The sequence below is a fragment of the Pristiophorus japonicus genome, chromosome 6 (assembly GCF_044704955.1).
Source record: "Pristiophorus japonicus isolate sPriJap1 chromosome 6, sPriJap1.hap1, whole genome shotgun sequence".
Classification (NCBI taxonomy): Eukaryota; Metazoa; Chordata; class Chondrichthyes; family Pristiophoridae; genus Pristiophorus; species Pristiophorus japonicus.
This window is the reverse complement of record NC_091982.1, coordinates 5,028,177-5,316,534: the sequence shown is the minus strand read 5'-3', so window position 1 is coordinate 5,316,534 and position 288,358 is coordinate 5,028,177. Positions and strand designations below refer to the sequence as shown.

The 288,358-nt window shown below is 46.0% G+C and overlaps 1 protein-coding gene and 1 pseudogene across 1 annotated transcript; both read left to right on the top strand.

Moving 5' to 3' along the window:
* The first annotated feature begins 70,550 nt into the window (after positions 1–70,550).
* On the top strand, positions 70,551–273,076 carry LOC139265084 (rho GTPase-activating protein 6-like). Its single transcript, XM_070881975.1, has 12 exons — positions 70,551–70,629; positions 133,340–133,496; positions 169,672–169,740; positions 181,087–181,343; positions 186,574–186,769; positions 199,665–199,720; positions 225,883–226,033; positions 230,675–230,823; positions 235,165–235,341; positions 245,441–245,538; positions 249,902–250,158; positions 272,259–273,076. Exons 1-12 carry the CDS (start codon positions 70,609–70,611, stop codon positions 272,903–272,905), a joined length of 2,235 nt encoding a protein of 744 aa, XP_070738076.1. The 5' UTR covers positions 70,551–70,608; the 3' UTR covers positions 272,906–273,076.
* LOC139266512 (U2 spliceosomal RNA) lies at positions 264,589–264,768 on the top strand (annotated as a pseudogene).
* Positions 273,077–288,358: the final 15,282 nt, after the last annotated feature.

Here is a 288,358-nt window from a genome sequence, read left to right as displayed (position 1 = left end):
GAGGTCTTGGTAAAAGGTAACTGGTCACAGAGTGACCTTCTCTCAAGTATGGGCGTCGTGTGCATTTATACTGTAAAGTAATAACATATTACCAACCTTTCAACACCTGGCCTCCTCCAATCCCCGGTCTACTTGCCTCCCCCTGGGATCTCCGGCCCCCTCTGATCCCCGGCCTTCCTACCTAACTCCCCCACCGATCTCTGATCCCTCTTTTCCCCATTTCTGCTTCCTGCTTGACAGAAAGCCACCCTCTCAATGCACCTGGCTCTGGGCAGGAAACAGAGAAACAAAATGTTAATCAGGCCGTGCCATTACATTCGGGAGGGCCTGACTGCATTTCACGCCCCCGCTACCTGCCCGTCTCCATGTTAAAAACTGCCCATAGTCTTCCAAACTATTCTTCCTCCCCTGTATCATAACAGTGTTTAAATCAAAATTCGTCACACAATCTTTGACTCAAATATGTTCTTTTCTGTGACCTCAAAAACTTTGGAGTGTTTTAATTCCCTTGGTCTTCCCTTTCTTCTTCACTCAGTATGCTTTTAAACTCCAAGTTTAACATCCATAAGTTACTTCATCTTATTCCCATCTTTTTCACGCTGATGGTGTCCTGCACAATGGCTATTGTCTCCTCACCTTGCTGTTTCAGTAAGGAAACAGGGAGGAAAATCACAGGATGATTTGATATAGTTTGTAAATATACTGTCAAGGGAGGTGCACAGTATTTGTGAACTGTAAATGTTTTGTTTGACAACCATTTGTTATCAGGTGTTCAGGAAAATAGGGAAGGAAAGAGAGGAGGTGGATTGGCAGTATTGGTTAAGGAGAGCCAGCACGGATTTGATCAAGGCAAATCGTGTTTAACCAACTTGATCGAGTTTTTTGATGCAGTAACAGAGAGGGTTGATAAGGGTAATGCGGTTGGATTTCCAAAAGGCGCTCGACAAAGTGCCACATAATATGCTTGCCAGCAAAATTGAAGCTCATGCAATAAAAGGGACAGTGGCAGCCTGGATACAAAATGGACTAAGTGTCAGGAGACAGAGAGTAGTGGTGAACAGTTGTTTTTCAGACTGGAGGAAGGTGTACAGTGGTATATCCCAGGGGTTGGTTCTAAGACCTCTGCTTATCTTAATATATATTGATGACTTGGACATAGATGTACAGGGCACAATTTCAAAATTTGCAGATAACACAAAACTTGGAAGTATAGTGAACCATGAGAAGGAGAGGGATAGACTTCAGGATAACATTGACAGGCTGGTGAAACATAGAAACATAGAAAAGGTGCAGGAGTAGGCCATTCGGCCCTTCGAGCCGGCACCACCATTCAATATGATCATGGCTGATCATTTTTGCAACTTTAGTACCCCATTCCTGCTTTCTCTCCATACCCCTTGATCCCTTTAGCCGTAAAGGCCACATCTAACTCCCTTTTGAATATATCTAATGAACTGGCCTCAACAACTTTCTGTTCCACAGGTTCACCACTCTCTGAGTGAAGAAGTTTCTCCTCATCTTGGTCCTAAATGGCTTACTCCTTACCCTTAGACTGTGAGCCCTGGTTCTGGACTTCCCCAACATCAGGAACATTCTTCCTGCATCTAATCTGTCCAATCCCGTCAGAATTTTATAGGTTTCTATGAGATCCCTCTCATTCTTCTAAATTCCAGTGAATATAAACCTAGTCGATCCAGTCTTTCTTCATATATCAGACCTGTCATCCCGGGAATCAGTCTGGTGAACCTTTGCTGCACTCCCTCAATAGCAAGAATGTCCTTCCTCAGATTAGGAGACCAAAACTGCACACAATATTCAAGCTGTGGCCTCACCAAGGTCCTGTACAACTGCAGTAAGACCTCTCTACTCCTATACTCAAATCCTCTTGCTATGAAGGCCAACATGCCATTTGCCTTCTTCACTGCCTGCTATACCTGCATGCCAACTTTCAATGACTGATGTACCATGACACCCAGGTTTCATTGCACCGCCCATTTTCCTAATCTGTCACCATTCAGATAATAGTCTGCCTTCCTGTTTTTGCCACCAAAGCGGATAACCTCACATTTATCTACATTAAACTGCATCTACCATACATTTGCCCGTTCACCTAACCTGTCCAAGCCAGTCTCTTAGCATCCTCTTCACAGCTCACACTGCCACCCAGCTTAATGTCATCTGCAAACTTGGAGATATTACGTTCAATTCCTTCGTCTAATTCATTAATGTATATTGTAAATAGCTGGGGTCCCAGCACTGAACCTTGCGGTACTCCACTAGTCACTGCCTGCCATTCTGAAAAGGACTCGTTTATTCCTGCTCTTTGCTTCCTGTCTGCCAACCAGTTCTCTATCTATGTCAATACATTACCCGCAATACCATGTGCTTTAATTTTGCACACTATTCTCTTGTGTGGGACCTTGTCAAAAGCCTTTTGAAAGTCCAAATACACCACATCCACTGGTTCTCCCTTGTCCACTCTACTAGTTACATCCTCAAAAAATTCTGGAAGATTTGTCAGGCATGATTTCCCTTTCATAAATCCATGCTGACTTGGACCGATCCTGTCACTGCTTTCCAAATACGATGCTATTACATCTTTAATAATTGATTCCAACATTTTCCCCACTACCAATGTCTGGCTAACCGGTCTATAATTCCCTGTTTTCTCTCTTTCCTTTTTTAAAAAGTGGGGTTACATTAGCCACCCTCCAATCCAGAGGAACTGATCCAGAGTCTATAGAATGTTGGAAAATGACCACCAATGCATCCATTATTTCTAGGGCCACTTCCTTAAGTACTCTGGGATGCAGACTATCAGGCCGTGGGGATTTATCGGCCTTCAGTCCCATCAATTTCCCTGGTGAAATGGGTGGCAGATGAAATTTAACACAGAAAAATGTAAAGTGATGCATTTTGGTGGAAAGAATGAGGAGAGGACATATAAACTAAATGGTGCAATCCTAAAGCGGGTGCACGAACAGAGCGACCTGGGGGAATGTGTGAATAAATCGTTGAAGGTGGCAGGGTCGGTTGAGAAAGCAGTTAAAAAGGCTTACGGGATCCTGGGTTTCAAAATTAGAGGTATAGAGTACAAAAGTGTGGATATTATGATGAACTTGTATAAAACACTGGTTCGGCCCCAACTGGAGTATTGTGTCCAATTCTGGGCACCGCACTTTAGGAAGGATGTGAAGTTTTTGGAGAGGGTGCAGAAAAGACTTACAAGAATTATTTCAGGAATGAGGGACTTCAGTTACATTGCTAGACTGGAGAAGCTGGGGTTGTTCTCCTTGGAGGAGAGAAGGTTGAGAAGAGATTTGATCGAGGTGTTCAAAATCATGAGGTGTCGGGACAGAGTAGAGAGAGAGTAACTATTCCCATTGGTGGAAGGGTCGAGAACCAGAGGACACAGATTTAAGGTGATTGGCTAAAGAACCCAAGGCGATGTAAGAAAAAGCTTTTTTACACACGGAGTGGTTAAGGTCTGGAATGCGCTGCTGGAAAGGGTGGTGGAGGCAGAATCAATTTTATCTTCCAAAAGGGAGTTGGAAAAATATTTGAAGGAAAAAAAATGCAGGGCTACGGGAAAAGGGAAGGGCAGTGGGACTAGCTGAGCTCGATGGGCCGAATAGTCTTCTTCTGTGATGTAACCATTCTATGATTCTATGATTCTAAGAGCAGTGTTGGCCAACAGAGGTCACTGACTAGCCACAGATGTGACTTCGGTGACACCGTTTTGGCTACATGCAAACTCTTTAAGACACTCAAACGATACAGGTAAATGTACTTCACATGTGTATATTCACTCAACAAACATATACCACCATTCAGCAACCAATAATGCCCTTAATAACCAAAAACACACACACTGCTTTATATGTTACCAGTTTACCAACAAACACGCAAAAAGATTAAAGTACACATGCATATGCCATGCAAATCTGAGTATTGAGATTACATGCCCAATGACAGTGTCAATTGCTCAATTTTATTTACTAATCAGAAATGCAATTAGCCACATCTGGATTCTCAATGAGCCACATATGGCTAGTGGCTAATGTATTGGGCTACACTATTACAAAGCATCGACAAAAGCATGGGTTACACAGAGGGAAACAGAGGGCTGGTATGAATGACACAGTCGATAATAGAGTGCTTGGACACGGAGTACTTTAAAGTCTTGTTTACAAATATCAGCAGAACTTTATGCAAAAATACTCAGTACTGGAGATTTGCTTTTATAATCTTTTACTATGTTTTGGATTGGGTAACCATACAAAATTCCTCGTTTTGTCAAGTAAAGGTTTGTCATTGTGCAATCACATCGAGTTCCTTTGTATTTAGCAAGGTAAAGATTGCTGATTGTGTAACTACAGAGTACTGTTTATTCTGCAGAATGAAGATTACTCAGAGTGTCAGTTTAGTCTGCTTAAGAATTCCACCACTGCTGGTGTGTCAAGCTGCCAATGTAATATTAAACAGAGTTTGATAAATAGCTAGTTTAGTGGATAAGTTGAATAATTTATTGAAAAATTGCAACATATTATGAATTCTGTGACATGACAAGTTTCCAGTAAATGTTAATGAGTAATATTTATTCGATAAGAATCATTGCTTTGTTGAATTCTCGAGAATTAAGTAAACCTGTTATTTCAGGTTTATCCACCTTCAGTCAATTTTGGAAATCTCAAAGTTTTTATTGAAATATATGTCAACATATTAAAGATACGGCAACTTTATTAAAGATACGGCAACGCCCTCCTGTATGAATCAGAGGCATGGACGATGTACAGAAGACACCTCAAGTCGCTGGAGATATATCACCAACGATGTCACTGCAAGATCCTGCAAATCCCCTGGGAGGACAGGCGCACAGTGTCCTCGCCCAGGCTAACATCTCCAGCATTGAAGCACTGACCACACTCGATCAGCTTCGCTGGGCAGGCCACATAGTTCGCATGCCAGATACGAGGCTCCCTAAGCAATTGCTCTATGTGGAGTCCCTTCACTGCAAACGAGCCAAAGGTGGGCAGCGGAAATGTTACAAGGACACCCTCAAAGCCTCCCTGGTAAAGAGCGACATCACCACTGACACCTGGGAGTCCCTGGCCGAAGACTGCCCGAGGTGGAGAAAGTGCATCCAGGAGGGCGTTGAGCTCTTCGAATCTCAACGGCGCGAGCGAGAACAGGTCAGGCGCAGGCAGTGGAAGGAGCGTGCGGCAAGTCAGTCCCACCGCGCTCCCCCTCCCCTCCCTGCCGCCCTTTCCCCCGTTGAATGTCTGTCCCACCTGTGACAGGATCTGTGGCTCTCATATTCGACTGTTCAGCCACCAAAGGACTTACTTTAGGAATGGAAGCAAGTCTTCCTCAATTCTAAGGGACTGCCTATGATGATGATGACGGCAACTTTATTTTTCAGGGGTGGGGGCGGTGTAATTGGTTCTGCTAATAAGAGCATTAACCTTTTTGGTTCACTTTTATTTCTTCCAACTATAATCTTCATAATTTAGGCAAAGAAACTTCCACTAATGCTCCATTATATTCTACAAATATGTCCAACACCAACTTTTATTCCTGTAGGTACCTCCAATCTTTCCCCCTAACTTCTAGAACAATGATTGTATACCTTCTATTATGCTCAAGCTGTGTCCCTTGCGGTCCCAGTACCCCTTTCCTTTTCTGTCCCAAAGAAAGGTGATCCCACTTACTCTTGCAGTTAACTTTCTTTGCCCTTCTCTGCTTACTTTCTAAGCTGCGAGTAACCTGTAAAGTCTTGGTCAACATCAAGGATTGTGACCAAATCCACGATCACCATGTATGAACTTTAGCATGCCTGTCCACCAATAATCTTCTTGCATATCTTCCAAACATCAGCAGAATTTTATGCAAAAATACTCAGTGCTGGAGATTTGCTTTTATAATCTTTTACTATGTTTTGGATTGGGTAACCGTACAAAATTCCTCTTTTTGTCAAGTAAAGCTTTTTCATTGTGCAATCACATCGAGTTCCTTTGTATTCAGCAAGGTAAAGATTGCTGATTGTGTAACTACAGAGTACTGTTTATTCTGCAGGATGAAGATTACTCAGTTTAGTCTGCTTAAGAATTCCACCACTGCTGGTGTGCCAAGCTGCCAATGCAACGTTGTTCTTGAACAATTTGGTAATTCATTTGCCTTGCCTTGGATGTCTTCAAAACTGTTGGCGAGGTCTAGCCCCAACACTTCTGAACAAACTACTATTAAATGGCCTCCCACATAACTACCTTGGAGGGTAAGACATGGTAGCCATTACTGAGACATGACTGCAAGATGGTCAGGACTGGGAAGTAAATATACCAGGTTATAAAGTCTACAAGAAAGATAGGGAAAACGGTAGAGGGGGAAGAGTAGCCTTAGTGATTAAGATCACTTCAATGATAAGGGAGGATAAAATGAGAGGTAAGCAGGCAGTGGAGACTATGGGTAGAATTAAGAAATAGGAAAGGTTTTAAGACTAGTGAAAGTTGCGTATAGGCCCCCTGGTAGCAGCTGTGAAGGGCTAGATTGTATAAATGCAGAGATTAGACAAGCGTGTAGTAAAGGCAGAGTGGTTTTAATGGAGGATTTTAACTTTCATGTAGATTGGGATAAGCAGACTATTGGCAGAAAAAACTAAAAAGCAAATTATTATTTAGATGGAGAAAAATTACAAAATGCTGCGGTACAGAGGGATCTGGGGGTCCTTATACATGAAACACAAAAGATTAGTATGCAAATACAGCAAGTAATCAGGAAGGCAAATGGAATGTTGGCCTTTATTGCAAAGGGGATGGAATATAAAAACAGAGAAGTCCTGCTGCAAATTGGGTATTGGTGAGGCCAAACCTAGAGTACTACGTACAGTTTTGATCTCCTTACTTCAGGAGAGATATACTTGCATTGGAGACAGTTCAGAGAAGGTTCACTTGGTTGATTCCTGAGATAAAGCTACTGACATGAAGAAAGGTTGAGCAGGATGGGCCTGTACTCATTGGCATTCAGAAGAATGAGAGGTGATCTTATTGAGACATATAAGATAATGAGGGGGCTCGACAAGGTAGATGCAGAGAGGATGTTTCCACTCATGGGAGAACCTAGAATTAGGGGGCATAGTTTTAGAATCAGTGGCCTCCCATTTAAACTGAGATGAGGAGGAATTTCTTCTCTCAGAGGGTCATAAATCTGTGGAATTTTCTGCGCCAGTGAGCTGTGGAGGCTGGGTCATTGAATATATTTAAGGCGGCGATAGACAGATTTTTGAGCGATAAGTGAGTAAAGGGTTATGGGGAGCGGGCGGAGAAGTGGAGCTGAGCACATGATCAGATCAGCCATCATCATCATCATCATCATCATAGGCAGTCCCTCGAAATCGAGGAAGACTTCCTTCAACTCTAAAAGTGAGTTCTCATGTGACTATACAGTCCAATATGGGAATTATATTCTCTGTCACAGGTGGAACAGACAGTCGTTGAAGGAAAGGGTGAGTGGAGAGTTTGGTTTGCCTTAAGCTTCTTCCGCTGTCTGCTCTTGGTTTTTGCATGCTCTTCCTCCACTTTGGGCGGTTTTGGGCCAGGGATTCCCAGGTGCTGGTGGGGATGATGCACTTTATCAAGAAAGCTTTTAGGATGTCCTTGAAACGTTTCCTCTGCCCATCCGGGGCTCGCTTGCCGAGTCGGAGTTCCGAGCTTGATTTGGAAGTCTCGTGTCAGGCCACAATGTGACCTGCCCAAAGGAGCTGGTCGAGTGTGGTCAGTGCTTTGATGCTGAGGATGTTGGCTTGAGCGAGACACTGACAATGGTGCGTCTATCCTCCCAGTGGATTTTCAGGATCTTGCGGAGGCAGCACTGGTGGTACTTCTCCAGCGCTTTGAGGTGTCTACTGTACATGGTCCACGTCTCTGAACCATATATGAGGGCAGGTATCACTTCTGCCCTGTAGACCATAAGCTTGGTGCCAGATTTGAGATCCTGGTCTTCAAACACTCTCTTCCTCAGGCGACCAAAGGCTGCACTGGCACACTGGAGGCAGAGTTGGACCTTATCATCGATGTCTGCCCTTGCTGTTAGTAGGCTCCCGAGGTATGGAAAATGGTCTAAAACCACGCTGTAGATTTTGATGACCGGGGGCGGGGTCAGGTTGGTGGAGGACCTTTGTCTTACGGATGTTTAGTGTAAGGCCCATGCTTTCGTATGCATCGATGAAGATGTTGACGATGGCTTGGAGTTTGGCCTCTGAATGCGCACAGATGCTAGCGTCACCCGGGTACTGTAGTTCGATGACAGAGGACGGGACGACCTTGGATCTAGCCTGGAGAACGACCCCGGTCCGGATGTGGATTGGGTCTGTGCTGGATCCGTTGGCCAGGATCACGGCTTGCGGAGGATGGTGACCAGCCATGATCTTATTGAATGGTGGAGCAGGCTCGAGGGGCCAAATGGTCTATTCCTACTCCTGTTTCTGATGTTCTTAGGTTCTTATCAGCACCTGTCAGAAAGGTAGTTAATTTCTTGAGAATTTCTGGGATAATTTTCGACAACAATATGTCCTCGGAGGGGAAAGCCATATTGGATTTAGTAATGAGTAGTGAGCCAGATTTAGTTAAGAGCCTAACGATGCCTGAACATTTATATAATAACAATCATAACATGACCGAGTTCAACATAATGTTTGAAAGGGAGAAACGCGAAACAGCTACTAAGATTCTAGATTTAGTTAAGGCCGAGAAGATCAGTGGGAGGTTTTCAAAAATAATTTAACGTGATATGAAACCAGTTTATACCCGTGAATGACAAAGAACATAAGAACATAAGAAATAGGAGCAGGAGTAGACCATGTGGCCCCTCGAGCCTGCTCCGGCATTCAATAAGACCATGGCTGATCTGATCATGGACTCAGCTCCACTTCCCTGCCCGCTCCCCATAACCCTTAACTCCCTTATCGCTCAAAAATCTGTCTATCTCTGCCTTAAATATATTCAATGACCTAGCCTCCACAGCTCTCTGGGGCAGAGAATTCCACAGATTTACAACCCTCTGAGAGAAGAAATTTCTCCTCATCTTAGTTTTAAATGGAAGGCCCCTTATTCTCAGACTATGTCCCCTAGTTTTAGTTTCCCCTATGAGTGGAAATATCCTCTCTGCATCCACCTTGTCGAGCCCCCTCATTATCTTATAAGTTTTAATAAGATCACCTCTCATTCTTCTGAACTCCAATGTGTATAGGCCCAACCTACTCAATCTTTCCTCATAAGTCAATCCCCTCATCTCCGGACTCAACCTAGTGAACCTTCTCTGAACAGCCTCTAATGTAAGTATAACCTTCCTTAAATAGAGAGACAAAAAAACTGTACGCAGTACTCCAAGTATGGCCTTACCAATACACTGTACAGTTGTAGCAGGACTTCTCTTCTTTTATACTCCATCCCCCTTGCAATAAAGGCCAACATTCCATTTGCCTTCATGATTACTTGCTGTACCTGCATACTAACTTTTTCTGTTTCATGCACAAGGATCCCCAGGTCTCGCTGTACTGCAGCACTTTGCAATTTTTCTCCATTTAAATTATAATTTGCTTTTCTATTATTTTTGCCAAAGTGGATAACCTCACATTTTCTCACATTATACTCCATCTGCCAATTTTTTTTCCACTCACTTAGCCTGATTTTTTGTAGATTTTGCAGATTTTTTGTGTCCTCCTCACAATTTGCTTTCCCACCCATCTTTGTATCACCAGCAAACTTGGCTACATTAAACTCGGTCCCCTCATCCAAATCATTATTATAGATTGTAAATAGTTGAGGACCCAGCACTGATCCCTGTAGCACCCCACCAGTCACTGTTTGCCAACCGGAAAATGATCTATTTATCCCTCGATCCATGTTAATATATTACTCCAACCCGGTGAGTGGAAGACACAAAAACCAAGCCAAAAATTGCTGGTCACAGGAATGTGGGAAGGGAGGACCTTGAGACAATCACTATCACTAGGGAGGTAGTGCTGGACTGGCTAATGGGACTCAAGGTAGACAAGTCCCCTGGTCCTGATGAAATGCATCCCAGGGTATTAAAAGAGATGGCGGAAGTTAGAGCAGATGCATTCGTTATAATCTACCAAAATTCTCTGGACTCTGGGGAGGTACCAGCGGATTGGAAAGCAGCGAATGTAATGCCTCAGTTTAAAAAAGGGGGCAGTCAAAAGGCAGGTAACTATAGGCCGGTTAGTTTAACATCTGTAGTGGGGAAAATGCTTGAAACTATCATTAAGGAAGAAATAGCGGGACATCTAGATAGGAATAGTGCAATCAAGCAGACGCAGCATGGATTCATGAAGGAGAAATCATGTTTAACTCATTTACTGGAATTCTTTGAGGATACAACGAGCATGGTGGATTGAGGTGTACCGATGGATGTGGTGCATTTAGATTTCCAAAAGGCATTCGATAAGGTGCCACACAAAAGGTTACTGCAGAAGATAAAGGTACGCGGAGTCAGAGGAAATGTATTAGCATGGATAGAGAATTGACTGGCTAATAGAAAGCAGAGAGTCGGGATAAATGGGTCCTTTTCAGGTTGGAAATCGGTGGTTAGTGGTGTGCCACAGGGATTGGTGCTGGGACCACAACTGTTTACAATATACATAGATGAACTGGAAGAGGGGACAGAGTGCAGTGCAACAAAATTTGCAGATGACACTAAGATTAGTGGGAAAGCGGGTTGTGTAGAGGACACAGAGAGGCTGCAAAGAGATTTAGATAGGTTAAGCGAATGGGCTAAGGTTTGGCAGATGGAATACAATGTCGGAAAGTGTGAGGTCATCCACCTTGGGGAAAAAAACAGTAAAAGGGAATATTATTTGAATGGGGAGAAATTACAATATGCTGAGGTGCAGAGGGACCTGGGGGTCCTTGTGCATGAATCCCAAAAAGTTAGTTTGCAGGTGCAGCAGGTAATCAGGAAGGCGAATGGAATGTTGGCCTTCATTGCGAGAGGGATGGAGTACAAAAGCAGGGAGGTCCTGCTGCAACTGTATAGGGTATTGGTGAGGCCGCACCTGGAGTACTGCATGCAGTTTTGGTTACCTTACTTAAGGAAGGATATACTGGCTTTGGAGGGGATACAGAGACGATTCACGAGGCTGATCCGGAGATGAGGGGTTACCTTATGATGATAGATTGAGTAGACTGGGTCTTTACTCGTTGGAGTTCAGAAGGATGAGGGGTGATCTTATAGAAACATTTAAAATAATGAAAGGGATCGACAAGATAGAGGCAGAGAGGCTGTTTCCACTGGTAGGGGAGACTAGAACTAGGGGGCACAGCCTCAAAATACGGGGGAGCCAATTTAAAACCGTGTTGAGAAGGAATTTCTTCTCCCAGAGGGTTGTGAATCTGTGGAATTCTCTGCCCAAGGAAGCAGTTGAGGCTAGCTCATTGAATGTATTCAAGTCACAGATAGATAGATTTTTAACCAATAAGGGAATTAAGGGTTACGGGGAGTGGGCGGGTAAGTGGAGCTGAGTCCACGGCCAGATCAGCCATGATCTTGTTGAATGGCGGAGCAGGCTTGAGGGGCTAGTTGGCCTACTCCTGTTCCTAATTTTTATGTTCTTATGTGAGCTTTTATCTTGTGCAGTAACCTCTTATGTGGCACATTATCAAATGCCTTCTGGAAATCCAAATACACCACATCCACTGGTTCCCCCTTATCCACCCTGCTCATTACATCCTCAAAGAACTCCAGCAAATTTGTCAAACATGATTTTCCTTTCATAAAACTATGCTGAATCTGCTTGATTGAATCATGCTTTTCCAAATGTTCTGCTACTGCTTCCTTAATAATTGACTCCAGCAAGAGCTCTATTTGCCTTTGTTATCTCTCGACTTGACTATTCCAACACACTCCTGGCTGGCCTCCCACATTCTACCCTACGTAAACTTGAAATGATCCAAAACTTGGCTGCCCGTGTCCTAACTTGCACCAAATCCCGCTCATCCATCATACATTTGCTCTCAGTTAAGCAACACCTCGATTTCAAAATTCCCATCCTTGTTTTCGGACCCCTTCATTGCCTCACCCTTCCCTATCTCTGTAATCTCCTTCAGCCCAATTTTTGGCTGCGCCTGTTTCCGCTTTCAATGTGGGGTCCTTGCCGTGATTGTTCAGCCCAGGCTGTTGGCACGTCACCCCGCCCCCCGGTGCACCCCGCTCCCAATGCATCCGCACCCCGGCAACCCAGAAAGGAAGTGGAGCGCATTATTTTGCGTTCCATTTTCTTTCAGGGGCGGCGATCCCAATTTCTCATGAGAGGCAAGACTTCTGAGCCTGGCACAAATGGGGTGCAGGAGAAATTTTTCCCCCCACAGATCCAAATTTGCCGATGACATAAAGATAGGCGGCATCGTAGGCAGTGTAGATGGAAGTATAAAATTACAAAGGGATATTGACAGATTAAGTGAATGGGCAAGAACAGAGGCAAATGGATTTCAATGGCGGAAAATGTGAGGTCATCCACTGTGGACCTAAATCGGATAGAACAGGGTACTTTCTAAATGGTGAAAAGCTAAAAACAGTGGATGTGCAAAGAGACTTGGAGGTCCAGGTACATAGATCATTAAAGTGTTGTGAACAGGTACAGAAAATAATCATAAAGGCTAATGGGATGCTGGCCTTTATATCTGGAGGACTAGAATACAAGGGGGCAGAAGTTAGACCAGACCTGGAGTACTGTGTGCAGTTCTGAACACCACACCTTAGGGAGGATATATTGACCTTGGAGGGAGTGCAGCGTAGGTTGACCAGAATGATACCCATACTCCAAGGGTTAAATCGAGGAGAGATTACACAAATTACATAGAAACATAGAAAATAGGTGCAGGAGTAGGCCATTCGGCCCTTCTAGCCTGCACCGCCATTCAATGAGTTCATGGCTGAACATTCAACTTCAGTACCCCATTCCTGCTTTCTCACCATACCCCTTGATTCCCCTAGTAGTAAGGACTTCATCTAACTCCTTTTTGAATATATTTAGTGAATTGGCCTCAACAACTTTCTGTGGTAGAGAATTCCACAGGTTCACCACTCTCTGGGTGAAGAAATTCCTCCTCATCTCGGTCCTAAATGGCTTCCCCCTTATCCTTAGACTGTGTCCCCTGGTTCTGGACTTCCCCAACATTGGGAACATTCTTCCTGCATCTAACCTGTCTAACCCCGTCAGAATTTTAAACGTTTCTTCTGAACTCCAGTGAATTAGCGTTGTATTCCCTAGAATTCCCTAGAATTTAGAAGATTAAGTGTCATTTGATCAAAGTTTTCACGATATTAAGGGGAACAGACAGGGTTGATAGAGAGAAACTAGTTCTGCTGGTTGGGGAGTCTAGGACTGGGAGCATAGTCTAAAAATTAGAGCCAGTCCTTTCAGGAGTGGAATTAGGAATCACCTCTACATACAAAGGGGCCGAAATTGGTGAAGGCTAAGTCCCGCCCAAGTGCCACACAAAGGACCGCCGATGGCCGCCGAGAGACCGAGCGGCACTTTGTCTGGAAGATTCCTCTAAAAGAGGTGGCAGTACCACCCGACAGCCAAACAACGGCTTACGCTGTCAATCTGGGCGGAAGTGGGCGGGAGCTCTCAATCTCGGCGGCAAAGTCTCTTGCCGCCCAAGTGCTGCCGAGGATGGATTCGGGTCCAGGGAGGGTGGAAGACCTGGAAATAAAAATCTTAGGAAACAAAAAAAAAAACACCAGAACACCTTCAGGGGACCCCATCCAGGTAAGTTGCTGTCAAAACATTTGAAAAAATATTTTCACTAACTTTTTTTTCCCTTGTTCGCATCTACCGTCGGGGTTAGACCTGCCTCCACGCCGAGGTCCTTCCCCCAGCTGCCGCTGACTCCCGCCCACACCAATCTGGCAGCTGAGCGGGCGGGAGGCCACACGCGCTACTTGGCCGTCAGAGGGTGTCAGCGGGCTGTTCCCAGCAGTACTCCCCTCGCGCCCGCTCCAGCCCAAGTGAAAAATGGCGAGGAGTGGAAAACTCGGCGGCAAAACTCGCCGGCAGCAGGTGCCAGTGGGCGGTAAGGCCACCAATATGGGGCCAAAGGGTGGTAGAAGTTTGGAACTCTCTTCCACAAACAGCAATTGATGCTACTACATTTATTAATTTAAAACCAGAGATTGATAGATTTTTGTTAACCAAAGATATTACGGGATATGGGCCAAAGCCGGATATATGGAGTTAGGTCGCAGATCAGCCATGATCGCATTGAAAGGCTGAACAGGCTCAAGGAGCTGAATAGCCTACTCTTGTTCCTATGTTCCTATCCAGTTTCTTTTCACGTTGCTCTATTTGTGGCACAGCTGATGGTTCTATTTCCATCAGCACTTGGGTTCACCAAGGCTTCTTTGTATTACTGGCCTCTTCCACTTGTTACCTTGTAAGAGCTTGGCTTAGTTGATAGCACTCTGACCTCTGACTCAGAGGTGGAATTTTAACTTCTCCCGCCTGGTGAAAATCGGACAGGAAAAAGGAGCAGGAAATTTACCTGCTGGTCTCCCGCCCCGAACCAGCCGACTACAATTTTAACTTGCAGGTGCCAAGGATACCTGCTCAAAGCCGATGGAGTCCTTCTTTCAACATGCAGATCGGGCTCAAAATATAATCATCGGGGGGCCTGACTGCAATCTTAACCCCAGAACTCTGCTGGGAAGCTCTAGTGACCTCCCCGCCAGACCGTACCTGTTGGGAAATGGATCCATGGCCAGAAAATGCCCAGGAAGAGCAATTAATTAAACATTTTTTCTAGTATCTTGGTTCGGCTCCTCCAGACCCCACAAGATAATCTTGGGCCTCCAATGCTTTTATCACATTCCCCTCATGAACCTTCCCCTGACCACTTACCTTAGTGCCTTGGACCGTTTCTTCTGGTCCCCAGCAGTCTTCTCCAGTCGTCTGATTTTAATGGCCGGGCAGTCATTTGATGGCTGTTTTAGTCCGAAATTCGGTATGTTAATGAGAACAAAAGCAAAAAACTGCGGATGCTGGAAATGTGAAATAGAAGCATTAAATGCTGGCAGTTCTGATGAAAGGTCATCAACCTGTAATAGTAACTTAGTGTGTCTCTCCGCAGGTGCTGCCTGACCTGCTGAGTATTTCCAGCATTTTCTGTTTTAATTACATATTAATGAGGAACAACCGCTAAAAGGGCTGGGCCTCCCCGCTGCTGCTTTCGGACAAACCTGCCCATCGTGAGGCTGAACTCCAGCCCGGGAGTTAGAATCAATGGGCACACACTCTGCAAAAGGGCTTGAATACATAGTCCAGGATGACATTCTGTGCAGTCCAGAGAGCATGCTGCATTGTCAGAGGTTCTATCCTTCAAAGAAGTCATTAAGCTGAGTTCTCACCTGTCTGTTCAGGTGGACGTTAGAGGTGACAATGCAGAACAAGGTCAGCAGCTGTCCTGGTCAATATTCCTCCCTGAGCAGTAGCACAAAAGGCAGATTAACTGGTCAGCCATCTCGTTGTCTTTTTGACTTCTCTGGTGTAGACGAGATAATGGGCCTGAAATTCCGGCCTCACCGGATCCGTACGGAGTGTGTACGGACCCGATGAGGCCCCGTACATGCGCCGAAAATCAGCTTTTCCAATCTGTCAAGTTCTGGCTTGCCAGATCCAACGCGTTTCGGAAGCAAGGACATTCACATGGACAAGATTGCGGTATTTGCCCATCTCATGCCCAGCGAATAGCCTACTTTTACTAGCATAAGAGTTTTAAAACATATAAAAAACATGTAAAAATAAAATTAAAAACCACATTTTTCTGTTAAAAACCCTGCCCACTAAGTCAGGTTTATTTTAAACGCTAATTACAAAACTTTTTTAAAAATCCAAAAAATATTTTTTTTCGAACACATTTATTAACTTTAAGTTAAATTACTGTTAAATATGTGATGATTTTTTTCTAATTTTTATTTGTGTTTTGGTGTTGCGGGGGTGGGTGGGGGGGGGGTTCTCATTCATAATAATGAGAGCTCCTCGGGCCCGAATTTGATGCCCACTGCCGCCGACATTCCTCTTCGGGTTCCGCCCAGTGCCACTTTCCATTTGGTCTGGAGCGGGCGTGAGGGGAGAGGCGCCGGGAACGCCTGCTGGTGTCACCGGACGGCTGAGTGGCGTAAGTGGATTCCCGCCCGCCGAGACGCCGTATTCATACAGGCGGGAGTCGGCGGCAGAACGGGGCTGGATCGCTGCGCGGAGGCTGGTCTGCCCCCCGAGCGGTAGGCATGAAGATCCTGAAAAAAAGGTTAGTAAACTTTAAAAAAAAATTAAACTTTTCACAGCGACTTACCTCAATGGTATCCCCTCAAGGTCTTCCGATGGATTTTTTTTTTTACTGACGATTTTAATTTTCAGCTCTTCAAGCCCTCCCTGGGCCCCGACTCCATCCTCGGCGGCACTTGGGTGACAGGTGTCTCTGCCGCCGAGAATGAGAGCTCCCGCCGGCTGCCGCCCAGATTGGCGACGTATGCCGCAGGTTTGCCGCCCACCGACCTGCGAGGGACCTGGGTGATGAAAACCCCACCCAAAGAATCGTCAGTGGACCTCGACGGCCATCAGGCGGTCCTCTGGGCCGCACTTGGGTAGGGCTGCTGTGACGTCAACAGGCTGTCTGAGCAGACAATCCAAAGGCAGATGTCTCACAAACTGCGAACAAGGAAATGCGTAAGCTTTAAAATTCTAACTTTTTAAAGGAAGTTAGAGACAGCAAAAACAAAGATTGGGGCTCCCACATTGGGAACAGGCAAACCTGAGATAAAGATGGATAAACTTAAAAAAAAAATTTAAAAAAAAAAAGTTTCTTAAAAATTGTAATTTTTATCAAAATGGACAAATTTCATACTGCACAGAATTTAAATTAGTTTTTCAGGCCCTGAAAATTTGTTAAGCAGTAATAATGCTGTCAAAACCCCAGTTACACCTAATCCCTTTGGGTTTAACTTTTAGTGGGGAATTTGGCAGCCGAATTACTGCAGACGAACCAAATGGGCCGAAATGCCCTGATTGGGGGCGGTAAACCTCCGGGCCAGGACTTTTATTGCCCGGCCCAGAAGTCCCGCCCCGACGCAGAAGTGAGCACAAGTGCCCCTCCCAGAAGGGATATACTTGCATTGGAGGCAGTTCAGGGAAGGTTCACTAGGTTGATTTCTGACATGAAGGGTTTGACTTATGAAGAGGTTGAGTAGATCAGGACTATACACATTGGAGTTTAGAAAAATGAGGGGTGATCTTATTAAAACATATACGACAATGAGGGGGTTCGACAGGGTAGATGCAGAGGGGATGTTTCCACTCATGGGAGAATCTAGAACTAGGGTGCATAGTTTCAGAATAAGCGGTCGCCCATTGAGAACTGAGATGAGGAGGGATTTCTTCTCTCAGAGGGTTGTAAATCTGTGGAATTCTCTGCCCCAGAGAGTTGTGGAGGCTGGGTCATTGAAGGTAGTTAAGGCGGAGATAGACAGATTTTTGAGCACTAAGGGAATAAGGGATCACCAGGACAGCAATTGACCAGGCCAGCAGCTCGGCACCGATAACGGAGTGTCGGGTTGCATGATGGCGGCTTGGTCGATGCGAGGGTCGCCACTGTTGGGCCGACGGAAGTGTCGGCCGACAAAAAAACATGGCGGCTCGCGGTGCAAAAGGCCCCCCCCCCCCTTTGAGGGGTGCCCTGCTGGCATCAGCCTCTCGACTCACGGGGCAATTTCTCCCGCGGGGCACAATGGGGCCGGCATGGGGTGGGGGGGGGGGGGTGGGGTAAGGGGTGTGCGCTGGCCCAGGGTGCAAATCGTGGGGTGTGGTGTTACTGGCACATCGCCCCTCAAACCTCGGGGGCAATGTCCTGGGAGGCGCAATCACCCCCTCACCCAGGTGAAAACTTGATTGCTCTCCGGAGGTGCTAATGGGGCTATAAAAAGGGGCAATTTCAGCCCCAAAGTTTTTGTCAGTTTCCTCGATTTGGCTGATTTCACTGATTGCCGGCTCTGTAGATGGGGGCAGGGGACAGTGGGGAAGGTACAGCACAGACTATGGAGGAGCAGTAAATGACAGACCACAACCTCACGTGCTAAATCAGGAAGTTGCGATCAGTTTCAAAGGTGGAATAATGGTAAATGCGGCGTCATCCTGAGTGCAAATCCCGGGCCACAGGCTTTATCCCAGTGGGGGTGACCTGAGTGCATAGACCAGAGGACTGTTCTGATGCAAGGTCATCAACCTGAAACGTCAACTCTGTTTCTCTCTCCACAGATGCTGCCTGACCTGCTGAGTATTTCCAACCTTTTTCTGTTTTTGTTCAAGATTAATATTTTGTCAATAATAAATGAAGTGAATTACCAACATAATACTGACTCTAGTTGTATGAATCTATTTAAAGGTTCAGGATGGAATTATCCAACAGAAAAGTGATCTTGTAATATTATATAAGATAGCTAAGGGAATCCAAAATATTACTTAAATAATTAAATTGTAAGAGTAGGACAAGGTGACAGAGGTTCAAACAAGTAAAAGGTATGTTTAAGACTGATGTCAGGAAATTCTTTCTTCCACAAAAGCAAAGATTCTTTTAAGAAATAATTGGATGCTGAAATATGGTAATGTTAGGATCTTTCTGCATGGACGAATTAAGATGGGCCTAATAGGCTTACTCATCCACAATTATCTTGTTATCTCATGAAGAACTTTTAAACCTTTTGAAATGATCACACTTTATTAATGCAAGTATTATTTTCGGAGTAACTATTTGTACTTTCCCCTTCTGCGCATGCGTCTTCCTGACTCCGCCTCCCCCCCACCCGAGCAAAATTTGTACTGATTATTTTCTGCGCATGCGTCGTCCTGATGCCTGAAACCAGAACCGGAACCAGATGTGGGGCACCGGACATGTTCTTTCCCAAGTTGCCGAGCCCTGAGCCACCCGCAGCGCCACAAGCCGCTGGGCCCCTGACCGGGTCCTGACAGGGGGGAGAGCGGTGGCAGCGGCTGTGGTGGGGGAGAGAGGGGGGGATGGAGAGAGAGTGAGAGAGCTTTGGGTGGGGGTGTAGACAGAGAGAAAGAGAGAGAGAGAGAGCTTTGGGTGGGGGTGTAGACAGAGAGAGAGAGAGCCTTGGGTGGGGGTGTAGACAGAGAGAGAGAGAGAGAGAGAGCCTTGGGTGGAGGTGTAGACAGAGAGAGAGAGAGCCTTGGGTGGGGGTGTAGACAGAGAGAGAGAGAGAGAGAGAGAGAGCCTTGGGTGGAGGTGTAGACAGAGAGAGAGAGAGCCTTGGGTGGGGGTGTAGACAGAGAGAGAGAGAGAGAGAGAGCCTTGGGTGGAGGTGTAGACAGAGAGAGAGAGAGCCTTGGGTGGGGGTGTAGACAGAGAGAGAGAGAGAGAGAGAGAGAGCCTTGGGTGGAGGTGTAGACAGAGAGAGAGAGAGCCTTGGGTGGGGGTGTAGACAGAGAGAGAGAGAGAGAGAGCTTTGGGTGGGGGTGTAGACAGAGAGAGAGAGAGAGAGAGAGAGAGCCTTGGGTGGGGGTGTAGACAGAGAGAGAGCCTTGGGTGGGGGTGTAGACAGAGAGAGAGAGAGAGAGAGCTTTGGGTGGGGGTGTAGACAGAGAGAGAGAGAGAGAGAGAGAGAGCCTTGGGTGGGGGTGTAGACAGAGAGAGAGCCTTGGGTGGGGGTGCAGACAGAGAGAGAGAGAGAGAGAGCCTTGGGTGGGGGCGTAGACAAAGAGAGAGAGAGAGTGAGAGAGCCTTGGGTGGGGGTGTAGACAGAGAGAGAGTGAGAGAGCTTTGGGTGGGGGTGTAGACAGAGAGAGAGAGAGAGAGAGCCTTGGGTGGGGGTGTAGACAGAGAGAGAGAGAGAGAGAGAGAGAGCCTTGGGTGGGGGTGTAGACAGAGAGAGAGAGAGAGAGAGAGAGAGCCTTGGGTGGGGGTGTAGACAGAGAGAGAGCCTTGGGTGGGGGTGCAGACAGAGAGAGAGAGAGAGAGAGAGCCTTGGGTGGGGGCGTAGACAAAGAGAGAGAGAGAGTGAGAGAGCCTTGGGTGGGGGTGTAGACAGAGAGAGAGTGAGAGAGCTTTGGGTGGGGGTGTAGACAGAGAGAGAGAGAGAGAGAGAGCCTTGGGTGGGGGTGTAGACAGAGAGCGAGAGAGTGGGAGAGAGAGCCTTGGGTGGGGGTGTAGACAGAGAGAGAGAGAGAGAGAGAGCCTTGGGTGGGGGCGTAGACAAAGAGAGAGAGAGAGTGAGAGAGCCTTGGGTGGGGGTGTAGACAGAGAGCGAGAGAGTGGGAGAGAGAGCCTTGGGTGGGGGTGTAGACAGAGAGCGAGAGAGAGCCTTGGGTGGGGGTGTAGACAGAGAGCGAGAGAGTGAGAGAGAGAGCCTTGGGTGGGGGTGTAGACAGAGAGAGAGAGAGAGAGAGAGAGCCTTGGGTGGGGGTGTAGACAGAGAGCGAGAGAGAGAGAGAGAGCCTTGGGTGGGGGTGTAGACAGAGAGCGAGAGAGTGAGAGAGAGAGTGAGAGAGAGAGCCTTGGATCCAGGAAAACCGCTGATTGCAGAAGTCGTCCCATAGTGCACTGTGGCGAAGTACCACTGCATTATGGAGTGACTTTTGGAAATTGCAGTGAAGAAACTAGTTGGAGCTTCCACCTGTTGAGAGATTAACACTGAGTCTAGTAAATGGCTTTTCTGTTGAATAAAGCCCAATTGTCTGTTTCCCTGTCATGAAGAACAGAAACATCTCAGGAAAGGTACATTTGGAAATCTGTCTCAAGGTTTAGCTCGCAGAGTCACAACAATACGATAATGAAGTGATGCATTTCAATTATTCTGCACCAGTGCATCCGCTCATGCTCTGAAAACCCATAATATTAGCAGCATATTGGGACTCGAATGAACAATTTAAGCCAGGGAAGTTTCAGTTTCTGGAACACGTTGCCCATTATTTCCTTAACAACAACAATAATAATGACTATTGGGGAGGGTGCAGAAGAGATTTACCAGGATGATACCAGAGATAAGGGACTTCAGTTACACGGAGAGACTGGAGAAACTGGGATTGTTCTCCTCAGAGCAGAGAAGGTAAAAGGGAGAGTAAATAGAGCTGTTCAAAATTATGAGGGGGTTTGATATGGAAAGGGACTGTTTCCACTGGCAGGAGGGTCGGTATTGAGATGACACAGGTTTAAGATAATAAGTTAAAAAATCCAGGCGTAAATGAGGAAACAATGTTTACGATCGGGAATGCACAACCTGATGGGATGTGGAAGCATCAGTAGTAAATTTCAAAAGGGAATTGGATATATATTTGAAATGGAAACATTTGCAGGTCTATGGGAAAAGAACAGGGGAATGGGACCAATTGGATAGCACTTTCAAAGAGCCGGCGCAGACATGATGGGCCAAATTGTATCCTTCCGTGCTGTATAATGTTATGATTCTGTGAATAGCAGCAGCTTATATTTATATCAAAAGCGCTTCACAGAGATATAATCAGAAAAAAAAAAGATGCCTCGCCCAAGAAGGAGATGAGGAAAGGTGACCAGAAGCTTGGTCAAACAGGTGAGTTTGAGAAAAGGGAGTGTGGTTTAGAGAGGGAATTCCAGCGTATGGGGCCTGGGTGGCAGATATCATGATTGCCAATGATGGGACGAAGGTAGGGAGGGACGCATAAGAGACCAGAATTGGAAGAACTTTCTGGGGGAGAGTTGCAGGGCTGGAGGAGTTACAGAGGTAGGAAGGCACAAAAAGTAAATGCTTGGGCTACGATTTGATATGTAAGAGTGGAATCAAACAAGGGTAATCCTCAGAGTTGGAAAACAGAGGGAGGGAGATGGTGTGGCGTCCAAGGTTGGGAGAGAGCAAAGGGTGTTTGCACCTCCCGTTAGCATCCCGGGGGGTGATAACAAGGCGCGAAGACTTTCCACCCAGATGCGGTGCCGCTACCGATTCCCGCGGGAGTTTAGTGGCACAGTGGCCGGTAGTGCCCCGCTCCTGCCGGTAGCGCCTGGCTCCGCTGAATCCCACCGCATAGTGCTGCGCCCTTTGCCCCACTCCCGCCCCACTCCTGCCTCACTTTGTGCTCCACTTGCTCTCAGAGGCGGTAACCCAAAATATAGGTCGCGCGGAGGGACTTCCGTGCCTGACGCAGGAACTACCACCTCACGGCTGTTAACTCTCCCAAACGGGGTGGTACGCAATTTCAGGGCCTTACTCTTTTACTGGGACAAAGGCATCAAAGGTGCAGGTGTGGGATTGGTTGAGGAGATTGACAGCAGCAGAAGTATCATGGCAAGTGGAAGGCCAAAGGCTAGGCAATTGGAAGTTTGAAAGTGTCGTTATAAGTGACCTGAGGGAAAGTTTTTAACTTAAAACAATTTTGGTAAGTCAAGTGTTATTGAAAATAAGAAAAATATGTAGAATATATCTTCATTATTAATATATATTGACAAAAATTCTAACAATTTATGTGTATTAACCGGCTAAAAGTACAACTTGATTGTTTTGTTGTTTCATCAGAAGTTGTGGTATTATTATTTTTACTGTACCAGCTCCATCCAGTGGAAATCAAACAAACATGTTCTGAATGTACATATTTCTGAATCCATTTCTCGGCATTTATACAAACTGAGGCCTCTCTAGGATGCTCCAGTAGATTGCGCATTAATAGCAGCACTGCTTAGATTGATAAGACTCTACTTCTAGTTGAGTACATGATACTCAAAGCAGACTATTAATTAGAAATACAGTATCGCTTTGCATTTACCATTTTAGTTGCTCTAACTGAGATATTTAAATGTGTCACTGACTGTAAGTCAGTTTATACCAGATATGGGAACCAGAAGTCAGTGATTCAATGCAATTAGTTCTAGTTCTGAACATTTACATCCAACTTAAACATCTGTTAGACAGTCATTTTATTTCTTATCACAAAGGAGTTATTTTGGCAAATGCTCGCCACCTGTACTCACTACTGAAACCTGAAACACAGCTCTTACAGAAATAGCTAATACTAAGATTAAAAGACACGGTGTCACAATATGTTGGTAGAAACACAGACTACTGTGCAGCAGTACGATGTGGACTTATTACGGGAAAGTTTCTAAGCACTTGGAAGATCATCAAAGATAAAATACAAGGGGGAGAAAATTGGGTGCATTTGCCCCTCCCGTTAGCGGATCACTGAGTTTGCGACCGGGCGCGGTGCTGCTAATGACTTCTGCTAAATTGGATGGGAGTTTAGCGGCGACACTATGGTGTTGCGCCCCGATCTCCTGGAGCAGGGGGTGATGTGAGCAACTGCTTCAGGGGATGTGTACTGGGTGGCCGGCCACTACTGGGGTGGAAATTAAAGGGGAGGTGGCCGGCTGCTGAGAACAAAAATCTGCCTTTTTTGTTGCCTCTCCAGTTGCGGTTTGTTCATGGGGTCGGTGCCATGATCACTCAGTCCAGCACTCTGCTTGAATGCTGGGCTGATCACGTGGCACTCCTGCTCCCTGGTGGTACAGGTAGGTGGCTTCTTCTTTGGAAGAGTATGCAGCTTGGGCCCTTCCCTTTAATTGAGGGAAGAGCCCTTCGGACGTGGTAGCGCTATGCGACCCAGTGTGTAGCGCTGCTGAGACGTGCACCCCATTACTGCCCCAGGAAGTGGCGCGCTCCGCTCAGGGTCGGTAACCCGAATTTATCGCGAGGGGTGAGACTGTGTGTGTGGGATTGGCTGGTACATGGACTGACTGCAGTGTGTGAGGATTGGCTGGTACATGGACTGATTGCAGTGTGTGAGGATTGGCTGGTACATGGACTGACTGCAGTGTGTGAGGATTGGCTGGTACATGGACTGACTGCAGTGTGTGAGGATTGGCTGGTACATGGACTGACTGCAGTGTGTGGGGATTGACTGGTACATGGACTGATTGCAGTGTGTGAGGATTGGCTGGTACATGGACTGACTGCAGTGTGTGAGGATTGGCTGGTACATGGACTGATTGCAGTGTGTGAGGATTGGCTGGTACATGGACTGACTGCAGTGTGTGAGGATTGGCTGGTACATGGACTGATTGCAGTGTGTGAGGATTGGCTGGTACATGGACTGACTGCAGTGTGTGAGGATTGGCTGGTACATGGACTGATTGCAGTGTGTGAGGATTGGCTGGTACATGGACTGATTGCAGTGTGTGGGGATTGACTGGTACATGGACTGACTGCAGTGTGTGGGGATTGGCTGGTACAGGGACTGATTGCAGTGTGTGAGGATTGGCTGGTGCATGGACTGACTGCAGTGTGTGGGGATTGGCTGGTGCATGGACTGACTGCAGTGTGTGGGGATTGGCTGGTACATGGACTGATTGCAGTGTGTGGGGATTGGCTGGTGCATGGACTGACTGCAGTGTGTGGGGATTGGCTGGTGCATGGACTGACTGCAGTGTGTGAGGATTGGCTGGTGCATGGACTGATTGCAGTGTGTGGGGATTGGCTGGTGCATGGACTGACTGCAGTGTGTGAGGATTGGCTGGTGCATGGACTGATTGCAGTGTGTGGGGATTGGCTGGTGCATGGACTGACTGCAGTGTGTGAGGATTGGCTGGTGCATGGACTGATTGCAGTGTGTGGGGATTGGCTGGTACATGGACTGATTGCAGTGTGTGAGGATTGGCTGGTACATGGACTGACTGCAGTGTGTGAGGATTGGCTGGTACATGGACTGACTGCAGTGTGTGAGGATTGGCTGGTACATGGACTGACTGCAGTGTGTGGGGATTGACTGGTACATGGACTGATTGCAGTGTGTGAGGATTGGCTGGTACATGGACTGACTGCAGTGTGTGAGGATTGGCTGGTACATGGACTGATTGGAGTGTGTGATGATTGGCTGGTACATGGACTGACTGCAGTGTGTGAGGATTGGCTGGTACATGGACTGATTGCAGTGTGTGAGGATTGGCTGGTACATGGACTGATTGCAGTGTGTGAGGATTGGCTGGTACATGGACTGACTGCAGTGTGTGAGGATTGGCTGGTACATGGACTGACTGCAGTGTGTGGGGATTGACTGGTACATGGACTGATTGCAGTGTGTGAGGATTGGCTGGTACATGGACTGACTGCAGTGTGTGAGGATTGGCTGGTACATGGACTGATTGCAGTGTGTGAGGATTGGCTGGTACATGGACTGACTGCAGTGTGTGAGGATTGGCTGGTACATGGACTGATTGCAGTGTGTGAGGATTGGCTGGTACATGGACTGACTGCAGTGTGTGAGGATTGGCTGGTACATGGACTGATTGCAGTGTGTGAGGATTGGCTGGTACATGGACTGATTGCAGTGTGTGGGGATTGACTGGTACATGGACTGACTGCAGTGTGTGGGGATTGGCTGGTACAGGGACTGATTGCAGTGTGTGAGGATTGGCTGGTGCATGGACTGACTGCAGTGTGTGGGGATTGGCTGGTGCATGGACTGACTGCAGTGTGTGGGGATTGGCTGGTACATGGACTGATTGCAGTGTGTGGGGATTGGCTGGTGCATGGACTGACTGCAGTGTGTGGGGATTGGCTGGTGCATGGACTGACTGCAGTGTGTGAGGATTGGCTGGTGCATGGACTGATTGCAGTGTGTGGGGATTGGCTGGTGCATGGACTGACTGCAGTGTGTGAGGATTGGCTGGTGCATGGACTGATTGCAGTGTGTGGGGATTGGCTGGTGCATGGACTGACTTCAGTGCGTGAGGATTGGCTGGTGCATGGACTGATTGCAGTGTGTGGGGATTGGCTGGTACATGGACTGACTGCAGTGTGTGGGGATTGGCTGGTGCATGGACTGACTGCAGTGTGTGGGGATTGGCTGGTACATGGACTGACTGCAGTGTGTGAGGATTGGCTGGTGCATGGACTGATTGCAGTGTGTGAGGATTGGCTGGTACATGGACTGATTGCAGTGTGTGGGGATTGGCTGGTACATGGACTGACTGCAGTGTGTGAGGATTGGCTGGTACATGGACTGATTGCAGTGTGTGAGGTTTGGCTGGTACATGGACTGATTGCAGTGTGTGGGGATTGGCTGGTACATGGACTGATTGCAGTGTGTGGGGATTGACTGGTGCATGGACTGACTGCAGTGTGTGGGGATTGGCTGGTACATGGACTGACTGCAGTGTGTGAGGATTGGCTGGTACATGGACTGATTGCAGTGTGTGGGGATTGGCTGGTGCATGGACTGATTGCAGTGTGTGGGGATTGGCTGGTACATGGACTGACTGCAGTGTGTGGGGATTGGCTGGTACATGGACTGACTGCAGTGTGTGGGATTGGCTGGTGCATGGACTGACTGCAGTGTGTGGGGATTGGCTGGTACATGGACTGACTGCAGTGTGTGAGGATTGGCTGGTACATGGACTGATTGCAGTGTGTGGGGATTGGCTGGTGCATGGACTGATTGCAGTGTGTGGGGATTGGCTGGTACATGGACTGACTGCAGTGTGTGGGGATTGGCTGGTGCATGGACTGACTGCAGTGTAAGGGCAGTAGCCTGGTACATTGACAGATTGCGGTGTGCAATCATGTTAAGTCTTTGTGAAATAAACTTTTAAGCTGACGGATTGGTACAACTTGGATAAAAGTAGTTTTGCTTTCTGTTTTGAAAGGTTGGCTGCTTTAAATGGTGTAATGTTAAGAATATCCAGCAGCTTCAAATCACAATTTGAATTGAAGGAAGAAGATTTCCATTTGGCATTTGAGCAGGAAACAAAGGTCAAACAGAACATAAATGTTTAATTCTGCTCTGTTATGTACAGCAGCAAATTTCAGAATAGATTGCCTCTGATCTATTACTGGAAAGTACGGAGCAATGACTTCAGGGCAGAATATCAAAGTAAATCTCAGCTACTCCAAGAGCAGTCAGCAAACTGGCAACTAGAAAATAAGAGCACAGGGGCAATTTTCCCACATACTTTAGGGCTACAGAGCCAGTGAGGTGGCCAAGATCGGGTCTTAAGCTGCAACTCCGATTTAGCCTGCGATTAGGGCGAGACGCCATGTTGGTAAAGGAGTTAAATGTAGGCTAGGGATGGCCGCCTGGAGGATCATTAAGGGTCTGATTGACAATTAAATTGCCTGCTAGTGTTCATTAAAGAGGCTGCATGGCATTTTGGTGGCTAGTGCTTCCAATAACATCCTCTCCTAACAGTGACCAGCTGAACATGAGTAAAATAAATCGTTGCTCACGATTTCGAGCGCTACTTAAAGGATCAGCTTTCATTGTTCACTTGATACTGGAGGTTTGAGGAGGACTTTTGAAACACATTGAGAGATTTTCTGGGAAAGTTTCTCAAGACTTCACCAACACTATCAACATTTATTCCGGAAATTCTCTTGAGAACTTCACCTCAAGAAAATGAGTGTTGTGCTCGGACAAACCAAGAGAAAGGGAGTGCTTGGTCACGGGCATCTTACTAGGGGTCTGGAAGAGGAATGGGAGGAGGACACGAGGCTGGGAAGAGCGGCACCAGCTACTGCAGGAGGGATAGAAAGGCGAGCTGCACTCCTTGCCCTTGTGCGTACAGGACATACTTCTTCCTGTGGACCTCCTCCACCAAGAACTCCAAGACCCTGTGCCAACCTGAAACATCCCACTATGTGTTAGCCGGCACACTCCACACCTTCAGTGGAAGTGGGTGCGTGGAGGCTACATACACCATTCCACGAAAATTGCTTCTAATCAGTGCTTGAGTGCTAAACCTGCAGGTGTCTGTTTTAACGGTCTCCAGGCAAGTTCAAATTATGGAAATCAGCAATTAGCTCCGAGATTACATGCTAAAACCAGACTTTCAAACAGGTGTGCCTTATTCGCACAACACCCACTAAGTGCCTGTTGTCATCCTTTCATCAAAATAAACCTCCGAGACTCTAAACAACAGCAACAAATAGCCAACATTACCATATGTAGCAATATAGTCTTAGATTTGCATTTTTGTATAATTATTTATGTTTGTAATTAATTTAATAACACAAGGTCATATAAACTAGGTACAGATGAGGTCGGCCATTGTCTCTATACTCGTTTACCATGGGCCCTGCACTGTCAACCGCGAGGGTCAATGGAGCGCCCTCCTCCATTTCGGCTGCCCCCAAAAGTTTGTCACCATCCTCCGCCTGCTTCACGACGACATGCAGGCCGTGATCCTTACCAACGGATCCATCACAGACCCAATCCACGTCTGGACCGGGGTCAAAGAGGGCTGCGTCATAGCCCCACCCTCTTCTCAATCTTTCTCACTGCCATGCTCCACCTCACAGTCAACAAGCTCCCCACTGGAGTGGAACTAAACTACAGAACTAGTGGGAACCTGTTCAATCTTCGCCATCTCCAGGCCAGGTCCAAGATCATCCCAACCTCTGTTGTTGAGCTACAGTACGCGGACGACAGCTGCGTCGGTGCACATACAGAGGCTGAACTCCAGGACATAGTTGACATATTCACTGAAGCATACGAAAGCATAGATCTTACACTAAACATCCATAAGGCAAAGGTCCTCCACCGGCCTGTCCTCGCCGCACAGCACTACCTCCCAGTCATCAAGATCCACGGCGGCCCTGGACAACGTGGACCACTTCCCTTATCTCAGGAGCCTCCTATCAACAAGAGCAGGCATTAATGACGAGATTCAACACCGCCTCCAGTGCGCCAGTGCAGCCTTTGGCCGCCTGAGGAAAAGAGTGTTTGCAGACCAGGCCCTCAAAACTGCCACCAAGCTCATGGTCTATAGGGCTGTAGTAATAGCCGCCCTCCTGTATGACTCAGAGACATGGACCATGTACAGTAGACACCTCAAGTCGCTGGAGAAATACCACCAACGATGTCTCCACAAGATCCTATAAATCCCCTGGGAGGACAGACGCACCAACATTAGCGTCTTCGACCAGGCCAACATCCCCAGCATTGAAGCACTGACCACACTTGATCAGCTCCGCTGGGCAGGCCACATAGTTGGCATGCCGGACACGAGACTCCCAAAGCAAGCGCTCTACTCGGAACTCCTTCACGGCATACGAGCCAAAGGTGGGCAGCGGAAACGTTACAAGGACACCCTCAAAGCCTCCCTGATAAAGTGCAACATCCCCACTGACACCTGGAAGTCCCTGGCCAAAGACCTCCTTAAGTGGAGGAAGTGCATCCGGGAGAGCGCTGAGCACCTCGAGTCTCATTGCCGAAAGCATGCAGAAATTAAGCGCAGGTAGTGGAAAGAGCATGCAGCAAGCCAGTCCCACCCACCCTTCCCTCAACGTCTATCTGTCCCACCTGTGACAGCGACTGTGGTTCTTGTATTGGACTGTTCAGCCACCTAAGAACTTATTTTAAGAGTGGAAGCAAGTCTTCCTTGATTCCGAGGGACTGCCTACGATGATGATGACCATGGGAGCAACAAAGCTGTTTACGTTAGAGGAAGGAGATTATGGGTGATTTTGCAGAGGTGTTTAAAATAATGAAGGAAAGGGACATATTAAATTATCACTTCGCATATTAAATAGAAACAAATTGACTCCAGCGATTGACAGGTCTAGGAGGGGCCATAGATACAAGACTAAAGAGACTGATGACAGTGCAGGAGAAACTGTTTTACGTAGGGGGTTGTTAAATGCAATACCTGAGATTGTGATTAGACAGACACCACAGCAGCATGAAAGAATAGGTTTGATAGGTGGTTGATGTAAAGGAGAATAAACGGATGTGATCAAATAGGATGAGGACTGTAGTATATGTAAGCACCTTTAGTAATGACTCCACGAGGCAGGGTATGATACTTAAACTGTGCAGATCTGTAGTCCTTTATTTGCAGCTCCTGAGTGCAGACAACAAGCTGTGAGTTCCTTTTTATACTGGGTTACCTGCCGTGTGGTACAGGCAAGGTGTGTACAGTGTAAGGGTACATTCAGTGTTGCATAGCAGTGTTACAGGCATCACACAGTAAACAGGCATGCATACACAACAAGGATTATTGTTTATTTGGAGTATTTTCTGCATTGTCATTTCTATGTAATCGCCAAGTCTGATTGACAGACATGTTTAGTTCTGCTCTGCTGCCCGCATACAACATATTTACATACCCTTTGAAAATAAATGTTTCTCTTAATTTCATGTGTAATTCTAGCTCGCGCTTTCTTTCTCTCTCTTGCTCTCTCTGTTTCTGTCTGTTTCGCTATCTCTCTTTTGACATTTATCCAGTTCCTTTTCTATGAATTAATTAACATAGCATTTGCTGGGGTCTCTCTATGGCGGAAAAATTATTCTAATTTCCAGCCTTGGTCAAAGCTGGTGCATTTTGGACTTGTGTTCCCCAGTATTGCACTCATGGTCCAAGTTCAATATCCTACTTCCATTTTATATTTACATCTGCAATATCCACCTTATTCAGCATTTTGTAGATCCAAAAATCTTTTGAGTCATGGGAAATTTGCTGTTGAGTTTTCTTTTTGAAACCACCTGTTGATGAGTTAAAAGGTGCAAGTCAGAAACGATAATCATTTACTCTTTGTCCATCGAGGTTGGAGCAATTTATCAGCTGATTCTGAAAGTTGATTGTTGAATTAACCATTCCAATCTGCTGCCAGAAGATTACTGGTCACCCTGTGTGCCATCATCAAAGCATGGAATATGGTCACTGAGTTAATCAGCTGCAGCAGATCTTATATGTCAGTTTTCTGCCTTTATGTACACAGCAAATGTTCATCAACAAACAGTTGCATGTAAACTTGTGAGAATAACATTGATCCTGTCTTGTTGATTTAGATTCAGATAATTGACCAAGGGCCAGAACTTGGTCAAGGTTCCGGCCAAAGTCGCCGAGATTCCGCTAGAAATAGTTTTTTGGGGGCGATTCCTCCGGTCTCGCCCAGGTGCCGCCCGCCGGGAGATTCCTCGTGGCGGCTTCTCCAGCGCTACTTGCTGCCGCGCGCCCATGCCGGAGGCTGGAAATCCGGGATTTTCCTCAGGCACCATCGACTAAGATCGCCCTGCCGCCCGCCAGGAGGACCGCTGGCAAAAAGCTGGTCTGAGCTGGCTGTGAGTCGGGCTGTGAGAATGGCTCAGAGTGCTCCAGCGCCGCACATCCTGCAACATTATCAGTGGTACAGAAATAGTAATGTGATGGACCTTAACCCACACAGAAAGAGTTGTGATATGTAATTCCAGATTAGACCATTGAAGGGAAGGTGTGGCAGAGGAAGCAGCAATGAGTGTTGAAAGAAGGTAAAGCCTCAATGGCGATGCCCAACAAGAGTCTTGAAACTATTTCAGGTGGAAGATTTTTAGTGACAGATTATGACTGCGCAGATGGTATGATCTTATGTCAGAGTAAATAGGCGAAAGTTAGAAGATGTAAAGTTCTGGCAGGTTTCAGCATGTGATAGTGAGAACAGCATGACATGAGGTCTGGAAGACGGAAAAATACGTATAATGCACTGCAATGTCACTGATGCACATGTTATCTCAGGGGTCCCACGACACGATGCTTGGCATCAGAAAAAGTGGGGTGACCTGCAAGCCTTAATGTGTGCCCTGCAAGTAGTTCAATGACTCTCATTGAGTGGAAGCTTTCCTGCATTGGTGACCCTTACATGTCGTGGCAAGATGGCCTGATGGCAGGACCTATTATACAGTAGAATCATAGGTGGAGGGCCAGATATCCCTCATGCAGCGGAACACCAGAGAGAGAGATGTGTTTCTCTCAGAAAGCACCACTCAGAATGTAAAAATGAGACACTGAAAAAGAGTGGGTGAACAATGTGAATTTATTGAAAAGTACAGCATTCCAAAAGTGACAAAACATAATAACGATATATACACCACCAACACCAGAACCAGGGGTCACAGTCTAAGGGGTTAGACAGGTTAGATGCAGGAAGAATGTTCCCAATGTTGGGGAAGTTCAGAACCAGGGATCACAGTCTAAGGATAAGGGGTAAGCCATTTAGGACCGAGATGCGGAGGAACTTCTTCACCCAGAGAGTGGTGAACCTGTGGAATTCTCTACCACAGAAAGTTGTTGAGGCCAATTCACTAAATATATTCAAAAAGGAGTTAGATGAGGTCCTTACTACTCGGGGGATCAAGGGGTATGGCGAGAAAGCAGGAATGGGGTACTGAAGTCGAATGTTCAGCCATGAACTCATTGAATGGCGGTGCAGGCTAGAAGGGCCGAATGGCCTACTCCTGCACCTATTTTCTATGTTTCTATGTTTCTATGAAAGCAGGAATGAGGTACTGAAGTTGCATGTTCAGCCATGAACTCATTGAATGGCGGTGCAGGCTCGAAGGGCTGAATGGCCTACTCCTGCACCTATTTTCTATGTTTCTATGTTTAACACCCACCCCTCTACTGGCCACCGCCACCTCTCTTCCCCACCTCGATGTGAGGCCCATTGTCCTTTTCTTTGCTTTGCCTTCAACATGACGCGCTGCACCACTGCCCCTCATCGCCTCTGCTTGATCAGGTTGTTGCAGGAGGGCAGCCAGATCTCGGCAGGATCTGTCAGGAGGCTGGTGTCTTCCTCTTGCAGCTCCTCCAGCTCAATTGGTTCTACCACAGGCCCTTCTCCCTCCTCTCCCTCCTGGTCTTCCTGACTCTGGGTGGCAGAGGTGGGTGCAGTGGGATGGGTGATTCTGGGGGGTGGGGGGGGCGGTTGGATGAATGAGCTGCTGTCTTGGGCTGGTGACAATGTAGGGGATGGAGAACTTTGGATAACACCTTTCCTTTGTGTGCCAGAGGTGGATGGTGTGCATAGCTCGTTGCTGTCCGACTCACCATCTGCAAGTAGAGGACAGCATTTCATTCTAAAGCTGGGGGTGGGGTTGGTCAGGATGACTCGTGAGCCATGCCATCTCACATTGTGCCACCAAGGAGTTCCATCGCTAAATTGGTACACCAATAATGGCCGACAAAGTGTGCGTGAAAACGTTTTTGACTTAAGATTGCGTGACCTTTCATGACATGAGCGTCACGCACACTGGTGATAGAAACATAGAAACATAGAAAATAGGTGCAGAAGTAGGCCATTCGGCCCTTCTAGCCTGCACCACCATTCAATGAGTTCATGGCTGAACATGCAACTTCAGTACCCCATTCCTGCTTTCTCACCATACCCCTTGATCCCCCTAGTAGTAAGGACTCCATCTAACTCCTTTTTGAATATATTTAGTGAATTGGCCTCAACAACTTTCTGTGGAAGAGAATTCCACAGGTTCACCATTCTCTGGGTGAAGAAATTCCTCCTCATCTCGGTCCCAAATGGCTTACCCCTTATCCTTAGACTGTATCCCCTGGTTCTGGACTTCCCCAACATTGGGAACATTCTTCCTGCATCTAACCTGTCTAACCCCGTCAGAATTTTAAACGTTTCTATGAGGTCCCCTCTCATTCTTCTGAACTCCAGTGAATACAAGCCCAGTTGATCCAGTCTTTCTTGATAGGTCAGTCCCACCATCCCGGGAATCAGTCTGGTGAACCTTCGCTGCACTCCCTCAATAGCAAGAATGTCCTTCCTCAGGTTAGGAGACCTGACCATCACCCTTTGTGGTGGCATGGCATTGCTCACCCACCATTGCCAAGGCATGCTCCTCCAGGCTGCTCAACTCTATGAGCTCTGCTGGGCCCCCTCCCGTGGCTCTCAGGCTTGCTGTCTTGGATGTCTTTTTCTTCTGCGGAAAGAAACATTGCAGCCTTGACCCCTTTTGTTCATGCCCCACGCACACACACTCACACACACACTCACACACACACACACACTCACACACACACTCACACACACAAACACATCTGGCACAGAACCTTTTGGGGTTGTACGGAGGGCTCCAATAAAAGGTTACTCACTCTTGCTGACACCAACACATGGTTCCAACATTTCCTAGACGGGTCTCCATCCCACGCAACGTTGCCCATTGAGGACATGGCCCTCATCAATCTCACTCCAAATGCTTCTGTATTGGGTGGTGGAGGCTTGCCACGGCCATCCAGGGTGAGGTCATTATACCTGCGTTCCACGTCTGATTCAAGCTCTTCCAGTTGTTCTTCATCATTAAACCAGGGAGCTCTGGGCTTGGTTTTAACAGTATTCCTTGAAGCTTTTTGTCCACTCATTTTAATTCCCTTGGTGGATGGCTGCTCAATACTTTGTAGCTCTCTATTTCCAACACTCTCCCCTCTCCAACTGGCAGGTGCAAGGGAGTGATCAGCATTTAAGCGCATGCGCAGATGTCCCATCAGCCCAATTCATCTCAACACTGATTTCAGCTGACAAATAAAAGAAAAACAAGTCTTTGGGTAATCGCATCGCCCGACTAGTCATGAGCTCATATGGAGTTAATCCTCTTGTCCGGTTAGGGGTTGCTCTTTGTCTCATCAGGATAGCAGGCAGCAACTCAGCCCAAGCCTGTCCAGTTTCTTGGATGGCTTTTGACAGGGCTGTCTTTATCGTCCGATTCAACCGTTCTACCATCCCCGAACTCTGCGGGTGGTAAGGGATGTGAAATTTTTGTTTCATGCCCAGTGTGGTGCATAGTAATTGTACTACCTGCCCTGTGAAGTGGGTTCCCTGATCTGAATCTACTTTAGTGGGAATGCCCCAGCAGGGAATCACCTCCTTGGCTAAGATACGAGCTACTATGGTTACGCTGCAGTTCCGGATAGCAAGAGCTTCCACCTACCATGTAAACAAATCAATCATTACTAGACAGTATTTCTTTCCTCTAGAGCTTGGCAGTGGTCCCGTGAAATCAATTTGTATATTCTCCCATGGCCCTCGCGCCCATGATTGATGGGCCATTCTAATTTTGCTGGCCTTTCCCAGATTATGATGGGCACATATAATGCATTGCTGGCAAAATTTAGCGATGACTTGTCCCATGCCTGGTCACCACCAATCTCTGGAGACACTACTGATCATGGCATTTGGCCCGGCATGGTTGATGCTGTGGTGCAGTTCCATGAGCATCTTTCTTATACAAGTGGGGTCTGCCACCTTCCCGTCCTTTCTCCACACGGAGTCTGGATCTGGTGCCCCTCCCTGTCTTTTCCATTCTGTCTTCTCTTCATCAGTTACATCTGCATGTAATTTTACAATGTCAATAGCTCCTTTATTTAATCATACTACTTACTGATTCCTCCCTCACTTTGGACGAGGCTGCTGCTTCCTGTGCCCACCGCCCACCCCCCTGTATATGGGGTCCCTTGGATATATTTGCGCGACCTGTCCACATAAAGGGTTGCATCGAGGTCCTCGAGTGGGATCTCCCTTATATTACCGGGTGAGTCTTCCCACTCTCGGGCGTGGCACTCATGGGGTTCACCCATGACCAGGAGGCCCTTTGCAAGGTTTTCCCCCATGTCCCATACTATTTTCACGGACTCATCATGGGGGAGTACAACTGCCTCCCAGTTAGCCCTGAGTACATTGGACGCGGATTTTAGTTTCCCGGTGTTGAGCATTTCTACCAGAGTGTGTTTAGTGTGCAGTACAATCTCCCCGATCATCACTACCGGTTCACTGACTTTCACTGCCCACGTTGCACAGTCCAGAACCGCCACACACCGGGAGAGACCAGCTGCCACGGGTGACTGTTGGGTTGAGTAATAGGCTACAGGACGCATCCTGTCCTCATGCAACTGAGTGACCACTGTCCCATAGAATCCTTCCTCATTTTCGCAGTAAATGTGGAAAGGTATGTCCACATTCGGGTGCAGACATTAAGGCTTCCTTCAGATTATCATATACTGCTTCCTGCTCCGGACCCCATTCTACACTCACTAGGGAGGGTTTCCTCCCTTTCACCAATTTCTGTATTGGTTCTGCTATGGCTGCAAAGTTTCTGCAGTAATTAAAGAGTCTCAGTACTTCCCGTACCCCTCGGACTGTCTTTGGGCGGGGCGTGATTCTGATAGTTTCTTTCCTATCTTGAGACATTGTTCTGGTCCCTTGTGATGTCTCACATCCCAACTATTGCACCACTGTCTGTCCGATCTGGGCTTTCTTGGGATTGGCTTTAAATCCCACCCTTTGTAGGATCTCTAAGATTTCTATGAGAGCGCCAGTGTGTCCCCATTCATCCTCCGAGGCGATCAGCGGATCATCCACATACTGGAGGACTGTGTTTCTGTAAGGGGTTAGGTCCACTTTTTCGAGGGCTCGACTCATAGTCCGGTGAAATATTGCCGGGTTATTGTGGGATCCCTGTGGCACCTATGTCCAGGTATACTGGCAGTCCCCTTCAGTCCTGTGATTCCCGAGCCATAGGTACGGACCAAAATCCGTTGGCTATGTCAAGCACTGTGAATATCCTATGTTGGGGTTTCAGTCCGTTAAAGATTGTGGCTGGGCTGGATACAATGGGGTGCTGACGAAGTGTCACTTTATTCAGAGCCGTGTAATCTATAGTCGGCCGGTATGAACCATCCGGCTTCTTTACTGATCACATGGGTGAATTAGTGGTGCTCTCAGCTTCCCGGAATATGCCACTGTCCAGCAGATCTTATACAATTTGTTTGACTGCCTCCCTGGCTTCAGGTTTGATTGGATATCCGGGACAATGATTGGGTCGGTTTCTACCAGCCCGTAACAGAGCCATACCCTTTTAATGTCTCCCAAGCCCTGGTGAGGAGTTGTACGCTCCCCACCTTTGCATGGTTGTCCAATTTATTTTGTTCCCCGAAGGTAGTAGTTTTGCACCCATTTGGACTTCTCCAAACTATTTTCTTCTCCTGGGGATCAATCAACACTCCTAATTGCTTTAGGAAGTCGATTCCTAATATTGTGCCCTCATTATTGGGCCAAACATAAAATTGTGCGGCGATTAGAATCCCTGCCACGTCCAATAATATTACTTGGCTTAGGTGTGCCCTTGTGGCAGATGCTCCAAACCCTGTGATTAAAACTGTCCGTTTGGTTGTGGGTCGGGGGATATCTGTCATTGAGACAGAGGCGCCTGTATCCACCAACATGTCGCGCTGCCGGCCCCTAACAATGCTGTTATGTGGATTCGAGGGTCGCCTTCGCTCTGAGCGGGGGCCGCTGGCTTTCAGTCCCTTGCCAGGTCCTTGAGGGCCTGGAGGAGCTGATCCTTGGTCATGTTCTGGGATTTGGGTGGGCCACCCTGCGATGTGGGTCTTTTCCTGCCCCCGCCTGGTGCCCAACACTGGTTTTTGTTGTGCCGCATTTTCTAACAGTTGTTGGCACTTGGGACATGGCCTCTGACAGTCCTTGGACACGTGTCCGGGTTTGCCACAATTGTACCAAACTCCACTGGGTCTGTTGCTAGATGTCGCTCCTATTTCCACTTTGATCGGCTTCTGGTGTTGGCTGGCTTCATTATCCACTTGGCATGCCCAGCTCACCAGTCCATCATAGGTATCTGTGCCGACTACCACATTTTAAGTATTTTCTGATGGTCCGTTGACAGGCCGTCTTTAACCATCTTTAAAAATGCCTGATCTGCCTTGTGTGGGGCTGCCTGACCCGAGTATTCTTGATACGCGGTCCACATTCTATGACAATACTCACTGCTGCTTTCATTTTTCTTCTGGCGGACTAACAGAATTAGTCCCCAGTTGGGAGCGGGAGTTCCCAAGGCAGTTTGGATCGCCCGGGTGAAATCATCGTATGCTGTCTGTCGGACTGCCTGAGTGGCATTGTTAAAGGAGTCCATTCACCATTTCTATAATCCTGTCTTAATGCCTCCCATTTAGGCCATGGGCATTTAGCCCTCACTATCTGATGTAAATCCCTCTCATGCATCTCATGGATGTCATACATTTTCCTTAACAATCTCCAAAATTCAGAATTGCCGTGTTTTTCCTTCAAAGGAGATCCTTGAGGTTCCTGTGTTTCTCCAAAGGGGTAAACGGTATGTATTTCACCGTTACTTTACGGTCAGCTCCCTGTCCCGTGCCCAGTGGGGCTGCAGGGAGTTTAGTATCATCCTCGAGGTCACACTCGGGTGCCGTAGTTCCCGCTTTTTCATAAGAAGGGGGTGCCTCCAGCTCCCCGCCTTCGTCCCTGTCGCAGTCTCCGGGTCTCCCAAAAAGCCCAGACACACAATGGGTTTCATTAGCTTCTCTTAGTTTCTTTACTTCTTCCCTTATTTGCCTTAATTCCTCAATTTTGGATTTCATCTTGTCACTAAATTGTAAAAACTGTCGCACTATAATTATACCGGCTTTCTTGGCTCTCTTAGTTTTCTCTTTTTCCCACCAAGCCTTTTGCTCGGCTGGTTCTTGCGACTGGTCCCACCCGTCTTTTAACATTTTGTCGATTAACCCCTTCCAGTCATCCGCGTAGAACTTAGTAAGGGAGTTCTCCAACCCCCAGTCTAATCCTTTGCCCGATGCCATTATACGGTCCGACGATCTACGTCACCTGTCCGATGACTTCACATCTCTCCAATCGGTAGTTTAATCCAACCTCTATGTTAAATCTTAGCCTTATTTCACTGGTATACTTTCTGCACAACACAGTTCTTGTCAATGACTTTAAACTAAATCAATGACTTTGAACTAACTTATCAAGGTTTGTTCTTCAGCAGACTTTTACAGTTCGGAATCCCCGGTTGACTTGACAGTCTTATCACAGGATTCATAGACATAGACATAGAAAATAGGTGCAGGAGTAGGCCATTCGGCCCTTCGAGCCTGCACCGCCATTCAATGAGTTCATGGCTGAACATGCAACTTCAGTACCCCATTCCTGCTTTCTCGCCTTACCCCTTGATCCCCCTAGTAGTAAGGACTACATCTAACTCCTTTTTGAATATATTTAGTGAATTGGCCTCAACAACTTTCTGTGGTAGAGAATTCCACAGGTTCACCACTCTCTGGGTGAAGAAGTTTCTCCTCATCTCGGTCCTAAATTCATCTAATTTTGGAATGGTACTTTAAACTAACTCACTCTGAGATGCTTCTATCGACATTGATCTGTCCATCTCCCGGCGGATCCCATCCTCATCGCCAATTTGATGTGGAACCAAAATAAAGGCTCAACACAAGTCTGTTAAAGAATCAAAATATGTTTATTTGAGAATACCTTGGCCAAGGGGAGAACAGCAGTTTTGGATAGAAGCCTAAACTCCGTCTCTCCGCTGGGTTGTCAGCTTACAGTATTTAAAGCCAAAAACTTCAATCCGTTATGCGTCATCAGTTCCAAGAACTGACCCCAGTCTCTCCGTGAGATTTCAAAAGAGCATTTGACTTAACCGCAAGAAGTGAATATAAGCTTATGACATTTGAGCATGTTTTTTGACACCTCCAAATTGCGCCTACCTAGCGGGCTAGAAGTCGTATTTGCTCCGTGGTCTGTATTTCTTGACCAAGGTAGACACTCTTATCTATAAAGATGTATGTTCATCTTGACCTGTGGTTGCCATTACTGTCTGTTAGTCTAAGAATACTCAGGTAGCCTATTTTGTGGATTCTAGTAGCTAGGCTACATCCTGTAATTGTTTGGCTCAGCCCGTGTGCAATGCTTTCTATAATTTGACATTCTAAAATATGTCTGTATTTAATAGTAGGCCCAATTCCAATTTTCCTAAACAATTTTCCCAGGCTGCAACACTATATCACTAAAGTGGGTCTCTAAAATCCCACTTCAATGGGCATTATACGTCATTTCAGCGGTAAAATGGGTGTTAAGTGGGCGTTAAGCATGCAAAAAAAGTGGAGGTTCTAGCCCATGGTGTTGGGGGTAATATACTAGCATGGATGGAGAATTGGCTAGCTAACAGAAAACAAAGAGTCAGGATAAATATGTCATTTTCAGGTTGGCAAACTGTAACAAGTGGGGCACCACAGAGATCAATGCTGCACCTCAACTATTTACAATTTATATTAATGACTTGGATGAAGGGACCAAGTGTATTATAGCTAGATTTGCTGACGATAGAAAGATAGAACATAAGAACATAAGAAATAGGAACAGGAGAAGGCCATACGGCTCCTCGAGCCTGCTCCGCCATTCAATAAGATCATGGCTGATCTGATTATGGACCTAGCTCCACTTTCCTGCCCGCTCCCCATAACCCCTTATCATTTAAGAAACTGTCTATTTCTGTCTTAAATTTATTCAATATCCCAGCTTCCACAGCTCTCTGAGGCAGCGAATTTCACAGATTTACAACCCTCTGGGAGAAGAGATTTCTGCTCATGTCTGTTTTAAATGGGCGGCCCCTTATTATAAGATCATGCCCTCTAGTTCTAGTCTCCCCCATCAGTGGAAACATCCTCTCTGCATCCACCTTGTCAAGCCCCCTCATAATCTTATACATTTCAATAAGATCACCCCTCATTCTTCTGAATTCCAATGAGTAGAGGCCCAACCTCCTCAACCTTTCCTCATAAGTCAACCCCCTCATCCCCGGAATCAACCTAGTGAACCTTCTCTGAACTGCCTCCAAAGCAAGTATATCCTTTCGTAAATATGGAAACCAAAACTGCACGCAGTATTCCAGGTGTAAGCTCACCAATACCTTATATAGCTGTAACAAGACTTCCCTGCTTTTATACCCCATCCCTTTTGCAATAAAGGCCAAGATACCATTGGCCTTTCTGATCACTTGTTGTACCTGCATACTATACCTGCATATCGGTGGGAAAGCAAGTTGTGAGGAGGGCACAATGAGTCTGCAAAGGGCTAGAGATAGGCTAAGTGAGTGGGCAAAAATTTGACAGATGGAGTATAATGTGGGAAAATGTGAGGTTATCTATTTTGGCAGGAAGAATAGAAAAGCAAAGTATTATTTAAATGGAGAGAGACTACAGAATGCTGCGGCACAGTGTGTCCTCATACATGAAACACAAAAAGTTAGCATGCAGTTGTTGCAAGTAATTAGGAAGGCAAATGGATTGTTGGCCTTTATTGCAAGGGGAGTCACATATAGGCCAGATTGGGTAAGATGTAAAGGAGCTAAGGTAGTGGTCTCTGGATTGGAAAAGCAGGATAACTTTTTTTATTGATTGACTGGTGACATGAGATAAAAGAAAACACGACCCAGAGATTCTTTTAGGACATTCTTCATGCAGTAAATGGGCAGAGGGAACGATCCCTTTGGAGAAGATGGAGGCCGGAGGATCACCCCTACCCCAGGGTCTTAATGGAGGGCCACTGCCGGCGAGAAAGATGACTCAAAATTGCATTCTTTTGTCAGGCAAGCTGCCTGTGGAGTCATAACAGGCACCAGCAGCTCGCCTTGAATATTTAGATGATGATACCTATGTTTAGCCTTGATTCTATTTGGGATGTTGCAGCACTTGTAACTCTATTCTTTCTTGTTGAGTTTGAGTAGCTGAAATATATCCTCAGATACATGTGCAGTCAATTTGACAGAAAACAAAAAAAAGCCAATAGTACTTGCAGAAATGTAATGTGAGCTCGGTGCAGCTGCGGGGGCGAATGAAACCATTGCACCCCTATTAAGGAAAGCATCAAAATCAACCGAATGTTCCACCTCCTCAAAAACATTAGTCATTCTCCTTCCAGAGAAGTAATTTTAAGCAATTTTGGCAAAAGCCCATTCAAATGGAACTTTAAAGGAATACACCCTGCAGGCACTGCATTGCAATCATTTCCCCTTTTCAGTAGACTTCATGTAGCATAGAAACATAGAAGCATAGAAACATAGAAAATAGGTGCAGGAGCAGGCCATTCAGCCCTTCTAGCCTGCACCGCCATTCAATGAGTTCATGGCTGAACATGAAACTTCAGTACCCCCTTCCTGCTTTCTCGCCATACCCCTTGATCCCCCTAGTAGTAAGGACTACATCTAACTCCTTTTTGAATATATTTAGTGAATTGGCCTCAACAACTTTCTGTGGTAGAGAATTCCACAGGTTCACCACTCTCTGGGTGAAGAAGCTTCTCCTCATCTCGGTCCTAAATGGCTTACCCCTTATCCTTAGACTGTGACCCCTGGTTCTGGACTTCCCCAACATTGGGAACATTCTTCCTGCATCTAACCTGTCTAAACCCGTCAGAATTTTAAACGTTTCTATGAGGTCCCCTCTCATTCTTCTGAACTCCAGTGAATACAAGCCCAGTTGATCCAGTCTTTCTTGATAGGTCAGTCCCGCCATCCCGGGAATCAGTCTGGTGAACCTTCGCTGCACTCCCTCAATAGCAAGAATGTCCTTCCTCAAGTTAGGAGACCAAAACTGTACACAATACTCCAGGTGTGGCCTCACCAAGGCCCTGTACAACTGTAGCAACACCTCCCTGCCCCTGTATTCAAATCCCCTCGCTATGAAGGCCAACAGCCATTTGCTTTCTTAACCGCCTGCTGTACCTGCATGCTAACCTTCAATGCTGATGTACCATGACACCCAGGTCTCGTTGCACCTTCCCTTTTCCTAATCTGTCACCATTCAGATAATAGTCTGTCTCTCTGTTTTTACCACCAAAGTGGATAACCTCACATTTATCCACATTATACTTCATCTGCCATGCATTTGCCCACTCACCTAACCTATCCAAGTCACTCTGCAGCCTAATAGCATCCTCCTCGCAGCTCACACTGCCACCCAACTTAGTGTCATCCGCAAATTTGGAGATACTGCATTTAATCCCCTCGTCTAAATCATTAATGTACAATGTAAACAGCTGGGGCCCCAGCACCGAACCTTGCGGCACCCCACTAGTCACTGCCTGCCATTCTGAAAAGTACCCGTTTACTCCTACTCTTTGCTTCCTGTCTGACAACCAGTTCTCAATCCACGTCAGCACACTACCCCCAATCCCATGTGCTTTAACTTTGCACATTAATCTCTTGTGTGGGACCTTGTCGAAAGCCTTCTGAAAGTCCAAATATACCACATCAACTGGTTCTCCTTTGTCCACTTTACTGGAAACATCCTCAAAAAATTCCAGAAGATTTGTCAAGCATGATTTCCCTTTCACAAATCCATGCTGAATTGGACCTATCTTGTCACCATTTTCCAGATGCACTGCTATGACATCCTTAATAATTGATTCCATCATTTTACCCACTACTGAGGTCAGACTGACCGGTCTATAATTCCCTGTTTTCTCTCTCCCTCCTTTTTTAAAAAGTGGGGTTACATTGGCTACCCTCCACTCCATAGTAACTGATCCAGAGTCAATGGAATGTTGGAAAATGACTGTCAATGCATCCGCTATTTCCAAGGCCACCTCCTTAAGTACTCTGGGATGCAGTCCATCAGGCCCTGGGGATTTATCGGCCTTCAATCCCATCAATTTCCCCAACACAATTTCCCGACTAATAAAGATTTCCCTCAGTTCCCCCTCCTTACTAGATCCTCTGACCCCTTTTATATCCGGAAGGTTGTTTGTATCCTCCTTAGTGAATACCGAACCAAAGTACTTGTTCAATTGGTCTGCCATTTCTTTGTTCCCCGTTATGACTTCCCCTGATTCTGACTGCAGGGGACCTACGTTTGTCTTTACTAACCTTTTTCTTTTTACATACCTATAGAAACTTTTGCAATCCATCTTAATGTTCCCTGCAAGCTTCTTCTCGTACTCCATTTTCCCTGCCCTAATCAAACCCTTTGTCCTCCTCTGCTGAGTTCTAAATTTCTCCCAGTCCCCAGGTTCGCTGCTATTTCTGGCCAATTTGTATGCCACTTCCTTGGCTTTAATACTATCCCTGATTTCCCTAGATAGCCACGGTTGAGCCACCTTCCCTTTTTTAGTTTTACGCCAGACAGGAATGTACAATTGTTGTAATTCATCCATGCGGTCTCTAAATGTCTGCCATTGCCCATCCACAGTCAACCCCCTAAGTATCATTCGCCAATCTATCCTTGCCAATTCACGCCTCATACCTTCAAAGTTACCCTTCTTTAAGTTCTGGACCATGGTCTCTGAATTTACTGTTTCATTCTCCATCCTAATGCAGAAATCCACCATATTATGGTCACTCTTCCCCAAGGGGCCTCGCACAATGAGATTGCTAATTAATCCTCTCTCATTACACAACACCCAGTCTAAAATGGCCTCCCCCCTAGTTGGTTCCTCAACATATTGGTCTAGAAAACCATCCCTTATGCACTCCACCGTATTGCTTCCAGTTTGGCTAGCCCAATCTATGTGCATATTAAAGTCACCCATTATAACTGCTACAACTTTATTGCATGCACCCCTAATTTCCTGTTTGATGCCCTCCCCAACATCCCTATTACTGTTTGGAGGTCTGTACACAACTCCTACTAACGTTTTTTGCCCTTTGGTGTTCTGCAGCTCTACCCATATAGATTCCACATCATCCAAGCTAATGTCTTTCCTAACTATTGCATTAATCTCCTCTTTAACCAACAATGCTACCCCACCTCCTTTTCCTTTTATTCTATCCTTCCTGAATGTTGAATATCCCTGAATGTTGAGTTCCCAGCCCTGATCATCCTGGAGCCATGTCTCCGTAATCCCAATCACATCATATTTATTAACATCTATTTGCACAATTAATTCATCCACCTTATTGCGGATACTCCTTGCATTAAGACACAAAGCCTTCAGGCTTGTTTTTTTAACACCCTTTGTCCTCCCCTTCAAAGTCCTGTTTAGAAAGAGAGAAAAACACTTACAAGGAAACTTTTAATTCTCTCAGTCCAACTGCCAAAGTCATAACTCCATTAATAGAGAAAAAGACTTTTCGGTTCTGTCCGGAAGATAAATCTTTTTGGCAAGACTCAAAAGAGCAACTCCTTTTGTTTATTTTTTTTTTAAATATCTGTAGCCTTTCCAGGAGAAATTAGTTTTGATCTGAAAGAGAGAATTACTGTAGACTACAAAATGCTTAAAAATACACCAAATCAAATGTCAAAAATCAAAGTTTTTTAGGGGCAGAGCCGTTCTCACGAGAGAAATCTCAAATGACCGTCGGCAGCATGAAGCTTCTGGTGGGGCGGCACCAGGTGCCGCCAATCTTGCTGATGTTGACCTGGACAATATCTCGGTTTTTCCAGGACTTAAAATCCACCAGATGGATGGCACCAGTGGTAGCTCTGGGGTCTTGATTAGTGTTAGTGAAGCAATGCTGGGTGTCACTGGCATATATATGGAAGCTTACTCCATGCTTACTCGTGCTGTCACCAGTGGAAGGCATGTAATTGAGGACGAGGAGATTGCTGAGGTTGGAGCCACCGTGCACATCAGAAGCGGATTACAGGAGAAGAAATCTTTAAGGGGGTTGTACTGGCTTTGCTGGGACAGGTCGGAATGGAGCTAAATTTTGATGGGGCCAAAGAGGTACATAGGAACAGGAGGAGGCCATTTAGCCCCTCAAGCTTGTTCCGCCATTCAATGAGATCATGGCTGATCTGTCGCCTAACTCCATACACCTGCCTTTGCCCCATATACCTTAATACCTCTGGTCAACAAAAATATACAATCCCAGATTTACAACTAACCATTCACCGAACATCAATTGCCATTTGCGGAAGAGAGTTTCAAACTACTACCACCCTTTGGGCCTGAAATTGATGCACTCACCGCTCACTGCCACCAACATTCTTCCTCGGGCTCTGCCCAGTGCCAGTTTCAATCTGATCTGGAGTGGGCAGGAGGGGAGAGGCACTGGGAACCACCCGCTGACATCAGCGGATGGCCGAGTGACGTAAGTGGACTCCCGCCTGCCGAGATGCCAGATTGGTGTGGGCGGGAGTCGGCGCCACAATGGGGGTGGACCGCTGGCAGGAGGCTGGACTGTCCCCGACGGCAGGTCTGAAGATCGGAAAAAAAAGATGAGTAAAGATTTTTAAATTTTTTTTCTTTACAGGGACTTACCTGCATGGGGTCCCTGAAGGTGTTCCGATGTTTTTTTCTTTGCAGGACTTTGACCCTCTGTGGGCCCGACTCCATCCTCGGCAGCACTTGGGCGGCAAGCGCCTTAGCCACCGATATTGGGAGTTCCCGCCGGCTGCCGCCTAGATTGGCGGCCTAAGTCCCTCATTTTTGATGAAAACCCCACCCGAAGTGCCATCCTTTGGGCGGCATTTGGGTGGGCGGAGACCTTCATCAAATTCGGGCCCTTTGTGTGTACAAGTGTTTCCTAACTTCACTCCTGAAAGACCTGGCTCTCAATGGAGCACAGAGGAGAGATGGTGGCCAAGGATGGAGTGCTCAAGTTTGTCAAAAGCTGCAAAGAGCAAAAGCCCACTTTGGTCACAGCGCTTTATTAGGAGTCATTAGTCATCGTTGAGCTTGGTGGTCTCGGTTTGTTGGCATGGCAGAAGGCAAGCCCAAGGGATTCAAATAGGAAGCAGTGAGAGAGCTGGATGGTGAAGACACACTCAGACCATGGAGAGGAAGTGGAAGTTAGAGATGGCCAAAATTTGTAGAATATATCTTACCTATCAGCCCTGACTACTATGAACACCTTTCACACTTCTCAACCTGTGTTATAGATGTACATTTTGGATTACATAGGATATACAGCACAGAAACAGGCCATTCTGCCCATCTAGTCCATGTCAGCATTTATGCTCCATTCACGCCTCCTCTCGTCTTTCCTCATCTAAATCTATTAGCATAAGCCTTTATTCCCTTCTCCCTCATATGTTTGTCTAGCCTCCCCTTAAATACATCTATACTATTCACTTCAACCACTCCCTGTGGTAGCAAGTTTCACATTCTCACCACTCTCTGGGTAAAGAAGTTCCTTCTGAATTCTTATTTGATTTCTTGGTGACGATCTTATATTGATGGCCTCTAGTTTTACTCTTCCCCACAAGTGAAAACACTCTCTTTGTATCTACTCTATCAAAACCTTTCATAATTTTAAAGACCTCTATTCAGTCACCCCTCAGCCTTCTCACCCTTTCCTGATAGGTATACCCTCACATTTCAAGTATTATTTTTGTAAATCTTTTTGCACCCTCTCCAGTGCATCTATATCCTTTTTATAATATGGTGACCAGAATTGTACACAGTGCTCCAAGTGTGGTCTAACCAAGGTTCGATACAAGTTTAGCATAACTTCTCTACTTCTTAATTCAATCTACCTCGAAAAAAACCCTAATGTTTGGTTTGCTTTTTTTAATGACCTTGTTAACCTGTGTTGCTACTTTCAGTGATTTGTGTATTTGTATTCCGAGATCCCTTTGCTCTCCTACCCCACTTAGATTCGCATTTTCCAAGTAATATGTGACCTCCCTATTTTTCTTACCAAAATGTAATCATCATCATAGGCAGTGCCTCGAAGCGAGGATGACTTGCTTCCACGCCAAAAAGGGATGAGTTTACAGGTGTTTCAATGAAGGACCTAATATTCCAGATCCCGAATTACATGTTGAAGGGTGGAAGATGCCTGTGTGTGAATTTTTTAACGTGGGGTGACCGTTGCACACCAGCCACCACACGGGCTTGTCAGAGCTAGGTCTTGGTCCAGTGGCAAGGGTTACTCAAGATTAACTGGAGACCAGCTCTGCTGCACAGACCGAGCGCGAACACATATGGCAGTGTGGGCTGGCCTGTGCTGCCCCTGGGCCCTCGCCTCTTCTGGGCCCCAGATTCACGCCTCTCCTGGGCCCCGGTCACTTCCCTCTACGGACTCTTGGCACTCCTTCACCCCTCCTGCTGTGCCTGCCCGCACTGCAATCAGCGACCTGGCTTCGTAGCCGTCACGCTCCTGAAGCAGCACGCGCTGCTCCCTGCAGTGGTATGTCACCGCACACTGCTCCCTGTAATGGCCCCGGCCTGCTGATAGTCTTGCAGGCCGGGGCCGTGCCGATTTCTGGGCTGGGCCACCGCGTGCTGCTCCCTCCAATGGCCCCGGCCTGCTCATGTTAAATAAGCACATAAGAACATAAGAAATAGGACCATTTGGCCCCTTGAGCTTGCTCCGTCATTCGATAAGATCATGGCTGATCTGATCTTGGGCTCAGCTCCATTTCACTGCCTGCTCCCCATAACCCTTTACTCCCTTATCGCTCAAAATCTGTCTATCTCCACCTTAAATATATTCAATGACCCAGCCTCCATAGCTCTCTGGGGCAGAGAATTCCAAAGATTTACAACCCTCGAAGAGAAATTCCTCCTCATCTCAGTTTTAAATGGGCGACTCCTTATTCTGAAACTATGCCTCCTAGTTCTAGATTCCCCCACGAGGGTAAACATCCTCTCTGTATCTACCTTGTCGAGCCCCCTCAGTATCTTATATGTTTCAATAAGATCACCTCTCATTCTTCTAAACTCTAATGAGTATAGGCCCATCCGACTCAACCTTTCTTCATCTCAGGAATCAACCTAGTGAACCTTCTCTGAACTGCTTCCAATGCAATTATATCCTTCCTTAAAGAAGGAGACTAAAATTGTACGCAGTACTCTAGATGTGGCCTCACCAATACCCTGTACAATTGCAGCAGGACTTCTCTGCTTTTATACTCCATCTCCTTTGCAATAAAGGCCAACATTCCATTTGTACTTGCCGTACCTGCATACTAACTTTTTGTGTTCCATGCGCAAGGACCCCCGGGTCCCTCTGTGCTGCAACATTTTGTAATTTCTCTCCATTTAAATAATAATTTGCTTTTCATTCCTCATTACTAGTTCCAATAACGAATCCTCCCTTGTTGGGCTTTTTACACATTATAGGAACTCCATTCCCTTATCCTTTTTACCTATCCTTGTCTGGCCAATTAATATCGGGGTAATTGAAATCCCAACAAGGGAGGATTCGTTATTGGAACTAGTAATGAGGAATGAAAAGCAAATTATTATTTAAATGGAGAGAAATTACAAAATGTTGCAGCACAGAGGGACCCGGGGGTCCTTGCGCATGGAACACAAAAAGTTAGTATGCAGGTACGGCAAGTACAAATGGAATGTTGGCCTTTATTGCAAAGGAGATGGAGTATAAAAGCAGAGAAGTCCTGCTGCAATTGTACAGGGTATTGGTGAGGCCACATCTAGAGTACTGCGTACAATTTTAGTCTCCTTCTTTAAGGAAGGATATAATTGCATTGGAAGCAGTTCAGAGAAGGTTCACTAGGTTGATTATTATTCTATATTTTTTACTCATTTCCCTAATCTGTTTGCATATTTCTTCCACCACCTCCCTTCCACTAGTAGGTGGTCTGTAGACGACCCTTATTAAGAACATGAGAACATAAGAAATAGGAACAGGAGTAGGCCATACGGCCCCTCGAGCCTGCTCCACCATTTAATACGATCCAATCATGGACTCAGCTCCACTTCCCTGCCCGCTCCCCATAACCCCTTATTCCCTTATCGATTAAGAAACTGTCTATCTCTGTCTTAAATTTATTCAATGTCCCAGCTTCCACAGCTCTCTGAGGCAGTGAATTCCACAGATTTACAACCCTCTGAGAAAAGAAATTTCCCCTCATCTCAGTTTTAAATGGGCAACCCCTTATTCTAAGATTATGCCCCCTAATTCTAGTCTCCCCCATCAGTGGAAACATTCTCTCTGCATCCACCTTGTCAAGCCCCCTCATAATCTTGTACGTTTCGATAAGATCACATCTCAATCTTCTAAATTCCAATGAGTAGAGGCCCAACCTACTCAACCTTTCCTCAACCTAGTGAACCTTCTCTGAACTACGTCCAAAGCAAGTATATCCTTTCGTAAATAGGAAACCAAAACTGCACGCAGTATTCCAGGTGTTGCCTCACCAATACCTGTATAACTGTAGCAAGACTTCCCTGCTTTTATACTCCATCCCCTTTGCAATAAATGCCAAGATTCGATTGGCCTTTCTGATCACTTGCTGTACCTGCATACTAACCTTTTGTGTTTCATGCACAAGTACCCCCAGGTCCCACTGTACTGCAGCACTCTACAATCTTTCCCCATTTAAATCATAAATTGCTCTTTGATTTTTTTTCTGCCAAAGTGCATGACCTCATACTTTCCAACATTATACTCCATCTGCCAAATTTTTGCCCACTCACTTAGCCTGTCTTTGTCCTTTTACAAATTTTTTGTGTCCTCCTCACACATTGCTTTTCCTCCCATCCTTGTATCATCAGCAAACTTGGCTACGTTATACTCGGTCCCTTCTTCCAAGTCGTTAATATAGATTGTAAATAGTTGGGGTCCCAGCACTGATCCCTGCGGCACCCCACTAGTTACTGATTACCAACCCAAGAATGAACCATTTATCCCAACTCTCTGTTTTCTGTTAGTTAACCAATCCTCTATCCATGCTAATATATTACCCCCAACCCCGTGAACTGTTATCTTGTACAGTAACCTTTTATGTGGCACTTTGTCAAATGCCTTCTGCAAGTCGAAATACACCACATCCACTGGTTCCCCTTTATCCACCCTGTTCGTTACATCCTCAAAGAATTCCAGTAAATTTGTCAAACATGACTTCCCCTTCATAAATCCATGCTGACTTTGCCTGACCGATTTATGCTTTTCCAAATGTCCTGCTATTACTTTTTTAATAATGGATTCCAACATTTTCCCAACCACAGATGTTAGGCTAACTGGTCTATAGTTTCCTGCTTTTTGTCTACCTCCTTTTTTAAATAGGGACGTTACATTTTCAGTTTTCCAATCTCCTGGGACCTCTCCAGAATTACAACCAATGCATCCACAATCCCTGCCGTTACTTCTCTTAAGACCCTAGGATGCAAGCCATCAGGTCCAGGGGATTTATCTGCCTTTAGTCCCATTATCTTACTGAGTACCACCGCCTTAGTGATTGTGATTGTGTTACTTCCTCCCCCCTACAGCCCCTTGACTATCTACTGTTGGGATAGTGTTCGTGTCCTCTACCGTAAAGACTGATACAAAATATTTGTTCAGAGTTTCTGCCATCTCCATGTTCCCCATTACTAGTTACCCGGTCTCGTCCTCTAAGTGACCAACATTTACTTTAGCCACTCTTTTCCTTTTTATATACCTATCGAAACTCTTTCTATCTGTTTTTATATTTTGTGCTATTTTATTTTCATAGTCTATCTTCCCTTTCTTAATCATTTTTCAGTCATTCTTTGCTGGCTTTTAAAAGGTTCCCAATTTTCTGTCCTCCCACTAGTTTTGGCCTCTTTGTATGGCCTTGTTTTTAATTGGATACTGTCCTTTATTTCTTTAGTTAGCCACGGATGGCTATCTTTTCTCTTACACCCTTTCCTCCTCACTGGAATACATTTTTCTTGAGAGTTGTGAAATATCTCCTTAAATGTACACCACTGTTCATCAACCATCCTACACTTTCATCTATCTTCACAGTCCACTTTAGCCTACTCTGCCCTCATACCTTCATAGTCTCCTTTATTTAAGCTTAGTACGCTGGTTAGAGATCCAAATTTCTCACCCTCCATCTGAATTTGAAATTCAATCATGCTATGATCACTCATTCCCAGGGGATCCTTTACTAGGAGATTGTTTATTAATCCTGTCTCATTACACAGGACCAGATCTAAGATAGCCTGCCCCCTGGTTGGTTCCATTACATACTGCTCAAGGAACCCATCCCTTATGCACTTTATGAACTCTTCCTCAAGGCTACCTTGACCAATTTGCTTTCTCCAGTCAATATGGAGGTTAAAATCACCCATAATTACTGCCGTTCCCTTTTTACAAGCCCCCACTATTTCCTGGTTTATGCTCCGACCAACAGAGTTCCTACTGTTAGGGGGCCTATAGACTATGTCCACCAATGACTTTTTCCCCTTATTATCCTTTATCTCCACCCAAACTGTTTCAACATCCTGATCCTTTGAGCCAATATAATTTCTCACTGTTGCAGTGATTCCATCCTATATCAGTAAAGCTACCCCACCTCCTTTTCCTTTCTGTCTGTCCTTCCGAATTGTCAAATACGCCTGAATATTTAATTCCCAGTCCTGGTCACCTTGCAACCACGTCTCTGTAATGGCTATCAGGTCATACCCGTTTGTCTCTATTTGTGCTGTCAACTCATCTATTTTGTTACAAATGCTACGTGCATTTAGACAAAGAGCCTTTAAATTTGTTTTTTTACCCTTTTTTCCTGCTTGTTTCCTCTCTCCTTCAAACTCACTTTCTTTATTTTTGCTTTCTAATTCCAGCTTTACTCCCCTCCCTCCTGAACCTATTTTCAGGTTCCTGTCCCCCTGCCAAGCTAGTTTAAACCCTCCCCAACAGCACTAGCAAATCCCCCCGGCTCTGTTGATGTGCAACCCGTCCGGCTTGTACCAGTCCCACCTCCCCCAGATGCGGTCCCAATGCCTCAGGAAACTAAAGCCCTCCCGCCTGCACCATCTCTCCAGCCACGAATTCATCTGCTCTATCCTCCTATATCTGTACTCACTAGCTCGTGGCACTGGGAGTAATCCGGAGATTACTACCTTTGAGTTCCTGCTTTTTAATCTCTCTTCTAGCTCCTTAAACTCTGCCTGCAGGACCTCATTCCACCTCCTACCAATTCATTGGTACCGATGTGGACCTCGCCCTCTCCCCCCAGAATGTTCTGCAGCCGCTCAATTTCATCCTTGAACCTGGCACCAGGGAGGCAACATACCATCCTGGAGTCACAGAAACGCCTGTCTGCTCCCCTGACTATCGAATCCCCTACCACTATAGCTCTCCATTCTTTTTCCTCCCCCCCTGTGCAGCTGAGCCACCCGTGGTGTCGTGGACTTGGCTCTGGCTGCACCCCCCCAGAGCCACCATCGCCCCCACCGGCACTCAGAACAGAGTACCGGTTGGAGAGCGAGATGGACTCAGGGAACTCCTGCACTACCTGCCTAGTCCTCCTCTTCTGTCCAGGGGTCACCCAATCCCTATCTGCCTGCACACTCTTCAGCTAGCCACGTTATTAGTGTGATTGATCCTTTATTATCTTTTATCTCTATCCATATGGATTCGATTTCAGTTTTGCTGATAGCTGCGTCACTTTTTTCTACTGCTATTATGTTGTTCCTAATAAGTACAGCTGCTCCACTTTCCCCATTTCCCCTCTCTATCTTTTCTAAACATGTTATACCCTGCAATGTTTAATTCCCAGTCCTGATTTTTCTGTAGCCATGTCTCAGTAGAAAAGACTGGTAGCAGAAACCTTCCATCTGATGAATTAATTTCCCCTGGCCTTCCAAAAAAAAGTCACACTCCAAATATTAAATTTGGATTCAATCCGTCCAGGCTCTTTATGCCAAAATTATAAGACATGGCCCAATCAATATTCTGGAGAAACCTGAATGCGAACCTGTAAGAAATAATGGGCTAGAACCTTCACTTTTTTGCCTGCTTAACGCCCACCTAACGCCCAGTTAACCGCTGAAATGACGTATAATGCCCAGATATAGCCCAGTTTGGCACAAAATGGAAACTGACAGGCTTTTTTAGGAGACTTATCGCCGAGCGTTATTTTCCTCATGTGCTTAACGCCAAGAAAAACTATTACTGCCTGCCCACCTTTTTGGGACGGAATCAGCAGAATGGGCGAGTTCAATGCCCCTATTATCGCCCAGCGTTACTTTCCTCATGGACTTAATGCCGAGATTCAATAATAACGCCCGGCGACTGTTTTTTGTCGTAAAGAGCATATTTACCCAAACTAGCGCCCATGGAGATCGGCCACCGTCAATTTCACCACCTCGCCCAGAATATCGCCCGCTCGAAAAACCGCCCTCAAAAAGTGGAACTAACTGGGATGGACACCAGCGGTGTGGCTGGCATTTGTTAAATCCCAATCTTACGTGAGGAGCTGATATCGGAAAGATTTGCCTGAAAGAGCGCTGATGTGAGTGACAACGCTGACACACTGCAGCTCAGACATCAATGGTGCCCATCACCTTGGTGTCAGTTAACGTTTACGTTGATTGATGTAAAGTTCTATTTAACCCTTTCAAAGTACGGAATCACCAGTGTGTAACGGTCCAGCTATCTGAGACAATGCGCAACAAGATTATGTTCAATAACAAAAGTTTCATACCAACATTGGTCTGAAATCATAAGTATCACAGCCAATAACACTCAACCCCCGCCCACAACCCACTTTTTCCACCATTGACATAAATCACATGTTCAACATGTCCAGCAACACAGAATACAAAGGCAAAGCAGGAGCGTGGTCCCCAGCTACCATACGCGGTGTCGACGCCGTCCTGGAGACAAATGGTGTGCCCTGTGGAGAGGTGCTTGGGGCCGGCACCTCCAGAGTGGAGGCGGGAATGACCAGAGGACCAATAGATGGCCTTGGGGTGGAATGGGTTCTGAAGCGTGGCGATGCAGTTTCTTCGAAGTCGAGAACAGACCCAGCGGATTGATGGGCGACAATCGGAGCTCCTCAGCACCAGATGTAGGATCGTCCCCCGACTCCTGCCCCGCGCCCCCACCTTCTGGCCTCTGTATTGGTGGCCAGGTGTCGGGATATGCCCCCCACCCGTTCGCCTCTGCCTGGACCTCATCGTCGATAGCTTCTTCTGTAAAAGGTGACAGGATGACATGACATGAGATCATTGCATGATATCATTGCTAGGTACTGTCACAGACACTGATACAACACATAACGGACAGGTGTAATCATGATTATTATCATTCTTTATCTAAAGACGTTCACCGTGACCGCAGGCTTTGAGTAAAACATTCCCGGTAAAAGTGGAAGACCTCACATCTGCTGATAGTCACTCATGACTGTTACAAATCAAATTATATAAATACATAAGTACGTGTAAATCAATGTAATACTTACTCTTGCGGATCCCACAAGGTCATTCCATCGTTTGCGGCATTGATTGCCCTCATGCACCTCATTGGTCGCCGATGAGACCCCCTCTGCTATCTCGGCCCATATCCTCTGGTAGGCCTTTGGGGTGGGCTTCTCACGCCCTCCCTGTTCAAATCACCCCAGCGTAACTCGACCTCCTGCAGAAGGGAGGCATTTGCCTCGTCTGAGAACCTCCTGGCTCTTTTACGGCCTCCAATATGCTCCTCTCCCACCTCACTGCTCTCGCCAGCATCAGTCTCCACAGCGTGCTGTGATGCCTCCAACTTTCCCTCCATTATAGGTCAAATTCAGTTAAGTAAATGGCTGGGAACAGCTACTTTTTGTTTGCCTACTTGCTGTGAAGCTGTAAAGTCTCGCTCCTTCCTCCCAAAGCAGCCACACCACACCCAGCCACGCCTACAGTCCCTCTCAGCTCCCTCACTCTCTGTCTCCTCTTCTGCGCATGTCATGGTGACCCTTGACATCCTGAATCGTGGGAACCGAGCGTTGCCATGCCGTTGCTAAGGACGGCCACAATTTACGGCAGAAGGTCAAAAAAATTTAACGCTACCGCCCACTTAATATACTCACGGTAACAACCATTTTCAAAAATGTAAACTAGGTGTTTTGAGAATGGGCGAGAAGCCGGCGATCTGAAAACCCTTTTTTTGCTGATAGTAAAAGCTTTTACCGATATATAAAATGGAAAAGAGTGACTAAAGTAAATGTTGATCCCTTAGAAGATGAGAAGGGGGATTTAATAATGGGAAATGTGGAAATGGCTGAGACCTTAAACAATTATTTTGCTTCCGTCTTCACAGTGGAAGACACAAAAACCATGCCAAAAATTGCTGGTCATGGGAATGTGTGAAGGGAGGACCTTGAGACAATCACTATCACTAAGGGGGTAGTGCTGGACAGGCTAATGGGACTCTAGGTAGACAAGTCCCCTGGTCCTGATTAAATGCATCCCAGGGTATTAAAAGAGATGGCGGAAGTTATAGCAGATGCATTCGTTATAATCTACCAAAAGTCTCTGGACTCTGGGGAGGTACCAGCGGATTGGAAAGCAGCGAATGTAACGCCTCTGTTTAGAAAAGGGGGCAGACAAAAGGCAGGTAACTATAGGCCGGTTCGTTTAACATCTGTAGTGGGGAAAATGCTTGAAACTATCATTAAGGAAGAAATAGCAGGACATCTAGATAGGAATAGTGCAATCAAGCAGACGCAGCATGGATTCATGAAGGAGAAATCATGTTTAACTAATTTACTAGAAGTCTTTGAGGATATAATGAGCCTGGTAGATAGAGGTGTACTGATGGATGTGTGTATTTAGATTTCTAAAAGGCATTCGATAAGGTGCCACACAAAAGGTTACTGCAGAAGATAAAGGTATGCGGAGTCAGAGGAAATGTATTAGCATGGATAGAGAATTGGCTGGCGAACAGAAAGCATAGAGTCGGGATAAATGGTTCCTTTTCGGGTTGGAAATTGGTGGTTAGTGGTGTGCCGCAGGGATCGGTGCTGGGACCATAACTGTTTACAATATACATAGATGACCTGGAAGAGGGGACAGAGTGTAGTGTAACAACATTTGCAGATGACACAAAGATTAGTGGGAAAGCGGGTTGTGCAGAGGACACAGAGAGGCTGCAAAGAGATTTAGATAGGTTAAGCGAATGGGCGAAGGTTTGGCAGATGGGATACAATGTCGGAAAGTGTGAGGTCATCCACCTTGGGGAAAAAAAACAGTAAAAGGGAATATTATTTGAATGGGGAGAAATTACAACATGCTGTGGTGCAGAGGGACCTGGGGGTCCTTGTGCATGAATCCCAAAAAGTTAGTTTGCAGGTGCAGCAGGTAATCAGGAAGGCGAATGGAATGTTGGCCTTCATTGCGAGAGGGATGGAGTACAAAAGCAGGGACGTCCTGCTGCAACTGTATAGGGTATTGGTAAGGCCGCACCTGGAGTACTGCGTGCAGTTTTGGTCACTTTACTTAAGGAAGGATATACTGGCTTTAGAGGGAGTACAGAGACGATTCACTCGGCTGATTCCGGAGATGAGGGGGTTACCTTATGATGATAGATTGAGTAGACTGGGTCTTTACTCGTTGAAGTTCAGAAGGATGAGTGGTGATCTTCTAGAAACATTTAAAATCATGAAAGGGATAGACAAAATAGAAGCAGAGAGGTTGTTTCCACTGGTCGGGGAGACTAGAACTAGGGGGCACATCCTCAAAATACGGGGGAGCCAATTTAAAACTTAGTTGAGAAGGAATTTCTTCTCCCAGAGGGTTGTGAATATGTGGAATTCTCTGCCCAAGGAAGCAGTTGAGGCTAGTTCATTGAATGTATTCAAGTCACAGATAGATAGATTTTTAACCAATAAGGGAATTAAGTGTTATGGGGAGCGGGCGGGTAAGTGGAGCTGAGTCCACGGCCAGATCAGCCATGATCTTGTTGAATGGCGGAGCAGGCTCGAGGGGCGAGATGGCCTACTCCTGTTCCTAATTCTTATGTTCTTATGTTCTTCTGTTCTGCCAACGCCGGAAATAACGGCCATTTTTGAATGAGTTGCCAGATGGCATTGAGCACAAAGTGGTGGTCGAGATGCAGCATTATACAATCCATTTAATGATCCAGGTTGCAATCGGCAGGGCTTTCGCAAATGGTTTCATCTTGTGGTGCTTCTGAAGAGATACGGCTGAAATCATATATAAGCTGCAGTATCCAGAGTTCTCAGTATTTTGACAAACTATGTGGTAAATGACAGTGCCACAGTGGCTGACTATTTCTGAGAAGCCTTGATTCATAGTGTTTGGAAATTAGATGTGAAGCGACCACAAACGTCAGCAACAGTGTGCAACAACTGTGTAATATTAGAGTTCTAAACCCCTAACGTCATCATCTGGCTATCCTGGATTTACAAGCACTCAGAATAAATTAAGTCATCTGGTTATTGTTTGCTCAGGAACCATCCATAATTATTATCTTTGTCAGACAGCATCAACAGCCTTCTTTTGCTTCAATCTCATGCAGATGCTCAAATTAAATTAAAATAATGATTTTTGTGCATAAAAAGTGAACCTTGGGCATACGATCTCTCTCCCCTGTGCCCAGAGTAATGTTTATACTGTTTTGAAACTAATGACCATTGTGGCTAGTCGCTTACCACCTTTATTATAATTTGCGTGGTTTTAATGAGTAATGGCCCATTTCTTCACCACAGGTACGTACTTTTCTTTCTGATTTGCATTACTTTTCTATCTTTCAAAGTCGGTTAAGGCAGATATCCACAGAGCTCAGCTGAACAAATTTTCCCAACCACTGTGTCTCAGTGTCAGCTGTTCCTCTCATTTCTATAGAACTTGGCAGAGTTCTATCCAAAGAATCAGTGGATTTTTCTCTGATTGTTAGAGTTACAAGCAAACCTATATCCTAATAATTTTCCCATTTTCTACCTCCTCCTCCTTTGGAGGTGGTGATTCATATGAACATATGAAGAATGACGGCATGGAAAAGACCCTCTGGTCCATCCAGCCGATCTCATACAATTGTGATAAATTGTATATCACAATATATGCCCTCTCCTCTCCACCTCACCTAAAACCATGTGATCTTTGGGGAGCAGCAGAAAATAAATAAAGACCCAGACCAATTTAGGGAATAAAATCTGGGAAATTCCTCTCCGGTCCACCTAGGTGGTCGAAACTAGTGCAGGGGATCACTCTGGCCCCGAATTCCTTGCAGTACCTACCTTTTGTATGAGATGATCTCCATGCCAGACAGAAACAGGACAACCTCTTGCTTGAAGGAATTCAATGGATCACCGTTTACTGCATGAGCCGGCAGCTTGTTCCAGAGGTCCACTATTCTCTGGGAAAAAAACCACCTACTGACATCTAACCTAGATCTGGTCATATACAACTGGAAAATTGTGACTCCTGGTACTCCCTAACCTATTTACCCGGAACAAACTGTCAACTTGATCACAATCTATTCCCTTCATCATCTTATAAACCTCAATCAGAACTAAGTCAACACTTCTCCAAAGTGTAGAGCCCCAGCTCTTTAAGCCGATCTTGACAACTAAGATGCCTTAAGCTGGGAATTAGTCTAGTGGCCCTCCTCTGCACCCTTTCCAAAGCCACAATATCATGTACCGTGTAAAGAGACTATTATTCCAAGTGGACCCTGATCAAGATCTTGTACAAAGACCAAATTAGTATGCCTTGTCTTATAATCAATCAGTCTATCAGTGCATCACAACATCCTATTCACTCCAGCTATTGCTTCACTGCATTGCTCATGAACCTTTAGAGATCTATGCACTAGAACTGTCATGTATGTATGCTTGGGGCTACCAGCCACCTTGTGGTGCCACTGTCGGAGGTCATTGGGCTGTACGCACGTGTGTGTGGCCTAGGTATAAAAGGCAAGCCATCATGTAATGTGATCACTTTGGACTCAAATAAAGCAGAGCCAGCTTTGTACCTGTGTTAGTTTACTGTATTCAGTCTATCGAGTTATTGCATACCTTGGCGACAAGGTAACTTAAGAACCTTCGCATCCAAAAATGATCACAATTGGAATTCTGGAGAGATTCGTGGAGGGAGAGGACTGGGCAGATTTTGTAGATCGCCTGGACCGGTACTTTGTGGCCAACAAAATGGAGGAACCCACTGACGCAGTTAGGCGCAGGGCGGTCTTCCTCATGGTTTGCGGTCCGAAAATCTATGGACTCATAAGGAATCTTCTCTCACCTGCAAGTCCAACAGACAAGGACTATGAGGAATTGTGTGCTTTGGTACGTGACCATCTCAAACCAGAAGAAGGCATCATCATCTCACGATATAGATTCTACAAGCACATTCGTTCCAGACCGTGTAAGTTAAAAAACGCGTTGGGAGACATGCTGCGGGACTTCTTTGTAATCGGCATCAACCGCGAGGTGATTCTGCGTAAGCTACTGGCGGCGGAGACGCTGGATTTGAGCAAGGCCATCACGATTGCCCAGGCACGCATGATGATGGACAAAAACTTAAAGCAGACATCATCGGAAAATCGGAACTTGGCAAGTACTGCAAACAAGATAGTATCATCGTTTGACAGAGTTGTGTATGGCAGGGCCTACTCGACTGCGTATGCGAAACCTGTGGCTGCCCAAAGTCTGCCAATGGGAATGAATCCGATTTCACCGTGTTGGCGTTGTGGAGGCAATCATCGGTAACATCACTGTCAGTTTAAACAGTACATTTGTAAAGGCTGTTCGAGACTGGGGCATCTCCAGCGCATGTGTCCGCAACTGAGCAAGCGTGCTGCGACACATCACATGGAGGATGATGACCAGTATAGCGCGATCTGGATGTGCAATCCGAGATACCAGAGGAGGAAGTGTATGGACTGTATTCGTTCCTAACAAAGAGCTAACCGATAATGATTAATGTGAAGCTTAACGGTGTGCCGGTACCGATGGAATTGGACATGGGTGTGAGTCAATCAATAATGAGCCAGAGGACATTCGACAAGCTGTGGGACACTAAGACTGTGAGGCCTAAGCTGAGTCCTGTCAATGCCAAGTTGCGTACGTGCATTAAAGAACTCATAATGGTGATTGGCAGTGCAGTAGTCAAGGTGTCGTATGAAGGTGCGGTTCATGATTTACCGTTATGGATTTTTCCAGGCAATGGTCCAATGCTGTTCAGCAGGAATTGGCTCGAAAAAATGTAATGGAATTGGAACGATAACAAAGCATTGTCGTCGGAGGATGATAGTCCATGTGCTCAAGTGCTGAGCAAGTTCCCCTCATTGTTTGAACCAGGCATCGGCAAATTCACGGGAGCCAAGGTGCAGAGCCACGTGGACTCAGATGCAAGACCTGTCCATCATAAAGCTCGGGCGGTTCCGTACATGATGAGGGAGAAGGTCGAAATCGAACTGGACAGATTCCAGCGTGAAGGGATCATATCACCGGTCAGATTTAATGAATGGGCCAGCCCCATTGTTCCTGTGTTGAAGAATGATGGCACTGTCAGGATTTGTGGAGACTACAAGGTAACGATCAACCGAGTTTTGAAACAGGATCAATACCCGTTACCGAAGGCTGATGACCTGTTTGCAACACTAGCCGGGCGAGAAGTTCTTCACTAAACTGGATCTGATGTTGGCCTACATGACACAGGAGCTGGTCGAGACGTCTACAAAACGTACGTGCATCAACACTGATAAAGGACCGTTTATCTATAACAGCTGTCCTTTCGGAATTCGCTTGGCTGCAGCCATATTTCAGAGGAACATGGAGAGTCTACTGAAGCCCATTCCTAGATCCATTGTGTTCCAAGATGACATCCTGGTCACAGGTCGTGACACCGCTGAGCATCTGAACAACCTGGAAGAGGTTCTACATCGTCTGGACAAAGTGGGACTCAGACAGAAACGTTCGAAGTGCATCTTCATGGCACCGGAAGTCGAATTCCTGGGGAGGAAAATTGCTGCTAACGACATCAGCCTGCGGACTCGAAAATCAAGGCCATCAAAAATGCACCCAAGCCTCAGAATGTGACGGAGCTGCGTTCGTTCCTTGGTCTACTCAACTACTTCGGTAATTTCCTACCTAGATTGAGCACCTTATTAGAGCCACTGAACTTGCTGCTAAGAAAAGGTGAGAACTGGGTGTGGGGTGTGTCTCAAGACAGAGCTTTTGAGAAAGCTACTAATCTGCTTTGCTCTAACAAGCTGCTGGTACATTATGATCCGTGTAAGCGTCCAGTATGGAGTTGGTTGCGTGCTCCAACAAGTTAATGAGTCGGGTAAACTACAACCTGTTGCTTATGCTTCTAAAAGTTTGTCAAAGGCAGAAAGAGCCTACAGCATGATAGAAAAAGAAGCATTAGCCTGTGTGTATAGGGTTAAAAAGATGCATCAGTATTGTTTGGTCTTCAGTTTCAACTGGAAACAGATCACAAGCCACTCATTTCATTGTTTTCGGAAAACAAAGATATCAATACCAATGCATCGTCCCGCATCCAGAGCTGGGGGCTACATTATCTGCCTATGATTATGTCATTCGCCATAGACCTGGCACCGCGAATTGTGCCGATTCACTGAGCCGTCTGCCGTTGCCCACACAGGAGGTGAAAATGCCACAACCTGCAGACCTACTGTGAGTCATGGATGCTTTTGAAAGTGAAGGAACCATTCATGGCTCAACAAGTTAAGATCTGGACCAGCCAGGACCCGATATTATCGGTTGTGAAACGTTGTGTCCTTAGTGGTGATTGGTCTGCCATACCCAAGCAAATGGGTGGTGAGACCAAACCTTACAACCGTCGCAAAGACGAACTATCCATTCAGTCACATTGTTTACTGTGGGGTAATCGTATTGTTATGCCGAAGAAAGGCAGAGAAAAATTTGTACATAACCTACATAGAACTCATCCCGGTATTATCATGATGAAAGCCATTGCCAGGTCTCATGTATGGTGGCCTGGAATTGACTCTGATCTGGAATCATGTGTGCATCAGTGCAACACTTGCATGCAGCTAAGTAAAGCACCAGCGGAATCGCCGCTGAGTCTGTGGTCGTGGCCATTTAAACCATGGTCCAGGATCCACATCGACTTCGCAGGTCCCTTCCTGGGAAAGATGTTTTTAGTTGTGGTGGATGCATATTCCAAGTGGATAGAGTGTATAATCATGTCATACAGTACATCCACAGCTACCTTTGAGAGCCTTCGTGTCATGCTTGCCACTCATGGTCTGCCCGACATCGTTGTTAGCGACAACGGACCTTGCTTCACCAGTATGAAGTTTCAAGAGTTCATGAAACTCAATGGTATCAAACATGTGAGGTCAGCACCATTCAAACCCGCATCTAATGGTCAAGCAGAGCGTGCTGTCCAAACCATCAAGCAGAATATGAAACGTGTAATTCAAGGTTCACTACAAACTCGCTTGTCACGCATATTGCTTAGTTACAGGACAAGACCCCACATGCTTACCGGAGTTCCTCCTGCTGAACTATTGATGAAGAGAGGACTCAAGACCAGACTCTCTCTTGTCCACCTTGACTTGAACGATCATGTTGAATACTGACGTCAAAGTCAGCAGTGGTATGATGATCGCGCTGCTGTGTCACGTGACATTTCTGTTAACGATCCTGGGTATGTACTGAATTATGGTCAAGGTCCCAAGTGGATCGTCAGTACTGTTACGGCCAAGGAGGGTGACAGTGTTTATCGTCAAGCTCAAGAATGGGCAAACATGCAGGAAACATGTTGATCAGATAAAGCTGCGACACACGGATGAACCGGAACAGTCTGAGGAAGACACAATCAGTGACCAACCAACCTACCCTCAGTCATCAGAGGATTCCGCTGTCATCAGTGAATCTGGACTTTCAATCCCTGACATGGTCATTGCCACTCCCATCAGATCGGCCCCAGCCCCCAGTCATAACAGACTCAGAACACTCACCCAAGGCAGGAGTTGAACTGAGACGATCAACTCGGGAGCAGAAAGCCCTGGAGCGTCTCAATTTGTAAAAAAACTGTTACTAATATCTTAAAGGGGGATATTGTCATGTATGTATGCTTGGGTTTACTAGCCACCAGGTGGTGCCACTGTCGGATGTCATTGGGCTGCACACACGTGTGTGTAGCCCAGGTATAAAAGGCAAACCATCATTTAATGTAATCACTTTGGGCCCGAAAAAAGCACAGCCAGGTTCGTACCTGTGTTAGTTTACAGTATTCAGTCTATCGAGTTATTACATATGTAGCAAGAACGTCCATATATCTTTCTTTCTCCACCCTTTTTAATGCATTTTCCTGAAGGGTTTATGTATTTTGAGCATTCACCCTGCCCACATGCATAACACTGCACTTTTCCATTTGCCAGTCATGAGCCCAATGACCCAACACATCAAGATTAAGCATCATCTACATTCTTAACACCTGCACAGACCTTAGTATCATCTGCAAATTGGCAGATTGTATCCCCAACATCTACCTCGAGTTCATTAATAAAAATAGAAAAGAGCAATGGTCCCAACATGGATCCCTGCGGGACACTACTCTTGACCAGTCTCCGAACAGATCTAAATCCATCAATAACTATTTTCTGCCTACGTCCTTCCAGCTAATTCTCAATCCAGCTCAATATATTACCACTAATACCAGAGGCTTCAATCTTGTAGCGAAGCCTTTTGTGTGGTACCTTATCAATAGCTTTTTCAAGTCTAAGTAGACAATGTCTACTGCATTTCTCTCATCCACCATCTTGGTAACTTCTTCAAAAAAATACAATCAAATTTGTAAGACATGACCTCCTTTTTATGAAGTCATGTTGGGTGTCTCTAATATGTCCTTCTCTACCCTAGTAATCATATATTGCATCACTAATGATTCCATTAAGCATCTTTCCTATTACTGATGTCAAACTAATGCGTTGGTTTTGGGTCCATCTTGTCATCTGTTTTAAAAATGGGGACTACATTAGCTTCCTTCCAGTCTTCGGGAACCATTAAAAATATGAGTAAGCGGCTTGCACAGCCCCTGTTCCATCTCCTTGAGGAACCTTGGGTGGATATCATCTGGCTCGGCTGCTCTATCTATTTTCAGGTTCTTAATTCTATCTAAAACAATATGCGCATCTATGTTAATAGTATGTATTAGTTTTATTATCATCAGTAAATTCTAAAAGTCGAGCATTATCTTCAAGGGTGAACACTGATGGAAAGTACTCATTTAATATTTCTGCCTTACTCAGTGAGCCCTTCCTAACCTGTCCTTGAACATCCTTCCATGGCCCAATCCTTCAATGGACCAATGGCTCTTCACACAACTGAAAAATATTTTCCCATTATGGGGGTGAGGGTGAGGGGGAGGTGCTGGATGAAGTCCCCACTTGTTATACTCACTTTGGAGTAGGTGCAGTTGCTGCCCATTGAGGTACCAGGCCCTATCCTGAGTGGTACATTGCTGGGACATTCCAGGGTTTCCCACCGTCCCAGGCTGCGGGTCCCAGTGGGCTGCAGCAAGGCACACCCAGGGCCCCACCGTCCCAGGCTGCGTGTCCCAGTGGGCTGCAGCAAGGCACACCCAGGGCCCCACCGTCCCAGGCTGCGGGTCCCAGTGGGCTGCAGCAAGGCACACCCAGGGCCCCACCGTCCCAGGCTGCGTGTCCCAGTGGGCTGCAGCGAGTCACACCCAGGGTGAGGAGGGGAAGGAGAGCTCGACAGCTCTCTCCTGAGGTGCAGGATCTAACAGATGTAGTTCAGATGATGACAATGAGTGCGGAGAGCATTGACCTTACCCGATCACTCCTGGACACCATCAGTGGGCTAGCTGATGAGGTATCGGGACTGTCAGGAGAAGCAACAACACTCTCACGAGAAATGGGAACACTGTCCGGGAACATGAGGGAGGGAATGTCTCAGGCAGCGGATACAATGTCGGTGAACATGAGGGAGGGAATGTCGCAGGTAGCTGATGTACTGTCAGTGAACATGAGGGGGGGGAATGTTGCAAGTAGTTGACACACTGTCAGGGCACATGAGGGAGGGAATGTCTGAGTTAGCTGCTGCAATAATGGAACATGCTCAGACCCCCGTGCCCATTGACAGAGTCAACTACCTCTCTTACTCCAATCCCCAGACCAGCCTCTGAAGAGGCCCAGGCCGGACCTTCCACATTACCGGCTGCTCCCCCCCACCCCCCCCATCAAGAAGCGCGCATTACCCGAGATGTTCAAAAGAATAAGCTTGTCACCAACCCGAGAAACACTGCGCCATCGCCTGCGGGCAGGGGTGGAGTCAACAAAACCAAGCGTAGTGGGCAGTCTTAGAATAAGATGGAGGAGAGATGTGTGCAGCATTTCTTTCCTGTTGCTGTTGATATTGTTGTTTTTATTATTGTTACTGTTGTAACTGTTCTCCATTTACAAGTTTAAAGACCCGAATTCGGTCAAGGCCTCTGCCCGCCCAAGGGACGCCAATGGCCACCGAGGTACCTGACAGTACTTTCGGCAGGATATTCATGAAGAAGGCCCCTCGAAGGTCGGCGGGCAGCAAATGAGGGACTTCTGCAGCCAATCTGGGCAGCAGCCAGTGGGAGCTCCCATTCTCAGCGGCCGAGATGCTTGCTGCCAAGTGCCACTGAGGATGGAGTCGGGCCCACGGAGGGTCGAAGACAAAAAAATAAAAATCAATAACAAAAAATAAAAAACTATTGGAAGACCTTCAGAGGACCCCAGCAAGGTAAGTTGCTGTGGAAAAAATAATAAAAAAATGTTCACTAACCTTTTTGAACAATTAGTAACAGGAATCCTTATGGACATCCCATGTTCTGGTCCAGGATGTGCTTAGGTTAATTGCAACTCCTCAGCTAACAACCACAACTGAAATCAGTTAATTCACCAGAGACTGGGATTCAAATCTGGAACTTTATGATCTATATGATTTATTCATGCCCTGGATTTACCAACGGATCCATCAGGGGAACAAAAAACATTATAATAAAATGCAGCCTCTGGAACACCATGAGGCTAATAATGTGATGTTGAGTGCCCGGATCACCCCAACACTTCGAGCACAGAAGTTTAGTACTATTAGGCACTGGGGCCTAGTCTGCAATAGGGAAGCACTTTCAGCTCTTGGAGCCTGCACACAAGCTATGAGCAGAGCTCATTAAAGGATGCAATTTTACTGAAATGAAGTGTTCTCCCCATAATGTAATGGAGGTGGGGAGAGGAATGCCACAATAGGTTACATACCTATAGGTGCTGCAAGGGAGGCCTAGTCCCTTCAGTTGAGTCCTTGTTGTTAAAGCTATTGCTGGACTCTTAGCAATTGATTGTTTCTGAAGTGCTTGAGTCTTGTTGGACAAATAAAATTATTGAAACTTGTTGGAGGCATCCTGATAGTTACTTGAAGATGTGTTGCATCTTTCATCAGTGACTGTCCAGCTGCAGTTGTTAGAGAGCTCATTAATGTCCAGCTATGACTATTCCTCTTAGGCATTCCTCTCTCTTTGGAGGAGGAGGATCAGAACAGGCATGGCAGACAGATGAAATGGCATCTTTATGCTGGTCTCTTATTTGAAGCTGTAGAAGATACCAGCTAAGCAACTAAGGTTCCCAAAAGTCATTATTGAACTCAGCACACTCATACTTGGAGCCAGCGGTTGCAGTACAGGGGCAGTTGTCAAGGTTACAGCTGCTTTAAACATTTATGTGACAAGCCTCTTCCAGGCAAGTGCAGGAGATATCTGTCACATCTCCCAACCTTCAGTCCATAATTGTATTTAGCCGGTAATATGACTTGTTTGTCAGGGCCATGCATTTCATCATATTTCCAGCACAGAGCAGCTAAGTGTAAGAAAGAGCCCTGCAGTTCTATCATGTAGCAGAATTCCTACATGCCCAGCATGGAATTCATAGCACTCATGTGGCTATCGGTGCCCCTAGTCTGATTGCAGGACCATTCATGCGAGAACGGGCTACCATTCCATAAATATACAGTGGTCTGCAATACAGGAACAAAATCATGCACAATAATGTGGATTACCCTGGCAACCTCCATGATTTGTTGATCTTGCTAGCCTTACTTGAAAGGGACCAAGGATATGTTCTGGAGCCATGGATTATGACACCACTATTGTATCTAGGAATAAGAGCTCAAGAGGGGTACCATGTGGTCCTTGATTCGACCAAGATAATAGTTCACCCCTGAGAAAATTCCTGGCCTTGGTTCACCATCTGGGACCAACATCAACTTTTGTAAAACTAGGTCAAATAGGATATAAGAACATAAGAAACAGGAGCAGGAGTAGGCCCTATGGCCCCTCGAGCCTGCTCCACCATTCAATAAGATCAACTCCACTTTCCTGGCCGATCTCCATATCCCTTTATTCCCCCTAGACTCCAAAAATCTATCTATCTCAGCCTTGAATATATTCAGATACTCAGCATCCACAGCCCTCTGGGACAGGGAATTCCAAAGATTCACAACCCTCTGAGTGAAGAAATTCCTCCTCACCTCTGTCTTAAATGTCTGACCCCTTATCCTGAGACTATGCCCCCTAGTTCTAGACTCTCCTGCCAGGGGAAACAACCTCTCTGCATCTACCCTGTCAATTCCCTTCAGAATCTTGTATGTTTCAATGAGATCATCTCTCAGTCTTCTAAACTGCAGAGAGTATAGGCCCATTCTGCACAATCTCTCACCATAAGACAGCCCTCTCACCTACTTACAATACTAAGTCTCAATATTGGAGGCTTTAAGGTTTACCCTCGTTTTTTGATTGCGCAGCAAAGCTTTTTAGTTCAAATTGTTGATCTGGCTTACAGGCTGCTATTATTTGACTAATACTTCCCGATCTTTGGTTAAAGTATTGATTTGATCAAACCACAGGCAGTTCCTGTTACATATTCCCTGATTGCCATTACACTTGTAGAGGTTGTTTTTCCAAAAGATTTTTCTGCCAGTTTTTCTCCTTTTGTCTTATGAAAGTGTTGACTCCTTCCTGGGTTATAATTCTGCTGGTACTAGTCACCCTCTAGTACCTTGCTCAAGTTACCAGTATCATGTTCGAAATATCACAGTGAGTGTCAGCAGGCTATTTGAGTATGAAGGCATTGCAGTAAACCCCAATGCTTATCTGAAATAAGATTCACACATGGACACTTTCAGTAAATGTTGCTGAATAGCATTCAGGAACAAGAACACAGGCTAAATGTTTCTTCCCTAACTCAATTGTAGTTCCAGCTGAGAACAGCTAAATTAGCATTGGGTTTTTCCTGGTTTGTATGGGTCAGCTACTGCCTAGTAAGTTCACTGAACGATTGGAGAACCTCAATTACAAGGCTTTAACATTAGTGATCCTTTGTATCCTGAAGAAATCGCATATTTCCCTGTTCCGTTTTTAACATGTTGACGTCTCATGTTTGCAAAGTGCCTTATATGTTGGGCATACCATGCTCCTTTTAGATATTGAAATCAAATTACTCGTTTATTGAATTATTATCCAAAACCTGATATGTATGGCTAAAGTGTTCTGAAATCATTTTCTTTCCAAAATTACAACAGTGACACACAGAGCAAAGTCATGAAATACTCTGAGATAATCAGTTGAGATATTTACAGGATAGGATGTGCCATGTTGTTTGGCAAAGAATTTGGGTTACTGTGCATTATGATCTCTAATCTGTTTTATCTTTTATCTGTTGCTTGGATTTATGTTGTATTTAATCTGACACTTGGTGCATTATGCCATGCAGAGATTGTCTGGCAGTATGGTATAATCTAGGACAGTTGGACAACTGGGAGGCTGATGTACTTTGGGACAGTGTGGAAGACTGCAATAATCAGATAAGCTGAAATAGTCTGGGATATTTAGGATAAAATGGGGCAGGGTGGGATAGTTTGGGAGGGTGGAATAGTTGGGAGGATGGGATAGTTTGGGAGGATGGGATAGATTGGGAGGGTGGGATAGTTTGGGAGGATGAGATAGTTTGGGAGGGTGGGATAGTTTGGGAGGATGGGATAGAATGGGAGGGATAGTTTGGGAGGGTTGAACAGTGCAGAACTACCAATAGCAATGGCAATTATACAGCAAAGACTGAAGTAAGAGGCAGACCTGGAAATCCAATCACTGACCATCCAATGGGATATCGGTGAGCATTCTGTATCATGACCCTGAGTAATGTTTTATTTCTGATTTTATCCATTCTTCAGTCATTCTTATTAGGATATGATTTCTTGGGTTCGCGTAACATTCAGTATTTCATCCTAGTGGCCAGTCTTCATGGCTGAGCAGACAGTGAATGTTGGCAAGCTGTTCAACCATGGGACTAAGAATGATAACTGAAACAAATTCTGTTTTCATCCAACATTCACGTGTGCACACTTCCTAGCAGCAGTCACTGGATAGTGATCAGGAGCAAGAACCCTGGCCGATTTATCACCACATGCTCCAGGGATGTAGAGGCCAATTCTAGCACACCTATTGGTGCCCTGGCTGAGATCAGCCAGCTCAGCACAGACTGGGGTTCACACCTTTGGTGGATTCATTTATTTAATTCAAATCTTCCTTTTCGATTGCTGCAAAATTCACTTAAAAATGCACAAATGAGCCTGGCTGCTTTGTGCAGCCAGCTACTGTTGAGTACCTGAGCCTGCTATAACACAATAATACAAGCCAGTCAGCATTCATCAAAGAGTAAAATGAGAGTGCAGAGGAGAATTATTCTTACTAGGTCTATTAGAGCCAGTGAATGACTGTAATGTACTGGCATAGAGACAATTTTAACTGACTACTGTTGAGACCATTATTGTGCTGTATGTAAAAGCTCTGCATAGCAAGATAAGAGGCTTGTTCATTTGTCCCAAGGCTCTCTCTGTTTCATAGCAGATAATGTTTTGTGTAATTTTTAGCCTAAGCCTACTGCAGCCTGCTTTCCTGTCAGTGGATTGTTTTACTAGATACTGCAGTGGTGTTCTCTCTCTTATGCTCTCTCTCTCTCTCTCTCTTTCCATATTCTGTTTCTCCCTGTCGATCCAGAGAATATTTTTTTGGCAAGTTGCATTCTTTTCTGGACTTCTCTAACTCCCACAGATGGAAGGGAAGCTGTTCACATTCCTAGCCTGTGTAAACATTAGTGCTTAATGCAAATGGAAAGAATAGTTTTTTGGGGGTATTTTCTATTCAGCTCTGGCTCTTTCTCCACCTTCCACTATCTCTCTCACTCACACGCACAAACGCTCTCATTTTAACAACAGCAGCTCTGAGCAGCAAATGGAGTGACTGAGATCCATAAGCATTCTGGCTGTTAATAATTTCATCAAAGAGATAACACATTTTGTTTGAACTGTTGTCAGCATCTCAGACATGGATATCAAGGCGCTCACAGTAAGTACTGATGCGAGACTCGTAAATGTCACGTTTTATTGTCTTATAGGGTCATTTAAAGTCTGTTTCCTTTGGAGTCAACACTACTGCTAAAACACTCATTTATGCTGCTGAATTTTGTTGTTGCAGGATGGTTACCATATTTATTCCAATATGTTATGTGAATAGCATTTGCATCTTTCTATAGTCAAATGTAAATAAGGTATGCTGTTCAGATAAGCTAATGATGTAACTGCCTTTAATTCTGTGGGATTTTTAAGTAGTTTGATTTTGTTGATAATAAAGTCTCTGAAACGTATAGTCCCAGTAAATGAAGTTTCCAGTCAATCTGTGTACGACTGAGCTATATTAATATTTAGTGGAAACAGAAACTATTGTCGGACTGAGATTTTACAATCTAAAAGCCTTCACTGATTATATCTACTCTAGTTGATGGTAATCATGACAGAACTAAAATTGCACTGTGTACAGTTCTCCCCACCTAAAAAACATCATAACGCTGGCTTTGCCATCAACCCTGGCTTCAGTGGCAGCCCTGTAATCTGAGCAAAGTTGTACTACTGTCTCTGAGGAGGACTTCAATGGCAGTGCCAAAGGTGCTTTTATATTAAAGTAGTGTGATAGGCGCATGGGGCTCATTCCGTCAGCTGCACGGTCCAGCATAAATGTCATGACATTTAAGGAATCAACAGCATAATATACTCATGTAAATGCCGATCTCCGAATGCACATAAAAGTTAAGCAAGTCAGTTTCAGTAAAGTAAACTTGGTAATTTGGTCCCATGCTTTTGCACTGTTTGTAGCAATTAGGTTTCCACATTATACAGCAGAGCCCAGCGTGACCAGCACCGGACAACAACTTGCATTTATATTGCGCCGTTAATGTAGGAAAATGCCCCAAAACATTTTAACACCCGATTAAAAAATAAAAAGGAAAGATCAGTACATGAAGGTCACTCTTCAGACAGGAACAGTGGGAAAATAGGCAATGTAAAAACTCAAACCTTGCTAAATAAGTGAGGTGATGCTGCTGCCTATGGAGAATATCACTGAAGGTTTTCCCTTTTGACATCCAAGGCAGTAAAGGCAAAGCTGCAGGCATCCGCTTCTGTTCCATCTGGTGATGAGCAGACTGAGTTTACAGGCCAGCAGTATGGTTTTGTGTAATGGTGCTCTACGTTTCTTATATCCATAGTGATTTTTTTCCCTTATTAATGCGCAGTTCTCGACAATTTAGACCCCGAACTTCTGGAGAGCTTTGCATTCAAATCACTTAAAGTAAGGTGATAAAACTTTAGGTAACACACAGCAGCAAGAAAGGAAATCTGTGATTGCAACTCTCAAATAACTGGGCGAGTTACTGGTGCAATGAAATCTGCTCTGTCCTGTGAATGGGACTGATGGCACAGTACCAGGAGCTCCAGCATATTATAGAACCACTTCAAATGTATCAACAGGATGTGATGTTTATGACATTTATAATGTTTTCCTCATAAGTCAAGCTTCTTCTGACTGGGAGTAGGCTGAGTGTAAACTGTGGTAAGGGGCTGAAATAGCCAAAAGAGTTGCTTGCTACTATTGTTATAGTGAGGTCATATGCAAGTGGCCCATTGACGTGATCTGACCTGATTTATGTGATTTCATGATGTGTTTGCATGAAACATAACACTAATTATTCTAACACAAGGCAAGGCCCCCCTGGTTGGCAAACAGTAACTAGTGGGGTGCCACGGGGATCAGTGCTGGGTCCTCAACTATTTACAATCTATATTAATGAATTGGATGAAGGGACCGAGTGTAATGTAGCAAAGTTCGCTGATGATACAAAGATGGGTGGGAAAGCAAATTGTGAGGATACAAAACATCTGCAAGGGGATATAGACAGGTTAAGTGAGTGGGCAAAAATTTGGCATGTGGAGTATAATGTTGGAAAATGTGAGGTTATCCAGTTTGGCAGAAAAAATAGTAAACAAGTTACAATTTAAATAGTGAAAAATTGCAAAGTGCTGCAGTACAGAGAGATCTGGGGGTCCTTGTGCATGAAAACAAAAAGTTAGCATGCAAATACATCACGTAATCAGGAAGGCAAATGGAATGTTGGCCTTTATTGCAAGGGGGGATGGAGTATAAAAGCAGTAAAATCCTGCTACAACTGTACAGGGTATTGGTGAGGCCACACCTGGAGCACTGCGTGCAGTTTTGGTCTCCGTATTTAAGAAGGGATATACTAGCATTGGAGGCTGTTCAAAGAAGGTTCACTAGGTTGATTCTGGAGATGAGGGGGTTGACTTAGGAAGATAGGTTGAGTAGGTTGGGCCTATAATCATTGGAGTTCAGAAGAATGAGAGGTGATCTTATCGAAACATACAAGATAATGAGGGGGCTCGACAAGGTGGATGCAGAGAGGATATTTCCACTCAGAGGGGAAATTAAAACTAGGGGACATAGGGTACGAACTCAGTCGAAGCTGAGGCCTGCCCAAGTACTGCCCAAAGGAACACCAATGGCCGCCGAGAGACCGGGCGGTACTTTGCCTGGGAGATTCCTCTAAATGAGATGGCATTACCGCCCAGCGGCCAAACAATGGCTTTCGCCGTCAATCTGGGCAGCAGCAGGTGGGAGCTCTCAATCTCGGCAGCAAAGGCTCTTGCTGCCCAAGTGCCGCCAAGGATGGAGTCAGGCCCAGGGAGGGTTGAAGACCTGCAAATAAAAATCATAGGAAAGAGAAATAAAAAAACACCGGAACATAGAAACATAGAAAATAGGTGCAGGAGTAGGCCATTGGTCCTTCGAGCCTGCACCACCGTTCAATAAGATCATGGCTGACCATCACCTCAGTACCCCTTTCCTGCTTTCTCTCCATACCCCTTGATCCCTTTAGCCATGAGGGCTGTTATGTATTGATGTGTGTATCGTCCTGGTACCTTAAATGTAATGTAAGCACAATGGTACACCACAGAGGGCGCTGTGGTGGGAAACCTGGAAGTATCTAGAACAGGCAATATAAAAGGCTGACCACCACACCTGGGAGGCACTCTGGAGCTGAACAATAAAGGATGAAGGTCACAGCAGTTAGATTTACACCAGACCGTGTGGAGTCAGTGATTTGTGTGCTACATACATCACATTGGCGACAAGGACACGGACGAACTCCACGCAACCATGGCTACTCTGGGCTCGCGAAAGGATTTTACCGTGGGCAATGATTGGGAGGCCTTCACAGAAAGGCTCGAGTACTACTTCACAGCAAACGACCTGACGGAGGACACATACGCAATGAGAGAGAAGCGTAAGGCGACATTGCTCTCCAGTTGTGGAGATGAGGTTTGCTGTCTCGTCAGGGATTTGCTGGCACCTGGGAGCACCAGAGGGACAAGTCATACGAGGAGCTGACTGAACTCATTCGTGACCAGTTGAAACCGAAGGTGAGCATCCTCACGGTCAGATACAAATTTTACCATCACTGCAGACCTGAGGGCCAGGATGTCACCAAATATGCTGCGGACCTCAGGAGACTCGCGGCGCCGTGTGATTTTGGCGCACACCTTGACGAGGCTTTGCGGGACGTTTTTGTTATGGGGATTGGCCACGAGGGCCTCCTTCACAAGCTGCTGGTCACAGAACCCACAGTCACCCTGACAAAGGCCATCACCATCAGCCGGGCACATATGACCTCGACTTGCAACACCAAGCAAATAATCCACACAGTCTCGAACCCGGCAGGCACTGTCCACAGGATAGAGCCCACCACGGACAAAACTGCAGAATGTGGCTCTGCCCGGGGCAGAGAGCACGGACCTCAGGGTCCTGGAACTCAGAGTCCGCTGAGGGGGGCCAATCAAGCAGCACCATGCTGGCGTGTGGAGGAAGCCATGGGGCTCACCGGTGCAGGTTTGCGGAGTACACATGCAATACCTGCCACGTTAAAGGCCACCTTCAGCGTATGTGTAAAAGAGACACGACTCACCATGTGGCTGAGGAGATGGGGGATGATCCACCATCCAGCGAGGAGCAGGCAGAAGAAGATGAGATGTTGGGACTGTACACGTGCACCGACGATTCACCCCCAGTGATAAGGGAAGTAAAAATCAACGGAGTCCCTGTGAGTATGGAAGTGGACACGGGCTCGGGTGTGTCGTTGGTGAGTCGGAGAACTTTTGATAAACTGGATTAACCCAGCTGCACGACCCAAACATAATCTCCAGTAGAAAGTAGGTACACATAGACAGTACATTTTTATGCGTTGAAGAGTTATATCAAAAGGTTGCAGGTACACTGAACAGTTATTAAATCCCAGCTCCACTGGATGAGGTGTGGTGGCGGCATACTGCCCCTTTTTGCCCGAGGTAATGGGCTGCGCTGAGGCAGGGTATCGCAACTGGTGCGTTGTCTCTGTTCTCAGAAAATAGTTGCCTTTTGCGGCTTGTCTGCAGCCGCTGAACAATTGCATAAATCACATAAAATCAGAAATCGCATGAATCCATTGGTCATGTTAGTCACAGATCCATTAACCCTTTTAACTGTGCATTGTGATATTCTCTCTTTTCACCAATCATCGCAATCATTTTAATCATAGTAATCACTTTAGCACCAAAATATTAACTCTTGTCATAAATCACGTCATCATACAAATCGCAGTAATCATTTTGACTCACTCCTGCCCTGACAAAAGTCTCTTTGTGGGGACCGCCGACGGTGTAAGGCTCCTTTAAGACTCCCAGGTACATTTCCCTTTTAAGACGGCATTTTGATTTTTCCACGAGGATTCTACTGGGCGCCACCATTTTAGGTGCTCTACTGGTGCCTGCCTGTCTCTCGCTGCAGATCTCTGCTGCCACGAGGCTCGCCACCCTCTTGAACTCGCTGTGCTGCTGCCTGTTCTCCCTCTCTCTCTCCCCGCAAACAGCTGGCGACCAAAGCAGCCCGGAAGAGTGCTCTGGCCACGGGTGGAGTGAAGAAGCCTCATCGCTACAGACCCGTCACCGTGGCTCTGAGGGAGATCCGCCACTACCAGAAATCCACCGAGCTGCTGCCTGGTCTCCCTTCTCTCTTCTCCAGCTCGGTCGGCGCTGCTGCTGCTGGTTCCAGCGCCTCTTTCTCACTCTCAGACTTTGCAGGGGAGAGTCGACAGCCACCGCTGCTCTGCCCAACCCCACACATGCTTCCTTCGCTGCCATCTGATCCCAAGGTGGAGGCCTGCTCTGCCTGTGAACACGGGGGACAGCGGTCTGTGGAGGAATGAAGTCTTCCCAGCTCCCACGGACCTTCCCCATCCATCTCCTGCCGAGTAGCGGCGGCCCATCGCCTGCAATGATCCACAAAGGTAAACCATGTGTCTCGCCCCCGTGAGATACCTGCACATCCGCTCTGTTAAGAACAGGTATCAGTTCCTTGGTGTAGGTACGCAGCTTCACCGTGACCAGGACCAGCTTGGGTCGTGCAGCTGGGTTGATCCACAGTTTATCAAAAGTTTCCTGACTCATCAGCGACTGACCCGACCCCGTGTCCACTTCCATACTCACTGAGACTCCGTTAATCTTGACTTCCATAATCACTGGGGCCGAACCGTCAGTACACGTATACAGTCCAAACGCATCATCTTCTTCTACCTGGGACTGGGAGGCCCGTCGAGCCAAACCACAATGCTCCTCACTGGATAGCGGATCATCTACCATCTCCTCAGCCACACGGTGAGATGTGTTTCTTTTGCACATACGCTGAAGCTGGCCTTTCGTGTGGCAGGTATTGCACGTATACTCCGCAAACCTGCACCGGTGAGCCCCATGGCTTCCTCCGCAGCACCAGCATGGTGCTACTCGATTAGCCCCCCTCGTGGACTCTGAGTTCCAGGACCCTGAGGTTCATGCTCTCTGCCCTGGGCAGAGCCACGTTCTGCAGTTTTGTCCATGACGGGCGCTATCCTGTGGACAGTGCCTGCCGGGTTCGAGACCGTGTGGATCATTTGCTTGGTGCTGCAAGTCGAGGTCATAAACGCCCGGCTGATGTTGATGGCTTGCTGCAGGCTGACTGTAGGTTCAGTGGATAGCAGCTTATGAAGGAGACCCTCATGGCCAATCCCCATAACAAAGACGTCTCGCAACGCCTCGTTAAGGTGTTTGCCAAAATCGCACGGCGCCGCAAGTCTCCTGATGTCCGCAGCATATTTTGTGACATCCTGGCCCTCAGGCCTGCAGTGGTGGTAGAAGTTGTGCCTGGCCGTGAGGATGCTCTCCTTTGGTTTCAGTTGGTTACCAATGAGTTCAATCAGCTCCTCATATGACTTGTCCTTGGTGCTCGCGGGTGCCAGCAAATCCCTGACGAGACAGTAAACCTCATCGCCACAACTGGACAGCAATATCGCCTTACACTTCTCTATCTGTGCGTCCGTGTCCCCTGTCAGATCGTTTGCTATAAAATAGTACTCGAGCCTTTCCGTAAAGGCATCCCCTCATTACCCTCTGTGAAATCCTTTAGCGCGCCCAAAGTAGCCATGGTTACGTGAAGAGCTCGTCCGTGTCCTTGTCGCCAATTTGTGATGTATGTAGCACTCAAATCACTGACTCCACACAGTCTGGTGTTGTAGTAACAGCTGTGACCTTGGTCCTTTATTGTGTAACTCCAGAGTGCCCTTCAGGTGTGGTGGTCAGCCTTTTATACTCTGTCTCGCAGGTACTTTCGGGTCTCCCACCACAGTGCCCCTTGTGGCGCACCATTGTAACTGTACATTTAATGTACATGGACAATACATAACAGGCACCTCATTTTTAGGTATGCCTGGTGCTGCTCCTGGCATGCTCTTCTGCACTCCTCATTGAACAAAGGTTGGTCACCTGGCTTGATGGTAATGGTAGAGTGAGTGATATGCCGGGCCATGAGCTACAGATTGTGGTGGAATACTATTCTGCTGCTGTTGATGGCCCTCATGGATGTCCAGTTTTGAGTTGCTAGATCTGTTCTGAATCTGTCCCATTTAGCACGGTGCACGGTGCCACACAACACGATGGAGTGTGTCTTCAGTGTGAAGACGGGACTTCGTCTGCACAAGGACAGTGCGGTGATCACTGCTACCAATGCCATCATGGACAGATGCATCTAAAATAGGTAGATTGGTGAGGATGTGGTCAAGTAGGTTTCTCCCTCGTGTTGGTTCTCTCACCACCTGCTGCAGGCCCAGTCTGGCAGCTATATCCTTCAGAACTCGGCCAGCTTGGTCAGTAGTGGTGCTACCGAGCTACTCTTGGTGATGGACATTGAAGTCCCCCAACCAGAGTAAATTATGTGTCCTTGCTACCCTCAGAGCCTCTTCCAAGTGGTGTTCAACATGGAGGAGTATTAATTCATCAGCTGAGGGAGGGCGGTAGGTGGTAATCAGTAGGAGGTTCCGTGCCCATGCTTGACCTGAAGCCATGAGACTTCATGGGGTTCGCAGTCAATGTTAAGGACTCTCAGGACCACTCCCTCCTGAATGAATACCACTGAGCCACCACCCCTGGTGGGTCTGTCCTGCCGCTGGAACAGGACATACCCAGGGCTGGTGATGGAGGATCTGGGACACTTGCTGAAAGGTATGATTCTGTGAGTATGACTATGTCGGGCTGTTACTTGATTAGTCTATGGGACAGCTCTCCAATTTTGGTACAAGTCTCCAGATGTTAGTGAGAAGGACTGGGCTGGGGATGCCGTTGTCATATCTGAAGTTGGTGCCGAGATCGATGCCTGGTGGTCTGTCTGGTTTTATTCTTATTATTGTTTCTTGTAGCGGTTTGTTATAACTGAGTGGCTTGCTAGGCCACTTCAGAGGGCAGTTCAGAGTCAACCACATTGCTATTGGGTCTGGTGTCATATCTAGGGCAGATTTCCTTCCCTGAAGGATGTTAGTGAACCAGATGGGTTTTAATGGTGGGGTTTGAACTCACATCTCAGATCATTAGTCCAGACCTCTGGATTACTAGTCCCGTAACTTAACCACGATGCAAAGTATATTTGGTTTGATCAGATCAGATCAGATTTATAATACAGCTTGTCAACATTCAGTGTCCAACCTCGCATATAAAAAATGGCCTCTTGCTGATCGCCCATGGAAAGCATGCCCCTGCAGAGTCTGTATCTTTTGGTTACCTAGTGAGCCAGGAGGAGCATACATTTGGAAAATGTATTTTTACGAGACATCACACTTCGTTACGGAGAGAAAGCAGTCAAAGCTTTAAAACAGAGAGAAGACATGACCAGATACTTTAATGCCGGATGCTTCTCACCAGCTGTAAATACCATCCACCAAACAACAAGTACATTCTGAGTAACCTCACTAGACAGCAATTAAAAATGTTTTTAACAATTAGGCTTTGTGGCCTTAAATACTTGCAAAAAGGGAAATAAAGTCCTCCTATCCAGTAACCTTTTCAGCATTTATGTCAAGAAACAGGAGCAATTACACTTTGTAGCCTTAAAGAGGCATACGCCTACACCTTAGCAGCAGAATAATACTTGGTATGCTACATCATATAATGCCCCTGTCCTTATTAAACAGCACAGCCTCTGACTTACGTTAAGTGGAATTATAGGGGGGGAGGGGTAATTGTGAAGATTCCATCTAATGTTCTGTTATTTCCAAAGTACAGTGAATTATTTTATACATGTAGTTAATGATTTCAGCTTTATCTCGAGTAACATGTTGCTATCTTAGAATCTGTTTTTATTTTGTTGCACCTCTCCTTCACTCTGAGCCCTTTCCTCCCTCCATTCTCATCTAATTAATTCTCATCTGATATCTTAACTCCCCTGGCTTGCAAAATAACCTCAGAGTCAGAGAACGCCAGTAATTCTCCCAGCTGTGTATTCAGTGGACCTGCTATTAGTTGGCCAAAGTGTTCTAGCAAGCCTGTCCACTCTTGCTCACTCATTGGGAGATTTATTTATTTTGATTTAACAATGTGATATATCAGCTTTATTTGTTTAAATGGATTTGCAATGTACTTAATCTTTTAAACAGAAATCCTAATTGTCCAAGCTTTCAGTACTAGTTAGGACCTATGAGGAATGCATGGGCACAGTATATGCAAAACAAGTGGGATTTGCAGCTCGAAGGAGCCATGGATGAATGTTTAGAACATTTTCTGGAATCTTCTTACCTTGGCTTGATTGCCCAAATCCACGTAACATTGTAGCATCTTATCTCAATCGCCGGAGCATTTGAGAAATGTGCAGTCTAGAGCTACAATAAGATCATCTAACACAAACAGGGACACAGGAAGTATCTGGAAGAGGCTATTTGACTGTGGATTCTTCACAGTCAAGCCAGATGTTGTCTTCATCTTACATCCACATATATGGACCTTCGAGCAGGAGCTGGCTGATTTCTCCTCTCCTTAACTCATGGGGAACACAAGCCAATGTAATGCTCCACCTGCCTCCTCAGGTGAGATCCAGGTAATTCAGCGCAGACCACGAATCAAACCTGTGGCTTTCCTGGGCCATCATTTGGTTTTTACTGTTCTTTGTTTTCGCGTTCTATCTTTTCCTTTTGCTGATTTTTAATTTTCCTGGCAAGAGCTGATAAAATAATTCCTGTAGCATGTCATACTATTTGTTCACATGTCACCACCTCTATAGGAGAAACTGGACGGGGTCGGCGTAAGGGCAAGAGAAACTGAATAGAATTGTGAGAGGAGAGAGGATTGGAGACGCACAACTGGGTCAGAATTGGGGCAGAGGAGAGACCGGGGCAGCATTTTGACAGGAATACTGCAAGAAGTAATAATGGAGGAGATCCTGTAAATCCATAATCGAGGGGTGGGTTTTGCGGTGAGAGATAAAGTAAATGATTTTGATGTGGGGTGTAACATTGCAAGTGGGGGGCAGAGTTTTCAAGTATACACTGTGCTGCCTGCAGCAATAGACCACCTTGCTCACAATAGGCAGAAGGCACGAGCATCATAACTCGGAAAGTTATTTTCTGCGGGAAAGAAGGAATAAAATCTGCAGACAGCTTGTCAGACTTGTAATTGTGGGGCTGCTTGGCCTATTGAAATTGATCCTTCAGGCTCCAGTGCTCCTGATAAGTCAGCAAGCTTCGGTCAGTCAACAGATTCTCAAAGCATCCTAGTATAGTGTCACAGATCAGCTCTCAAGTGCATGTGAACTGATATTCAGAATTATGAACAGATTTGATGCAGTTAATAAGGAGAAGCTAGTTCCACTTCTAACTGGCAGGAGGGTAGGTAACCAGGGGAAATAGATTTAAAGTAATTGGCAACAGGACTAGAGGGGAGATGAGGAGAAATCTTTTTACACAGCATGTTGTTATCATCTGGAATGCACTGCTTGAAAACACATTTAATAGTAACTTTCAAAAGACATTGGATATATACTTGAAAATGAAAAAATTGTAGGGCGATGGGGAGTGGGACTAATTGGATAGAGTTGGCGCATGCACAATGGGCTGAATGGCCTCCTTCTGTGCTGTGTATTTCTATGATATTAGGATATGTGAAGGCTGATTTTCTGAGTATGCAATGTTGATGGGGAGCCTCAGTCCCTGGATGAGTGTATCAGGAGCGAACAATTCAGCTTATTCCACAATAACCTGCTAAATGCTTTAAATGTCAAAATATGTGACAAACTGAGCTACTTGGCTTAGAAAAAAGTATGGCTGCAGCAGAATAAAGCTGGACCAGAGAGCAGGGGTGCAACAGAGGTGTAACGGGATCCCTGTGGTCACATGAACAGACATGGCAGCCATGTCTCCTGTGTCCGTTTTCAGACGCGATCGAATTTCTAGGATCATCGTGTTTCTGACACACACGGTAACAAATTTCCCTATGTGCGCAATTGTCATCATATTTGTTTCAGGAACAGGAAGCTGGGATTGGATCGAATGTTTACTTTAAATTGGTAATGTCAGCTTCTTTGTTAATTCCCTTAAACAATAAAAATATGACAAATTGAAATTTAAGTTGCTTTTACATGGAGTTGAAGTTTAGTACCATGTCAATATTTGAAAACCTGGGATAACAAATCTTAAAATATCAACACATTCCGCAATTTCCCAATATCTGTCACAGAGCAGGAGCCAAAAAACTCAGGAAAGATTTGGTACATTCGCGCCTTTAGTTAGCACCTGGCGGGGGCATTACCGGGGTGCTGAGGCAGTAGCACTGCGGTGAGGCGAATCCAGCGACACACGCCAAATCCAGCTTCCCTGTAGCGCCGCCGCTACGAGTTAGCGCCGGGGACCACAGCGCCAGGCAGATCGTGACATCAGTGAGCATGCAACTGGGCGCCCGATCTACAAAATTCATTGTCACCCTCCTGCCTTAATGCCTCGCCCCGACAGCGACAGGGAGAGGAGGCATCAAGCAGGCGATGCCGGCTCCAGGGGCGCTCCTTAAAGGGATCATGAGGAATGAATCGCAGCTGTCATGTTAGTGCTGTTTCACTGCTTCCTTGCCAGTTTGACATTGTGCAACAGGTGAGTTCAGTCATTTAAAGGTTGTTTAGTCTCCGAAGTGTTGTGGCTACTAAAAATGAGTGGCATTTTTATTCTCACAATATATCAAAGTGCTGCACTAGAATAAGGCTCTGCACCATCAATTAACCTCTCCTTTCAGAACTAGAAAGAGCCTGTGGCAATGAAATATTGAAGAAGTTCCTTGTCTCCTCCTCTCCCTCTGGATGGAGGGATGGATGTGTAGTAGGCCCCTTCCTCCTCTGCCTGGGGTGTCTCACAGGGTTCCAGGCCTCAGGCAGGAGCAAAAGCAGAGAGCTCCTTCCCTCACTGCTCCAAGCTGCAAATGAACAGGTCACGCCTCCAACAGCTCCACAACTCTTTTTAGGAGACAAAATAAACAGTAAATCAAGTGCCCCCCCGATTTGGGGGACACTTCAAACATTTTTCCAGGCCCTTTTTTTTGTTTTGTTTTTTGTTGTTGTATTTTTTGTAGTTTTTTTTGTGGTTTTTTTTTCTGGGCACTAAAACCATATTTTACAAGTGCCCCTAAAAAAGGAGAGGGGGACACTAAAACCCGGCAATTAAAACAAATTAAACTTTAAAACATATAAAATCAAATTAAAATTTGGTTGCCGGGGTGACGATGCACTCCAGTCGCCTGTGGCAATGATGACTTGCGATTAGACTGCACTGGATATTACTTAGCGCTTTGAGTGTAACACCACTGAGCTATGCCATTAGCGCTTGATTTAACGCTCCAATCCTTTCTTTGACCAATGAGATTACATTTTGCGTGGCGCTAAGTCTCAAACTTTTCTAAAGTTACCGCCCATTCCTGGGCTATAATGAATTTCTCCCCCAAAAACTAACATCTATCACAAATAAAATCTAATTACACCTAGACCACTTTAATTCATTTGTTCAGCAAGCAATGAAGGAGAGACAATGAAGAGGAGAAAGGTACTCCAATGAGAATGAGGATGAGAAGCAAAATCGCAAGATCAACATTGGCGATAAGAACGAATAGTTACTTCAACCACGTGGAGGTGGACAGTTTAAAAAAGATAAGGAAATATTGATGTCTATTTATTCAGATGATTTTTATTGCAGAGCAAAATCTAGTTTCCCAGGTCTGACAAGTCGACAGATTAACCAGATCTGACTGTATTTTAGTTTTCATTGTAAGTCAACGCTGTGTAAACTCAAATTGCCATTGTTTGGTAATAGATTGTTTCCTTGTTTGAGATGACTAAATAGTAATTAAATTGACTTCTACTACTGATGTGCAATGAATTCAGTGTCAGATGTGGTCAACAGCTTAAGTAAATGATTATAAGTAATGGCTCTTTAAGGGTTTGCGAAAATATTATGGTTAATCAATCTTAGTTTAGATGCTGCCTGCTGGGCGACATACAAAATGGCAATGGAATCCAATGGATGCCTGCACTCTTGTTCCCTTCACGGCAACAGGCTCCAAGTTTAGCTTCTGTTCCAGTTCATTCTTTCTCAGGACCTCAACTCCATACCTCCCTTGTTCTCTTCCTCTTATATTCTACTGAAGCTTACTGTCACCTAACCCCTATCTGATTTACTTCATCTTGTATACTTTTCAACATCGGTAGTGTTCTGCCCTTGACCTTAATTTCTCAGCAAGCTGTGGTTCATTTCTGGTCGGTGCATCAATGCCGATAAACAACATATAAAACCACAGTGTTAGAAACATAGAAACATAGAAAATAGGTGCAGGAGTAGGCCATTCAGCCCTTCTAGCCTGCACCGCCATTCAATGAGTTCATGGCTGAACATGAAACTTCAGTACCCCATTCCTGCTTTCTTGCCATAACCCTTGATCCCCCGAGTAGTAATGAAAATTAAAATACAATCAGATCTGGTTAATCTGTCGACTTGATTGGGAGATCATTAGGAAACTGTCCCAGTGATCTTCTGGCAGCTTTTTATATTGTAGGTATTACACTGTCCGTTCAGGCAATACAATTAAAAATCTAAAATGCTACAAACATTTTTTTAAATTGCTAATATTGTTTAAAGCACTCAAGAGGTTTAACAAACTTAATGCCTGTTCCTTCACAGCAGAAAGTAGTTCTTGGTAGCTCAGAGACTGGAGTATGGAGGCTGTCAGCAGATGTGTGGGTGGGTAGGAAAGCGATCCATGATCTTGGTAGGTTAAGGTTCTAGGCTCCTGGTGAGAGGCAGCTTGGAGGCAGCAGCAGCAGCGGGGTTTTCACCACAGTGTGGGAAATCCCTCTCGGAAATCCTATCTGGCAGTCTGAAAAGCTTAGTTCCCACTGCAAACAGGCACCAGTTTTAAGTTTCTAACGTACTTTGAGCTCTATTCAAGTTATTAATCACAGTTTGATATATTTAAAGGTGCTCAAAATAGTCAAGAAAGGTAAAGCTAGTTTTTGGTCACAGTAAGAGCCTGTCACTAGGCCGAAAACTACCAAGTGGCCAAGACTGGTCGACAATCAGGGGAATGCTATGAACTGCACTGCCACTTCCTTTGGAGAGTACAGCTTGGAAGACTGACAAATACAGACAATCTACCACGCGGTTGATACTAGGAGAACTCAATCAAAGGTAAGTATATATATATATATATATATTATATATGAAATAAACTAGCTTGGTAGGGGGATGGGGATCTCAGAATAGATTCAGTAGGGAGAGAAGTAAAGCTGGAATTGGAAAGCAGAAATGTAGAAAGTGAATTTGGAAGACAGAGGGCTAAAAAATACAAGGAAGGTTGGCCATGCTAAATGGCATATACTTCAATACAAGGAGTATAGGGAATAAGGCAGATGAGCTGAGAGCACAGATAGACCCTTGGGAGTATGATATAGCTATTACTGAGACATGTCTGAAAGAAGGGCAGGTATGGCAGCTCAACATTCCTGGTTGCAGGGTTTTCAGATGGGATAGAAAGTGTGTAAAAAACGTAGTGTGGGGGGCGGGGGTTACAGTATTGATTAAAGAAACAATTACAGCTGTGAGGAGGCTTGATATGTTGGAAGGAGGCCAGATGGGTCGATTTGAAGGACATAAACACTGCCAGGAGTGTACTATAAACCACCAAACAGTCAGAGGGAGAAAGAAGAGCAAATATATAGGCAAATTTCTGAGAAATGCAAAAACTATAGGGCAGTAATAGTGGTGGATTTCATCTACCCTAATATTAACTGGCATAAAATTAGTGTGAAAGGTATAGAGAGTGAGGAATTCCTAAAATGCATTCAGGAGAACTGTTTTAAGTATGTAGCAAGCCCAACAAAGGAGGGAGCGGTTCTGGACTGAGTTTTAGGGAATGAAGCGGGACAGATGGAAGGGCTATCAGTGGGAGAGCATTTTGGTGCTAGTGATCATAATTCAGTTAGATTTAGGGTAGTTATGGAAAAGGACAAAGATGGACTCGGAATAAAAGTCCTCAATTGGAGAAAAGCCAATTTTGCTGAGCTGAGAGGTGATTTAGCCATAGAGGACAGGAAACAGCGACTTGAAGGTAAGTCAGTGTCAGAGCAGTGGGAGGCATTCAAGGAGGCGATCTGGAGGGTTCAGAGCAAATATGTTCCCTTAAAAAGAAAATGGATGGGACTAACAAATCTAGAACCCCCTTGGATGTCAAGGGACATACAGGGTAGGATAAATAAAAAAATGGGAGGCTTATGACAGATACCAAGGGCTCAATACTATAGAAACTCTAGAGGAGTATAGAAAGTGCAGGGGTGCAATCAAAAAGGAAATTATTAAAGCAAAGAGAGAACATGAAAACATCTTGGCAAGTAAAATCAGGGGAAACCCAATGATGTTTTATAAATAAATTAAGAGCAAGAAGATAACTAAAGAGTAGGGCCAATTAGAGACCATAAAGGTAACCTGTGTATAGTTCTTAATGAAAACTTTGCGTCTGTTTTCACAAAGGAGAAGGGCGATGCAGACATTGCAATCAGGGAGGAGGAGTGAGAAATATTAGATGAAATATACATAGTGAGAGAGGAAGTATTAAGGGGTTTAGCAGTTTTGAAAGTGCCCAGGCCAGGGTGAAATGTATCCTGTCAGAACTCACGGCCTGAAAGAGCGGTCGAGGCAGAAACCCTCACCACATTTTAAAAGTACTTGGATGTGCACTTGACGTGTCCTAACCTACAGGGCTACGGACCAAGAGCTGGAAAGGGGGATTAGGCTGAATAGCTCTTTGTTGGCCAGTGCGGAAACAATGGGCCGAAATGGCCTCCTTGTGTGCTGTAAATAAATACATAGAGCGAGAGAGCAAGTATAGAAGGATATGTTGATAGTGTGGGGATGTGGTCAGGGATTGAGATGTAGTGAATACTTTTTGGGGCTGGCATATAGGATACTTTGGGTATGGAACTGTTTGAGTGGTGAACAGATATATATAATATATATATATAGAGAGAGAGAGAGAGAGAAAGAGAAAGAGAGAGCTTGTTAAAGGGGGAAGCAGCAGCAGTTCTTCAGGGTTACAGGAGTATTTGGAGGGGTTGGGGGTTTGGCAGTATGGGTGGGGGAGGTGTGAGGGGGGAATGTTAGGGCTTTTTGAGAGGTCAGTTTCGGCATTTGCAATGACTGCAGTAGAGACAGCACAAATAAGTAACAAGAAATATTAGAAGACTTTTAGATATCTTAGACCTTGAAATTATGCTGCACACTAATAAAAGCATATAAACGTTTAAGGCATTAAAATGGAATGCCTTTCATCATTTTTAGTGGAGGCTTTAACTTGTTTAAAATAATACTACAATAGCAATTTAATGTGACCAATTAAAGAATGGTATGCTATTAGCACAATGTAATTTACACAGCTTAATGACAAGGAGAGCAATTATGAGCTACTGAAGAACCAAGGCTGCATTAGGTGGAATATCTATTTAATTCAAATGGGGTAGTACTTTTAGTCTTTGCATTATTCAGGTCAGATGGAAAGGCAATTTCTATTGCCTTTATGTTATGTTATGGTTAGTTTGTCCGTCCGCTTACCATTGTAGAACTGTGACATACTGGCCAGGGAGTTCACAGGTTCAATCCCTGGTATGTATTAAATTAGTACATCTCAGCCAAGGCGGTGGTCTGGGCACTACAATCGATTATAGTCACTAAGAGATGTGGGCAAATCAGCCAGGGTTCCTGTTCTTAGTCCCTAGCCAATCATTTCTGATGGGAAATGCATGTGAACATGGGATTCGCCTGCCTTCCCCAGTTGAATATATTAGTGATTCTCACTAGATTGACATATGATAATTAGACATTGACATACAAAGGCATCAGTGTGCCTAGGATTTGATGATGAAAGCACCATCACCCATAATATAAAATATATTCCTGGTATTGATGCGGAGATTTCCAAACAATGTTCTCTCACTTATCTCCCAGTTCTGTTCTGGGAAAAGAAATCTCTGTTTTTTATGGATCATGTGATTCTTTTTCTTCTCAATCTTTGTACCTTTTGAAAAGCTGCAGCAAAAATTGAACCGAATAATATTGTTGGAGAGATTAGTTGCAATTGTGGTTGCTATGCTTATTTTTTTTTTGGTAACTATTTGTGAAGATGTCCTGATCATAGAATTTCACAATGAGAGTCAGATTTAGGATTAGGGTTAAAGGATACTCCACTTTGTTGGAATGATATTAAAGAATAATGGGCCAAAGCAAATATTTTTCTCAAAGCTCTGCATTCATGAAAATAATTTCCTAAAGGTTCTCAAGGTGCTTACCAACAGTAATAGTTTTATAGGGAGACCTAGGGCTAGAACCTCCACTTTTTTTTGCATGCTTAACGCCCACTTAACGTCCATTTTACCGCTGAAGTGACGTATAACGCCCATATATCGCCCATTTTGGCACAAAGTGGAAACTGCCGGGCATTTTTAGGAAACTTATCGGTGAGCGTTACTTTCCCCATGTGCTTAACGCTGGGAAAAAATATTACCGCCACCCAATTTTTTGGAACGGAATCATCAGACTGGGCGAAATGAACGGCCATAATATCGGCCAGCGTTACTTTCCGCACTGATTTAATGGCGACTTTCAATATTAATGCCCGCCCACTGTTTTTTGTCGTAAAGAGCATATTTACCCAAACTAGCGGCCATGAGATCGCCCAGCGTCAATTTCACCACCTCGCACACATATCGCCCACAATATCGCTCGCCCAAAAAACCGCCCAGACAAAGTGGAACTAACCAGAACTAATCACAGCGTTATGGACGCCATGTTCTAGATCACGTGTCGCATCCTTTAAAAGACTGCTGTGTTTCAACCTAAGCAGAGTTCGGATCTACTACTCAGGTCGTTGGAGTTGATGTGAACATCTCTACAAACATCTTGACCACACTGTGACTGATTGGAATTGGAGAGGTGTGTTCGTCGGGACATTCCTTGTTTGTGACCAATCGGTGGAAAACAGAGAGCTACTGCAATGGGGCCTGTCCTTTCTCACCATCTCTTGGTGACCAATTACATGCAGCAGACTCGACATCGCCGAAGGAACGCTCCACTGCATTATGTGCCCAATGTAAGACGTGACAGACTGATGAGGAGGGCCAGACGTTAAACCCCCCGCAAGTACAAGGAGAAGCATTCTTACCTCGACTTGCCCGATACTACCTGCCTTCGGAGACTGCGCTTCCACAAAAAGATTATCACCGAGGTATGCCAGGTGATAAGGGCAGATCTGCAGCCTGCCAGCACCATCAGTACTGCACTGTCTGTCGGCAGTGGGACATGAGCGTTACCGTGGGCGATATCAAATGGGCGGTAGCGTTAAATTTTTCTGACTTACTGCTGTAAAGTGTGGCCGTCCTTAGCAACAGCATGGCAACGCTCAATTCCCATGATTCAGGAGGTCAAGGGTCATCATGACGTGTGCAGAAAAGGACACAGAGAGAGAGGGAGCTCAGAGGCACTGATGTGTGTGGCTGTGATGTGTGCTTGTCTGGCTGTTGTGGGAGGAATGACAGAGATTCACCAGCAGCAAAAAGCCCACTGAGCACCAAGAACATAGTTAGCACCGAGTTTTTGTCCAACAAATAAGATATAACATGGAAGGGATGGAGGAGGCCCTGGAGCTGGTAGCCAGGAACACTGGTGGCAGAGGGCTCCCATTGGTCCCGGAGCATCGCACTGCACCCCAAGGTGATGCACTCCCATTGCCAACCACACATGAGAGCCAGCAGCAACATCTTGCTTCTGGCTCGGAGCACACTCCCACCTCGGGACGGTCCTCTCCCGTATCTGTCCAAGCAGCGGTTCAGCCATCACCCCGCCCCCCCCAATGATGCATCGCCTGAGGATCTCCTCGGCCAGGCGGCTTGGAGTCAGGAGGGGAAGGGGAAGGGGTAGAGGTGGGGAGGAGAAGCGGGGGGAGGGGAGGGTGGAAGAGTTGGTTTGTACAGTAATACTGATGATTTCAGACTAATATTCGGTTTAAATGTTTTTTACTTAACAAAACCTTGCAGCATATTGGCTCAGATAGCTGCACCATTACACGCTGGTGACTCCTTAACTTCAAAGGGTATAATTACACTTAACTTCAATCAACTTAAACTTTAACCAAGGTGATGTCCAGCAGTGTGTCAGCCTTGTAAATAACACCAACGTTCTTTCAGGCAACGAGATCATTGATGAGCTCCTGATGTAAGGCTCTTGCAGCTATCATGCCACCATAGGCCCTTTCATGCGGTCTACAGGGGAAATGGCTTCAGCGTCAGCCTGATTGTCTGAGCCGAGGTCAGCATCTACCTCTTCGTCCTCATCTTCCTCTCTCTGATGAGGTGGACCGTCAGACTCATCAGGCAATTCTTGTCCCCTCCTGATAGCCAAGTTGTGCAGCATGGAGCACACCACCACGAACTGAGCTACCTGCTCAGGGTGGTATTGGAGCTCGCCTCCTAAGTGGTCCAGGATCTAAAGCACTGCTTCAGCATTCCAATGGTTTTCTCCACGATATTGCGAGTGGCTCTGTGGCTCTCATTGTATCGCCTCTCGGCCTCGGTGTGGGTATCACACAGGGGGGTCATCAGCCAGGTGGCGAGGCCATATCCTTTGTCTCCAAGCATCCAGCATTGACCTCGTCGCTCATTGTTAAACAAGTCAGATACAGTGCTCTCACACAGGATGTGAGCATCATGGATGCTGCCTGGAAATTGAGCATTCACTGCCAGTATAATTTGCTGGTGGTCGACAACCAGTTGGACATTCCGGGAGTAGAATCCCTTTCGGTTCCTGAAAACCTCAGCATCCTGAAAAGGTGTCAGCATCGCGATGTGTGTTTGGTCTATTGCTCCCTGCAGCTTGGGAATGTTTGCAATTCTGGAGAATCCTAGAGCCCTCTCACTCTGTGCCTCCCTGGTCATAGGGAAGCTGATCAAGTCCCCCCTGCGTGCGCACAGGGCTTCAGTGACCTGTCTAATGCAGCGATGTGTGGCATGCTGAGAAAGTCCGCAAATGTCGGCAGCTGTGTCCTGAAAAGAACCCGAGGCATAGAACGACAGTGCTGCAGTGACTTTGACCTCGATGGGCAGTGCAGTTCTGACGGTGCTCGCAGGCTGCAGATCTTCCCTTATCAGCTGGCATACCTCAGTGATAATCTCTTTGTGGAAGCGCAGTCTCCGAAGGCAGGTGGTGTCGGGAAAGTCGAGGTAAGAATGCTTCTCCTTGTACTTGCGGGGGGTGTAACGTCTGTTCCTCCTCATCTCTCTGTCATTTCTTACATTGGGCACATAATGCAGTGGAGCGTTCCTTCAGTGATGTTGAGTCTGCTGCATGTATTTAGTCACCAAGAGAGGGTGAGAAAGGACAGGCCCCATTGCAGTAGCTCTCTGTTTTCCACCGATTGCTCACAAACAAGGAATGTCCCGACGAACACACCTCTTCAATTCCAATCGGTCACAGTGTGGTCAAGATGTTTATCGAGATGTTCACGTCAACTCCAACGACCTGCAGAGTACATCCGACCTCCGCCGAGTTTGAAGCACAGCGGCCTTTTAAAGGAAGCGACATGTGATCTACAACATGGCATCTATAACGCTGTGATTCATTACGGTTAGTTCCACTTTTTGTGGGCGGTTTTTTGAGCGATATTGTGGGCGAAATGTGTGCGAGGTGGTGAAATTGACGCTGGGCGATCTTATGGCCGCTAGTTTGGGTAGATATGCTCTTTACGACAAAAAACAGTGGGCGGGCGTTAATATTGAATCTCAGCGTTAATTCCATGTGGAAAGTAACGCTGGACCATATTATGGGCGTTGAATTCACCCATTCTGCAGATTCCGCCCAAAAAAATTGGGCGGGTGGTAATATTTTTTCTCGCCGTTAAGCACATGGCGAAAGTAACGCTTGCCAATAAGTTTCTGAAAAATGACCGTCAGTTTCCATTTTGTGCCAAAATGGGCGATATATGGGCATTATACGTCATTTCAGTGGTAAAATTGACATTAAGTTGGCGTTAAGCAAGCAAAAGAAGTGGAGGTTCTAGCCCATAATCCCAGCATATATCAGCACCATCAAGGAGGGGAGAAAGATTGGGTGTTGGGGGGATGGAACACAAGGATATAGCTATGCTACCTTCTTTACTTGAGATCAGAACCAATAATATCACTCATTCTAAGGATATGCCACATCTAATGTAAGCTTTAGAAAACACATGTTACTGCAGAGAAAAATAATCCAAAACAATTAGAGGAAAGGGAATGTTGTGGACCAGCAGCTGAGCTATAATTAGAAAAATCTGGGCAAGAGGCCCAGGAGCTGGATTTATTTCCTCATTAAAAAAAAAGAGATTGGGGAAGCAAGTCAGTAATCTTACCAGCACAATTGGAATAGGCTGCTGCATCTAAATAATTTAAAAAATATATTTGTTCTTGGGACGTTGGTGATGCTGGTGAGGCCTCATTTATTGCCCATCCCTTGTTGCCCTGAGAAGGTGGTGGTGAGCCATCTTCTTGAAACATGGCAGTCATTGTAGTAATGGTGGATGTTGTGAGATCTGTCCACTGCACATGCTCGGAGTGCAATAAAAATGGAAGTGTTGGGTGACAGAATATGATGGTTAATTACTGAAGTCGAAGAATAAAAGAATTGGAAGAGTAAAGGATATACTAAAGGAAGGAATAAGGATAACACGAATGGCCAGAGATCGGATGAAGTCACAGGCCTAGAAATTCGGGTCATTTGCACCTCCAGTTAGCCCCCCTGGGGGGTGCTACATGTGCAAATGACTTTTTGCCCAGGAGCTGCACTGTTATGACTCTAGCTAAATCCAGCGGGTGTTTAGCGGCGGTGGTAACCTGTAGCAATCCGCTCCACTGTGCCGGCAATGATGACATTATCACTGTGCACAGCGTCCCATTAGCACCCCGGACCCTAAATTGGATATGGATCCTGAAGCTGCACCGGGCGATGCCAGCGACAGCTTCAGGGGATGCGGGAATAAAAAAATCCCTCTGATTTCGTCATCTTTTTGAACCCGGGGTCCGTGTTGCAATCGGTCAACCTGCTCCTCTGCTTGAGTGCTGGGCTGATGGTGCGGTAACCCTGCTCCCTGCTGGTCCCGGGTAGGACCCTTTCATTGCTGCAGAGTTTGCAGTTTGGGCCCTTCCCTTTAATTAATGTAGGTACTATTCAAAACAAAATGGATGAACTGGAGGCAATAATGTGTTGAGAGGATCCAGATATAGTAGGGATGACTGAAACATGGCTGCATGGTGAACGGGTCACAACTAAATGTAACACATTTAGGAAGAATAGGGAAGGAAAGGTGGAGTCGCTGTACTAGTTAAAGGTAACATATTGGCAGTAGAAAAAAAGGATGTAACTGGCAATATGATAGATACACAATTCAAATGGATTAAGTTAAAAGATAAGAAAGGATCTATCGCCCTAATAGGGGTATAGTATAGAGCACCAAATAGTGGGAATTAGAGGAAGAAATTTGTTTGTAAATCTATGTGAGTAGGAGGCATAGATAATAATCATGGGAGATTTCAAAGACCCCCTAATAAACTGGCAGGAAAAAGTAGTGAAAGGAGAAAAGGGAATCGAGTGTTCACAGTGTATTCAGGACTCCTGACTCACTCAGTACGTAAGAAGCCCAACAAAAAAAAAATCACTGTGGAATCTTGTAATGGGTAATGAACTAGAACAGACAGGAGAAGTAAGAGTAGCAGAGCACCTTAGTAATAGTGATTGAAACATAGTGTTCAAGATTAGGATCGAGAGTGACATGATAGGACAAAGTCTAAGGTAATAGATCAGAAATGAGAAAATTAGGAGGAAATGAGTGTGGAACTAAAGAGGGTAAACTGGGAGAAAATCTTGAAAAACAAAGAGACAGAAACAAATGGGAAATCTTTAAAAGTGTAATCAATAAAGTTCAAAAAAATGTAATCCACTTAAAGTCAAAAATAAGCAAGCTAATTATGGGGCATCATAGATTAATAAAAATCTGAAGGAAATATTGAATCTAAAGAAGAATGACATATAAGAAGTATTTATCTATTAAAGGAGAGGAGGACAAAAGGAAATATGAATTACTTAGGAGAGAAGTTAAAAAAATACATCAGGAAGGCAAAGAGAAATTATGAAATCAAATTATCAAGGAATGTAAAAAGAAATAATAAAGTGTTCAATAAACACATAAATAACAAACGGAAAAGTAAAGTAGTGATAGGGCCAATAAAGGCTGAGCAAGATAAACTCACAGAGAAATGGCAGAAGTATTGAATAACCACTCCATCTGAGTTTTCACTAAAGAAGATAACAAAATAGGCACTTCATTAGAGGATGAGCTTAAAAAGAATCTTAATATAGTTGGGATAGAAAGGGAGAAAATAATTGACAAACTAGAAAACTAAAAGGAGATAAAACCCCAGGTCCTGATGGTAAGTGTTATGTATGAATAAAGAGTCTGACCAGATACTGTGAGCTCAAAGTAAAGTGTGACCGTAGTCTTTTATTACAGGTCTCCAGAGTGCTTCTCCAGGCTGTGAGGCCTCCTTAAGTACAGGTGCTCCCAAGGGATTGTGGGATCCCTTGGGACTCCAGGGGATGAGCCCCCTGGTGGTTAAACAAGGTATTTACAGGTTTACATTTATAACAACACTCCCGCCCCCCCCCAAAGTCAATAGTGTAACTATTTACAAGGTGAGTCGATCTGAGTTTTCACTAAAGAAGATAACAAAATAGGCACTTCATTAGAGGATGAGCTTAAAAAGAATCTTAATATAGTTGGGATAGAAAGGGAGAAAATAATTGACAAACTAGAAAATCCCATTGCAGGCCATGAACTCTTTGAACTCGGCACTGGGGAAACACGGCCCATTGTCGCTCACAAGGACATCAGGCAGGCCGTGCATGGCAAACATGGCCCGCAGGCTTTCTGTGGTGGCAGCGGACATGCTTGCCGACATTATCTCACATTCAATCCATTTGGAGTACGCATCTACAACCACTAGGAACATTTTACCCAAGAACGGGCCTGCATAGTCGACATGGGCCTTAGACCACGGTTTGGAGGGCCAAGACTATAAACTTAGTGGCGCCTTCCTGGGTGCATTGCTTAACTGTGAACATGTGTTACATTTGTGCACACTGGACTCTAAGTCCGCATCGATACCGGGCCACCACACGTGGGATCTGGCTATTACTTTCATCATTACAATGCCTGGTTGGGTGCTGTGGAGATCACGAATGAAAGTACCCTGCCTTTTTTGGGGACTGCTACCCGATTACCCCACAGAAAGCAATCTGCCTGTATAGACATTTCATTTTTGTGCCGCTGGTACGGCTTTATCTATTCCTGCTTTTCTAACGGGACACTGGACCAGCTCCCTTGAAGCACACAGTTTTTTGCTAAGGACAGCAAGGGGTCCTGGCTCTTCCAGGTTCTAATCTGTCGGGCGATAACGGGTGATTGCTCACTCTCGAATGCTTCCATTACCATGACAAAATCTGCGGGCTGTGCCATTTCCACCCCCATGGTGGGCAATGGCAGCCTACTGAGAGCATCAGCAGTTTTCTGTGCCTGGCCTGTAGCGGATGGTGTAGTTGTATGTGGACAACGTGAGCGCCCATCTCTGGATGTGGGTCGATGCATTCGTATTTATCCTCTTACTTTCTGAAAAGAGGGATATCAGTGGCTTATGGTCAGTTTCCAATTCAAATTTGATGCATTTTCTTTCCCCCATAAACACACGCTAATGTTTCTTTTTCGATCATGCTGTAGGCCCTCTCAGCCTTAGACAGACTTCTGGATGCATAAGCAACCGGTTGCAATTTCCCAGGTTCATTAGCTTGTTGCAATACACACCTGACACCATATGATGACGCATCACATGCTAGTACCAAACGCTTACATGGATCATACAACACAAGCAATTTGTTTGAGCACAATAGTTTTTTAGATTTTACAAAGGCATTTTCTTGGCTTTTACCTCATACCCATTCATCTCCTTTACGCAGTAAGACATGCAGTGGTTCTAATAGTGTGCTGAGACCCAGTAAGAAGTTACCAAAGTAGTTCAGGAGTCCTAGAAATGACCCCAGCTCCGTCACGTTCTGTGGCCTCGGTGCGTTCTCAATTGCCTCTGCCTTCGAATCGGTGGGCCTGGTGCCGTCCGCCGCGATTCTTCTCCCCAGGAACTCCACTTCAGGCGCCAGGAAAATGTACTTCGAGCCTTTTAATCTGAGCTCCACGCGGTTGAGCCGACTAAGAACCTCCTCCAGGTTCTGCAGATGCTCGACGGTGTCCCGACCTGTAACCAAGATGTCGTCCTGGAAGACCATGCTGCGCGGGACCGACTTCAGTAAACTTTCCATGTTTCTCTGGAATATCGCCGTGGCTGATCGAATCCCAAACGGGCATCTGTTGTAAATGAAGAGACATTTGTGCGTGTTGATGCAGGTGAGGCCCTTTGATGATTCCTCCAGCTCCTGCGTCATGTAGGCCGAGGTCAAGTCCAGCTTCGTGAACGTCCTTCCTCCCACCAGCATAGCAAAACGGTCGTCTGCCTTTGGTAGTGGGTATTGATCCCGCAGGGAGAAACAATTGATAGTTACTTTGTAATCACCACAGATTCTGACGGTGCAGTCTCCCTTGAGGACTGGAACAATCGGACTGGCCCACTCATTGAATTCTATTGGCGAAATGATGCCCTCTCATTGCAGCCTGCCCAGCTCGATCTCCACCCTCTCTCTCATCATGTACGGTACTGCTCTCTCCTTGTGATGGATGGGTCGCACCCCCGAAATTAGGTGGATCTGCACTTTTGCTCCTTGGAACTTCCCGATGCCTGGTTCGAACAGCGAGGGGAGCTTGTTTAAGACCTGGGCACATGAAATATCGTCCCAGGTCCAGCGTATCTTCCCCAACCAACTCCTGCTGAGCAGCGTGGGGCCATCACCTGGTACCACCCAGAGTGGTAGCTTGTGCACCGCTCCATCGTAGGAGACCTTTATGGTAGCACTGCCGATTACGGGAATCAGTTCTTTTGTGTAAGTTCTCAGTTTAGTGCGAATGGGAGTCAGGTCTGGCCTTGAGCCTTGCTACACCACAATTTATTGAAAGTCTTTTTGCTCATAATGGACTGGCTCGTGCTTGTGTCTAGCTTCATTGACACCGGGAGTCCATTTAATTCAACCTTCAGCTTTATCGGGGGACACTTTGTGGTAAATGTGTGCAGCCCATATACCTCTGCCTCTTCGGTCTGAAGCTCTGGTTCACCGTGATCTGCCATGGATCTGTCCTCCTCTACAACATGGTGGTTTGCAGGATTAGCAGGATTTGCAGCTCACCTGCACATACGTTGGCGGTGTCCCATTGTTCCATAGCCCTTGCAAATGTACCCTTTGAAGTGGCATGAATGGAAACGATGATCACCCCCACAGCGCCAACAAGGTGTTAATGGCCTTGCATTCATCACCCTTGATGGTGGACTCTGAGACATCTGTGGACGTGCAGCTGCAGACATGTGAGGCCTGTCCTGTAAGTTGTGATTCAAAAACAACATTGCTTTGTTCACAGTACTTGTAGTAGCACTAGTGTGCTGAGAGATTTGCTTGGTATTGTTACTGGTGGCAATGAACGCCTGGGCTATCACTATGGCTTCACTCAATGTTGGGGTCTCTTAATAAAGCAGAGCCAAAGTCATTCCTCTTGGAGTTAAACAGTACTCAGTACTCATTAAACAATAGTCAGCATGGATTCCAAAAGGCAAAGTCATGCTTAATGAGCCTGATAGAATTCCATGAAGAGGTAATGGGAAGAGTAGACAGGATAATGCAATAGATGTCATGTACTTGGTTTTTCAAAAGACCTTTGATAAGGTACTACACAGTAGGCTCATGACAAAGGTAAGGGCATGTGAAGTCAGGGGAGAAACAGCTATACAGATAAAAAATTGTCTATAAATAGAAAGCAGAGTATAGGGATAAAAGGTAGTTATTCAGATTGGAGGAAGGTAGAAAGCTATGTTCCACATAGATCAATGATGGGACCACTGTTATTTATCACTTACATTAACAATTTAGATTTAGGAATAAATAACTCAAAACCAAAATTTGAAGTTGATACCGAACTAGAGGGTATCGGTTCTCGTATTTGACTGTTCAGCCACCTAAGGACTCATTTTAAGAGTGGAAGCAAGTCTTCCTCGATTCCGAGGGACTGCCTATGGTGATGATGATGAGCTAACACTGAGGAAGAATGCACCATGATACTAAAGTCATAAGAAAACTTGCAGACTGGGCTGTTAATTTGCAAATGAACTTTGACACAGATATATGTGAGATAATATATGTTGGTAGGAAAAACAGAAACATAACCTATACCTTAGAAAGTAAGAAGCTGAATGGGGTGGAAGAGTGGAAGAGCAAAGAAATCGAGGAATACATGTGAACAAATCATTAAAAGCAGCATCGCATGTCAGCAAAGCATTTAAAAATGCTAGCAAAGCACTGGGATTTATTTCTAGGATAGTATTCAAAAGTAGTGAAGTTATGTTAATCTTGTATCTTCTCTCTCTCTCTTAGGCAGTCCCTCGGAGTCGAGGATGACTTGCTTCCACACTAAGTATGAGTTCTCAGGTGACTGATGAGTCGAATGCAGGACCTACAATCTCTGCCACAGTTGGGGCAGACGGTGGTTGAAGGAATGGGTGGGTGGGGTGCCGTGTGCTCCTTCCGCTGCCTATGCTTGGCTTCAGTTTGCTCCCGATGAAGAGACTCGAGGTGTTTGGTGCCTTCTCGGATGCTTTTCCTCCACTTTGAGCAGTCTTGGACCGGGGATTCCCAGGTGTCGGTAGGGTTGTTGCACTTGTTCAAGGAGGCTTTGAGGGTGTCCTTGAAGCGTTCCCTCTGCCGACCTTGGACTCGCTTGCTGTGTCGAAGCTCCGAGTAGAGCGCTTGTTTTGGGAGTCTTGTATCGGGCATGCAGACAATGTGGCCCGTCCAACGGAGCTGATCGCGCCTGGTCAATGCCTCGATGCTGGGAATGTTGGCCTGAGCAAGTACATTGACATTGGTGCCTCTATCCTGCCAATAGATTTGCAGGATCTTGCGGAGGCAGCGTTGGTGGTACTTCTCCGGTGTTTTGAGCTGCCTGCTGTACATAGTCAATGGACCCGAATTTGGTCGACTCACCGCCGGCGGCGGTCTCGATATTTTTTGGGCGCTCTCCCCTCCGAGCGAGTGTCGTCAGGTCCTCACGCTGGCGGGGAGGGAAGACCGTTGGGGAGTGTCCGCTGGCAAAAATCCTCCCGCCGTGCGTCCCCAGTTTGGTCCAGGCAGTGCCCTGCTCCAACAGCAGACAAGACCACCGCGTGGAGGCAGGTCTTACCTGAACGGTCAGTATGAAGGTTTAGTGCACTTCTTTTCTTTATTTCTTTTGCAGGGATTTAGGTGAATGGGGTCCCCTGAAGGATATTTGGTGTTTTTTTTAATTGTTTTGAAAATTTTAATTTTAGTGGTTTCCCCCCTTCCTGGGCCCAACTCTGTCCCCGGCGGTACTTTGCCGAGGATTGCATTTGCACGCCCTGAATGGAACCTACCGCCCTCTGCCGCCCAGAATCAGCATGCAAGGCCCATTTTTGCCACCAGGCGGCTCCCCCCACATTTTTTCACGAAACTTCCGCCCAAAGTACCGGAACTCAGGTCTCACCAAACTTGGGCCCCATGTCTCTGAACAATATAGGAGGGCGGGTATCACGACCGCTCTGTCGACCATGAGCTTGGTGTCGGGTTTGAAGTCCTGGGGCTAGATTTTCCATTATTTTTGCATGCATACCACCCACTTAATGTCCATTTTAACGCTGAACTGAGGTGTAACGCCCATATATCGCCCATTTAGCAATAAAGTGGAAACTGACGCCCATTTTTCGGTCACTTATCGGCGAGCGTTACTTTCGGCATGTACGTAACACTGAGAAAAAAATAATACTGCCCGCCCACTTTTTTGGGGCGGATTCTTCAGAATGGGTGAACCCAATGCCCATAATATCGGCCAGCGTTACTTTCAGCACAAACTTCACGCTGAGATTCAATAATACCAACCGCCCACTTTTTTTTGTCATGAAGGTCACATTTGCCGAAACTAATGCCCAGTATATTACCCAGCACCTTGCACACATATCAGCCACAATCTCGCTCGCTGAAAAAACCGTTGTGAAAAAGTTGAACTGATCTGTATGGACGCCCTTTTGCAAATCGCGGATCGCTTCATTGAAAAGGCTGCTTCAACTTTGGGGGAGTTTGGATGTACTCTGGAGATTTTTCAGATGATGTGACCATCTGAACAAACATCTTATCATACTGTGGACGATTGAATTTTACTTTAGGTGTCTTAGTGGGGAAATTTATTGCTTGTGAACAATCAGCATTATACTTATAGTTATTCGAAAGGGACCAGCCATTTCTCAGCCTGCATTGATTACAACGCAGATGCTGCAGAGTGCAAATGGCACAACGTCTAATCCACAGCATCATGTGCCCAATCTAAGACGTGCCAGACTGATGAGGAGGACCAGACCATACACCCCCCGCACTTACAGGGAGAAGCGGTCTTACCTCGACTTATCCGAGAAACCTGCCTTCGGAGACTGAGCTTCCACAAAGTGGTTATCAGTGAAATATGCCAACTCATCAGGGCAGATGTGCAACCTGCCAGCACTTCAGGACATCGCTGTCCGTCGATGTCAAGGTCACCGCGGCACTGTCGTTCTACGCTTCCGGTTCCTTTCAGGCCTCCGCGGTCGACATTTGCGCTATATCTCAGCATGCCACACATTGCATTAGACAGGTCACTGAAGGATGGACTTTATCAGCTTCCCTATGACCACGAAGGCTCAGACTGACAGGGCTCTAGGATTCTACCAAATTGCCAACTTCCAAAAAGGTGCAGGGAGCAATACACTGTGCACACATCGCAATGCGGGCACCTTCTCAGGACGCAGAGGTTTTTTGAACCGAAAAGGATTTCACTCCTTGAAGGTCCAACTCGTTGTTGACCACAACCAGATAATTATGGCAGGGAATGCCAAATTTCCGGGCAGCATCGATGAGGCTCACATCTTGCGTCAGAGCGCTGTATCTGACATGTTTACCAGTCAACCACAAGGTCAGTGCTGGATGCTTGGTGACAAATGATATGGTCTCGCCACCTGGCTGATGACCCCTCTGTGTGACACCCACACCGAGGCCGAGAAGCGATACAACGAGAGCCACAGAGCCACACGCAATGTGGTCCAGAAAACCATTGGTGTGCTGAAGTAACGCTTTAGATGCCTGGAGCACTCAGGAGGGAAGCTACAATACAACCCTGAGCAGGTAACTCAATTCGTGGTCGTGTGCTCCATGCTGCACAACTTGGCTATTAAGAGGGTGAAAGAATTGCCAGAAGGGACTGATGGTCCACCTCAGGAGAGAGAGGAAGAGGAGGATGAGGGGCTGGATGCTGACCTAGGACCAGACAATCAGGCCGGCTATGCAACCATGCCTCCCTCCAGGTCGTAGGAACTGGCCCGCGGTGGCTACAAAGCTGCAAGACTCTGACGTCAGCAGCTCATAAAAGAGCGCTTTGCCTGAAAGAATGTTGCTGTTATTGACAAAGCTGACACACTGCTGTGTGTGTGCAGCTCAGACATCAATGGTGGGCATCACCTTGGTGCCAGTTAAAGTTTAAGTTGATTGAAGTTAAGTTTAATTGTACCCTTTCCTGTTAAGGAATCACCAGTGTGTAACGGTCCAGCTATCGGAGACAATGCGCAACAAGGTTATGTTAAATAAAAAAACATTTAATACGACCATTGGTCTGAAATCATTAGTATAATGATCAAAACCAACCAACCTCCACCCCACTTTTTAGAACATTGACATCAATCAAATGATCAACATGTTCAGCAACACAGAACACAAATGCAAACCAACAGGGTGGCCCCTCCTCCAATACATGACAACAAATTGCATACACCCAGATGGAGATATAACAAAGCCATCACCTGCGGACATGCACCTCACTTTCCTTGCCCCCTCCCCTTCTTCTCCCCACCTCTACCCTTCCCCCACCTCGCTCCATGCCGCCTGGCTGAGGAGCTTCTCAGGCGGTACCTCATTGGGGGGGATGAAGGCAGAGCCGTGAGTTGAACGGATACGGGATTGGGGGGTACCGATATGCAACATTCTTGGATCCAGAAGCAGGATCTTGCTCCTGCTTCTCATGTGTCATTGGCACTGGGGATGCACAACCTAGGGGTGGAGTGCCGTGTTTCAGGACCACTGGGAGACCTGTGCCACCAGTGTTTCGGCTATCGTCTCCAGGTCCTCCGCCATCCGCAGAACGTACTCTGTCATGGTGCCGGAGATGCTGGCCAGCTGTTGAGATATGCTCCCCAATGCCTGTAGGATCTGGTGACCGATGTCAACAGTCATCCTGGACAAGTCTACCTTGTTGCCCCTCTCATCTGGCGCTCATGGAACAGACCTGCCTCGTCTATGAAACCGTCGCAGGGTCGGCGCCATCCTGGAGACACCTGGGTGCCCTGTGGCACGGTGCTTTGGCCCGGTGCTTCCAAAGTGGAGGTGGGAATGGCCAGAGAAGCACAAGATGGTCTTGGTATCAAATACCTTCTGAAGCCTGGCGATGTAGGCTCCTCAAAGTCCGTGCTGTCATCCATGGAGAATGGACCCAGCAGATTGACGGGAAAGAATTGGAGCTCCTCAGCACCAGATGTAGGATTGTCCGGCGAGTCTGGCCCCGCGTCCCCACCTTCTGGCCTCTGTGGTCTTGCCTGGGGCCGTGCTGCTGGCTGAGCTGCAAAACACAAATGAGGTTTGTTGTGTATCTGAAAAGCATGCACTCCCATGTTCCGCCACCAGGGAGCTCATCCCCTGAAGTCCCAAGGGGTCCCAGCATCCCTTGGGAGTATATAAGCTGGTTCCCAAGGCCTGTTCCTCACTCTGGAGTGTCTTATAAAAGACTGAGGTCACTGTTACTTTAACCTCTCTGTGTGCAGCCTCATCTGTGTTAGGAACACAATAACTGGCGACGAGAATACGAGTTCAACGCAAAGATGCAGCAAACTGTGGGCATCCTGGAGAAGTTCGCGGAGGATGAGGACTGGGAAGCCTATGTCAATGAGCTGGACGGAGAAGGAAGCGCTGCAAAAAGGAGAGTGGTCCTCCTCACAGTCTGTGGGGCACCGACCTACAGCCACATCAAGAATCTTCTGGCTCCGGTGAAACCCACAGATAAGTCATATGAGGAGCTGTGTACACTGGTTCAGGTGCATCTTAACCCGAGGGAGAGCGTGCTGATGACAAGGTATCGGTTCTACACATGCCAGCAATCTGAAGGTCAGGAAGTGGCGAGCTACGTCGCCGAGCTAAGGTGACTTGCAGGACAATGTGAGTTTGATGGTTACCTGGAGCAGATGCTCAGAGACTTTTTTGTACTGGGCATTGGCCACGAGACCATCCGACGAAAACTTTTGACTGTAGAGACACCGACCCTCAGTAAGGCCATTGCGATAGCACAGGCGTTTATGTCCACCAGTGATAACACCAAACAATTCTCTCAGCACACAAGTGCTAGCAATGTTCATAAATTAACTGGAACTGTGTTTGCAAGCAGAAATGTACAGGGCAGAACCCATGAGTCTGCAACTGCCAGCAGACCTCAGGTGACCCAGATGACTCAGAGTCCCCAACAAAAGATGAATGCAAGGCAATTCACACCTTGTTGGCGTTGTGGAGGCTTCCATTCAGCCTATTCCTGCCGCTTCAAAGGGTATGTTTGCAAGAGCTGTGGAACAATGGGCCACCTCCAACGAGTTTGCAAACGAGCTGCAAGCTCTGCAAAACCTGCTAACCACCACGTGGCAGAGGAAGATCGGTCCATGGTGGATCAAAGCAATTGCGAGCCTCAGAGAGAGGAGGCAGATGCTGAAGTACACGGGGTGCACACATTTTCGACTAAATGTCCACCTGTAATGCTAAATGTAAAATTGAATGGCTTACCCATAGCCATGGAACTGGACACTGGCGCTAGCCAATCCATCATGAGTAAAAAGATGTTTGAGAGACTGTGGTGCAACAAGGCATTCAGACCAGCCCTGAGACCCATCCACACGAAACTGAGAACGTACACCAAAGAGCTCATCACTGTCCTGGGCAGCGCCATGGTCAAGGTCACCTACGAGGGCATGGTGCAGGAACTGCCACTCTGGATTGTCCCGGGTGATGGCCCAACACTGCTTGGAAGGAGCTGGCTGGGCAAAATCCACTGGAACTGGGATGACATCCGAGCGCTATCACATGTCGATGAGGCCTCATGTACCTAGGTTCTGAACAAATTTCTTTCCCTTTTTGAGCCAGGCATTGGAAACTTTTCCAGGGCGAAGGTGCGGATCCACTTGGTCCCAGAGGCACGACCCATTCACCAAAAGGCGCGAACTGTACCTCACATGATGAGGGAGAGAGTGGAAATCGAGCTGGACAGGCTGCAACGCGAGGGCATCATCTCCCAGTGGAATTCAGTGAGTGGGCCAGCTCGATTGTTCCAGTACTCAAAAGTGATGGCACGGTCAGGATTTGCGGCGATTATAAAGTAACTATTAATCGTTTCTCGCTACAGGACCAATACCCGCTACCTAAGGTAGACGACCTATTTGCGACGCTGGCAGGAGGCAAGACGTTCACCAAGCTCGACCTGACTTCGGCCTACATGACGCAGGAACTGGAGGAGTCTTCAAAGGGCCTCACCAGCATCAACACGCACAAGGGACTGTTCATCTACAACAGATTCCTGCAGCGATCTTCCAGAGAAACATGGAGAGCCTATTCAAGTCGGTACCACACACGGTGGACTTTCAGGACGACATAGTGGTCACGGGTCGGGACACCGTCGAGCACCTACAAAGCTTAGAGGGAGTCCTCCAGCGACTGGATCTTGTGAGGCTGTGGCTGAAGAGATTGAAATGTGTCTTCATGGCAACAGAAGTGGAGTTTTTGGGGAGAAAGATCGCGGCGGACGCATTCGGTCCAAAGACGCCAAGACAGAGACTATCAGGAACGCGCCCAGGCCACAGAATGTCATGGAGCTGCGGTCGTTCCTGGGACTCCCCAACTATTTTGGTAACTTCCTACCAGGGTTACGCACCCTTTTCGAGCCCCTACATGTGTTATTGCGCAAAGGTAAAAACTGGGTATGGGTAAAAAAAACAAGTAATCGCTTTTGAGAAAGCCAGAAACATTTTAAGCTCCAACAAGCTGCTTGTATTGTATAACCCGTGTAAAAGACTTGTGCTAGCATGTGACACGTCGTCGTACAGAGTCGGGTGTGTATTACAACAAGCTAACGTTGCGGGGAAGTTGCAAACTGTCGCCTATGCCTCCAGGAGCTTGTCTAAGGCCGAGAGGGCCTACAGCATGATTGAGAAAGAAGCATTAGCGTGTGTGTTTGGAGTAAAGAAAATGCATCAGTACCTGCTTGGCCTCAAATTTGAGCTGGAAACCGATCACAAGTCCCTCACATCCCTGTTCGCTGAAAATAAGGGGATAAATACTAATGCCTCAGCCCGCATACAAAGGTGGGCACTCGCGCTATCAACGTATAACTATATCATCCGCCACAGGCCAGGCACCGAGAACTGTGCGGATGCTCTCAGTCGGCTACCATTGCCCACCACGGGGGTGGAAATGGTGCAGCCTGCAAACTTGTTGATGGTGGCGCAGCCCGCAGACTTGTTGATGGTCATGGAAGCGTTTGAAAATGATAAATCACATGTCACGGCCCGCCAGATTAGGACTTGGACCAGCCAAGATCCTTTGCTGTCCGTAGTAAAAAACTGTGTACTGCATGGGAGCTGGGCCAGCATCCCCATTGAAATGCAAGAGCCAATCAAGCCGTTCCAGCGGCGAAAGGACGAGCTGTCCATTCAGGCAGACTGCCTGTTGTGGGGTAACCGCGTAGTGCTACCCAAAAAGGGCAGGGAGACGTTCATCTCGGATCTCCACAGAACACACCTGGGTATAGTAATGATGAAAGCGATAGCCAGATCCCACGTGTGGTGGCCCGGTATTGACTCTGACTTAGAGTCCTGTGTACGGCAATGCAGCGTGTGTGCTCAGATGAGCAATGCACCCAGAGAGGCACCACTAAGTTTGTGGTCCTGGCCCTCCAGACCATGGTCGAGGATCCATGTCAACTATGTGGGTAAAATGTTCCTGGTGGTGGTGGATGCTTTTTCAAAATGGATTGAATGTGAAATAATGTCGGGAAGCACCGCCACCACCACCATTGAAAGCCTGAGGGCCATGTTTGCCACCCACGGCCTGCCTGACATACTGTTCAGTGACAACAGGCCATGCTTCACCAGTGCCGAATTTAAAGAATTCATGACCTGCAATGGGATCAAACATGTCACCTCGGCCCCGTTTAAACCAGCCTCCAATGGGCAGGCAGAGCGGTCAGTACAAACCATCAAACAGAGCCTTAAACGAGTCACAGAAGGCTGACTCCAAACCCGCCTGTCCCGAGTACTGCTCAGCTACCGCACGAGACCCCACTCACTCACAGGGGTGCCCCCGGCTGAGCTACTCATGAAAAGGACACTTAAAACCAGACTCTTACTGGTTCACCCCAACCTGCATGATCAGGTAGAGAGCAGGCGGCAGCAACAAAATGTAAACGATGATCGCGCCACTGTGTCACGGGAAATTGATCTGAATGACCCTGTGTATGTGCTAAACTATGGACATGGTCCCAAGTGAATCGCAGGCACAGTGATAGCTAATGAAGGGAGTAGGGTGTTTGTAGTCAAACTAGACAATGGACAAATTTGCAGAAAGCACCTGGACCAAACGAGGCTGCGGTTCACAGACTGCCCTGAACAACCCACAGCGGACACCACCTGTTTCGAGCCCACAACACACACCGAAAGGATCAACGACACCACGCCGGACCAGGAAATCAAACCCATTACACCCAACAGCCCAGCAAGGCCAGGCTCACCCAGCAGCTCCAGGGCCAACAACACGCCAGCCCAGCGAGGGCACAGCCAACACACCAGAACAGACATTTGTACCGAAGCAGTCCACCAGGGAAAGAAAGGCTCCCGACTGCCTCACCTTGTAAATAGTTTTCACTTTGACTTTGCGGGTGGAGTGATGTTGTGTATCTGTAAATCATGCACTCCCATGTTCCGCCACCAGGGAGCTCATCCCCTGAAGTCCCAAGGGATCCCAGCATCCCTTGGGAGCACTGTTTCTAAGCCGGTCCTTAAGGCCTGTTCCTCACTCTGGAATGTCTTATTAAAGCCTGAGGTCACTGTTACTTTAAGCTCTCATCTGTGTTCGGAACACAATAATGTTATTAGAGGAGAAGTGGGTGCTAGAGTCACAAGGTGAGTCCAGTGCTACACACAGCATATGCACGATGAAAGCACCATCACTGTCAAAATTCTCACAGACATCAGCTTTCATTACCATCAACACATTCTTCATTGCAATGATTCTCATGAAGCCAGCATTATTTAGAGGACACTTTTAGCAATCATCTATCATATATTATTGTTCGGACATGAGTGGGTGTGGTATCTATTGACTTCACATCAGTATATACTTTACTTACGTGACATCATTTCAGAGTCTGCAGCTGCCTGCGTGGCTGTCCGGGGGTGGATCCCCACTCGTGAGAGCACCTGCTCTTCGATGTCAGTGAGGTCGCTGGGGACTGGTGGCCCTCCACCCATTCACCTCTGCTCGGACCTATTCCTCGAAAGCTTCTTCTGTAAAAGGTAACAGGACGACATGGCATGAGATCATTGCATGATATCATTGCTTGGTACTGTCACAGAGACTGATACAACACATAACCAACAGTTGTAATCATGATTATTATGATCATTATCATTCTTTACCTAAAGACGTACACCGTGACCGCAGGCTTTGAGTACAACATTCCCGGTAAAAGTGAAAGACCTTATATTTGATTATAGTCACTCATGACTCTTACAAATAAAACAATTTAAATATATACGTACATGTAAATAAATGTAATACTTTTGCGGATCCGACAAGGTCGTTCCATCGCTTGCGGCATTGGTTGCATTGATGCACCTCATTGGTCACCGACAAGACCACCTCTGCTATCTCAGCCCATATCTTCTGGTAGGCCTTTCTGGTGGGCTTCCCACGCCCTCCCTGGGTTAAATCACCCCAGCGTGACTCGACCTCCTGCATGAGGGAGGCATTAGCCTCTTCTGAGAACCTCCTCGCTCTCGTTCATCTTTCCATTTGTTCCTCTCCCAGCTCACTGCGTCGCCAGCATCAGTCTCCACAGTGTGCTGGATTGACTCGTCCTCTCCCTCCATTATAGACAGCAAATTCATGAAAATAGCTGGCTGGTTACAGCTAACCTTTTCCAAACAATTTGTTATAAAGCTCGAAACTCTCCCTCCTACCTCCCAAAGCAGCCAAACAAGCACCCACATCACACCCACACATGCCTTTACTCCCTCTCTGCTCCCTCTCTGTCTCCTCTTATGCGCATGTAACGATGACCCTGACTTCCTGAATCACGGGAAATGAGCGTTACCATGCCGTTGCTAAGGACGGCGACACTTTATGGCAGAAGGTCATAGAGATTTAACACTAATTTTTAAAATGGAAACTAGGGGCTTTGAAAATGGGCGAAAATCCGGCGATCTGAAGACCCATATTTACCGCCCACGCCGGAAATAACGCCCATTTTTGGGCGATCTGCACAAAAGTGGAAAATCTAGCCCCTGGTCTTTAAACACTCTCTTCCTCAGGCAACCGAAGGCTGCTCTGGCGCACTGAAGGCGGAATTGGACCTCGTCATCGATCTCTGCCTTTGTTTACTGTAGGCTCCCGAGGTATGCAAAATTGTCCACGTTGTCCAAGGCCTCATCGTGGATTTTGATAATCGGGAGGCAGTACTGTGTGGCGGGGGCAGGTTGGTAGAGGACCTTTATCTTACGAATGTTTAGTGTAAGGCCCATGCTCTCGTAACGCTTGGCTGAAGGTGTTGACGATGGCTTGGAGTTTGGCCTCCGAGTGTGCGCAGATGCAAGCGTCGTCTGCATACTGTAATTTGAGGACAGAGGATGGAACGACCTTGAATTTGGACTGGAGGTGGTGGAGGTTGAACAGATTCCCGTTTGTTCTGCAGGTGAGCTCCACTCCAGCGGGGAGCTTACTGAGGGTAAGATGGAGCATTGCAGCAAGGAAGATCGAGAAGAGCGTTGGTGCGATGACACAGCCTTGCTTGACCCCGGTCTGGACGTAGATTGGGTCTGTGGTGGATCCGTTGGTCAGGATTACGGCCTGCATGTCGTCGTGGAGCAGGCGGGAGGATGGTGACAAACTTTTGAGGGCAGCCGAATTTGAGGAGGGTGCTCGATAATTCCTCACGGTTAGCAGTGTCGAAGGCCTTTGTCAGGTCAAAGAAGGCCATGTACAGGGGTTGGTGCTGTTCCTTGCATATTTGTTGGATTTGCTGCACGGTGAATATCATGTCCATTGTGCCCCTTAGTGGGCGGAATCCGCATTGCCACTCTGGGAGGAGCTCTTCAGCCACAGGGAGAAGGCGATTTAGAAGGATTCTTGAGATGACGTTCCCTGCGGCAGACAGCAGGGAAATTACCGCAATTGGACTTGTCGCTTTTCTTAAAGATGGTCACGATTACGGCGTCTCTGCGATCCGCTGGCATGCTCTCCTCCTTCCAGATAAAATAAATTAGATCATGTATTCACGCCAATAGTGCTTCTCCGCCATATTTTAGAGCTTCGGTGGGGATTCCATCTGCTCCTGATGATTTGTTGTTCTTCGATTGTTGGATGGCCTTTTCAACCTGGTGCCGGGCTGGGGTTGTGCTGAGATGGTGGCAGGTGGCATGCTGTGGGATGGAGTCGAGGACACTCACATCAAAGACAGAGTCTCGGTTAAGGAGATCTTTGAAGTGCTTCTTCCAGCGGGTACTGAATGCCTCTCTGTCCTTGATGAATATCTCTCCGTTCTTGGCCAGCAGTGGAGTAGGGTCTTGGGTGCTTGGGCCATAGGTGGTCTTGATTGCACGAAAGAATCCTCGCATTTCGTGGTTGTCGGCTTGTTGTTGGATCTCTTGAGCTTTCTCTATCCACCATCTGTTCGTTAGGTTGCGGATTTTTGTTGGACCTCGGTCTTCAGACATCTGTAAAGCTGCTTTCTTGATCTGAAGTTGTGTTGCTATTTCCAGTTTAAGAATGCCTTGCGCTTGCAGCTTATTAGCTCCTGGCTCTCCTGGTCGTTCTCGTCGAACCAGTCTTGATATTTACTGGTCAAGTGACCGAGCATCTTTTCACAGGTGCTAATTATGGAAGCCTTGAGGGCAGACCAGGCACTTTGGACACTCTGCATCTCTGGCTCACTACGAGTCGTCAGGTTGGCAGTGAGGTGCTGGCTGAATAGGGCTTTCTTAGCAGGATCTTTGAGTGCTCCAGAGTTGATTTTCCTGCGGCATTGTTTCTGTTGCCGTCGCTGTTTTGGGACCACGTTGATGGTGATGACAGAATGGATTAAGCGGTGGTCTGTCCAGCAGTCGTCAGCTCCTGTCCTGGCGCGAGTGATGCGCTCGTCCTTGCAGTCCCTCGCTTGGACGATGATGTGATCTAACAGATGCCAGTGTTTGGAGTGAAGTTGCCATGAAGCCTTATATTTGTCTTTCTTATGGAACAACGTGTTGGTTATGACAAGGCCACGTTCTAAGCATTTCATCAGGAGGAGATTACCATTGGAGTTGGTTTTCACTACCCCTTCTCTGCCAATCACACCTCCCCAGAGCTCTGTGTCCTTGTCAACTCTGGCATTGAAGTCACCAAGGAGGATCAGCTTGTCGCCTGTTGGGTCTCGGGACAGGGATTGTTCGAGGCTGGAATAGAATTCCTCTTTGGTCTCGTCTGTAGCTTCCAGTGTTGAAGACCGTAGCACACTGGTTCCGGGCTAGGGTGAGCCAAAGAGTTATGAGGCATTCCTTTATCCTGCAAGGGGAGTCTCTGAGATGGGCCACTAGCTCATTTTTTATGGCGAAGCCTTATTCCATGGAGGCGACGTTCTTCTTCTGGTTTGCCTGTCCAGAAGAATGTATAACCCCAACCTTGTTCTTTGAGCTGGCCTTCCCTGCCCGCTGGGTCTTGCTTAGGGTGGCAATGTCTACGTCGAAACGTCTGAGTTCCCAGGCAACGATAGCAGTCCAACATTCCGGTCTGTCGCTGTTGGGGTTGTCCATGAGGTTCCTGACGTTTTAGGTCCCGAACTTCATTTTGAAGGATAGAAGATGCCTTTGCGTGAATTCTTTTAACATGGGGTGATTGTTGAACACCAGCTAACACACGGGCTTGGCAGAGCAAGGTCCTGGCCCAGTGGCAAAGGGATCGAAGATGACTGAGGACCAGGCTCCGCTGCATGGGTCTAGTACATACATACACCGCATACTGCTGCTGTCCTTCTTTCTCCTTCCCGCAGCTCCCCTCTCCTTGGGATTCATAGGACACAGTGGGGGCCTCATGACCTCGCTGTTGGCCCATGCTGCTCCTTCCCTGGGCCCCGACTGCGCTGCTGGTCCATGCTGCACCACTCCTGGGCCTCGACCTCTTGTATGGGACACTGGTCATGCCGCACTTGCAGTGCTGTGCACAGTTTTGGTTTTCATACTATAAAAAGGACACTGGAGGAAATGTAAAAAAGACATAAGTATGATACCAGAACTGAGGGATTACAGCTATCAGGAAAGATTGAACAGGTTGAGACTTTTTTTCTTTGGAGAAGAGTAGACTTAGAAGTGACCTGATAAAAGTCTTTAAAATTATGAATGGATTGGACAGGGTAGATGTGGAGAGAATGGCCCCAAGTTTCGTCCCGCGGCGAAAACGGCACACCTCCGAGCTGGGCGCCTGTTTTTCGCACCGAAAACTGCGCCTAAAAACAATTCCGATATTCTCGAGCTCCTTGCCAACTTGGGGCCAAAGCTTCCACTTGTGGGAGATTCCAAAACCAGGGGCCATAAATACAAGATCGTTACTAATAAATGCAACAGGGAAATAAGGAGACATTTATTTGCTCAGAAAGTGAGTAGAATATAGAACTGCATACCACAGGAAGTGGTTCAGCCAAATAGCTTAGATATTTTCAAAAGGAAACTAGATGAGTACATGAGAGAAAATGGACTAGAAAGATATGCTGAAAGGCTGAGATGAGGTAGATGGAATGGAAGGAGACTCGTATGGAGTATAAACACCTCCATAGACTAGCTGGGCTGAACAGCCTGTTTCTGTGCTGTATATTCTATGTAATATGATGGTTTTTGTAACTGATCATTGGCCAGGTTGGGGAGCCCAGTAGCTGGAGAGGGGGTAAGGTGGTAATTAATATCTGGATTGGGGAGGGAGCAGTTCGGGTTCTTTTAATGAGGCACTTTCCTGCTCCTCCTGGCTCCCCATTCAAGTAAGTATGGGAGCCTTCCTGCTGGTTACCGCTATGTTGAGCTGTGTGAATTCAGCATGTGGTGAGTGAAGCGCTGGGCCATTCGAATATTGAGAATGGTTCCGAAAAGAAGTGCAAGAACCTGTGCATATGGTAGAGAATGGATGTGTGTATATTGTAGAGAATGGATGTGTGTATATTGTAGAGAATGGAATGTGAGTATATTGTAGAGAATGGAATGTGAGTATATTGTAGAGAATGGAATGTGAGTATATTGTAGAGAATGGATGTGTGTATATTGTAGAGAATGGAATGTGAGTATATTGTAGAGAATGGGTGTGTGCATATTGTAGAGAATGGAATGTGAGTATATTGTAGAGAATGGAATGTGAGTATATTGTAGAGAATGGGTGTGTGCACAATGTAGAGAATGGAATGTGAGTATATTGTAGAGAATGGGTGTGTGCATATTGTAGAGAATGGGTGTGTGTATATTGTAGAGAATGGAATGTGAGTATATTGTAGAGAATGGAATGTGAGTACATTGTAGAGAATGGGTGTGTGCATATGGTAGAGAATGGATGTGTGCATATTGTAGAGAATGGATGTGTGTATATTGTAGAGAATGGGTGTGTGCATATTGTAGAGAATGGGTGTGTGTATATTGTAGAGAATGGAATGTGAGTATATTGTAGAGAATGGAATGTGAGTACATTGTAGAGAATGGGTGTGTGCATATTGTAGAGAATGGAATGTGAATATATTGTAGAGAATGGGTGTGTGCATATTGTAGAGAATGGAATGTGAGTATATTGTAGAGAATGGGTGTGTGCATATTGTAGAGAATGGAATGTGAGTATATTGTAGAGTATGGAATGTGAGTATATTGTAGAGAATGGGTGTGTGCATATTGTAGAGAATGGAATGTGAGTATATTGTAGAGAATGGGTGTGTGCATATTGTAGAGAATGGAATGTGAGTATATTGTAGAGAATGGAATGTGAGTATATTGTAGAGAATGGGTGTGTGCATATTGTAGAGAATGGGTGTGTGCATATTGTAGAGAATGGAATGTGAGTATATTGTAGAGAATGGAATGTGAGTATATTGTAGAGAATGGATGTGTGTGCATATTGTAGAGAATGGAATGTGAGTATATTGTAGAGAATGGGTGTGTGCATATTGTAGAGAATGGAATGTGAGTATATTGTAGAGAATGGGTGTGTGCATATTGTAGAGAATGGGTGTGTGCATATTGTAGAGAATGGAATGTGAGTATATTGTAGAGAATGGGTGGGTGCATATTGTAGAGAATTGGCCTTGTGTATATTGTAGAGAATGGGTGTGTGTATATTGTAGAGAATAGACTTTGTGTATATTGTAGAGAATGGGTGTGTGTATATTGTAGAGAATGGGTGTGTGTATATGGTAGAGCATAGACTTTGTGTATATTGTAGAGAATGGGTGTGTGTATATTGTAGAGAAAAGACTTTGTGTATATTGTAGAGAATGGGTGTGTGTATATTATAGAGAATAGACTTTGTGTATATTGTAGAGAATGGGTGTGTGTATATTGTAGAGAATAGACTTTGTGTATATTGTAGAGAATGCGTGTGTGTATATTGTAGAGAATAGACTTTGTGTATATTGTAGAGAATGGGTGTGTGTATATTGTAGAGAATAGATTTTGTGTATATTGTAGAGAATGGGTGTTTGTATATTGTAAAGAATGGGTGTGTGCATATTGTAGAGAATTGGCCTTGTGTATATTGTAGAGAATAGACTTTGTGTATATTGTAGAGAATAGACTTTGTGTATATTGTAGAGAATAGACTTTGTGTATATTGTAGAGAATGGGTGTGTGTATATTGTAGAGAATAGACTTTGTGTATATTGTAGAGAATGGATGTGTGTATATTGTAGAGAATAGACTTTGTGTATATTGTAGAGAATGGGTGTGTGTATATTGTAGAGAATAGACTTTGTGTATATTGTAGAAAATGTGTGTGTGCATATTGTAGAGAATGGGTGTGTGCATAATGTAGAGAATGGGTGTGTGTATATTGTAGAGAATGGGTGTTTGCATATTGTAGAGAATGGGTGTGTGCATATTGTAGAGAATGGGTGTGTGCATATTGTAGAGAATGGGTGTGTGCATATTGTAGAGAATGGGTGTGTGCATATTGTAGAGAATGGGTGTGTGTGTGCATATTGTAGAGAATGGGTGTGTGCATATTGTAGAGAATGGGTGTGTGCATATTGTAGAGAATGGGTGTGTGCATATTGTAGAGAATGGGTGTGTGTGCATATTATAGAGAATGGGTGTGTGCATATTGTAGAGAATGGGTGTGTGCATATTGTAGAGAATGGATGTGTGCATATGGTAGAGAATGGAATGTGTGCATATTGTAGATAATGGGTGTGTGCATATTGTAGAGAATGGGTGTGTGCATATTGTAGAGAATAGAATGTGTGCATATTGTAGAGAATGGGTGTGTGCATATTGTAGAGAATGGGTGTGTGCATATTGTAGAGAATGGGTGTGTGTATATTGTAGAGAATGGGTGTGTGTATATTGTAGAGAATGGGTGTGTGCATATTGTAGAGAATGGGTGTGTGCATATTGTAGAGAATGGGTGTGTGCATATTGTAGAGAATGGGTGTGTGCATATTGTAGAGAATAGGTGTGTGCATTCGTAGAGAATGGGTGTGTGCATATTGTAGAGAATGGGTGTGTGCATATTGTAGAGAATGGGTGTGTGCATATTGTAGAGAATGGGTGTGTGCATATTGTAGAAAATGGGTGTGTGTGTGCATATTGTAGAGAATGGGTGTGTGCATATTGTAGAGAATGGAACCTGTGTATATTGTAGAGAATGGATGTGTCTATATTGTAGAGAATTGGCCTTGTGTATATTGTAAAGAATGGACCATTTGTTTATTGTAGAGAATAGACCCTGCGTATAATGTAGAGAATGGAAGTATGTATATTGTAGAGAATAGACCGTCTGTATATTGTAGAGAATGGACCCTATGTATATGGTAGAGAATGGATCCTGTGCATATTGTAGAGAATGGAGCCTGTGTATATTGTAATGGACACTGTGCATATTGTAGAGAATGGACCCTGTGTATATTGTAGAGAATGGTTGTGTGTATTTTGTAGAGAATGGTTATGTGTATATTGTAGAGAGTGGACCCTGTGGATACTGTACAAGAGTGGACCCTCTGTATATTGTTGAAAATGGACCCTGTGTATATTGTATAGAATGGACCATGTGTATATTGTAGAGAATGGATTCTGTGTATATTGTAGAGAATGGATTCTGTGTATATTGTAGAGAATGGATTCTGTGTATATTGTAGAGAATATACTTTGTGTATATTGTAGAGAATGGGTGTGTGTATATTGTCGAGAATAGACTTTGTGTATATTGTAGAGAATGGGTGTGTGTATATTGTAGAGAATAGACTTTGTGTATATTGTAGAGAATGGGTGTGTGTATATTGTAGAGAATAGACTTTGTGTATATTGTAGAGAATGGGTGTGTGTATATTATAGAGAATAGACTTTGTGTATATTGTAGAGAATGGGTGTGTGTATATTGTAGAGAATAGACTTTGTGTATATTGTAGAGAATGGGTGTGTGTATATTGTAGAGAATAGACTTTGTGTATATTGTAGAGAATGGGTGTGTGTATATTGTAGAGAATAGACTTTGTGTATATTGTAGAGAATGGGTGTTTGTATATTGTAAAGAATGGGTGTGTGCATATTGTAGAGAATTGGCCTTGTGTATATTGTAGAGAATAGACTTTGTGTATATTGTAGAGAATAGACTTTGTGTATATTGTAGAGAATAGACTTTGTGTATATTGTAGAGAATGGGTGTGTGTATATTGTAGAGAATAGACTTTGTGTATATTGTAGAGAATGGATGTGTGTATATTGTAGAGAATAGACTTTGTGTATATTGTAGAGAATGGGTGTGTGTATATTGTAGAGAATAGACTTTGCGTATATTGTAGAGAATGGGTGTGTGTATATTGTAGAGAATAGACTTTGTGTATATTGTAGAGAATGGGTGTGTGTATATTGTAGAGAATAGACTTTGTGTATATTGTAGAGAATGTGTGTGTGCATATTGTAGAGAATGGGTGTGTACATATTGTAGAGAATGGGTGTGTGCATAATGTAGAGAATGGGTGTGTGTATATTGTAGAGAATGGGTGTGTGCATATTGTAGAGAATGGGTGTGTGCATATTGTAGAGAATGGGTGTGTGCATATTGTAGAGAATGGGTGTGTGCATATTGTAGAGAATGGGTGTGTGCATATTGTAGAGAATGGGTGTGTGTGTGCATATTATAGAGAATGGGTGTGTGCATATTGTAGAGAATGGGTGTGTGCATATTGTAGAGAATGGATGTGTGCATATGGTAGAGAATGGAATGTGTGCATATTGTAGATAATGGGTGTGTGCATATTGTAGAGAATGGGTGTGTGCATATTGTAGAGAATAGAATGTGTGCATATTGTAGAGAATGGGTGTGTGCATATTGTAGAGAATGGGTGTGTGCATATTGTAGAGAATGGGTGTGTGTATATTGTAGAGAATGGGTGTGTGTATATTGTAGAGAATGGGTGTGTGCATATTGTAGAGAATGGGTGTGTGCATATTGTAGAGAATGGGTGTGTGCATATTGTAGAGAATGGGTGTGTGCATATTGTAGAGAATAGGTGTGTGCATTTGTAGAGAATGGGTGTGTGCATATTATAGAGAATGGGTGTGTGCATATTGTAGAGAATGGGTGTGTGCATATTGTAGAGAATGGGTGTGTGCATATTGTAGAGAATGGGTGTGTGTGTGCATATTGTAGAGAATGGGTGTGTGCATATTGTAGAGAATGGAACCTGTGTATATTGTAGAGAATGGATGTGTCTATATTGTAGAGAATTGGCCTTGTGTATATTGTAAAGAATGGACCATTTGTTTATTGTAGAGAATAGACCCTGCGTATAATGTAGAGAATGGAAGTATGTATATTGTAGAGAATAGACCGTCTGTATATTGTAGAGAATGGACCCTATGTATATGGTAGAGAATGGATCCTGTGCATATTGTAGAGAATGGAGCCTGTGTATATTGTAATGGACACTGTGCATATTGTAGAGAATGGACCCTGTGTATATTGTAGAGAATGGTTGTGTGTATTTTGTAGAGAATGGTTATGTGTATATTGTAGAGAGTGGACCCTGTGGATACTGTACAAGAGTGGACCCTCTGTATATTGTAGAGAATGGATTCTGTGTATATTGTAGAGAATGGATTCTGTGTATATTGTAGAGAATATACTTTGTGTATATTGTAGAGAATGGGTGTGTGTATATTGTCGAGAATAGACTTTGTGTATATTGTAGAGAATGGGTGTGTGTATATTGTAGAGAATAGACTTTGTGTATATTGTAGAGAATGGGTGTGTGTATATTGTAGAGAATAGACTTTGTGTATATTGTAGAGAATGGGTGTGTGTATATTGTAGAGAATAGACTTTGTGTATATTGTAGAGAATGGGTGTGCGTATATTGTAGAGAATAGACTTTGTGTATATTGTAGAGAATGGGTGTGTGTATATTGTAGAGAATGGGTGTGTGTATATTGTAGAGAATTGGCCTTGTGTATATTGTAGAGAATAGACTTTGTGTATATTGTAGAGAATAGACTTTGTGTATATTGTAGAGAATAGACTTTGTGTATATTGTAGAGAATGGGTGTGTGTATATTGTAGAGAATAGACTTTGTGTATATTGTAGAGAATGGGTGTGCGTATATTGTAGAGAATAGACTGTGTGTATATTGTAGAGAATGGGTGTGTGTATATTGTAGAGAATGGGTGTGTGTATATTGTAGAGAATTGGCCTTGTGTATATTGTAGAGAATAGACTTTGTGTATATTGTAGAGAATAGACTTTGTGTATATTGTAGAGAATAGACTTTGTGTATATTGTAGAGAATGGGTGTGTGTATATTGTAGAGAATAGACTTCGTGTATATTGTAGAGAATGGGTGTGTGTATATTGTAGAGAATAGACTTTGTGTATATTGTAGAGAATGGGTGTGTGTATATTGTAGAGAATAAACTTTGTGTATATTGTAGAGAATGGGTGTGTGTATATTGTAGAGAATAGACTTTGTTTATATTGTAAAGAATGGGTGTGTGTATATTGTAGAGAATAGACTTTGTGTATATTGTAGAGAATGTGTGTGTGCATATTGTAGAGAATGGGTGTGTGCATATTGTAGAGAATGGGTGTGTGCATATTGTAGAGAATGGGTGTGTGTATATTGTAGAGAATGGGTGTGTGCATATTGTAGAGAATGGGTGTGTGCATATTGTAGAGAATGGGTGTGTGCATATTGTAGAGAATGGGTGTGTGCATTTGTAGAGAATGGGTGTGTGCATATTGTAGAGAATGGGTGTGTGTGTGCATATTATAGAGAATGGGTGTGTGCATATTGTAGAGAATGGGTGTGTGTGTGCATATTGTAGAGAATGGGTGTGTGCATATTGTAGAGAATGGGTTTGTGCATATTGTCGAGAATGGGTGTGTGCATATTGTAGAGAATGCACACTGCGTATATCGTAGAGAATGGATGTTTGTATATTGCAGATCATGGACCCTGTTGTAAGATTTCGAAATCTCTGGCATTAAATTGACAGTGAGACCGATTCTTTTAAAATAATTTGGAATAGTTTATTAAACACACACACATCTATCAGAGAAACAGCAGTCCTCAGCTATTCTGCAGATCTACTTAGTTACAACAGATACAATGGGATGTTACAATAACAAATGTATAAAAATGTATACTTCATTTCCCTCTGGCAAAGTACACGGCCTGCTCCTTTGCAGCGAGAAGTCCTGACCTTTGCCGTGTGCTTAAGAAAAGAGGGAGAGCCAGCAATCTTTGCTTGGATTATTATACTCCTTACAGCCATTGTTTCTCAGAAAGCCTCAGGATTGGGTATTATTTCCAGGGCGGTTCCTGATTGGCTTCTGCTCATACATATGTCTGTCTGGAGGGCCAGTGCCATTCCTTGATTAGCTTAATGGCTTTCTAATAAAATGGCTTTCTAGTTTGGTGAGTTTCAAAGCCATGCTGACATGAACTTGGGGAAGTCATCCATTTTGTTTCTTTTAACACTGCAGCCTTTCCATATAATCTACACTTTTAACATTTATATATATACAGAATCAATTTTATCATTACTAAACACTTTTATTCTTACACTGTGTATATTGTAGAGAATGGACCATGTGTATATTGTAGAGAATGGATGTGTGTATATTGTAGAGAATGAACCCTGTGTATATTATACAGAATGGACCCTCGGTATGTTGTAATGAATGGATGTTTGTATATTGTAAAGAATGTATCCTGTGTATATTGTAGAGAATGGATGTGTGTTTATTGTAGAGAACAGACACTGTGTATATTGTAGAGAATGGATGTGTGCATATTGTAGAGAATGCATGTTTGTATATTGTAGTGAATGGATCCTGTGTATATTGTAGAGAAGGGATGTGTGTATATTGTAGAGAACGGAACCTGTGTATATTGTAGAGAATGGATGTGAGTATATTATAAAGAATGTATGTATGTATATTGTAGAGAATAGATGTGTGTATATTGTAGACAATGGATCCTGTGTATATCGTAGAGAACGGACCGTGTGTATATTGTAGAGAAAGGATGTGTGTATATTGTAGGGAATGGACACTGTGTATATTATAGAGAATGGATCCTGTGTATATTGTAGAGATAATTGGCATCACGGAGACATGGCTCCAGGATGACCAAGGCTGGGAACTCAACATCCAGGGGTATTCAACATTCAGGAAGGATAGACAGAAAGGAAAAGGAGGTGGGGTAGCGTTGCTGGTTAAAGAGGAAATAAACGCAATAGTAAGAAAGGACATTAGCTTGAATGATGTGGAATCTGTATGGGTGGAGCTGCGGAATACCAAAGGGCAGAAAACGCTACTGGGAGTTGTGTACAGACCACCAAACAGTAGTAGTGAGGTTGGAGACAACATCAAACGAGAAATTAGGGATAAAGGTACAGCAGTTATCATGGGCGACTTTAATCTACATATAGATTGGGCTAACCAAACTGGTAGCAGTACGGTGGAGGAGGATTTCCTGGATTGTATAAGGGATTGTTTTCGAGACCAATATGTCAAGGAACCAACGAGAGAGTTGGCCATCCTAGACTGGGTGATGTGAAATGAGAAAGGACTAATTTGCAATCTTGTTGTGCGAGGCCCCTTGGGGAAGAGTGGCCATAATATGGTAGAACTCTTTATTAAGAGGGAGAGTGACACAGTTAATTCTGAGACTAGGGTCCTGAACTTAAGGAAAGGTAACTTTGATGGTATGAGACATGAATTGGCTAGAATAGACTGGCAAATGATACTTAAAGGGTTGACGGTGGATAGGCAATGGCAAACATTTAAAGATCACATGGATGAACTTCAACAATTGTACATCTCTGTCTGGAGTAAAAATAAAATGGGGAAGGTGGCTCAACCGTGGCTAACAAGGGAAATTAGGGATAGTGTTAAATCCAAGGAAGAGGCATATAAATTGGCCAGAAAAAGCAGCAAACCTGAGGACTGGGAGAAATTTAGAATTCAGCAGAAGAGGACAAATGATTTAATTAGGAGGGGGAAAATAGAGTATGAGAGGAAGCTTGCTGGGAACATAAAAACTGACTGCAAAAGCTTCTATAAATAGTGAAGAGAAAAAGATTAGTGAAGGCAAACGTAGGTCCCTTGCAGTCAGATTCAGGTGAATTTATAATGGGGAAAAAGAAATGGCAGACCAGTTGAACAAATACTTTAGTTCTGTCTTCACGAAGGAAGACACAAATAACCTTCCGGAAATACTAGGGGAATGAGGGTCCAGTGAGAAGGAGGAACTGAAGGAAATCCTTATTAGGCAGGAAATTGTGTTAGGGAAATTGATGGCATTGTGAGAGGGATGGACAAAAGCAGGGAGGTCCTGCTGCAACTGTATAGGGTATTGGTAAGGCCGCACCTGGAGTACTGCATGCAGTTTTGGTCACCTTACTTAAGGAAGTATATACTAGCTTTGGAGGGGGTACAGAGACGATTCACTAGGCTGATTCCGGAGATGAGGGGGTTACCTTATGACGATAGATTGAGTAGACTGGGTCTTTACTCGTTGGAGTTCAGAAGGATGAGGGGTGATCTTATAGAAACATTTAAAATCATGAAAGGGATAGACAAGATAGAGGCAGAGAGGTTGTTTCCACTGGTCGGGGGGAGACTAGAACTAGGGGGCACAGCCTCAAAATATGGGGGAGCCAATTTAAAACCGAGTTGAGAAGGAATTTCTTCTCCCAGAGGGTTGTGAATCTGTGGAATTCTCTGCCCAAGGAAGCAGTTGAGGCTAGCTCATTAAATGTATTCAAGTCACAGATAGATAGATTTTTAACCAATAAGGGAATTAAGGGTTACGGGGAGAGGGCGGGTAAGTGGAGCTGAGTCTACGGCCAGATCAGCCATGATCTTTTTGAATGGCGGAGCAGGCTCGAGGGGCTAGATGGCCTACTCCTGTTCCTAATTCTTATGTTCTTATGTTCTTATGTTCTTATGAAGGCTGATAAATCCCCGGGGCCTGATAGTCTGCATCACAGAGTACTTAAGGAAGTGGCCCGAGAAATAGTGGATGCATTGGTGATCATTTTCCAACAGCCTATCGACTCTGGATGAGTTCCTATGTACTGGAGGGTAGCTAATGTAATACCACTTTTTTAAAAAGGAGGGAGAGAGAAAACGGGTAATTTTAGACCGGTTAGCCTTACATCAGTAGTGGGGAAAATGTTGGGATCAATTATTAAAAATGAAATAGCAGCGCATTTGGAAAGCAGTGACAGGATCAGTCCAAGTCAGCATGGATTTATGAAAGGAAAATCATGCTTGACAAATCTTCTGGAATTTTTTGAGGATGTTACTAGTGGAGTGGACAAGGGAGAACCAGTGGATGTGGTGTGTATTTGGACTTTCAAAAGGCTTTTGACAAGGTCCCACACAAGAGATTGGTGTGCAAAATTAAAGCACATGGTATTGGGGGTAATGTACTGATGTGGATAGAGAACTGGTTGGCAGACAGGAAGCAGAGAGTCAAGATAAACGGGTCCTTTTCAGAATGGCAGGCAGTGGGATGCCGCAGGGCTCAGTGCTGGGACCCCAGCTATTTACAATATACATCAATTTTTAGATGAAGGAATTGAGTGTAATATCTTCAAGTTTGCAGATGACACTAAGCTGTGTGGCGGTGTGAGCTGTGAGGAGGATGCTAAGAGGCTGCAGGGTGACTTGGTCAGGTTAGGTGAGTGGGCAAATGCATGGCAGATGCAGTATAATGTGGATAAATGTGAGGTTATCCACTTTGGTGGCAAAAACACGAAGGCAGGATATTATCTGAATGGCGGCAAATTGGGAAAAGGGGAGGTGCAATGAGACCTGGGTGTCATGGTACATCAGTCATTGAAAGTTGCCATGCAGGTACAGCAGACAGTGAAGAAGGCAAATGGTATGTTGGCCTTCATAGCTAGGGGATTTGAGTATCGGAGCAAGGAGGTCTTACTGTAGTTGTACAGGTGAGGCTTCACCTAGAATATTGTGTTCAGTTTTGGTCTCCTAATCTGAGGAAGGACGTTCTTGCTATTGAGGAAGTGCAGCAAAGGTTCACCAGACTGGTTCCCGGGATGGCTGGACTGACATATGAGGAGAGTGGATCGACTGGGCCTGTAGTCACTGGAGTTTAGAAGGATGAGACGGGATCTCATAGAAACATATAACATTCTGATAGGACTGGAGAGGTTAGATGCAGGAAGAATGTTCCTGATGTTGGGGAAGTCCAGAACCAGGGGACACAGTCTAAGGATAAGGGGTAAGCCATTTAGGACTAAGATGAGGAGAAACTTCTTCACTCAGAGAGTTGTTAAGCTGTGGAATTCTCTACCGCAGAGAGTTGTTGATGCCAGTTCATTGGATATATTCAAGAGGGAGTTATGGCTAAAGGGATCAAGGAATATGAAGAGAAAGCAGGAAAGGGGTACTGAGGTGAATGATTAGCCATGATCTTATTGAATGGTGGTGCAGGCTCGAAGGACCAAATGGCCTACTCCTGCACCTATTTTCTATGTTTCTAGAATGGACCCTGTGTATATTGTAGAGAAGGGATGTGTGTATATTGTAGAGAATGGAACCTCTGTATATTGTAGAGAATGGATGTGTGTATATTGTAGAGAATGGATGTGTGTATATTGTAGAGAATGGATCCTGTGTATATTGTAGAGAATGGACCCTATGTATATTGTAGAGAATGGAAGTGTGTATATTGTAGAGAATGGATCCTGTGTATATCATAGAGAATGGATCCTGTATATATTGTAGAGAATGGACCCTGTGTATATTGTAGAGAATGGCTCCTGTGTATATTGTAGAGAAAAGACCCTGTGTATAGTGTAGAGAATGGATGTGTGCATATTATAGAGAATGGACTCTGTGTATGTGATAGAATACAGAACATGCATATGTTAGAGAGGTATTCGGAGCACAGATGTTTAACAAACAATTAAACTGACTTGCATTGCTCCTTCAACATCAAATATCTTTTGCAAGAGTTTCTTACGATCATCAAGGAAGTCCTACTTATACAAAATGTATAAATTAATGAGTTTTTAATCCACTCACTCCTTAGTGATATGGGGCTCGAACCTCCACTTTTTTTGCAGGTTTAACATCCACTTAACGCCCATTTTACCGCTGAAATGACGTATAACGCCCGTATATCGCTCATTTTGGCACCATATGGAAACTGACGGGCATTTTTCGGAAACTTATTGCTGAGCGTTACTTTCCCCATGTGCTTAATGCCAGGAAAAAATATTACCGCCCACCCATTTTTCTTGGGCGGAATCAGCAGAATGGGTGAATTCAACGCCCATAATATCGCCCAGCGTTACTTTCTGCACGGTTTTAACGCTGAGATTCGTTATGAATGCCCGCCCACTGTTTTTTGTCGTAAAGAGCATATTTACTGAAACTAGCGGCAATGAGATCGCCCTGCCTCATTTTCACCACCTCGCACACATATCGGCCACAATATCGCTAGCCCAAAAAAACATGCAGAAAAGGCTGTTGTGCTTCAACCTCGGTGGAGTTCGGAATTACTCTGCAGGTTGTTGGAGTTGATGTGAACATCTGTAAAAACATCTTGACCACACTGTGATCGATTGGAATTGAAGAGGTGTCTTCATCAGGGCATTCCTTGTTTGTGACCAATCAGTGGGAAACAGAGAGCTACTGCAATGGGGCCTGTCCTTTCTCACCCTCTCTTGCTGACCAATTACATGCAGCAGACTCGACATCGCTGAATTCAAGAGGGAGTTAGATATGGCCCTTACGGTTAAGGGGATCAAGGGGTATGGAGAGAAAGCAGGAAAGGAGTGCTGAAGGAATGATCAGCCATGATCTTATTGAATGGCGGTGCAGGCTCGAAGGGCCGAATGGCCTACTCCTGCACCTATTTTCTATGCTTCTATGTTTCTAGGAATGCTCCACTGCATTATGTGCCCAATGTAACACGTGACAGACAAATGAGGAGGACTAGACGTTGCAGCCCCTGCAAGTACAAGGAGAAGCATTCTTACCTCAACTTGCCCGACACCATCTGCCTTCAGAGATTGCGCTTCCATAAAGAGGTTATCACTGAGGTATGCCAGCTGATAAGGGCAGATCTGCAGCTTGCCAGCACTATCAGTACTGCACTGTCCATCGAGGTAAAAGTCACCTCGGCACTGTCATTCTATGCCTCGGGTTCTTTTCAGCTGGAGACATTTGTGGATTTTCTCAGCATGCCCCAAGGTGCAGGGAGCAATAGACTGTATGCACATCACGATGTGGGCACCTTTTCCGGATGCTGAGGTTTTCAGGAACTGCAAGGGATTCCACTCCCTGAAGGTCCAACTGGTTGTCGACCACCAGCAAATTATACTGACAGTGAATGCTCAATTTCCGGGCAGCATTCATGATGCTCACATCCTGCATGAGAGCAATGTAACAAAGATCCACAAGATCAATGCTGGATGCTTGGTGACAAAGCATATGGCCTCGCCACCTGGCTGATGACCCCCCTGCATGACACCCACACCGAAGCCGAGAAGCGATACAATGGCAGCCACAGAGCAACTTGCAATATCGTGGAGAAAACCATTGAAGTGCTGAAGCAGTGCTTTAGATGCCTGGAGCACTCAGGAGGCGAGCTCCAATACCACCCTGAGCAGGTAGCTCAATTTGTGGTGGTGTGCTCCATGCAGCACAACTTGGCTATCAGGAGGGGACAAGAATTACCTGATGAGTCTGATAGTTCACCTCACCAGAGAGAGGAAAAGGAGGACGAGGAGGCGGACGCTGACATCGGCCCAGACAATCAGGCTGACGCTGAAGCCATGCCCCCGCTCCACTGTAGACCGCATGAAAGGACCCATGGTGGCATGATAGCTGCAAGAGCCTTACATCAGGAGCTCATCAATGATCGCTTTTGCCTGAAAGAATGTTGGTGTTACTTACAAGGCTGACACACTGCTGGATGTGCAGGTCATACATCAATGATGGGCATCAACTTGGTGACAGTTAAAGTTTGAGTTGATTGAAGTTAAGTGTGATTGTACCCTTTGATGTAAAGGAATCACCAGTGTGTAATAGTGCAGCTATCTGAGCCAATGTGCTACAAGGTTTTGTTAAATAAAAAACACTAAACCGAACATTAGTCTGAAATCATCAGTATTTCTGTACAAACCAACAAAGGCCAGGCAGAACGTGCGGTCCAAATCATAAAGCAAGGCATGCTCTGGATTCAAGGACTCTCCCTTCAATACCGTCTATCACACCTCCTACTGGCCTACAGGTCCCGACCGCACTCGCTCACGGGAGTCCCGCCAGCGGAACTACTCATGAAACGTACACTAAAAACTCGACTGTCCCTCATTCATCCAGTCTTGTCAGACATTGTTGAGGGCAAGCGCCAGTCCCAAAATGAGTGCCACGACTGTAACTCAAAGGGGAGATGGATAGAAATCGATGACCCTGTATTTGTTCTTAATCACGCTGTGGGGCCCAAGTGGCTCGAGGGTACTGTAATTGGTAAAGAGGGGAATAGGGTCATAGTGGTCAGACTCAACAATGGGCAGATATGCTGCAAGCATCTGGACCAAGTAAAAAAAAGGTTCAGCATGGACACTGAGGAACCCGAGGAAGATCATGAGATGGTATTCACACCACCGCCAGTGAACGAGCAACAAGAACATTCAGCAGCATGCACAGTCGCTGCGGTCAGCCCGGACAGGCCGGAATCACCACAGGTGACAGAGACACATGCTAAGGCTCAACAACCAGAGCCCCAACTGCGGCGCTCCACGAGAGAGCGTCGACCGCCTGAAAGACTCGATCTTTGACCCAAAGACACTGGGGGGAGGTGATGTCATGTTTGTAACCTCACATAACTGTAACCTTCATGTAACAACACTGTACACTATACACCTGAGTAATGCACACCTTGACCACAGGGGGTGAACTTGTGGGAGACACTCCTCACCTGGTCATCCAGGTATATAAAGGGAGGTCCCACACAGGGTCATCACTCCTTGGTCCTGTGAATAAAGGTTCAGGTCACAGAGTGACCTTGTCTCCAGAATGTGCCTCATGTTGATTTGCTGTAGCATGTAAGGACACAACAGTAGGATTGTCCACCAACTCATGACTGTTACAAATCAAATTATATAAATACATCAGTACATGTAAATCAATGTAATACTTGCTCTCGTGGATCCCACAAGGTCGTTCCATCGTTTGCGGCATTGGTTGCCCTCACGCACCTCGTTGGTCGCCGACGAGACGACCTCTGCTATCTCGGTCCATATCCTCTGGTAGGCCTTTGGGATGGGCTTCCCACGCCCTCCCTGTGTCAAATCACCCCAGCGTAACTCGACCTCCTGCAGGAGGGAGGCATTTTCCTGATCCGAGAACCTCCTGGCTCTTTTACAGCCTCCAATGTGCTCCTCTCCCACCTCACTGCACTCTCCAGCATCAGTCTCCACAGTGTGCTGTGATGCCTCCTCCTCTCGCTCCATTATAGGGCAAATTCGGTTAAATATGTGTCTGATAACAGCTAATTTTTGTTTGCCTACTTGCTGTGAAACTCTAAAGTCTCCATACTTCGTCCCAAAGCAGCCACACCACACCCAGCCACGCCTTCAGTCCCTCTGAGCTCCCTCTCTCTCTGTCTCCTCTTCTGCGTATGTCATGGTGATCCTTGACCTCCAGAATCGCGGGAATCGAGCGTTGCCATGCCGTTGCTAAGGACGGTCACACATTACGGCAGAAGGTCAAAAAAATGTTGTGCTCCCGCCCATTTGATATCGCTCGCGGTAACGGCCACTTTCAAAAACGTAAACTAGGTGTTTTGAGAATGGGCAAGAAGCCGGCGATCTGAAAACCCTTTTTTAATGCCCACGCTGGAAATAACGCCCATTTTTGGCCGACAAGCACAAAAGTGGATGTTCTAGCCCCTAGTCCTTCCAGGATTACCCTTCTCTATGTTAACCCCTTTCTTCTTATTGTGTTTTATCTCCAGGAAACACATAAATAAAAATGGTTCAACTGCCCCAAACCTCTCAGCACCTATTCCAAAGTAAACAATGGCAACATTTCAATCGCCAAGTTTGATTTGTCATAAGTAAGGCATAGAAGACAATGTAGATGTTAGATGAAGTAGCAGACGCTTTGCCCATATGTTAACTGTTGGAACTAGTCTTTGTGCAGTTATTATGTGTAATGAGCCAGTAACCGTCTGTCGGTAATACACATTGGTACACCACAGAGCCAGAGATGCTGATAAAGATCTAATGCTATCTGATACCATTTTATCCATTCACCAGTTTAGTTAAATGGGAAATTCAACTCTTTTTAGTAGGCTATCTTTTCATGGTTGTTTTTGTTTTCAGTCGGATAAATTCATGGAACAGTCTGCACCAAGGCAACCAACGTCTTCGGGAATCAATTTGTTAGTCTTAACTATTTTTCCCTGCAGTATTGTGAAAGGGGCTCTCCTGTTCCAACAGTACACCACTCCCTTCCGATGACGATGTTACTACTTTAAATAGGCTGGAGTTTGACTTTAAAACAGAACGGCTTTTGAAGTTAGAACAAGATTGATTGTGTTGTGTGTAGATTGTAATCGGGCGCCTCCTCTCAGTAATATATTGCAGCCCTGATCAGTCTATGGTTTAATACTCTGAACACTAAATAGCTCAACGCACTTGCCCTTGATCTGGAATGTAAGTAAGTTATTAAAATGTGTAATTTTTCAAAGTTTAAAACAAATTTCACCTTTGAGCATGTTTTTACTATGTGTTATTTCTGTAATTGTTTAAAAAGTTAGCATTTAGGATGGAGAATTTTTATTTACTTCAGTTACAGGGGATGCTAGAATGTTGCTACAATATCTGTCCCTAACTCTGTAACCTCCTCCAGCCCTGCAACCCTCTGAAATCTCTGCGCACATCCAATTCAGGCTGCTTGCACATCTCTGATTTTCATCGCTCCACCATTGATGGCCGTGCCTTCAGCTGCCTGGGCACTAAGCTCTGAAATTACCTCTCTAAAGGTATCTGCCTCTCTACCACTCTCTCCTCCTTTAAGACACTTCTGAAAACCTACATCTTTGACCAAGTTTTTGGTCACCTGTCTTAATATGTGACCCGGTGTCAAATTTGATAATGCTCCTGTGAAGCACCTTGGGAGTTTTTCTATGTTAAAGGTGCTATATAAATGCAAGTTGTTGTTATTGTATTTGTGAAAATTGAAAAATCTTTTAGAAGTTTCTGGATAAAATTGGAACATTCTAATTGCTTGACAAATTGTATTCATGTGTTTGATGTTCCATGCGACTACTCCACATAATCAAATTCCACGTGCATGTGTGATCATGTGAATGTGAATTTGCTACCACAGGCAAGTGAGGAAGAGAAGGTGTGCATGTGTGAGAGAGACAGACTGAAGGATAGTGATAGGCATATGTTCATTAATCAGAGATTGGAAGCTTTGAGTGCCTCTTAATTGGTTATTAAGCAGCATAGTTCTTCTGTTTGCAAAACCTCATGGTGCAAGCAAAGTTCTTCCTTTGATGAGCTACTAATTTTGTCTAATGCTTTCTATATTTAAGGAATATCTCCTATTTTTGTCTTAAAAAAAAATCTATGTTTGCCTCTTTTGTTACGGAATAGCAAAATTTCCCAAAGTGAGGAAATAGGTTAAGAGACTGTGATTGAATCTTTACAGAATGTTCGATCATTTGATAGTTGTCTGTTTTCATAACCATCATAAAGGCATAACCAGTTAATCATGAAATTATCATCATCATAGGCAGTCCCTCAGATTTGAGGATGACTTGCTTCCACTCTAAAAGTGAGTTCTCGGGTGACTGAGGAGTCCAATGCTGTTACAGATGGGGCAGACAGTGGTTATAGGAAAGGGTGGGTGGGGAGCCTGGGTTGACACACCCTCCTTCCGCTGTCTATACTTGGTTTCTGCTTGTTCTCGGCGATGGGACTCGAGGTGCTCAGCGCCCTCCCGGATGCTCTTCTTCCACTTTGGGCGGTCGTGGGCCAGGGATCACTAGGTGTCGGTGGGGATGTTGCACTTTATCAAGGAGGCTTTGAGGGTGTCCTTGAAGCGTTTCCTATGCCCACCTGGGGCTGGCTTGCCGTGTCGACGTTCCTTGTAGAGCGCTTGCTTTGGGAGTCTTGTGTCAGGCATGAGGATGATGTGGCCCGCCCAACGGAGCTCATCGAGTGTGGTCAGTGCTTCGATGCTGGGGATGTTGGCCTGAGCGAGAACACTGACGTTGGTGCATCTATCCTCCCAGGGGATTTGCAGGATCTTGCGGAAGCAGCGTTGGTGGTATTTCTCCAGCGCTTTGAGGTGTCTGCTGTATAAAGTCCACGTCTCTGAGCCATATAGGAGGGCGGGTATCACGACTGTAGACCATAAGCTTGGTTCCGGATTTAATATCCTGGTCTTCAAACACTCTCTCCCTCAGGTGACCAAAGGCTGCACTGGCGCACTGAAGGTGGTGTTGGAACTTGTCGTCAATGTCTGGTCTTGCTGACAGTAGGCTCCCGCGTTATGCAAAATGGTCCACATTGTCCAGGGTCTCGACGTGGATTTTGATAATCATGGGGCAGTGCTGCATGGTGAGGTCAGGTTGGTAGAGGACCTTTGTCTTACGGATGTTTACCATAAGGCCCATGCTCTTGTACGCCTCGGTGAAGGTGTTGACGATGGCTTGGAGTTCGGCCTCTGGGTGTGCACAGATGCAAGCATCGTCTGCGTACTGTAGTTCAAATGACAGAGGATGGGACGACCTTGCATCTGGCTTGGAGGCGGCAGAGATTGAACAGATTCCCATTTGTTCGATAATTTAGCTCCACTCCAGCGGGGAGCTTGCTAAGGGGTGAGATGAAGCATTGCAGCACAGAAGATCGAAAAGAGCATTGGTGCGAAGATGCAACCTTGCTTAACCCCGGTCTGGACGTGGATTGGGTCTGTGGTGGATCCACTGGTCAGAATCACGGCTTGCATGTCATCATGGAGCAGACGGAGGATGGTGACAAACTTTTGAGGGCAGCCGAGATGGAGGAGGATGCTCCATAATCCCTCAGGGTTAACAGTGTCAGAAGCCTTTGTGAGATCAAAGGCGGCCATGTACAAGGGTTGGTGCTGTTCCCTGCATTTCTCTTGTAGTTGTCGTGCGGTGAAGATCATGTCTGTTGTTCCCAATTAGTGGACGGAATCCGCATTGCAACTTTGGGAGGAGCGCTTCAGCCACAGGGAGAAGACGATTGAGAAGGATTCTTGCGATGACTTTCCCTCTGGCCGACAGCAGAAATACCTGGTTCAGACTATTAGTTCTTGGGCATCCTCTCACTCTCTCACTCTCCTAGTACAGGTTCTTTTTCCCCTGAGACCTGTATTTGCTGTTCATGAATAAGGAGATCTGAAGGTCCTTGCATGAAGCACGTAAGTACTTAGGCACAGTAACTGTTGGGTAAATTTAGTACTATAATTGTGTTATTAAACAACAAAACATTCATATAATCTCAGGTGCTAAATTGCCCCAATAAATCCATTCAAATTATTTCCAATTAAATCAGATGATAATAAGCGGCACAAAATCTCATTGGCCATATCACAAAGCAAAGGTACTCATTAGCTGGAGGAATTGGCTCATAAGTTGCATTAATACAGATGCCACAGTAGGAAAGTAATGTAAGTAATAGAGGTGACAAGGTAGTGGGACTCGTACATCCATTTACTTATATGTTAGATTTTATGTTAAATAAGATCATACAGGGATGGAACTTCCAATTTCGGTTGGGTCATAAAATGGCCGGTAGTGAACCAGCTGCTTGTTATATACCCCATGCTTTTAAATCCATAAACTGCCTAAGTCTGCAGAAAAGCAGCCCCTCATTTAAAACGAAAATGCATTTCAGGGGCCCAATATTTTATGTAACAGCTCGTCTCTTAAATTGTGAAAAGTCATGAAACTTAGCACTGATCCTTTACTCAGGTATTCATCTCACCTGATCAGCAAACACCAGCTAAAAGCGTCCCAATCCCATTCCTCATCATAGCTCACTCATAGGAGGAGAATTTAGCCCGATTGCTTTATTAACCAATAGCCTTTATTCTCAGCATCTAGATGACACTGCCAAGTACACATTTGTTGCTCACCCATCGCTCGTTGGCCTTCCTGCTTCCGAGCAATTGCTTTTCCACTTCAGAAGGCATTGAGCTAAGAAATATATCCAAACTAACTATGAATTGTAGGCCAGGCTGGAGTGCAGACTTTTTTCCCTGCAGGACATTAGTGAACCAGTTGTGATCCAGCCCACAAACTACCAGATTGCTTGAATTCAATTTCATAACTTACTGTGATGGAATTTGAAATTACAACCTGTGGGTTGCTCATCCAATATCATAACCACTACACTAGTCTGTTCAAATTATGGGACATGTCTGGAGGCTGCATTCTGCCTCTCCTAGTTTTCTTTTAGATTTCTCTATCTTTTTTACCTTAGCTTTCTGTTCTGATTTTCAGAGGTGAGGGATGTTATTCTTCCCCTCTCCCCAAAGAGAAAGCTTTAAAGGTAGACAAATAATCTTTTCCCTATGGAGTCCTGGATTGTTATCCATAAAGTTTTCTTTTACTATCGGGAAGTTCAATAAATATGGTGTAATTCAGTACAGATATATATAAGTACTGTTGGAGGTTTTTCTAGTGTGATCCTGAACTAAAATAGTGGTCAGAGACCAGATCATCCCCAGCAGAGTGACCAAAAAGTAACTGTTCTAAAACATATGCCATGATTATTGGAGTAAATGCGGTATTGTGTACTTCCCTCTAAATATCTGCCAACCCAGTCCTCCACTTAAGACACATTTGTGTTAAGCACAGTCTAGAGCTAATCCTGGACAATTGTTCCAGCCGGATTCCTGGATTGGTTTGAAATCTCATCTCAGATAGTTGCTGACTTGGAAATTTTGTTGCGAGAATGTGCATAAAACTGAGGTTCACAATTCTTTGGTACCTTTGTTGTTGTAAATACCACCATATCTTGAACAGTTTGTCTTATTTTAGTAAGAAATGCCTGCTTTTATATAGCAGTTTATTACACATATTAAAATACTTAAGTATCAACCTTGGCTCAGTGATGATGCTTTTGCTTCTAGGTCAGAAGGTTGCAGATTCAAGACCCAAGTTGCTAATCAATTTATTTTTACTCCAGTGGAGAGGAGTTGCCAAATCATTTGACTCAGGAGCAGGGCAAAGTCAGTTCCCATGCACAGGCATCATCAGTACTATTCAGGATGACATTTGAGTCAGGATAGAATTGCATAGAATTTACATCACAGAAACAGGCCATTTGGCCCAACTGGTCTATGCCGGTGTTTATGCTCCACACGAGCCTCCTCCCACCTTACTTCAGCTCACTCTATCAAATAGATACAAGTTGTTGCCAATATTAAGAAGGCAAAATTATTGCTCTGTCAAAGTTGCTTCTTTTCTTGTGTTTGACTCCTCCATTTTTTTTTCTTTGCAGGGTGATTTCACTTGGAACACCATGTTTGGACAGAGTGTCTCACTGCACCCTGTTCCTATTCAAAGCCTTTCTGAACTGGAGCGTGCAAGACTTCAGGAAGTGGCCTTCTTCCACCTACAAGGGAAAGATCTGAGCTGTCCGATTACCATCCCCAAAGGTACAACTAACTTATTGCCAATAATAATCAGTTTTTTGCTTACACACTGTGGAAATCCAAACCTTTTTATCATGAGCCAAAGCGAGTTTGATATGAAGGAGGGAAAATTGCCTCCTTCTGTAAGGCCCGTTGCCACCTCTAAGAGGCAGTAACGGGGCAGGAAGGCCTTTCCGCCGGGGGCAGGTGGCGAGACTGACCCACCCGCAGTTGCCCCCGGGCTGGGGTCGGCGGGACCAGGTTTCCACTGCGCCCCGTGTTTCTGCCCAGCCCAGCGTGCCGACCCCTTTCTGCACCGCAGGAGGAATTGCCCCGCAGGAACGCAGCTGTCGGCCCAACAATGGCGGCCGCTAGCTCAGCCGGGCCATCTACAGGCAGCCTGGCACCCCCTCTTGGGTGCCGCTGCCTTGGCCAAAACCCCTCCCTGGTGACCCAGTGGGCTCCACGTAGGTTTCGTGGCATCCCTCCCCGTTAAGAGAGGGGGACGGATATTGCGACGCATAAGTGCGATGCAGCACATCCGCGTCGCGCTGACATCATCACTTCTCCACTCCCGACCTGAATCCGTCCCTACATGGCCTCGAGCAGCGCCCCAAAGTGCTGGGAGGCAGTGTCAGTGTTAAAGAGCTGAAATTTCCAGCTCTTCCCTCTGACTCCCGCCAGGCGGTGATACTTCGAATTGTCCGCCGCAAACGGGGCGGAGGGCAATTTCCAGCCCGAAGTGTGCAGGCTGTTTATGACTGCATGGATCTCCTAATTATGGGGTTTAGTCGGAGTTGGCTTGTCACGTTGGACATTTTTGGACAGATCCAATTCCTGAACCATCCAAACAGCTACAAGAATCATCCACATTTCCGGTCATATGGCAACAGCTTGTATTGCAGAAGATGGTGCATCAATTTCTATTTGAACCTTTCTAACATGATTTTCTAATTTGTTTAGTTTGAGCTATTGGATACTATTTTAAAAGTTACTTATATTATATTTTTATATTACGATAGACATCAGTCTATTATGGGTGTAATGGAGGTGAATTTCCTCGCCATTATCTGTTCAATAGTGGTGTATAAATGGTGTAGCAAATTTTCTGAGCGAAGAAAATCAGGCGGAATACATTTCCATGAATCGCGCACTTTTAAAATGCTACCCCAAGTTCTCTCGTGCTTTCTGAGAATTGATATGGTCAGCCCGCTGAGTCTGCACTGACCTCATGTGTATATGTCAGAGTGAGAGCCAGTGGTGCAGCAGCTGCCAGTTTCCTGGGTTTGCACTGTTAATGCACCCTGTGTAAATCAGACTAAGGTACAAGAGGTACAGCAGCTGCTAGGATCAACTGATCAAGGTGGAAGTTTTACGAGCTTTTGAGTTGGAGAATTTAAACTGTGATTTCTGGAAACACTTTTTAAACCCATATATTTTGAGGGGGATTCATCTCTGGAGATGGCAGTATGAGGCAGGTGAGCTCCAGTCATTACCATTCCACTGGGTCCTGCATTTGTGGGCCCAATGATCAGTGGGATGGCCAGTCTAATGGCAGCTATCAGATCCTGTAAGCCCTGAGAGGCAATAGTTGCCATGGTCAGGAAGATGTGATTTATGTTGTGTTCCATTCTGTCTCCTATTGCCTCTAGAGCTGCAGTCTGTGCTTCCTTGGAAGTGGAGGCAGCCGGCCACTTCCTAGCTGGGGATTGGCCGCAGGTTCCAGTGAAGCTGCCACTTGCTCCATTGGTGCTTGCAAGAAAGCGAAAGCACTGTGGTGTTGCCACCAAGGACACCGGTCAATTGCCGCAAATTCTCATAGATTGACTTCAGAGCCTGCATGTCGGTATGATGTTCCTCGAACATCCTTTTTTCAAGGAAGTACCCATAAGTTCTGGGTCTCAAACATGTGGCAGCTTTCTTAGCCTCTGCTGGGAATGTGGCACTTCCTCACCCACTCCCCCATTCCTCTGTGTGTCCCGTGCTCTGTGAATCATCTGGGCGCACACTCTCACCAACATTAACTTAATAGCCCTGGGTGAAAGTACCTGAGTTGGTGCTTGGGAAAGAGGAAGCGAATACTGCAGGTGGTGAGTTGGCACTGGATGGGGCACAAGAAGGTGGGGCAGGGTGAAGCACCTACCCAGGGAAGTTGTCCCATTTCTCATACTCCTCTTCCTTATCATATGCGCCAAGGAAGGAATAACTCCCTAATTCCTCCTCCGATTCCTCCTCCTCATCATCTTCCTCCTGTGGTTCCCCATTGCTGTGGTGGAGCTGAAGGAAAGGAAGGTAGAATGGGTGTGAATACTTCGTGCTGAAGTACGACTCATAGAATATTATTGATTTGAATGACAGAAAAATGCATTGGCCTATCACTTCCTCAAGGTGCATTGTGCCAATGTTGCACCTTTAAAAAAGAATGACACCGACCAATATTAGCATGTGCTGGTGACCTGCAGAAGGCGATCCACACAGGTGTCCTTTGTCTGTTCATTTGCATTCCAACTGATTTTTGTAAAATATATGCATTCTTGGGATGTGGGCGTCGCTGGCAAGGCCTATCCCTAATTGTCCTTCAGAGTCTGTGTGGTGAAGATATTCCCACAGTGCTATTTGTGAGGGAATCCCAGGATTTTGACCCAGCAACAATGAAGGAATGATGATATACTTCTGGTGTGTAACTTCGAAGGGAACTTGGAGGTGGTGGTGTTCCCATGCGCCTGCCGCCCTTGTCCTTCTAGGTGGTAGAGGTCGCGGAGTTGGGAGATGCCGTTGAAGAAGCCTTGACGAGTTGCTGCAGTGCATCTTGTAGATGGTACACACTGCAGCCACAGTGCGCCGGTGGTGGAGAGAGTGAATATTTAAGGCAGTGAATGGGGTGCCAATCAATTGGGCTACTTTGTCCTGGATGGTGTCGAGCTTCTTGAGTGTTGTTGGAGCTGCACTCATCCAGGCAAGTGGAGAGTATTCCATCACACTCCTGACGTGCATTGTAGATGGTGGAAAGGCTTTGGGGAGTCAGGAGGTGAGTCACTCACCACAGAATACCCAGCCTCTGACCTGCTCTTGTTGCCAAAGTATTTATGTGGCTGACCCAGTTAGATTTCTGGTTAATGGTGACCCTCAGGATGTTGATGGTGGAGGATCCAGTGATGGTAATTTTGTTGATTGTCACGGGGCGGTGGTTAGACTATACCTTGTTGGAGTTAGTCATTGCCTGGCACATGTGTGGCACGAATGTTACTTGCCATTTAGCAGACTAAGCCTAAATGTCGTCCAGGTCTTGTTGCATGCGGGCATGGATTGCTTCATTATCTGAGTTGTGAATGGAACTGAACACTGTGCAGTCATCAACAAACACCCCCACTTCTAACTTTATGATAGCGGGAAGGTCATTGATGAAGCAGCTGAAAATGGTTGGGCCTAGGACACTGCCCTGAGGAACTCCTGCAGCAATATCCTGGGACTGTGATGATTGAACTCCAACCATCACAACCATCTTCCTTTGTACTTGGTATGATTCCAGCCAGTGGAGAGTTTCCCCCTGATTTCCATTGACTTCAGTGAGATCTCACGAGCATAATCACTAAGGTATATTTGGGATGGTGAGAAAATTGGCGATGAGGTAAATTTTCCCCAGTAATTTGCGCCACTTTTTTTGGCCTAAATTAAAAAATCCAAATTTCCCCAAAGATTGTGCACCAGCGTAACTCAGTTAGTTCTGATTCTTTTAGGCTTGTTTATTATTTGCGTCATAGGGGGTGTAACCTGATATCTGCGCCAGTTTTTTACAATTATGCGAGTTTGGCCAATTTACAATTCTCCTCGGACGGCGTATGTGACCACTCCCAAAAAACTTTCTGGGCACTGAAGAAAAACCAGCACATATCAAATAATCAGTGCAGAAAACGCTGTTTTTAGGCAAAGTTTTCGAGGGAGTCAAGAACACATAAATATGCATCATCAAGCTTAAATTTTTCCAACTGAAAACACACAAACTGGAAGTTTCATGCAATTCTTTAAGTTTGGCTTTTTTTTAAAAAGTGCTACGCTACCATTGAACGTCTCCAAACCGGGCTCGAGGGTCGGAGCATCGCCTGGACACAAGGGATGAGATTCAAAAGAAGCCTGGGGGGTGGGGGGGTCAAAGCCGAACTGAAGGCCTGTGAAGCCTTACACTAGGCCACTGTGCAACAAGCAGCATCAAATGACGCCTTGGGCGGGGGGTGTGGAAGCCAAGCTGAAGGCCTGAGAAGCCTTACACTATGATACTATGCAGCAAGCAGCAACAAGTGAAGCTCGGGGGTGGGGGTGGGGGGGGGCGGTGTTCCCCAATCTAAGCAAGCCCATTGTGCATGCTCAGACCTGGGTGTGGTCCATACTCAGGTGTCGACCTTGGGGAGAGAGACAACAAAGAACCTTGTCCTGCCTGCTGTTTTTAGCTTCTTAAAGGTAGAATTTAATCATGGGGGCAATACTAACAATGCCATACCTTGTGCACGCCTTCTACATGATGGTGCTGTGGAGGAGACAATTGATTCGACATCATCGCATGAGGAGCCTCAGAGCGCATAGGATGATAGGCAGGTGGCCTTACCCACGTCGGGTATATCGAGACAGGTATTCATACCTGCACCTGAGTGATGGAGACTGTGTCAGAAGGCTGTGTTTCCACAAATAAGTTGTAATTGAGATTTATTAGTTAGTAAAAGCAAACCTGCAACCTAGAAGTGTCAGGAGGACCGCTTTTCAGTTGAAGTGAAGGTTACAGCTGCACTTTCGTTCTATGCATCTGGATCATTCCAGGCCACAACTGGGGATGTGTACGCCATTTCTCAACATGCAACACATATCTGCATTCGGCAGGTGACTGCTGCACTATATGCCCGGAGGAATGACTACATAAAGTTCCCTATGACTATCCAGGCAATGTGTGACAGGGCTGTGGGCTTCTCCAGGATTGCTGGCTGCTCAAAGGTACAGGGCTGCATTGATTATACCCACATCACTTTGCGAGCACCTTTGGAGGATTCCGAGATGTACAGGAACAGAAAAGGTTTCCACTCCATTAATGTGCAACTCATGTGTGACAATATCCTTCGCATCATGTCAATTGATGCGAGATACCCTGGGGGCACCCATGATGCGTTCATGCTATGCAGGAGCGCTATATCTGCCAGGTTTCAGCAGCAGCCAGAAGGGGAGAGCTGGCTACTGGAAGACAAAGGGTACGGCCTCGCCACCTGGCTCATCACGCCCCAATGTGTAACCCGGACGGAAGCTGACCGGGAATACAACATGTTGCACATTGTGACGTGCCGCATAATAGAGAGGACCATAGGCATCTTGAAGCAGCATTTCTGATGCCTGGACCATACCGGAGGCTACTTGCTATACTCCCCTGAGATTGTCGGTCAGTTCACTGTTATGTGCTACATGCTGCATAACTTAATCATCATGAGGCAGCAGCAGCTGGTAGTAGAAGACCCACCTGAGGTGAGAGAGGCTGACGATGAGGAGGAAGATGCAGATGACGATGAGGAGGAGGACGAAGAAGCCATACCTGAACCCGAAGCACAACGGTGGAGGAGGGCGGGCCGTCATGCCCCTTTAACGATTGCTCGAGCCTTGTGCCAACAGCTCATCCGTGAACGCTTTGCTGCCCAAAGGCTCAGCGGCAACTATTCCAAATGGACCATTTTTACTGTTTGGACCTGTTCCGTAATGTTGTGTTGTGTTAATGGACAAATAATGGAAGTGATTCTTCTTTACTTCAAAAAGTTGTGTTCATAATGGAAAAAATAATGGAAATGATTCAATTATAATTTAATATATGTTTTATTCAAAAGTTTAACAAACATTTGTTTCTACTTAACTTAACTTTAATTAAAAATATTCTTGTATCAAACTTTAAAGTTTTCAGCTAAGATCACTGAAAAATTTTAACTTCATTTACCATCTCTAAACTCACTTTAAAACTTTAAGATTACTTACAAACTTTTAAACTTGTGAATTTACGTAACTTACAAAATACTTTTAATTTGAGAACAGTTACAATAGTAACAACAACAACAACAGCAGCAAAGAAAGGCTGCCTCCATCTCTCCTCCACCTTATTCTAAGACCACCCGCTGCACTTGCTCTTGTTGACTCCACCCCTGCCCGCAGGCAATGGCGCAGCGTTTCTCGGGTTGGTATCAAACTTATTCTTTCGAACATCTCGGGTAATGCGCATTTCTTGATGGCGGGGAGCAACCAGTAATGTGGAAGGCCCGGCTTGGGCCTCTTCAGAGGCTGGTCTGGGGATTGGAGCGGAAGTGGCAGTTGATTCTGTCAATGGGTGCAGGGTCTGGGCGTGTTACATAAGAACATAAGAACATAAGAAATAGGAGCAGGAGTAGGCCATTCGGCCCCTCGAGCCTGCTCCACCATTCAATAAGATCATGGCTGATCCCATCATGGACTCAGCTCCACTTCCCCGCCCGCTCCCCATAACCCCTTATCCCCTTATCGTTTAAGAAACTGTCTATTTCTGTCTTAAATTTATTCCATGTCCCAGCTTCCACAGCTCTCTAAGGCAGTGAATTCCACAGATTTACAACCCTCTGAGAGAAGAAATTTCTCATCTCTGTTTTAAATGGCGGCCCCTTATTCTAAGATCGTGCCCTCTAGTTCTAGTCTCCCCCATCAAAACATCCTCTCTGCAGCCACCTTGTCAAGCCCCCTCATAATCTTATACGTTTCGATAAGATCACCTCTCATTCTTCTGAATTCCAATGAGTAGAGGCCCAACCTACTCAACCTTTCCTTATAAATCAAACCCCTCATCCCCAGAATCAAACTAGTGAACCTTCTCTGAACTGCCTCCAAAGCAAGTATATCCTTTCGTAAATATGAAAACCAAAACTGCACGCAGTATTCCAGATATGGCCTCACCAATAGCTTATATAGCTGTAGTAAGACTTCCCCACTTTTACACTCCATCCCCTTTGCAATAAAGGCCAAGACACCATTAGTCTTCCTGATCACCTGCTGTACCTGCAACTATCCTTTTGTGTTTCATGCACAAGTATCCCCAGGTCCCGCTGTCCTGCAGCACTTTGCAATCTTTCTCCATTTAAATAATAACTTGCTCTTTGATTTTTTTCTGCCAAAGTGCATGACCTCACACTTCCCAACATTATACTCCATCTGCCAAATTTTTGCCCACTCACTTAGCCTGTCTGTCCTTTTTTTAGATTTCTTGTGTCCTCATACATTGCTTTTCCTCCCATCTTTGTATCGTCAGCAAACTTGGCTATGTTACACTCAGTCCCTTCCATTATTGCAGCAGCTATCCCTAATATTCCCTCCCTCATGTGCCCTGACAGTGTGTCAACTGCCTTGAACATTCCCTTCCTCATGTTCGCCAACATTGTCTCAGCTACCTGTGACATGCCCTCCCTCATGTTGAGCAACAGTGTGTCAACCACCTGTAACATTCCCTTCCTCATGTGCCCTGACAGTGTCTCAACTACCTGCAACATTCCCTCCCTCATGTTCACTGACAACGCATCAGCTACCTGCGACATTCCCTCCCTCATGTGCACCAACATTGTATCTGCTACCTGAGACATCCCCTCCCTCATGTTCCCAGACAGTGTTCCCATTTCTCATGAGAGTGTTGTTACTTCTCCCGAGAGTCCCGATACCTTGTCCAGGAGTGACCGCATAAGGTCAATACTCTCCGGACTCATTGCCATCATCTGAATCACGTCTTTTAGATCCTGCACCTCAGGAAAGCGCTGTTGAACTCTCCTTCCCCTCCTCACCCTGGGTGTGGCTCGCTGCATCCCACTGGGACCTGCAGCCTCAGACGGTGGAGCCCTGGATATGTCTCGCTGCACCCCACCAGAATCCCCAGCCTCAGACTGTGGGGAAACCAGGGAGTGTTCCAGCAACAATTGTAGCACTCAGGAAAGGGCCTGGGACTCAATGCGCGGCACCTGCACCTCCTCCAAAGTGAATATAACAGTGGGGGCTTCATCCATCACCTCCCCTTCCCTCTCCCCCTCACCCCCATGTTCTTGGTCTGGAAGGTGGGATTGGAAGATATTCTCCTCTTCAGGCTTGTCCGCGTTTGAATCTTCTTCTGCATCATCAGGGTTGGCTTCAAGTTCTGCAAAATATAACAGAACAGACAAATGGTTAGCGGCAGAGGAAGGGGACAGGGTGGGTGGCATGAGTAGGCTCACACAGCGCAGGACAGCAGGCAGATTTGATGGATGATCGCACACTACATCAACTGAACCATAGCTGACAGAGATATCCCCATGAACCGAAGCATGGCTAGCCCACGCAGTACTTAACACTTAACAAAGTCAGACTGGGGAATTTGCAGGACTTACCCTCTCCCTCGAGTGTGGGCCCAGCTTGTACAGTGGTGGTTGCTTTTCTCCAGGCAGGACCCATTAAAGCAGTGATCCTCTCTTCCAAGATTATCAGTGGATGTAGATTTGCTGAGCTTCCTCCTGTTCGAGACCTTTCCCATTTGTTGTGTGCAACCTTCCTCTGCAAAGATGAAAACATAACTTTTTAGGGAGGGTGTCTTTCTGTTGGGTGGGACATACACAGCTCGTCACATTTACAATTGCAATTCCATTGAATAAATGAAAATATTACTTACACTAACTACTTGACCAAGGTCCTGATACTTCTTTTTGCACCGGCCTCCAGACCTCGGGGTGGTCACCATTGCACAGTAATCTGCTGCAAGTTGTTTCCAGCGTTTCTTCATTTCGTTTGGTGAAACTTTTATGTGACCTCTGCTGGTGTCCAGCTCGTGCCATCTGGCCTCAATTACAGTAACCAGGGCCTCCACTTCATCCTGTGAGAAATTCTTGGTCCTTGAGCCACGTTACATCTTGTATTGCAGCTCCGATTTTTCCAATGAGAATGAAAGTTCTCACACACAACTGGATCTTTAAAAATGGCTGAATGCAGACCAAGAGCTGTACTGAGTATGCGCACCCATAGCAATCACATCAAAAATATTCTTTTTCTCCGCGCATGAGCAGAGAGGGTGGGCGGGGGGGAGGTTCATAGTTTTATTGATCCCCCGAAGCTACAGGACAGGCTGCGTGGTGCCAATTTAAAAAAAGAGAATGGGGAAACTTAGTACTTATTTTTTTGGAGCAGTCGGGCCAAACCAACGGCTGTAACTCTGGCAATACACAAAAAAACGGCATTGGAGAAAATTGAGCCCTATATTTTTTGCATATTACCTTTCAATGGATGGAAAACCCAATCCAAAATTTAGGTTTAAGATTTACTTTGAGTTTGTCACACCAAAGTGGATGATATAATTTGAATATTTCAGAAGAGTAAGGTTCTATTGAGAACGAGACTGAACGCCTTCCCTCTGAAAGAGTAGAATTAGAGGAATGACTGAATGAAAGCCAATCAGAGATCCCGAACACTGGGGCCACTTCTCGGTGAGGGAATGGGACCCAAGAACCAGGTGAAATGTAACATTGAACCTTTGGCAGAAGTAACTTGAAAGAAGGTCTGAGTTGTGCTCAACAGAAAGCACGAGTTCCAGGGAAACAACTTGGTTGAGAGTGAATTGCCATTGTTCAATAAGAAAAACCCTGTGAAACATGGGTGTCAATCTAGCTCAGACTAATCGATGAAAGTCTCCCTCCCTGCTAGTTGTAATGAGCATAAAAGTTCATAAATTGATACATTAAATAAAGAAGAAAGTTGTGTTGAGATCTAAGTGTTCTTTAAATCCATAACCTTGATCTCTTCAGTATCTATTATACCCATATCTAAATGCTGCACTTTTGCCTGAATAATGGTGTGCGTGATTGGACAGACTGATGTGCCATGTAGTACAAAATGGTAATTTTATTAAACTGGAAAAATCTTGATCCAAGCACAACATTTTTTTGGCAGCTTAAATATTGTCAGGGTTCAACGACATTCCCAGAAATCATCCTGCCTAGATTTTCTTATCTTTGGTAAATGATTGCATGTCCTTAGGCATTCCTCAAAGGAATATTTTCTGTTTGTTACTGAATATAAGTCCACTATTTTTAAAGAGACTCTGTTTCAATCTTCATGACAATGTGTGTTACATTGTGGGAGAAAAAAGGTCAGTGCGTGTATTGAAATGTAGTTTGCATGCTACTAAGAATTTCTCGGGATAACAGCGTACTGAGACAAATCCTGGATTAATTAGAGAGTTTTCTGCGTTCTTCAGGTATGAAGAGGTATTCATATTTGTGGTATGAAGCCTTAATTACCCAATAGAACTAAATCTGTACATGAGCATGTCAAATGAAAAAGATGTCAGTTTGCTCCACTGAAGCTCAAAGCTCACTCCTCTTGTACTTATAGTTTCCCAGCCCTGCAACCAATACAAGAACTGAGAAGGCATAACTACCAGGAAAGGCTGAACAGGCTGGATTCTTTTCTCTCGAAAGGAGAAGGCTGAGGGTGACTTAATAGAGGTCTTTAAAATTATGAAAGGGTTTGATAGGGTAGATGTAGAGAAGATGATTCCACTTGTGAGGGAGACCAAAACTGGTGGCCATCAATATAAGAGAGTCACCATTAAATCCAATAAGGTTTTCAGGAATATCTTCTTTACCTATTGGGCTGGATTTTCGCCGTGTTTTGGCCCTATGCGACAAAGTTTGTATCAACAAGAGCAGTGATCCTAACACCAACCCCTGGGTGATACCACTGCACACTGAGTCTGAAAAGCAACCATTCACCACTACACTCTGGTTTCTGTCCCTTTTCGTATATATGCAGTCACTGCCCTTTTAATCTCATGGCCTTCAATTTTGTTAACAAGTCTAATGGGCCCAAGTTTCAGCCTCAGTTGCTCCTGATTTTTTGGAGCAACTGGTGTAGAACGGAGTATCTTAGAAATTTAAATTCTCGGCATTTAGTTTGCTCTGGTTCTAGTCAGTTAGAACAGTTTCACTTTGGAACAGAATTTTTTTTCAAAAGGGGGCGTGTCCGGCCACTTACGCCTGTTTTCAAAGTTTCGGCAGTGAAAACTTACTCCATACTAACTTAGAATAGAGTAAGTGAAGATTTTTGTACGCTCGATAAAACCTTGTCTACACTTTAGAAAATCAGATGTAGGTTACAAATCAGGTGTAGGGAATGGTGGGGGGGGGGGGGGTTTAAAGGGAAGTTTACAAACATTAAACACTTCAGTTTTACAAATAAAGAGCCATCATCAATAATAAAAGATAAAAACATCAATAAATCAACCAATAAATCAATCCAAAAAAAATTAAAAAGAAATATATATTTTTTTAAATCAATAAACAAAACATTTTCTACTTATCGACTGCAGCACCGGGAGCCCTCCAACAGCGTGCTGGGAAGCCCCACCCCCCCCCGCCCAGTGTGTCTCTGGCAGTGTCTCTATCGCTCTGTCAGTGTCTGTGTTTCTGACAGCGAGGGGAGGGGGAGGAGGGGGGTAGAGGGAGAGAGGGGGGGGGGAGGAGGAGAAGGGGAACGGGGGGGAGGAGGAGAAGGGGAAAGGGGGCAGGAGGAGAAGGGGAAGGGGAGGAGGAGAAGGTGAAGGGGGGAGAAGGGGAAAGAGGGGGGAGAAGGGGAAAGGGGGAGAAGGGGAAAGGGGGGGTAAGGAGAAGGGGAAAGGGGGGAAAGGGGGGGAAGGGGAAAGGGGGCAAGGGGAAAGGGGGCAAGGGGAAAGGGGGCAAGGGGAAGGGGAAAGGGGGAAGTGGAAAGGGGGAAAGTGGAAAGGGGGTAAGGGGGGAAGGGGAAAGGGGTGGAAGGGGAAAGGGGGTAGGAAAGGGGGGGAAAGGGGAAGGGGGTAGGCTGAACCGGCCGGGCCCAAGACTTCAGGCAGGGCCCGTCCCCAGCAAGAGATTTATAGGTAGGTGGCATTGGGTCGGGTCGGGTCTGGGGTCCGGTGTTGGGAGCGCGGGTCAGGTCGGGGGGAGCGCAGGTCGGGGTCGGAGGCGGGGGGGAGGAGGGAGGTCAAGTCGGGTGGGAGGTGGGGAGCACGGGTCGGGTCCAGTCCGGGGGGGGTCGGATCGGGTCGGGTCTGGTCTGGGGGGGGTGGAGGAAGCGGGAGTCGAGTCGGGTCGGGCGGGGAGCAGGAGCTGGCCGTGGGAGGAGCCTTAGGCACGCAGCCCCAGTGAGGCCATTCGGCCAGGGCTAGGGGCTGCGTGCTTCGGGCCCCTCCCACACAGTTTTGGGCCCCTGGAGCTACTGCACATGCGCGCCCACTGTAGCGCGCATGTGCAGAGGTCCCGGCACTGTTTTCAGCGCAGGGACCTGGCTCCGCCCCCCCCACAGCTCCTGCTGCGCCGCGCCGAGTTGCAAACGACCTTCAGGGAGCCGGAGAATCTGTAAGTTTTTTTTGGCGCACTTTGTGGCGCGACAAACGGGCGTCTAGGTCGGGACTGCGCCGTTCTAGGCACGGCCCGAAACTTGGGCCCTACATGTGGTACTTTATCAAATGCCTTTAAAAATGTCCATGTATACATCAACCATCCTTATCCACCCTTTCTGTTACTTCATCAAAGAATTCAATCAAATTAGTCAAACATGATTTGCTTTTAATAAATCCATGCTGGCTTTTATTTATTAATCCATATTTTTTCAAGTGCCAATTAATTTGTCCCGGATTAATGTCTCGAAAAGATTCCCCCCCCGCACTGACGTTAGGCTGATTGGCCTTTATTTCACTTTTTTGAACTGGGGTGTACCATTTGCAATCCTCCAGTCCTCTGGCACCATTCTCATATCTAAGGAGGATTGAAAGATTGTGGCCACACATCCACAATTGCCATGTTTACTTCCTTCAATAACTTAGGATGCATCCCATCTGGACTTTTCTACTTTGAGCGCTGCTAACTTTTTAAGTGCCTCCTCTTTATCTATATTTATTCTATCTAATTTCTCCAGTACCTCCGCCTTTACTGTGAAATAGACAGCATCCTATTCTTTAGTGAAGTCAGATGCAAAGTACTCAGCCTCCTCTTTCTGTTTCATTTTAATTACTTTAGTCATCCAGGGAGCTCCAGCTTTGGCTGCCCTTCCTTTAGCCCTCAGGACAATGTGTCTATTCTGTATCCGAATGATCTCCTCTTTGAAGGCCTCCGTTACTCATTTACTGTTTTATTTGCCAGTCTTTGATTCCAATCTACCTGAGTTGGATCCCTTTTCAACTCACTGAAATTAGCCCTCCTCCAGTTCAATATTTTCACATTTGATTTTTCCTTGTCCTTTTCCATAACTACTCTAAACCTACTAATATTGGGGCCAAGTTTCGGCCTGAGTTGCTCCTGTTTTTTTGGAGCAACTGCTTTAGAATGGTGTATCTTAGAAATTGCAATTCTCAGCATTTAGTTTACTCCAGTTCTAGTCAGTTAGAACAGTTTCAGTTTGGAACAGATTTTTTTTTTCAAAAGGGGGCGTATCCGGCCACTTGCGCCCGTTTTGAAAGTTTAGGCAGTGAAAACTTACTCCAAACTAACTTAGAATGGAGTAAGTGTAGATTTTTGTACGCTCAGAAAAACCTTGCCTACACTTAGAAAATCAGGCGTAGGTTACAAATCAGGCGTAGGGAATGGGGGGGGGGGGGTTTAAAGGGAAGTTTACAAACATTAAACACTTCAGTTTTACAAATAAAGAGCCATCATCAATAATAAATGATAAATACATCAATAAATCAACCAATAAATCAATTAAAAAAATTAATAAAAAATTTAAAAAATTAATAAATAAAACATTTTTTACTTACCGACTACAGCACCGGGAGCCCTCCAACAGCGTGCTGGGACGGCCCCCCCAGTGTGTCTCTGTCTCTCTGTCTGTCTGTGTGTGTCTCTCTCACTCTCTGTCTGTCAGTGTCTGTGTTTCTGACAGCGAGGGGAGGGGGAGGAGCGGGGGAGGGAGAGAGAGGTAGAGGGAGGGAGGGGGAGTGAGAGGGAGTGAGAGGGAGGAAAGAGGGAGGGAGGGGAGAGGGGGGGAGGGAGGGAGGGAGGGGGAGAAGGGAGGGAGGGGGAGAGGAGAGAGGAGAGGAGAGGGAGGCTGAATTCGGGCGGGGCCCGCCCCCAGCACCGGAGTTAAAGGTAGGTGGCCGGGGGTCGGGGGTCAGGTCGGGTCCTGTGGGGGGCGGCGGTGGGTCTGGTCTGGGGGGGGTCGGGTCGGGGGGGAGTCGGAGCGGGAGCTGGCGGGGGGAGGGGAGGTTTGAGAGCGCCAGCTGAAGGGAGGAAGCAGGAGCTGGACGAGGGAGGTGCAGCCTGATCCACGCAGCCCCAGTGAGGCCATTCGGCCAGGGCTAGGGGCTGCGTGCTTTTGGCCCCTCCCACACAGTTTTGGGTGCCTGGAGCTACTGCACATGCGCGCCCGCTGTACTGCGCATGTGCAGAGGTCCTGGCACTGTTTTCAGCGCAGGGACCTGGCTCCGCCCCCCACAGCTCGTGCTGCACCGCGCCCGGCTCCAGAGGACCTGCAGGGAGCCGGAGAATCTGTAAGTATTTTTTAGGCGCACTTTTGGGTGCAAAAAACGGGCGTTCAGGTCGGGGCTGTGCCATTCTAGTCGCGGCCTAAAACTTGGGCCCATTGTGATCACTGTTTCCCAAATGCTCCTCCACTGAAACATGCTCCACTTGCCCTTCTTCATTCCCCAGAACTAGATCCAGCTCTGCTTCCTTCCTCATTGGTCTGGAAACATACAGATCAAGAAAGTTCCCTTCTACACATTACAGGAATTTCTCCCCCCTCTTTGCCCTTTACACTGTTATTTTTCTAGTGTATATTAAGGTAATTGAAGACCCCATTATCACTACTCTATAGTTCTTGCATCGTTCTGCAATTTGCCTGCAAATCTGCTCCTCTATCTCCTTCCCACTATTTGGTGGCCTATAGTATACACCCAACTGCGTAATAGCTCCTCTATTGTTCCTTAATTCTAACCAAATAGATTCTGTCTTTGAACCATCAAGTGCATCATTCTTTTCCAGTGCTGTAACAGTATTTTTGATCAATTCTGCCATCCCCTCTTTTTTAGTCTTCCCTATCTTTCCTAAATATATCGTAGCCAGGAATATTAAGCCTTTTCCTCCCCTTGTTTTAGGTCCCCATTATTGCCACTGTATAATCCCATGTGGCTACCTACTTGTGCTTAGAACTCACCAACTTTATTGACCACGTCCGTGCATTTGCGCACATGCTCTCTAAACCCATTTTAGTCTCCCTTGCATTTCTACCCTGTCTGTTCGCTCCAATTTCTGAACTTTATTTTAATGCCGTTTGTCTCTCCCAGTCCTTTGTGCACCTTATATCTCATTTCTAATGCTTCATTCAGATGCCCATCTGTTGCCAAATTAATTTAACCCCTCCTCTGCAGCATTAGTTAACCTCCCTGTGAGGACATCGGTCCCAGCCCTGTTGAAGTGCAACCCATTCATCTTGTACAAGTACCAGAACTGGTCCCAGCACCCCAGGAATCTGAAGCCCTCCCTCCAGCACCATTTCTCCAGCCATGCATTAACCTGTCTTATCTTACTGTTCCTATACTCACTAGTGCATGGCACTAGGAGTTATCCAGAGATTACCATCTTTGAGATTCTGCTCTTTAACTTCCTACCTTGCTTCTGAAACCCTGTCGGTAAGCACTCAACGTTTTTCCTACCTACGTACAACATGGACCACAACTTATGGCTGTCCCCTTTCCCCCACAAAATGGTCGTCACTCGATCAGTGATGTTCTTTCCCCTGGCACCGGGGAGGCAACACACAATGTGAGACTCACATCAGCGGTTGCAGAAAGGTCTGACTGTCCCCCTGACTATTGAACCCCCAGTGACCACTACATTTCTATACTTTGCTGTACATGGTCCATATCTCTGAGCCATACAGGAGGGCGAGTATTACTACAGCCCTGTAGACCATGAGTTTGGTGGCAGATTTGAGGGCCTGATCTTCGAACACTCTTTTCCTCTGGCGCACTGGAGGCGGTGTTGGATCTCGTCATCAATATCTGCTCTTGTTGATAAGAGGCCCCCGAGGTATGGGAAATGGCCCACGTTGTCCAGGGCCGCATCATGGATTTTGATGACTGGGGGGCAGTGCTGTGCGGCAAGGACAGGCTGGTGGAGGAGCTTTGTCTTATGGATGTTTAGCATAAGGCCCATGCTTTCGTACGCCTCGGTAAATACGTCGTCGATATCCTGGAGTTCAGCCTCTGTATGTGCGCAGACACAGGCGTCGTCCGCGTACTGTAGCTCGACGACAGAGGTTGGGGTGGTCTTGGACCTGGCCTGGAGACGGCGAAGGTTGAACAGGTTCTCACTGGTTCTGTAGTTTAGTTCCACTCCAGCGGGGTCCTGGGAGTCCCTGGCCAAAGACCGCCCTAAGTGGAGGAAGTGCATCTGGGAGGATGTAGAGGACCTTGAATCTCATCGCCAAGAGCATGCAGAAATCAAGCGCAGGCAGCGGAAAAAGCATGTGGCAAATCTGTCCGACCTTCCCTTACCCTCAGCGACTATCTGTCCCACCTGTGACAGGGACTGTGGCTCTGTTCAGCCACCGAAGGACTCATTTTATGAGTGGAATCAAGTCTTCCTCGATTCCGAGGGACTGCCTATGATGGTGACACTTTGCTGTGCCCTCCTCTGCAGTCATTTGCCCCACAGTGCTATGGATATGCTGTAAACTGCACTCAACCGAGATGTCGTCACCCTCTCCAGTGTTCAGCATTGTGTTCAGTTCTCCACCTGTGAGTAACTGATTTTAAATCACTGAAAATGACTTAAATAAACTATACTGAACCACTTACTAGTTTCATTTGTGTACACTAGTCAGTTTCTTAGTAAAGTAAATGTTTTTAATATGTAAAAACTTTTAAATTGTGCCTGTGAGGTTATGAAAATGAGCTGAAGTTGAAGACCCTCCTCAAATGGCTGCCACCCTCATTATACTGATCTGGGGGAGAGGTCAGTTTTATCGTGGGGCCGGCTTTGAGTGAAGTGATTGTTAAACCAGCGTTAAAGATTGCGGAAACACGACTTATGTTTGATGTAACTTAGGTTTAAAATTCCCAGAGCTTTTATGCTCGATTTGGTCGATTTCACCCTGATTGCACTGATAAAACTACTGCAAACAAGTGGACACTCTGCCCACAAATGTCCTCAGGCTAACTTTCTGCAAACCCTAAACATATCAATGAATTTTTAAGACACCGTGGGCTAGAAATTGGTCTTTTGGTGATAGCGGTTTTATTCCGGCATTGTTCGCCAAAAATATCATTAAAAATACCGCTATTTTTTAAGGGGGTAAAATTGGCAACAAAATGCTCCCGACGGTAAAAATCGGCGTTGCCCGAGGATTCGCGGTGGAAACCATGGTCCTCACCAATTTTAGTCTAAGGCCGATTACCGCTAAAAAGACAAATCCTGGGAGGAGCAAAAACACACAAAAAAAATTGCAAAATACAAAATATCAAACATCATAAAACATTTACAAGACCCTTAACTAAGTAATCACTGCAAAAAATGTTAAAAATAAAAACTTTAACTTACCTTTTTTGCAGGTCTTCGTACTTACTGCTTTTTCCGGGGCTGCAATGCAGCTTTTTACCTGGCGTTTTTCTTCCTATCTACGGGTGTGCCAAACGGCACAATTTTAAGCAATCACAATTGTTTTGGTGTTGCATGACGGCGGTCCGCTTTTCAGTGATATTTCAAAACCGCCGGCGCACAACTTTGGCCAATTTAGGTGAGTATCTCAAAAAAGGCAAAATATCGCGGAAAAGGGCACGAGACTGGTCAATTTCTCACCCCTTGAGCTTCTTATCCTTCTCTTCAGGCTGCAGAACTTGAGCTTTTCTAATCTTTCAGCGTTGCTCATCATCTGTATGTAAACAAGGTGACAAAAAAAAACTCAGCATTTACTCTTGATAAGCTCAGTCCTCCCTTCGTCTTGCAACAAACGTGTAAAACTCAAGCTTGACCTCACCTAATTGCTACATATTGATTTACCTCGTCTTCCTTTGCTCTTGGCGATATACTGCACCGCAGGCCTTAGCCATTCACCTAGATTTCTGGATTTTGAACAAAATCCCGATCTCGAGATTCACGTGGGTGGTGAGAATGAAACTATGCTGGCGAATGACTGGGGCAAGCTTTTCCTTTCCCTTCTGAGCTGCACTGTGTGACCATTGCGTGACTTACTATGTTTAAACTGCAGCATCAAGCGCGAGGAATTTGTTACAAATGTATCCTACGAGCTCTTGTGTATATTTTGTTCATTCCAAAGGGATTTGCTATGTTTGTTTTGCCTCACTGCAGAGCTTGCTGCGAGGCTAACAGTTTATTTATTGAAAGTAAAAATTAATTTCCATTTATATGTAGGGAATCCAAAATAATCAACAATTTAATACCAGCATGAACCACTAACAGATCTCCCCTGGCATTGGCCCCAGTTTTGATTGGGTGGGAATGAAGTGCACATGGTTATTGTTAAATATGTAAACTTGTATTAACTCTGTACAGCAACCAGAGGGCTCATCCCCTGGAGCCCCAAGAGATCACATAATCCCTTGGGAGCACAGGTATTTAAGGAGGTCTCGCAGGTTGGAGAGCCACTCTGGAGACCTGCAATAAAAAACTAAGGTCACACTTTACTTTGAGTTCACAGTGTTCAGTCTGACTCTTTCTCCATACATAACAACTGGTGACGAGATATAGATAGGGAAACTTTTGTGGAGCGACTCGACCAATACTTCGTAGCCAACGAGCTAGATGGGGAAGAGAGCGCTGCCAAACGAAGGGCGATCCTCCTCACCGTCTGTGGGGCACCAACGTATGGCCTCATGAAGAATCTTCTCACTCCAGCGAAACCCACGGAGAAATCATACGATGATTTGTGCACACTGGTCCGAGAACATTTGAACCTGAAGGAAAGCGTTCTGATGGCGAGGTACCGGTTCTACACCTACAAAAGGTCTGAAGGCCAGGAAGTGGCGAGTTATGTCGCCGAGCTGAGACGCCTTGCAGGACATTGCGAATTTGAAGGACATTTGGAGCACATGCTCAGAGACTTTTTCATACTTGGCATTGGCCACGAAACCATACTTCATAAACTTTTGACTGTAGAGACCCCAACCTTGAGTAAGGCCATAGCGATAGCCCAGACGTTCATTGCCACCAGTGACAATACGAAGCAAATCTCTCAGCACACAAGTGCTGCTACAAGTACTGTGAACAAAGTGATGTTGTTTTTTGAATCGTAACGTACAGTGCAGGTCACACATACCTGCAGCTACACGTCCAAAGATGTCTCAGAGTCCACCATCAAGGGTGATGAATGCAAGGCCATTAATACGTTGTTGGTGCTGTGGGGGGTGATCATCATTTTCATTCATGCCGATTCAAAGGGTACGTTTGCAAGGGCTGTGGAACAATGGGGCACCTCCAACGAGAGCGCAGGCGTGCTGCAAAGCATGTTAAACCAGCAAACCACCATGTTGCAGAGGAGGACAGATCCACGGGGGATCACGATGAACCAGAGCCTCAGATCGAGGAAGCAGAGGTACATGGGGTGCACACATTCATCACAAATTGTCCCCCGATAATGCTGAATGTTGAACTAAATGGACTCCCGGTGTCAATAGAGCTGGACAAAAGCGTGAGCCAGTCCATCATGGGCAAAAAGACTTTTGAGAAATTGTGGTGCAGCAAGGCCTCAAGGCCAGTCTTAACTCCAATTCGCACGAAACTGAGAACTTACACAAAAGAACTGATTCCCGTAATCGGCAGCGCTACCGTAAGGATCTCCTACAAACGATCACTGCACAAGCTACCACTCTGGGTGATGGTCCCAAGCTGCTTGGCAGGTGCTGGCTGGGAAAGATACGCTGGAACTGGGACGACGTCCGAGCGCTATCGCCTGCTGATGACACTTCGTGTGCCCAGGTCTTAAACAAGTTCCCTTCGCTGTTCGAACCAGGCATCGGGAAATTCCAAGGAGCAGAAGTGCAGATCCACCTAATTCCGGGGACGCGACCCATCCATCACAAGGCGAGAGCAGCACCGTACATGATGAGAGAAAGGGTAGAGTTCGACTAGACCGGCTGCAAAGAGAGGGCATCATCTCACCGATCGAGTTCAATGAGTGGGCCAGTCGTATCGTCCCAGTCCTCAAGGGAGATGGCACCGTCAGCATCTGTGGCGATTACAAAGTAACTATCAATCGTTTCTCCCTACAGGACCAATATCCACTACCAAAGGCCAAAGACCTCTTTGCAATGCTGGCAGTAGGAAAGACGTTCATGAAGCTGGATTTGACTTCAGCCTACATGACGCAGGAACTGGAGGAATCATTGAAGGTGCTCACCTGCATCAACATGCACAAATGTCTCTTCATTTATAACAGATGGCCATTTGGAATTTGATCAGCGGCGGCAATATTATAGAGAAACATGGAAAGCTTACCGAAGTCGGTCCCGCGCACCGTGGTCTTCCAGGACGACACCTTGTTTACAGGTCGGGACACAGTCGAGCATCTGCAGAACCTGGAGGTTCTTAGTCAACTCAACTGCGTGAGGCTCAGGTTAAAATGCTCAAGGTGCGTTGTCCTGGCACCTGAAGTGGAGTTCTTGGAAAGGAGGATCGCGGCAGACGGCATCAGGCCCACTGATTCGAAGATGGAGGCAATCGAGAACGCACCGAGGCCAGAGAATGTGACGGAGCCGCAGTCGTTTCTAGGACTCCTGAACTACTTTGGTAACTTCTTACCGGGTCTCAGCACACTGTTAGAACCACTGCATGTCTTACTGTGTAAAGGGGACGAATGGGCATGGGGCAAAAGCCAAGAAAATGTCTTTGTAAAAACGAGAAAATTGCTATGCTCAAACCAATTGCTTGTGTTGTATGATCCATATAAGCGTTTGGTACTAGCATGTGATGCGTCGTCATATGGCGTCGGGTGTGTATTGCAACAAGCTAATGATTTTGGGAAATTGCAACCGGTTGCTTATGTAAAGTCCTGTCCCCTCAGTACAGATTCACACGAGGCATGTAGTGAAATCAAGGTCACTCTGGGCCTGCACCTTTATTTCACAGCTCTGCAATGCTGCACTTGCCTGAGACCTGTCCTTATATACCTGTCTCTTGCAAGTGCACCCCTGGTGGTAAGGTATGCTGGTGGTTACAGGTTATATCTTATTACAGTCATGTATAGCATATTAGGATACAGTTATATATAATAATGTAAGATACATGACATCACCCTCTCCCAAGGTCTTATTGTCTTTATAGGTTCAGTCTCTCAGGTGGTCTACGCTCTCGCGTGGAGCATCTGAGTTGTGGTTCAGTTGTTTGCCTTGGTGTCTGTTTTTCTTTGGGTGTGGTTGCTGGTATCTCGCCTGGGCTGTCTGTTTCAATTGGTGTGATTGTTGTTGACTTGCCTGGGCTGTCTGTTGGGATTGCCCTTTCCTCAGGTTGTTCCCTCTGCCTGTCCACCAGGTGTGGTGCGAGTTCCACATTGTAGTCTGCCTCTGGTTCCGCAGTGTTGTTGGTAAATCTGCTTTTGACTTGGTCTACATGCCTCCGACAGGTTTTGCCATTGTCCATTTGTACTACCAGTAGCCTGTTTCCTTCCTTGCCCGTTACTGTCCCTGCAAGCCATTTGGGACCCCTGCTATAGTTTAGTACAAACACGTTGTCCCCTATCTCATTCCATCTCCCCTCGAATTTCTGTCATGGTACTCAGTCAGTTTACGGCGCTTTGCCTCAACGATTTTGTGCATGTCTGGGAGGATAAATGAGAGCCTTGTTTTTAAAGTCCTTTTCATCAACAGTTGCGCGGGGGGGATCCCAGTCAATGAGTGTGGACGAGATCTGTATGCCAGCAGCAGTCGCGACAGGCGACCCTGCAGCGTGGGACCTTGGATTTTAAGCATGCCTTGTTTAATGATTTGCACTGCTCTCTCCGCGTGGCCTTTGGAGGCCGGCTTGAACGGTGCCGTCTTGACGTGATTTATGCCGTGGTCAATTATAAAGTCTTGGAATTCTGCGCTGGTGAAGCACGGACCATTGTCACTGACCAATATGTCAGGGATTCTGTGCGTTGCAAACATGGTTGCGAGGCTCTCCACAGTGGTGGAGGTTGTGCTCAAGTTTAAAGTGGTGCATTCGATCCACTTTGAAAATGCATCTACAACTACAAGGAACATTTTGCCCATGAATGGGCCCGTATAGTCTATGTGCACCCGCAATCACGGTTTGGTAGGCCAGGGCCAGGGGCTCAGTGGAGCCTCCCTGGGGGCATTACTGAGTTGGGCACAAATGGTGCACCTTCGGACGCAGAGCTCCAAGTCCACGTCAATACCAGGCCACCAGACGTGGGATCTGGCTATGGCCTTCATGAGTACGATCCCCGGGTGCTCGCGGTGGAGCTCCCGGACAAATGCCTCTCTGCCTCGCAGAGGCATGACTACTCGGCTGCCCCACATCAGGCAGTCTGCTTGTAGTGATAGCTCATGCATGTGCCTGTGATAGGGTTTTAATTCCTTGGGGCAGGCATCGCGAGCCTCTGCCCAGTCACCGGTTAGGACACATCTTTTTACTAAAGATAATGTGGGTTCGCTGGCCGTCCAGGCTCTGATTTGGCGAGCCGTCATGGGCAAACCTGTGGTCTCAAAGGCTTTGATTGCCATGACTATCTCACAGTCCTGTTCGTCAGACCCTTCCGTGGTCGCCAGGGGTAGCCTGCTGAGCGTGTCGGCACAGTTGTCTGTGCCTGGTCTGTGCCTTATGGTATCGTCGTAGGATGCCAGCATGAGTGCCCACCGTTGAATTCGCGCCGAGGTGTTGGCGTTTATTGCTTTGCTCTCAGATAGGAGGGACGTGAGGGGTTTGTGGTCGGTTTCTAACGCGAACTTGGCCCCGAAAAGGTATTAGTGCATCTTTTTGACACCGTACACGCACGCGAGCGCCTCCTTCTCTACCATTCCGTACCCCTGCTCCGCCCGCGAAAGTGACCTGGAGGCATAAGCTATGGGTTGTAATTTGCCCGCACTATTGACATGTTGCAAAACGCACCCGACCCCATATGCTGACGCATCGCATGTGAGAACTAGCTTTTTACCTGGATCAAAGAAAGTCAAAACACTGTTGGAACACAGAAGGTTTCGTGCCTTATTGAAGGCGCGTTCCTGGGCGTCCCCCCAAAACCAATCGCACCCCTTCCTGAGTAGCACGTGGAGAGGCTCCAGCAGTGTGCTTAAGTTCTGCATAAAGTTCCCAAAGTAATTGAGTAGCCCGAGAAAGGCGCGCAGTTCTGAGACATTCCGGGGCCTGGGTGCCAGGCGAATTGCTTCTGTTTTGGACTCTGTTGGGCGGATTCCATCAGTGGCAATCCTTCTGCCCAAAAATTCAACCTCTGGTACGAGAAACAGACACTTGGATTTCTTGACTCGTAGGCCTACCCGATCCAACCGCTTTAGTACTTCCTCCAAATTACGGAGATGGGAGTCGGTGTCCCTGCCCGTGATAAGTATGTCGTCTTGAAATACAACCGTCCCCGGGATGGACTTGAGCAGACTCTCCATGTTGCGCTGGAATATGGCAGCTGCCGACCTGATGCTGAATGGACATCGATTATACATGAAAAGGCCTCGATGTGTGTTGATGGTGGTGAGTAGCTTGGATTCCTCGGTCAATTTTTGCATCATATACGCAGATGTGAGGTCTAATTTTGAGGAAAGTTTACCTCCAGCCAATGTGGCAAATAAGTCCTCCACCCTGGGCAGCGGGTACTGGTCCTGTAGGGAGACTCTGTTTATGATAGATTTGTAGTCCCCACAGATTCATACGAATCCATCAGGCTTCATGACTGGGACGATGGAACTTGCCCAGTCGCTAAATTCCACAGGTGATATAATGCCTTCCCGCAGAAGCCTGTCTAGTTCGTGTTCAATCTTTACCCTCATCACATAGGGTACAGCTCTGGCCTTGTGATGGACCGGTCTAGCATCCTGTGTGATGTAGATTTTGACTTTGGCCCCTTTGAAAGTGCCCACACCTGGCTGAAAGAAATGTTCAAATCGCTTTATAACTGTTGAGCAGGAGGTCCGTTCCTCTAATGACATGGCATGGACATCATCCCATTTCCAGTTTAGTTTTGCCAGCCAGCTTCTCCCCAGCAGTGCTGGGGGATCTCCGGGGACAATCCACAGGGGAAGTCGGTTCACTGTCCCTTTGTGTGTGATAGAGAGCATGGCGCTGTTGAGGACTGGTACGATTTCTTTGGTATAGGTCCTTAGTTTGGTGTCGACCTTTGTAAGTTTTGGTCTGTCTCTTTTATGCGGCCACAGTTGTTCAAATTGTTGAGCGCCCATGAGAGATTGACTCGCTCTCGTATCCAGCTCCATGTTGACAGATATCCCGTTGAGTAGGACCCTCATCATTATAGGAGGCGTCCTGTTGTAGGAGCAGCGGCCATTGATCGTGTTGACCCACTGTACATCGGTGTCCCGGGTACTGTCCCCACCGTCTTCTGGTCCGCTTTCCGACCCATCCGATTCGTATACCAGCCGAGCTGCCGGTTTTTTGCACATGCGGGCCAGATGCCCTGTATATTCACAGTTCCTGCAAACAGCCTGCTGAAATCGACATCCCCTTGACGAGTGCCCACCCCCACACCTCCAGCACAGACTGCTTGCAAAGAATGAGCTGCGTCTGGCTGATCCCTCTTGAGCTTCTCTCAGTTTGTAATTGATTGCTCGTATTGTGGGTTGATGAGGTGTGAACGGCCGTTCCTGTGGCCCTTGATGGCTTCTGTTGCCACTGCTTGCTATCGAAAACCTGTTCTCCCAGTTTTGTCTGTGTGTGGGGGTAGCAGCTTGTCTAATGCTGTGAACTCCTTGTTCCATTATTTCGTTAGTTGCCATACCTGCATTGTAAATCAACCTCGTTTCTTCTTCCCCTACCAAGAATGTCTGCTGCCTCTAAGGTCAGGTTATTGGTCTCTATGAGCTTTCGGAATATGCCTGCATGGCCTATTCCTTCAATGAAAAAGTCTCTCAGCATTTCTCTCCTCAGTTCATCGGAGAACTCACATAAACTAGCCAACCTCCGAAGTTCCGCCACAAAGTCGGGTATGCTCTGGCCCACACAGCGTCTGTAGTTGTAGAACCTGTGTCTGGCATTGTGTAGGCTGCTCGCTGGCTTCAGGTGGTCTCTTACCAGTGTGCTCAATTCTTCAAACGACTTGCTTGCTGGTTTCTCGGGTGCCAACAGATCCTTCATTAAAGCGTATGTTTTCGAGCCACAGCTGGTCAAGAGATGGGCTCTTTTCTTGTCTGCCTTATCGTCGCCCAACCAGTCTTTGGTTACAAAGCTTTGCTGGAGCCTTTCTATAAAGTCCTCCCAATTGTGTCCCGCATTGTATTTCTCATCTGATCCGTTGTTCGCCATTCTGTGGATTCTGTAATCCCGTAACCCGTCGCCACTGTAAAGTCCTGTCCCCTCAGTACAGATTCACACAAGGCATGTAGTGAAGTCAAGGTCACTCTGGACCTGCACCTTTATTTCCAGCTCTGGAATGCTGCACTTGCCTGAGACCTGTCCTTATATACCTGTCTCTTGCAAGTGCACCCCTGGTGGTAAGGTATGCTGGTGGTTACAGGTCATATCTTATTACAATCATGTATAGCATGTTAGGATACAGTTATATATAATAATGTAAGATACATGACAGCTTATGCATCCAGGAGTCTGTCTAAGGCAGAGAGAGCCTACAGTATGATTGAGAAAGAAGCGTTAGCGTGTGTCTATGAGGTAAAGAAAATGCATCAATATCTGTTTGGGCTAAAATTCGAATTGGAAACTGATCATAAGCCACTTATATCCCTGTTTTCCGAGAGTAAAGAGATAAATACCAATGCATCGGCCCGCATCCAGAGATGGGTGCTCACGTTGTCCGCATACAACTATGCCATCCGCCACAGGCCAGGCACAGAAAACTGCGCCGATGCTCTCAGTAGGCTGCCATTGCCCACCACGGGAGTGGAAATGGCGCAGCCCGCAGATCTAGCCATGGTTATGGAAGCATTTGAGAGTGAGCAATCACCCGTCACTGCCCGGCAGATCAAAACCTGGACGAGCCAGGACCCCTTATTATCTCTAGTCAAAAATTGTCTGCTTCACGGGAACTGGTCCAGTGTCACAGTGGAAATGCAGGAAGAGATAAAGCCGTTTCAGCAGTGCAAAGATGAAATATCTATACAGACAGACTGCCTTCTGTGGGGCAATCGAGTCGTGATCCCCAAGGCAGAGACACCTTCATCAGTGACCTCCATAGTACACAACTGGGCATCGTAATGATGAAAGCGATAGCCAGATCCCATGTGTGGTGGCCCGGTATCGATGTGGACTCAGAGTCCTGCATGCACAGATGTAATACATGCTCGCAGTTAAGCAATGCACCCAGGGAGGCGCCGCTAAGTTTATGGCCTTGGCCCTCCAAACTGTGGTCTAGGGTACATGTCAACTATGCAGGTCTGTTCTCGGGTAAAATGTTCTTTGTGGTTGTAGACGCGTACTCCAAATGGATTGAAAGTGATATAATGTCGGCTAGCACGTCCGCTGCCACCACTGAAAGCCTGCGGGCCATATTTGCCACACACGGCCTGCCCGATGTCCTGGTGAGCGACAACGGGCCATGTTTTACCAATGCTGAGTTCAAAGAATTCATGACCCGCAATGGGATCAGGCATGTCACATCTGCCCCGTTTAAACCAGCGTCCAAAGGTCAGGCAGAGAGAGCAGTGCAAACCATCAAGCAGGGCTTGAAGAGGGTAATGGAAGGCTTACTGCAGATTCGCCTATCCCGAGTCCTGCTTAGCTACCGCATGAGACTCCATTCGCTCACTGGGATCCCACCTGCTGAACTGCTCATGAAAAGAGCACTTAAGACAAGGCTCTCATTAGTTCACTCTGACCTACATGAACAGGTAGAGAGCAGGCGGCTTCAACAAAGTACTTACCATGATAGTGCAAATGTGTCACGCGAGATTGAAATCAATGATCCTGTATTTGTATTGAATTATGGACAAGGTCACAAGTGGCTCCCCAGCATTGTCGTGGCCAAAGAGGGGAGCAGGGTGTTTCGGGTCAAACTTTCAGATGCACTCATTCACCGGAAACACTTGGACCAAATTAAACTCAGATTCATAGAAACACACAAACATAGAAAATAGGTGCACAAGGAGGCCATTCGGCCTTTCGAGCCTGCACCACCATTCAATAAGATCATGGCTGATCATTCACCTCTGTACGCCTTTCCTGCTTTATCTCCATACCCCTTGATCCCTTTAGCCATAAGGGCCATATCTAACTCCCTCTTAAATATATCCAATAAACTGGCATCAACGACTCTCGTTGGGAATTCCACAGGTTAACAACTTTCTGAGTGAAGAAGTTTCTCCTCATCTCAGTCCTAAATGGCTTACCCCTTATCCTTAGACTGTGTCCTCTGGTTCTGGACGTGCCCAACATCGGGAACATTCTTCCTGCATCTAACCTGTCCAGTCCCGTCAGAATTTTATATGTTTCTATGAGATCCCCTCTCATCCTTCTAAACTCCAGTGAATACAGGCCCAGTCGAACCAGTCTCTCCGCATTTGACAGTCCTGGCATCCCGGGAATCAGTCTGGTGAACCTTCGCTGCACTCCCTCAACAGCAAGAACGTTCTTCCTCAGATTAGGAGACCAAATCTGAACACAATATTCCAGGTGAGGCCTCACTAAGGCCCTATACAACTGCAGTAAGACTTCCCTGCTCCTATACTCAAATGGCCTGGCTATGAAGACCAACATGCCAGTTGCCTTCTTCACCGCCTGCTGTACCTGCATGCCAACTTTCAATGACTGATGTACTTTGGCACCCAGGTCTCGTTGCACCTCCCTTTTTCCTAATCTGCCGCCATTCAGATTATATTCTGTCTTCGTGTTTTTGCCCCAAAGTGGATAACCTCACATTTATCCACATTATACCGCATCTGCCATGCATTTGCCCACTCACTTAAGCTGTCCAAATCACCCTGCAGCCTCTTAGCATTCTCCTCACAGCTCACACCGCCACCCAGTTTAGTGTCATCTGCAAACTTGGAGATATTACATTCAATTCCTTCATCTAAAAGATTAATGTATATTGTAAAGAGCTGGGGTCCCAGCACTGAGCCCTGCGGCACCCCACTAGTCACTGCCTGCCATTCTGAAAAGGACCCGTTTATCCCGACTCTCTGCTTCCTGTCTGCCAACCAGTTCTCTATCCACGTCAATACATTGCCCCCAATACCATGTGCTTTAATTTTGCACACCAATCTCTTGTGTGGGACCTTGTGAAAAGTTTTTTGAAAGTCCAAATACACCACATCCACTGGTTCTCCCTTGTCCACTCTACTCGTTACATCCTCAAAAAATTCCAGAAGATTTGTCAAGCATGATTTCCCTTTCATAAATCCATGCTGACTTGGACCGATCCTGTTACTGCTTTCCAAATGCGCTGCTATCTTTAATAATTGATTCCAACATTTTCCCCACAACTGATGTCAGGCTAACTGGTCTATAATTATCCATTTTCTCTCTCCCTCCTTTTTTAAAAAGTGGTGTTACATTAGCTACACTCCAGTCCATAGGAACTGATCCAGAATCGATAGACTGTTGGAAAATGATCACCAATGCATCCATGAATTCTAGGACCACTTCCTGAAGTACTCTGGGTCGCAGACTATCAGGCCCTGGGGATTTATCGGCCTTCAGTCCCATCAATTTCCCTAACACAATTTCCCGCCTCATAAGGATTTCCTTCACTTCCTCCTTCTCACAAGACCCTCGGTCCCCTAGTATTTCCGGAAGGTTATTTGTGTCTTCCTTCGTGAAGACAGAACCAAAGTATTTGTTCAACTGGTCTGCCATTTCTTTGTTCCCTATTATAAATTCACCTGAATCTGACTGCAAGGGACCTACATTTATCTTCACCAATCTTTTTCTCTTCACATATCTATAGAAGCTTTTGCAGTCAGTTTTTATGTTCCCGGCAAGCTTCCTCTCCTACTCTATTTTCCCCCTCCTAATTAAACCCTTTGTCCTCCTCTGCTGAATTCTAAATTTCTCCCAGTCCTCAGGTTTGCTGCTTTTTCTGGCCAATTTATATGCCTCTTCCTTGAATTTAACACTATCCTTAATTTCCCTTGTTAGCCACGATTGAGCCACCTTCCCCGTTTTATTTTTACTCCAGATAGGGATGTACAATTGTTGAAGTTCATCCATGTGATCTTTAATTGTTTGCCATTGCCTGTCCACCATCAACACTTTAAGTATCATTTGCCAGTCTATTCTAGCCAATTCACGTCTCATACCATCGAAGTTACCTTTCCTTAAGTTCAGGACCCTAGTCTCAGAATTAACTGTGTCACTCTCCAGCTTAATAAAGATTCTACCATATTATGGCCACTCTTCCCCAAGGGGCCTCGCACAACAAGATTGCTAATTAGTCCTTTCTCATTACACGTCACCCAGTCTAGGATGGCCAGCCCTCTAGTTGGTTCCTCGACATATTGGTCTAGAAAACCATCCCTAATACACTCCAGGAAATCCTCCTCCACCCTATTGCTACCAGTTTGGTTAGCCCAATATATATGTAGATTAACATGGCCCATGATTACTGCTGTACCTTTATTGCATGCATCCCTTATTTCTTGTTTGATGCTGTCCCCAACCTCACTACTACTGTTTGGTGGTCTGTACACAACTCCCACTAGCATTTTCTGCCCTTTGGTATTCCACAGCTCTACCCATACAGATTCCACATCATCCATCCTTCCTTACTATTGCGTTAATTTCCTCTTTAACCAGCAACACTACCCCACCTCCTTTTCCTTTCTGTTTATCCTTCCTGAATGTTCAATACTCCTGGATGTTGAGTTCCCAGCCTTGGTCACCCTGGAGCCATGTCTTCGTGATGCCAATTATATCATATTCATTAATTGCTATCTGTGCAGTTCATTCGTCCACCTTATTATGAATACTCCTCGCATTGAGGCACAGAGCCTTCAGGCTTGTCTTTTTAACACACTTTTCCCCTTTATAATTTTGCTGTAATGTGGCCTTTTTTGATTTTTGCCTTCGGTTTCACTGCCCTCCACTTTTACTTTTCTTCTTTCTATCTTTTGTTTCTGCCCCCATTCTACTTCCCTCTGTCTCCATGCATAGGTTCCCATCCCCCTGCCATATTAGCTTAACCCCTCCCCAACAGCATTAGAAAACACTCCCCCTAGGATATTGGTTCTGGTCCTGCCCAGGTGCAGACTGTCTGGTTTGTACTGGTCCCACCTCCCCCAGAACCAGTTCTAATGTCCCAGGAATTTGAATCCCTTTTTCATTATTGTTGCCGAATTAAGTTAATCTAGGGGTTAAGTCATGGAATGGAGAGCTTGGACACCTATCATGCTCCTCATGTGCTATGTGGGAACTCAGGGACGCTTCCAGTGTCCCTGACAACTACATGTGCGGGAAGTGTATCCTGCTGCAGCTCCTGACAGACCGCACTGTGGCACTGGAGCTGCGGGTGGATTCACTCTGGAGCATCTGCGATGCTGAGGATGCCATGGATAGCACATTTAGTGAGTTGGTCATACCGCAGGTAAAGGTTACACAGACAGATAGGGCATGAGTGACTGACAGGAAGAGCAGTAGAAGGAAGGTAGTGCAGAGGTCCCCTGCGGTCATCCCCCTCCAAAACAGATACACCATTTTGGGTACTGCTGGGAGGGATGACTCACCAGGGGAGGGCAGCAGCAGCCAAGTCCATGGCACCATGGGTGGCTCTGCTGCACAGGAGGGAAGGAAAAAGAGTGGGAGAGCTATAATGGTAGGGGATTCTATTGTAAGGGGAATCGATAGACATTTCTGCGCTGCAATCGAGACTCCAGGATGGTATGTTGCCCTCCCTTGTGCAAGGGTCAAGGATGTCTTGGGCGGTTGCAGGACATTTTGGAGGAGAAGGATGAACAGCCAGTTGTCGTGGTGCATATAGGTACCAACAATATAGGTAAAAAACGGGATGAGGTCATACAAGGTGAATTTAGGGAGCCAGGAGTTAAATTAAAAAATAGGACCTCAAAGGTAGTAATCTCAGGATTGCTACCAGTGCCACGTGCTAGTCAGAGTAGTAATCACAGGATAGCTCAGAAGAATATGTGGCTTGAGGAGTATCCTGAGCAACCCACTTTGGATCCTACCTTCTTTGACCCCCCCAACATACACACCAGTGGCAACCGGTACTGCGGTTGGCCACGAAGCAGAACCCATCATTCACAGCAGCCCCGCAGGATCCACCACACCAGGCAGCCCAGCAAGGCCAGCTGCACAGCAGCCCAGCGAGGTTCCAACATCTGATTCACCAATACCAGCTTTCACACCGAGACGATCAACCAGGGCAAGAAGGGCCCCAGATCGACTCACCTTGTAAATAGTTACACTGTTGACTTTGGTGGGGGAGTGTTGTTATATATGTAAAGTTGTATTTACTCTATACAGCCACCAGAGGGCTCATCCCCCTGGAGTCCCAAGAGATCCCACAATCCCTTGGGAGCACAGGTATTTAAGGAGGCTTCACAGGTTGGAGAGGCACTCTGGAGACCTGCAATAAAAGCCACACTTTACTTTGTGCTCACAGTGTTCAGTCTGACTCTTTCTCCATAATAACAGTTATCAAAAACATTTGGAAATAAGTTTTATTTATGCATCGAACCTTTACATTTTTTTCCACAATCAAAACCATATTTTTCCTGCCGTCTTCAGGCGAAGCAGGTTTAGAGTGCGGAATCTCATGATAAGTTGGGGCCAAAATTCCCTTTTTCCCTGGTTGGGGGCGGTAACCTCTCTGGGGATGGACATTCTGCACCCGGTGCAGAAGTCCCACCCTGGGAGCAAAATTGCGGTTACCGCCCCTCACAGGAAGTGGATTACAATGTCACGCGCTCCACTTCCTTTCGGAAGGGACGCTTTCCGGGTGCAGCGCAGAGTGCTACATGGCCTCTCCATGTAGTGCTGACTCATTTCAACGCCCTTCCCCTTCTGTTAAAGGGCAGGGCCGCTGCGAGCTCTGCAGCCCCTTTGATGGGCAACCAGGGCTAAAGGGTGCCGTTGCCCGCAGCCTGGCACTGAAAAGGAGTGCCGGGCCGCACAATCACAACCCGGACTCTGCAACGTCGTTGGACAGCAGCCCAGGCGGCAAGGGGGGAAATAGAAAAATGGCGGCGCGCTGCGCAACACACCTCCCCTTTACCTTTCACCCCACAATGCGGGTTCGCCCTGGTTCGCGACCGTGGCGGCCTCTTGGGGTGCTGGCCAATTTCTGCCGCGGGGCGAAAAGGGATCAGCGCGCACAGCGATGATGTCATTGCCAGGGGCGCAGCGGCCCACGGTGCGACCAGCAGGGGCGCAGTGCGGCTGCATTTGTGCTTCCGCTAACTCCCGCACAATTTTGCTAGAGACGGTAGCGCCCATCCGCCCCTCCGCCCCCCACCGAGGCGCTAACGGGAGGCATAGAACAGGGGAATTTCTGCCGCTATAAGTCCACACTTACCTGTTGCGTTTCTCTGTGATGCCAGTAGGTGATGCTCTGATAGGAATTCCCAGTTTAATTGTAAAATTGAAGTAGTGAAATGCATCCCTTTCAGACCAGGTGGCATCTGATCCCCTGGCATCACTTCTTGCTTGTCGCTCCATTTGTTTCTATAAATATGTATTGGATATTTAATGTCCTCTACACCAAAATATTTAAAAATGTACCTCTTTCTACACGTCATCATTCTAAAATTTAATTTTTTTTTAGAAGCATGAATTGTTGGTTCTCCATCCATTCAGCTCTCCCCCACATGGAATAGATTTCCGCCTTCACTCTCGGCTTGAATCTGCAAGGCGGATTGTCTGCTGTTTATCGAACTCACCTGATTTTCATTCTACTGACTTCAATGGAATGACAATCAGGTGGGTTCCACAAAGCGTAGGTGGTCCGGCCTGCCAGGTCACTGTGAAGGCGGAATTCTTGATGTGATTGACTTCCTCACAGGCCTACTCCCAGTGCCTCATGCCCGTCACAGCCCTGGTCCCTCTCCCTCTTCCCTCAGGCTTACAGAAGGATTAAAACAAAATTGTCAGCTTCACTGGGTGTCGAGCAGTCTCCCACCCGCTCCTGACGGCCACTTGTTGCTTTGCTGCTCACACATCTGCTTGGGGCACCCCACTCCTGCTTTTCCCGCTCCCAGCAAGCCTGGCTCCCAGCCCAATCTTGCACCTGGTTCTTCTGTGAAATCCTTCCCGAACACTTTCTCTACTCCTGAACTGTCATTGGCTCTAGATTCTCTTTAGAAAGGAACAAAGAAGAAAGACATGCATTTATAAAGTGCATTTCATGACCTTGTGACCTCTCAAAGCGCTTTACAGCCAATGAAGTACCTTTGAAATGTAGTCACTGCTGCAATTTGCACACAGCAAGGTCTCACAAACAGCAATGTAATAATGCCCTGATCATCTGTCTTAGTGATGTTGGCTGAGGGATAACTCGTGGCTAGGACACCAGAGAGAACCCCCCTCGCTCTTCTTCTAAATACTGATCTTTTACGTCCACCTGAGGAAGCAGATGGGACCTCAGCTTCACGTTTCATTTGAAGGACAGCACATCCGACAAGCCCCAATGCCTCTTCCACATGGATTTTCTGAATAAACACAAACCAGAACTGTAGGAAATATGATTGTTATTAGTTAGAGTGACACTCTGACATCAAAGTAAGTTGGAAATAAACAGGCCGATCTACAGTCGTGAGAAGTTGACCTTGACTGCAGCGTCTCGCTGCAGGATAGCATTCTCACTAACTCTGCTAGCTTTATCTCGCATGCCTCCATTCTGAATCAATTACAGATGGCAAATGATCTGTTTGGAAAGAGCCAATCTACTTTCATAGATTATATTTGAGTTTATCTCAGACTATTATTTTTCAAAGCTAAATCAAACTGTCCCTTGCTTTTTTGTCAGCCACTTCTTTTCCTCCATGTATCCTTTGAAAAGGCCCATACATTTTTGCCCTCCAAACAGCCAGTTACCTTTAAGTGGCTGCATTGCTTTCGATGTTGCCTGCAGCCCTCTAAGGGATGATCACCTGCACAATTCCTGCCACACACTTTGCCCGCCCGTGGAGAGGTGTGGGGTAAAAGGCCGAGCCGAGTCCAGGAGCTCACTGTGCTTGGCTACTTAGGGTTCACCTCAGAAAATCATATAGGGTCAGCCAGGCACAATGTTGATAAACACGATGTTCGCAGTTGCTTCAGCATTGGGACCGGAAGATTTTCCTATATTATTTTGTCACATCTGGCACCAAATGCAATAATTAACATTTGCAAAATAAAGCTTTCATTTTGGTTGTGTGTTTTATCGATATTTTGATAGTTGAAATTCAATTTTCAAAGTCGTTGTATTTCTCTTTGTACACCATAGCTCCAAATATACTGTTTTATATGCTCTTCCTCTCCCTGTATTCTCACTGTGCTAAAAGTATCCTACTTCCAACAAGAAAAAGCCCAACCATCTCCCCAAAGCTTCAGTAGCATCGCCATGATCATATTAGAAACATAGAAACATAGAAAATAGATGCAGGAGTAGGCCATTCGGCCATTCGGCCCTTCGAGCCTGCACCGCCATTCAATGAGTTCATGGCTGAACATGCAACTTCAGTACCCCATTCCTGCTTTCTCACCATACCCCTTGATCCCCCGAGTAGTAAGGACTACATCTAACTGAATGGTGGTGCAGGCTCGAAGGACCGAATGGCCTACTCCTGCACCTACTTTCTATGTTCCTATGTTTGCTATCAACATCTAGGATGGGGGGGGGGGGGCGGTGGCTATCATTAACCAGAAGCTTAATGAGACTATCCACATTGACACTGTGGCTATGGGAGCAGGACGTAGGTTCGATACTATGCAATGAGTGGTTTACCTTCTGACCTCTCAAAGCGTCTCCACCACTGACAAAGCTCAAGTTAGAAGTCTGATGGAATAGTCACCACTCACCTAGATGGATGCAGCCACAACACCTCAAAACCATCCAGGACAGAGTGATTTGCCTGGTTGCACCACTGTCACTGGACTCCTATCTACCCCCACCGTCACTGGTGCACTGTGGCTGCAGTATGTACCATCTACAGGATGCACTGCAGCAGCTCATCAATATTCTTCCCTGTGATCTCTGTGAAGGACAAGAGCAGCAATATCATGGGGACAGCATTCCTCCATGTTCCCCTCCAAAGTCACACACCATCCTGACTTGGACATATATCACTCTTCCATTATCACTTCTAGTTCAAAATCCTGAAATGCAATAGAGACTGCCGATTTCTGAAGGAGTTTGGACCATCTGAAGGCAGCTGCATTTATCTTGATTGTGTTTCTTTCTATTTGTTATTTTCTCTCTAATCTCAAAAGACACACATGAAATTTAAAGGAACAGTTGAGTCACAGAGTTATGCTCAGCAGGCTGTCTTCATGTTGCTGTGATTTAAACAAAAAAATATGTGCTCTGTTTGGCTGATCTGCTGTCAGAAATTTGTCAGAAAGTGGATAAATTCACATTTCTCTATATGTCGTGACACATTGGAAAGCTGGATGTGCTGACTCAGCTAATGGAAATGTGTGCAATGTTCAGGGTCAATATGTGTGGAGGGAACAAAACAATTATGGGGCATTTTTGATGCCTAGTCTATGGTTATTTTACAGCTGCTGGAAAAAAAAAATATAATCAAAAAATGTCTTGCTTTTATACATGACCTTGATGGAGAAAGTCCCTTTTTTGTAGGGGTTCTAATTGTGAGGCTTGTTCTTGGGCAGGAGCCCTGCTCGAGCAACTGCTTTTTTTAATAGAGTGTTGTGGGTGTGAGAAAGTTCTACAATTTTTAATTCCATAATTCTAAACATCGAGGTGAAACTGTTCTGTTTCGAATGTTTCCCGATTCCTTGCTTCATGCATCCAGAGTCTGTTTTAATAATTTCTCGATTGAAGCTAACTGACCAGGTGCTTTCTCTTACTCACATCCTGCACTGCTGTTCACATTCTTCCAGCTGCTAATATATATAAAATCCGATCTTTACAGATGGGCCAAAAAGGAGGAAATCTTTTCGTCGAAAAAAGGATTCCCTTTCCAAAGAAAAAAAAGATAAAGGTAAGGAGAGTTTTCCTATTTTCACTCAATTTTGTTCAGGTGTCCAAACACGTAACTAAAGCTTTCTATTTAGGGCCGTCTGGGTCGATTACAAACTCTGTTTAAATTGGACCCTGGAGGAAGTAGGGCTGATTTGGATGAAATGGCCTGTTTTATCCAAATAAACCCTACTCTTTGAGATGAGCACAGGTGGGATCTTTATTCTCCACTAACAGAAGCAAACCAGATATCAAATTGAGCAGCTAAGTGATAATTTTAACCATGGATTACGGAACATTTTATACCAGAGAGGTTACAACATAGAAACAAGCCATTCAGCCCAACCAGGCTGTGTTGATGTTGCCCTCCATGCAAGCAAATAGATCTAATCATATTTACCTGCCCTGGTCCAATACCCTTATACCCTTTTATCCCTTTTTCCTTCATCCATCTATCCAACCTAAGCTTAAATGTTAACATAGTTTCTGCCTCAACCACTAACCGTGGAAATGAATTCTACAGCCTCATGACTCTCACTGGTGTCAGCTGTGGCTCAGTGGTAGCACTCTTGCCTCTGAGTTAAAAGGTTGTGGGTTCAAGCCCAGCCTCAGGAACCTGAGGACAAAATCTAGGCTGACACTCCAGTGAAGTACTGCATTGTTGGAGGTGTCATCTTTCAGATGGGATGTTAAGAACATAAGAAATAGGAGCAGTCATAGGCCATTTGACCCCTCTAGCCTGCTCTGCCATTCAATGAGATCATGGCTGATTGTCTACCTCAACTCCACTTGCCTGCACTATTCCTTGGTTCCCTTAATATCCAAAAATTTATTGAGCCCTGTCTTGAATATGCTCAACGACTGAGCTTCCACAGTCCTCTGGGGTAGAGAATTCTATACCTGCATGTTAACTTTCAGTGATTGGTGTACAAGGACACCCAGGCCCCTCTGAACATCAACATTTCCCAATCTCCCACCATTTAAAAAATACTCTGCTTTTCTATTTTTTTTAACCAAAGTGGATAACTTCACATTTCTCCACATTATATTCCATTTGCCACGTTCTTGCCCACTCACTTAGCTGTCTATATCCCCTTGAAGCCTCTTTGCATCCTCCTCACAATTTACATTCCCACCTAGCTTTGTATCATCAGCAAACTTGGATATATTACTTTTGGTCCCCTCATCCACATCATTGATATAGATTGTGAATAGTTGAGGCCCAAGCACTAATCCTTGCGGTACCCCACTAGTTACAGTCTGCCAACCTGAAAATGACCCATTTATTCCTACTCTCTGTATCCTGTCCATTAACCGACCCTCAATCCATGCTAGTTTATTACCCCCAATCCCTTGAGCCCTAATTTTGTTCAATAACCTCTTGTGACACCTTATCGAAAACCTTCTGAAAATCCAAATACACCACATCCACTGGTTCCTCCTTTTCTATTTTGCTAGTTACTACTACAACATGATTTCTCTTTCATAATTCGTGTTGACATCCTTATTATTTTCTAAGTGCCCTGTTACCACATCCTTAATAATAGATTCTAGCACTTTCCCTACTACTAATGTCAGGCTAACTGTTCTGTTGTTCCCCGTTTTCTCTCTCCCTCCTTTGTTAAATGTTAAACCGAGGTCCTGTCTGCTCTCCCAGGTGGATGTAAAAGATCGCATGGCACTATTTCAAAGAAGAGCAGGGGAGTTCTCCCCAGCGTCCTGGTCAATATTTATTCCTCAACCGGATTATCTGATCATATCACTGCTGTTTGTGGGATCTTGATGTGTACAAATTGGCTACTGCATTTGCTACATTGCAACAGTAACTACACTTCAAAACTGCTTCATTGGCTGTAAAAATACTTTGGGATAACCTGAGGTTGTGGAAGGCGCTATATTAATGCAAGTCTTTCTTTCTCTGTGTAAATATTTTTCTCTTGTTCTCTTTTATAAACCTTTTACAGTTAAGCTTGTATCAATGGCTACCAGGAATGTTCAATCCTGTTAGACGATTATGTAAAAAGATATCCCACTCATCGTCTGCAATTTTAGAAATGCAAGACAAACATTCATATTTAGAGTAGTTATTTGAAAAATGGGGTTATTTTTGTTCGAATAACACAGCTTATGGGGCGATATGACAGAAATGTTTGAAGCTATGAAAGGATGGGACAGTGTAGATAGAACCAGATGGTTTCTAGTAGTTGAGGGATCGGAAACTGTGTGCCCTCCTCTCACCATTCCTTGATCAAATCCTTTTACTGTGGTTTCTATCCTGCCCATGACAAACCAACAATATCATTTGTGACTTGAATTGCAGTGCATTATCTTTCTTCAGTCTCTTCTTCATAGATTTGATTCCCATCCATTCCTAGTCCATTGTGTTTTGTCCTTGGTGCACCTCTGTGCCACTGCTCACATATGTTCCATTCCGACTGATCCTAATTCAGACAGTGTACTTCCTGCAATCGTTTCTCTTGCCATGCTCACATGGTTCCAACATGGCCCTCTACTATTCCTCTTCTATATGCTGTCCCTCAATTATGTTGTCTGGAAGTTTTTGTGTGATATCGATGATACCCAGCTTCAACGTCATCTTCAATTTTCTGATTGTTGCTGTATGCAACTCCTTGTCCAACATCAAGTTGTGCATAAACTAAAATTTTCTGCGACTCAGAATTGGCAAGAATAAGACCATCATGTTTGCCTCTCACCAGAAACCTTAGCTCCTTGACCGGTTCCTTTTCCATACTGCTTGCTCAAACTGAACATGACAGTGTGCAACCTCAGTTCTCTGTTAGACCTTAAGCTGATCTTCAAACCACATCTAGTCCATCACCAATATGACCGTCTGTGCCACCTCTAGTCTCAACTTCTCTAACGCTTTCCCCAATAGCCTGCATAAACTCCAACTCATCCAGTGCTTTTTAAAAAGGTGTGCTGGTTGTGAGACTCCCTCTTCAAAAGGTGTCCTTGCTGGGTAAATTGCACTGCCCAGTACAGAACTGAAGAGACCAGGGGGCCGCAATTGCCCTCCGCCCTGTTTGGGAAGGATAATTCAAGTTAAATGGTGAATTACCGCCAGTATAGATGGGGCAGGGAATAGAGGGACATTGGGCACTTTTGACCGTAAAAATGAGTGGGGCGGTGTTGGGGGTGGCAGAGTGGTGCAAGAGAGTCGGGAGCGATGGGAGTCGAGCGGTGTCATCAGCGACACGCTGAGCAGGTCAGCGCGATGTCGACCTGCCGCATTGCGCTGGCGCGTAGCAACGTTCCTCCCCTTCACTTAAAGGGGACGCTGCAAGGCCTAGCGAAGCTTCCTTGGCACCCAATGAGCCATCAGGGAAGGCTCCGGCCGGGCCAGCGGCCCAGCGCCAAAGAGGAGTGCCAGGCTGCCTGTTGGTGGCCCGGCCGAACCAGCAGCCGCCATTGTCGGGCCAAGCGCAGAGTTGGCCAACAAATAAAACAAATTGGCCGCTGCGGCGATGCGCCCTCCCCTTTAAGGGCGGATGATCCGCCCAGTCACTGGCAGCTACCCGTCGCGTGAAGCTGTTGGGGGCACCGACCAGCGGCGGCTGCGCTCCCGCAGGGCAATTTCCCCCGCAGGGCAGAAAAGGGGCCTCTGCCAGTCGGCAAGGTGTTGGCGCGTGGCTGACAACGTGTCAGAGTGCCGGGTGGGCGAAAACACGGGACGTGGCAGAAATTCCGGATGGGTCGCGCCATCTGCCTGCCCCCAGTCGGAAAGGCATTCCCACCCCATTACCGCGGTAACAGGCCTTAAAAAGGAGGCAATTTTGGCACCCTGAGCCCCCAGACAGAATCTTTCATGTGTCTTGAATCAGATAAATCCAGTTAACGTGATAATGGCCGAAGGAGGAAGAGGAGAAGAAAACATCAGCTATAATCCCCACTCCTGATCACTATTTAGCGAGCCCCTACTGTGATGTTCTCCTGGCCAAATAGTCTGCAAGGTTATTTTATTGACACACACTTGGACAAAGCACTTGAGAAAGACTGGAACTCATGGGGTGGTACCCCTGCATGAGTCATCATCTTCAGGAGCGAAGGAATAAAACTGGGGAAAAAAAGGGCTGCCCCTTCAAAAAATCCCTGATCGGGAGTCTGTTTCTCCAAGTAACACGTACATGCAGGATACATTTCTGGTCGCAATGAACTAAACCAGCTCTTCAAGTTCTTAGGGGGCTGAAATTGATGGCCTTGCCACCCACTGCCGCCAACTGCTGCCCACTGCCGTCGAGTTGTGCCCAGTGCCAGTTTCAATTTGGTCTGGAGTGGGCGGGGAGGGGAGAAGCACCAGGAACCGCCCGCTGACGTCAGGTGGACGGCCAAGTGGCACAACTGACCTCCCACCTGCCGAGATGCCAGATTGGTGCAGGCGGGAGTCGGCGCCAGAACAGGGACGGACCGCTGCGAGGAGGCTGGTCTATCCCCGACGGTGAGTATGAAGAGCGGAAAAAACAGTAGTAAACAATTTACATTTTTTTTTCTGTACAGCGACTTACCTTGATGGGGGGTCCCCTGAAGGTCTTCCGATGTTTTTTTTTTTTTTTTAAAGCTTTTTATTTGCAGCTCTTTGACCCTCCCTGGGGCCCGACCCCATCCTCGGCGGCACTCGGGTGGTAAATGCCTTTTCTGTCGAGAATGGGAGCTCCCGCCGGCTGCCGCCCAGATTGACGGCGTAAGTCCCTCTTTTGCCGCCCAGAGTACCGTCAGGTATCTCAGCAGCCATCCACGGTCCTTTGCACGGCACTTGGATGTCCCTTGCCCTTCACCAATTTCAGCCCCTTATTAGTGTTGTTCATCCTCACTTGTGAAAATATCATCCAAGGTAATATAAGTCCCTCGTGCTTTGCAGCGCAGTCTGATTTATCGGGGAATCTTGGTTGGCACTATTAGACGAGAAGTAACTGTTTTATTAATTATTCAAAACATGTATAGCAGCTGCAATCAATGAAGATTTTTCCAGTTGAATATAAAGACTTATATTGCCCTTCAAATTACCTGGTTGCAAATTTGTGATGTACGTTGTGTAAGATTCTCATCATGCATTGTAAATGTCTCAGGTAACCTTTTCACTGAAATGCCTTCAATTAAATGTAATCCCCCCCATGAAATTTTCAATAAAATAATACATTAGCGGTCAACAGTGACGTGCATACAACCTTAATGTTCCAGCCGTACACCTCATAAATCAATATTATAAACAGATTTTTGCTGGAGTTCCCTCTTCTTTCCTCCTTTTTATATTACAAAAGGAAAGAGAACATTCCATTCTTCTGACTATTACCAATACTCCAGGAAATAGCAGACCAAGGCTAAATGAAGCCCTAGAAGTTCTCCAAGCCAACAACTGTTCTTTCAGCCCCTTCACGGTCAATAAATAAATAGTCTGTGTCCTATTGAAAAGAGCATAGGGTGTGAGTTGAATATGTTTTTCAGATTCTGTGCTTCTGTTCTGCTATTAATACTGCAGCAAATGCCAATGTTGCTTATTGGCTGCGCGCCTATTTGTGTTGGGGGGGGGGGGGGGGGGGTAATCGAGCTTCAGAGAAAGCGGAGAACACCCCTTAAAGGGGAGGTGCACTCTTGCTGCAGACAGCAGGGAAACTTCAGAAGTGAAAAAAATGGCTGCTGAGGTTCAGAGAGGGGACCCAGGTTTTCTGATGCAGTGTTGGAGGCCCTGGTCCAGTTGGTGGACAGGAGGAGGGAGATCCCATTTCCACCGGTGGGCAGAAAATCCTCCCGGCAACCCCTCTGCCACCAACGGGAAGAGATCGCTAAGTAGGTTAATTCCAGGAGCTTGGCTCCAGGACATAGCTGCAATGCCCGAAAGTGACTGTGGCTCCATGGCAGAGACACCTGTTGTTCTCTCTCAGAATGACAGTGTGTCTGCGTCTCTGCCACCCACTTTGCCAGTGCCCATGTTAGTGCCAGTTGGGTCAGACTGCCATGGTCCATGCCGAGATGCTCGAGGTCAAAAGGGGCAGCCAGTTGGCCGAGTGATTGGACCATGTGCTTGTCCGTGCACACCTGAGGCCTGTGCCAAATTCGGCAAGGCAATATTTATTAATGAGGGCATTAAAGGTCAACCACGTAGTGTGGGAATAGAGTCACATGTAGGCCCGACCGGGTCATTTGGCAGGTCTCTGGTGAACCAGGTGGAGTTTTACTACAATCTGGTAGCTTTCATGGCCATCCTACCTTATGCCATCCCATAATATATTACACTTATTAAATAACAAAGAAATGGCTTTTTAAAGCCCACCTTTTTGTCCTTTTTCCTTCCCTAATATTTCATACCTCCCCATCAAGTAAGTGTTACTCCCAGTATGATGTACTAACACCTTCAACAGGGAAAGTGACAATCACACAAATGTAACATGTTATTAATACTTGTATTGTATCATTGATATATGCAAACTACCACTTACAAAATGTATTAAATGCTTTGTTCACATTACGGAAAAAATATTCCACAGGTTTTATGTATATATTCATTAAATCTATAAATGTTTTTACTATACAATTTATATATTTCACGTGCATTCACTTTTACTTGGATTTCATTTTTGAAGCCTCTACAATTATATGTAAACCTTCTAATATGATATTTTATCCCAATTTGCAATTGCTTACATTTTGTTTTTTAATTTCTACATTACTGCAGCATGACACATTCTCCAGTGTACCATCAAACAACATATTGTCTGACTTTTCACATGCAACACCATGGGCAATCAACTAGTTATATATTAAATTCAATATATAGAGGCACATATTTAACATAAGAACATAAGAATTAGGAGCAGGAGTAGGCCATACGACCCCTCGAGCCTGCTCACCATTCAGTGAGATCATGGCTGATCTTCGACCTCAACTCCACTATCCTGCCCTATCCCCATATCCCTTGATGCCTCTAGAATCCAAAAATCTATCTATCTCAGCCTTGATTATATTCAACAATTGAGCATCCACAGCTGTATGGGACAGAGAATTCCAAAGATTCACAAACCTCTGAGTGTAGAAATTCCTCCTCATCTCAGTCTTAAAAGGCCGACCCCTTATCCTGAGACTATGACCCCTAGTTCTAGGCTCTCTATCCGGGGGAAACAATCTCTTAGCATCTAACCTGTCAATCCCATCAGAATGTTGAATATTTCAATGAGATCAACTCTCATTATTCTAAAATCCAGACAGTATAGGCTCAATCTACTCAAACTCTCCTCATAGGACAACCCTTTACTCCCAGGAATCCCAGTAAACCTTCATTGCACTGCCTCTGTGATATATTCTTTACAACATCACAAACACATTACTACAAGATGTCTCCAACAGGAACTTATCAGATGACCTGTGATGGTGGTTTCTTGCTTACCGATTGACAGGTTGTACACTTACTGACGCTGTACTCTATATCTTAATCTAAACCTGGCAACCATAAGTAACTGCGTGCAAAAATCTTGGTTAAGCACATTCCCAGGTGCTGGTCATGAAGATTTCCTAACAATTTGGACCTGAAGTTATTTGGGATAACTACTCTTGCACCCCACATGACACAATCTTTATCCATTGATAATTTGTTCGTATAAATGAAGTATGGATGAATATCTTTCTCTGAATCTCCCTTATCCAGAACTCCCTTATTCGAAACCACCCCTCATCCAGAACCATTCCCGGCCACTCCGATATGAACAAATTGAAGTCCTTCCTCGCTGTCAACTCCCGCAATCGCTGGTTTGACCCCGCGATCCACCGCTCCTCTCCATGATCTCTCTGCCGCACTCCCAGCCTCAAGCCAGCCAGCCAGCCCCGATATCCCCTTGCTCAGTATCTGTACCATCCAATTTAACGTGATCACCCCTTGTCCGGAAAAATCCCTTCTTCAGAACAGGCCAGGTCCCAAGGGTTCCGGATAAGGAAGGTTCAACCTGTACCTGGGTTGTCCAGCCATTTGCTATGTAATCATTCACCTTTGACATAACTGGGTCACGTTTGGTTGCTCAACCAATCTCTTCAGCTGTGACTGGCAGTTCATCAATGTATGAAAAATAGAACACTTCTTCCCTATTGGGTATAACTTGTGATGGGGATAGCAACCTAGACATAGCATCAGCATTACCATCTGACTTAGATACAACAATAATGGGTGTAGCCCAATTATTTAGATCTACCGTAGCGATAATGTTCTCAGTTTCTAGTCTTTTGAGTTCTTGCTCAACTTTCTCCTCGCGTGCATATGGTACGGCATGTGGTCATACCATACGCACTGGTCTAGCGTCCTTCTACACTCTGACACTCACCTTGAAGTCTTGGTTCGGACTGACTGTTTTGCAGAACACTTTTGAATACTGCTTGATGACATCATCCTTCGATGCAAATCTCGTTTCAACACAAAAAATCTCATTCCATCCCAGCTTCAGTAATCCCAACCAATTTCTACCTATTAAGCAAGCTTGTCTCCTGCCACTACTAAGCAAGGCAAGCTCTGAAAGGCAAGCTCTTCAAGGTGAGTGTCAGAGTGTAGAAGGACACTAGCCCAGTGCGTATGGTATGACCACATGCCGTACCATATGCATTCGAGGAGAAAGTTGAGCAAGAACTCAAAAGACTAGAAACTGAGAACATTATCGCTACGGTAGATCTAAATAATTGGGCTACACCCATTATTGTTGTATCTAAGTCAGATGATAATGCTGATGCTATGTCTAGGTTGCTATCCACATCACAAGTTATACCCAATAGGGAAGAAGTGTTCTATTTTTCATGCATTGATGAACTGCCAGTCGCAGCTGAAGAGATTGGTTGAGCAACCAAACGTGACCCAGTTATGATCCTTATATTTCACCTGTACGGTGATACGTCCTACAATAGGAATTTGCTCTCGTGAGTAACCTCGCAGCTCTATCTTTGACTTCTCCAGTGGAAAATCACTCAACTTGTCGAGATATGCACTAGTGTTGATTTCCATGGGTATCCTGGTTCCTGCAACGTCTACTTGGATGACAATACATCGCGAATCATTGTTAGATACCCTCGTGCTCCTGATGACGTGTATCTCCAGAACTTCCCTGTCCTGTTGCTTCTCTTCTATGCTGTGTAGTCTCTGGTGATTTCTACTTGTAGCATTGAAAGTCGGTTTGCTCTTCAATCAGCATTCCTTTGCAAGATGCCCTATTTTCTTGCAAAAGAAACACTCTGCCTTCACATATGGACAACTTTGAGCAATGTGTTGTCCCAGGCACGACTTCAATGCTCTGTTAACTTGGCCAGTTGCTGAGGCCTTGGGGCCCAACTGCCTTTTACTTCTAAACTGCAGGCGATGCACCTTGGTTCTCAGACAACTGGAAATGGCTTAAAATTCTAGGGAGTATTGGTTGGCCAAATCCATCGACATAGCTGTCTGACAAGCTAACTCTAAAGTCAAGTTATGGGTTGTCAACAACTTTCTTCTGATTGCTTCATTTTTCATCCCACAAACAAAGTGGTCATGCAGAGCTCGATTCTGAAAGTTTCTGAAATGCTAGCTTTTCTAATGCTACAATGTACTCACTGATATCCTCGTCAATGAATAGATCTCGTATTCCAAAATGATAACTTTCAGCAATTTCCAGGGGCTTGGGAACTCCGTCAGTGGCGTGTCCTTCGGCTTGATGGGAACAAGCAGATTTTTCAGGGTTTCATACACTTCAGGGCCTGTTTCAGTCAAGAAAATAGCCCGTTTTCTTTCTAAAACCACCAGGTTACAGTTTTCATCATTGGGGACTTCAACGATACTAGTCACAGTGAAAAACATTTCTAGCCACTCCACATATGCTCCGAATGTCTCTCGGTCACGATGGAACTCACCCAAGCGCCCTATTATTCCCACAGACGTGGCCATCTGGACTCTTCTGTTCAGCGAAGTGTGCTTGTAATTTACCTTTGATATTTGTTGCTGTTCTGCAAAACAAAGAACCTCTCCAAATCTTTCTGTTGGTTGGCAGAAACATCCACTAACAAAGATTTCAGCTAGGGAATCCAATTATCTGATCCTACGTCGTCAATGTGATATATTCTTTACGACATCACAAACACACTACTACAAGATGTCTCCAACAGGAACTTGGCAAGTAACCTTGTCACCTAAAGCTTTTATTGTTTTTACATCAGCAGTTGCAATACCACAGTAGTCCACTAGGTGAAGCAGTAATCCACTCGGTGGAGCTCTATTACAGCCTCTAAGACCAAAACTATGCACAGTACTCCAGGTGTGGTCTCACCAAGGCCCTGTAAAATTGCAGCAAGACTTCCTTACTCTTGTACTCCAGCCCTCCAGCAAAAAGGCCATCATGCCATTTGCCTTCCTAATTGCTTGCTGTATCAGCATGCTAACTTTCTGTGTTTTTTGTACCAGGACACCTAAATCTCTCTGAACACCAACATTTAATATTTTCTCACCCATTAAAAAATATTTTGCTTTTGTATTAAGAACATAAGAAATAGGAGCAGGAGTAGGCCATTTAGCCCCTCGAGCCTGCTCCGCCATTTAATAAGATCATGGCTGATCTGATCATGGACTCAGCTCCACTTCCCTGCCCGCTCCTCATAACCCTTTACTCCCTTATCGCTCAAAAATCTACCTATCTCCACCTTAAGTTTATTCAATGACCCAGCCTCCACAGCTCTCTGGGGCAGAGAATTCCATAGATTACAACCCTCAGAGAAGAAATTTCTCCTCATCTCAGTTTTAAATGGACGGCCCCTTATTCTGAGACTATGTCCTCTAGTCTTCCTACCAAAGTGCATAACCTCACATTTACCCACATTATACACCATTTGCCACCTTATTGCTCACTCACTTAACCTTTGCACATTCTTTGTGTCCTCCTCAAAGCTTTCTGTCCCACCTAGCTTTGAATCATCAGCAATGCACTCGGTCTCTTCATCCATGTCATTAATATAGATTCTAAATAGCCTTGCACCATCATCCCTTTAGTATTTTAATCTTTCCTGCCTTTCACCCTATCATAGACTTTCCCTTTTGTTCTTTTCTCCCCTCCCCCGTCTCCCTACCTTTGCACTTGCTTAAAACCTGTTATATCTTTAACTTTTTTCAGTTCTGATGAAAGTTCATTGATCTGAAACATTAACTCTGTTTCTCTCTCCACAGATGCTGCCTGACCTGTTGAGTATTTCCAGCAAGTAAATAGCCAGTTTGAAAACCTTGCTTTAAAGCTTGTAATGCTCTAATTGGAAACTAGCCAAAGAAAGAACCAGCAGAATTCTCATCAGCTGAAAGTGGAAATATGTAAATTTTATGTTATGATTTAAGATATCTAACCAATGTATCATTCCTTTCCTTTTGCAGAGTTGCATCCTCTAGGATTTGGGATTCCTTTATCACAAGTCATCCTCAATGACTGCGCACGTAAGAAGAAGCAAGATGCAGTGAAGGAAAGCCGGAGAGACTGCCTAGACCTGGAGACAACAGTATTGAGATTTCGGGCCAAGAAACAGCACAAGCATCCATATGACAGTGATGCATTCGTGCAGTCAGCATCAGAAATAGCAAATGAACCCCTCTCCCCGACATTTATGGATAGTCTGTCTCGAGGCCACAGACGGGTATGTTATTTTTCCAGTGTGATAAGCCAATGTAGACAAGATAGCAAATATCCATATGCTAATGAGTGGTAAATATGCCAAGAAATAGTGCAACAGCCTAACATAAAACCTGATGATTGGACCTTCTTACTGGAAGGCTTGAATTTGTATTTAAGAATATTATTAACTCAAGCATACTGCATTACTGAAAGGTATGACATGAGTTTCCCATGATTTCCGCGATGATGAATTCTGATCTCTAAAGGTCGGAAAGGGGGAATAAGCAACATACACAGATTGCGCAAATTGGCTGCTGTGTTTCCCACGTTACAACAGTGGATATCTCCAAAAGTACTTCATTGGCTGTAAAGCATTTTGAGACCTCTGGTGGTCGTGAAAGGCGATATATAAATGCAGGTCTTTCTTTCTTTCTTCTTTTCTTTCTTTAGTATTTTCTCCACTCTCCATTGGTTGCTTTCCTCACATCACCTTGTACCATCTTCAACCAAGAGGGTCCAATGATAAGCTGCATCCAGCTTTCTAACGATGAAAGCAGTGGCTAGGATGTGCAGAAAATTAGTTGTGATGACTCCTTCTCCTGTTGGGAAGCACCTGAGCTCCTTTGTGTCTTCACTGCAGAAACATCTGTAGCCTGAGCCAATCATTTAATGTTCTGTGTTATAACATACTATGGTTCCAACGAGCTGCGCCATTACCTAAGGCACTATTGTGTAACTCTAATTCATTATCATAGTCGGTCCCTCGTATTGAGGATGACTTGCTTCCACACCAAAAAGGGATGAGTTCAATGAGTTCACAGGTGTTTCAATGAAGGACCTAATATTCCGGGTCGCGAACTACATGTTGAAGGGTGGAAGATGCCTGTGCGTGGATTTTTTTTTAACGTGGGGTGGCCATTGCACACCAGCCACCACACGGGCTCGACAGAGCTGGGTCTTGGTCCAGTGGCAAGGATTAATCAAGAGGACGGGAGACCAGCTCTGCTGCACGGACCGAGTGTGGGCTGGCCCCGTGCTGCCCCTGGGCCCTCGCCTCTTCTGGGCCCCGAACTCACGCCTCTCCTGGGCACCGATCACATTGCTCTGCAATCTCTCACCGTTCCTGCTGTACCTGCCCACGCTCCAATCACCGACCTGGATTCTGGTGATATCCAATCCAGTCACCCTCTTTACAGCCGCCGCTCTCCAGCACGCGCTGTACCTTGCAGTGGTCCTTGCAGGCCGCCGCGCCCAATGCTAAACCCCTTAATACCTCCTTGCTCACTATGTTTATTTCATCTAATATTTCCCACTCCTCCCTGATTGCAATTCTAATTAAAGTGACATTGGCAGCAGTCAGCCAAATGACTATGTTTGATATTGCAGGAAGAATGTGGAATGGGGAGGGTAATATGCCAATGAAGTGGTAAAGCTGCCAGTTTAATGCAAGACATAAAACATACAATATCAGGTAAACAGGACAATCATGCTCTCTCATCCCTCACCCTTTAAAAGAAATTGGCCTACAATTTCCTTAAAATGACTTACAACACAGTTGTGCTTTTTAAAAAAAAAAAAGTCTTGCATCCACCAATGCCCATTAGAAGGAGATACACAGGCATTTCCTGGGTCTGCTCATTTGCATTCTCATCGATACAAGCAATGTAACACTGCAAATTTCTGTGCAGTCTTTAAAAAGACAGTTCAGCCTGCCCTCTTCAGCAGCCTGGGGGACCAACAGGTAAGAGAGGGACAGCTCTTTTACTTCACTCTCCAATCACTTCACTGCATGTCTTATTACAGCAGTACAGAATTATGACCATTCAAGCACCATCTGTAGGGCATGGCACCAAACCAGAGAACAAGAGCACACAACTTCAGACCTCGGAGGACTTTAGGGCAGGATGAACAGACTCCTAGCTGTCAAGGAGCAAGCTGACATAAGACGGGGGGCCATCTCAGTCCCATGAGCACTTCCATAGAGCATGAGCAGCCAATCAGACCCCATTTGTAACCCCACCCACCCAACAGAAACAAGGCGGCCGATTGGTTAAATGTGGTCTTATTGCTCCAATCCCACTGGAAACATGCCAACTGCCATTATGACTTTTCAGCCTACTAAGGTCAGAAACGCACCCACCGGAAAAAGGCGTGTGACTCATGAATACCTTCAAAAAGGGGCCCGGTGAAACCCAATCGACCTCGACGTAATTTCAACAGGGTGGGTCAGAATGCCCCTGCTGAGTATAACTTAGCGCCATTGGCTTCACAGACTGACATGACTGGAAGTTACATTTAAAGGGGCACTCAGCTGCAGCCATTTGGGTCATTAGGATCTGTGTGCATTGTGCGCAGTTCATTTCCAAGCCAGTCGTGAGTTGCCATTTTGCTTCTTTCTGATTGCTTCTCCCTTACCAACCCTCATTAAACACTCACTGCTTCGCATGGGTGCTGTTTTTGCTCTACTTCTTTGGATGAATGGACAGTTGGAGGAAGAGGAACAGCAGCCTGAAGAACCAGGACAGCAAACAGCTGGGCCTGTTGGACAGCAACAGGTGAGGGGGTGTTGCTGGTAAAAGGCCTTACTCAGCACAAATGGTCTATAGGGCTGACTTACCTTATTGCATATTTTGGAGGAGGGGGCTGCACTTCACCAGGCAGACTGCTACTGGCCAATGCAACCTGATGCACCAGGAGGCCATGATTTCCAGTGGCTATCAAAGTCATTACCGCCCTTATATTTTTTGCTCTGTCCAGTCTGCTACAGGGGACATCAGTCACATCTCCCAGTCTGCAGTGCACAGCTTCACCAAACAGAGCACCCTTCTTACCAGATAATACTTTTAGGATAGCGCTTTATACCTTTAATAATTCTTCTTAATCATTATTATTATTACTTGCTCCCCAGCGTCCATTGCCCACCTCAATTGTTCATTGCTCTGATGAGTGCTCCTAGCTTTCCCTTCGAGCGTTCACTGCTGCCCCACTGGTTCTTGACCCTTGACACTATCTGAGTGCACACTGGTTTGAGTGCCCCCTCACTAGCCCCAGGCCCACAAGTGGTATGTGTTCTCTAAAACTCTGCATGTACATTAGCCCTAGGCCCATTCCCTGACTGTTCATGGGCTTACAGCTCCCAACTCTTCTCCTCAGTCCTTCTGATCCCTTCCTGATTCTTCTTGTAATGTATGTAGCACACTAATCACTGACTCCACACGGTCTGGTGTTGGTCTAACTGCTGTGACCTTCGTCCTTTATTGAACAGCTCCAGAGTGCTCCACAGGTGTGGTGGGCAGCCTTTTATACTGCCTCGTGCAGGTACTTTCAGGTCTCCCACCACAGCGCCCTCTGTGGTGCACCATTGTACTTATCATACATTTAATGTACCAGAGCAATACACAATGGATCTCTTGCACCAGAAGCCCTTACAGGCTCTCAGACTCATACCTCACTGAGTTCTCACCTCCATTTTATCCTGAGGATTCCCCGATCCCACCCCAAAGTGTATTACCTTTTTGATGGTTGCCAACAGCCAGATTGAGAGATCTCTGGGATTTGCAGCAGTGGCTGGCTTCCCTTGTGTATATTGTAGTTTGCTGCATTCTGCACAATATGGTAAAGCAAAAGGGGGATTGAAGTTGGAGAAGGCACAGCGACAGGAAGAAGCTTCTAAAGAGGAGGAAGAATTGGATAAAGGTGAGAGAGACCTACGAGAAGGACGACCAGCAGAACACGTTTGCTACCGATCATATCAATCACTCTGTGGCTTATACATTGCTGATTGAGAAAAGGAAATGCAGTAAAAGATGAAGCAGTTTATATATTGTTGATTGAGAAAAGGACATGCAGCAAGATGAAACAGTTTTGTTTAGGGAAAGCATAAGGAGCTTCACTTTGTAAATGATGGGATCTGTAGCCAAACTGTTTAATGCAAAAGCAGAAAATTGCTGAATTAGACATCACTCACACCCTTAAATTGGTGAGCAAATGTCTTTCTATAACTCTTAAGGATTTCTCAGCCAAGAATATTGTTTAAAAAACGAAATAATAAACAAGATATGCATGACCTTGTACAAAAATCTGTTAAATAGTCTGTGGTAGATCATTTACATTGAGGCTGGGAAAGGGGATTCTGAGAACAGAGGAAACATAAACAGTCATTCTTTAGGTTAACTATATTTGAATAGGCATAATCATTAATCAGTTAACATCTTGCAAAGTATTACACTCAACTTCCTGTTACAATAGCAGTTGTCAGCTTTCACTCGTCCTTTTTCAGCTCTCTGTCGGCCACAGCTCAGTGCTTCTCTCCAGTCCATCTTTGACTGGATGTTCCTTTTATAGAGTAGTTGTTTTCATTTGTGGTTTCCTCCTAGCTGTGGTCATTCCGTTCCATCTGTCAGGTCCACCTATCTGGTTCCTGTTGTTCCGCAAGCCCAGATAAGATCTTGACTAGGCCAGACATGATCTTGGTGACCTCAAGGCAGGATAGTGCTTTATGCCTTTGATTCTTCTTAATCATTATTATTACTTGCTCCCCAGCGTCCATTGCCCGCCTTGATTGTTCATTGCTCTGATGAGTGCTCCTAGCTTTCCCTTCGAGTGTTCACTGCTGCCCCAGTGGTTCTTGGCCCTTGACACTATCTGAGTGCACACTGGGTTTGAGTGCTCCCTCACTAGCCCCAGGCCCACAACTGCTATGTGTTCTCTAAAACCTTGCGTGCACATTAGCCCTAAGTCCATTCCCCGACTGTTCATGGGCTTATAGCTCCCAACCCTTCTCCTCAGTCCGCCTGATCCCTTCCTGATTGTTCTCTTGCACCAGAAGCCCTTACAGGCTCTCAGACTCATACCTCACTGAGTTCTCACCTCCATTTTATCCTGAGGATTCCCCGATCCTACCCCAAGCTCCAGGTCATCCACTCACTCCCAGCCACACCATGTGATGCATTTGTACCTAAATAAAAAGATTTGTTTCATGAGATCCTGATGGGAGTAGATGTGACTTAAGACATGGGTTATCAATTATAGGGAACCCCAACTCCACTTATACTGTCAGTGGTGCAATAAGAATTTCTACAATCATTCCCCCATTGCCATGTTCTTTATGGCAAATAGTCTGGATTTCATTAGGAGTTTGTTGCCTGGCCACAGTAAGTGAGCCATATTCTAGACTAATATGTCATCACATATCTGATGACTTCAGTCACTCTGCTGAAATGTGTAATGACTTCTGTGAAATTGTTTTGTAGGGTGCAGTGTCTGTCGACTCAATCACCGACCTGGATGACAATCAATCACGATTGCTGGAAGCCCTGCAGCTCTCTCTACCAGTGGAACTGGAAAGGAAAAGTGTAACAAAGGCCAAAAAGAAACTCAGCCTGAACCCCATCTACCGGCAGGTCCCCAGAATAGTGCAGCAGTGCTCTCAGCACATCGAAACGTATGGTAAGCAGCAGTAAACATCAGCACTTCCATTTAGGTGAATCAGCAAATATTCAGCTTTGCGTTCACTGAAATATTCCAATTCCATTTTGATTAACTGGCATTTCAAACTTTTTGGGGGATAATCAGATTCCACAATTCTATCTCTTTTTCCCCGAACATGGGAAAACAGTGGCCTTGCAAAAATCCATTAAGGATTTAAAGCATCTGAGGTGAAATTTCTCTTTTAGTGAAAAATAGGATAATGCCAATTTTCCTCTGTAATTATTGGTGTGCTAACAAAATGGCATACTCAGAAATAAGATCATTTGTGGGAATATGTCCCACAAAATTGAAGTCCCAAGAAAAGATAGAATGTAAAAAAAAGATAAACAATAAAGGGGATTGAAAACAAATGATAATACATCTAGAAAGAGGCAAAAACAGTATCATGCAGTAGTATTTGTTTCTCAAATTTCAAAATGTAGTTGATAACAAAGATGGCGATAACTAGTGATTATATTTTATCTCTTAACAACTTAAACTAATTAATTACTGCCAAACAGCCTCTCAGGCACTGAAAATATTTTTTTTTACGTGTAGAGTCTTATTCCTTCAGATTTTAATTATTATCAGAGATTTTTTTTTAAATAACTTTTTTTTTACTTTTTCGTTCTGCCTCTTTTATCTCTCTCTCGCTTAATCCTACCTTTCCTTCTCTCTCTTCATTTCACTTTCTGTACCTGAATTGACATTGAATTCTAACTGACACTTCCTGGTTTAGGCTCTTCACTGCTCATTAACGATTCTTCAATTTGATTGGTTAGGGAGACACACAGTTGCTTTCCCTGTTCACAGAGGTCCCAAAACCCCTGTATAGGGTGCCACATTACTTGCATGTCCCATTGACAGCAACTTGCCGTACAAAACCCCATGGAAAGTCTATGGGCAAATGCAAGTCTAACGAACGGCTGGGCCATTCGTTTGTTGCTCATGGCAAAATCCGACCCCCTGCCTTTAGACACTAGACCAATGATTCTGTTTGCTTGTTTTTACCACTTTACCTATTTTACATCTTTATGACTTGTGTATCTGTATAGAAAAGTCCTTCTGCTCCTCTACTGCATTTAAAATCTTACCATTAGGACATATTTCTTCCCCTATTCTTCCAAAAGGCATGCCATCACATTTTTCTGCATTGAACTGCGCATGCTACCTATTTGCCCATCCTGGTTACCAGCAATCCTTTAGAAATCGTAAACCCAGCGGATAGATAGAGGAAGGTGTGGAGCGATGTTTAAGTGCCACATTACACAGATACAATCATAGCGGTCATTAAAGTTCAGAATCCCCAGTGCCCGCTAACCTGGGCAGTGAGCTTTGCCGGGGTCTGTCCCACTGGTTTCAATTCCCAACAGCTGCAGTGTAAATCCAGCCACCCTGTCCTGATTGAGCTGGGAAAGTAAATTGACAAAACAGACATGAGAGGATACGTGGACTGTATTGCTGTGCTGGGTGGGTGATTGGAGCGTGAGCAGATACGGCAGGAGTGGCGAGAGATTGTAGAGCGACGTGATCGGGGCCCAGGAGAGGCGTGAGTTCGGGGCCAGAAGAGGCGAGGGCCCAGGGGCAGCACGGGCCAGCCCACACTGCGATATGTGGGCGCACTAGGTCCGTGCAGTTGTCCTGGTTAATCCTTGCCACTGGACCAAGATCTAGCTCTGTCAAGTCCGTGTGGTGGCTGGTGTGCAACGGCCACCCCACGTTAAAAAAAATCCACACACAGGCATCTTCCACCCTTCAGGATGTAGTTCAGGACCTGGAATATTAGGTCCTTCATTGAAACACCTGTGAACTCATCCTTTTTTGGCGTGGAGGCAAGTCATCCTCGATACGAGGGACCGTCTATGATGATGAGAAATACATCCACCTGCATTCTTTAAAAGTCCTTATCACAATTTGCCATACCTTGCCCCAATTTTGTACCACCAGCAAAATTCCCTCAATTCCCAAATCTAAAGCATTTATGTATATAAGTAAATAACAGCAGCCTTAACATCTGGGAATACTCATTACACCACTCCAATCTGATAAATTTCCCTTTCCATACACTCTACGTTTTGTCTTCCAAAAATCTTTCTATCAATGTGGCAGTAATTCTATAATTATCTTTGCCATGTCTCTTATATGGTACTTCATCAAATGCTTTTCGAAAGTCCATATAAATCACAGCCACTATATTTCCTTTATTTCAGTTGTTTCGTCAAAGGATTTTATAACATTGGTCAGTCATGATCTACCCTTTAGAAATCTGTGCCAACCTGCCCCGATTTGCTTACTAATTTGATCCCATACTATAGACTCTAGTCATTTACCAAGAACTGAGGTAAACCTAACTAATCTGAAGTAAACATTCCAATGTGCCCGCTCCTAACATGTACCAGGAGTAGGTACATCATAATATTTACGCTGTCATTTCCAGTTGTTTTCCTATCTCCTTTTCTGGAAAGAGTCGTCACATTTCCCACCCTCCAATCTTATGGTCCGTTTTCCTTCCCTCAGAATTTTGGAACATTTTAGTCAGAAACTGGGATTCTCTGATGTAAACCACCAGATCCTGATGATTTGTCGAACTTAAATTTGAGTAATTTTACCACCATTTCTCTTTGAATATTAACTTCACTGAGACTTCATCATCATAGGCAGTCCCTTGGAGTCGAGGATGACTTGATTCCACATTAAAAATGAGTTTTCAGGTGACTGTTAAGTCCAATGCAGGAGCTACGGTCTCTGTCGCAGGTTGGACAGACGTTGCTTGAAGTACCGGTTTTTTGAAGTGCTTGGGTTGTCCTGGCAAAGAGACTTGAAGTGTTCGACGCCCTCACGGATTAATCTCTTCCATTTTGAGCGATTCCCAGGGATTCCCAGGTATCGGTGGGGATATTGAACTTCTTCAAGGAGGCTTTGAGGGTGTCCTTGAAGCGTTTCCTCTGCTCACCTGGAGCTCATTTGCCCTGTTGGAGCTCTGAGTAGAGCATTGTCTCATATCGGGCATATGGACAATGCGGCCCGTCCATTGGAGCTGACTGAACGTTGTCAATGTTTCGATGCTGAGGGTGTTGGCCTGCGCGAGAACACAGATATTGGTGTGCCTATCCTGCCAATGGATTTGCAGGATCTTCCTGAGGCAGTATTGATGGTACTTCTCCAGTGCTTTGATCTGCCTGCTGTATATAGTCCATGTCTCAGAAGCATATATGAGGGCAGATATCACTACTGCTCTGTAGAGTATGAGCTTTGTGCCGGTTTTATGGATCTGGTCCTCAAACACTCTAGTCCTTAGGCGACCAAAGGCTGTGCTGGCACACTGAAAGTGGTTTTGGATCTCATCATTGATGTCTGCCCTTGTTGACAGTAGGCTCCTGAGGTACAGAAAATGGTCCACGTTGTCGAAGGCCTCATCATGGATTCTGATAATCGGGGGGCAGTGCTGAGGTTGATAGAGCACCTTTGTTTTACGGATGTTTAGTGTAAGACCCATGCTCTCTTGTACGCTTCGTTGAACATGTTGATGATGGTTTGGAGTTCGTTCTCTGAGTGAGCGCAGGCGCAAGCATCATCTGCATATTGTAATTCGATGACAGAGGATGGCACGACTTTGGATCTGGACTGAAGGTGACGGAGGTTGAACAGTTTCCCACTTGTTCTATAGATTATCTCCACTCCAGCGGGAAGCTTGCTGACGCTGAGATGTAGCATTGTAGCAAGGAAGAGCGAGAAGAGCATTGGTGCAATGACACAGCCGTGCTTCACCCCAGTTCGTACATGAATTGGGTCTGTGGTGCATCCGTTGGTCAGGACTGCGCCACAGAAGCAAGCGCAGGATGGTGACAGATTGATGAGGACAGCCAAATTTGAAGAGTACACTCCATAATCCCTCATGGTTGACAGTGTCAAAGGCCTTTGTCAGGTCAAAGAAGGCTATGTATAGAGGTTGGTGTTGTTCCCTGCATTTCTCTTGAATTTGTTGGATGGTGAAGATCATGTCCATTGTATCCCTCAGTAGGCGAAATCCACATTGCGACTCTGGGAGGAGCTCTTCTGCCACAGGGAGAAGATGGTTGAGGAGGATTCTTGCGATAACTTTCTCTGTGGTTGACAGCAGGGAAATTTCTCTGTAGTTACCGCAATTGGACTTATCTAATTTTTTGAAGATGGTCACAATTACGGGATCTCTGAAATCCTCTGGCATGATCTCCTCCTTCCAAATAAGAGAAATGGCCTTATGTATTCGCGCCAATAGTGCTTCTCTGCCATGTTTTAGAGCTTCGGCGGGTATTCCATCTGCTCCTGTGGCCTTGTTGTTCCTCAGTTGTTGAATGGCCTTTTCAACCTCATGTAGGGTTGGGGTTGTACTGAGATGGTGGCACGTAGCATGCTGTGGGATGGAATCGAGTACATTCACAACAAAGACAGAGTCTCAGTTAAGGAGATCTTCAAAGTGCTCCTTCCAGCAAGCACTGACGGCCTCTCTGTCCTTGATTAAAACTTCTCCATTCTTCGAGCACAATGGGCTAGGACCTTGGGTGCTTCGTCTTTCATCATTATCATAGGCAGTCCCTCGAAATCGCAGAAGACTTGCTTCCACTCTAAAAGTGAGTTCTCAGGTGACTATACAATCCAATGCAGGAATTATAGTCTCTGTAATAGGTGGGACATACAGTCGTTGAAGGAAAGGGTGGGTGGGGAGTCTGGTTTGCCGCACGCTCCTTCCGCTGTCTGAGCTTGATTTCCGTATGCTCCCGGCGAAAAGACTCGAGGTGCTCAGCGCCCTCCCGAATGCTCTTCCACCACTTTGGGCGGTATTGGGCCAAGGATTCCCAGGTACCGGTGGGGATGTTGCACTTTATCAAGGAGGCTTTGAGGGTGTCCTCGAAATGTTTCCTCTGCCCAGCTGGGGCTCGCTTGCCGTGTAGGAGTTCCGAGTAGAGCACTTGCTCAGGGAGGCTCATAATAGAAACATAGATAGAAACATAGAAAATAGGTGCAGGAGTAGGCCATTCGGCACCACCATTCAATGAGTTCATGGCTGAACATGCAATGTCAGTACCCCATTCCTGCTTTCTCGCCATACCCTTGATCCCCCTAGTAGTAAGGACTACATCTAACTCCTTTTTGAATATATTTAGTGAATTGACCTCAACAACTTTCTATGGTAGAGAATTTCACAGGTTCACCACTCTCTGGGTGAAGAAGTTTCTCCTCATCTCGGTCCTAAATGGCTTACCCCTTATCCTTAGACTGTGACCCCTGGTTCTGGACTTCCCCAAGGGGAACATTCTTCCTGCATCTAACCTGTCTGAACCCATGGAACATAGAAAATGCTCATGTTGGGCATGCAGATGATGTGGTCCGTCCAACAGAGCTGGTCGAGTGTGGTCAGTGCTTCGATGCTGGAGATGTTGGCCTGATCGAGAACACTGACATTTGGATGTCTATCCTCCCAGGGGATTTTCAGGATCTTGCAGAGGCAGCGTTGGTGGTACATCTCCAGCGCTTTGAGATTTCTATTGTATATGGTCCATGTCCGTGAGCCATATAGGAGGGCTGGTGTCACTACTGCCCTGTAGACCATAAGCTTGGTGCCAGATTTGAGGTCCTGGTCTTCAAACACTCTCTTCTTCAGGTGACAGAAGGCTGCACTGGCGCACTGGGGGCAGTGTTGGACCTCGTCATCGATGTCTGCCCTTGCTGACAGGAGGCTCACGAAATATGGAAAATGGTCCACGTTGTCCAAGGCCGCGCCTGGATTTTGATGACTGGGGGGCAGTGCTGCGTGGCGGGGTCAGGTTGGTGGAGGACCTTTGTCTTACGGATGCTTAGCGTAAGGCTCATGCTTTCGTCGGCCTCAGTGAAGATGTTGACAATAACTAGGAGTTCGGCCTCTGAATGTGCCCAGACGCAAGCGTCGTCTGTGTACTGTAGTTCGATGACAGAGGATCGGACAACCTTCGATCTAGGGGATGAAGGTTGAACAGGTTCCCATTGGTTCTATAGTTTAGTTTCACTCCAGCGGGGAGCTTTTTGAGAGTGAGATGGAGCATCACAGCAAGGAAGATCGAGAAGAGCATCGGTGCGATGACGCAGCCCTGCTTGACACCGGTCCCGTCATGGATTAGGTCTCTGATGGATCCATTGGTCAGAATCATGGCTTGCATGTCATCATGGAGCAGGCGGAGGATAGTGACAAACTTTTGGGGGCAGCCCGAAATGGAGGAGGACGCTCCATAGTCCCTCATGGTTGACACTGTCAAAGGCTTTTCTGAGGTCAAAGAAAGCCATGTACAAGGGTTGGTGCTATTCACTGCAGTTCTCTTGCATGATGAAGATCAGGTGGTCTTTACTGCACTGAAGAATCCACGCATGTCTTGGTTGTCGGCTAGTTGCAGGATTTCCTACACTTTCTCAACCCACCATCTGTTCTTTATTTCGCAAATTTTTGTTGAATCTTGGCCTTCAGCCATCTGTAGATCTGTTTTCTTGCACTCAAGTTGTCTTGCTGTTTCCAATTCAAGAATGCCTTGCGTTTGCAGCGTATTAACTCCTGGATCTCCTGGCCGTTCTCAACGAACCAGTCTTGGTGATTCCTGGTCGAGTGACCGAGCATCTCCTCACAGGTCTTAATTATGGAGTCCTTGAGAGCAGACCAGGCGCCATGAGCACCCTGCGTCTTGGGATCACTTTGACTCGCCAGGTTGGTAGTTAGGCGTTGGTTGAATAGCGCTTTATAAGCATGGTCTCTTAGTGCTCTAGCGTTGATTTGCCTGTGGCGTTGATTCTGTTGCTGCTGCTGTTTTTGGGCAACATTGATGGACATCACATAAGAACTTAAGAAATAGGAGCTGGAGTAGGCCATTTGGCCCATCAAGCCTGCTCTGCCATTCAATAAGAACATGATTGATCTGATCATGGACTCAATTCCACTTCCCCGCCCGCTCCCCATAACCCTTTACTCCCTTATCGCTCAAAAATCTGTCTATCTCCACCTTAAATATATTCAGTGACCCAGCCTCCAAAGCTCTCTGGGGCAGTGAATTCCATAGATTTACAACCCTCTGAGAGAAGAAATTCCTCCTCATCTCAGTTTTAAATGGGTGGCCCCTTATTCTGAGACAATGTCTCCTAGTTTTGGTTTCCCCTCTGAGTGGATATATCCTGTCTGCATCTACCTTGTCGAAACCCCTCATTATCTTATATGTTTCGATAAAATCACCTCTCATTCTTCTGAAATCCAATGTGTATAGACCCAACCTACTCAACCTATCTTCATAAGTCAACCCCCTCATCTCCGGACTCAACCGAACAAATTTTCTCTGAACAGCCTCCAATGCAAGTATACACCTGAAGTTGCTGGAGAAATATCACCAACGATGTCTCCACAAGATCCTACAAATCCCCTGGGAGGACAGGCGCACCAACATCAGCGTCCTCATTCAGGGTAACATCCCCAGCATTAAAGCACTGACCACACTCGATCAGCTCCACTAGGCAGGTCACATAGTCCGCATGCCAGACACGATACTTCCAAAGCTCCTTCACGGCAAACGAGCCAAAGATGGGCAGCGGAAACGCTACAAGGACACCCTCAAAGCTTCCTTGATAAAGTGCAACATCCCCACTGACACCTGGGAGTCCCTGGCCACAGACTACCCTAAGTGGAGGAAGTACATCCGAGAGGGCGCTGAGCACCTCGAGTCTCAACGGCAAGAACATGCAGAAATCAAGTGCAGACAGCGGAAAGAGCGTGCGGCAAACCAGTCCCACCCATCCCTTCCCTCAACGACTATCTGTCCCACCTGTGACAGAGTCTGTGGCTCTCGTATTGGCCTGTTCAGCCACCAAAGGACTCACTTCAGGAATGGAAGCAAATCTTCCTCGATTCCGAGGGACTGCCTATGATGATGATGATCCTTCCATAAATACAGAAACCAAAACTGTACGCAGTAATCTAGGTGTGGCCTTACCAATACCTATACAGCTGTAGCAGGACTTCACTGCTTTTATACTCTATCCCCCTTGCAATAAAGGCCAACATTCCATTTGCTTTTCTGATTACTTGCTGTAGCTGCATACTAACTTTTTGTGTTTCATGCACAAGGACCCCCAGGTGTACTGCAACACTTTGCAATTTTTCTCCATTTAAATTACAATTTGCTTTTCGAATTTTCCTGCCAAAGTGAATAACCTCACATTTTCGCACATTATACTGCATCTTCCAAATGTTTGCCCACTCACTTAGCCTGTCCATATCCCTTTGCAGATTTTTTGTGTCCTCCTCACAATTCGCTTTCCCACCCATCTTTGTATCATCAGCAAACTTGGCTACATTACACTCGGTCCCTTCATCTAAATCATTAATACAGATTGTAAATAGTTGAGGACCCAGCACCGATCCCTGCGGCACGCCACTAGTTACTGTTTGCTAACCAGAAAATGACCCATTTATCCCAACTCATTGGCTAACTAACAGAAAACAATCCTCTATCCATGCTAATATATTACCCCCAACCCCGTGAACTTTTTTCTTTATGTGGCAAGTTATGAAATATCTCCTTAAATATCTGCCGTTACTCATCAACCGTCCCACACTTTAATCTATTTTCCCAGTCCACTTTATCCAACTCTGCCCTCATATCTTTGTAATCTCCTTTATTTAAGCTTAGGACACTGGTTTGAGAACCAACTTTCTCACCCTCCAACTGAATTTGAAATTCAACTATGTAATGGTCACGCATTCCTGAAGGATTCTTTACCACAAGAAAATGTATTAATCCTGTCTCATTACACAGTACCAGGTCTAAGATAGCCTGCTCCCTGGTTGGTTCCGCAATGTACTGTTCAAGGAAACTATCCCGGATACACTCTATGAACTCTTCCTCAAAGCTACCCTGGCCAATTTGCTTGGTCCAATCAATACAAAGGTTAAAATCGCCTGTGATTATTGCAGTTCCTTTATTACAATTACATTATTTCTTGATTTATGCTCCATTCAACAGTGTAGCTACTGTTAGGGAGCCTATAGACTATGCCCACCAACAAATTTTTCCCCTTATTTTTCCTTATCTCCACCCAAACTGAATCAACATCTTGATCCGCTGAGCCAATATCGTTTCTCACTAACGCACTGATCTCACCAAGTAGATTAGGCAGTGGTCCATCCAGCAGTCATCAGCATGAGTGATGTGCACGTCCTTGTGGTCCCTTGCTCGGACGATGACGTAGTCTAGCAGATGCCAGTGCTTCGATCGAGGGTGTTGCCATGAAGTCTTGTACTTGCTTTTCTGATGGAACAAGTTGTGACAAGGCCATGTTCTAAGCATTTCATCAGCAGGAGGGTATCATTGGAGTTAGTTTAACCTATGCCTTCTCTGCTGATCACATCTCCCCAGAAGCCTCTGGCATTAAATTCGCCAAGGAGGATCAGCTTGTCGCCTGTTGGTATTTGGGACAGGATTCTTCAAGGTTGGAGTAGAATACCTCTTTGATCTCATCTATAGCTTCCAGTGTTGGGGCATATGTACTGATGACCGTAGCGCATTGCTTCCGGGCTAGGTTGAGCCGAAGGGTCATGATGCTTTCATTTATTCCGCAAGGGGAGTCTCTGAGATGGCCAACTAGCTCATTTTTTAATGGCGAAGCCCACCCCATGGAGGCAGCGTTCTTCTTCTAGTTTACCTCTCCAGAAAAACGTGTAACCTCTACCTTGTTTTCTGAGCTGGCCTTCCCCTTCCCGCCGGGTCTCGCTTAGGGCAGCAATGTCTACGTCAAAGCATTTGAGTTTCCGGGCAGCGATGGCAGTACAATATTCCGGTCTGTTGCTATTGGAATTGTCCATGACATTCCAGGTCCCGAACTTCATTTTAAATGGGTGGAAGATGCCTGTGCGTGAATTATTTTAACGTGGGGTGGCCGTGCACACCAGTTACCACACGGGCTTGACAGAGCAAGGTCTTGGTCCAGTGGCAAGTGGATCCAAGGTGACTGGGGACCATGCTCCGCTTTATTAGCCTCGTATATATCTCCAAATACAAGCATACTCCTACTGTCCACCGTCCTCCTTCCCACAGGACCTCTCTCCCTGGAATTCATAGGATGTTCCTCGCTGGTTCCTTTCTCCTCACCTCGCCGTTTCTAGCCTCCGCTCCTCACTGCTTCCGACTTCCGCTCCTCGCTGATCCCGACCCTCCACTCCTCATCGCTTCTGACCTCCGCTCCTCTCCCCTTCCGATCTCTGCTCCTCGCCATTCCTGACCTCTGATCCTCGCTGCTTCTGATCTCCGCTCCTCTCCCCTTCCGATCTCTGCTCCTCGCCATTCCTGACCTCCGTTCCTCGCCGCTTCCGACCTCCACTTCTCTCGCTCCTGCTTCTGGATCCCGACCCCTCCACTGGGCTCCACCACTCTCCAAGCTCTACAATCCCAATAACTAGCTTCTCTTTGAAAACTATCCTCTTACTACCATCATGTTTCAGGATTTTTGATCATTTTGTTTCTTCACAGAAAGTATTTTGGAATGAGCTATGATTAAGTGTTAAAGAAGCAACAGACTGCTGGCACTGAAGATGTATGTTATGGCCAGACGAACTAGTTGGTGGAATGCCACAAATCGCTGTCTGTTTCATAATGATAAAATAAGCTCCAATTGGCTCACCCGAGGCCAGAATGTCCTTTATTCAGTTTGAGAATAAAGAAAAAAAGGAAGAAAGAATAGCAGGAGATGTTCTTTTTAAACCCACACCCCAAGAATGGGGGAAAGGTAGCCAGTTTAATCACAGGCCCACTGGTGAATCATTGATTGGGAAAGTAGTTCAAGACAGCCGCAAACTGGCAGGTACACAGAGGAAAGTGACGTGACCAGCACCGCTGCAGACATAAAAGAAAATGTTTTATTGTCTTCCATGCTTTTTGCTGATTTTTCCTCATACGCCTCAGTTTTTCTCATCTCCTTTTTTGTGGCTTTTCTATATTCTTTATATTTGTTGTGTCTTTCATATTTATTATCTGCTCTGTGAGCACAAGCTTTGGTCCAGCCTCCCTGTTCACCCATGGGACCCAACTTTTGATTCTCTCCCTTCTTTCCTTACTGGAATGTACTCGATTTGTAGCTATTCCATTTCTCGTTTACATATTTTCCATTGCAAATGAATGGTTCCATTTGACAATTTTTCCTTCCAGTTAATCTGGCCAAGGTACCTTTTTATCTCGCTATGATTTGTTTTTTTCCCAGTAATGTACCCTCATCCTAATTTCTTTTTTGTTGTTGTTTTTCTGTTCCTGTACTGAAGCTAATTATATTTTGCTTACTATTTTCCAAGTATTTTGCAAATATTCTCCTACCTGTAGGATGCCGACTTGTTCTGCTTCATTACTCAGAACCAGGTCACGCATTGCTTTGTTTGTTGTTGGAGTAGAAAATACCGACTGAGAAAACTGTCTTGAACATGCAGCAAAACACGCTCTCATTTCACAATAAACATATCCCTGTCAATTTTTAGATTATTTAAATTGCCCAACAATTATGACTCTATTGTTAATCCTTGCCTCTTTAATTTGTCTACAAATTTCATCCTCAATTTCCTCTCTATTGTTTGGTGGCCTCTCACAACTATAACTGATTCTTTGTTATTCTGTAGCTTAATTCAAAGTGATTCTGTTTGGATCACTTCTCTATTATCTAGTGCTATGATATTATCTTTAATTAATACTGCAACCCTTCCTTCCTCTTTTTTTTCCCTATCCTTGCTGAAAGTTTTGCACCCAGGAATAATTAGTTGCAAATCCTGACCCAGTTGCATTCATGTTTCAGTTATTGCTATTATGTCATGATTCTTGGGCCAGATTCGCTTGGCTGTTCGACCGGGCTCCCACCGTAGCTCCAATGGTAGCCTGCCGGAGCAGTTCCAAGAAGGCCAGGACCCGGATATGCTGAGTACTAGCCTTAGTTGCCAATTTCTGTTCTGTCTTATAAGGGCAAAGCCTCGACCCACCCCTTACAAAGCCATGTACTCAGAGCGGGCACAGATTCCCTTCATTGTAAGTTCCAGCAACCCCGCCAGCCAAGGATCAGCGTGATACTGGAGGTTGGTACATCCAGAGGGATGAGATGTACTCTCCTCCAGACAAGCGGGTCCCACCCGAGGGGAATCGCACTACTGAAGAAGGTCAGCATTTTAAATGTTTTTAAAAATAATGAACTGGAGGATTTCATGGGGTCTTTGGGATGGGGGGGCCTGAACATCCTCCTTCCCGATTGTGGCCAGGCGTTGTAGTGGCATGGAGTCCATGCAAATGAGATACCCTCCCAGTGACCCTGAAAACTGTTGGAATTGCGGCCCGTGTACTCTCTGAGCCCAGAAACATAACATGATTTTCTATTTTAATCAATAATTTCTGTTCTTAATTTAGTATCTTACACTCAGGATTGGCTATGCATACATTTTAGTTTGGATACCATTGGTGTGGTATTTTTCTCGCCTTCTCGATCCTGATTTCTCCTCTTATACTACTGCATCTTCTCCTGCCTAATTAATCTCTGTTAACCTTTCTATCTTAATTTTTAAACACCTGAAGTTCATTTTCCTTTCCAAGCTGCTTACTCTACCCTTTTGCTTTTCCCCTTTAACTAAAACATTGAAATTTAAAACCATTCAATTTAATAGCCAGTTCGGTTTGGTTCTTTTAAACGCAAACTGGTGTATCTTTGTTGACTACTTTTTACATGACAGGGGAAAAGAGGAAGGATGCCTGGTTAGCATTTCTGTAAGTTGTACAGATTCTGTTCGCTTTTTGAGTGTTGATTATTTCAGAAGCTCACCTGACAAAGTGAAATTTTTTTAGGTTCTTATTTACTTATTTTTCAGGTCTTCAGACAGTTGGTATTTTCCGAGTTGGAAGTTCTAAGAAAAGAGTTCGACAGGTAAAAAAATAGAGCAAAATCTACAAAATGTATTTGGAATAGAAACATAGAAAATAGGTGCAGGAGCAGGCCTTTCGGCCCTTCGAGCCTGCACCACCATTCAATATGATCATGGCTGATCATGCAACTTCAGTATCCCAATCCTGCCTTTTCTCCATACCCCCTGATCCCTTTAGCCGTAAGGGCCACATCTAACTCCCTTTTGAATATGTCCAACGAACTGGACTCAACAACTTTCTGTGGTAGAGAATTACACAGGTTCACAATTCTCTAGGTGAAAAAGTTTCTCCTCATTTCAGTCCTTTATGGCTTACCCCTTATCCTTAGACTGTGACACCTGGTTCTGGACTTTCCCAACATCGGGAACATTCTTCCTGCATCTAACCTGTCCAATCCCGTCAGAATTTTATATGCTTCGATGAGATCCCCTCTCATTCTTCTAAATTCCAGTGAATATGAGCCTAGTCGATCCAGTCTTTCTTCATATGTCAGTTCTGCCATCCCGGGAGTCAGTCTGGTGAACCTTTGCTGCACTCCCTCAATAGCAAGAATGTCCTTCCTCAGATTAGGAGATCAAAACTGCACACAATATTCAAGGTGTGGTCTCACCAAGGCCCTGTACAACTGCAGCAAGACCTCCCTGCTCCTACACGAAATCCTCTCGCTATGAAGGCCAACATGCCATTTGCTTTCTTAACTGCATGCTGTATATGCATGCCTACTTTCAATGACTGATGTACCATGGGCAGGACCGGAACCAATGTCCTAGGGGGAGTGTTTGCTAGTGCTGTTGGGGAGGAATTAAACTAATACAGCAGGGGGATGGGAACCTATGCAGGGAGACAGAGGGAAGTAGAATAGGGGCAGAAGCAAAAGATAGAAAGAAGAAAAGTAAAAGGGGAGGGCAGAGAAACCTAAGACAAAAAGCAAAAAGGGCCACATTACAGTAAAATTCTAAAGGGGCAAAATGTGTTTGAAAGATAAGCCTGAAGGCTCTGTGCCTCAATGTGAGGAGTATTCAGAATAAGGTGGACGAATTAACTGCGCAGATAGCAGTTAATGGGTATGATGTAATTGGCATCACGGAGACATGGCTCCAGGGTGACCAAGGCTGGGGACTCAACATCCAGGGGTATTCAACATTTAGAAAGGATAGACAGAAAGGAAAAGGAGGCGGGGTGACATTGCTGGTTAAAGAGGAAATTAATGCAATAATAAGAAAGGACATTAGCTTGGATGATGTGGAATCGGTATGGGTGGAGCTGTGGAATTCCAAGGGGCAGAAAATGCTAGTGGGAGCTGTGTACAGACCACTAAACAGTAGTAGTGAGGTTGGGGACAGCATCAAACAAGAAATAAGGGATGCATGCAATAAAGGTACACAGTAATCATGGGTGACTTTAATCTACATATAGATTGGGCGAACCAAGCTGGTAGCAATGCGATGGAGGAGGATTTCCTGGAGTGTATTAGGGATGGTTTTCTAGACCAATATGTCGAGGAACCAACCAGGGAGCTGGCCATCCTAGACTGGGTGATGTGCAGTGAGAAAGGACTAATTAGCAATCTTGTTGTGCGAGACCCCTTAGAGAAGAGTGACCATAACATGGTAGAATTCTTTATAAAGATGGAGAGTGACACAGTTAATTCAGAAACTAGGGTCCTGAACTTAAGGAAAGGTAACTTCGATGGTTTGAGGCGTGAATTGTCTAGAGTAGACTGGCTAATGATACTTCAAGGGTTGAAGGTGGATAGGCAATGGCAAACATTTAAAGATCACATGGATGAACTTCAGCAATTGTACATCCCTGTCTGGAGTAAAAATAAAATGGGGAAGGTGGCTCAACCGTGGCTAACAAGGGAAATTAAAGATAGTGTTAAATCCAAGGAAGAGGCATATAAATTGGTTAGAAAAAGCAGCAAACCTGAGGACTGGGAGAAATTTAGAATTCAGCAGAGGAGGACAAATGGTTTAATTAAGAGGAGGCAAATAGAGTACGAGAAGAAACTTGCCGGGAACATAAAAGCTTCTATAGTTATGTGAAGAGAAAAAGATTAGTGACGATAAACATAGATCCCTTGCAGTCGGATTCAGGTGAATTTATAATGGGGAACAAAGAAATGGCAGATCAATTGAATAAATACTTTGGTTCTGTCTTCACGAAGGAAGACACAAATAACCTTCCGAAAGTACTAGGGGACCGAGGGTCTAGTGAGAAGGAGGAACTGAAGGATATCCTTATTAGGCGGGAAATTGTGTTAGGGAAATTGATGGGATTGAAGGCCGATAAATCCCCGGGGCCTGATAGTCTGCATCCCAGAGGACTTGAGGAAGTGGTCCTAGAAATAGTGGATGCATTGGTGACCATTTTACAACAGTCTATCGACTCTGGATCAGTTCCTATGGACTGGAGGGTAGCTAATGTAACACCACTTTTTAAAAAGGGAGGGAGAGAGAAAGCGGGTAATTATAGATCGGTTAGCCTGACATCAGTGGTGGGGAAAATGTTGGAATCAATTATTAAAGATGAAATAGCAGCACATTTGGAAAGCAGTGACAGGATCGGTCCAAGTAAGCATGGATTTATGAAGGGAAAATCTTGCTTGACAAATCTTCTAGAATTTTTTGAGGATGTAACTAGTAGAGTGGACAAGGGAGAACCAGTAGATGTGGTGTATTTGGACTTTCAAAAGGCTTTTGACAAGGTCCCACACAAGAGATTGGTGTGCAAAATTAAAGCACATGGTATTGGGGGTGATATACTGACGTGGATAGAGAACTGGTTGGCAGACAGGAAGCAGAAACTACTGGAGTGCCTAGTAGAGTGCCGCAGGGCTCAGTGCTGGGATCCCAGCTATTTACAATATACATCAATGATTTGGATGAAGGAATTGAGTTTAATATCTCCAAGTTTGCAGATGACACTAAACTGGGTGGCGGTGTGAACTGTGAGGAGGATGCTAAGAGGCTGCAGGGTGACTTGGACAGGTTAGGTGAATGGGCAAATGCATGGCAGATGCAGTATAATGTGGATAAATGTGAGGTTATCCACTTTGGTGGCAAAAACGCAAAGACCGAATATTATCTAAATGGTGGCAGATTAGAAAAAGGGCAGGTTCAACGAGACCAGGGTGTCATGGTTCATCAGTCATTGAAAGTTGGCATGCAGGTACAGCAGGTGGTGAAGAAGGCAAATGGCATGTTGGCCTTCATAGCTAGGGGATTTGAGTATAGAAGCAGGACCGTCTTACTGCAGTTGTACAAGGCATTGGTAAGGCCTCACCTGGAATATTGTGTTCAATTTTGGTCTCCTAATCTGAGGAAGGACGTTCTTGCTATTGAGGGAGTGCAGCGAAGGTTCACCAGACTTATTCCCGGGATGGCCGGTCTGACACATGAGGAGAGACTGGATCAGCTGGGCCCTTTTATACTGGAGTTTAGAAGGATGAGAGGGTATCTCATAGAAACATACAAGATTCTGACGGGACAGGACAGGGTAGATTGTTCCCAATGTTGGGGAAGTCCAGAACCAGGGGACACAATCCACAATCTTAGAATAAGGGATAGGCCATTTAGGACTGAGATGAGGAGAAACTTCTTCACTCAGAGAGTTGTTAACCTATGGAATTCCCTGCCACAGAAAGTTGTTGATGCCAGTTCATTGGATATATTCAAGAGGGAGTTAGATATGGCCCTTACGGCTAAAGGGATCAAGGGGTATGGCGAGAAAACAGGAAAGGGGTACTGAGGGAATGATCAGCCATGATCTTATCGAATGGCGGTGCAGGCTCGAAGGGCCGAATGGCCAACTCCTGCACCTATTTTCTATGTTTCTATGTTTCTATGACACCCAGGTCTCATTGCACATTCCCTTTTACTAATCTGTCACCATTCAGATAATAATCTGCCTTCCTGTTTTTGCCACCAAAGTGGATAACCTCACATCTATCCACATTATACTGCATCTGCCATGCATTTGCCCATTCACCTAACCTGTGCAAGTCACCCTGTAGCCTCCTAGCATCCTCCTCGCAGCTCGCACTGCCGCCCATCTTAGTGTCATCTGCAAACTTGGAGATATTACATTCAATTCCTTCGTCTAAATCATTAATGTATATTGTAAATAGCTGGGGTACCAGCACTGAACCTTGCGGTACCCCACTAGTCACTGCCTGCCATTCTGAAAAGGACCCATTTATTCCCACTCTTTGCTTCCTGTCTGCCAACTAGTTCTCTATCCACGTCAATACATTACCCCCAATACCATGTGCCTTAATTTTGCACTCTAATCCTTTGTGTGGGACCTTGTCAAAAGCCTTTTGAAAGTCCAAATACACCACATCCACTGTTTCTACCTTATCCACTCTACTAGTTACATCCTCAAAAAATTCTGGAAGATTTGTCAAGCATGATTTCCCTTTCATATATTAGATCTCTTAATTTCCAATGAAATACGAACTCCGATGGTAGTTTTAACTTCTTTATTTTTGGCAGAGAGCAACAAGCTGCTGGCTGATTGCCAGTTCCTTTATCTTACTGGGACCACATGGTCAAAATGGCTGTATTTATACTGGGTTCAATTTACAGAAAAGAACTCGCCTTCTTTGACCTTATTGGCTCAATTAATAGTCTTTTAACCTTTTAATTGGCTCGCTACCCAAGGTCCTAAAATGTCAAGTTGATTGATGAGTTAATGCGACATGCTGAGCAGCACATAGTAGCTTTAACTTGGGGGTCTGTGAATTTTCAAAGCCTGTCTAAATGAGCCTGTTTGAATACTCTATCACATAAATCCATGCTGACTTGGTCTGATCCAGTCACTGCTTTCCAAATGCAGGAGTCCCATGTGGTCATCCCCCTGCAAAACAGATACACTGCTTTGGGTACTGTTGAGGGGGATGACTCATCACGGGAGGGCAGCAGCAGCCAAGTTCATGGCACCATGGCTGGCTCTGCTGCACCGGAGGGCAGGAAAAAGAGTGGGAGAGCAATAGTGATTGGGGATTCAATGGTGAGGGGAATAGATAGGCGTTTCTGCGGCCGCAACCGAGACTCCAGGATGGTATGTTGCCTCCCTGGTGCAAGGGTCAAGGATGTCTCGGAGCGGGTGCAGGACATTCTAAAAAGGGAGGGAGAACAGCCAGTTGTCGTGGTGCACATTGGTACCAACGACATAGGTAAAAAAAGGGATGAGGTCCTACGAAACGAATTTAAGGAGCTAGGAGCTAAATTAAAAAGTAGGACCTCAAAAGTAGTCATCTTGGGATTGCTACCAGTGCCACGTGATAGTCAGAGTAGGAATCGCAAGATAGCACAGATGAATACGTGGCTTGAGCAGTGGTGCAGCAGGGAGGGATTCAAATTCCTGGGGCATTAGAACCGGTTCTTAGGGAGGTGGGACCAGTACAAACCGGACGATCTTGCCTGGGCAGGACTGGAACCAATGTCCTAGGGGGAGTGTTTGCTAGTGCTGTTGGGGAGGATTTAAACTAATATGGAAGGGGGATGGGAACCAATGCAGGGAGACAGAGGGAAACAAAAAGGAGGCAAAAGCAAAAGACAGAAAGGAGATGAGGAAAAGTGGAGGGCAGAGAAACCCAAGGCAAAGAACAAAAAGGGCCACTGTACAGCAAAATTCTAAAAGGACAAAGGGTGTTAAAAAAACAAGCCTGAAGGCTTTGTGTCTTAATGCAAGGAGTATCCGCAATAAGGTGGATGAATTAACTGTGCAAATAGATGTAAACAAATATGATGTGATTGGGATTACGGAGACGTGGCTCCAGGATGATCAGGGCTGGGAACTCAACATCCAGGGGTATTCAACATTCAGGAAATATAGAATAAAAGGAAAAGGAGGTGGGGTAGCATTGCTGGTTAAGGAGCAAATTAAGGCAATAGTTCGGAAGGACATTAGTTGGATGATGTGGAATCTATATGGGTAGAGCTGCAGAATACCAAAGGGCAAAAAACATTAGTGGGAGTTGTGTACAGACCTCCAAACAGTAGTAATGATGTTGGGGAGGGCATCAAACATGAAATTAGGGGTGCGTGCAATAAAGGTGCAGCAGTTATAATGGGTGACTTTAATATGCACATAGATTGGGTTAACCAAACTGGAAGCAATACGGTGGAGGAGGATTTCCTGGAGTGCATAAGGGATGGTTTTTTAGACCAATATGTCGAGGAACCAACTAGGGGGGAGGCCATCTTTGACTGGGTGTTGTGTAATGAGAGAGGATTAATTAGCAATCTCGTTGTGCGAGGCCCCTTGGGGAAGAGTGACCATAATATGGTGGAATTCTGCATTAGGATGGAGAATGAAACAGTTAATTCAGAGACCATGGTCCAGAACTTAAAGAAGGGTAACTTTGAAGGTATGAGGCGTGAATTGGCTAGGATACATTGGCGAATGATACTAAAGGGGTTGACTGTGGATGGGCAATGGCAGACATTTAGAGACCGCATGGATGAACTACAACAATTGTACATTCCTGTCTGGCGTAAAAATAAAAAAGGGAAGGTGGCTCAACCGTGGCTATCAAGGGAAATCAGGGATAGCATTAAAGCCAAGGAAGTGGCATACAAATTGGCCAGAAATAGCAGCAAACCCGGGGACTGGGAGAAATTTAGAACTCAGCAGAGGAGGACAAAGGGTTTGATTAGGGCAGGGAAAATGGAGTACGAGAAGAAGCTTGCAGGGAACATTAAGACGGATTGCAAAAGTTTCTATAGATATGTAAAGAGAAAAAGGTTAGTAAAGACAAACGTAGGTCCCCTGCAGTCAGAATCAGGGGAAGTCATAACGGGGAACAAAGAAATGGCGGACCAATTGAACAAGTACTTTGGTTCGGTATTCACTGAGGAGGACACAAACAACCTTCCGGATATAAAAGGAGTCAGAGGGTCTAGTAAGGAGGAGGAACTGAGGGAAATCCTTATTAGTCGGGAAATTGTGTTGGGGAAATTGATGGGATTGAAGGCCGATAAATCCCCAGGGCCTGATGGACTGCATCCCAGAGTACTTAAGGAGGTGGCCTTGGAAATAGTGGATGCATTAACAGTCATTTTCCAACATTCCATTGACTCTGGATCAGTTCCTATGGAGTGGAGGGTAGCCAATGTGACCCCACTTTTTAAAAAAGGAGGGAGAGAGAAAACAGGGAATTATAGACCGGTCAGCCTGACATCGGTAGTGGGTAAAATGATGGAATCAATTATTAAGGATGTCATAGCAGTGCATTTGGAAAGAGGTAATATGATAGGTCCAAGTCAGCATGGATTTGTGAAAGGGAAATCATGCTTGACAAATCTTCTGGAATTTTTTGAGGATGTTTCCAGTAGAGTGGACAAGGGAGAACCAGTTGATGTGGTATATTTGGACTTTCAGAAGACTTTCGACAAGGTCCCATACAAGAGATTAATGTGCAAAGTTAAAGCACATGGGATTGGGGGTAGTGTGCTGACATGGATTGAGAACTGGTTGTCAGACAGGAAGCAAAGAGTAGGAGTAAATGGGTACTTTTCAGAATGGCAGGCAGTGACTAGTGGGGTACCGCAAGGTTCTGTGCTGGGGCCTCAGCTGTTTACACTGTACATTAATGATTTAGACGAGGGGATTAAATGTAGTATCTCCAAATTTGCGGATGACACTAAGTTGGGTGGCAGTGTGAGCTGCGAGGAGGATGCTATGAGGCTGCAGAGCGACTTGGATAGGTTAGGTGAGTGGGAAAATGCATGGCAGATGAAGTTTAATGTGGATAAATGTGAGGTTATCCACTTTAGTGGTAAAAACAGAGAGATAGACTATTATCTGAATGGTGACAGATTAGGAAAAGGGGAGGTGCAAAGAGACCTGGGTGTCATGGTACATCAGTCATTGAAGGTTGGCATGCAGGTACAGCAGGCGGTTAAGAAAGCAAATGGCATGTTGGCCTTCATAGCGAGGGGATTTGAGTACAGGGGCAGGGAGGTGTTGCTACAATTGTACAGGGCCTTGGTGAGGCCACACCTGGAGTATTGTGTACAGTTTTGGTCTCCTAACCTGAGGAAGGACATTCTTGCTATTGAGGGAGTGCAGCAAAGGTTCACCAGACTGATTCCCGGGATGGCGGGACTGACCTATCAAGAAAGACTGGATCAACTGGGCTTGTATTCACTGGAGTTCAGAAGAATGAGAGGGGACCTCATAGAAACGTTTAAAATTCTGACCGGGTTGGACAGGTTAGATGCAGGAAGAATGTTCCCAATGTTGAGGAAGTCCAGAACCAGGGGACACAGTCTAAGGATAAGGGGGAAGCCATTTAGGACCGAGATGAGGAGGAATTTCTTCACCCAGAGAGTGGTGAACCTGTGGAATTCTCTACCACAGAAAGTTGTTGAGGCCAATTCACTAAATATATTCAAAAAGGAGTTAGATGAAGTCCTTACTACTAGGGGAATCAAGGGGTATGGTGAGCAAGCAGGAATGGGGTACTGAAGTTGCATGTTCAGCCATGAACTCATTGAATGGCGATGCAGGCTAGAAGGGCCAAATGGCCTACTCCTGCACCTATTTTCTATGTTTCTATGTTTCTGTGTTTCTATTACATCTTTAATAATTGATTCCAGCAATTTCCCCACTACCGATGTCAGGCTATAATTCCCTGTTTTCTCTCCCTCCTTTTCTAAAAAGTGGGGTTACATTAGCTACCCTCCAATCCATAGGAACTGATCCAGAGTCGATAGACTGTTGGAAAATGACCACCAATCACTACTATTTCTAGGGCCACTTCCTTAACTACTCTGGGATGCAGACTATCAGGCCCTGGGGATTTATCGGCCTTCAATCCCATCAATTTCCCTAACACCATTTCCTGACTGATAAGGATTTCCCTCAGTTCCCCCTTCTCATTAGACCCACGGTCCCCTAGTATTTTCGGGAGGTTATTTGTGTCTTCCTTAGTGAATACAGAACCAAAGTATTTGTTCAATTGGTCTGTCATTTCCTTGTTTCCCATTATGAATTCACCTGATTCTGACTGCAAGGGACCTACATTAGTCTTCACTAATCTTTTTCTCTTCACATATCTATAGAAGAGATGGATGCCAGATAATATAAGCGAGTATTCTATCTGAAACAAATTAATTTAATTTACACAATCCTATATGTTCGCAGGGTACCTACACCACAGTTTTAGTGCACAAAACGCATGAACTACTCGAGCAAATGAGAGATAAGAACATAAGAATTAGAAACAGGAGTAGGCCATCTAACCCCTCGAGCCTGCTCCACCATTCAATAAGATGATAGCTGATCTGGCCATGGACTCAGCTCCACTTACCCGCCTGCTCCCCATAACCCTTAATTCTCTTATTGGTTAAAAATCTATCTATCTGTGATTTGAATACATTCAATGAGCTAGCCTCAACTGCTTCCTTAGGCAGAGAATTCCACAGATTCATAACCCTCTGGGAGAAGAAATTTCTTCTCAACTCAGTTTTAAATTGGCTCCCCCGTATTTTGAGGCTGTGCCCCCTAGTTCTAGTCTCCCCAGTCCATGTATAGGTGTCTCCCTAGAATAGTGGGCGTCTATGAAGTTTCATAATCAAGCAGGAGACAAATGCTAGGGGCATCACCTTCATCATTTTCTCCGTCGAAAGAAGGACTCAGTTGGACAGAAAACTGAACTTCCGCCAAGTGATAGAGATGCTTAAGAGTCCAGAGCAAAGTAGATGGCAGATCAAGACTCATCACATCAGCCCCATTATCTGCATGAAAAGAAAGGGCTTCCATTCACAAGATTATATGATGTGGATAAAGAAATGCATTTGACCCATCTTAGCTCATCTATCCAGAATGACCCAAAGTCCCACCATTGCAACATCAACTTGGATCCTAAATGATTCCAGGATTTTCACTTCTAGCCGGGAATCCATTCCATGTGTTGATCAATATTTGTGCACAGAGAAACTTCCTGATATCAGTCCTGAATTTGCCTTTTACTAGTTTGAGCCTGTGGCCTCTTGACTCATTGTGGCAATTTATTTTGAAGTAATTTTACATATTTACCTTTTCCATACCATTAATAATCTTGTATGCCTTTATAATATCACCACTCAGACGTCTGCTTTTAAGTATAAAGAGCTCAAATTTCACCAGTCTTTCCTCTTAACTGAGGCTTTTTAAGATCAGGGATCATCCTTGTAGCTCTTTGTAACTCTCCAGGGCCTGAATATCTTCCTGTGTCTCAGTGACCAGAACTGGGCACAGTACTGAAGGTGTGGTCTGACCACAGCACTGTACACTTTACATTCAGTTATTCAGGTGATGTCTGTCTGCAAATGCATGACGGCAATAATTGCTTGTTATCCAGGAAGCACTCACGATGCCTTCATTAGATGGTAGTTCACGGTGCCTGTATTTTTTGAAGGCTTAAGTAGCTTGAAAGAATGGCTACTGGAAGACCAAGGGAATCCTTATGAGCCATGGCTGATGACCAATGTTCCCTCTAAATTTTCTTTGTACCGGGTGGGCTGCAAACTCCAATGAGGACTAGGTCTTGTCTATAGGCAGCTTACACTTTTAAAGTGAGTGAACTGGCACGAAGTTGTGGGCGGCCTATTTATTTCAATGCATTCCAGATTGCTGCACAGCTGTGCACGCACCTTAGAGCAAACATTACTCTCCTCCCACTGGTCCCATTCTCCCTCTCCTCGAAGGTCCCTTTCCACCTCCACCTCTCACTGGTCCCAATCTACCTCTCCTCTAACAAGTCACATTATACTTCCACATTCACATGTTCCAAGCTACATCTCTGCTCACTGGATCCATTCTCGCACTCTTCGTATGTCCTATTCTGGCTCCCCTCTCACTGGTCCCATTCTACCACATCTCACACGTCCCATTCTACTTCTAGTCTCGCATGTCCCAATCCTCCTCTCCTCTCTCTGATCCCATTCTTGCTCTCCTTTCTCCAGTCCTATTCTACCTCTCCTCTCTCTGATCCCATTCTACTTCTCCTCACACGTCCCATTTTACCACTTCTCACATCCATCCCATTCGACCTCTCCTCACACATCCCACACCGTGACTGTTAGCTCCCCTTTCCTGACACAAGAGCTCACACTTTCAGGAGAGTAGATGAAATGAATGTGAAAGGATACACACAGCTTGAAAGTCTGGGCTTAGATTATAAACAACCTTAAAAATCCATTCATCTTGCCAAACAGTGAAATGCAACTCACATAATCTGGTCTCTCATCCATTATCCATTAACTTAGACAGCTTCAATTAACCTGCAGTTTCCAGGCTCAGTCAATGCTAAAGGCAGGTGTTTATTGGCCATTCTCCATATTTATGATCAATACCCAACCTGCATCATAAACCTGCCCGTCAGAAAGCATTAGATGCGAATTGAAACTAAATCCATTGATCCCGACTGTGTGTATCTATTTGGCCATGATGGGCAGTGCCCACTTGTTTTAGAAACATAGGGCTCAAAAATTGGCCCACCCGTTTTTTTGCCGCACTCACCAGAGATGCGCCGACTTTGTGGGCTGAAAATGGCGCCGAAAAGATGTCTCCGGATTCGGGCCACTCTGTGGCCTTTCCCATGGATTGGTGTGGCATGGTCTGCCGATTAGGGGGAGGAGCTAGGGCCCTGCGCGAAAAACAGTGCCGGCAGCTCTCCGCATGCGCACTGGAGCGTTCGCGCATGCGCAGTAGCTCCTGCCGAAGATGATGATGATGCCTGCTGCAGCGTGGGACCCGATGCATCCCGCCCCTATCCCGGGCCGAGTGGCCTGCCGCATAGGCCGGCCCACTGCCTTCCCGGGCTAAGGCTACAACAAATAGGTTGGTGCAGGGAGAGTTTTGATCGGGGAGGACGGGGCGGGCGGCGAGGAAAGTTTTGATCGGCGGGGGGGGGGGGGGGGGGGGGCGGCGGTGGGGGGGAGGAGAGTTTTGATCGGGAGGGTGGGGGGGTGGTTGGGGGGAAGAGTTTTGATCCGGCGGGGAGAGTTTTGATGGTGGGGGGGGTGGGGGAGAGTTTAGACCACAGGGGAGTTTTGATTTGGCGGGGGGGTGGAGGGGCGGGGAGGGGGGTAGAGTTTTGATCCAGGGGGTGGGGGTGAAGTTTTGATCGGGGGTGGGGGGTGATAACTGTGTAGCCAGTAATTTTAATGAGCTTGCTCAAGACTTTCCTTGATGAAAATACTTTCCAACATAAGAACATAAGAATTACGAGCCGGAGGTACTTCTATTTTTTATTTGGATATTTTGAAAAAATTATGCAAATATGTTTTGTCTCTACTTCTTTTATTTTAGAAGTTTAAACTTCCATGAATGCTTCTGTTGTGTAGTAAATTAGCCTTGTGAAGTTTGTCATATGATGTCCATATAGCTGTTTGATCCTATTCACATTCTTTAGTCAAGTCATTAGTACCTACCTGCGCTGAGTTCTTAACTCTCCGCAAGGGTTTTCTGTGCGGCCACAAGTGGCCTCATACGCTGGCCTAAGTTAGTTTGGAGCAACAATTAGCTGTCCAAACTGGCTTAAATGGTCAAAATGGGCATAGGTGGCTGGTAACGCTCCCTTTTGAAAAAAACTAAACTAAACTAAAAAAATCCTAACTAACTCACTTAAGCTGGCGCAAATTGAATGTGCAAAGTGGAGATTTTTAAGATACGCCAGAAAAATCAAGTTGCTCCAAAAAAACGGAGCAACTCCTGGGCGATTTTTTGAGCCCATAGAAACGTAAAAATTTACAGCGCAGAAGGAGGCCATTTCGGACCATCGTGACCTCACCGGCCGACAAAGAGCCACACGGCCCTCGGTCAGCAGTCCTGAAGGCTACATATGAACCTATGAACAATGAACAATGGCGGAAGGTAAAGAGCACCCAACCCAACCAGTCCGCCCCACACAATTGCGACATCTCTTACACTGAAACATTCTACACTCCACCCCAACCGGAGCCATGTGATCTCCTGGGAGAGGCAAAAAACAGATAAAAACCCAGGCCGATTGGGGAAAGAAAATCTGGGAAAATTCCTCTCTGACCCATTCAGGCGATCGAAACTAGTCCAGGAGATCACCCTGGCCGTATTCGATTCCCTGCAGTACTTACCATTGTACCTGTGCCAGCCAGCAAGAGGTTATCCAGTCTAATCCCACTTACCAGTTCTAGGTCCATAACCCCGCGGATTAAGGCACTTTAAGTGCCCATGCATGCACCTTTTAAATGTGGTGAGGGTTTCTGCATCCACCACCCTTCCAGGTAGAGTTCCAGACCCCCACAAACCTCTGCGTGAAGAAGCCTCCCCTCAAATCCTCTCTGAACCTTCCACCAACCACCTTTAAACTATGCCCCTTCATAATTGACCCCTCCACCAAGAGAAATAGGCCCTTGCTATCCACTATATCCAAGCCCCTCAAAATGTTGTATACCTCAATGAGGTCTCCTCTCAGCTTCCTCTGTTCCAGAGAACAAACCCAGCTTAGCCAATCTGTCCTCATAGCTAAGATTCTCCAGACAGCATCCTAATAAATCCCCTCTCCACCCTCTCTAGAGCAGTCACGTCCTTCCTATAATACAGCGACCAGAACTGCATGCAGTACTCCAGCTGTGGCCTAACCAGAGTATTTTACAATTTAAGCATAACCTCCCTGCTCTTGTATTCTATGCCTCGGCCAATAAAGGCAAGCATTCCGTAAGCCTTCTTAACCACCTTATCCACCTGGCCTGCTACTTTCAGGGATCTGTGGCCAAGCACTCCAAGGTCCCTTTGTTCATCTACACTTCTAAGTGGCCTACCGCTTAATGTGTATATCCTTTCCTTATTAGCCCTCCCCAAGTGCATTACCTAACGCCTCTCTGAATTAAATTCCATTTGCCCATGCTCTGCCCACCTGACCAGTAGATTAATATCCTCCTGCAGTCCATGACGTTCCTCTTCATTATCATTATCAGCCTAATGCCTGCCCCCAACCAAATCTCGGGCCACCTACCATCAAGGGCACTATTCGGTGCCGAGCTTGCGGCTAACATCTCACGGAAGGCAATTCGGCTCATACAGCAGTGCCTGGTCTCCAGTCGTCTTGGACCCCCTTGTCACTGGACCAAGACATTGCTCAGCTAAGCCCGTGTGGTGGCCCGTGTGCGACGGCCATCCCACATTAAATGAACTCACGCACAGTTCCACTCCATTAACATGAAGTTCGGGATCTGGAACATCAGGACCCTCGTGGACAACTCCAACAGCGCCATAGTTGTCCGGGAACTTAGACGCTTTGACATCGACATCGCCGCCCTAAGCGAGACCCGGCGGGCAGGGGAAGGCCAGCTCAAGGAACATGGTGGAGGTTACACCTTTTTCTGGAAAGGAAAACCAGAGGAAAAACGCCGCCTTCACAGAGTCAGCTTCGCCATCAAAACTGAGCTGGTTGACTGCCTCAAAGATTTCCCTTGTGGGGTTAACGAACGCCTCATGACTCTTCGACTCACCCTATCCCAGAACCAATGCGCCACAGTCATCAGCGCGTATGCCCCAACACTCGATGCAACGGATGAGACCAAAGAGGGTTTTTATTCCAACCTCGAAACATCCCTGTCCTGCATCCCCGTGGGTGACAAACTGACCCTCCTCGGTGACTTCAACGCCAGGGTCGGCAAAGACACAGCCCTCTGGGGAGGTGTGATTGGCAGAGAGGGGTTCGGGAAAGCCAACTCCAGCGGTACCCTACTCCTGACAAAATGTCTAGAACATGAACTCCTCATCACCAACACCCTGTTCTGCCAGAGGGACAAATACAAGGCATCGTGGCAACACCCTCGCTCCAAACACTGGCACCTGCTCGACTATGTCATCGTCCGAGTCAGGGATCGCAAGGATGTGCGCATCACCCGCGCCATGACAGGAGCTGACGACTGCTGGACGGACCACCACCTAATCTGATCCATCATCAACATTAACATTGCCCCAAAGCAGAGGGGACAGCAGAAGCAGTGCCGCAAAAAAGTCAATGCCGGGGCACTTAAAGACCCAGCTAAGAGAGCCCTATACAGCCAGCGCCTCACAGCCAATCTGGTGTGCCTTGATGACCCTGAGATGCTGAATGCCCACAGTGCTTGGTCTGCCCTCCAGGCCTCTATAACCAGTGCCTGTGAAGAGACACTTGGTCACTCAACCAGAAAACACCAGGACTGGTTTGATGAGAATGATCAGGAGATCCAAGAACTCATAGATCGCGAGCGCAGAGCAGTTCTGAGCCTCAAGCAACAACCCAACTCGAGAGCAGCAAAGCAACGTTACTGATGGCTCAAGGCTGAGGTTCAACAAAAAACCCAGGACCTAAAGAACAGATGGTGGATGGAGAAAGCACAGGTGATACAACAACTGGCCGACAGCCATGATGTGCGAGGATTCTTCATCGCAGTCTAGGCCACCCAGGGTCCAAACTCCCAAGACCCCACCCCACTGCTGTCCAAGAACAGGGAAACACTCATCGAGGACAACGAAGCAGTCAGGGCCCGCTGGAAGAAGCACTTCGAAGATCTCCTCAATCGAGACTCTGCCTTTGACTCGAGTGTTTTCGACTCTATCCCGCAGCATGCGACCCGCCACCACCTCAGTGAAACCCCAACGTTGCACGAGATAGGAAAAGCCATAAGAGCTTGAGAACAACAAGGCTACGGAAGCAGATAGAATCCCTGCTGAGGCACTAAAGTATGGCGGAGAGGCGCTGTTGGTGCGGATACATGACCTCATCTCTCTCATCTGGAGGGAGGAGAGCATGCCGGGAGATCTCAGAGATGCAGTGATCGTGATCATCTTTAAAAAAGGGACAAGTCCGACTGCGGCAACTACAGAGAATCTCCCTGCTATCAGCCACTGGGTAAGCTGTCGCTAGAGTCCTCATCAACCGTCTTCTCCCTGTGGCCAAGGAGCTCCTCCCGGAGTCATAATGTGGATTTCATCCCCGACAGGGCACAACGGACATGATCTTTGCAGCGTGACAGCAGCAGGAAAAATGCAGGGAGCAGCGCCAGCCCTTATAATACATGGCCTTTTTCAACCTTACAGTCTTTGACTCTGTCTATGGAGCATCCTCCTCTGTTTCGGATCCCCCAAAAGTTTGTCAACATCCTTCTCCTGCTCCTGACAACATGCAGGCCGTGATCCTTACCAACGGATCCATTACAGACCCATTCCACGTCCGGACCGGGGTCAAACATTCCACGTCCGGACCGGCGTCATCGCTCCAACCCTCTTCTCAATCTTCCTCGCTGCCATGCTCCACCTCACAGTCAACAAGCTGCCCGCTGGAGTGGAACTAAACTACAGAACCAATGGTAAGCTGTTTAACCTACGCCGCCTCCAGGCCAGGTCCAAGATCATCCCTGTTGTGTCCTTACACACTATGAATTCACACGAGGCACATTCTGCAGACAAGTTCACTCTGTGACCTGAACCTTTATTCACAGGACCAAGAAGTGATGACCCTGCGAGGGACCTCCCTTTATATACCTGGATGACCAGGTGAGGAGTGTCTCCCACAAGTTCAACCCCTGTGGTCAAGGTGCGCATTTCTTAGGTGTATACAGTGTACAGTGTTGTTATGAAGGTTACAGTTAAATGAAGGTTACATACATGACATCACCTCCCCCCAACATCTTATGGGGTCAAAGATTAAGTCTTTCAGGCGGGCGACACTCTCTCGTGGAGCGCCGCTGTTGGGGCTCTGGTTGTTGAGCCTTGGTATGCGTGTCTGTCCCCTGTGGTGATTCCGGCCTGTCCGGGCTGACCGCAGGGACTGTGCATGCTGCTGAATGTTCTTGTTGCTCGTTCACTGGTGGTGGTGTGAATACCATCTCATGATCTTCCTCAGGTTCCTCAGTGTCCATGCTGAACCTTTTTTTTACTTGGTCCAGATGCTTGCGGCATATCTGTCCATTGTTAAGTCTGACCACTATGATTCTATTTCCCTCTTTGCCAATTACAGTACCCTCAAGCCACTTGGGCCCCACAGCGTGATTAAGAACAAATACAGGGTCATCGATTTCTGTACAACTCCCCTTTGAGTTACGGTCATGGCACTCATTTTGGGACTGGCGCTTGCCCTCAACAATGTCTGACATCACTTGATGAATGAGGGACAGCCGAGTTTTAAGTGTACGTTTCATGAGTAGCTCCGCGGGCGGGACCCCCGTGAGCGAATGCGGTCGGGACCTATAGGCCAGCAGGAGGTGCGATAGGTGGCATTGAAGGGAGGGTCCTTGAATCCGGAGCATGCTTTGTTTTATGATTTGGACCGCATGTTCCGCCTGGCCATTGGAAGCCGGTTTGAACGGTGCTGTCCTGACATATTTGATGCCATTACCCGACATTAACTCCCGGAATTCATAGCTAGTGAAGCACGGGTCGTTGTCGCAAGCCGTGGGTCGCAAAGACCGCACGCAGACTCTCCACTGTGGTGGATATCGTGCACGAATTCAAAATGATGCACTCGATCCATTTCGAGTACGCATCAACAACAATGAGGAACATTTTTCCCATGAATGGGCCCGCGTAGTCTTCATGAATACGTGACCATGGCTTGGTGGGCCAGGGCCACGGGCTGAGTGGGGCCTCCCTGGGGGCATTGCCCAGCTGGGCACACGTCGTGCACCTGCGAACACAGTGTTCCAGGTCTGCATCAATTCCCGGCCACCACACATGTGACCGGGCAATGGCCTTCATTAGCACGATGCCTGGGTGCTCGCTGAGGAGTTCCCTGATGAATGCTTCCCTACCCCTCTGGGCATGACTACCCGGCTGCCCCATAGTAGGCAGTCGGCTTGGATGGAGAACTCATCCATCCGCCTGTGAAACGGTCTGACCTTCTCAGGGCATGCTCCGTGTGCGGGCGCCCAATCCCCAGTCAGGACACATTTCTTAATCAGAGATAGGAGGGGATCTCTGTTGGTCCAGATTTTGATCTGGCGGGCTGTGATGGGGGAGCCTGCACTGTCAAAAGCATCGACAGCCATGACCATCTCAGTGCTTTGATCCGCTGCCCCCTCAGTGGTGGCCAGTGGAAGCCTGCTGAGCGCGTCAGCACAATTTTCGGTGCCTGGCCGGTACCGTATGGTGTAGTCATACGCAGCCAGCATGAGAGCCCATCGCTGTATGAGGGCTGACGCATTGGCATTGACAGCTTTGCTGTTGGACAACAGGGATGTTAATGGCTTGTGGTCTGTTTCTACCTCGAACCTTCTGCCAAAAAGGTACCGGTGCATCTTTTTCACCCCATAGACATATGCGAGTGCTTCCTTTTCAACCATCCCATATCCCCGTTCTGCTTGGGAGAGCGAGATGGAGGCATAAGCCACAGGTTGTAGTTAGCCCTCAGCGTTACCCTGCTGCAACACGCACCCAACCCCATAGGATGATGCATCACATGTCAAAACCAATTTCTTACAGAGGTTGTACAGGGTCAACAGCTTATTAGAACAAAGCAGGTTCCGCGCCCGATTGAAAGCCCGTTCCTGACAGTCCCCCCAAAACCAATCGCAGCCCTTACGCAGGAGCACGTGTAGTGGCTCCAACAATGTACTTAAGATCGGCAGAAAGTTCCCAAAATAGTTCAAGAGTTCCAGAAATGAACGCAACTCCGATCTGTTGCCGGGCTTGGGCACACGATGAATCACCTCCGTTTTGGATTCGGTGGGCCGGATCCCGTCTGCGGCAACCCTCCTGCCCAAAAACTTGATCTCTGGGGCCAAAAACACACACTTGGACTTCTTTAGTCGCAGGTCTACCCGGTCCAGTCGGCGTAGCACCTCCTCCAGGTTGTGGAGGTGTTCCTTGGTGTCTCGACCCATGATAAAGATGTCGTCCTGAAATACGATTGTTCCAGGGATGGATTTGAGCAGGCTTTCCATGTTCCTTTGAAAGAGAGCGGCTGCTGAACAACTGCCAAACGGACAACTGTTGAGGACAAACAGCCCCTGTGTGTGGTGATGATGGTCAGTAGTTTAGATTTGTCGGCCAGTTCCTGGGTCATGTAGGCCGAAGTGAGGTCCAACTTGGTGAACAGCTTGCCGCCTGCCAGCGTGGCAAAAAGATCCTCCACTCTCGGAAGCGGGTATTGGTCTTGTAGTGACATTCGGTTGATAGTGGCCTTGTAGTCGCCACAGATCCTGACTGAGCCATTCGTTTTTAGGACAGGGACAATGGGGCTTGCCCAATCGCTGAATTCAATGGGCAAAATTATGCCCTCTCTTAGCAACCTGTCCAACTCACTCTCAATTTTCTCCCGCATCACATACGGCACAGCTCTGGCTTTATGGTGCACTGGTCTGGCATCCGGGGTGATCCGTATCACTACTTTGATACCTTTGAAAGTCCCGACACCAGATTGAAATAGTGATTCAAATTTCTGTAGGACCTGTGAGCATGAACTTCGCTCCACAGATGAAATGGCGTGCACATCCCCCCATTTCCAGTTCATCTCGGCGAGTCAGCTCCTCCCCAAAAGCGCGGGACAATTTCCCGGGACAATCCCGAGTGGCAGCCGGTTCTGAGATCCATTATGTGTGACTACCAACATTGCACTGCCCAGCACTGGGATGATCTCTTTGGTGTACGTCCGTAGTTGCGTGTCAATGTGTTCTAGTTTGGGTCTGCTAGCTCTGAGTGGCCACAGTTTCTCGAATTGTTGGATACTCATAAGTGACTGGCTGGCTCCTGTGTCCAGCTTCATGCGTACCGGGAAGCCGTTTAATAAAACTTTCATCATCATAAGTGGCGTCTTTATATATGAGCTGTGGATGTTTGCCACCTGAACACGCTGAACTTCAGCATCTATTGCTGTGTCCCAAGCACAACCCTGCCTTGCAGACCCCTCTTGTGGTTCATTTGCCTCGTAAATTAGCCTCGCTGCGGGCTTCCTGCACATTCTGGCTAAATGTCCACTGAAGTTACAATTTCTACAGATGAATTGTTGAAACCTGCAGGTTTTTGCAGCATGTCTGCCCCCGCACCTCCAGCATGAGCTGAGATTGTTGTGAACAAAAGATCTGTTACGAGGCATTCCTCTCTGATTGTCTCTTTGATTACTCTTGAGCACTCTGTTAGTGGGTGTCAATGGCCCCATCCCGGGATGCATTGTCCACCGTGACAGCGTAAATGTCCGTTCAACCTGCCATTGTCTCTGTTGAGGACCCACCCTAGAGTCTGTTACTGCCTGGTTGGTGTTGAATTGCCCTTGCCTGCCTGCGGGGTTCTGAGTCGCGTTTACAATGTTAACTCCCTGCTCCATCGCCACGTTAGAAGCAGAGTTGCGTGCGTATATTATCTTGGTTTCCTCCTCCCCCGCCATGAAGGTCTGAGCCATCAATGCCGCCACTTCCAAGGTCAAGTCCTTGGTCTCAATTAGCTTCCTGAAAATCCCGGCATGACCAATGCCCTCAATGAAGAAATCCCTTAACATCTCCACCCTGCAGGTGTCTGTGAACTTACAGAGACTGGCCAAGCGCCGAAGGTCCGCAATGAAGTCCGGTATGCTCTGTCCTTCACGACGTCGGTGCGTATAGAATCAGTGTCGGGCCATGTGTATACTGCTCACCTGTTTGAGGTGCTCACCGATCAGTTTGCTGAGCTCCTCAAAGGTCTTGTCCGCCGGCTTCTCGGGTGAGAGCAGGTCTTTCATCAGCGCGTACGTCTTAGGTCCACAGCTGGTCAGTAGATGCGCCCTTCGCTTGTCAGCCGCTGCATCTCCCAGCCAGTCCTTCGTGACAAAGCTCTGCTGGAGCGTCTCAACGAAATCGTCCCAGTCCTCACCAACACAGTACCGTTCCTCTGTGCTACCGATGGCCATTCTCGTGAGTCGTTGATTCCCATTTCTCGTTGCCAAATATTGTGTCCTTATACACTACTATAAATTCACACGAGGCACATTCTGCAGACAAGGTCGCTCTGTGACCCTAACCTTTATTCACAGGACCAAGAAGTGATGACCCTGCATAGGGCCTTCCTTTATATACCTGGATGACCAGGTGAGGAGTGTCTCCCACAAGTTCACCCCCTGTGGTCAAGGTGTGCATTTCTTAGGTGTATACATTATGCAGTGTTGTTACATGAAGGTTACAGTTACATGAAGGTTACATACATGACAATCCCAACCTCTGTCGTTGAGCTATAATACGCAGACGACGCCTGCGTCTGCGCACATTCTGAGGCTGAACTCCAGGATATAGTCGACGTATTTACTGAGGCATACGAATGTATGATACTTACGTTAAACATCCATAAGACAAAGGTCCTCCACCAGCCTGTCCTCGCCGCACAGCACTGCCCCCCAGTCATCAAGATTCATGGCGTGACCCTGGACACCGTGGACCATTTCCCATACCTCGGGAGCCTCTTATCAACAAAAGCAGACATTGATGAGGAGATTCAACACCACCAGTGTAGCCTTCGGCCGCCTGAAGAAAAGTGTATTCGAAGACCAGGCCCTCAAATCTACCACCAAGCTCTTGGTCTACACGGCTACAGTAATACCCACCCTCCTGTATGGCTCAGAGGCATGGACCATGTACAGTAGACACCTCAAGTTGCTGGAGATATATCAACAACGATGTCTCCGCAAGATCCTACAAATCCCCTGGGAGGACAGACGTACCAACATCAGCGTCCTCATCCAGGCTAACATCCCCAGCATTAAAGAACTGACCACACTCGATCAGCTCCGCTGGGCAGGCCACAAAGTTCGCATGCCAGACACGAGATTCAAAGCAAGTGCTCTATGTGGAGCTCCTTCACAGCAAGCGAGCCAAAGGTGGGCAGTGGAAACGTTACAAGGACACCCTCAAAGCCTCCCTGATAAAGTGTGACATCCCCACTGACACCTGGGAGTCCCTGGCCAAAGACCGCCCTAAGTGGAGGAAGTGCATCCGGGAGAGTGCTGAGCACCTCGAGTCTCATCGCCGAGAGCATGCAGAAATCAAGCGCAGGCAGCGGAAAGAGCATGTGGCAAACCAGTCCCACCCACCCCTCCCTCAACGACTATCTGTCCCACCTGTGACAGAGTCTGTGGCTCTCGTATTGGACTGTTCAGCCACCAAAGAACTCACTTCAGGAGTGGAAGCAAGTCTTCCTCGATTCCGAAGGACTGCCTATGATGACTCCTTATGTTCAAATGTAGATCATTGATGTATACCACAAAAAGCAAGGGATCCAGTACTAAGCCCTGCGGACTCCCATTGGAAACATCCTTCCAGTCACAAAAACACCCGTCAACCATTACCCTTTGCTTCCTACCTCTAAGCCAATTTTGGATCCAACTTGCCACTTTGCCCTGGATCCCATGGGCTTAACCTTCATGACCAGTCTACCATGTGGGACCTTATCAAAAGCTTTACTAAAGTCCATATGCACTATATCGTACACACTACCCTCATTGACCCTCCTGGTTACCTCCTCAAAAACTTCAATTTGGTTAGTCAAACACAATCTTCCTTTAAAATCCGTGCTGACTGTCCCTGATTAATCCTTGCCTTTCTAAATGTAGATTTATCCTGTCCTTCAGGATTTTTTCCAATAATTTTCCCACCACTGAAGTTAGGCTGACAGGCCTGTAATTATTCCGCCTATCCCTTTCTCCCTTCTTAAACAAGGGTACCACAATAGCAATCCTCTAGTCCTCCAGCACCATGCCCAAATCCAAAGAGGACTGGAAAATGATGGTCAAGGCCTCTGCTATTTCCTCTTTTACTTCGCTCAACAGCCTGGGATGCATTTCATCCGGGCCTGGGGACTTAGCTACTTTCAAAGCTGTTAAACCCCTCAATACCTCCTCTCTCACTATGTTTATTTCATCCAGAATTTCACACTCCTCCTCGATAGCAGTATCTGCATTGCCCCTTTCTTTTGTGAAAACAGATGCAAAGTATTCATTAAGAACCCTACCAACATCTTCTGCCTCCACATAAAGATTGCCCTCATGGTCTCTAAAAGGCCCTATCCTTTCTTTAGTTATTCTCTTACTCTTTTAATATAATTATAGAACATCTTTGGGTTTTCCTTAATTTTACTAGCCAAGAATTTTTCATGCTTCCTCTTAGCATTCCTAATATCCTTTTAAATTTTACCTCTTAACTTTCTATATTCCTCCAAAGATTCTACAGTATTTAGCCGTCGATATAAGCTTTATTTTTTTTCTTTATCCTCCCCTGTAAGTCCCGATCTAGAAATGTCCCACCCTTTTTCTTTAAGTGCACATATTTGGCCTGAGCCTTCCGGATCTCCTCCTTAAATGCCTCCCTCTGTTCCGACTGATTTACCCACAAGTAGCTGTTTCTAGTCCACTGTGGCCAAATCACTCTTCACCTTAGCAAAGTTAGCTTTTCCCCAATTTGGGACTTTTATTCCTGGTCTATCCTTGTCCTTATCCATAACTAACTTGAATCTGACTGAATTATGGTCACTGGCACCCAAGTGCTCTCTCACTAATACCCCTTTCACCTGCCCAGCTTCATTCTCCAAAACTAAATCCAAAACCACCCCCTCTCGTGTTGGGCTTGTTACGTACTGACAAAAAAAGTTTTCTTGAATGCATTTTAAGAATTCCGCACCCTCTATACCCTTCACACTATATTTGTCCCAATCAATATTAGGATAGTCAAAATCCCCTTCTATTACTGCCCTATAGTTTTTGGACTTCACAGCAATTTGACGACATATCTGCTCCTCTATCTCCCTCCCACTGTTTGGGGGTCTATAGTACACGCCCAGCAGTGTGATCGCCCCTTTTTTGTTTTTCAATTCAACCCATTTTTGATGATCCCTCTAACATATCATCTCTCCTCACCGCTGTAATAGTTTATTTAATCAATACTGCGACCCCCCCCACTTTTTACCCCCCTCTCTCTGTCTTGTCTAAAAATCCTGTAACCAGGAATATTGATCTGCCAAACCTGTCCCTCCTTCTGCCATGACTCTGTAATGGTTATAATGTCGTACTCCCAAGTGTCTACCTGTGCTCTTAGCTCATCCACCTTATTCACTATACTCCTTGCATTAAAATATATACCATTTAGCACAGGAAGACCTCCTTGATTACTACTTACTAACCTTTGTTTCCTCTGTCTTACAGGTTCACTTTCTAAATTCTTGTTATCCAATTTCAGCTTTACATCTTTCCCCATTGAATTTGTTCTCAGGTCCCCAATCCCCTGCCAAGCTAATTTAAACTCTCCCCAACAACACTAGCAAAACTCCCCATGAGGATATTGGTCCCGGCGCTGTTGAGGTGCAACCCATTCGGTTTGTACAGGTCGCATCTCCCCCAGAGGCGGTCCCAATGCCTCAGGAATTTAAAGCCCTCCCTCCTACACCAACTCTCCAGCCACATGTTGATCCTCTCTATCCTTCTATTCTTGCACTCATTAGCACGTGGCACCGGTAGTAACAAGGAGATTACTACCTTTGAGGTCTTACCCTTTAATTTTCTCCCTAGTTCCCTAAATTCTGCCTGTAGGATCTCATCCCTCTTTCTACCTATGTCGTTGGTCCCGATATGGACCACAACCTCTAGCTGTTTACCCTCTCCCCCCCACCCCCGCCCCCCGAATGTCCTGATTCTGCTCTGTGACATCCTTGACCCTGGCACCAGGGAGGCACCATACCATTCTGGAGTCACGTCTACGGCCGCTCTGTTCCCCTAACTATTGAATCCCCTACCATTACAGCTCTCTTATTCTTCGCCCCTCCTCCCTGTGCAGCTGAGCCACCCGTGGTACCTTGGACTTGCCACTTTAGTTTTGTGACCTTTAGTTTCTGTGGGCCTTTCTGGGTCATTTGGCTCCAGGTTGAGTCCTGGGACATTGATAGCTGCTGAAGGGGGAGCACTCCGAGTCTCACTCTAATCCAAGGCTATCAACCAGATGCCCAATCACTTTCATCTGGCTCAGCCTCTTCCCTCACAGGTCGACCGGCTAACAGGGTATTATCCTACGTCTCCTCCCACAAACCTTCCGAAGCTCAGTCTCTCGCAGAGCTCTGAGGCCTTGACTGTCTCACCTCTCGCCCTTACCCCCACACGCTGTTCGCTTCCAGACACACCTCCCCCTTCCCCGCTCGAGCTCGCTGATCTTCCAATCACAGCTGCACTTTTCCCCACCGCTCACCAGCCGCTCGCACTTTTGCCGTCGGAGTTTGATGCACAGCCCCTCCCCCCCGCTCGAGCTCAGTGTTGTGAACGGCCTGCTGATTTCAATACGCGGCACATTCCAGATTGCTGCGCGGCCAAGAGGGAACATTGCTGATGACCCTTAACAACAGCAGAATGTAAATATAATGAAGCATGTGCCTCAACCAGAAATACTGTGGAGCAGAGCATTTGGGATGCTAAGGCAAAGATTCTGCTTTCTGTATCATGCAAGTGAGGTGCTTCTCCATAGTGTAGCAAAGGTGTGAAAGATAATCACAGCCCACTGCATGACTTTGCAAAGCAAAGGAGGGTGACCATGAAACAGGACAGAGGGCCATGGTCAAATATGGAAGAATCTGACTTAGGAAATGAAATGCAACCAGTTTGTAAGACAGAAACCGCATGTGTGGTATGATATTGATCCATACACACTGTAGAGGTTGGGCCAAGGTTTGATCCCTGGTCTCTGCGGAGTTAGCTGATCTCAGCTGGGACACCAACAGATTAGGGAGAGGAAAATTAGCCCGGGTTCCTGTTCCTGATCCCTGTCACGTGACTCTTGTGTGAATATTGGGTGAAGGCAGGGTAGGCTCCGATCCCACCATGCGAAAATAGCCCGCCAACACCCAATGGTAAGTTTTCAGAAATGGTTACCACTTGGGCAAGGTTTTGGAATGCTTGTCACTGCCTTCAGCAGAGGAGAGAAAGGCTGGGGTGGATGTGATCAGGAAAAATATTGGAGGAGGTAAAATGATGCATCCAAAAAGTAAAAACTGAGTTCATTTAATCACATCAGGATACAAATATGTTTTAATATAAACCATTTGTGACAGGCCAATTAGTTGAACGATGAAAGAGCTGGCCAGTAGAATTCAGCTCTAAGAACTTCTGTTTCAAACTGATATTTTTTTGGTGAATTGTTGCTGTGATAGTGAAGAGAATGCTGAGTGTTTAATCCCATGACCCACTTACATGCTTGTGCGTTTCAGTTGCGAGATGAGTTCGATCAAGGTCTGGAAGTGATTTTGGATGACGAGCACAGTGTCCATGATGTGGCGGCTTTACTGAAAGAGTTTCTGCGGGACATGCCGGACCCTCTTCTCCCCAGGGAGCTCTACACAGCCTTCATCAACACTGTGTGTAAGTGAGATGAACCCACTCAGCTTACAGTAAGGTTGTCAGCAAAACACATAATACAATTCAATAGCCTTCAGGCACTCATTTCCAAGGCTCACACATAAAGAATGTTTGCTTGACCCTTGATTCAGAGGTCAGCTAATTGCTGTGGTAGTGTCCTCCAGCATATGTCAGTGACTCCATGAGAAGAGGGGAGTTCTTTTAGAAAAAAGTTTATTTTGCTGCATACAACAAAGATAGTGCCTTCCTGTCTCCTATCGCTACATGCTGAGCTGTTACTCTCAGCTGTGATGCTGTGAGAAGATTGGTTAGGGAGAGAGTCTCTCTCTTTCAGACTTTTGCCCAATAGGTGTCTTTCCATTATTACATGACGTGCCTTGAATTTTTCTTGTACAATTTTCTCTACTAGCTGCTCTCCTAGGGTGTCAGAGACCTTTACAAGGATACAACCTCATATTTGTTTTTAGCTCTTGAAGCCAGACCATCCTGAATAACTGATATTGAAGAATGTAATCTTGTCAAAGTTTCTGTTAAAATGGAGGTCACACACTGTTCTAAACGTTAAACTTATCACACTGAGGTTTCAGATGATGTCTTAAATTTGGACGTAGGGCTTACATTCTCCTCTCGCAAATAACACAGGGTGACTGGTATGGAAAATAGAGTTGTAATACCTGTGTAAGAGAAGGTATTCTTCTGAAGTTGGGGTTAAGGTACAATGGAGTTTGCTTTTAATAATCACATCTAATAATGATTGGTCAGATATATAGTTCAAATCCTCTTTGCCAAAACCTATTCATATTTAGCGTGCTTTTTATCAATGGCCATACTGAACACTGTGACCTGATTGCACTGGCCTGCTTTTGCTGGGAAGAAGGAAGACTCTTTTTTTAAGGGGAAGAATGCCTAAAAGTTCCACTTAAATCTAATGGGATTGCCTGCTCTCAGCATTGCTCACTGGTACGTTAAGCATTGGAGCATGGCTGAAAGCAAGCAAACCTTCCTCCCTTTCAATCAAACCTTTAGGCATTCTTTCTTCTTCATTAACCTTTAATACTTTTTTCAGTGAATTTGAATGAAGTTGATCTTGTTCATAGGAAAGCAATTGAAAGAGCTGCTTACTGATCATCTCTTATAGCTATCCTAAATCGGAGTCATTACGCCGCCATTCAAATCCTGTTCGGATTAAGCTTTTTCTAACATCTGTCATTACCATTTCAATTCGGCCCATCACCCCTTTTGTCTCTCTAATCTCTCCCACCTTCCACCCTATCACAGACTTTCCCTTTTGTTCTTTCTTCCCCTACCCCTTTCATTGCTTAAGAATGTGCATTTTTTGATCATTTGGCAGTTCTGACGAAAAGTCGTCGACCCAAAGCGTTAATTTTGTTTTTCTCTCCACAGGTGCTGCCTGACCCACCGAGAGTTCCAGAATTCTCTGTTTTTATTTCAGATTCCAACATCCGCAGTATTTTGCTTTTGTATCCAAAATCAGTACTGTTCCTAAGCTGGAAATTCTTAACAGGGTAGTTTAAAAAGAACTTTACTCTGCCCTTAAGCCATGCTATATTTGACCTGGGAGTTTATGCTGGCTGCCCCAAATAGGGACGTATGCTGCTGACATTACAGAGACGTGGTTGCAAGGTGACCAAGACTGGGAACTACATATTCAGGGGTATTTGCCATTTTGTAAGAATAGGCAGAAAGGAAAAGGAGATGGGGTAGCTCTGTTAATAAAGGATGAGATCAGTGCAGTAGTAAAAAATGATATTGGCTCAGAAGATCAAGAATCAGTTTGGGTGGAAATAAGAAGTAATAAGGGAAATAAGTCACTGATAGGAGAGGTCTATAGGCCCCCAAACAGTAGCCACTTTGTGGCACAGAGTTTAAATCAAGAAATAATGGAGACTGATACAACAATAATCATGGGTGATTTTAATCTTCATGTTGATTGGACAAATCAAATTGAGGAAGAGTTCATAGAGTGTATGCGGGATGGTTTCTTGGAACAATACTTGTGGAACAACCATGGAACAAACTATTTTAGATCTGGTAATGTGTAATGAGTCTGGATTAATTAATGATCTTGTAGTGACGCATCCTCTTGGGAAGAGTAATCATAGCATGGTAGAATTTCAAATTCAGTTTGAGGGTGAGAAAGCTAAGTCTCAAACTAGTGTCCTGAACTTAAATAAAGGTAATTACAAAGGTATGAAGGCAGAGTTGGTTAAAGTGGACTGGGAAAAAATATTAAAGGGTAAGACTATAGAAACACAGTGGCAAACATTTAGGGAGATATTTCATAACTCTCAGCAAAGTTTTACTCCAGTGAGAAATAAAGATACTAAAAGAAGGATGAATCATCCCTGGCTAACTCAGAAAGTAAAGGATGGTATCAAATTGAAAATGAAGGCATACAATGTTGCGGAGGACAGTGGAAGGCCAGAGGATTGGGAAATTTTTAGAAACCAGCAAAGGATGACTAAAAAAATGATAAAGACAAAGAAGATAGCTATTGAGAGTAAACTAGCAAGAAATATAAAAACAGACAGTGAGAGCTTCTAAAGTTGTATAAAAAGGAAACAAGTAGCTAAAGTAACCATTGGTCCGTTGGAGGATGAGACTGGAGAATTAATAATGGGAAACAGGGACATGGCAGAGACTTTGAACAAATATTTTGTATCGGTCTTCATGTTAGAGATCACAAAAAACATCCCAATAATTGATAATCAAGGAGCTATTGCAGCAGTGGGGATGGGGGTGGCGGGGGGGGAGGGGGACTGAAAACAATCACTATCACTAGAGATAAAGTACAAGGCAAACTAATGGGATTAAAGTAGGACAAGTTCCCTGGACCAGATGGCAAGCATCCTAGGGTCTTAAAATAAGTGGCTATAGAGATAGTGAATGCATTGGTTGTAATCTACCAAAATTCTCTCGATTCTGGAGAGGTCTCAGCAGACTGGAAAACCGCAAATGTAACACCCCTATTTAAGAAAGGAGAGAGACAGAAAGCAGGAAATTATAGACCAGTTAGCCTAACATCTGTCATTGGGCAAATGTTGGAGTCCATCATTAAAGAAGTAGTAGCAGGACATTTAGAAAATCACAATGCAGTCAAGCAGAGTCAGCATGGTTTTATGAAAGGGAATCATGTTTGACAAATTTGCTGGAGTTCTTTGAGGATGTAACGAGCAGAGTGGATAAAGGAGAACCAATTGATGTCGTATATTGAGATCTCCAGAAAGCTTTCGATAAGATGCCACACAAAAGGTTACCGCATAAGATAAGAGCTCACGGGGTTGGGGGTAATATATTAGCGTGGATAGAGGATTGGCTAATTAACAGAAAACAGAGAGTTGGGATAAATGGGTCATTTTCAGGTTAGCAAACTGTAGCAGGGATCAGTGCTGGGACCTCAACTATTTACAATTTATATTAATGACTTGGATGAAGGGACCGAGTGTAATGTAGCCAAATTTGTTGATGATACAAAGAAAGGTGGGAAAGCAAATTGTGAGGATAATGCAAAGAATCTACAAAGGGATATAGATAGGCTCAGTAAGTGGGCAAAAATTTGGAGGATGGAGTAAATGTGGGAAAATATGAGGTGATCCATTTTGGTAGGAAAAATAAAAAAGCAAATTATTATTTAAATGGGGAATGATTACAAAATGCTGCAATACAGAAGGATCTGGGGGTTCTTGTGCATGAAACACAAAAAGTTAGCATGCAGGTACAGCAAGTAATCAGGAAGACAAATGGAATGTTGGTCTTTATTGCAAGGGGATGTGGTATAACAGTAGGGAAGTCCTGCTCCAACTCTACAGAGCATTGGGAAGACCACACCTGGAGTACTGCAAACTGTTTTGGCCTCCTTATTTAAGGAAGGATATACTTGCATTGGAGCAGTTCAGAGAAGGTTCACAAAATTGATTCCTGAGATGAAGGTGTTATATTATGAAGAAAGGTTGAGCAGGTTGGGCCTAAAATCATTAGCGTTTAGAAGAATGAGAGGTGATCTCATTGAAACATATAAGATTCTGAGGGGGCTTGACAGGGTAGATGCAGAGAGGATGTTTCCCCTCATGGGTGAATCTAGAACTAGGGAGCATAGTTTCAGAATAAGGGGTTGCCCATTTAAAACAGAAATGAGGAGGAATTTCTTCTCTGAGTGTTGTGAATCTTTGGAATTCTCTGCCCCGGAGAGCTGTGGAGGCTGGGTCTTTGAATATATTTAAGGTGGAGATAGACAGATTTTTGAATGATAAGGGAGTCAAGGGATATGGAGAACAGACAGGGAAGTGGAGTTGTGACCAGGATCAGATCAATCATGATCTTATTGAATGGCGGAGCAGGCTCAAGGGACAAGATGGCCTACTCCTATTTCTTATGTTCTTATGACATCTCATGAAGATAAATAAATACTCACCACATGCTCCACCCCCCCCAAGCAATCAAATCACAGTCAGAATTCCATTATGTCCGAGCGGCAAACTGAATAATAAATTCATGAAATTAGGTTTGTTTTTGGAGAACTGAGAGCACATCCAAGTTAGTAATCCATGGTTTGATTAATAGAATGTCAACAAAAGATTCTGCTACATCACAAAGTCCTATTTCTTCTTGTTTTGTCTGGTACAGCAATGAATCAAAAGGAACAGCTCTCCACCCTGCAGCTGCTGATTTATCTGTTGCCTCCATGTAACTGTGACACTCTGCTCCGATTGCTTGAGTTGCTGTCAGAGGTAGCGAACCATGCCCACGACTCACTTGGTGAAGATGGACAAGAGGTAATGATGACATCGATTTCAACACCACTAGTAGTTCAAAAAGATAAAAGTCAACAATCAGTTCCCTCAGTGTCCTCTCCAACATTCCCCTTTCTTCCAATACCACTAAAAACAGATTAACTGCTCAATCACCTAGTTGCAGTCTGTTGGACTTTTTTGTGCACAATGTAAGAGGCTACTGCACAAGATAAAAGTTACCGGGCATGGGGGTAATATATTAGTATGCATAGAGGATTGGCTAACTAACAGAAAACAGAGAGTTGGGATAAATAGTTCGTTCTCGGGTTGGCAATCAGTAACCAGTGGGGTGCCGCAGGGATCAGTGCTGGGACCCCAACTATTTACAATCTATATTAACAACTTGGAAGAAGGGACTGAGTGTAAAGTAGCCAAGTCTGCTGACGATACAAAGGTGGGAGGAAAAACAATGTATGAGGAGGACACAAAAAATCTGCAAAGGGATATAGACAGGCTAAGTGAGTGGGCAAAAATTTGGCAGATAGAATATAATGTTGGAAAGTGTGAGGTCATGTACTTTGGCAGAAAAAATTAAAGAACAAGTTATTATTTAAATGGAGAAAGATTGTAAAGTGCTGCAGTACAGCGGGACCTGGGGGTACTTGTGCATGAAACACAAAAGGATAGTATGCAGGTACAGCAAGTGATCAGAAAGGCCAATGGAATCTTGGCCTTTATTGCAAAGGGGATGAAGTATAAAAGCAGGGAAGTCTTGCTACAGCTATACAGGGTACTGTTGAGGCCACACCTGGAATACTGCATGCAGTTTTGGTTTCCATATTTATGAAAGGATATACTTGCTTTGGAGGCAGTTCAGAGAAGGTTCACTAGGTTGATTCTGGAGATGAGGGGGTTGACTTATGAGGAAAGGTTGAGTAGGTTGGGCCTTTACTCATTGGAATTCAGAAGAATGAGAGGTGATCTTATCGAGACGTATAAGATTATGAGGGGGTTTGACAAGGTGGATGCAGAGAGGATATTTCCACTGATGGGGGAGACTAGAACTAGAGGGCATGATCTTAGAATAAGGGGCCGCCCATTTAAAACTGAGATGAGGATAAATTTCTTCTCTCAGAGGATTGTAAATCTGTGGAATTCACTGCCTCAGAGAGCTGTGGAAGCTGGGACATTGAATAAATTTAAGAAAGAAATAGACAGTTTCTTAAACGATAAGGGGATAAGGGGTTATGGGGAGCGGGCGGGGAAGTGGAGCTGAGACCATGATCAGATCAGTCATGATCTTATTGAATGGCGGAGCAGACTCGAGGGGCCGTATGGCCTACTCCTGTTCCTATTTCTTATGTTCTCATGTTCTTATATTAGCTGTCACCGCATGCTTACCTAACAGTCAGTTGAAAGAAGTTCAGTGTACATGAGGCCCTGATATTCCTTGGGTCACAATACTGGTGCTTCGGCCTGCATTGGTCATGTGGGTGCAAGTGCCTGCCTTTCCATGCCTGTCTACCTGTGGGGGTTGAGGTTGCCCAAGTCCCACCCATTCCCTGACCCCAGCACAGGACACTCAGCAAATGGGCTGATCTGCTGATTTTGTTTTTTAATTAAATTCTTTCAAGCCACATCCAGCTTTGTGGAGGCAGGTACACGTCCACCCTCAGCATATTGGTTGCCATTACTACATTGGGTCCCATTGGAGTCGAAGAAGCAGGAACTGTTGGCTCTGGCAGTCCCTGCCCCTGGTTCTGTTTCCCCACCGCTATTTGCCTGTAAGAGGAAGTTCCATCCCTTACAAGGCATCAAGCAATCGACAGAAAATAACGGAGAACCAGCAAGCTGGCCTCTGCCATTTCCTGGGTGTTTTGCCTGTCTCCCAGGGGTGGTATGGTGGGAAACTAGTCAAACTCCTGAGGAATTTCAGTGCCAAAGGGGGAGACATTGCGTAAGAGACTCTGACACGAAATTCTGGTTTAGCGATCCAGGAAAGAAGTGGAGTGCTAAATCAAGTGCTAGCACTTCCCTTGGAGCGCTAAACCAGGCAAGAGGGACGGTAGCAGTGCAACGCTGCCCATTGTCGAGCACAGCACTGCCAGGAATGGAGGCTCCTTCCTTCCCTTAAAGGAAAGGGCCATTGCTACAGGCTCTGCATGGGAACGATGTACCTGGTCACCAGTGGCAGCCATGATCCACCACAATCAGCCCCGCGCATTCGAGCAGAGTACAGGGCTGATCGATCGCAGCTGAAGAAAATGTTGGAAAAATTGACGTAAGGGATTCAGAAACATTTTTTATTGATGCAACCATCATCACCTTTAAATACCGTGCTCCAAGCAGCCGGCCTCCCGAATAGCGCCTCCTGCAGGTGTCGGTGCTTTCGCCCGGCGACGCTGCAGGGGGCAGAACCGAGGTTCGGGTCCGGGGCGATGCGCAGCACAATAACATCACAATCTCCGGGGGTAGGAGATTGTGGTGCTAGGGGTTACCGCCGCCGCAAACCTCAAAGGGAATTTTGTGGGTATTGAAACTCTCACCGTACCTGGTAACAAAGCCGGTCGCGCCCCGTTATTCCCCCCCCCCCCCCCCGAGAGGTGCTAACGGGAGGCACAAAGGAGGCAAATTTCTAGCCCCGTAGTGTTTTTCTGAGAGATGTGCTAAGGTGCTATAAAAATACCTTTAATTGCTGATGACATAATTGAAGGTGGCTCTGGCAGAATGACAGAGTGAAGTTAATATAATCATTTGACAATTAGTCTTCCCTGAACTTATGATTGTACCTTTTATTTAAACCACAATTTTCTCCTGTCTCCTGACGTTTGCTGGGGTACAGCTCTATGGAAGAAATGTTTGACTCATCAACCACTCAATACCACTCAGACAGTCTGACAGCACAGAGGTGGTTGTGGGATCAAGAAAAGTGGTGGAGGTGTGGAGCTGGGTGGTGGCTAAAGTCGATGGTTTTAATCTTAATGATTAACTGGAGGAAATTGTGGCTCACCTCAGATTGGCTGTTGGACAAGCAGCCTGATAACAAGAAGACAGTGGAGTGGTTGAGAGAGGTGATGGAGAGCTCGAGCTGGTTGTTGTCAGGCTACATGTGGATGCTGCTCCCATGTCTCCAGATGAGTTGCCAAGGGGCAGCATTTAGATGAGGAAGAAGATTGTTTGGCAGCTGTCAACACAGGACTTGGGAGAAGAAAGGATGGTTGGTGGTAAGGAGCGAGGAATCCAAGATGGATGTTTTGGGATGGGAACAGTACCTGAGGAGAAGGAATCATTTACAATGTCAGCCCGGAAGGGCAGTTAGGTGGTCAGTAGTTCAGTGCAAATGGGGTCAAGGGAGCAGGAGATGAATTTCCTGGATGTGATAAGCTTGGAGAGTTCATGGTGGGGGAGATGGGAAACAACGTAGAAAGAGACATGGATTCAGGGCTAGGGCAGAGGGAATCTAGGGGGAGGTTTGGCTTGATTGCAAGGGGAAGGGGAAGCAGTACAGGCAGTGGAATAGCCGGCCTCAGTCTTGGTAACAAAGAAGTCCATGAGCTTCTTGCACTTGTTGGAAGAGACAGGGGATATAGGTTTAAGGGGATGGTTGCTGTGAAGAGAGAGAAGCTGGGGGTTATGTTTTCTCTCCAGAATGATTTTGAAGTACTGGATACTTTTGGCCCGATGGATCGTGAAGTGGTCAAGGCAGATCTGGAGATGATGGTTAAGCAGTGCAGACGTGTTGTGATGGGTGGAGAACCAGAGGAGAGGGAGTTTGAGGGTGAAATTGTGAGGGAGCCAGAAGAAAGGTTTTCTTTACCAAGAAGCACAGGGTGAAGGTAACGGAGTGGAAAAAAGGCAGTGAATACGGATGGTAAGTGAGATAAGGAAGTGATAAGAGATAGCCTTATCACTACTTCAAATTAAACTGTAGCAGTAAGATCACACGTTTCTTCTGGCAAAATGCAAATTTGGGATATAATCGGGATGTTCTTCTTCACACAAAGCATGATCAAAAGATGACATTTATTTCCAGATAGGGCAGTTGAGGAAAACACTGGAAGCATTTTTTAAAATTTGGATGCAAGATGGAGGCAACATTTGGTTCTTTCTGGATGGATAAGCTGTATATTTGTCTTGTGATATTGTAAGATGTGAGGGAAAGCAGTGCAAGAAAATCATGAATATAATACAGATCCAATTCTGTTCATGCTGCTCCCAGACTAGGGCTTCACCCATCTGAAATATCAGGAAATGGTGGGCACACTGTCGATGATGTTCCACCCTGTTTGTTCCAGTTGATGAATAATATTCTACTAGTCATCCTTGTAATAAGCAGTGATGTTACAGATAAGGAGATTGTTTCTTCATCTGCTTTCTTTTAAGATGACTGGAAACAAAATGACAGTTGGCAATCTGGCCACCATCTTTGGCCCAAACCTCCTTCAGAGTGAGAACATTTCTGACAAAGACTACAGTGTGCAGGCAATTCAAGTAGAGGAAAGCTCAGCTGTCATTGGGGTGGTCCAAAGAATGATCGACAACTACAAAACCCTGTTTATAGTGAGTATGGCATATAATTGCCTTTTTTTCTGTGAATTTTTTCTCTCTCTTACATTTCTGAAAGCATTAAATACTTTGCTCTGATACAGCTCCACAGACGCCAGTCGCTCTTTGCTCAAGTGCCTCTTTAATATGTATGATCAGGCCCTGATATTCCACTCCTGTGCCCCTGGAGAACATTCAGTTTTACAGTGCAAACGAGAGGAAAAAGGGTCGGGAAACATATGACACAACTCCAGGCCTGTGCCCCCTTTATGTCACCCCGGTATTCCCTACATCTGGAAAAACCCTGACTTTCCAAGTTGTTTAAATTACAGAACTCTTTGTGCTAAACCATCAGTTCAGAACTAAATATTAGATCATTCCGACCATCACAAAGAACACTTGCAGTAACACTATAAATGAATTCCTCCAGCATGGAATTTCAATGGAACAGATCTGTCATGCTGAAGTACCCTTGTTTCTAACACAGGACTGCCTCTGTTCTGGATAGAGATTAGTAATCACTTGGTTTGGGAATAGCTGAGGTTCATTCCTATTGTTCTGTGTCATAATGATGTCACATGCAAGTATTGCAATTCTGCAAAACAAATTAGAATGATGATTTTGCAAGTTGTGGAATGAATTATGGTGTAAGTTATAGATCGGATGAGTGTCTTTACAGAAGCAGTAGCCCGGATTGTCCGGGAATCTCTTGGAATTGACAGTTGGACTCCTGGGCACTGCTGCTAGCAATGCGGGAGAAAAATGCGCGAGTTCTTGCACAGGAATCTCTGGCGCCAAACTCTTCCTGCGGCAGTGTCACAAAGGAGAACTCACGACAGGCTGCATTCGGTGCTGTGGAATGGGCAATACTGGAGAAATGGCGTGGGTGGCCACATTTTCATAGAATCATAGAATTACAGCATGGAAGAAGGCCATTTCGGCCCATCATGTCCGTGCCGGCCAACAAAGAGCTATCCAGCCTTTTCTCACTTTCCAGCTCTTAGTCCGTAGCCCTGTGCAGTACTTCAAGTGCACATCCAAGTAATTTTTAAGGTTTCTGCCTCTACCACCCTTTCGGGCAGTGAGTTCCATTCCCCCACAACCCTCTGGGTGAAAAAATTTCCCCTCAAATCCCCTCTAAAACTTCTAACTATGCCCCCTGGTTTTTGCCCCCCTCTGCTAAGGCAAATACGCACTTTTTATCCATTATATCTCGGTCCCTCATAATTTTATACACTTCAATAAGGTCACCCCTCAGCCTCGTCTGTTCCAAGGAAAACAACCCAGCCTATCCAATCTTTCCTCATAGCTGAGATTCTCCACTTCCGGCAACATCCTCGTAAATTTGAAACGAGGTGAAATGGATTCACAAACTATGTTCAGCCTCAAATAAAGGACTGGTTTGAACTAATTTTAAAAACAGAACTAATTTCAAATGATATTTCTTAGCAAAGATGTGTTGTACAAATAGAATACAAAAAAATAAGATGTATAACCACTGGACTGGACGATTCTATTTTATATTCCTTTGAAAGCACTTGATCAAACTAGGAATCTTCAACAAATATTTGTTGAGCTTAAACAAGCTTCATTTGAAATAAAATTCAGTCAACATGACACATTTATGTCATTAATTCAATAACTGTACAAATATCAACATGTACAAAAATGAATCAAAGTGCACAGGAGATAAAACTGGACAAATTATGTTTTTTGGCTAAATAAACTGCTTTAAGGTCATAATTCATATCTTCCAAATTTAGAAAAATGACTTGGACTGATGCAAACCTAAAAATGTGGGTGCACCTTACAAAGTACGCTGTATTGCCTTGGCAATAGATAAGGTGGTTACAAAAAAACGTAATACTTCTGCACAAAATGGGTGATCTGTCACTGTTCTTGTATTTTTTTCAAAAAATACTGTTATGCGCAAACAAAGGCACAAGTAATAGGGACCCAACATTTATAAGGTGAATGCAATAATGTTTACAAACCACGGGACAATTTCACTTGGTCAAATGTGACATGATGAAACCTCCAGGAATATGGCCAACCAGACCTTGCAGCTCGAAGGAGCAGTGATGTTGGCACCAAGTTTCCTGAAGTGTCAATATAATCAGTGAAATCCTAGGCTTTTAAAAGGCATTGAGCAAATTGGCCAGTCTGGAATATTAAATTAAATTCTTGCTGGAGCAAGGGACACAGTCCATATCTGGAGCTAGGTACTAATGGAATGAAATTCTTTAATATTTATAATCTAAACCAACTTCTCACCCATTAGAGAAGAGTGTAAACATCCCTTGTTTTTATGGTGATGTGGTAATTATAAGAACATAAGAATTAGGAACAGGAGTAGGCCATCTAGCCCCTCAAGCCTGCTCCGCCATTCAACAAGATCATGGCTGATCTGGCCGTGGACTCAGCTCCACTTACCCGCCCGCTCCCCGTAACCCTTAATTCCCTTATTGGTTAAAAATCTATCTGAGCGTCGTCGAAGAAAGCCCTTCAACTTCATGGATTTCCTCCTTGCTTGACCATAGGGTAACCTTAACCATAGAGTAACTCTGACCATAGGGTAACCTTGACCATAGAGTAACCCTGACCATAGGGTAACCTTGACCATAGAGTAACCCTGACCATAGGGTAACCTTGTCATAGAGTAACCTGACCATAGGGTAACCTTAACCATAGAGTAACCTGACTATAGGGTAACCCTGACCATAGGGTAACCTTGTCATAGAGTAACCCTGACCATAGGGTAACCTTGACCATAGAGTAACCTGACTATAGGGTAACCCTGACCATAGGGTAACCTTGTCATAGAGTAACCCTGACCATAGGGTAACCCTGACCATAGGGTATCCCTGACCATAGGGTAACCTTGACCATAGGGTAACCTTGTCATAGAGTAACCTGACCATAGGGTAACCTTGACGATAGGGTAACCTTGATGCAGTTTAGCAGCGAGTTTTTTTTTGCCATTAAAGACAACACAGCTATCATTATAAAAAAGAAAGCTGACAATCAGCAATTATTGAAGCAAATTGTCAGAAATTAAGAATTTAAAATTTAATAACGGATTGGATGGACCAGTGGATTAAGCACATTGATCAGGATTAGAATCACAGAATCATAGAATGGTTACAGCACGGAAGAAGGCCATTCAGCCCATCGAGCTTGCGCAGACTCTCAGCTAGTCCCATACCCCTGCCCTTTCCCTGTAGCACTGCAATTTTTTTACATTCAGATACTTAGCCACTTCCCTTTCGAAAGATAAGATTGAGTCTGCCACCACCCTTTCAGGCAGATTCTCCTCTCCATTCCTGTCTGAAATTGGGTGGAAAAATGAGGAAAGTCTGAATGGTGACACCTACTGACCACCACCTCACCACCTGACCTACATCTCACCCCTCCACTCATGCCAGGGCCACACTGGCTTCTTCTTCCCCTCCCACCGCAGGATGGGGCCTGGTTCCCGGCGGATTTCCACCTCATCTGTCCATGTTACTGCCGGTTTCCGAGGCTACCATGGAGAAGGTGGCAGTAGTCCCCGTAAAGAGGTGGTGACATCTGTGATGTGCCCCCATGGAGAGAGAGAGAGAGAGAGGGCCCTGTAGCAAACTCTCCTCCCTCCATTCTGACCCCAACACTTTCCTGCTGAAGTCGCAGATCTTGGTCAAGGCTTTCAGTGGGAAATGGATTCCAATCTTCAGGACAATTTTGCACCAGCATCTTCAATATTGTTCTCTTTGCGCTGATGAATTTCCTCTTGGCAGCGGGAATCCCACTGGGACTCCGCTGTGCTTCTCTAATGACCCCTGGCCTGGAGAAATCAGTCATGCTCTGCCACAACACTTGGCCTAAAGAGAAGTATCCCGACTACTGCCCTTTAACCTTGAGAACGTTAGTTTGAACGTTAGCACAAATAGATGAGATACAAGCCTCTTTTCTCTGATGCCAAGAATGTACACCCACTTTCGCTGAACATTTCTCACACCTGAAGAATCGGCACTTGGGTGAGGTATTGGCTGGAATTGTACCTCGGCCAAAGTCAGCGGCCTAGAAATTCGATTAGGCCAGGAAACAGCGAGTGCCATCGTGGGCCGAAGTTAATGGATTGTCTGGATTGCATCCTTCCTTCCACTTCCTCCTCTTCTGCATCTTCCTCTTCTTCCCTCTGTGAGCAGATGTTGGAAATCTAAAATGAAAGCAGAAAATTCTGGAAATACTCAGCAGGTCAGGTAACATCGCAACCTGAGACGTGAACTCTGTTTCTCTCCCCACGGATCCTGCCTGACCTGCTGAGTATTTTCAGCATTTTCCATCTTCTCAGAGGCCTTATTTTACCTTCCGAAGCATTACCTGCGGATTTTAAAAATGTTTACAATTTTTTGCACGAAGCCACTACTTCAATAAAGTATTTTAAAAAGTCCAAAAGCTTGCATCTAAAATCATCTTAAAGATGTGTGTGTCCCTCTAAGAAGCGCTGACAGCGTCTCTGCAGGGCTGTTTCGCGTACGCTTTTCTGTGCGTGGTTGGGACACAGCGTAATGGTGAGCGAGAATGTCCAAATTAGCAGCCGTGGCCTCAGGTCAGGCATTGCATGCCGATTAGTGTCAGAATCTGCTCATTTACATTTGCGAGCACAGTGCTGTCAACGGCAGTGCTATCGCGCTTACCAAAATTGCAACCACCATGCTGGAAGCAGGCAGAAGCAAGGTGGCCACCGTTTATTCAACAAAACCGGCCTTAATGGCTGGTGCTACATTGGGCAAGTTCTAGGCCAGCATCTTCAGCAGAGGAGAAGAGTGACAGAGAGTTCTCTGTTCCCAGTTTATTTCTGGATGGTACTAAGGAGGCACACTCTTCTGTTCAAAAAGAGATTGCAATAGACATAAAACTACAGTTCCTTAAAGTTCAAAGCTTATTTCACTTGTCATTCATGTATATGTTGGATGTTCATTATCACATGATACACTATTGCCAAATAATTATCTCTGTGTTTATACAGTAGTTCCAGTAATACAACAAACATTTCCTCTGTTGTCTATATTTCTATCTGTAGCTTCTGTGTTCAGATGGAAAATGGAACAATGTTCCCAACATCTGGATGGAGCAGGATCATTTCTTGTAACCCTTTCTGACCCCTTCAGAATGGTTAAATACAAATTAAAATATAAAACATTGATGACTCAGTGGACAAATGCATTATATATTGTGGCACTGAACTATACAGACCAGGAAAACCCCGGTGTGAATCCAGGTCTGTGGGAAAAATTGCAATCCTCAGCCTCAGTGTCTCTGGTCAGCAAAGGAGAAATGTTCAGCATAGGTTTCTGCTCCTGATTGCTATCCAGTGACACCATGTCATCTCCACCAAGGTCAGCAACAAAGCAAAATTCCCCTACAGAACCCCACGGCTACACCAGTATCACATTTTTATTTTTACAACAATTTGCATTCAAATAGCATATTTAACATAACAAGCACCCCAAGGTCTTTCACAGTGGCAATCAGACAAAAATGTATTGCGAGACAAAGAAGGAGAAATTAAAAGGGATGACCAAAAACTTGGTCAAAGGCAAGGGTTTTAAGAAGGGCCTGAAAAGAGGAGAGGGGTTTAGGAGGCTGTTATGTTCAGAATAACTCCACAAGACTGTATACTGTAAGCTCAAACTGTTGTGACCTTGGTCTCTTTAATGTAACTCCAGAGTGAGGAAGCAGCATGGTAGACTGCCTTTTGTACCTGCTTGCCCAGGGTGTGCAGGTGACCCTTGGGTCTCCCACAGCTGCGCCCCCTGGTGGCAAGTCTTACACACTAGTAAAGTTTACATACACAACAGAGGCAGAGGGGTTGGAAAGGCAGAGGGGTTGGAGAGGAGAGGAGAGGGGTTGGAGAGGAGAGGGGTTGGAGAGGCAGAGGGGTTGGAGAGGAGAGGAGAGGGGTTGGAGAGGAGAGGGGTTGGAGAGGAGAGGGGTTGGAGAGGAGAGGAGAGGGGTTGGAGAGGAGAGGGGTTGGAGAGGAGAGGAGAGTGGTTGGAGAGGAGAGTGGTTGGAGAGGCAGAGGGGTTGGAGAGGAGAGGAGAGGGGTTGGAGAGGAGAGGGGTTGGAGAGGAGAGGAGAGTGGTTGGAGAGGAGAGTGGTTGGAGAGGCAGAGGGGTTGGAGAGGAGAGGAGAGGGGTTGGAGAGGAGAGGGGTTGGAGAGGAGAGGAGAGGGGTTGGAGAGGAGAGGAGAGGGGTTGGAGAGGAGAGGGGTTGGAGAGGAGAGGAGAGGGGTTGGAGAGGAGAGGGGTTGGAGAGGAGAGGAGAGGGGTTGGAGAGGAGAGGGGTTGGAGAGGCAGAGGGGTTGGAGAGGAGAGGAGAGGGGTTGGAGAGGAGAGGGGTTGGAGAGGAGAGGAGAGGGGTTGGAGAGGAGAGGGGTTGGAGAGGAGAGGAGAGGGGTTGGAGAGGAGAGGGGTTGGAGAGGAGAGGAGAGGGGTTGGAGAGGCAGAGGGGTTGGAGAGGAGAGGAGAGGGGTTGGAGAGGCAGAGGGGTTGGAGAGGAGAGGAGAGGGGTTGGAGAGGAGAGGGGTTGGAGAGGAGAGGAGAGGGGTTGGAGAGGAGAGGGGTTGGAGAGGAGAGGGGTTGGAGAGGAGAGGGGTTGGAGAGGCAGAGGGGTTGGAGAGGAGAGGAGAGGGGTTGGAGAGGAGAGGGGTTGGAGAGGAGAGGGGTTGGAGAGGAGAGGAGAGGGGTTGGAGAGGAGAGGGGTTGGAGAGGCAGAGGGGTTGGAGAGGAGAGGAGAGGGGTTGGAGAGGAGAGGGGTTGGAGAGGAGAGGGGTTGGAGAGGAGAGGGGTTGGAGAGGAGAGGGGTTGGAGGCAGAGGGGTTGGAGAGGAGAGGAGAGGGGTTGGAGAGGAGAGGAGAGGGGTTGGAGAGGCAGAGGGGTTGGAGAGGAGAGGAGAGGGGTTGGAGAGGCAGAGGGGTTGGAGAGGAGAGGTAGAGGGGTTGGAGAGGCAGAGGGGTTGGAGAGGAGAGGAGAGGGGTTGGAGAGGCAGAGGGGTTGGAGAGGAGAGGAGAGGGGTTGGAGAGGCAGAGGGGTTGGAGAGGAGAGGGGTTGGAGAGGAGTTGAGAGGGGTTGGAGAGGAGTTGAGAGGGGTTGGAGAGGAGAGGGGTTGGAGAGGAGAGGTAGAGGGGTTGGAGAGGCAGAGGGGTTGGAGAGGAGAGGTAGAGGGGTTGGAGAGGCAGAGGGGTTGGAGAGGAGAGGGGTTGGAGAGGCAGAGGGGTTGGAGAGGCAGAGGGGTTGGAGAGGAGAGGGGTTGGAGAGGAGTTGAGAGGGGTTGGAAAGGAGTTGAGAGGGGTTGGAGAGGAGAGGGGTTGGAGAGGTAGAGGGGTTGGAGAGGAGAGGGGTTGGAGAGGCAGAGGGGTTGGAGAGGAGAGGGGTTGAAGAGGAGTTGAGAGGGGTTGGAGAGGCAGAGGGGTTTAGGAGGCAATTCCAGAGCAAAAGGCCTACATAACTGAAAGCACATTCATTAATGGTGAGGGAAAGGGTGAGGGAAGATCCATAAAAGGTCAAAGACAGAGGAATGGGGAGCTTGAATGTTTGTAGGGCTGAAGGAGATTAGAGATAGAGAGGGGCAGGGCCATGAAGGGATTTAAATATAGAAACATAGAAACATAGAAATTTACAGCGCAAAAGGAGGCCATTTCGGCCCGTCGTGTCCACGCCCGCCGACAAAGAGCCGCACGGTCCTTGGTCAGCAGCCCTGAAGGTTATAGATAAACCTATGAACAATGATGGAAAGGCAAAGATCACCCAGCCAAAATAGTCCGCCTCACACAACTGTGACACCCCTTAAACTGAAAGATTCTACACTCCACCCCAACCGGAGCCATGTGATCTCCTGGGAGAGGCAAAAACCAGATAAAAACCCAGGCCAATTTAGGGAGAAAAAATCTGGGAAAATTCCTCTTCGACCCATCCAGGTGATCAAAACCAGGCCAGGAGATCACCCTGGCCGTATTCTATTCCCTGCAGTACTTATCATTATATCTGCGCCGTCCAACAAAAGGTCATCCAGTCTAATCCCAATCACCAGCTCTAGGTCCGTAACCCTGCAGGTTACTGCACTTTAAATGCCCATCCAACCTTCTCTTAAAAGTGGTGAGGGCTTCTGCATCCACCACTCTTCCAGGCAGCGAGTTCCAGATCCCCACAACCCTCGGCTTAAAGAAGCCCCCCATCAAATCCCCTCTAAATTTTCCACCAACCACCTTAAAACTATGCCCCCTCGTAATAGACCCCTCCACCAATGGAGATAGGTCTTCACTATCCACAATGTCCAGGCCCCTCAATATTTTGTATACCTCAATGAGGTCTCCTCTCAACCTCCTCTGTTCCAATGATAACAAACCTTGCCTATCCAATCTGTCCTCATAACTAAGATTCTCCATTCTAGGCAGCATCCCAGTAAATCTCCTCTGTACCCTCTCTAGTGGGATAGAAAAGGATCTTAAATTTGAAGCATTGCAGGACCAGGAGCCAATGCAGGTCAGTAATGGAAAGGAGAGATTGAAGAGTGAGATTTGGTGTAGGATAGGATATGATATGGCCAGCAGAGATTTGGATAAGCTGATGTTTACAAAGTGTGGAGAATGGGAGGCCAGCTAGGAAATAATCAAAAAGGTCAAGTCTGGAGATGTCAAAGGCATGGATGAGGGTTCCAATGGGCTACGGTAGGGATAAAGGTGAGCGATGTTATGGCGGTAGAAGTAAGTGGTCTTTGTGATGGTGGGTACATTGGGTTGAGAAGAGATGGAGAATCGTGTGCCTGCCATCAGCGGGTAATTGGAAGTACCAGTTGGGCCATCCCACGGGGCTCCCTGCGATTGGAAGGGAGGAATAATATCGCAGCAGAGGTCTGATCGAAATTCTTCCCCATCACCAATACTGCCTAATTCCACCTCCGTAACATTGCCCATCTCTGCCCTGCCTCATCTCATCTGCTGCTGAAACCTTCATCCAAATTTCCTCCAACTGAATATTGAGTAGACCAAAGCTATTGTCTTCGGTCCCCTCCACAAACTCCACTCCCTAGCCGCTGACTCCAAACATCTCCCAGACAACTGTCTGAGGCTGAACCAGACTGTTCACAACCTTGGTGTGATATTTGATCCTGAGATGAGCTTCTGACCCCATATCCACACCATCACCAAGACCACTTACTTCCACCTCAGTAACCTTGCCCATCTCTGCCCCGCCTCAGTTAATCTGCTGCTGAAACACGCATCCATGTCTTTGTTACCTCTGCACTCACCTGTTCCAATGCTCTCCTGGCCTGCCTCCTACCTATTCACAAATTGTGTTTGCTAATGCTGCTGCGAAGCACCTTATGGCATTTCACTATGTTAAAGGCGCTATACAAATGCAAGTTGTTTTTGCTGTTACAGTCTAAGTAGGCCCCTTCTGGCCCCGATCCATTTCCTCGCTGGGCTGGCCTGGTGGGAAGCTCATGGACACTTACTGATCAGGCCGTCAAGTAAAATTTCAGTCGGGTCCCGATGACGTACACGACTTTGACTGCTGTTTCATCTGGTATTCCCATTAATTGCCCTAGTCAACATTCTAGATGGGTGGAAGCTAGTTGTTTGTGAATTGAATCTTACTTCATATCAAAATCATAAAATAAATTAAACCTAAATCCCTTCCAGGCCAAATAGATAAAAACAGAAGATGTGGAACTGATGTGAATATGCTAATTGGAGCATTTTTAGATTTGAATTTTTTCAAAATGTTTACAAACTGATTATACTTTAAAAAAATTAGTACATTTTTATTTGAACTTATTATGTTATAGAAAGGTTCCACGGAGGGGTCAAAGCCACACAACGTGTGTGTTGGGATGGCGGGAGGTTTGAGTACGTATCCTTAACAAATCTTACTTTAATCACTGATTAGATTCCCAAGTGTTACTCACTCCCAGGTATCCATTATTTAATAGATAAACCATTGACCCTCTTAATTATATCCCAGCCTGTAACTCGCTCCCAGGTATCCATTATGCTCTGTATATTTACTGATAGAAGTATTGAAATTATGTTTGTCTAACACATATTGTTGTGAACTATTATTTTTTCTAGGTTGATCCAGAGTTTCAGCATGAAGTGTTAATGAGCTTGATGCAAACGGACCAGGATGTTGTTCACTATCTCTTACGCACAAAGCTTAAATACCAATCGTAAGTAACTCTGAACACAGTGGAATGATCATTGTTTTATTTTAGATAACTGAGAAGCAGATAAAGCTGTTTGGTCAAGGGCCTGGTTATCGGTGTCTTGTGTTGCAGATTGGCATCAATTGCACTTCATGCCTAGAATTATCTACAGGACAACTTCCCAGTCTCCTTTGGGTGGCCATTGTGTCCAATTGTCAAACTTCATTAGACAGCATTTCACTTCTGTTCCCGGATGCTCTGTGACTATCCGTTAACTCAGTACATATACCCACAGATAGTGGTTGAAGCCCTTGTTTCAGTTACTAAGGCCGGAATTTTCCAGGGTCCTTGAGGGTGCGATCAGAGACGGGTCCAATAGGAAAGTTGAAATTTCTTGTAACGGGTCGGGAACCTGCCATCATAAAAACATAAGAACATAAGATCATGGCTGATTTGATCTTGGCCTCAACTTCAGTTTGCACTCCCTATAACCCTTGACTCCCCTATCATTCAAAAATCTGTCTATCTCCAACTTAAATATATTAAATGACCCAGGCTCCACAGCTCTCTGGGGTAGAGAATTACAAAGATTCACAACTCTCTGAGAGAATAAATTCCTTTTCATCTCCGTTTTAAATGTGCGACCCCTTATTCTGAAACTATTCTAGATTCCCCCACGAGGGGAAACATCCTCTCTGCATCTACCCTGTCAAACCTCCTCGGAATCTTATACGCTTCAATAAGATCACCTTTCATCTTCTAAACTCCAATGATTATAGGCCCAACCTGCTCAATCTTTCTTCATAAGACAACCCCTTCATTTCAGCAATCAACCTCGTGAACCTTCTCTGAACTGCCTCCAATGCAAGTATATCCCTCCTTAAATAAAGGAGACCAAAACTGTACGCAGTACTCCAGGTGTGGTCTCACCAATGCCCTGTACTGCTGTAGCAAGACTTCTCTACTTTTATACTCCATCCCCCTTGCAATAAAGGCCAACATTCCATTTGCCTTCCTGATTACTTACTGTACCTGCATGCTAACTTTTTGTGTTTCATGTACAAGGACCCTCAGATCCCTCTGTACTACAGCATTTTGTAATCTCTCTCCATTTAAATAATAATTCGCTTTTTTATTCTTCCTACCAAAGTGGATAACCTCATATTTTCCCACATTATGGCCAAATTTTTGCCCATTCACTTAACCTATCTATATCCCTTTGCAGATTCTTCACAACTTGCCTTCCCACCCATCTTTGTATCATCAGCAAACTTGACTACATTACACCCCCAGGCACCTTTCTCTCAGGTGAATCTGTCAGCGTGGCAGCGACACAATCGACAGAGATGGGCGACCCAATTTAAATGATTATTAGCTAGTTGTCAGACCCTTAAGAGTCTTTGTAACCTTATCTTTCCAATCTCACTGGATGCCCATGGGACTGACGCTGTTCGGGGATCACATCATTCAATCTGAGGTGGGAGTTGAGTGGCTATTGCTTGACAGCATCAAATGTAATACAAAAGCTCCCACCTGACAGCTGATCACTTTCCTCAGACAGAAACTGTTGCTGACTGCATTTCCAGCACAGATTGAGCTTTTTGCAGTCTTTCTAGCAAAGTCTCCATCAAGTGTCACCTCACCATTGACAGAATGCTTCTGTCATCTCTACTGCACCTGCCATGTATTCCATCAACATGGGTGCCGATTATACTGTCTCACCTTGGTCATCAGAATCTCACCACGACGCACCCCAACACCAGCAGCATCAGGCACACCAGCAGCACCACCAACACCACCAACCTGTTCCCCAATCACTTGATGCTGCACAGGACACAGGGCTATCAGCACCCAAGCACATCGCTGACCGGGAGGCCAGGGATAGCCTCATCATGGCCAGATTTACTTCACTTTACACAATACACCACATGATGCACCAGGTTGGCACCACCCCACACCAACACCATAAAGCATCCCTATAATGACCAAACCATTCATGTCACACTCCCCACCATTGCTGAGATACCGTTATGTCTCACCAATCACTGCAACTCTCAAAGCCACTTCCAAAGGTGCACACAAATCTGTCCAAAACCAGAAAGTGTTGAAAATATAGATTTTTATGTTTGAAAGCATATTAACAAAAACTTTACATAAACATTGGATAAAACACCCAAGTGGCTACCCTTGTGAATCTACTTCCGTGTTATCTTTCTCTTCTGTGTGCTTCTACGAGGTGCTACCCCTGTGGCTTCAGAGCTAGAGGCAGCCTGCTCACTTCCCTGCTGCCAAGGAGCATGGGAGTGCCTTGCTGCACATCAGATGGGCCATGAGGACCCATGTCTACACTGACAGCCCTCCTAGAGAGAAGGTCTGTGAGCCTCTGCCACCTATTCTCCATAGAGAACATGTGCTCCTGTAAATCGCGCATTAGCTGCTCCTTGTCGGAGGCCATCCTATCCATGGAGGAGCCTACAGTCGCCATTGCCTGCAACACAGTGGTGCTTATGTTGGAGATGGACTCCTCCATTCTCTGAACATTTGCAGACATCATGCTCGTAAAACCTGTCAGAGCCCCCTGCACTTTATCCTGCCCCTCCAGGATCACCCCCTTTCTGGATGCCCCCGAGGCTCAGCGTCTGCAGGCAGCTGAGCTGAGCTAGGAGCGTTCTGACCCTCCGCTGAGGAGTCTCCACTGCTGTCCCTGTCTCCACCATCTGCTCTTGCTCACTTGTGAGTTTTGAGTCACCAGGTGACAACACTACTCTGTGACGCGTGGGACCCACCCAGGTGTGTGTATCTGCGGGGGGTGCTGGGTGCGCTTATGTCTGGTGACGATACGCCCTCAGAGATTGGAGGCTCCTCTGAGGACTCGTCTTCCTCTTCCTCTTGGACAGTGAGGTGGGTGGGGGGGGGGCTCTTGATGGACCCGTGGGAGAGTAAAGAGATGAGTTAGATATGTTATATGAAGAATGGGTGCAGATACCATTATGCACATGATCACCATTCAATGGCTGCTGACGTCAGTCCCCATATGAATGACTGCTGCATGCCATGTAGCTCTGTGAGATGCAATTCTGTCACCAGCTTGCTGAGATTAGGGCCCTCTCTCTGTCTCCCACCTGCAGCAGCTCAGCAACCCCAAATATTTCTAAAGCAGCCTCTGCTGCTGTTGTAAGATTTGCAAATGCTGGAGGGCTTTCGCCGGTTCTCTCACTCTCCCTCTTTTTTTGGGCTCTCTTCTCCTGCAAGGAGGGAATGAAGAGAAGGTTGAGTGTGAATGATGGAACGAGTGTAAGGAATTGATGTATTGGATCTTTAGAGGGAGACTATGAGGGAGTTGGGTGCCAAAGCCAAGTGGTTCATTTTGTTTTGTTAGTTGGTATGATTGCACTAGATTGAGGGCGAGTGTGAGGGGTGGCTAGTGAGGTGGGGATGTGATAATGTTGATAGAGAGGGATGAGTGAATGTGCACGGTATGTTGGTGTAAGGATGTGCAGGAGCAGGCTTGGCAAGGCAGAGTGATGGGGATGTGATGAGAGGCACAGCAGGATAAAAGTGAGTGTGGCTTTGCATTCATCTTTCCTGCTCTAATGAGATCATTGAAATGTTTGCAGCACTGCCCCCATGTCCTGCTAACCACATCCCTGCTAGTGACTTCTTCAATCTCCAACCAGGCTGTTTCTGTCTCCTGGGGAGGTCTCTTCCGCCTATTGGAAGGGAAGAGAACCTCCCTGCGTACCCTGACTCCCTCCACAAGCATATGGAGGGAGTCATCGGAGAACCTGGGTGCAGCCCTCTGCCTCTGTGCAGTCATTTCCAAAATGTTTGCAGCACTCCAATGCTGTAGTGCACAGACTGCACTATTTTAGGTTAACCTTCAAATGTAGTATTGCCATGACCCCTTTAAATATCCTGGCTGAATCTGTGTCATGGATGATGTTAGCAGACCCGCATCATTTAATTGGGCTGGGTAACATACTGGGGGCGGTCTTAATAGACCCTATTGACGTAAAGGCGTTTTGTGCAGTGGGATGGAACCAGCAAAGGGGTCATGATCCGTCATGCCCACTGCCCCCACCAGACCCGCCCAGGTAAGGAAGATTCCGGCCTAAGTCTTTAAATAGTTTTGGATTCTGTCTTGACTCCTTTGAAACGAGATAAATATGCAGTCAGAAATATCACAAAGATCACAACACACTGCTACATAAAGAACACTAGATACTGTGCTGGGGAGGTGGGGGATGTGTGAGTGAGGAGGTCTTTAAACAGGGGACTTTTGAAACAAATTAATTTGATTAGAAACTAGATATTTTGCTTTCTATTATAGATGTGCAGACTGGACATGATCTCTCTCAAATAATCCTACATTCCTCAATTTGTACAGGGGTTCAGATCAAGAAAATGAAGCATTTGTGATGGCAGAACACCATTGCTCAAAGTCTGCATGTGACTCCTGCAGTTCCATAAGTGGTGAGCTCACACCAGTGAACATCTCACCCAGCTTCTGCGAAAGCCCACCTTTGAAAGACCAGAGGCAGAACAGCTCGGGTTCTGAGTTGTTTAAAGTACCAGGAGCGCAGGCATTCTTTGGACAAGTACATCCCCAGCATGGAAAGACCTTTTCTGCCCGATCACTAAAAAGTAAGAGATCTGGTTCACTGTTCAAGTTGTAATGGAAATAATTCATGAAATTAGTTTAAAGTAATACAATAAAATACCTCAGACCAGAGACCTTTGCTAGGAAGGAAGTTGTGTGGCACACTGAGCTGGACCCTTCTCCAGGGAAGTTTCACCTGCTCAAGGGCAGCATTTCATCTGCTCGTCCAACCTTGACCCATTTTCCTGCGTCAGGCTTAATTGTAGATGTAGGGCAGGCTCCTTGTGGCATCTTCGCCTCATGGAGGCTGCCCTCCACTCCACTGCCAGGAAGGGAAATTTAGTGGCATGCTATGGGCATCCAGTGCACTGCAGGAAGTAAGAGGAACCATGATTAAAAGAATCCTGGAGAGTTTTTTTAAATGTGTACAAAATACTCTGCATGAGCTATGGAGAAGTTTGCTACAGTTAGGGGGTCAGTAGGTAGGGAGAGAGGGCCACTACTGATAATGATGATGATGATGGCCGCCATGTATCATTCCCTTCTTTTGGTAGTATTTCAGTCATACTTCAGTAGTACTTCAGTCGTACTTTGGTAGTACTTCAGTAGTACTTCGGTAGTACTTCGGTAGTACTTCGGTGAGTATGCAGGGAAATTGGCTGCCCTGCCCATGCTGAGGTTCACGTTTTTCAGCCCCCTTTCAATCCCTCCTATTGCCTCTCGTTGCCCTAAGTAGCTTTAATTTTTCACAATCTCTTGTGTCACCTGTCACCACCCTTGCCTAAGATTCTCGTCTATTCTCTCTGCTCCACACACTGTTGCTCTCTCTCATCGTTCCTAACCCAAGCACTAGTTTGTTTTCCCCGTGCTCCCTCTTGCTGTGTTTTGTTGATTTGGCCCACCATCGAGAACCCATATCTTCCCTTCCACTGCCGCACCCTCGCACTTCCAGTCCTTTCTCCCATTCCTCATCACCCCACTTCTGGTCCTACTGCATTCTGATTCCCCCTTCCAAGTGCAGCCAGAGATCGTAACCACAGCTCTCACAGACTCACAGACCCAGCCCAATGCTCTACTCCAATAGCCCCACTCCCGATTCCCCCAGACCCAAGACCCTCTCCTTCGTACTCAAGATCTGAAAATAACACCTCATTACCACTCTCCTAGCAACTGCCACAACCTGGAGCCACCACTGCCATTCCCTTTCATGTTGCTTCCAGATTTTAAAACCCTCACCCAATAGTCCCATAATCCACCCCCACTATTCCAGTACACCCTACATCTCAGAACCACTACTACTACAAAAAAAGAAAGACTTGCATTTATATAGCACCTTTCACAACCTCAGGGCATTCCAAAGCACTGTACAGCCAATGAAGTACTTTTGGAGTCTAGTCATTGCTGTGATGTAGGAAATGTGGCAGCCAATTTGCACGCAGCAAGCTCCTACAAACAACAATGTGATAATGACCAGATAATCTGTTATTCAATGATGTTGATTGAGGGATAAATGCTCCCCACCCACCCTTTCCTTCAACCACTGTTTGCCCCACCTGTAATTCCCGTATTGGACTGTACAGTCACCTGAGAACTCACTTTTAGAGTGGAAGCAAGTCTTCCTCGATTTCGAGGGACTGCCTATGATGATGATGATGATCAAATATTGGCCAGGACCGAGGGATAATTTCCTTGCTGTTTTACAAAACAGTGCCATGGGATCTTTTATATCCATGTAAGGGAGCAGACAGGGCCTTGGTTTAATGTCTCATCCAAAGGATTGAACCTTCCTCAGTACTGAACTGATCTGTCAGCCTGGATTTTTCTGCTTAAGTCTCAAGAGTGAGACTTGAACCCACAACTTTTGGACTTACTGAGGCGCGAGTGCTACCAACTGAGCCATGACTGACATTTACGTACTATGTGTACACAAACCACACCCACTGCTCTCACTCCTGAAAGGCTCCTCCCACTACTTGCATATCTCATGAACACCCCCTCCATTCAATTTTATGATAACCCAGTATAATGTATGCACCTGTGAACACACTCACAGCTGTGTACATTACCCCCAGAAACACCATTGCACATCTATAAATCCATTTCTACATTCTCCCACTACTCCCAAATGGCAGGAACACGTCTCTTTCCTTCCCTAATGTTTTGTACCTCCCCCCACTCACCACATTGTCAGACGCACAGCAACATAAACACAACCCTCCTGAGCACACGATAGTTCCAGGAAAGTTTTTTTATCGTATATATATATATATACACAATACACTATATGGGGCTCAATTTCCCCAGTGATTTGAGCCGTTAATTTGGTGCAGGCTGCTTTTTTTGGCCTAAGTTTAAAAAATACAAGTTTCCCCGATCAATTTGCACCAGCGTAACTCAGTTACGATTTTTTTTGTTACTTTTTTTTTTAGTCAAAGGGGGCGTGACCTGCCACCTGCGCCAATTCTGGCCAGTTTGGCAAGTTTCACCAGCTCAGAGTTACTCCAGTTCTTCTTAGGCCGGCATATGTGGCCTCTGTAGAAAAACCTTCTGGTGAGTTAAGGAAATCACCGCAGGTAAGTAAATCAGCACAGCAGATGTACGGATAGCAGCAGCAGGAGAGGTGAGAGTGAGAGAGGGGGTGGGGGGGGGAAGCCTTTCAGGTATAGTTAGGTGCGGGGACAGGGAGGGGGAGGACATTCGGCCAGGGATAGGAGCAGGGACTGACACCATCATCGGCGGGGGGTCGGGGGGGGGGAAACTTTAATAATTTAATGGAGGTAAGTTGCTGCAATGTATTTTAATGTGCTTGGTAAGTTGCTGCAATGTTTAATGTGTTTGTGCAGCTTGCGAGCTGGTTGTATGTTTCACTTTCCAGCCTCAGCCCGCATTGTGTCCCTGGTTACCGTGGCAACCCGATCTTTTTGGCGCCGATCACGGCTCCACACCCAAAACTAAAGGACAGGATAGGCGGCGCCGAAATGAAGAAATCAAACAGAGAAGCTTGGAAGATTTTCTTTTGGCGTACATGGGCCCCCAATAAACGGGCGTAACTCTTCAAGTAACCAAAAAACAGCTTTGGGGAAAATTGAGCCCTTTATAAATGAAATTGAATACACACATCATGTAAAATATTTACTGCACACACATTATATTACTATTTATATGCACATTTGTCTGTATTATTTCAAATATTTCACATTAATTAAATTTAGCTCCCATTCGTAAACCTCTACAATTATATTTTAAAAATCTGCCGATATACAATTTCATCTTGTTTTTCAATCAAATTTGTCTCATTTCAATTTCTAGACAATTTCTAACATTTTCTCTTTTTCTAAATTCATTTCATTTTTAATCAAAGTTGCTCTTATTCTCAACACCTGAAATATACCAGTACCTACAGATATAATCCTCTCCTTATCGGACAATATATTATATACAAATGTCCCACGATACTCTTTAATAAGAATGCAGTACATTACCATAGATCTGTGGCACTTGTAATATTTGAGTGCTCTATGGGACAATACAGCATATCCTCTGACGCACCATGAGAGCTCTGGAGTCTAACCAAGCAGAACAGATACTGTAAACAACATTCATTAGTTATGCAGTTCATATCAGTCAATGGAGTCTTTATTACACAGTTTTATTACGCTTTCTTGTTGAACATCTGGATCTCTTCTTCCAATTTGCCATAGGCAGTGGTTTAAACAATCCCAGTGTCGCAGAATGTGATCACCAGCAGATGTGACCTACAGATCTCCATGTCAACTGTTGCTGGATTCTCATGGAACTAGTGTGAGGTGTTTATTTAATCAAGAACATATAGCAGAATTTGGCAACACAGATTGCCGTTCCTTTTTTCCCACTTTAAGGGTAATATTTCAGATCAGAATATATCCTTGCCTCCCTCTGATCCCGAACGTCACTGGCCTATAAACTGGGCCGCACAATGCTTATTTTTTCCGAGCAGGAAGTGCTGGAACGTTTTCAGCTGGAAGTAAGCTTGGGAAAGGAAAATAATTTTGTGCACGCTTGAGACAAGTCCTTTGCAGATGCATATTGCCACCACTACCCCCGCCTCCAAATCCCTCCCCCACCCACCCCGGCCTTCACTTACCTGAGGGCTGCTGTGACACACGTTGGCTCTTCTCCAGCTGACTGTTTGCCACATGCCAGCATGTTAGAAATGATGCCTGAAGCCCAATATTGGGGGCACTTTGGATCTCGCCATTCAGGTGCAGGGATCTTATCCTGTGCCCCCGCCGGCCCAAAAATGAGCATGCCCAAAATTCTACTCCCCTCTCTTTCAGTAGTGATAGTTATCACAGACTTAGGAGGCACAACCACATAAAAGAATTGGAGGGATGTCAACACAATTCCAGGATTTGGAGCATGGACTAGAAGTGGACAAACAAGGAATCCTCTTCATTCCGCCTCCCCAATGATTGCACCGATGACAGGAAGTAGTGTAATTCAATATACCATATTACTTATATATTGTCTCATTACTAATTATACTGTGACTGTAGTACATTATCACCCTCCTCAACCTCTTTGCAGCCTTTGACATGGTTGACCACACCAACCTTCTCCAAAGCCGTCCCTTCGTTGTCTGTATGCCCCAGACACGAGACTCCCAAAGCAAGCGCTCTACTCGGAACTCCTTCACGGCAAACGAGCCAAGGGTGGACAGAGGAAACGTTACAAGGACACCCTCAAAGCCTCCCTGATCAAGTGCAGCATCCCCACCAACACCTGGGAGTCCCTGGCCAAAGACCGCCCTCAGTGGAGGAAGTGCATTCGGGAGGGCGCTGAGCTCCTCGGGTCTCACCGCCGAGTGCATGCAGAAAACAAGTGCAGGCAGCGGAAGGAACGAGCGGCAAACCAGTCCCACCCTCCCTTACCCTCAACGACTGTCTGTCTCACCTGTGGCAGAGACTGTGGTTCTAGTATTGGACTGTTCAGCCACCTAAGGACTCATTCTAAGAGTGGACGCAAGTCTTCCTTGATTCCAAGGGACTGCCTATGATGATGATGATGAGCTCAATAGTATTACACTTGCTTGGTTCCACTGTCACCTAAGCAATCATAGCCAAAGCACCTCCAGCAAAGGCTTCTCTTCCCACCCTGCGCCATTATCTTTGGACTCACCCAAGTATCTATCCTTGGCCTCCTTTTCTTTCTTACCATCATTCTTGGCGATATCACCTGCTTACATGGGATCAACGTCCAATTTTTGGCTCCCTTTGCCCCCTCCCACACCCCTGCCCCCCTCAGAACCTGTTTCTTTTTTCTCCTTGTCTCTAATGGCAGCTGGTCATTATCCTGCTATTCACACCCTATCTTGACTAATGTTTTTCTAACTCCTGGCATTACCATTTGAATTTGGGCCATCATCTTTTGTCACTCTAATCTCTAATCTCTCCTGTCTTCCAACCTATCACAGAGCTGATGGCACCCAACTCTATCCCTCCACCACCTCTCCTGACCCCTTCATTGCCTTTGTATTGTCAGGCAGCTTGTCTGATATCCAGTGGTAGATGGACCGTAATTTACTCTGAAGACTCAAGCCATTGTCTTCAGCCTCCATCACATATTTGTAAGAACCTGAAAGTCATTGCTGCCAGACTGGACCTGAGTCAGATGATGAGGGAACCATCAAGATACCATCCTGACTTCATAGTATCATAATAGTGATATTGGACATGACTTGGACTGCAGCACTATTTCTTCATTGTCGCTAGGTCAATCTCATAGAATTCCTTACCCTACATCATTGTGGCAGTGCTATCAGCACACGTTCTTCAGCAGTTAAATAAAACGCCCCGCCATCACCTACTGAGGGCAACTAGGGATGAGCAATAACTACGAACTGGCCTGCATTGCGCACATCTCATGAATAAATCAAAAAAAGGACTGAGCTGCCATGTTAAGAAAGCCTCCTGTCCAGATTTACCAAATAAACTGGCCCAAAACAACTTTAGCAACACTCATTTCAGCACTTCCTCCACCATTAGCAATTCTCATCCTTCGCTGTAGTGCTGCACAATTGCTGAAGACATTCTCAGCACATAAAAACAGAAAATGCTGGAAATCTCAGCGGGTCGGGCAGCATCTGTGGAGAGGAAGTAGAGTTAACGTTTTGGGTCGATGACCCTTCGTCAGACCTGGAGAGTGTTCAAAAAGAACAGATTCTTAACCAGCACTGAAAGGGGCAGGGGAAGAAGGAACAAAGGGGAAGGTCTGTGATAGGTTGGAAGACAGGAGAGATTCGAGTGACAAAAGATGATGGCCCAAATTCAAATGGTAATGCCAGGAGTTAGAAAAACATTAGTCAAGATAGGGTGTGAATAGCGGAATAATGACCAGCTGCCGTTAGAGACAAGGAGAAAAAAAGAAAGAAACAGGTTCTGAGGGGGGCAGGGGTGGGGGAGGGGGCAAAGGGAGTCAAAGATTGGTAGCGATTACGTTCTGAAATTTTTGAACTTGAAGTTGAATCCAGAAGGTTGTAAAGTGCCTAACAAAAGATGAGGTGCTATTCTTCGAATTTGCACTGAACTTCGTTGGAACAGTGTAGGAGACCGAGGACGGAGAGGTCAGAGTGGGAATGCAGTGGAGAATTAAAGTGACGGGCGATTGGAAGCTCAGGGTCACACTTGCGGACTGAGCGGAGGTGCTCCGCAAAGCGGTCACCCAATCTACACTTGGTCTCCCCAATGTAGCGGAGACCACACTGTGAGCAGCAAATACAGTATACTAAATTGAAAGAATTGCAAGTAAATCACTGTTTCATCTGGAAGGAGTATTGGGGGCCCTGGACGGTGGGAAGGGAGGAGGTAAATGGGCAGGGGTTGCATCTCCTGCGCTTGCACGGGAAGGTGCCGTGGGAAGGGGAAGGGGTGCTGGGGGTGAATACATGTATACATGTATTGAATACATTGCATGATGTGTGAATAATATCTGTGCATTTTGCCACAATCCTTCTGCATTTTTGCTGGTGGATTGTGTGTGACATCTAACGCCTACCCGAATATCTAAGTGACTCCCTGTTGGAAGGACCAAGTGTGGCAGTTGGTTGCAGGGTCCTGCAGATGGCCTGGTAGGATTCTGATGGCCCTTTGCATGGTGAGAGTCCTGCATGTGAGGCAGTCATGTTTGGTACTGTGCTGGCTGACTGGTGCTCCCTGATTTTTGCCACTTCTGCATTTCTGGCATCAGGCATTCCTGAGCAGTGGCCTTCAGTCCCACAAACAAGATGCTTCCTCTCTCTCAATCATTGCAATGGGTTTCTAGTGCCTGGCCCATAAACATGCATTCCCTCATTCTGTAATGCCTAACCCCACAGCAATTTTGCTCACCTATGTCGGCCTTCTCACTGCTAGTTCAGCTGTTTAAATGCCTTCTCATTGCAACTCACAGCTAATTATGATTAGTGTTTCTCCCTTCTCTCGCTGTGTAAGAATTGTAGCCCAGAAACTGAAAGCAGTAAAAATGTATGTAAACCAGCAATGCTTGTATTCTGAATTCCCGATCGGATTTATCAGTGACTATTTTATATTTATGGCCCCTAGTTTTGGTTTTTCCCACGTGGAAACATCTTCTCTACTTCTACCCTATCAAACCCTATCAGAATCTTCAAGAGTTCTATCAGACCATCCCTCAGTCTTCCAACATTAAAAAAAAGTACCTGATTGCTGTTAATTAACTCTGTAGTGCACAATTTCCAGATCATGTAGTTCACCTGTTAACTTCTGCTATCAAGTTGTAATACACTATCATTCAGCATAAAGGGCTAGATTTTCCATTAGGGAGCCATCGGCCAAAAAAAGGGTGATGTTCTAGCGATGTGGGACGTATCGCCCGTGCTGATCCCTGGCACTTCGCCCAGTTTTTTTTTTGCGATTTTCCACTCGGCCTTACCCCGGCGATGTCAAATGGGCGATGTGATTTTTTGCCGATCTCACGATTGCCCAAAGAAAACGGAAGTCATAGAAAAAAAAAAGCTTCCCTAGCAACGCTATTGTGCGCATGTGTGGGATTTTTTTTTTGTGGTTGATTTTTTTTGCCCCATTTCCAGAGGTCAGGGGTCATCGCATATGCTCAGAAGCACAGGGAGGGTCAGAGAGAGAGAGAGAGAGAGAGAAGAGAGGCTTGTGTGTTCATTGGTTAGTGCTTATATTTTGAACGTAAAAACTAACAAATCCGATCGATCTTTTGATTTTTTTTGAATTTCAAATAATTAAAAGTAATATTATATACTTGTTAACAGTATTTTAGTTTGAAATACTGCAATATATACAAAATAATGGAAATGCAGGGAGAAAGTGAGAGGAGAAGGGCCAAACCCTTTAGCGAGGAGGCCAACGAGGCCCTCGTAAATATTGTGAGCACAAGATGGGAGGACTTGACATGGGGTGGGCATGGGAAAGCTCCACCCCCTGCATATCGGACAACATGGTGTGAGATTGCCAATGTACTCACATCGGCATCAAATGAAGTGCGGACTCCAGACCAGTGCCGTAAGAGATGGAACAGCCTGCTGGCAGCAGCCAGAGTAAGTTGTATTTAATATTTAAAATCATACATATGTATTATTTAAATGATGTTTGTAAATTTTAATTAGAATCGTCAATGTCATTTCGTTATAGTATAAAATAATTAAATTAGGAGTTAATTTATGCACCCTAACACTAAGTTGAATCTTATAGTATGAAAAATTATTCATATGCAATGCAATGCTAATTTTTAATTGAACATTTAAATCTGTCAGTCTTAAATGTTTATTGCCGAGTCCATTAACTTATATCGTGCAATGTTATTTACAGAGGAAGATATCTATCAACCGTTTGGAGCAAAGGAGGACGGGTGGCGGCTCCGCTACGGTCCATATACTGAATGAATACGAGGAGCTTGCGGTGGCCTTGGTAGGGCCTGAAAGCCGTTCGGTCATGACCCGTGGTGTGGCCGAACCCACCCTTGAGTCTCGTGAGTAATGGGAACTGTGCACTGTGCAATGTGTCAAACATTACTAAATACATACTAAAAATATTGTATACGCATGTATTGTTATGCAATTATAATGCAATAATGTTGATGTACTCTTGATCTACGAATGAGGTCATGTTAGCCCTGGTGAACCCTTGTGCATATGGGGTTTTGAAAAGTATTGTAATGTTTTGGGTTATTGAAATATTGATATGTATTGATATGTATTGTTGTATTGTTATAAATTGTTTAGAAATTTCATTCATCTTTCTCAGGTCAAGTGTCCGTTGAATCGTCGGAGATATCCACAACTCCCGAGCCATCAAACAGCTCGCAGGAGGAAGAGGCGGAAGAGGAGGAACTGATGACTCAAGTTGAGCGAGAACAAGAGGAGGAGGAGGAGGAGGAGGAGGAGGAAGACGATGATATTTTTTTTGTGGGGGGAGAGGAACAACCTGCAGCCATCTCTATTGAGATGGATGATGAACAAGGACCAAGCGGTGTGCAGGTGGTGACACCAAGGCGGGTAATGTTACAAACACTGACCCCATGGAGGTCCGGTCAGTGGGGTGAGCAATCGACTACCAGGGAGGGCCAGACGGAGAGTTTATTATCCCTGTGCAGGGAGACGCCGCGATTGGTCGCGACCTTATCCAGGGTTTCATGGGTTTCTCTGCAAACCGGAGCCAGTTTCCAGCAACCTGGAGCGAGTTCTGCACAAACTTCTCTAACTGGTCTTCTGAGCAAGCACAGACTGCACGGGGGATGTTGGAGGCCATTCGGCAGCAGACAGCTGCAACCAATGTCCTATGACATGCGTTGCTGGCTGGACACGGCGCTGCACCCCAATGTGTCGTGTCAGCTCGCAGCGAGACCCCGAGCACGCAAGCGAGTACCGAGGACTCAGTTCCTCCTGACTCGGAAGTGGAGCCTCAGGCTTCTGATTCCACTCCGTCACCTCCACCACGGCAGGAAGTCTTGTCGTCCTACACTGCACAACGCGTTCGTGTCGGTCCGCGTGGACCAAAACGGGCGAGTGGGGTACAAACATGGGGTGGGATAGGACCTGGAGGGAAATGTGGCTGCAGGTAGGGAGAGGGGAGTGTTTTTCAAAAGTTTCATTGTTCAATGTTCAATGTTCAACTGTTTTTTCTTTTTGTTAATTGTTAACGTTTTGGGGATTTGAGGGAAGGGTGGGTTGGTGCGGGGGATGGGGCGTTGGAGGGAGGGTGTTGTTCAATAGTTTATTTAAAATTTTCCATTTCTATTTTTGTTAATAAAAAAAATCTTTAATTCAACAAATTTTGTGCCTTCTCTCTTAGTTACATTAGTTAGCAAATTTACATTTTTTCATCCATATTTGTTTATTTGTTTATTCTTTTATTATACCAGTACTTTTATTATACCAGTACTTTAAACTTTACTTAAACTAATTCCGATGATAGACCAGTGCAGGCAAGACAACAAGGAAACCCCACACAAATGAAACTTTTGATTAACCCTAACTGTAAATGAACATTTGAATATCTACAATGATAGTTCAAGCAAAGCGTTCATTAATGAGCTGCTGATGCAACAGCTTCGCGGCCGTGTAACTGCCACTGGCTACTGGTCTTCGGGAGGGGGCTGGTGGTACCGGTGCTAGATCGCCATAGAGTAAGCTCCTCTATGTCCTCGCCCGCGTCCTCTTCCGTCTGTTCCTCCTCTTCATCCTCGCCGGCTGGCTCTTCTGTCTCCCCTCCTTCTGGAGGTGGACCTGCAGCCCGACCTGGCATTACTTGTCCTCTCCTTATAGCTAGGTCATGCAACATGCAACACTCCACAATAAACTCTGCGACCTGGTCAGGGTGGTACTGTAGGCTGCCTCCAGAATGATCCAGGCATCTGAAGCGCTGCTTTAGGACTCCAATTGTCTTTTCAATGATGTTGCGGGTCGCTATGTGACTTTTGTTGTGTCCTTACACACTACAGCAAATCAACACGGGGCACATACTGGAGACAAGGTCACTCTGTGACCTGTACCTTTATTCACAGGACCAAGAAGTGATGACCCTGCGTGGGACCTCCCTTTATATACCTGGATGACCAGGTGAGGAGTGTCTCACACAAGTTCACCCCCTGTGGTCAAGGTGTGCATTTCTCAGGTGTATACAGTGTATAGTGTTGTTACATGAAGGTTACAGTTATGTGAGGTTACATACATGACATCACCTCCCCCCCAAGGTCTTTGGGTCAAACATAGAGTCTTTCAGGCGGTCGACGCTCTCTCGTGGAGCGCCGCAGTTGGGGCTCTGGTTGTTGAGCCTTGGTATGCGTCTCTGTCACCTGTGGTGATTCCGGCCTGTCCGGGCTGGCCGCAGGGACTGTGCATGCTGCTGAATGTTCTTGTTGCTCGTTCACTGGCGGTGGTGTGAAAACCATCTCATGATTTTCCTCAGGTTCCTCAGTGTCCATGCTGAACCTTTTTTTTACTTGGTCCAGATGCTTGCGGCATATCTGCCCATTGTTGAGTCTGACCACTATGACCCTATTCCCCTCTTTACCAATTACAATACCCTCGAGTCACTTGGGTCCCACAGTGTGATTAAGAACAAATACAGGGTCATCGATTTCTATCCATCTCCCCTTTGAGTTATGGTCGTGGCACTCATTTTGGGACTGGCGCTTGCCCTCAACAATGTTTGACAGGACAGGATGAATGAGGGACAGCCGAGTTTTAAGTGTACGTTTCATGAGTAGTTCTGCTGGCGGGACTCCCGTGAGCGAGTGCGGTCGGGACCTGTAGGCCAGCAGGAGGCGCGACAGACGGTATTGAAGGGAGGGTCCTTGAATCCGGAGCATGCCTTGCTTTATGATTTGGACCGCACGTTCCGCCTGGCCATTGGAAGCCGGCTTGAAAGGCGCTGTCCTGACATGGTTAATGCCATTACCCGACATGAACTTCTGGAATTCATAGCTAGTGAAACACGGGCCGTTGTCGCTAACCAGGATGTCCAGCAAACCGTGGGTCGCAAAGACCGCACGCAGACATTCCACTGTGATGGATGTCGTGCACAAATTCAAAATGATGCATTCGATCCATTTCGAGTACGCATCAACAACAATGAGGAACATTTTTCCCATAGATTGGTGGGGCAGGGCCACGGGCTGAGAGGGGCCTCCCTGGGGGCATTGACCAGCTGGGCATACGTCATGCACCTGTGAACACAGTGTTCCAGGTCTGCATCAATTCCCGGCCACCATACATGTGACCGGGCAATGGCCTTCATAAGCACGATGCCTGGGTGCTCACTGAGGAGTTCCCTGATGAATGCTTCCCTACCCCTCTGGGGCATGACTACCCAGCTGCCCCATGGTAGGCAGTCGGCTTGGATGGAGAGTTCATCCATCCGTCTATGAAACGGTCTGACCTCTTCAGGGCATGCTCCATGTGCGGGCGCCCAATCCCCAGTCAGGACACATTCCTTAATCAGAGATAGGAGGGGATCTCTGTTTGTCCAGGTTTTGATCTGGTGGGCTGTGATGGGGGAACCTGTGCTGTCAAAGGCATCGACAGCCATGACCATCTCAGCACTTTGCTCCGCTGCCCCCTCAGTGGTGGCCAGTGGAAGCCTGCTGAGCGCGTTAGCGCAATTTTCGGTGCCTGGTCGGTGCCGTATGGTGAAGTCATACGCAGCCAGTGTGAGAGCCCATCGCTGTATGCGAGCTGATGCATTGGCATTGACAGCTTTGATGTCGGGTAAGTGGGATGTTAACGGCTTGTGGTCCGACTCTAACTCGAACTTTCTGCCAAAAAGGTACTTGTGCATCTTTTTCACCCCGTAGACATATGCGAGTGCTTCCTTTTCAACTATCCCATACCCCCTTTCTGCTTGGGAGAGCGACCTGGAGGCATAAGCCACAGGTTGGAGTTGGCCCTCATCATTACTCTGCTGCAACACGCACTCAACCCCATAGGAGGATGCATCGCATGTCAAAACCAATTTCTTACAGGGGTTGTACAAGGTCAATAACTTATTAGAACAAAGCAGGTTCCGCGCCCGATTGAAAGCGCGTTCCTGACAATCCCCCCAAAACCAATCGCAGGAGCACATGGAGCGGCTCCAACAATGTACTTAAGATCGGTAGAAAGTTCCCGAAATAGTTCAATAGTCCCAGAAATGAACGCAACTGCGATCTGTTGCCGGGCCTGGGCGCGCGACGGATCGCCTCCGTTTTGGATTCAGTGGGCCGGATCCCGTCTGCGGCAACCCTCCTGCCCAAAAAACTCGACCTCTGGGGCCAAAAACACACACTTGGACTTCTTGAGTCGCAGGCCTACCAGGTCCAGTCGGCGTAGCACCTCCTCCAGATTGTGGAGATGTTCCTCGGTGTCTCGACCCGTGATAATGATGTCGTCCTGAAATAAGATTGTTCTGGGGATGGATTTTAGCAGGCTTTCCATGTTCCTCTGAAAGATAGCGGCTGCTGAACGAATGCCAAACGGACACCTGTTGTAGACAAACAGCCCCTTGTGCGTGGTGAAGGAAATTAGGCGTGCATGGAAATTAGGGGTGCATGCAACAAAAGTGCAGCAGTTATCATGGGTGACTTTAATATGCATCTAGATTGGGCTAACCAAACTGGAAGCAATACGGTGGAGGAGGATTTCCTGGAGTGCAAAAGGGATGGTTTTCTAGACCAATATGTCGAGGAACCAGCTAGCGGGGAGGCCATCTTAGACTGGGTGTTGTGTAATGAGAGAGGATTAATTAGCAATCTCATTGTGCAAGGCCCCTTGGGGAAGAGTGACCATAATATGGTGGAATTCTGCATTAGGATAGAGTATGAAACAGTTAATTCAGAGACCATGGTCCAGAACTTAAAGAAGGGTAACTTTGAAGGTATGAGGCGTGAATTGGCTCGGATAGATTGGCGAATGATACTGAAGGGGTTGACTGTGGATGGGCAATGGCAGACATTTTGAGATCGCATGGATGATCTACAACAATTGTACATTCCTGTCTGGCGTAAAAATAAAAAAGGGAAGGTGTCGATCAAGGGAAATCAGGGACAGTATTAAAGCCAAGGAAGTGGTATACAAATTGGGCAGAAATAGCAGCGAACCTGGGGACTGGGAGAAATTTAGAACTCAGCAGAGGAAGATAAGGGTTTGATTAGGGCAGAGAAAATAGAGTTTGAGAGGAAGCTTGTAGGGAACATTAAGATGGACTTCAAAAGTTTCTATAGATATGTAAAGAGAAAAAGGTTAGTAATGACAAACGTAGGTCCCCTGCAGTCAGAATCAGGGGAAGTCATAACGGGGAACAAAGAAATGGCAGACCAATTGAACAAGTACTTTGGTTCGGTATTCACTAAGGAGGACACAAACTACCGTCCGGATATAAAAGGGTCAGAGGGTCTAGTAAGAAGGAGGAACTGAGGGAAATCCTTATTAGTTGGGAAATTGTGTTGGGGAAATTGATGGGATTGAAGGCCGATAAATCGATTATCGGCCTTTTGGCTAAGATCAAGTGTAGTATCTGTTCTTATCAGTTTAATATCCCCTATGGGGACCAAATATGAAATTGTTTTTTGGAACAGGGAGATGGAACAGGGGCTTGCTCCGTCCACTCCACGCACCGACCTGGTATTGCAGTGTTTCCAGGAACGGTGCAGCTTCCCCTCTCGGTCTTTTGGCTAAGATCAAGTGTAAATAGCGCAAAGTGATCTTTGGCGCTGGAGTTGATCTGACAAGAATGAAAAAAAAAAGGCCGATAAATCTCCAGGGCCTGATGGACTGCATCCCAGAGTACTTAAGGAGGTGGCCTTGGAAATAGTGGATGCATTGACAGTCATTTTCCAACATTCCATTGACTCTGGATCAATTCCTATCGAGTGGAGGATAGCCAATGTAACCCCACTTTTAAAAAAAGGAGGGAGAGAGAAAACAGGGAATTATAGACCGGTCAGCCTGACATCAGTAGTGAGTAAAATGATGGAATCAATTATTAAGGATGTCATAGCAGCGCATTTGGAAAGAGGTGAGATGATAGGTCCAAGTCAGCATGGATTTGTGAAAGGGAAATCTTCTGGAATTTTTTGAGGCTGTTTCCAGTAAAGTGGACAAGGGGGAACCAGTTGATGTGGTATATTTGGACTTTCAGAAGGCTTTCGACAAGGTCCCACACAAGAGATTAATGTGCAAAGTTAAAGCACATGGGATTGGGGGTAGTGTGCTGACATGGATTGAGAACTGTTTGGCAGACTGAAAGCAAAGAGTAGGAGTAAACGGGTACTTTTCAGAATGGCAGGCAGTGACTAGTGGGGTGCCACAAGGTTCTGTGCTGAGGCCCCAGCTGTTTACATTGTACATTAATGATTTAGACGAGAGAATTAAATCTAGTATCTTCAAATTTGCGGATGACACTAAGTTGGGTGGCAGTGTGAGCTGTGAGGAGGATGCTATGAGGCTGTAGAGTGACTTAGATAGGTTAGGTGAGTGGGCAAATGCATGGCAGATGAAGTATAATGTGGATAAATGTGAGGTTATCCACTTTGGTGGTAAAAAACAGAGAGACAGGCTATTATCTGAATGATGACAGATTAGGAAAAGGGGAGGTGCAACGAGACCTGGGTGTCATGGTACATCAGTCATTGAAGGTTGGCATGCAGGTACAGCAGGCGGTTAAGAAAGCAAATGGCATGTTGGCCTTCATAGCGAAGGGATTTGAGTACAGAGGCAGGGATGTGTTACTACAGTTGTAAAGGGCCTTGGTGAGGCCACACCTGGAGTATTGTGTACAGTTTTGGTCTCCTAACTTGAGGAAGGACATTCTTGCTATTGAGGGAGTGCAGCGAAGGTTCACCAGACTGGATCGACTGGGCTTGTATTCACTGGAGTTCAGAAGAATGAGAGGGGATCTCATAGAAACGTTTAAAATTCTGACGGGTTTAGGCAGATTAAATGCAGGAAGAATATTACCAATGTTGGAGCAGTCCAGAACCAGGGGTCACAGTCTGAGGATAAGGGCTAAGCCATTTAGGACCGAGATGAGGTGAAACGTCTTCACCCAGAGAGTGGTGAACCTGTGGAATTCTCTACCACAGAAAGTTGTTGAGGCCAATTCACTAAATATATTCAAAAAGGAGTTAGATGTAGTCCTTACTACTAGGGGGATGAAGGGGAATGGCGAGAAAGCAGAAATGGGGTACTGAAGTTGCATGTTCAGCCATGAACTCATTGAATGGCGGTGCAGGCTCGAAGGGCAGAATGGCCTGCTCCTGCACCTATTTTCTATGTTTCAATGGCCCCAAGTTTCCACATGATTTGCTCCTGATTTTTTGGAGCAACTGGTGTAGAACGGAGTATCTTAGAAATCGGAATTCTCCACATTTAGTTTTCTGCAATTCTAGTCAGGTAGAACAGTTTCACTTTGGAACTGAATTTTATTTTCAAAAGGGGGCGTGTCCGGCCACTGACGCCTGATTTGAAAGTTTCCACAGTGAAAACGTACTCCAAACTAACTTAGATTGGAGCAAGTGAAGATTTTTGTACGCTTGAAAAAACCTTGTCTACACTTTTAAAAATCAGGCGCGGGTTACAAATTAGGCGTCCGGAACGAGGTGGGGGTGGGGGGGAGGGGGGGGAAGTCATTAAATTCTACAATCAATCCTTAGTTATACTTATACAAATATTATACAAATAAATCCAACCTGAATAAAAATTTATATGCAAAGAAAAGATGAAATAAACCATCTTCCTACCTGTGTGAAAGTGCTTCAGGCAGGCCTTTCAGGCAGCGGTGTGGCGTCGGTCTCGGGGGCAGGCAGCAAGCAGCCTTGGTGCTTGAGGCAGGCCTTCATTCCCCGTGAAGATGCAGCACCCGGACGGACTTGAGGCCATTCGGCCATGGGATTGCAGCGGCGTCAGTGGCTGGCCGGGAGCACCAGCAGCCTTCGAGCTGTGTGGGGGACTGACTGAGGCCATTTGGACAGGGAGAGGCAGCCACATCGACATCTTTATATTTAAATTTGCAGAATGGGTGCACCACATATTATGCAATGGTTTGCTTCCTCATGCAAGAAATTCTTTGTTCTTGGTGGAAGTTGATCCATTGCAAAGTTGAATTGGCACTTTTATTTCTCCAAACACACAGTCCTTAATTTGCATGCACCAATGCAGCACCGGTTCTGCAAGTTTAGCAGTGAAAAGCTGAACTCACTGATTTCAGCAGGTGATTTATTCAGCAGTGCTGCTAAAAGCACTCCCTCACACACAGAAATATCAAGAAAATTAAAATGCAAGCCTTTGCAGGGGTCCAAGAAACAAATCTTCACTTTTTCTGCAGCACTTTTAAAAATGGCCGAGTGCCAATGTTTACTTCAGACTGCGCATGCGCGAACGCTCCAATGCGCACGCGCAGGGTTGCCGGCACCAAGAAGCCTCATTTCAATTGTACCTGCCCCCTCCTACTTACAAAATCGGCGCGAGTGGTAGGCTCCGCCCCCTGTGCGCCGCGCCAAGCAGACATCGAGCTCCAAGGAGCTCAAGAATAGCATGTTTTTTTTCAGGCGCCGTTTTCGGCGCGAAAAACAGGCGCCCAGCTCTGAGGGGCGCCTTTTTCGCCGCGTGTGGAAACTTGGGGCCTCTGTTTCTATGGTCAGTAGCTTGGATTCTTCTGCCAGTTCCTGGCTCATGTCGGCCGAAGTGAGGTCCAACTTGGTGAACAGCTTGCCACCTGTCAGCGTGGCAAAAAGATCCTCCGCTCTCGGAAGCAGATATTGGTCCTGAAGGGACACGCGGTTGATGGTGGCCTTGTAGTCGCCACAGATCCTGACCGAGCCATTCGTTTTTAGGACAGGGACGATGGGGCTTGCCCAGTCGCTGAATTCAACGGGTGAAATTATGCTCTCTCTTAGCAACCTGTCCAACTCACTCTCAATTTTCTCCCGCATCACATACGGCACAGCTCTGGCTTTGTGGTGCACTGGTGTGGTGTCCAGGGTGATGCGGATCCTTACTTTGGTGCCTTTGAAAGTCCCGACACCAGGTTGAAATAATGACTCGAACTTTAGTCGGACCTGTGAGTATGAACTTCGCTCCACAGATGAAATGGCGTGCACATCCCCCCATTTCCAGTTCATCTCGGCTAGCCAGCTCCTCCCCAAAAGCGCGGGACCATTTCCCGGGACAATCCAGAGTGGCAGCCGGTTCTGAGATCCATTATGTGTGACCACCAACATTGCACTGCCTCGCACTGGGATGATCTCTTTGGTGTATGTCCGTAATTGCGTGTCAATGTGTTCTAGTTTGGGTCTGCTAGCTCTGAGTGGCCACAGTTTCTCGAATTGTTGGACACTCATAAGTGACTGGCTGACTCCTGTGTCCAGCTCCATGCGTACCGGGAAGCCGTTTAACAGTACTCTCATCATCATAGGTGGGGTTTTTGTGTATGAGCTGTGGATGTTTGCCACCTGGACCCACTGAACTTCAGCATCCATTGCTGTGTCCCAGGCATACCCCTGCCTTGCAGACCCCTCTTGTGGTTCATCCACTTCGTAAACCAGCCTCACTGTGGGCTTCCTGCACATCCTGGCTAAATGTCCACTCAAGTTACAATTTCTGCAGATGAAGTGTTGAAACCGGCAGGTCTTCGCGGTATGTTTACCCCCGCACCTCCAGCATGAGCTGAGATTGTTGTGAACAAAAGAGCTGTTACCTCTTTGATTCTTTGATTACTCTTGAGCACTCTGTTTGTGGGTGTCAATGGTCCCATCCCGGGACATATTGTCCCTTGTGATGGTGTAAATGTCCTTTCAACCTGCCATTGTCTGTGTTGAGGGCCCACCCTAGAGTCTGTTACTGCCTGGTTGGTGTCGAATTGCCCTTGCCTGCCTGCGGGGTTCTGAGTTGCGTTTACCATGTTAACTCCCTGCTCCATCGCCACGTTGGGAGCAGAGTTGCGCGGGTATATGATCTTGGTTTCCTCCTCCCCCGCCATGAAGGGTTGAGCCATCAACGCCGTTGCTTCCAAGGTCAAGTCCTTGGTTTCATTTAGCTTCCTAAAAATCCCGGCATGACCAATGCCCTCAATGAAGAAATCCCGTAACATCTCCCCCCTGCAGGCGTCTGTGAACTTACAGAGGCTGGCCAAACGCCAAAGGTCCGCAACGAAGTCCAGTATGCTCTGCCCTTCCCGACGTCGGTGCGTGTAGAATCGGTGTCGGGCCATGTGTATACTACTCGCCGGTTTGAGGTGCTCACCGATCAGTTTGCTGAGTTCCTCGAAGGTCTTGTCCGCCGGCTTCTCGGGTGCGAGCAGGTCTTTCATCAACGCATACGTCTTAGGTCCACAGCTGGTCAGTAGATGCGCCCTTCGCTTGTCAGCCGCTGCCGCTCCCAGCCAGTCCTTCGTGACAAAGCTCTGCTGGAGCCTCTCAATAAAATCGTCCCAGTCCTCACCAACACAATACCATTCCTCCGTGCTACCGGTGGCCATTCTCTTGAGTCGTTGATTCCCGTTTCTCGTCGCCAAATGTTATGTCCTTACACACTGCAGCAAATCAACACAAGGCACATACTGGAGACAAGGTCACTCTGTGACCTGTAACTTTATTCACAGGAACAAGAAGTGATGACCCTGCGTGGGTCTTCCCTTCATCCCTGGATGACCAGGTGAGGAGTGTCTCCCACAAGTTCACCCACTGTGGTCAAGGTGTGCATTTCTCAGGTGTATATAGCGTACAGTGTTGTTACATAAAGGTTACAGTTATGTGAGGTTACAAACATGACAACTTTCATTGTACCGTTTCTGTGCTTTAGTGACGGGATTACGCAGAGGGGTCATCAGCCAACTGGCAAGGCCATATCCTTTATCCCCCAGCATCCAACCATGACCTTCTGGCTGATTGACAAACAGGTCACGGATAGCACTTTCATGTAGGATGTGCGCACCATGGATGCTGCCAGGAAGTGTAGCATTCACTGTTAAAATTGTTTGATTGTGGTCGACAACAAGCTGCACATTTAGTGAGTTGAACCCCTTTCTGTTATGAAACACCTCTGCGTTCTTTAAGGGTGCTTTCGGGGCAATGTGCGTGCAGTCTATTGCTCCCTGCACCTTGGGGAAGTCTGCTATTCTCGAGAAACCCAAAGCCCCCTCGGTCTGTGCCTCCCTGGTCTTTGGGAAGCCTATGAAGTCCATCCTGCGAGTGTAAAGGGCTTCAGTCACCTGTCGAATGCAGCAGTGTGTGGTGTGCTGAGAGATAAGACAGATGTCGCCACCTGAAGCCTGAAAAGATCCCGATGCATAGAAGGCTAGGGCAGCAGTAACCTTCACCTCAGCGGTTCTGATGGTGCTGGAAGGCTGCAGATCATCCTTGACGAGTTGGCATATCTCATCAATGACCTCCTTCTGGAATCGCAGCCTCCTAAGACAAGCGTTTTCAGACAAGTTCAGGTAAGGTTGCTTTTCCAAGTACCTTCGTTGGCTGTACGTTCTCCTCCTCTGTCTCTGTCTCCGTCTACGCATTACTGTGCCACCTCTTCGATTGATCCTTTCAGTAACCAGTGTGTGAGCAGTTACAGTTAAAGGCAGGGAAAGCATAGGCCCCATAATCACTATCGATAATTACTTTCACTCATTTTAATAATCTCTCTACTCTATACTCTCGAATCACTGTACTCTGCACTCTCTGTACTCTCGACGCTGTATACCAGTCAGTTTCATAGGCCCCAACAATATCAGTAAATAACTTCACTATGTAAGAGCTATTTACAAAATAATTTCAATATATAAAACATATTTACCAAAAATAACTTGATAATACCTCTTTATATTCCCTGTTCCAATATTCTGAGTACAATTATCTTTAAACTAACTCTCTAAATAACTCACAACTAATTCTCCACCCTTCCTCTGAAGTTCAAAATGGCGTCCGTAGTGTCCATTTCCTTCTCTTAGACCCAGTGAAAGCAACTATTTCTCAGCACTCATTTGGACTTTGCATCGGCCCAGCGAAGTGCATGCTAGGTGCTGAAACTCGGGATGGGCCTTGTGTGGGCGATCATCTCGCCGATCAAAGTGGAAACTTCGGCACCTGTTTTTCCGGCGATGTTTTGGGCCTAGTTTCCACTTTTTGCTCAAAATGGGCGATAGAGGTCCGTTTTGGGCCATAGATGGGCCACAGATGGGCGATGTGAAGTGGAACGTCTAGCCCATAATTTCTTAAGTTGCTGGCTCTATCTAGTGGTGAAAAATCAGTATTACAATTATTAATCTATCGTTTCTACGAAAGAAAATTCAAAGTTACACTTTGTGTATCTGTGGCAAGGATACCAGGGCTGAGAGATTATGGGGCTGGTTTTGGTGAACTTGCCGCCCACTGCCGCCGGCATTCCTCTGCTCGAACCGCCCAGTGGCACTTTCGCCGTGGCCTGGAGCGGGCGGGAGGGGAGAGCCGGCGGGAAACGCCCGCCGACGTCAGCGGACAGCTGATGGACGTAAGGGACCTCCCGCCCGCCGAGGTGCCCGGATTGGTGCGGGCGGGAGTCGGTGGCAGGGCGGCGGTGAACTGCTGCGTGGAGGCTGGTCTGTCCTGAACGTTGAGTGTCAGGATCCTGTTAAAAAAAAAAAGGTAAGTGGCACGTTTTAAAATTATTTCTTTACAGGTACTTACCTGGATTGGGGTCCCCTGAAGATGGGGTTTTTTTTTTTTTTGCTGCTGATGATTTTTACCTCTTTGACCCTCCCTGAGCCCGACTCCATCCTCGGTGGCACTTGGGCGAGAATGAGACCTCCTGCCGGCTGCTGCCCAGATTGCCGGCGTATGCCGTTGATTTGCCGCCCGCCGACCTTCGAGGGACTTCGGCGATGAAAACTCTGCCCAAAATACCGTCGGGTTCCTCGGCGGCCATCAGCGGCACTTTGGGCGGCACTTGGGCTGGCGGAGGCCTTGATCAAATTCGGACCCCCATATTTATCAGGAAAGATTGCACAGGTCAAGGTTCTTTTCTGTAGAAAAGATAAGTCCTTTGGAGGCTGGTTGCTGAGGAAAGTTTATCTTGAGATTAAAAGTTGTTTGTAAATCTTTGGCTTCTCCCCTTTGAGTTAGCAAAAATGAGCAGGAAATTATTAGCTTTCATACTCTTTTCTTTCTTCAATTATTTTAGATCCACGTGAAGAGACTGCTGAGAAATGGCCCTTCAGTCATCGGAGGACATCATGTTCACAAGAGGACCTTACAACAGCAGTTCTTTCGGAACTAAGAAGAGGATTTGTGAAAGAAGTAGAGTGCAGGACACAGAACACAACTTTAATTCCGACGAGCACGTCCCCGCATGTGTCCTCAGCTACCGATTCCCAGCTAGAGCACCACAGCCATCGCACACTCACAAGTCTGAACTGCACACGGTTCTTTGCAGGCAGCACTGAAGAACTGACGAAGAATACAAAAACAGCAACTAAACTGAGACGAGTTCGTTCAGAGCTTTGTCCAAAATATATAAGTCCCATCTTGCATTCATGCACTGCTAAAATGGGCGGAGACTTTAAAAAGTTCAGGGAAGTGGCCAGCAGATCCGACAATGAGTATTTGAGCAAAAAACTAACGATTGGATCTAGCTTCATTCCTCGGGCGTCTGAGAGGAGTGAGGCACTACAAAATGAGGCAAGTCGGGAGGGAGTGGAAGCTAATGTGTGGGTGAAAAGGAACATCAGGGACAGCTCTCCAACCAAAGAACAGAGACATCAGCAACCGCAGCACTACAACTTCGGAAGTGATCAGAAAACAAATTCTCTTCGTGAAACTGCTGTATGACTTTAGAAATTTCCCATTCACTGAACACTTCCAAAAGGGAAGTGACTTCAACATTTTGGGGAACATTTTGCATTCATTATTTCATGTTAGCTATACATCATTCTGTAAACTGTAGTACTGGACCGCGTTAACTAATCTCCAATTTGGCTATTATTTGCCCTTTTATGAAATGCTACAGAATCGCTCCTGATAAATATTTACATGTTACTTCCTGTTTTCACTCGCAGTTGTGCTCTGTGCAGAAGCTTAGCTTTAGTAAAACTTGAATTCCTATATTTTTATGCATTTGTACTTTATCTAAAATAAGCACAATCTTTTTCATTGTGTTGCGGCCTTGAACTGTTAACACTTAAAGGAATGTCCAGGCCCTTTGGGATTGTAGGAATGAGGGCGTTTGGACTGAGGAAAGACAGTTTGATCCCTGAACCCTGCTCTTTCCACATCCGCTGTACAATCTCTTCTATCATGGACTCTGCCTAATTTATTCAATGTAATCACTTGAGGAAATCTTCTGCAAAAAAACCTCCTTAACCCCCAGAAGAAAACAAACAAAACTCTAGAATATCTGCCTGCCTTTGAACCTTGCATCAAGTATTGAATTCAAGAACTATTTTTATTGAACGCTTATAAAAACTATTAAACTCACGGGGTTGAAATTGCTCTTCGCCCAAAACGGGGTGCAACTACCGATTTCGAAGGCGGTGGACAATCCGGAGAAATTCAGGTCTTTGTGGGTTTTTTTTTTGAGTGGGGCAGAAGTGGTGTCATCATCGGTGTAGAAGTGCGGTCGGGTCGGAGTAGCCGTCACTAGCGGGGTGTGAGTGGGGGCGGATCGGAGTGGCCGACACGCCAAGTCATCAGCTGATGACGTCATCGCGCTGGCGTGTCACAATGTCCCTCCCCTTCAGTTAAAGGGGAGGGGCTGCTGCGAACTCTGCAGCCACTTTAGTGGCAAACACCGGGCCATCGGGAAGGGTTTCGGTCGGGCCAGCGGCCTGGCACCAAAGAGAGGGACAATTTCCCGTGGGGCAATTTCGGGAAGGGGTCATCGCATGCACGACATGGCGGGAAAACGGGGGAGGCGGTCCCATACACTGCCCTAAAACTAAAGGAGGGCAATATCCAAAAAGGCGGTCCCTCCGCGGTGATCCATGGCTGTCGCATTCAGGCGGCCAGGGGCCTTATAGAAAGGGGCAATTTCGGCCCACCCTTGGGTTGGCTAACCGAGTGGTTGGGTAGCCATTTTGTTGGAGTTTATAGACTGGTGTATGATCAGGAGGCATTCCATTGCTGAATTGTGTCTTGTTTCTGAATTTCCATTTCCTCCCGAGTATTGGACTGATAAAATCTTTGCACTGGTGGACTAAGATATTGGGGGAGAAATTCACTATTGCCTTTTGGGGGTGTTCATTTTTAAAAGTTTGAGAAGCTAGACCCAGGCTCTAATGAGTTAAAACTTAAAAAAAAAAATTGCCCTTTGCACTCCGAGAACACGTCCTTCTTGGAGCACAAACAGCAGCAGGCGGGGCGGTGACTTCAGCCGCGATGCAGACTGGGCCGTGCAGCGCTGCCGCGTTCAAAAGCTCCTTCCCTCCCTTAAAGGGAAGGGCCATCACTGCCGGTTCTGCAAAATAAAAAGTACCTTCCTGGACCACGACGGCAGCCGCAATCCCTCGCGATCAGCCCTGCACTCAAGCCGATCGATCGCGGGCAGGAACTCGGGGGAGAAAACTGGAAGAAAAAAGGTAATTTTTTTTTTTTTACAGACCTCGGCCACCTCACCTTTAATCATCGCCCTCGAAGCGGGCGTTTACCCAATGCACGCCTCCTGCAGCTGCCGGTGTTTTTGTCCGGCGCTCCCGCAGGGGGCGGATGTCAATTTGGGGTCCGGGGCACCACTGGGGCGATACGCACGGCGACGACATCACAATTTCCGGGTGCAGGAGATCGGGACGCCGCAAAACACCCGACAAATATGACGGGAGTCGATGGCATCGCCGTGCCCGGTGGCAAAGCCTTTTGCACTCCATTAGTGCCACAAAGGCACTCAATTCCGCCCCACTGCCTTTTCAGCTGTGTACTATGGGTTTGAATGTAACACCGAATGATGAAATGAAAGTCTCCCCTCTGCTTGATTTATAAGTCCTGCATTAAATGATCTTGGGCAAATGTCAACTTCGTTCCTATTGGGTGCAAGCCCATAATGTGACACTAACTTTTCAGTTCTACTCAGTAAAGCCACAGGGATGGTTGGTATGCGAAATGGAAATATCAGCTGGGAATAATTGATCCCGACACTGGTGTTGAAATGTCCCAGCATTAATCTCTCTCAACTTGGTGAACACAGAACATCAGCTAAACAAATTAATAGTATAAATATTACAAATAGTTGAAATTAAAGCTATCCTGGAGGATATCAGATCAGCCACGATCTTATTGAATGGCGGAGCAGGCTCGAGGGGCCGTATGGCCTACTCCTGCTCCTATTTCTTATGTTCTTATGTTCTTATATCATCCTGGACATTCCTCTAATTGTACAGGATACCCAATTGCATTGTATAGAGATCAATGATCCCTTTTGTATCAAAATAAGTTTTTATTAAGTGTAATTTGCTTTGAAATTATGTTTACCTGTTACTTGTTATTGTAACCCCTCTAGTCTAGTGCTTTCTGGTGAACCAGAAGTATTGTAGCTTGTTTGTTATGTGGGCTGTGATTTTCAGATTTTTTCATTCACTTCAGTCGTGGCATGATACTAACGACAAGGTATAATATGTGTGGCCTAGTGGTAAATTAATCAGCAACACTGCTTAAAATAAATAATTAATTCTCAGCTGAGTCAGTAGTTGGGGCCCTGGATTCGGAAGAGAAAAAATCAACTGGAGTTCCCAATCCTGATTGTTATGTTACCTCTATTAGAAAGTACACGGTGGTTGGACATTGGGCGAGGGCACGATTAGGCTTGATATCAACCGCGTTGCCACTTAAATTTAATAGTAACTGAGGGGGAAACCCAACCTGTGGGATTCCTAACAACTGATCCGAGGCAGGAGCTGTTGGCTCCCCAAGAGATGTGTCTCTTTTAGCACAGCTTATGGGCCAGGAGGAACAGGCCCCATAAAGTAGCCTTCGGCCTCCCCTAGTTCCGATCTCCAGCCTCCCCCCAGAATTCCTGATCGCAGGCCTCCCCCCGCCTCCCCCTAACACCCCAGCCCTCCCGATTGCCCACCAGAGCTGATGCTCTCATCCCAGGTCTAGGGACTGTCCTCAAGGGGCCCCAGCTGTAGCCTCCTGCCCCAAGTGTTCCCTCTCACCCGCAGGCTAGGCTGCCCATTTGGCCGGAGCTTGTGTTACTGAGGCCCTGCTGTTCAGATCAACATGGTCTCCGTGCACAGGCCTTGCTGGGTTCTTCAGCCAATTTGGGCCTTCCTGGCTCCCCGTTAATACCGGGGCCATTGTGTTAGCACGTTCCCCTTTCGCCTGTAGAAGCTGAGGCCAAACCCAGCCAAATTCTCTGGCTGTAAGGATCCTATGTGAAATATGTTAAGGACAGCCTGTCAATGCAATTGCTTCTGGATAAAGATCCACAGTAAATATACTATTATTTGATGCCAATTAGCATTAAATTGTGACACCAAACCCCTCCTCCCCTTCCGATGCCCCATGCCGACCCCCCCCCCCCGCGCCCACCCAGCCCCCCTCTCCCCCCCTTCCCTCCGGAACGAACCCTCACATCTGCAGGCTAGGGAATCCATAAGGATGGCTGGTGCAGTTGGGGTTTCTATTCTGAAATTGAGTCTGAGACACGTTGGCCGGAATTTTCTCCAGGGAGACAGGTTGGGAGCGGGGCTCCTCTGAGGCAGGAGGGAAACCCGGGAGGCTGGGTTTCCCGCAGGCCCTGATGATTTAATGGCAGGGCCTGATGTGCAGCTGAGTCCTCGGATTCCCTGGCCTGTGGATGCAAGGGGTCGGTCCGGAGGGAGGGGGGGGGAGTGTGGGGTGGGGGGAGCGGGGCAGAGGGTATTGTGGGAGGGGGGGGGGGAGTGTGGGGTGGGGGGAGCGGGGCAGAGGGTATTGTGGGAGGGGGGGGAGTGTGGGGTGGGGGGAGCGGGGCAGAGGGTATTGTGGGAGGGGGGGGAGTGTGGGGTGGGGGGAGTGGGGCAGAGGGTATTGTGGGAGGGGGGGGAGTGTGGGGTGTGGGGAGCGGGGCAGAGGGTATTGTGGGAGGGGGGGGAGTGTGGGGTGGGGGGAGCGGGGCAGAGGGTATTGTGGGAGGGGGGGGGAGTGTGGGGTGGGGGGAGCGGGGCAAAGGGTATTGTGGGAGGGGGGGGAGTGTGGGGTGGGGGGAGCGGGGCAGAGGGTATTGTGGGAGGGGGGGGAGTGTGGGTTGGGGGGAGCGGGGCAGAGGGTATTGTGGGGGGGGGGGGAGTGTGGGGTGGGGGGAGCGGGGCAGAGGGTATTGTGGGGGGGGGGAGTGTGGGGTGGGGGGAGCGGGGCAGAGTGTATTGTGGGAGGGGGGGGAGTGTGGGGTGGGGGGAGCGGGGCAGAGGGTATTGTGGGGGGGTGGTGGTTAAGGGGTAGGCATTCAGGGATTGTGGGGGTTGGTGGACGAGGTGGATTGGGGATCGGCAGGTGGGAGAGAGAATCGGGTCCGGTCATCGGAGGATTGTGGCTGACCTCAGCATCATCGGTGGAGGGGACGGGGAGGCCTCATGGTGCGGATTGGAGGCCTGGAGGGCTGATCGAAGGCCTCATGAGGGATTCTCCAATCACGGGGGGTGAGTTAGGTCGGGTCCCTGAATCCAGGCGATAGACATAAAGCCACTTACCTCCTGGATGCAGCAGTCCTCGCCTCGGTTTAACTGCCGGGTTTCCCGAATTGTATGAAACATGTCCACAGGTAATTATATTCAAAATGGACGGGGGGAAAAGAGGCTTCCTAGCTCATTACACTATTTAAATTAAGGTTTCTCTCCCTGGGAGCGGGTTGGTTGCCCATCCTGCCTGTCCCACCTCCAATAAAACCAAAAGTGGGTGGGTTGGAGGAGGGATCAGGTCAGGAATCCCATTTGTAACAATTTAACTGCCCCCACATTCCAAACGCACCCGTTTTTTTTGGAAAAAATTCCGGCCATTATTTAGGCAGGGTTCAGGAAAATGTACCCCGTGATTTATCCATGCTGGATTTGACCAGAAATGTAAAATGGGATAGTTGAAAAGGCAACTTTCTGCTGCATCTAACGTGTAATGTGTTTGACCTAGGATTAATGGTCCAGTGTGAATGGAGCTGTGCCCTTTATCTAACCTGGGTTATAATTGAACTAGGAGTGTTTGAGGGGGCAATGTAGAGCAGCTGTGCCCTATATCTGACCTGGACGATAACTGACCTGGCAGTGCATAATCTGAGACTGTGCATATTTTTTTTAAGGCCCATGTGACGTGCGTTAAGTGCATCGTTTCGGGGTATTGTTTATAAAAGTTTCAAAAATTGCACAATATTTATTTTGTAAATGTGCCAAAGTTGAGGCTGCTCAAATGGGAAACATAACCAGTTCCCCAGCGCTAATATCATTCACCTTGATGTGCATCAAAAAATTAGAACTAATGTCAATTTGGAAAAGGCCATTTTGCAAAGATCATCAATAGATTGAAAATACCGAAAACCAGTAAGAGTAGCCAGCTCTATAAGGGAATCTTGATGTCTGTTGTATTATTGAGCTTGTCGGGTTTTATGATACAATAAAATGTTAAGAGAAAGCAAATAAACCCAGAAATGGTCCTCACCTACAAGTTTGTTACAGACCTGCCGGTGGATGATGTGAAATAGGTTTCATGAAGAAGCTTTAATGATAACTTAGTGAGTAAATACTTAATGGGGCGAGGTACTGAATCAGATTTTTGATCTCCAGTTTGTACTTAGTAACGTCATCAGTTAGAGCTTCAGATAGAATCATAGAATGATACAACACAGAGGGGTACAATAATTAGCTTCAGCACACCTAGGTTAGGGAGAGGGCAAAAAAAATCAACCACAGCTCCTGCTCCTCATTGTTCTCCAGTAACTCTTGGGTGGAAAATGCTCAAGTGCAAACATTTGATGAGGACAGGACTGGACAAAGCTGTGCTACCCTGCATATTCAAACAGTAACTATTTGACTCACGTTTCAAAAATGGCCACTGAGATGAAGTACTGGAAGACTGGATTAGGCTGTGGATCTGTCCCACAGTGAGAGTTAGCATCATCAGGGGATTGAAAAAAATAAACACCAAACATCTTTGTCTCCCCTCGAAGTCCATAAATAAATGTAGCAATGGTGGTAGTGGGGGTAATCCTCTCTTCAGACAGGCAGCGGTGGTCGGTTATTCTTTGCCTGCTGATTGACAGAGCACTTTCATGATTGTTGTCTCTTACTGGAGTATGGTTGAACTGAAACAGCTGTTTGAAATTAATAAACTAATTCAGACAGAGAACAAAATGAATTCAAATTCCTTGCCTGACATTTTAATTCTTCAATGAGAACTTGCCCATATTGGTAATTGATCCCAGCCACTGAATTGGCTGTTACTACAGCAGAGTTGGCCAGTGACGTAAATAGCTAAAAAGCAGAACTTCTCTAGAACTTTGGAGAATCTCATTTGTTCCTTGTTGGACACTGGTAATAAAAAAAGTGCACCATAGTAAGCTTGATTAAACCTGATTTGCAGCAGCAACATGTTGAGAGTAATGGATGGGATTAGTGGATTCAATATTTACTCCTCTGTCACTGGTGCATTGTGGCTGCAGCATGTATGATGTGAGGGCATTGTGCAGCAACTTACCAAGATTTACTTCAACAGCACCTCCCTCCCCGCTCAGGCCTGAATTAAAATTACAGTCTGGTCTCAATGAGCTCATTGGGCCGCAGCATCTATTTGTAAAGAAGGATCCTGTTGGCTCCGGGCGCGTGTCCTTACTGTCTGCTCTGGAGAGCAGGTTAAAATTGCACTGTTGCGATCATTGGTGGTTTTCAGACAGGTAAGAGCCATGCTGATTTTAACTGCCCATCCTCCATGTTTCTGCTGAGCGAATAGGGTTAAAATCCCCCCAAAAGCACTAATGTGGTGGGAACACCATTACCCCCATATTTTCCTGCAAATCACACACCATTCTGACTTGGATATCTGCCACCATTATTTCATTGGGCTAATATCCTGGACTCCTTTGTCGAACACCATCAATACAATTATTTAAATGATTCAAAATGTCCCACTACCACCTTCTCAGGGCCACTAGGGGTGGGCAATAAAGAGCAGCATCGCCCACAACCCGAGACAAAATAAAACAAACTGGGAGATTTATGAAATGCAAGTACAATTCCTCCCACAATTTCACTTGTTTGAGAAAACTGTTGCAATTTTTTTTAAATATGCTTTTTTTCGCTTGACTATCTGCTCTCCATTTCTCACTTGTGAAGCACAAAATTCATAAGCTTTGAGCAAGGTTAGAGGTTTGCATTTGTTCCCCTACAAAATAGTAGAGAAGGGTATACTAATTCAAAGTTAATTGGCACCTTCCATTGAGAAGGGACATTGAGCCTCATGCAGATATTAACAACAGTGCCGGGTATTTTTCAGCGTAGTAGGTAGGTAGAAGGAAATCAGTGTTCTCTGAAGTAAGGAATGAACAGGTAGGTGGGAGAGAAGTGATGGAATAAACATACATGAACTCGAGATGGAGTGGGCTTAATCCGGTGAATAGCCTTTTGTCATTCTGGATTTTCATATGTTCTCATGTTCCACCTGTCCTGGAACTACTCATTTTTTGCTGGTGTTTGGTTTCATGGGGACAGTTTGCTTTCCCATAGATTGACCAAGTGGATTGACAGCAAGCTATTGGACTGCAGGGGGCATCATAGCTGAGCCCAATCCTGTCCTTATCTGGTGCCCATTTATACACGCTTTCAGCATTGTCTGATGCCAGGTCCTTCCCTCATTCAGTATTGCAATTCTCCCCCATCTATTCCCCCATATCCATTGTTTTCTATCTGCTCACTTCAACATTAGTGGAATAAATGCAGCCTGTCCAAAGTTCTGGAAGGTTAACTCCTTGTGGCTGATGTTTCCCAACAATATCTGCTTCAACTGTGCCTGGATAAGGCTCTTTGGAGTCCCAAACCATAACAAGTTAACATTTCAAGCATTGATATGATTAATTGCATCCATTCCAATATTACCCTGCAGCAGATTTTGGATCTGGTGTTAAATTTTGCTCAATTGCCAGATGATGGGGAGAGAAGTTAAAAAAGGGTATGTATCGCAGTTCATTCTGAAGCAGTAAAGAATAATGACTGCTGCTTCAAAAGTATAAAGATCCATCAAACTAACCAAATATGGCAATAGATCCCTCACTCATACCACAAATAGCAATATTTTCATCAAAGAATTGCTCAAAATCTTGCTTTATTTACACTGAGCCATTGCAACTGTCCATCGTGGAATGATTCACACTTAAAGCAGCTGCACTATTTAGAATTGCTACAATAATCCAATTTCAAGCAATCTGTCTGCGATAATAGCGCCTCAAACTGAGGGCGATTCTGGCAACAACAGCAACAACAACTTTGATTTATCTAGCGCCTTTAACGTAGTGAAATGTCCCAAGGCGCGTCACAGGAGTATTATGAGATAAAAAACTTGACACTGAGCCACATAAGTCGAAATTAGTGCAGGTGACCAAAAGCTTGGTCAAAGAGGTATCTTTTAAGGAGCGTCTTGAAGGAGGAAAGGGAGATGGAGAGGTTTACGCAGGGAGTTCCAGAGCTGGGGCTTCGGCAACAGAAGGCACGGCCACCAATAGTTGAGCGATTATAATCAAGGATGCTCAGGAGAGCAGAATTAGAGGAGCGCAGACATCTCGGCGGGGGGGTGGGGGGGGCGTTGTGGGGCTGGAGGAGATTACAGAGATAGGGAGGGGCGAGGCCTTGGCGGACTTTAAAAATAAGGATGAGAATTTTGAAATCGGGGTGTTGCCTAACCGGAAGCCAATGTAGGTCAGCGAGCACAGGAGTGATGGGTGATTTGGTGCGAGTTAGGACATAGGCAGCCGAGTTTTGGATCACCTCTAGTTTACGTAGGGTAGAATGTGGGAGGCCAGCCATGAGTGTGTTGGAATAGTCAAGTCTAGAGGCAATAAAGGCATGGATGAGGGCCTCAGCAGCAGATGAGCTGAGGCAAGGGTGGAGACGAGCGATGTTACGGAGTTGGAAATAGACGATCTTAGTTATGCTGCGGATATGTGGTTGAAAACTCATTTCAGGGTCAAATATGACACCAAGGTTGTTAACAGTCTGGTTCAGCCTCAGACAGAAGTTAGGGAGAGGGATGGAATCAATGGCTCGGGAATGGAGTTTCGGTCTTCCTAATATTCAATTGGAGAAAATTTCTGCTCATCCAGAACCGGATGTCGGACAAGCAGTCTGACAATTTAGAGACAGTGGAGGGGTTGAGAGAAATGGTAGTGAGGTAGAGCTGTTTGCCACAAACATACATGTGGAAACTGGTGCTGTGTTTTTGGATGATGTTGCCAAGGAGCAGCATGTAGATGAGAAATAGGAGAGGGCTAAGGATAGATCCTGGGGGGACACCAGAGGTAATGATGCGGGGGCGGGAAGAGAAGCCATTGCAGGTAATTCTCTGGCTATGAATAGACAGATAAGAATGGAATCAGGCAAGTGCAGTCCCACCCAGCTGGAGAGATAGTTTGCCTTTGTCACAGTCACAAAGGATGTCATTGGTGCTGACATTGGCAGTGCACAATGGCAGCACCAGAACAGAGAGACACAAGGATCGAAGCAAATTCATTCTCGCACTTCATCAGATTAAATCAGGCGCACTGCGGGCACCAAACAGATGCCTCGACTGTTGGGACCTTACAAATTTTGGCCTGCGCCAAGGCCCAGAGGTAAGTCAGAGGCGATTGGGAGACTGGGGGGTCAGTCGCCGAGGGCAGGCTGGCAAACAGTTGTGTGGAGCCAGGAGGAGCACTTTTGCTCCTTTCAATTTAGCGAAATACTAAAACGTTTCTACATTTTTGGTCCTTTTTTGAGCAGCGTCCAGTGGCCTCTTTAAGGACTGTTGGTTAGGCTGCTCTTGACCCAAAACAGGTTTTTAAACAGACCTACTTTTCAATCTCACTGCTCTTGCCCAATTGCCTTGTCCCATCACTTGGCTAGAGCTCTAACCAGGTTCTTAACTGACTCCGTTCTCAAAGTTCTGTTCTCAAATTTATGTTCAATCACTAGATGATGAGTTGAAATGAAATGTAATCGCTTCCAGCAAAGGCAGCAAAACTGGCAGACTTGAAATAATCCTAATTTGCATACCCGTAAAAACTTCATTCCGTGGCATATCATATCTTTTCGTTTGCAAATTTCAATACACATGCATCAGATTTTATTTGGATGCCATTTAAGATAATATAGGAATGTTGTTCTACTGCAGGTGGCGCTGTTGTATTACGACAATGACCTGGAAAAATCATTACTGTGAGGTAAATTGTAGTCCAGAAATTCATAGAATAGATTCATAAAAACTTACAGCACAGAAAGAGGCCATTTGGCCCATCATGTTTGTGCTGGCTCTTTGAAAGAGCAGTCGTGCTTAGTCCCACATCCCCGCTTTTTGTCTGTAACCCTGGAAATTGCTCATCCTCAAGTACCTGTCCAACTCGGTTTTAAAATTATTTATGGAATCAGCTTCCACCAGGTTTTCAGGTACAGCGTTACAGATCCTGAGAACCCTCTAAGTGAAAAAAAGTCTTCTCATCTCCCCTCTAGATCTTTCTCCAATGATTTTGAATCTATGACCTTGAGTTATTGACGCACTTGCCAGAGGCAATAGTTCTTCCCTATTTACCTAAAATCTCTGATCATCTTGAAAACCTCGATTAGGTCACCTCTTAACCTTCTCAGTTCCAAGGATAACAGTCCTAACTTTTCCAACCTCATCCCTGGTAACACCCTGGTAAACCTCCTCTGTACCCTTTCTAATGCCTTTACATCCTTCCTGAAATATGGTGCCCAGAATTGTCCCCAATACTCCAGCTGAGGCCAATCCACTGATTTATAAGGTTCTAGAATAATCTCTTTGCTTTTATATAAATTCCTCTATTTATAAAACCAAGTAGCTCATGTGCTTTTTTGACTAGCTTATCAACTTGCCCTTTAAGGATTTGTGTATCTGGACACCAAGGGCCTCTCTGCTCACCTACATTTTTCAAAAACTTGCTATTTATCATATACTGTCTTTGCAGATTAGTCCTCCCAAAGTGCATCACTTCACACTTCATCGCATTGATCTCTATTTGCCGAGCTTCATTCAACTCATTTCACCATCCTGTCTATGTCAGCCTCAAGCCTGTAACTATCCTCATCATGATCGACTACATTGCCAAGTTTCATATCATCTGCAAACTTTATAAAGTTGCTCCGTGACCTTGAGCTGATGGTATCAGGCTAGAAATTACTGTTGTCGAAAACAGCAGGTAAATGCTTAGCACATTTGTATGACATTCCCCAGTGAGAAATTTTAAAAGATGCATTGATCTATTTATTTTAAACTGATAATGTTAACTTGGCCCAGATGTTCCTGCAATCGTGAGATTGGCGACATAAACCATAAACCTCACAGCCTCGTGCTCCACAATTGGCAATCGTGCCTTCAGCTACCTGGGCCCCATGCTCTGGAACTCCCAGCCTAAACCTCTCCACCTCTCTACCTCTCTTTCCTCCTTTAAGACACTCCTTAAAACCTACCTCTTTGACCAAGCGTTTGATCATCTGCCCTGAGGGTGAGGAAGTAGTGTCTCAAACGAGTGTACTATGCTTAAACAAAGGGGACTACAGTGGGATGAGGGCAGAGTTGGCTAAAGTAGACTGGGAACACAGACTAAACGGTGGCACAATTGAGGAACAGTGGAGGACTTTTAAGGAGCTCTTTCATAGTGCTCAACAAAAATATATTCCAGTGAAAAAGAAGGGCGGTAAGAGAAGGGATAACCAGCCATGGATAACCAAGGAAATAAAGGAGAGTATCAAATTAAAAACCAATGCGTATAAGGTGGCCAAGGTTAGTGGGAAACTAGAAGATTGGGAACATTTTAAACGACAGCAAAGAATGACGAAGAAAGCAATAAAGAAAGGAAAGATAGATTATGAAAGTAAACTTGTGCAAAACATAAAAACAGATCGTAAAAACTTTTACCGATATATAAAACGGAAAAGAGTGACTAAAGTAAATGTTGGTCCCTTAGAAGATGAGAAGGGGGATTTAATAATGGGAAATGTGGAAATGGCTGAGACCTTAAACAATTATTTTGCTTCGGTCTTCACAGTGGAAGACACATAAACCATGCCAAAAATTGCTGGTCACGGGAATGTGGGAAGGGAGGACCTTGAGATAATTACTATCACTAGGGGGGTAGTGCTGGACAGGCTAATGGGACTCAAGGTAGACAAGTCCCCTGGTCCTGATGAAATGCATCCCAGGGTATTAAAAGAGATGGCGGAAGTTATAGCAGATGCATTCGTTATAATCTACCAAAATTCTCTGGACTCTGGGGAGGTACCAGCGGATTGGAAAGCAGCTAATGTAACACCTCTGTTTAAAAAAGGGGGCAGACTAAAGACAGGTAAATATAGGCCAGTTAGTTTAACATCTGTAGTGGGGAAAATGCTTGAAGCTATCATAAGAAAGAAATAGCGGGACATCTAGATAGGAATAGTGCAATCAAGCAGACGCAACATGGATTCATGAAGGGGAAATCATGTTTAACTAATTTACTGGAATTCTTTGAGGATATAATGAGCATGGTGGATAGAGGTGTACCGATGGATGTGGTGTATTTAGATTTCCAAAAGGCATTCGATAAAGTGCCACACAAAAGGTTACTGCAGAAGATAAAGGTATGCGGAGTCAGACTACATCATAATTCTAAAAGGACAAAGGGTGTTAAAAAAAACAAGCCTGAAGGCTTTGTGTCTTAATGCAAGGAGTATCCGTAATAAGATGGATGAATTAACTGTGCAAATAGATGTTAACGGATATGATGTGATTGGGATTACAGAGACGTGGCTCCAGGATGATCAGGGCTGGGAACTCAACATCCATGGGTATTCAACATTCAGGAAGGATCGAATAAAAGGAAAATGAGGTGGGGTAGCATTGCTGGTTAAAGAGGAGATTAATGCAATAGTTAGGAAGGATATTAGCTTGGATGATGTGGAATCTATATGGGTAGAGCTGCAGAACACCAAAGGGCAAAAAAACATTAGTGGGAATTGTGTACAGACCTCCAAACTGGAGTAGTAATATTGGGGAGGGCATCAAACAGGAAATTAGTGGTGCATGCAAGAAAGGTACAGCAGTTATCATGGGTGACTTTACTATGCACATAGATTGGGCTAACCAAACTGGAAGCAATACGGTGGAGGAGGATTTCCTGGAGTGCATAAGGGATGGTTTTCTAGACCAACATGTCGAGGAACCAGCTAGCGGGGAGGCCATCTTGACTGGGTGTTGTGTAATGAGAGAGGATTAATTAGCAATCTTGTTGTGCGAGGCCCCCGAGGGAAGAGTGACCATAATATGGTGGAATTCTGCATTAGAATGGAGAATGAAACAGTTAATTCAGAGACTATGGTCCAGAACGTAAAGATGGGTAACTTTGAAGGTATGAGGCGTGAATTGGCTAGGATAGATTGGCAAATGATACTTAAGGGGTTGACAGTGGATGGGCAATGGCAGACATTTAGAGACCGCATGGATGAATTACAACAATTGTACATCCCTGTCTGGCGTAAAAATAAAAAAGGGAAGGTGGCTCAACCGTGGCTATCAAAGGAAATCAGGGATAATATTAAAGCCAAGAAAGTGGCATACAAATTGGCCAGAAATAGCAGCGAACCCGGGGACTGGGGGAAATTTAGAACTCAGCAGAGGAGGACAAAGGGTTTGATTAGGGCAGGGAAAATGGAGTACGAGAGGAAGCTTGCAGTGAACATTAAGATGGACTGCAAAAGCTTCTATAGATATGTAAAGAGAAAAAGGTTAGTAAAGACAAACGCAGGTCCCCTGCAGTCAGAGTCATGGGAAGTCATAACGGGGAACAAAGAAATGGCAGACCAATTGAACAAGTACTTTGATTCGGTATTCACTAAGGAGGACACAAACAACCTTCCGGATATAAAAGGGGTCAGAGGGTCTAGTAAGAAGGAGGAACTGAGGGAAGTCCTTATTAGTCGGGAAATTGCGTTGGGGAGATTGATGGGATTGAAGGCCGATAAATCCTCAGGGCCTGATGGACTGCATCCCCGAGTACTTAAAGAGGTGGCCTTGGAAATAGCGGATGCATTGACAGTCATTTTCCAACATTCCATAGACTCTGGATCATTTCCTATAGAGTGGAGGGTAGCCAATGTAACCCCACTTTTTAAAAAAGGAGGGAGAGAGAAAACAGGGAATTATAAACCGGTCAGCCTGACATCGGTAGTGGGTAAAATGGGTGGAATCAATTATTAAGGATGTCATAGCAGCGCATTTGGACAAAGGTGACATGATAGGTCCAAGTCAGCATGGATTTGTGAAAGGGAAATCATGCTTGACAAATCTTCTGGAACTTTTTGAGGATGTTTCCAGTAGAGTGGACAAGGGAGAACCAGTTGATGTGGTGTATTTGGACTTTCAGAAGGCTTTCGACAAGGTCCCACACAAGAGATTAATGTGCAAAGTTAAAGCACATGGGATTGAGGGTAGTGTGCTGACGTGGATTGAGAACTGGTTGGCAGACAGGATGCAAAGAGGAGGAGTAAATGGGTACTTTTCAGAATGGCAGGCAGTGACTAGTGGGGTACCGCACGGTTCTGTGCTGGGGCCCCAGCTGTTTACATTGTACATTAATGATTTAGACGAAGGGATTAAATGTAGTATCTCCAAATTTACGGATGGCACTAAGTTGGGTGGCAGTGTGAGCTGCGAGAAGGATGCTATGAGGCTGCAGAGTGACTTGGATAGGTTAGGTGAGTGGGCAAATACATGGCAGATGAAGTATAATGTGGATAAATGTGAGGTTATCCACTTTGGTGGTAAAAACAGAGAGACAGACTATTATCTGAATGGTGACAGATTAGGAAAAGGGGAGGTGCAATGAGACCTGGGTGTCATGGTACATCAGTCATTGAAGGTTAGCATGCAGGTACAGCAGGTGATTAAGAAAGCAAATGGCATGTTGGCCTTCATAGCGAGGGTATTTGAGTACAGGGGCAGGGAGGTGTTACTTCAGTTGTACAGGGTCTTGGTGAGGCCACACCTGGAGTATGGTGTACAGTTTTGGTCTCCTAACTTGAGGAAGGACATTCTTGCTATTGAGGGAGTGCAGTGAAGGTTCACCAGACTGATTCCCGGGATGGCGGGACTGAC

Excerpts from the sequence above, each read along its gene's own strand:
- LOC139265084 (XM_070881975.1), top strand. The coding sequence starts at position 70,609 with ATGGATATCAAGGCGCTCACA. Across the intron at positions 226,034-230,674 it reads AGCCTTCATCAACACTGTGT|CAATGAATCAAAAGGAACAG; the intron begins GTAAGTGAGATG and ends TGTCTGGTACAG. Across the intron at positions 250,159-272,258 it reads TTCTGCCCGATCACTAAAAA|ATCCACGTGAAGAGACTGCT; the intron begins GTAAGAGATCTG and ends CAATTATTTTAG.